A 229,380-nucleotide genomic window follows, 5' to 3' on the forward strand; every position below is an offset into this window, starting at 1 on the left:
TGAAAAAGCAGCCTTTTGGGTAAGAATGAATAATCTTCCTCTGGGCTGTATGGGACTTGAGATTGGCCGAAAAATTGGCGAAACAATTGGGGTAGTGGAGGCGGTAGATCCGAACGACGAAGGGATTGGTTGGGGTGAATTTCTTCAGGTGAAGATCGTTCTTGATCTAACAAAACCACTCCCACGCGGTCGAAAAATCAATATCCAAGGAGAAATCTTCTGGATTACGTTCCAATTCGAACGTCTTCCAAAATTCTGTTTTTCCTGTGGAGCTATTAGGCACGGCAGAGGAGGATGTACTCAGAAGAGCGTCTTTCGCCATAGAGATAAACCCCAATATGGGCTTTGGCTAAGGGCTGCATCACCTACTAGAAGAATGGAGAAGTCTCAAAATTGGCATGGGCTTCACCGTGATCACCCTTCTCCTGGGAAAGGAAAGAAATCGAGGAAAGAGAAGGAAAATCAGCCGGGGGGAGCTGAACCGGCAGGGACGAAGGGCGGCGCTGACGAACATACGTGGACGAGGAAACCTAATTTCCAAAATGGAAAGCACGGTTCATCAGGAGATGATCCAGGTATGGGCGCGCACGGGGAAAGATTCGGAAACATTTAGTTATGGAAAGAAAACAAAGAATGGCGAGAATTTGAATTCTGATGGCTCCAGCGAGTCAACACGATTTTCCAATCAGGGGGGGAGTGATTCACGGAGTCCCTGCATGGAAAAGATTTCAAATAAACGTATACACTCGTCATTTAATGCTCCTGTTGTCAACTCTGGCTCACCTGGGGATGGGCTCTCCAAAGGACCAACCAATGAAGGGCTGATCTCCATGGGCCTGGGTGGTTCGAATGGGAGTCCTAAAGTTCCATTTATTGGCCCCTACATTGCTGAGGTGGAAAAGTCCATGCAAGCCACACATGAAGGGACGTCTGCTTCGAAGAATTATGGGAAAGAGGTGGTGACCTGGAAGCGTAAGGCCCCGGATGTTTGTGAAGCTAATGGACCAAAGAAACACAGGGACGTCCAGGGAGAATCAAAAAATTCCGGTCAAGTATCTAAAAGCCGAAAATTAATTGGGCAGATTGAATGTCAAAACGGATCGGGGATGGCGGAGGCTGTGCAACAGCCCCGCCGACCGCTATGAAGATTTTAAGCTGGAACTGCCGAGGGCTTGGGAGCCCTTGGACAGTTCTTGAGCTTCATCGTTTGGTGAGGCAAAAGCAACCCTTCTTGGTTTTCCTTATGGAGACCAAGTTACGCCGTGACCGTATGGAGGCTATCAGACAAAAATTGGAGTTCCCTAATATGCTTGCTATCGATTGTGTGGGGAAAAGCGGAGGCTTGGCATTGCTTTGGAGTGACGAAGCTTCGGTGGAAATTCAGAATTACAGCCAACGTCATATCAATGGGGTGATCCGCTGTACTGAAGTAGAAGAACCATGGAAGTTTACCGGCTTCTATGGCCACCCGGAGGTTTCCAAAAGACACGAAGCTTGGGCTTTATTGAAGCATCTAGCTGGCTTAGCTCCATTACCATGGGTTTGTATTGGAGACTTTAATGAAATAACGGTACAATCGGAGAAGTGGGGTGGAAGAGGACGGCCCAGTGGTCAGATGATAGCATTCCAACAAACTCTGGAAGCTTGTGAATTGTCGGACTTGGGTTTCTCTTGGCCCAAGTTCACGTGGTCAAATTGTCGAGATGGTGGTGATTTTACAAAAGTGCGGCTGGACAGGGGGGTCGCAAATGCTGCATGGATGAGTTTATTTACGTAGGCTGAAATCTTAGTGGAGGCGGTGCCCTGTTTGGACCACACTCCACTATTTTTAGGCTTGACGGAAGACACTTGGAGGCGAGAGGGGAGAAGAAGATTCAGGTATGAGGAAAAATGGCGCTTGAATGAAGACTACTTTGAAGTCATTAAAGAAAATTGGATGTTGCTGGTTATAGGGAGGAACGCGTGGGACAAGCTTAACACTAAGTTTGACCATTGCCGACAAGGGCTGTTGAAGTGGCAGCGTTGTCAACGTGAGACATTGCAACAACCAATACAAAATTTGCAAAAGAGATTAACGGCTCTCCAGGATGCGGATGATGTCGGGAGTGGGTCTGAGATGCAAACAGTCCGTCGTGATCTCCAGAAATTGCTAGATCAAGAGAACCTCATGTGGCGACAACGAGCAAAATCAGAATGGCTGCGGGGTGGGGATCGCAACACCCGGTATTATCACGCATGCGCCAGCTCTCGTAGGAAGTCCAACCGGATCACAAATATTATTGATGCCGATGGTTGTCAATGTGAATCTACGGAGGAGGTTCAATTGGGCTTTATTCGATATTTTTCAGAGTTATTTAATTCTGAAAATACAGGAGATATGGCACCTTGCTTACAAAACATGGAGCAGAGGGTTACGGCGGAGATGAATGAGGAATTATTAAAGCCTTTTACAGTGGAGGAAATTCAGACTGCTTTGTTTCAGATGGCCCCTCTTAAGGCTCCTGGGCAGAAACGGCTTCCCTGCAGGATTTTATCAAGCTAATTGGAGTACGGTGGGGGATGAACTTAGTCAAGATATTCTCGGCTCACTTAATTCGGGTATGTTGCCTTCTTATTTGAACTCGACAAATATTGCCCTTATTCCGAAAGTTCATAAGCCCACTAGTGTGACTGAATTCCGTCCGATTAGCTTGTGTAACGTAACGTATAAAATAATTTCAAAGGTGCTTGCAAATAGGCTTAAGAAGGTTTTGCCCCATGTAATATCTCCTGTGCAAAGTGCCTTCATACCAGGGAGATTAATTACTGATAATGTCTTGGTGGCATATAAGACGTTACATACGATGCATTCCCGGATGCAAGGAAAAATGGGATACATGGCGGTAAAATTGGATATGAGCAAAGCTTATGACCGGGTCGAATCGAATGGAGTTTTTTGGAGACTGTTATGTGCAGATTGGCTTTGCTCTGAAATGGGTCCAACTCATTATGATGTGCGTTAAATCGGTTGAATATGCTGTGTTGGTAAATGGGAATCCATGTGGGAGAATTATTCCAAAGAGGGGATTACGTCAGGGGGATCCTATTTCTTCATATCTGTTTCTTTTATGTGCAAAGTCCTTGAGTTCTATGATTAATAATGCCAATGAGACGGGTGTTCTGACGGGAGTTCCCACTTCTTCTCGGGGCCCTCGGATTAGCCACCTCTTCTTTGCGGACGACAGTCTCCTTTTTTGTAGAGCTAATATTACACAGTGGGAAAGTCTAACGAATGTTCTCCGATTATATGAAGCGGCGTCTGGACAACGACTAAATTGTAATAAAACCTCTATATTCTTCAGTAAAAATACGTCTTTGGAAGATCAGCAAGCTATCTTAGCAAATGCCGGTATACCGGCAACTCAAAGGTACGATACCTACTTGGGCCTCCCTGCCTTGGTGGGAAAATCTCGAAGAACCGCTTTTAAAGGGATCATTGATCGGGTATGGAGAAGATTATAAGACTGGAAACTGAAATTCCTATCCCAGGCAGGTAAAGAAATTTTACTCAAGGCGGTTATACAGGTGATTCCCTCTTATTGTATGAGTATATTCTTACTACCAAAAGGCTTTTGTGCGGAGATCAATTCCCAAATGAAAAAATTCTGGTGGGGTAACCAGGACTGTGGGAACAGAATTCATTGGTTGAGTTGGGATAAGATGGGGAAGGTCAAAGCAGCTGGTGGAATGGGCTTTAGAGATTTCACTTTTTTCAACAAGGCATTGTTGGCCAAACAAGGGTGGCGATTGTGGAAATATCCGGATAGTCTCGTGGCAAAAATCATGAAAGCGAAGTATTATCCGGATGGAGCTATCTTGGAGGCTAGGGGGGGGGGGGGGGGGGGGGGCGACCGTCCTATGCCTGGAGGAGTATTCATAGCTCCTGTGAAGTACTCAAAGAGGGTTTAGTTTGGCGTATTGGGAATGGATCCACAGCTCGTAATTGGAAGGATAGGTGGCTTCCAAATCCTTCTACTTTCCGAGTGGTATCTCCCATACGTGAACTTAATCCGGATGCGAAGGTGCGGGAGCTTATTGATGAAGATTTGCATAGGTGGAATTTGCATATATTGGAGCGAATTTTTTCACCGGAGGAGGTCAAAATTATTCTTTCCATTCCCATTAGCAGTACAAACCAGCCAGATACCATGATTTGGCGTGGGACAGCAAATGGCATGTTTTCTGTCAAAAGTGCATATCATATGCAACTTGAGCGTGGGGTTATGGAGCTGGCTGAGAACTCCTCTCACAGGGACACCACTGCTGTCTGGAGGAAAATATGGGCTTTGACAATTCCAAATGCAGAAAAAAAATTTCTTTGGAGGGCTTGTCATGACATCTTACCCACCCGGGAAAATCTGCTAATGCGGAAGATTATACAGGACCCCGTTTGTCCCCTGTGTGGCTTTATGGTGGAGACTGGTTTCCATGTCTTATGGCAGTGTCCTGCGGCTTCGGACGTATGGGGCATGGGTCCAGTTAAATTCCAAAAAAGTCATTATGAAGGCCCAAGCTTTTTGGCAATGGTGGAAGATCTGTTTCTGAAATGTACAGCAGAGGAGATGGCATTTTTTGCTGGACTAGCTCGGCGAATTTGGATGCGGCGTAATGACATCCTGCATGGGGGGTCGTTTTCCTATCCCACAACTATGGTTCAGTTGGCTCACCGGGCAATTGAGGACTTTAAGGAAGCTCAGGTTTGCAGGTCCGTTCCTCTTCCGGAGCAAATGGCTGGAGTTTTGACCCGTTGGGAGGCTCCGACTCAGGGCTGGGCGAAAGCGAACTGGGATGCTTCCCTTGACAGTGCCACTGGCTGTCTGGGTTGTGGCGTTGTGGTTCGTGATTATCAAGGGCGGTTGATTGAAGCTCGCTGCATCTCGCGCAATGGATATCTCACACCGGCAGCAGCAGAATCCATGGCAGCACTGTTGGCGATAGAAACGTGTTCTGCGTTGGGCTTAACACACATACAACTGGAAGGGGATGCCAAGTGTATTATTGATGCTGTCCACTGTGAGGAACTTGATTGGAGTCGTCAAGGGCATTTGGTGGCAGACATTAAGTTGAAGTTACAAGTGTTTACCCAATGGAACATGTGTTTTGTGAAGAGAGCAGTAAACCAGGTGGCACATCTTCTTTCAAGATATGCTGTGAAACAGATGATTAATAATGCTTGGAGAGAGCCTCCGGAATGTATTCGTGATACTATTTTGCTTGAGCAATTAGCTCTAGCAGAGTGATTTTCAATAAAATTCGATCTTTTCTCCAAAAAAAAAAAACTTTAACAATTAAGTTAGGTACACAAACAAACTTATTTAAAACCTGGACAAAACTTAAATATTTTATTCTTGAAATAAAAAGTCAATGACTAAATGTAAATCAAATAAAAATCTATGAACTAAAATATATATAGTTGTCCCATTTTTTTATGTTCATTTGGTTGTGTACAAAAGCTCTAATTTTGCAAGTTAATTATTTGACTACTTTCAAATGTAAACAAAGATAAACTAGCCCTTTGATTGATTTAGGGTAAATTAAAGCAAATCATCGTTAATTGATCACTAATAATTTCTATTCTTATCGGGCAAAGTCACAAATAAAGAGAAATGGTACCAACCTCTCTTGTACCACGTTGGTTGGTGGCATTTGTCGCATTAACCAGGACAAGTGTTCGAGTAATGGTACTTGCAAAGCACAAATAAAGAGAAATTTAATTTCAGTACGTATGTAATAATGTACATACGGTACACATTTATTTATTGCTCGATCTCCCGAATTAATCCATCTAGCTAGGATTGGATCACAAATTAGGTAGGTAGCTGGCATGCATCTTAATTTACGATCTTCAAAAGCCTTATTCAATATCAATGATCTCTTTTGAACCTCACCTTCAAACCATGTCTCATATGAAGAACGATAGAGATCTTGGGCAAAACAGGATGAGCTTCAACTACTTGAAGACGATAATTCCAAATGATAGTGCTTGCAACTGTTTTCATTTGAATGAAACTCATGTCCTTACCCAAACAAGTCCTTGGGCCCGCATTAAATAATATGAACTTGTAAGATGGGACATGCACAATCCTTCCTTTCTCCGAAATCCATCTCTCTGGCTTGAACTCTAAGCAATCTTCTCCCCATATGCTCTCCGTCCTTCCCATTGCGTATAGAGAGTACAGTATTTTTGTACTTGGGCCAATAGGGTGGCCACTGGGGAGAATGTCAGAGTCAATTGCATACAAATGCTCAAAAGGTATAGGCGGAAAAAGGCGTAAGGACTCACATATGGCTGCGTGGAGAAAAACTAGCTTGCTTATTTCTTTTATATCCCAATTCATCTCGCGCTCGTTGTTGACCACCAAATGCTCTCTCATTTCTTGTAGAATCTTACCTTCCACGGATGGGTGTGTGGCAACAAGCCATAGAAACCAGGTGAGGCCTGAACTTATGATGTCCCTCCCGGCCGCTATGAGAGAAAAGGCCATGTCCCTCAGAAACTTGTTTGATTTGGTAGAACAATCCATCTCTCCTCCTTCATCTTGCTCTATACAAGCTGTTAGCAAGTCGAACTTCTCTTCCTCCACTTTCATTTTCTGGGTCTTGCTCCGGCTCAGTTGTTCACGCTTGGATGAGATGCATTGATACACGAATTGGTCAAATGACTCAAATATTTTCCAAGCAATGCTCAGCTTCTTCTCTTCTCCTATTTGAAGCCATCGCTGCAACTTCCAACAACTTTCTGGCACAATGTGTCGGTAAAGGAGACTTTGTTCCATTTGATCAAACGCTTTTGCGTGTGCAACTTGAGCAAATTCACTGAAGAGGCAATTTGGATGAAAACCCAAAACCAGAAAGCAAACATTATCGAAGGTGTAGCGTTGAAAAACATCTTGTAAATCCACCTCGATTCCCATACTCGAGAAGTGATCAAGAATCGGAATGAGGCCGCTTTCCACCTTTCCCCGGGAGACTTTCTCCAAGAACAAGTCGAACTTTTCGTTCTTTATCATTGATTGAATCAGCTTCCTCTGAAATCTCCACGAGTCAGAATCAGAAGCGAAGATCCCATCTCCGAGAGGTTCAAAAACCTCTCGGAACTTGGGGCCTTTGTGGTAGTTGGAAAAGTTTCTGCTCCAAATGTGATGGATGTTGGCGGGATCACCGGTGATCACAAAGTTCATGTTGGTGAACCAAGGGCCCTTAAACTCCAAAGTCCCCCCACAATGTTTTAAATTGCGAACTCGGGAACATGCGGTGCATTTTGAAGAAGCCCCGGAAGCATTCCGAAAAGAGGCCAGTTTATGACGGGTGAGTGTTTGTTCCATGATCTCCAATGCCAAAGAAGAATGAATAAGCAGAGAAATGCTACAACTATCTCTGCGTACCCACCAAGCATATATGGCCATTGGATGATGTGTATGAAGCTTTGTGTGTTTTACGATTAAGGTTCCAAAGCCAGAGGTGCACCGCTTTTGTAGGCTTTCGTGCACAGCTTGGTGCAGGGCATGGACACTTATGCGGCAAGACAATTTAGTTGGGGGAGTAGATCGATATACTTGTGACTCTCCCTCTCCCTCTTCCTCTTCCTCTTCCTCTTGACGCAATAAATTACGAAATTTAAGAGAGAGGAATGGTTGGATTCACTTACCAAATATGGGGTGGTGGTCTCACAACTTGCCTTTAAAGGCATTACGAATTGAACAGAAATTTATTTCAAATCATTTTGGAAGAAATATAAATAATGCCAAATATTTATATACTTTTAAAATGTACATTAACAAAAAAAATACTAGGTCTACAATTTCAATAAAAATGAATGGTTTGGGTAAAGCCACGTAAGCCTTCAAAACTAAAAACAAAATTCAGCTAATATAAAAGGGCCAATTTCGATAGGGATTATAACTTTCTAAATTGAGGTTTTATATTAATATATTTTGACAAGTTAATTAATTAATATTTGGTTTATTTCTCCGTTTCAAATTTTTTCTATTTCCTCAAGTTAGTGTATTTAAAAGAGCAAAATTGTCCAAATATTTTTTATGTTAAAATTTTTGGACAACATTACCTTTCTAAATGCATTAATTGGAAAAAATAGAGAAGATTTAAAATAAAGATGATCATTTTTCCATAGAGTATAACTTTTATAAAGGGTTGGTGTAAACGGGCTTTTTTGTGCCTACCAATAAGAATTGGCCACCTAAGATTATTGCACCAAATCAAATAAGAACCAAAACACCAAATTATTAGGTTTCTTCAATTTTATTTTTTATTTTTTTATTATTTTTTTTAAAGAGTGTGATGGCTCGCCGCCCCATATGGGTGGAGACCCCGGTTCGGCCACCCTATCTTGGAAAGGGGGTGGCCGAACCACCCCCACCACCACCACCCATGTATCCTCCTCGCCCTAGCCTCTTTCTGGTTTTGTTCTTGCTCGCTTCAACTTCCTACGGCTTCCTATTCAAGATCTGCTCTACAACCCACGAAGATGAAGAATTGGCTGTGGTTGTAGACCCAAACCTGAGGTTTGAGAACCCAAGAGCCGAAGCCACCCTAGTTCACTTGGCCGAAGTGAGAAATTTCTACCACAACGGTATCATCATCAACTGGGAGAGGTTATTTCCATGGCTCCCCATCAATTCTGATGAATGTATGGTCAGGACTAAAGATGGAGATAAATCAGCCCATGCCAAGCATTTTTGAAACCCACAATCTCAAGTAGGCCGTCATCAACGTATGGAGAAGTGAGGTCCCTTTACAAATTTATCCAGAAATTGCAGTTCAAATGAGTTAGTGAGAGATATATCTGCAAATTTAACTGCAATTTTGGGACAGCCTCTGTTCAGTAAATATCTCAAAAACAGAGAAGGATGGAGATAAATCAGAACTAACATCATCCGATTTCTTCCTTCTTGGTGTTCCCCAAGGACCAGAAAAATTGGGCAAGTTGAGGCTAGGGCGAGGAGGAGACATGGGTCGTGGTGATGGGGTGGCCTCGCAGCCACCTCCGCCCATTTGGGTGGCTTGCCGGCCACCCCAAATGGGCTGGGGGTGGCAGCGAGCCACCCTCAGCCCTCCTCCACATTCTTCAAAAAGAAAAAAAAAAAAAAATTGAAGAAACCTAATAATTTGGTGTTTTGGTTCTTATTTGATATAGTACAATAATCCTAGGTGGCCAATTCTTATTAGTGGGCACAAAAGAGTTGGTTTACATCAGCTCCTTATAGAAGTTATACTCTTTCCGATATTCTTATGGTTTGGAAAATATGACACCATGGAATAAGATCGAGCATAGAATTTAGCAAGTCATTTAGACAAAATGTTGATTAGGTATGATATAATGATATTCACTTATAATAACCATTAATTTCATATCACCCTTTTAATTAACATATATATGTTGCTTGAGCCATTCATGCACATACATAGATGATATTTTAATTTGCTGGTGTTGGCTGAGCAACTAGTTTGAGTGGACATGCAGCTCCCCATTTCATATTTGAATCCATAATATAGTCATACTCCCTATAATCTATTTCCTTCCCTAAGGGAAAATCTAAAAAAAAAAAAAAAAAAAAAACCACCAAAAATCACTCACATCAGAAGCCCTAAATATAACCAACATCAAATGGCATCTGCATTGGAAAACACTGTAGATGCCCAATACATTATTAAATTATAAAAAATTGATTCTCTCTCCTCTCTCCTTCACCCTCCTTCACATGTCTTAATAATTCTTTCTTCTTTCTCCTCTCTCATTGGTTGTAATGATAAAAAGAAATAGTATTTAATTCATATAGGAAAAAAATAGGAACAGGATCCATGAAAAATATCCTGTTAATAGTAGGCCATAAATAGGATATTTGTCCCATTAATAAAAAAATAAAAAAATATTATATATTTTTTAAAAAAAAATTATAAAAAATTAAGTCCACCCCATATGGCCAAGATGGGGTGGCTAGCCAACCCTTATTTTTTATTATTTTATTATTTTATTTTTTTAAATCTAAAATATTATTTTTTTTGTAGTGGGGCATGTGCCCTATTTGTAACTCTATAATTTTTAAGAAGAAATCACAGCCATGAACTGGATATTCTCCCGTCCATTATAAACTGAAAATAATCTTATTTCGAAAAAAAATAAAAATAAAAATCTATTGTGAAGGGTTTTTTTTTTTTTTTTTAAGAAATCAAAAAATAGTTTTATTCTCTAAATTGAAGAAAAATAGTTAGTGCTCTTATAAATGGCCATACTTTGTGGTTGAGTAGATGGCCGGTCGAAGTGGGTAGTGGGTACGTAGCTCTCATTTAATATTTAAGTTAAATACCTCAGACCCCCCTGAGATTTGCTAACTTTATTTTTTTATTTTTTTTTGGGTTTCATTTTTATTACAGGAGGTCCCTGTAGTTTTGATAATAGACCAAGTTAGTTCTCCGTCAGTTGACCGTTAGTTGACTTAACGGAATTCTACGTGGATCAATCAAATGTTGACACGTAGCACCTATTTAAAATTTTTTTTAATTAAAAAAAAATATTTTTGAAAAAAAAAACAAAAAAGAAAAGAAAAACAATTGAGCCACCCCCAAATGGCCAAGGAGCCACCCCCAATTGTTTTTCTTTTCTTTCTTCTTCTTTTTTTTTTTTTTTGGAAAATACATTTTAATTTTTTTTTTTTAAAAAAAAACAAAAAAAATTAAATAGGTGCCACGTGTCAACATTTGATTGGTCCACGTGAAATTCTGTTAAGTCGACTAACGGTTAATTGACGGAGGACTAACTTGATTTATTATCAAAACCACAGGGACCTCCTGTGATAAAAATGAAACCCCATAGATGAAAAAATAAAATTGGCAAACCCTAGGAAGATCTGGGATATTTAACCCTTAATATTTTGGGTCTTTAAGTCTTACAATTGGGTACCTAGCTCTCATTTAATATTTTGGGTCTTTAAGTCTTACAAGTGGTACCTAGCTCTCATTTAATATTTTGGGTCTTTAAGTCTTACAAATAGCCTCACTTTGTGGTTGAGAAGGTAGGTGGCTCTCCATTTAATATTTTTGGTTCATAATATGCTCTTTTAAGTCTTATAATATTGTAAGAGCATCCACTACAATTGCTCAGTTATTTTATTTTATTTTTATCTAAAATGGCTAACCATAAAAACCTCTTTCCTTACAGTTAAAAAAAAAAAAAAAAAAATTACATTTTTCTTTCATTTGTGGGCAATGTCCCAATGTATAGAGAAATGTTTCCTATATTTGACACTTTTTATCTTATAAATCAACTATTAGATAACTTAATGATAGATCTCACAAATCTAATAATTAATTTATTGAATTTATATGATAATATGAGTCAAATTTAAAAAACTTATTGATCCATATATTCTTTCTTCCTCTTATCAGCTTTCCTTCTGTCTACAATAAGAGAAGGTGAGATGGTATTTGGGATGGTGCCGTGGGTATTGGGTCTCTTGGGCAAGCTTGAATCTTGGCCACTTACGTTATTTGGGCAAGATATTTGTGGTCATCCCTCAAAATTAGCCTTTGAATATATATAAGAAGAATGGGATGAAGACAAAGACGACGATGAAGTTCTGGGAGGTTTTGCTGAGTTGAATAGGACCGTTGGTGGGTTGCTTAAGTTTGTATTTTTGCTTTATATGGATCTGTTTGGTAGATGGGAAAATATGATGGTGGAATAATTTGACTATATATATATAATTGGGCCAAAACTTCATATATTTCTGAATAGTCCTGAGAAAACAAGAATGTGTAAATCGCTAGGTATAGTACTCGATCTGGGGGGTTTTTCTATTTAAATTAAAGTTGGACAAGAAATTTCACTTTAATTAACATCGTTTTAAATTTCAATTGCTATAAGAACATTAGAGATTGGTGATTGCCTAACAGTCTAACACACTTCAAAAGTGTATCATAAATACACATGTACGCTCTGCATTATAATTGTACTTTAATCATGTACGTGTGATTGAATTAATCACACCAAAACGCAGCATAAATACACAATGAGTGAACATCAAAATGTCAAAAGATGACTTCCTTAAGCCTTGTGAAACCCTAAGCCCCTTTCTAGAGCGCCGCCGCCTCAAGGGAGGAGGGATGCCTGTTGCCTGCACTTCTCCCTTCCTTACTTCTCGATTTTTGTTTTAGGTTTATTTCTATCTTTGGTGTTTTCTGTTCTATTGTGCTTGTGTTCTCTCTCGGTGGGTACTGCTATTGGGGGTTTTCACTCAAACTCTCATCCTCCCTGTTTGTTTGTGTGTGCCGCCGATCTCCTCCGCACTCGCTTCGCTGCTCACCGCTCACTGTCGGGTTTTTTCATGCGCCCCTCCCACACCAAGCTTTTTGTGCCACCTTCCGTGGCGGTTTCCGGCCAGCTCGCGATCGGCCTCCTTCGGCTGCCGTGACCCGCTTTGAGTGTTTTTCGCATTTATTTTCCTGTTTTGTTGTTTTTCTGTTTTGTATTTCCTTTGAGTTCCCCTGTAATTGGCTTTATTTGCTGTAATTTCTTTTCCTGCATTAATTTTATTGTTCCCTTTATTTCCCTGTATGGTTTTATTTATGCTTGTAATAAGGTTTTCTCCTCCTGCTTTGTTGCGCCTGGTTGCTGCCTAATATTACTGGTCCAAACCTTTGGATTGTGGATGTGAAATTTATCCTGGCTTTCAAGTCTAGGAGGATGAGTATCGGCTTGTGGGTTTTGCTCTCAAGGCCGAGGAATAAGTATTGGCTTGGGGGTCTTGTTCTCAAGGCCGAGGAATAAGCGCTACTTATGCATTAGATGGTGTCTGTTTGATGCAGATCTGAGTTTTTAACTTAATATTCAGTCATAGGTTAGCGGATGCTGTGTTTTGATTGATTTGGTTTGTTGTTAATGACTGTATCTTTAGCTTCGGCTATGATTTACTTGAGAGTTTTTTGCTCTGTTTGTAAGAGCTTTAGGTTCACAACTTTTATCAATGAATGAGTATGATATGTTTAAAAAAAAAAAAAAAAAATATGACTTCCTTTCTTTCTTTTTTTTGGAACTTGTCGCTTGCATACATGGTAGTATTGGTATTGGGCGTTGATATAGACGTTGGCATGTTAAATGAGATATCTACATGTGAATCTGTGATAAATGACAAATCGTTAACTTTAACAATTAAGTTACGTACACAAACAAACTTATTTAAAACCCGGACAAAACTTAAATACTTTATTCTTGAAATAAAAAGTCAATGACTAAATGTAAATCAAATAAAAATCTATGAACTAAAACATATATAGTTGTCCCATTTTTTTATGTTGATTTGGTTGTGTACAAATTTAAGCTCTAATTTTGCAAGTTAATTATTTGAATACTTTCAAATGTAAACAAAGATAAACAAACCCTTTGATCGATTTAGGGTAAATTAAAGCAAATCACCATTAATCAATTACTAATAATTTATATTCTTATCCGGCAAAGCCACAAATAAAGGGAAATGGAAGCAACCTTCCTTGTGGGCCTTGTACCACGTTGGTCGGTGGCACTTGTCGTCTTGACGAGGACAAGGGTTTGAGTAATGGTACTTGCAAAGCACAAATAAAGAGAAATTTAATTTCAGTACGTACGTAATAACGTACATATGGTACACATTTATTTATTGCTCGATCTCCCGAATTAATCCATCTAGCTAGGATTGGATCGCCCATTAGGTAGGTAGGTAGCTGGCATGCATCTTAATTTACGATCTTCAAAAGCCTTATTCAATATCAATGATCTCTTTTGGTGACCCTCACCTTGAAACCATGTCTCATATGAAGAACCACAGAGATCTTGGGCAAAACAGGATGAGCTTCAACTACTTGAAGACGATAATTCCAAATGATAGTGCTTGCAACTGTTTTCATTTGAATGAAACTCATGTCCTTACCCAAACAAGTCCTTGGGCCTGCATTAAATGCTATGAACTTGTAAGATGGGACATGCACAATCCTTCCTTTCTCCGAAATCCATCTCTCTGGCTTGAACTCTAAGCAATCTTCTCCCCATATGCTTTCCGTCCTTCCCATTGCGTATGGAGAGTACAATATTCTTGTACTTGGGCCAATAGGGTGGCCACTGGGGAGAATGTCTGAGTCAATTGCATACAAATGCTCAAAAGGTACAGGGGGAAAAAGGCGTAAGGACTCACATATGGCTGCGTGGAGATAAACTAGCTTGCTTATTTCTTTTATATCCCAATTCATCTCGCGCTCGTTGTTGACCAGCAAATGCTCTCTCATTTCTTGTAGAATCTTAGCTTCCACGGAGGGGTGTGTGGCAACAAGCCATAGAAACCAGGTGAGGCCTGAACTTATGGTGTCCCTGCCCGCCGCTATGAGAGAAAAGGCCATGTCCCTCAGAAACTTGTTTGATTTGGTAGAACAATCCATTTCTCCTCCTTCATCTTGCTCTATACAAGCTGTTAGCAAGTCGAACGTCTCTTCCTCCACTTTCATTTTCTGGGTCTTGCTCCGGCTCAGTTGTTCACGCTTGGATGAGATGCATTGGTACACGAATTGGTCAAATATTTTCCAAGCAATGCTCAGCTTCTTCTCTTCTCCTATTTGAAGCCATCGCTGCAGCTTCCAACAACTTTCTGGCACAATGTGTCGGTAAAGGAGACTTTGTTCAATTTGATCAAACGCTTTTGCATGTGCAACTGGAGCAAATTCACTGGAGAGGCAATTTGGATCAAAACCCAAAACCAGAAAGCAAACATTATCGAAGGTGTAGCGTTGAAAAACATCTTGTAAATCCACCTCGATTCCCATACTCGAGAAGTGATCAAGAATCGGAATGAGGCCGCTTTCCACCTTTCCCCGGGAGACTTTCTCCAAGAACAAGTCGAACTTTTTGTTCTTTATCATTGATTGAATCAGCTTCCTCTGAAATCTCCACGAGTCAGAATCAGAAGCGAAGATCCCATCTCCGAGAGGTTCAAAAACCTCTCGGAACTTGGGGCCTTTGTGGTAGTTGGAAAAGTTTCTGCTCAAAATGTGATGCATGTTGGTGGGATCACTGATCAACACAAATTCCATGTTACTGAAACAAGGGCCCATAAACTCCCAAGTCCCCCCATAATGTTTTAGAACCCGGGTTGTGTAGTCGTGGATATGCTGTGCATTTTGAAGAAGCCCCGGAAGCATTCCGAAAAGAGGCCAGTTTATGATGGGTGAGTGTTTGTTCCATGATCTCCAATGCCAAAGAAGAATGAATAAGCAGAGAAATATTGGTACGACTATCTCTGCGTACCCACCAAGCATTGGATCTGTTTGAAGCTTTCTGGGTTTTGTGAATTGCTTTTGTAGCCGCGCCTTCACCTTCTTGTTACGGTCCGGCACGATGGTTCGACATCGACATTGATTGTTCTGAAGCTGCAAGGGGAGTCGTTGATCGCTAATTATTACTCTCTGCACCCATTGATGCCACACTAAATTTTAGTCGGGGAGTTGGTCATGGCTTTTAATGCACTTGATATGCTGCCAGGTCAAAATCTTTCTTGTTTTGCACGTTTGTTTGTCTGTTCTTTTATTTTATTTCTTTATTTATTTTTATTATTATTATTATCTTCTTTTTGTCCTTTTGTCAGTTGGGTTCTAAAATTTTATTTTATTTTTAAATGTTTACATAGGTGCAAAGAAAGGAGATGAAGGTTTGAAGTAAGAATCGTGATACAACTTACGAGATGTCAACAACAGTGAAGCACGCCAGGCTAAATTTTTTTTTTTTTTAAAAAAATAAAAAATAAAAAATAAAAATAATAATAAAAAAAAAAATCACGGCCGGCGTGCTTCACTGTTGAAGCACGCCGGGCGTGGTCAATATCTTTACCCTTAAAGTAATATCCGCCTTATGAGATGTAAACCCTAATGGATTCAGTTATTCCTTATTGAGAAAATTTTATGCTTACTTGGTCTAATTTCAAATCTAACACTTTTATTAGCAAAAAGTCCAAAATAAAAATTCATGTGCTTCGTCTTGAACTACTTGTAATTTTCAAAAGAGTTTCACTTGAATGCATCTAACTACAAAATTTTTTTGTCAAAAAGTCATTCCTTTAGGATCCACCTCATAATGGATGGAAAAAAAAATGACCAAAATATTTCAAAAATACCCCTACTTTGTCCATTAAAAAACCATATTTGCCCTTTATAATCCAAATATGGAAGCATTAATACATGTGCTTCGTCTTTAGATGATCTATTTGTTTCAAATACTTATAATGCTAGATGAACAGCTAACTTGCTTCACCTTCATATATTTGCTTCTTCTTTTTTTCTCCTTCCACATGCATCCTTTAATACTTACAGATCTAGCTAGTGTCTTCAGTCAGCATTGGAATTTCATTCTTTTACCTAAAGAAGAGGACAATAAATCAGGATTCACATTTCTAGGTTAAGTTTCTTAAGAATTAACTAACAGAAAACTTGCAGGAGTACTCATCCACCTTCAACAATATAATTAATTAAGCACAACCAGAAATAAATAAGTATATGATTACCAGTAATCCCTACAAGAACAAGCTCCATCCTCAAAATGGTGGAACCGATGCATGTCCCTTACAATGATGAGCCGCTTTTCAATCTTGGCAATAAACTTAAAAGCATTATGACAATCTACACATATCCTTAGATTCTTTGTGACACGAATTGGTGTCCCTGGGCTGGTGTTAATGAGGCCAAATGCAATAGCCAGCCTCTCACTGTGGTAAGAAAGAGCCTCTTCTTTTCCTTCCTCTTCAATATCATGAAGGACAAAATCTGTGGAGGGAACATAACCCAAGCGTTTCATCTTTGCAGCCAGCTCCTCAAGCTTGGGATAAATCCTATCTGATTGAGGATGAGACCGGTCTCCTACACCGAATTTATGAACCGTATTATCAAACTCGATCAAACTAAAACCCTGAATCTTATTGGCTCCTCTTCTAGCCATCATGTTCCTCACCATCTCTGCTTTATTCCATCTAGATTTAGCTGCATAGATGTTAGAGAGTAGAACATGATAGCCAGACTGAAAGTGGTCCAATTGAAAAATAATATCTGCAACTCTCTCAGCTAAATCCAGATTTCTATATACTCGGCATGCACCAAGTAGAGATCCCCATATAATTGCATCGGGTTTAACTGGCATATTCTCTATAAGGGTTTTTGCTTCATATAGTCGTCCTGCACGGCCAAGAAGATCTACCATACATGAAAAATGATTGAGTTTCGGTGGAATCCCAAACACCTCTTCCATCAATTCGAAGTACCTCTTACCTTCTTCTAGCAAGCCTGAGTGACTGCAAGCTGAAAGGACGCTGGTGAATGTCACATGGTTTGGCCTCACTCCCGTTTTTACCATTTCATCAAAAAGATCAACTGCCTTCCTTCCATCCCCATGAAGTCCATAGCACGCAATCATCGCACTCCAGCAAACAGCATCTTTCCCCGCTGCTTCATCAAATAAACTACGAGCCAAATCCAAACTCCCACACTTCGCATACATATCCATTAGAGCTGTGACAACCAGGACATCACACTCAAAACCAGTTTGGATTACATAATTATGAAACCATTCGCCTTTCCTCAAAGCTCCTAGACTACCACAAGCTAGAAGAACACTCAAAAGACTTACCCGGTTGGCTTTTACCCCCGAACCCCGCATCAAATCGAAAAACTCAAGTGTCTCACTGTTATAACCATTGTGGCCATACCCAGATATCATGGAAGTCCAAGAAACCAAATCCCTCACGGTCATTTTATCAAACACTAACCGTGCAGTTTCAACTTCACCACACTTGGCATACATGTCGACCAAAGCAACATTAACAAATCGATCATTGCTGCACCCACAGCAAACCGAGTGCTGGTGAACCAACTTCCCCAGCTCCAAATTAGACAATCCTGCACAAGATTTAAGCACGAAAGGAAACGCAAAATTGTCGGGTCTTAGACCCTTTTGCATCATCTCATTGTACAGCCCCAAAGACCGGCCGAATTGGCCCTCAGTGGCATACCCCCTTATCATATAATTCCAAAGGTAGCTACATGGGTTGGGTATAGATTCGAATACACTATTTGCGGCGTCAACTTTATGAAATGAAACATACAAGATGGCGATTTTGGTTGATAAATGTGTGTCATGTTGGATCCCACAAGCAAAGGCCTTTGCATGGGCTTGCTTGACAGCGCACAGGTTGGTGCATTTTCGCAAGCCCAAAGAGAGACCGAGGGCTATCTGGTTGGTGGCCTTGCTTTGGATGAGTTCCAGTGGTTCTGTAGAGGATGTGGAAATGGAGGTGCAGTGGAAGTTGAAGTTCAGAAAACCGTTGTGGCGTATGACGGTTATGATACTCAAGTATTTGATAGGGTTCAAGGTCAGGGCTCTCATTCCTTCATATTAACATGAACATATCTCTTCACAAGAGGGCTATCTATAGAAGGTGGAAAATCTACAAGTACCCCTTTAACTTTATTAAAATTAAACTTTAACCCCTCTAATTTTTTTTTTTCTTTTTTCACCTGAAATTTTAATTAGTTCCGCATCGTAGAACTAAATATAAACGAGTTGTAAAGACCTACAACTCGTTTATATTTTGTTAATACCTATTAGTATGCGATTGGAAGATGTTAAAATTTCAAAACTATATCATGGGAGCACCCTTGTTTGCAAGGTGGGAGCATGTGATAGGCCTACAATATTTAGGCCACACTAACAAGTATCTTAAACATTAGAAACACTTGAACAATTTTTGCTAATCTTTGCGTATAGGCCTGTATCAAGTTCTAGCACCCGTATCAATTATTGATTTCGATTAGAACAGCTAGCATGAGAGTGAGAATTCAAAGAAAAGAAGTATGATAAAAAATTTCCATTAGGGACATATATATATATATAATATATATCTTTCAGGCTGTTGGTAGTCTTAAAATATTGGGTTAAAATGCAGTTTTGGTGCTTATGGTTAAGGCCAAAATCAAATAGTTGTCTCAGTTTCAAAAAGTATTATAACTGATACATATCGTTAGGTGAAATACTAACTTGATACTTTCGTCCAATTTTTTAACGAAACTTCAGGTCACTACATTTAAAAATGTGAGACTTGTCCCTTATGCTAAAAAAGTAGTAACTAAAAAAAAAACACCCAAAAATTTAGACAAAATTTGGGGTGGGTGGCCATGCAGGCCATTTTGGCCATAGGTGGTCAAGCACCCCATTTTGACAAATCACCTCCAATAGTTAGCCCAGAAGTGAGAGATGGTTCGGCCACCCCTTTTGGGCGGGGTGATTGAAACACCCCCATGGGATTTTACTTTGTGCATGCCGGATATATGGAAATCTTGATCATATGGGTAGCTGAGAGAAACACTGCAGATCTTTTTCTTTTCTTTTCAGTTAAGACACCTTAACGTGTATCTATATTGTCACATCAACCTCATGACCCTGCAGAATCGAGAGAGTCGTGCACGTAGGCGCGCCTAAAACAGCAGCCATGCATGCACCTTTAATTGGGACCTTAATCGATCATATGCAAAACCTTCATACACATCCAATGGCCATACTTTGGTTTGTAGCATTTCTCTGCTTCCTTTTCATTTGGCAATGGGGATGGAACAAACAGTCACCCTTCAAAAACTGGCCCGTTTTCGGAATGCTTCCCAGGCTTCTTCAAAATGTATCGAATATCCACGACCATGCAACCCGATTTCTAAAAGATAATGGGGGGACTTTCGAGTTTAAGGGCCCTTGGTTCACTAACATGAACTTTGTGCTCACCTGTGATCCCACCAACATCCATCACATTTTGTGCAGAAACTTTTCCAACTACGAAAAGGGGCCCAAGTTCAGGGAGATTTTTGAACCTGTCGGAGATGGGATCTTTACTTCTGACTCTGAGTCGTGGAGATATCAGAGGAAGCTGATTCAGTCAATGATAAAGAACAAAAAGTTCGACTTGTTCTTGGAGAAAGTCTCTCGGGGAAAGGTGGAAACCGGCCTCATTCCGATTCTTGATCACATCTCAAGTAGGGGAATTGAGGTGGATTTACAAGATGTTTTTCAGCGCTACACCTTCGATAATGTTTGCTTCCTGGTTTTGGGTTTCGATCCAAATTGCCTTTCCATTGACTTTCCTCAAGTTGCACATGCAAAAGCGTTCGATCAAATGGAAAAGAGCGTCTTTTACCGACACATTGTGCCAGAAAGTTACTGGAAGTTGCAGCGATGGCTTCAAATAGGAGAAGAAAAGAAGCTGAGCAATGCTTGCAAAATATTTGATCAATTTGTGTACCAATGCATCTCATCCAAGCGTGAACAACTCAGCCGAAGCAAAACCCTGAAACTGGAGGAAGCGAAATTCGACTTGCTCACAGCTTGTATAGAACAAGATGAAGGAGGAGAAATGGATGGTTTTACAAAATCCAACAAGTTTCTGAGGGACATGGTCTTTTCTCTCATAGTTGCGGGCAGGAACACCATAAGCTCAGGCCTTACCTGGTTTCTATGGCATGTTGCAACACACCCATCAGTGGAAGCCAAGATTATAAAAGAGATGAGAGAGCATTTGGTGGTCAACAACGAGATCAATTGGGGTATAGATGAGGTAAGCAAGCTAGTTTATCTCCACGGAGCCATATGTGAGTCCTTACGGCTTTTCCCACCTATACCTTTCGAGCATTTGAGCGCAATTGGCTCTGACATTCTCCCAAGCGGCCAGCGTATTATTCCAAGTAGGAGAATCTTATGCTCTCTGTACTCAATGGGAAGGATGGAAAGCCTATGGGGTGAAGATTGCTTAGAGTTCAAGCCAGAGCGATGGATATCGGAGCAAGGAAGGATTGTGCAGGTACCATCTTACAAGTTCATAGCATTTAATGCAGGCCCCAGGACTTGTTTAGGTAAGGACATGAGTTTCACTCAAATGAAAATAGTTGCAAGCAGCATCATCTGGAATTATCGTGTTCAAGTAGTTGAAGTTCATCCTGCTTTACCGAGCATCTCTGTCGTGCTTCATATGAAACATGGCTTGAAGGTAAAGATCACCAAAAGAGATGTTTGAAGAAGACTGTTTAAGATAAAGATACATAATTAATCCCAATTAATCCCTGGACCAAAAGGGAAAAACAATTGTTGACATCAATAAATAAATATGTATTTCAGCCTAATTATATATAGAGTCATCTATCCTCATCCTGTTTAGGTAAGGAGTATTTCAGCATTTTTTGTTGTTTCATTCTTGTTTCATTTGAAAAATGTCGGGGTTAGGCCCATATATACGCTATCTACGTACCTGGCATGATCTGTTTCGAATTAGTACTAACTAGTGATGCGTGCTTAGAAATAAGAAGATTATAATGGGCCAAATCGGAAATTTCAGATAAAGCTATATATAAAAATCATGAACCCTACGTACAGATTCGTCATTTTTTGGTTTTTTTATCTTTTTGGACGAGTGGACCACAAAGGTTCTTCAACCAATGAAAGAACCAAATAAGCACAACCTTTTCTTTTTCTTTTTCATTTTTTTTTTATTTTTATTTTTTATAAAAATTAACCATCAACTTAATTAAAATACTCAAAACTATTTTCAAATTTATGTCTTGTCATAACGTTTTTTCAAACAGAAATCAAAATATAATTTAGAAAGCATTATTAACAAACATAGCCTAATTTTCGTTAGTTAATGAGCCTATTTTTTAAAAAAAAATAGCAACGTTAGACTTACAAATGGTTTATAATTTTTTTTTTTTTTTTTTAACTTGCTATATGCGTGAACATGTGATTGGAGTTTACTAAAACAAAAATATTTATACCCTTTCACACGTATCAGCAAGTTTTAAACGGGTTGTGTTAAATATATTAAAAAAGAAAAAGAAAAAAGGAGAGAGCAGAAGCAGTACGAGACGTAATGGACTACATTATATTAAGTATTATAATGAAGTATTACAAAGACGTTTATTTATAAAGAGATTATGAATGATAAATAAGTAAACTTTATCAACTAAAAATTTGTAACCAATACTATTTGATTGTTTGAATTTGAGGATATGAAAACCAGTGAACAAATATTTGATTCAACGCATGCAGGTATAGGTGATCGATCAAATGAATGGATCACTCTCTAGAGGTTCAACCATCAACACTCTTGAGTCATTTTCTAGGCCATATAAAAGGATATATAGGGAACCGAAAGTAAAAGGAAGGCCAATGGATCACGTACGTTTTCTTCTTTTTCCTTCATGCCAACGCTGCCCTGCGTCGGCAAGAACCGACGATTGACAATTAGCCTGCCTACCTATAAATTTGTGTACTTCATGGAAACACAATGATTACGACCTCTCCTTTCTTTTCTTTTTCTTTTTTTTTTTTTTTTTTCATTCACGTAAAAATACCAAATATAATGAATATAAAAACAAACATAATATGTTTAACTCAAATTAATCTTGTAGAATTTGTATTTGTTCTAATCCAACGCCCATCACCTATCACCAAGCTTTCAACATTGGAGTTTTAAAAACCAAGACAGACATATGGTGGCTCGAGTGGTTTTATCAATGGGTATTTTGTCAAAAAAAAAAAAAAAAATTAGTTGGTATGAATATGAAGGGTTATATTATTTTTTAGTATTTCAAGTTAAGGTATCTGATTCTTATTAAATGGTGCAAAATACCCAATTTACACAAGGACCTAATTAAAGTTATTCTCATAATTAAATATCATATATTAGAGAATATCTATATGAGTTAATGGGTACTGTAATATTCTTGAGCTGAAAATTTTAGATTAAGTGGGAATCACATGTATTTAAAAACATACCCATTAAATAAACTGAATAAAAAGAAATCTTTAAAAAAAAAAAAAAAAAAAAAAACTTTATTAAAATAAATAATAGGAAAAATGTTTTTTTTTTTTTTTTTTTTAAGTCCACGTTCAAGTTGATTAGAGCCGAGATTCCTACGGGAAATATTGGGAAAAAGAAAGATATTAATTAAACGTTCAATAAATAAGGACCGTTAATTAGTAGCGGTCTTTAAAAAATTGCTTTTTATTTTATTTATTGTAATAGGTAAAATTGCATTTTATTTGTATGGGTTTTGATCACCTGCAGTCATTTACATACACTACCAAGTCCCAACCAGTAGAGAATTTCAAATATTACTTGTAATTTTGACTTTCTTGACTTTCAGTAATTTTTCGCTGAAGACTTGCGAACGAAATAACTAAATTTTGACGGATCAAATTGATTGTTCGATCAATTGGTCCACCAAGTAGGACCCATCAATAAGGGGTCCCATATTTTACGTGGGAAAATATGTGGAAAGAACTTGTGCTCCATGTGAACAAGGTGGACCCCAACACAGGTGATCAGTTCGTTTAACTGAAAGAGAGACAACGCCCAGAGCATCCTATGACAAACTGTGATGGAATAGCATATAGGTGGGTTTTCTTTTTTCCTTTGGATATTCTTCTTTTCAAACATGTCCTTGTCCCTGTCACTCTCTTAGATATATATCGAATCTACGATGTATATATATGTATATATATTGTATGGATGGTTCTTCTTCTTCTTCAAACTCGAAGCTGATAACATTTCATAATCATTATAATAATATTAATACTAGCATTAAACGTAAGCTTAATTACCCTTATCTTTCTCTTAATTTGTACTCAAATTTGTTAGTTCTTTTTTGTTCTGAGAAAAGGGTGTTCAGAGATCAAGTTTGATGTAATTATTCTGCTTAATTTCATTCTTACCAACAGCTTTTTTCCTAGGCTATTCGTATATATGGTTACATTTAGTATGCACAGTATATGTTTGCTTTGTTGTTGGTGTTGTTGTAGATGAAGATGAGAAACTGGGTGGTTTGATTTATGTGCAGCTGGAGTGGAGGAAAGGAAAAGCAAACCCATTTGCGAGTCGCATAAGGGCGAGGATGGGGCCGAGGCAGTTGCCACTGAATATAGTTGACGATGCCAATAGATTGCCCCGGATTATATTAACTGAGCCAGCTGGGACATCGGCAGAGGTTGGTTTAATTGGGTCTATTTTGCTGTACTTTTTGATTGGCTTAGTGCTGTGGAACTGACAAGATGATGAATGATATATTAATTATTCTACCAATTATCTCAAAAGTTTCAGTTAATAGGTAAATTTAATCATTTAATAAATATTTTAACATTTCTCTTCACGTGAGGGTGAGGCCGAACATGTAGAATATTTAATTGAAATGAGAGGTGAATTGATGGAGTCAGGGTTTGAACTCATAACTTTTGGCTCTGATATCGTGTTAAACTACCAATTATCTCAAAAGTTTAAGCTAATAGAAATAGATAAATTTAATCATTTAATTAATATTTTAACATGATATAATATGGAGGATGCTGAATTATGACTAGTATAGTTGGATGATAGGCAGTATTTTTCTTATTTGTGTGTTATTCTTTTGAAGTTGATTGATTGTAAGAGAAACAATTTTGTGATTTAACGTGGTTTGTGGTGGAGTTATAGCGTAAATGATGAATAATTAGTGATTTAAAACTAAAATTGAGAGAATATTTGTGGTGATGAGAAGAACCCTTCAATAATTCTGCCCAAGTTGGGGGGAAACGATGAGAAAACTTGGAGGTGAATACTGGGATTGGGAAAATTTGGTGACATCTTTAGAGACATGATTAAACAATTATTGTGAGATGTGGCACAACTTTGCTGAAAGTCATCCTTACAAAACCTTTGAGAATTTTTTTTTTGGATGAATAAAATTTTCATTCTAACACCAAAACACACCAGCAAGAAAACAAGTGGAACTCTGTTCTTTACAACAAACAAAAGAAAACCATACCCAAAACAAAACAATTACAAATGGTTTCCTACACAATAAACTACAAGCTAAAACTATCCTATCAACTAACAAAAAGAGAGCTCAATTAGAAGCCGTCACCCATTCTAAACCAGGATACTCAAAGGTATTCTCCAATTCTCACAAATCTTGATATTTTCATCAATATGCTTGAATTTGCCTTTGCCCTTCGGCCTTCCCCATGATGCTTGTACTAATCTCTCAACCAATAAGCTGTAAGATTAGTTCATCATAATTCACTCTATTGCAAAATTTAATTCTATTCCGGTGCTTCCATATGTGATACACAGTTTTCTCAAAACCCAATTTACACATAGTGCTTTGCAGATTTTTGCCCTTCCACGCCTTCATGCCTTCCCTCACCACCTTCATCCCAATCCAACCAGATAGGACTAACCAAACTTTTGAGCATCACTGCTCTCCATAACCTCTTACTCCAACCACACTCAAAAAATAAATGTTCTCTACATTCAATAGTATGGTGACAAAACTTTATGATTATAAATGGAGATGTGTAATTCTTTATTTAGAGTCAGCCCTCACCATAACAAACTTTGCAGAATCCAAAAGGTTTAACTGCACCTATATATTGCATGGTTAGGTAATGATGCGATCTAAATCACTTGAATGATCAAACAATTTAAGAGTCAAGATATGATTTTAACATATATGATATATCACGCACTTTGTGTTACAGGTGTTTATTAAACTATTATAAAAGGGTGATCTCAGCTGTAGTTATCAACTGTTTGACATAGAATGGTTTCAGGTGCTTCTGTATGGAGGGCAGGTTGTTTCTTGGAAGAATGAACGAAGAGAGGAACTGCTTTTCATGAGCAGGAAGGTAAAGAAGCTTTTTTATTTTGTACTGTGAATATGAGAAATGCACTGGTTAGATTTAAAAATGACGCATTCTCGCTAAATTATCAACAAAATGGTACTAATAGAATACAAACTTATATTCACAAGGCAACTTTGTCAGCATGACAGCAAATAAATGCAATGTCAATCATTCTAATTGTGTGTGTATGCAGAACACTCTTTAATAGAAAGAAGAAAACTACTTAGAAGCTAATTTCTCTAATTTTCTATATGATCTCCTGGTATTTGTTAAATGCTAGCTGCATGTGCAATTCATGCTTTTCTTATTTATTACTGAATGAAATACTGGACTTGTCTGAAAGATCGTGCAATTGTGCTTCAAATATAATTTCCTTGTTTGAGTTTTCTACTTTTGCTAAAGCTACAGTTTGAACCATTCATCTCTTTTTTTCATATTTATATGTGGGCGTCTCCTATTTCGCAGGCTATATGGAAACCACCCAAAGCCATCAGGGGAGGCATACCTGTCTGCTTTCCACAGGTCGGTAGGAGGAAACTAGCAGAAACTTAATTTAGCTTTTCCTCTGGTTGGAAAATTAGAGATTCTTAGCTGCTATTGCCTGTTGTAGTTTGGAAATCTTGGTTCACTGGAGCGACATGGATTTGCAAGAAACAGATTGTGGTCATTGGATAGTGACCCTTCACCTTTGCCTCCTGCTAACAAGAAATCATCAGTAGATCTAATACTTAAATCCACACAGGAGGATCTAAAGACCTGGCCACGTAGGTATGCTCGTCAATAATGTGACTTTTTTTTAGTAGATGAACTATAAGACATTTTCATTAGCTGTGACTGATGTTGAAAGGCATAGACTACTTGTCTAAATTTTTGAATCTATGCGTGGTGGTTTTCTGCAGCTTTGAGTTGCGGCTCCGTATATCTCTCAGCACAGGAAAGCTAACTTTGATCCCTCGCGTGAGAAATATAGATAACAAGGCCTTTTGTTTTATGTTTGCAATGCGCAACTATTTATCTGTCTCAGATATCAGGTGAGCCTAGTAAATGTAGAAGCTAAGACTTTTGAATGCAATAAAGTTTTTATTTGCAGGAAGGGGCTTGGTGGGGTTTTGATTTGTATGCAATGACCATGTCCTCTTATGTGAGGATGCATAAGGTCCTAACCTATAGAAATTTATACACATGTTCCCGTAGGGTACCAGTAATTTGGTGTATCCTTATCAATAGCTGAGTTTGGTAGATATTTCATTGCTATCCGTTTCAGAGGAATTGCATGATACTGTTTAATTTGCAGTGAAGTGCGTGTTGAGGGCTTGGAGACACTGGATTACCTTGACAATCTAATGGATAGACAAAGGTTCACAGAGCAGGCAGATGCTATTACTTTTGATGGCGAGGTATGTACCTTCTTTTATTTTCGTTTGCCATTCGTTCTGGATGTGAAATTGTAGTATGCAACTAAATTTGACCTCATTCTTAAGGTAATGAACTAAAATTAGCTTATGCTAATATCTCATGTGAACTCTGATAATACACACACACACACGTAGGGAGAGAGAAAGATACATACATATGTATACACAAACATATGTATATATGTTCAAACCTTTGCAGATGGTCTCTGAGAATAAATTGTCGCTCCCCTGTAGATCGACAGAGTTTATTTAACCACCCCAACAAAGATTGCTATCATAGACCACGAGAAGAAAAGAACCTTTGTACTGCGGAAGGACGGCATGCCAGATGCAGGTTTTTATAGTTAATGCTATAAAATTCGTGTTAGTGTTCTATCTCCTCAATATATCAAACTTCTTTCCTTGTAATCCTGAAAATTGTGGTGTGCAGTTGTTTGGAATCCTTGGGACAAAAAGGCCAAGGCTCTCCCAGATTTGGGGGATGAGGATTACAAAACCATGTTATGTGTGGATTCTGGTGCTATTGAAACCCCAATTGTCTTGAAACCCTTCGAAGAGTGGACAGGCTATCAAGAACTCTCAACTGTGTCATCAAGCTATTGTAGTGGGCAGTTGGACCCTCGGATGGTTCTTCATGGCCTTCACTGACTTCATTCATGCAGTCAATGAAGGTTGTCTTATTTATTGTACGATAAAAATGCACTTACTTGTTCAGGTATTACCTTGTTCGTGGTAATTAGGATTCCCAGACTGGTACTAAATTATACTCAAAATAAAACATGAGAATATCATGTCCGGGTCAAACTCAAGGTTGAGCACAGGAATATTTTGTATGTTGCCACTTTGTAATGGGGATAAATGCCTCTTGGTAATGAAAGAGTAAACAAGTTAGTTCCTTGATGTTGTAGCTAAATTTATTTATTTGTTTATTGGTCTATTCTTTGGTAGTAACCACACAAGTTTATGAAGAAAGAGATTTTTGGTAGTTTGGATCCAAATAATCTCTAAATAAACGAAAAAGTTACATTTACGACAGATGGATCTTATAGTAGAAACCAGAACACATTCTCACTACCATACATATTATTGAGCAATTTTTCAGTCACCAGTGAATTTACTTTCATCTGATGTCTCCAAAGAGCCCACTAGGAGGTAAACCTTATTCTCTTAAACCTTGGTTTAGTGTTTGATTAGAAGAGAGAAAGCAGATACGTTCCAAATTTTTCTCGGGCATCTTTGTCAAGGGCATCATCTCCCAGGTACATGTGTATGTAAGCCCTGGACAGAAGTTCACCCTCAACCTTGCTTACCACTTCACCTGCCACTGCACCCATCGAACACAAATATATATATTTTTTTCCATTTCATTTCTCTAAATAGTGAATATACTGCACAAGTAAATAACTTTCCCAACTTTACTCATACCTTTTATTTGTAAAATATATCCTGGAATCCGATGAATCTCCATTACAGAACCAGGTGGTACCTTAATGCTATCAGGTGCTTGAGCCATGATCCTGTCATCAACAGAAAAAAAAAAGGAGACAAGCTTTCAGGTAAAGTTTCTTCTTGTATCTATGTCGAATATATGACACTTATAGGAAAGAACTGTGCTAGTTACGTGTCTGCGAGCTCTGCATTCTTCTTGTCACCACTTAGTTTTTTTATGGATTCTACAAGACGATCATCACGGTTCTTTTTAAACATACTCGTGCTAAGGCCAGGAAATACAATCACCCATCTTATAACCAAGCAGACATCACTGTCGATTACCAACTGGTACATTTCCTCTGAGGGTGTTGCCGGGGCTTCCCCAATCTTTGACTTGAGAAGATCCTTCAGTTTCTCACTATCTGCATACATCCCTGCAAATTGAAGAATGACAAGGCTTATGACCTTCAAAATGAGCTCTGAGTAGAGGCAAGTACTATTCAAAATAAAATTGTGCTCTATGGAATTTGGTGAAGTTTTGAATAATTTTCATTTTTTCTTTTTCTTTTTTTTAATGTTTTCTCAATTTCAGTTGTTGAGCAAAAATATGCTCAGGCAAAAGTTTTGGTATCTTGCCATCTTACAGACTGGGAATTAGAATTACATCATTTAACAGATTATTCTGTTGTTTGTGTGAGATCATTATTCAAATTGTTATGACATCCAAGCAAGTTGCTTTCCATATTGAAATTCAGGAGCTTTTGTTTCTCTTTACTAAAAAATATCGAACAGAGCATTCACAACAACTATCCTATAGTTGATTCTATTTTTCGAAAAATATAAAAAAAAAAAAAGTAGCTTCCTTATAGGTTCCCTAAACATTGTGTATGCTATTGAGCTAGCTTCTTTTATCTTTCCCTATATTAATAAAATTTTATTTCTTTACAATATATAAGTTCCCTACTTATCCTTGCATTTTTTTTTTAAATTTCAACACAACTCTCAATGAAAGGCGAAGGAAGGAGAGAAAATATTGTATTAAGATAACGGATACATAAGCTAAAGTGAAGTTGAACATTCACAACAATTATCCTATAACTACTTTTCTTCCTTAAATATAAGAAAAATCTAAAAAAAAAACTACTTGTAGTAGCTTTCTTATAGGTTACCTAAATATTGGGTATGCTAGGTTTTTTGTGGGTTTTTTTGAGATTTTTTCTAATTAAAAAAGCGAAACAACTACAGGATAACCGTTGAGAGCAATTTCTTTTTGATTTTCCTTAAATTTAGGAAATCAAACTACTTTTTGATTTCTTATTCAAATATATTATATAATAGCTTCCATTATTTTTTATATATAACAATTAAATATTTTTTCTTTACAAATAAAGATTCCTACTTATCTTCACTTTTTAAGAAAAGTCCCATCATTGTCTCCAATGAAAGGTAAAGAAAGAGAGAGGAAAGAGAAATATGTTATGTTAAAGTAATAGATAAGAAAGTCGCTTTCTTATACATAAGGTAGTATTATAGCATACCCAATGTTTAAAAAACCTGAATCTTGCAATCTTCGGCGTTTATTTTTAGTGCATATGCAGCAAACATGAGAGACTAAATCACAATGTGCATATGAAAAAAATAAATAAATAAAATAAAATAAAAAATTACCATAGGCATAAATCTTGAGGTTCATGCCAAGAGCATGCTTGGTCCTCAAACCAACACAACCCAACTGCTTGCCATCATCTAATTTAAGGTGAAAGGAAATCCCAGTCTTGGGTTCAACCTCAACTGCAACCTCCTCCATTTTTGCTTCATCCTTGAGCTCATCATCAGCAACTCTCTTCCCTTGTTTGACTTTCTGCTTCAAACAATCCATAATGCAAAGAAACTGCTTGTGGTTGTGCTTGTGCTTGTGTTTGTGCTTGGAACATGAAAGATCCTTTTATAATCTAATTAAATATCTCCCCATCGGAAGTGGTTACGAGGAATTAATGTTTACAGGTGGCTGTGGGTACGTTGGGATCATTAATATCTCCTTAAATAGGTGTCTACAGTAATAAATATTAATATTAATATTAACAAATAAATAAATATCTCATGAAATAAAATAGTTTTAAATCACTTTTTTTTTTTTTTTCTATGAAATGCAAAGCTAATCGCATTCTAAGTATAAGTGAAAATGCGATTAGTAAAATCAAATAACCACATTCATTTTTTATATTCGTCTTCAAAAACGATTAGCAATTAGAACAGTTATGGGCAACTAATTTCAACCTAACTACCTAAGTCTGAGTCAAGAAGATATAAAGTTCGAACAATTGACTAGTCTCCTTTAAAGATAGGTAGAAGGGTAGCTTTCTTGTAGGAGTAATTACAAACATCTCTTAGAAAAAGAAAAATAAAAAGGTTTTTAAAATTGGGGAGTTGAAAGTCTGGCTCTGTTTGGCATTGGCTTAGAATTATAGCAAAAATTGATTGATATCAGAAAAAAAAAATAAAAAAAATAATAAAGAATGTTTGGTAAGAAATTTTTTTTAAAAAAATATATATATATTTTGTAATAATTTTTTTATTTAATTGTTTGATATAAATAGTAACTGGGAGCTAAAAAGGTTAAAAGTAGTAAGTACGAATGAAGCGAGAGTGACGGGTGCCGTTTGAGGTAGGGTGGCGGCTTTCCTGTGGCCTAGGGCAATTACTTTCTTACAAACAGGCCCAGGCCCAGGCCCAACTAAAAGAGCCCTAGGCCCAAAGCTTCCCTGAACACTCTGTGCTCCCTCACTGAGCTACAAAGCAAAAGCAACTTCGAGTTCGTTGTGAACAAAATCAATGGAGGGCAAGCGGAGCAAAAAGCGAAAGAGAGCGAAACGCCTGAAATTTCAGAAGGAGAAGGACAATTCTCCGGCGGTTGAAGAAATCGATGAACGCAAAGAAGAAGAAGAAGAAGAAGAAGAGTCTTCTGATTGTGCTTTTGCCAAGCGCACAAAATCGCAGGGCCTCTCCAAATCCTCCACCTTTCTCGAGAAGGTACGTATTTTATTATCATTGTTACTTCGAATTCATCGAAAAGCCATGTGCTTTCTCAAAAAACTATTTTACATTTGAATTATTATTCAATTATTATGATTGTTATTGATATTGATCATTATTATTAGTATTTTGAATAATTGGCAGATGAAGGCAAAGTTATCAGGAGGGCATTTCAGGATGCTTAACGAGAAGCTCTACACTTGCACGTAAAATTATGCAATTTCTACTGTTCACTGCTTGACAATAGCATTGGTTATAATTCTGGGGCGTTCTTTGTTTCTTACAAGGTCTTCCATTTTTTTATTTAAGCCATTTTGTTTTATTTTTCATCAGTGGAAAAGAAGCGCTTGAGTATTTCAAAGAGGACCCACAATTGTTTAATGTGGTAAGTGATGTTCCTTTTATTGGGTTTTCAATTTTATTCTTATGAAGATAGGTTTGCAAAGAATATGTGGAGCACAAGAATATTGAATTGCAAATTATATCAAAAGGTAGTCTTTTATATAGTAGAGTCTTGAGCGTAGATGACCAGCATTGGTAACTGTAATACCAAAAAATCTATTACAGTGTGTGTGTGTGTGTCCGTGCAGTGATGATTCATGTTATTAATTGGAAAATCGTTACCTTCAAATCCTGTTAAGCGTCATATGTGGTTGCCTCAATGCCGTATGATACAACTGTTCCTTTGGCACAGCTCTATACAGCAAATTGGGTCTTAGTTGTTAACCAGGATTTCTCATATTTCAGAGCCATTTTGATCTTTTTGTGAATGCACTGTGTAGATTATGAGTCTAAGATAATGAGGATCCAAATTGAGTCCAGATGGAGACTTCAAAATTTAAATTCTATCCAGATGGAGACTTCAAAATTTAAATTCTATCCAGGTGAAGAACAGAATTTTAGGTGTTTAAGAGTAATTGCCTGGTCGGGTTTTTGAGTTGCTAGCCTGTTGGTGGTCTGTGGAGTGCCTTTTAAGAGTAATTGCCTTGTGGAGTGCCTTTTTTGGCTGTTTTGGGTTATCTTGGGTGATGCCTGGTCGGGTTTTTGAGTTGCTAGCCTGTTGGTGGTCTGCAGGAAGAGGGGGGAGTGCTGCAGTTTGGAAGATGGTGCCTATTTGCTTTTTTTGGTGTCTTTGGAGAGAGAGAAATAATAGGTGCTTCGAGGATGTGGAGAGGTCCTTCGAGGACTTTTTATCCTTTTGTTTCCATACTCTGTATCTTTGGACTGTAGCGTTTGTTTTCCCGATTTCGGTTAGCTATGACGACTTCCTTGTACGTTTTTCCCTTTCTAGTTAGGTGTTTCTCCTTGTATACATCCAGTGTACTTAGGGGCGCCTCACGCTTTTAATAAAACCAGCTACTTACTTATCAAAAAAAAAAAAAAAAAAAAAAAAAAAAAAAAAAAAAGAGTAATTAATTACCTATAATAGTGGAAAGATTCCTGGAGAGGTTGATGGCTGTTGTACCACCCACTATGCCCGTAAGGCCAAGCTTAGTTGCTATTCCGCTAATGCTTTGGATGGAAATCCCTCAGAGATGCCCGTAAATTACCTGGGTATTGTTGAATTATGTTTTGAATATTCATATCACTATTTTACCTTTTGAATCTCACTATACCTGTAGTTGCTTTGTTTCTCCATTTGTTCCACAAAAACTTGAGCATAAAAGACATTTTCGAATAAGACTATTTGGATGATTTTTTTTATCTTGACAAGCTGGGTCTAAACTTATGTCTTACTTACCTGGCCAGTATCATGCAGGATATCAAGAGCAAATGTCTCACTGGCCAGAACAGCCGGTTAATATAATTATAGAATGGCTAAAGGATCACAGCCCTTCATTGGTTGTAGCTGATTTTGGCTGTGGTGAGAGGTTACTAAACTCTTTTTCTTTTTGTTTGGTGCTAATTATTGCAATGAAAATGTACTGAACATTCAGATTGTAATCAAGTCTTTAATGCTTGCCAATATGTTCTTTTGGCCATCATTTTGTTACCTTGTATCAGGGGATGCACGCCTTGCAAAAAATGTGAAGAATAAAGTATTCTCCTTTGATCTTGTCGCAAATGATCCTTCAGTAATTGCTTGTGACATGTCCAAGGTATGTGCTTTCAATTTACTTGTATCAGGAATATCATAAAGAATTACTATATGCGTTGTATTTCATACTTGAGTATCATTATATTGATAATTTTGGTATAAGCCTTATAACACAGTGCACTTATCTTTCCAGTTTTGACACTCGTTATATAAGCCTCATAACACACTTGAGCTCTATATTGCATTCAATTTTGGCCTTTTTGTTGGGTGTTTTTCACTTCAAAATTGTTGAAGGGACACCTATTGATGATTATTTAGTAAGAATTTTGTCAGTTTGATTCACTCTAGGACATGGTCATGCCATATGGCTGCTAGCAGTTACCAAACCTGAGATGTAAGTTTTATATGTTTTAGAAAACTGGATGGTTCTTTTACAGTCTCATTAGGTGTAATGTGCATTTCATTATGTTTAACAGCTAATGGTACATCTTAAGGTTCAGATACGCTTTGTCTGGCTAATTGTTGGGTTATCATAGGCAGGTGTCTGAGTGTAGGATGTATTATTAGAATTGTGAAGCCAGAAAACTATTACTCAAAACACATCCATACAGCTATTACTCCTAAAAATTATAGTTCCATTATGATAAATTGATCTCCTTTGAATCAATTAAGCAACAGAAAGTTGTGATTGAGTAAGAGAATGGGTAATGCAGCCCTTACGTTCATGTGTGGGTCATGTATAGTGCGCTTCTGATAGTATGAGGCATACGCTTCAGTCGCCTCAATATACCCATGATGTTGGTGATTGTGCACTATAGTGATATGAGACCTTACCACCTTTTATTTTACAAAAATTTGAGGCAAGAAATCACGAATGATCTAGAATTGAAAGGTTTTGTTTCAGAATGTTTATAAACAAGTTGCAGGAAGCCCTCACCTTGCTTAAATTTTTTGTGCTTTTTGGCAGACACCCCTTGACTCTTCAGTCATCGATGTTGCTGTTTTTTGCCTCTCGCTTATGGGGACCAACTTAGCAAGTTTCCTCAAGGAAGCACATAGAGTTCTTAAGCCATGGTTTGCACCCTATTTTTTTCTAAAGCTTACACATCCCACGATTTGTTTTCAGTTAAGCATATCACTTATGCTGGTTCTTTGCAGTGGCTGGCTTTTGATAGCAGAAGTAAAGAGCAGGTTTGATCCTAATACTGGAGGAGCAGACCCAAAAAAGTTCTCAAAAGCCGTCTGTGAGCTAGGATTTACCTCTGTATTTAAGGTATATTCGTGTTCCTCTCATATATTTGCCTGATAAATTGAATCTTTGTGCTAACTGATATGTATATTTGCAGGACTTCTCGAATAAGATGTTTATTTTATTATACTTCAAGAAAAAGGTACATGGCTTGTTGCTAATAGTTCTCCGAATTGTTTAAGAAAGATATCTGCTTAGGAGCAGTAAATTGTGTTTTGCTTATTACCAATTTATCCATCGTTCTTTCTGTAGGATAAGCAAACTTCAAACAGGAAGGAAATTGAATGGCCTCAGCTGAAACCTTGTTTGTACAAGCGCCGCTGACATTGAAGCCATTTTTTTTTTCTTTATCGCCTCCCATGGCCGAGTGCAAAACTTTAACAGAGTTAATGTATCATTTACTATATATATATATATATATATATTAAATCTTTCTTCAGTTTCAATACTTTTTTTTTTTAACTGTCAAGATTTTGCATTTGGCAACATATACATTATGAACCGAGTAGCAAATCCCATATTCATTTGGCAACATATACACAGAAAGAAATAGGTTTATGAATCGAAGCCATTATTTGTTTCTCAAACTAAATGTAAGACATGAAAGTGCTCCAATTCCACTATACGAAATTTGCAAGGAATTAGACAAGACATATCAAGAGCAGAGGTCCCTTGTCGCCCCCTCCTTGCTAAGCGGTCAGAAGCAGCAGCACTCCTCCAACACACAGCAGCAACAAAGTGTAGCTAAACTGTAAATGTGAACCAAAAAAGGTGAAGGAACTATCATGTGGAAATATTAAACAATAGGCTAATCACATTAAAACATAAACATATCTAGATTAAGAGGATTGGGGCTCAATTCAATGAAGTGCTTATTGATTCCAATTAGCGAGTGATGCAAACTTTGTCTATAATTTACCATTAAAAATCGGCTTGTTTAAGATTACGCTTAACCACATGAGACACTTAAGAGTGTAATATACTACCACGCTCCACAGCCAATGTCTACAGTGGCTCACCATGACCTGACCATGAAGTTACAACCTATTCGATCTCATACTTGATGTAATGGCTGGCTCTGATACCAAAAAATACAAACCTTAAGTAAAATTTGAAAATCGAATTGCAAGTGGAAGGTGCCCAAAAATTTATATACATGCTATTAAGATTGTATTTAAGTCATATGAGACACTTAGAATTATACATAGAGTTGTGCCCCCTTGCTTAAGATCTAATCAATAACAATTGAACATGATCGTCGACCGCTAAGGCTGTTTATTGTTTTGCCCAAGATTCTCGACCTTGTTGGTTCCAAGGCACGGGGACAAACACCACATTTTGTTGTCTTTTGTTGCAACAGAGTGTATGTAGGTTCCTACATGCAAGCTTGGAAGGGTTGAAATAAAATAGTCCTCCAATTGGATGTCCAGAGTTTCTTCAGGAAAGAATTAATCAAGAATGAGTGATCCTGTGTATTAGTCCTTCAATGCAACTCCCACGGATAATATTACACATGCTTAACAAATAGCAAATCCCATATTCATCAACAACAACAACAACAAAAAATGGCAAATCCCAAGAGTTTATCAGACTATTGACCCAGGAGTACTCTCCAAAGGATCAGCCCCCAAATCATGCATGCAGGCTATAAGGAATGGGCTTTCTCAATAAATCCTTTGCTAATTGGGTTTCCAAATGGGTACGTTGGTTTGATTTCTAGATATATCCATGCTTGTTATCAAATCCTCCAAGGGAACAATTCATAACTATTCATCTCCACCTAGATCTTTCTTTTATTAGCCAGACTTTCAAACTTCGTGATCAAACTGGTTTGTATGAAATTAGCTACAATCCCAATTTAATATGCAGAGGCATATATATATATATATATATATATATATATATATATATATATATATATATATCAGCAAACAGCAACAGAAATTCACAAAGATATGTCATACACAACAAATTAAAACTCAAATCACCTCAGTTATGTAAAAAATAAAAAATAAAAAAAATAAATAATAATAATAATAATAATAAAATAAATAAATAAAAGCCACACCGGTAAGTAATTAATTTGTATTGATAGAGAGCACATACCAGCCTTTCAGAAATGAACAGCCACAGTCATCCTCGTACTGATGATGATATGGGTGGGAAGGGGGTGGAGGTGGAGGTGGTGGAGGGTACCCTTCATAGAAATACCCTTGATATCCTGCTGGTGGTGTTGGATGAGGATAGCTTGGTGGCGGTGGTGGCGGTGGTGGTGGATAGCCTGGCTGTGGAGGATATGGAGGTGGATACCCTGAATTGCCTCGAGGGGGGTGAACCTCGTGAGAAATATGATGGTAACTCATTCCTTCCTCGACTGTCAAAGAGTGTAATGAGAAGTGTAGAGTGTTCCTGCTGTATATAGCCCCAGTGGCACTGCATCCATTTGCTACGTGCAGCACTTGTGGGAAATGGGAATCTCTTAGGAAGCTTCCCCTCTTGCTCTTATGTTGTCCAAAGAGTGCAACCTAATCCAAGTTTTAGTAAAAAGTCGGGGATCTCAAAGCCCCCAAGGCAGTAATACAACCACCTTTCAACAATAACATCTTGAGGCACCATCTTTCCCTTCAATTTTTTTTGTTTGTTTTTAATCAATAGTGCAAGCAGGCAAAGGAGCTGGCGACATTCGGATAAATGTCTAAACCTCCAATGCCCCAAGTGGCTTTATCGGCAACTCTTGCGTGTAATCAAAATTTCGCCTGTGTATCTGTATGCATCAGCATCCTATCCATGCTGCGCTATCTACCAAAAGGACAACGTTTCGCTCATCTGATGCCTCATTCAATGCAGTCCAATGATAAATCACATGTATATATACCAACAAAAAAAAAAAGAAATTTTGCATATTAAATGTTATGGTTTAATTTTTATTTACTCGTGGATTGTCCGTCTTCCTACATGCTTCTTCTCGAAAGTTGATGATGATGAATTTAAGATTTTTAAATTTTTAAATTTATATTGTTCATCTACCAGTCTAAAATAGGAACAGAATTCTCTCTTATAATATCCAGTTAATAGTCATAAATTTTGAGGCCATAAATAAAATATTTATTCCATTAATAAAAAATAATAATAATAAAATATTATATATATTTAAAAAAAAATTAAAAAATTAAAATAAATAACTCAAGAGGTGGCTGGTCGGGTAGTTGCGGTCACCCCTTAAGTTTTTTTTTTATTATTTTGTTTTTTAATTATTTTTAAAATATATATAATATATATTTTTTATTATTATTAATAGGACAAATGTCTCATTTATTGTCTTATGATCTCTCTAAAGATATTTTGATCATAAACTGGATATTCTTCGGTCCATTTTGGACTTAAGAGTATCTGAATCCTCTAAAATAAGTCATATTTCAACATTTAATGAGAATGCTACTCTCAAGAAATTTAATAAACCATATTTTTTCATTAAATGTTGAAATATAACTTATTTTAAACAATTATATGACATGAATTTCTTAAATTTATGAAGAATCTCAATTTTTTTTTTAAAAAAAAAAAATTCTAATGAATCTCAATTCTAAAGGATCGGTTGCATTCTTGGAAACTGGAAGCTTCGGGATTTTCCTCAGGTAACAACTGGTCAACAAGAAGCCAAATGAACCTGAATTTCCAAGCCCTTCTTTACCTTCTCGAAAGTTGATGCTGCTATTGAGCATATGTATATACGTACGCTTCATGGCTAAGGATCTCTCAAGGGGTGGCCGGCCACCCCTTGATTAACAGTCTATCACCTTGGGAGAGCTAACATCTATTTTACATTCAAATCAACCATGAAAGGCACAACTGAAGAAGGAGAATTACCCCACAAATCATCTTCCAAAGCCAAAGAATCCGAGTCTCATATACCCTCTTCTTTATCCATTATCACAGATGAACCACAGCCTAATCAACCTTATTCAGCAGCAACAGCAGCTTCATATCCACCATCGGATGAGGAAACCAAGAAATGGGGAACCCACATCATGGGAGCACCGGCAGCCCCTACTGTACACCCTGACAACCAGAAGGCTGCCTTGTGGACTGCTGCTGACCACCAACAAATCTACCACCAACCCTATGTCGTCTACTCCCCTGTTGACAAGCCAAGCAACAATCCTTTTGAGCCTGTGATTCACATGTTCAATAACTGGAGCAGGAAAGCTGAGACCATAGCCCGCGACATCTGGCACAACCGTAAGTTCAAACCCATCAACTAAATTCAGCCAGAAACTCTTTAGTCTTACACATGTTTGTCATAATGCTTAAGTAAGCAAGCATGATTGGTTTGCAGTTAAAACCGGGCCATCTGTATCAGAAGTCGCATGGGGGAAAGTGAACCTGACAGCCAAAGCATTAACAGAGGGAGGATTCGAGTCCCTCTTTAAGCAGGCTTTCTCAACCTATCCAAACGAGAAGCTAAAGAAGACGTTTGCTTGTTACCTTTCCACAGCTACCGGCCCTGTTGCTGGAACCCTCTATCTGTCCACAGCTCGTGTGGCTTTCTGCAGTGATCGTCCCCTGTCTTTCATTGCTCCATCGGGACAAGAAGCTTGGAGCTACTACAAGGTAATTAAACTCTGACCTCTTATCTAATTGTGAAGAAAATGGAAAGATATATAGAAATTTACCCAGCTTCTGATATTGCCAAATGATCAAGAAATGTCAGTAGAAACAATGAGATATAAATTATCCTTATGCATTCAATGACTTCTGCTGTGTCTTGAACAGGTTATGATACCTTTGGAAAATATTAGCAATGTCAACCCTGTGATAATGAGAGAAAACCCATCAGAGAAGTATATTCAGATTGTCACCACCGATGGTCATGACTTCTGGTTCATGGGTTTCATTAATTTCGAGAAAGCCACACATCACCTCTTAAATAGCGTATCGGATTTCAAAGCGCACAATAGTTCTTAGACAGCAGATGTGTGGCACCAACGACTGGATCCTTCATCTTCTTCAAAATCTTTCTGTTCTCTGTTTCTTGTTGATTTCTGTGTGTACATGGACAGCAACAGTACTGTCTTTCTTTTTTTCTTTTTTTTCTTTTTTGTAAGTAACAGTACTGTCTTTTCTTTTTCTTTTTTTTGTTTTTTCTGATTGAACGAGAGAAACGGGTTACAAGGGAGGTCCACAGTACTGTCTTTCTTAATTTGTTTTCAATCATGTTTTTTTTGTTTGTTATAATTCTCTGTATATTTGTGTGTTCTAAACCATTCATGTTTTCATGCTTAATGTATAAGATTATGCTGGCCAGTTTAAATTCAACTCATTAACTAAACGGGTGAATCACCTCAACCTTGATAAGATTTATTCAAATAAGCGGGTGATCCAACTTAATCTTGTATTGACTTGGCTTAACCCACATAATTCGTTTAATTAACAAAATTTTCAAATGAAAATGTCATTTTATACAAAGACATTAGCATAATAATTGAAATACACTATCGAAATTACCTTTACAACTAATTGAAGGTAATTTTTTGTCTTAGGCTTTAGGGTTTAAATTTTTTGATGGTAAAAAAAAATGTTTTAATCTATAGATATGAGTTATGGGGTCACCAATGCGTTAAGTAGGTTGACTTGAAATTGACATGTTTATTAATAATTTTGATTCGGTTCGACTCCAATTATATTTTACTAAACTATAACCTGTTAATCTCGTTCCAGGTCCCAAATTCGCAGGTAGTATAAAAAAAATTATCAGCCCTACCTGTCATATAAGTGTACTCCAAATTGCCTAAAGACTTGTCCTGGTATCTCACAACCTTTGGGGTTGTTTGCCAATGGACCAAACAAAAATTTCATACTATTTATCTCAAATTAAACTCTCAATATTCTTACTTTTTACATCACATCAATTATGTTATACTACTATTTAAATAAAAAAATCACTATAGAACCAAAAAAAAAAAATCACTTTTTCATATCAAACGTTCTAATTTTTTATTTTTTATTTTTTTCATATCAATCAAATATTGCTACAGTTCCAGACCAATAAACAAAGAAAGTCCAGTGCCAAATTAATAGTCCCAAAGTTAGGGGTGTAAATCTGGCCGGTTATAACTGGTTATCAATCGGTAACCGGGTGCCCCAGTTCGGTTACTGATTTTTGTATTTTCACACACCGGGTTATAATTGGTAACCGTGTGTATATATATATACATATATATTTTTATTTTTATTTTAGAGATTATTTAATTAGTGTTTAATCTCGTAAGATGATAAGAATGAGATTTTTGTTTTTTGTTTTTTTTTTTTAACAACTACAACAAAGCCCACCTTATTGGGCTAAAAAAAGCCTTAATTATTTTTTAAAAAGTGACCAAAACATCAAAATTAAGCCTAAAAAGTAAGCCAAATACCCAAAATAAGCCTGAAAAGCTCAATTTTTTACACACCTAGTTACCGGTCCGATTAACTACTGTTATTATATAATCAATTAATCAGTAGCCGATTACAAGTTTCAATTTTTAAATTTTACCAACCGAGTTTTCACCGGTACCCAAAATTCCTCTCTCATTTCCTTGCATAATTTACTAAAATTCGAACAACAAAATTCAAAAAAATCCCTATCCTCTATCTATCTCTACACCATACATCTTAAAGACCTTTTACTCACGTGCTTGCCGACCTCTCTCTCACTCTCTCTCTGTAGCCCAACGGATATGAAGCCTTGAGCTGAAGGACAAGTCAATATCAAATCAGACTGCTGCAGCTCAGAAAGTCAAAAGGATGACAAATGCAATTCTTTTTTTCTTCCTCTTTATACTTCTTTTTTCCTTTTGATTATTTCAACTATAAATTCTTCCAGAAATGGGTGAACTTTTTTAGCTTCTTATCAACAGTCTTTAACAAACATCATGGAAGTTAGAGGCTATGGCCTTAGAGTCAACACACAGGGGGAGGCCGACGGCCACCGACTCTCTGCCTTCACAAAAAGTCCAATTTGCAAAATGTCCAACAAACCCACCACAAGACAAACTCCCACATGAGCCTACCTAGGATAACAAAGTCTTATGTTGATGAGAAAATAGATACAATGAAAAATAAATGATCATGTGGCATAGCAATTGACCAACTCAAAGTTAAATCATTCTTTACTCAATTAGACACGTTGGAGATTATCAATCCTGACTATGTGATTACTTTGAAGGGTGTTTGAAGCATATTTTTGAACCGTCGGCGACGGTTCTTGTAAGGGAGAGAAAATAGTCATTAAAAAATTGTCGCTTTCAAAAGATCGAAAACATTTTGATGCGTAAGTTAGAGAAAAAAATGAATAGAAAGATTTTTTGAAAGAGAATAATGGTGATCTTGATTTTTTAGAGTGTCCCCTTTTAAATAATAACTTTTGAATATCATTCATAGATGCTTGTCATGTGGCGGACTTAAAGCTATCTGATAATTCTCATATAACGAGAATGCTTGAGTGGGATTTATAGTAAATTTATTGTACCAACGAAGGCTAAGGAGGGTCTCATAGAACAAAGTATAGTAATATCGGTATGCTGGTTAACGAGTTTTGGCTATTTTTAATGTTTTTGGTTTTAAAAATGTGTTTTGATGCGATAAAAATGTGAAAATTATTCACGTGTTTTGAGTTGTTTGTTAATGTATTTATAAAACAAAAGACAGAAAACAAAAACAATAACAAACTTAGTAATAAATAAACTTCTAGAAACAAATAAGAGTTATAGAAGAAAAGAAAATTTAAAAGAAACAACACAATTAATTAAGTAAAAAGTTGCCCTATTGCCATTTTCAAAGTGTGAATGCTCACTATACTTTAAATCCAATTGACAAATACAAACAAGGCACTGAGGAAGAATCTTTGACAATAACATTTCACAACAATTTAATTAATCCATTGTTGCTTAAATATATTATTTTAGAACGTGCTTGAGAGAAAATTAGGCTTCTAAGAAATGACTTTTCACTATCTCATGGAACTGCTTTTCCAATTCTAATAATAATTGCATTAAGCAACTTAATTTTCTCAAATCTTTAATTTTTTTTCTTGGTTAATCAAGTTTCCATGAAGGATAAAAAGGGTATTTCCTTAACCGTATTTGCGATTTTTCGTTTTTGTTTTGAGCGACGATTTATTTATCTATTTATTTTCGTACTTCTAATCGATACACTAATCGGTTAGTAAAAGACTGTATGAACGTAGGATTATTATCTCGTTATTATCATTAATGATTTGTAAATTGTAATCTTAATAGAATTAGGAATCTTATTTATTATTAAGAGTCTTATTAGGATTTGGATTGAAAAATTTAGGCTTATCACACTTTCAGTTACGTGAGCATGTAACATAATTTAATAAAATTAACAATATCATTCTTTATTTATGGGGTAAATAATTTAATATAATCTTCTTCATTAAATTTAATGTGAATTTTACGGTGAATTTCTAAAAATGATAAATATTACTAAATCTAAATCATTTCAACAAACAAAAACAATAATTAAGAATTAAAGACTTATTATATTATTATTACGGTGAATTAAATACTTAAATATTAGTATTTAACCCATTATTGTATTGAATTACCCGGTCCGTGTAATCCAGATTTCCTTTCACACCTCTCTCCATATACTATTTATCTATTCATACAAAATCAAAGTCCACTGTTCTCTGACACAGACTCTACTCCTTCCGCGGCTTTATCCGCAGATCAAGAACAGAGCAAATTCAATACGCGGAGAAGAATATATTATCACAAACCCACTACCACCGCTTCCAAAATTTCAATCTGGGTCCTCCATTGAAGCTTTCTATATGTTCTTTGCCATTTTGCTTTTTTTTCCAGCATAACTTTTTTTTCGCTCTGTTTCTGACAGAGCTTGTCTGGGTCTCTGATTTCGTTTGATAAAAATCCTTAATATTTTTTTTTTTTTCTCTGGGGTTGCTGGTGGGTGCCTTAGAAGCATGTGGAGTATTATTCTTTGTCTCCCAAACAAAGGCACATATTGAATTCTTTTTGGATCTGCGAGGCGTGATCTTGGGGATGGGTCTGTGTTGGGGGACCTGCCATTGGTACAGAACGGTGCATGTCCTTCTGTAGTTCTCTCTTTTGTTTTGTAGCTTCTTTTTTACTTGAGAGTACTTGCTATAAGTGGTGCACAAAAGAGTGTACTTTTGTTAGTCAGCTTGTGCTAGTTCAGTTCTGCTTATAAAGATAGGGAGAGAAAAACAAAAATGGGATCTGGTAATGGAATTCACTCGGTTGGAGAGTTTAGTTTGGATGCAAAGTGGCTGGTGGATCCTAAGCAACTTCTTGTTGGGCCGAAGATTGGAGAGGGTGCGCATGCCAAAGTGTACAAGGGACAGTAAGTCAATCTGGGTTTATGTTCTTTGTTTTTTTTCTTCCTGTCTGAATTCTTCTATCTCAATAATTTTCCTAGTAATTAGGATTTACTCTTTGGCTGACTAAGAAACTCCTGAATCCTGATTTTATTGGTGAACTTATTCCTGCTAAAATTCTGGTCTTGGCCTTTTGGAATTGCGATTTTGATTTCCTAGTGCATATTTATGAGTTTTATGCATGGGCAAGGTCATTTAACCAGTGGGGTATTGTTATAGTGCAGTTATCTTAATCTCTGGTTTTGTTGGAATTTCTGTTTCTCAGATATAAAAACCAAACCGTTGCTATTAAAGTTGTTCATAGAGGAGAGACCCCAGAAGAGATTGCCAAGAGAGAAGCGCGGTTTGCCAGAGAGTGTGCATTGTTATCCAGAGTTCAGCACAAGAATCTAGTGAAGGTTGTTTGATAAGCATATAGGGAATGATATTTTAATTGTTAAGCATATGATACTATATTATCTGAATTTGAAATTTGGCAATTAGGATTTCAGTGACATATCTTATGTAGACACCACTGAAGTGGGCATGTATGCAATATCTAAGAGGACTGTGTCTCTCTGTGTTTTACCAGTTCATTGGCGCTTGCAAGGAACCTGTCATGGTGATAGTAACTGAGCTTCTATTGGGCGGGACCTTGCGTAAGTACTTGTTGAATATGCGGCCAAGGTGCTTGGATATGCATGTGGCAGTAGGTTTTGCACTTGATATTGCCCGGGCAATGGAGTGCTTGCATTCCCACGGGATCATTCACCGGGATCTGAAACCTGGTATGGTTATTTACTGTATTAATAGGATTGTTGAGCAAGCTAAGTTTAAGTAGCATTTTGGATGAGGTTGGGAAGTTAATAATAAAGTTCATTTTGGTGAGATTTGGAGTTTCTACTGTCTGTACATTTGCTCATCTCTCACTTATATGAAGAAAAAAAAAAAATTAATGAACTACTTGGTTAGCAGGAATCATGTGAAGTCTGTACTAATTCATTTTTACTTAAATTCTATCGGAATGGTTCACAATGGTATTGCATAATGTGGTGAATGTTTTACTCACGTATGCCATTTGCATCTCCATCTTCATTTGGTCGATAATTGGAATTGAAACTTTTCCTTTCAGGTTACTGACTGTATCTACAAGAGTCTTAGTGTGGGGACACCTCTTTCAAGCATGAATATGTTGTCCTCCTATGTGTAATTCGTCTTAACCCTTTAGCAATCAATTTGGGTTGCACCTCCATTACCTGCTTCTTCTCCCTTTGGGTATACTGGTGAGAGATGTGGTATGCCTTTGCATGCAGGGCGATGAGATGCTAAATTTTGTTCCCAGTATAGTCGACAAAAAGGGGAAAAATAAAAAAAGGAAGAACAAGGAAAAAAGAGAGCAATAGATTGTATTTTAGCAGTATTCAACATGAAGTCCAACTTCCAAATCAATCACACAGATATGCTTGTCTGAATTTCAAGTTATCATAGTTTGCACAAAAAAAGCTAAAGAATTTAAGCCAAAGTTATTCTTAAAACTCTTTTTTTGTGGCATTAGCTATTCTGTGATAGACATGGGAGTACGTGAAGAAAGATGTTGACTCTATCCATGAACAGAATGTGTATGTTCAATTAGCACCATAAAGTAGCCACAAAATCTGGTTTGAATTTTGAGATCTGGTGGGAGGCTTCTCATTGTGTGGTAGAATTGGATTTAGGGTCAGCGAAGGCTTTACTTTGGGTTTGTTCCAGTTCATGTTTCCTTGGCCATCCCTAGACCTAATTTCTTAACTTCTTTGGCATGCTATTTCTCAAGAGAATGTCTCATGTCTCTCAGTTGGATTAGGATCACACTGCTTCTGTCAAATTCAATTTATAGTGGTTCATTGTTTCATTATTTTTTGTTTTGTAGTTAATATGTATGTTGTAACAAATAACCGCGTAATATTTAGCTATTCCTAGTGTAATGGTTTCACTCTTACTCATCATGGAGTAGATGAACTTGAGATGTTTCAGAAGGCAAATATCTTATTTGAGACTCTAGCCAGTAGCCAGCATTTAGCTGAAATATTTTTGGGCATTATCTCTAAAGTGGTATTTACATAAATCAGGTGTAGCTGCTTTCTGAGGATTCTAGGTTTAAGCAAAATTCTGATAGCTTTGTTTCCTTTCCTTTCACAGAGAACTTGATCTTGACTGCAGACCACAAAATAGTTAAACTTGCAGATTTTGGTTTAGCTAGAGAAGAGTCATTAATAGAGATGATGACTGCTGAAACGGGGACATATCGTTGGATGGCTCCTGAGGTACTAAATTGCTTGAAGGTTTTAGGTTTATTTTATTCAGCAAGTGGGTGTTTTGTATTACTAATGATCCACCTTCCTATTTGGTGACAGCTTTACAGCACAGTCACACTAAAGCATGGGGAGAAGAAGCATTACACTCATAAGGTGGATACCTATAGCTTTGCAATTGTGTTGTGGGAGCTCATCCACAATAAATTGCCTTTTGAAGGCATGTCAAATCTACAGGCAGCATATGCAGCTGCATTTAAGGTAGCCATATGTTGTGATCTTGTCTTGTGATATATCTAAGACCAGATGATTGTGTGTGTGTGTGTGTGTGTTATGTTAAGGTAGAATGACTTTAGATAGCAACTTTAATGACATCTAGGTTCTTAATTAAAATCTCACTTTTAACGCTATAAGAAGGTGAAGGTGAACAAGATTTGCTTGCTTTGGAAGCAACGCTTTTCCACTTGTGCATAATGCAGGGAGTGCAGAAAACTTTTGAGTAATCAAGGAGCAGCATTTTCCACTCACACTTGAACAGTAACAGTGAAAATTACTTAATACTACTCTTAAGGGTTTGAGATTGTCCTTAGTATAATGCACTTGAACAATGAGGCCTGACCACCTCGGTGAAGAATGCATGGAGATATAAAAAGACTCCTAGCTGCTCTGTGGTGGGGAGGAGGAAGAAAATCAGATGTATGATTGCAAAACTAAATTGCTGAGACTAAAACCTTCTGGAAACCTGTAACTAAAGATTACTAAGAGCGCTCTCGTGCAAACTTTGATGTTGGTTAAAATGTATGTACAATTAGCAGAACTGATGCTTGAAGGGGGTCTCAAATCACATTTTTTATTTTGATTTTTGTGTAAATTCCCATGCTTAGGCCATCCAGTAAGTGAATATGCATTTTATGCCACAATGCCTCATATTGTCTCATTACTAGATCAGAGCTCATTCATTTTTTGGAGTTTTTTCAAGGTATAATCAGTCAAATATTTATTGTTTCAGAATGTGAGGCCCAGTGCTGAAAACCTCCCTGAGGATTTGGCTTTGATCGTGACTTCATGTTGGAAAGAGGATCCTAGTGCTCGACCCAACTTCAGCCAAATTATATTGATGCTTTTGCACTATCTCTCAGTCATTTCACCACCGGAGCCCGTCCTCCCTCCTCGTATGTACAGTTCTGAGAATACTGTGTTTCCACCAGAATCTCCTGGTACTAGTTCCTTAATGGCAGCAAGACATGGCTCGGGGGAGACCCCGACGGCCGGCATGGAAGAGAAACCTATAAGTTTTTTCAGTTGCTTTAGACAGTGTTACTGATCCCAGATTATTGTTAGGCAAAGCTCAATAAACTATAGTCTGAAACATTACAAAAATACTTCATCTTACCTCAAAAGAAATGTTAATTTGCTCAAAGTTAGTCAGTTTAGTTGACATAGGAGACCATGTTGGAGCTGATGTTACAGTCAAAACTTTCCTACCCCCTTCACATTGATTTCAGTTTGTCCGAGTCTTGGAGTTGGGGTTGCTGAGATGTAGTCTCATTGTAAAATAAGGGTCATCCAAAGGCCTTTTACTCCTACTGGTTTGCAAGAAGTCTTCCAGAATATGTAATGACTGTAAACAATCAAGTGTTAGTGAATTGTATCATATTTAGTAATAAGACCATGCATTCTAATTAAATTTTGTTCTTGCCAATTCTTGATTGAATTTGATGATCCATAATGCTGGCCCTTAAGTACTCACTAAACACTAATCTCCAAAGAAGAAAGTTTTTCTTCAAACTAGATTATAAGAATTTCTTTTAACTCAAGTCTATTTAATTAACATGTATTCAAAATGCATGAGAATTACATGTTATATTAAAAAAAGTGTATGTAAGAATTACAATATTTTAGACACATATCAATTTAATAGAATAAGTAGGATAAAATTTTTCAGCCTAATTTGAAGAAAAACTATCAATCTCGAAAATCGACAGTTTGTTGGAATGAGCTCCTCTCATTATAAAACACTTTATACTTATTTTAAACGCTTAAAATAAAACCATATCCTGTGTAAAGAACGAAGAGTAGCTTAATCTCATAACATAATTTACACTGCTTCCTATCGATGGATATGGCTGAGGGCATTCTTGTACTTTACCCGGATTGGGCCCATACAACCTTGACTCTAACATAGTCCAAGTTGGGCTGAGGGTTATGCCTGCCGGGCAATCTTTATTCGTTAAAAACTTAAAAACGATTGAAAATAAAACGTAATCGCCGTTGCCGGGGATCGAACCCGGGTCACCCGCGTGACAGGCGGGAATACTTACCACTATACTACAACGACTTGTTGATTATAATGCTTTCTTACTAATTTATATATTATTATTTTAGTAAGAAAAAGAAAAAGGAAATTGCTATTTCAAAAGAGCTTTACTCACAAAAAAACAAAAACAAAAAAGAAAGAACTTAACTTTAACTTGAATCCCATCCCCTATTAATAGGTTGACTTTGTTCTCATTAGGATTATGTTTGTTTATTAATCCTTCTAAAAAATTAACTATAGAAATTGATCAATAAAAATTAACTATTAATCCACTATGAATTTAAGAAACACCTATAAAAAAGGCATTACCCTATAGGACATAATAACCATAAATTTTTTTTTATATATATAATTCTTAAAGTTTTTCAGGTATTCAATTGTTAAACAACTAAATTTTATCTATATTTTTCTTTAGTATAATTTATAGAATATGAGTTAAGTTTTGGAAGATTTTTTTGTAATATAGTCTATTAAATTGAATGTGTGAAAAATGTATATAGGAATTACATGTTATATTAAAAGCGCATATGAAGTTCACATGCCTTATGGTATTTAGATTCTTTGACATTCCCTATTCAAAGAGGGAACAGAATCATACTCATCTTCATTTAAGTGAAATAGAGAGAAAGCATTTCATGGTCACATTTATATGTTGGCATGCCATTTAAAAAAATTTAAATGATGAGACATCATTTACACTGTTAGACAAATAACATTAAATTCTGACTATAAAATAATACATATTCATTTCAAGCGAGATAATAATGATATTTATCCCAAAAAAAGAAAAGACATAGGTCATAACAAAGAGTTGTGAGAGGGCCTTTAATGAATTATTTAGGTACTAATCTAACTTTGTATTTCTTTATTAAACAATCTGCTTTACGCTTGACTTTGTAAATTTACTTATTCGGTGCCCAAATATACTCTGTTTGGATGGGCCCTCTACCTGACCAGGAAGCCTGTGAGACAGAAAAGCTTCCTCCCACATTGTAAATTACTAAATTAGTAAACAAGAAAGAAAGGGATTAGCATAAAATATAGAATTAAAGGGGTTTAAGAGTCAAATGCTCGTCACTTTACCTCCCCCCTTTTCACTCTCCCTCGTACAATCAAACACAGTGTTAAAAAGGTTTTTTAAAAAAAAAGTATAAAAGCGTCATTTGTGTAAACAGTAAGGGACAGAAAGGGTAAAACCGAAAAGTGTTCGAAACGGCTTTACCGTGTAGCTTGGGGAGCAAGGTAGTTATGTCCCACCAAAATTTACCACAATGCCACTCACTCGGTTTTCGAGGCTCCAACAGTCCAACCCCTCGACATTCTTCGACAGGACCCCCAGCTTCGCGTATGAACCCACAGCCTCGGAGCTAGGTTCAGTCAACGGTGGGCCCTAGAAAGCCAACCAATCCCACGGTATTCTGAACCCGAACCTCAAGGATCGGCTCCCTAGCCTCTCATAACAGCTCCTAAGCTGGGGTTTCCCGCTCACACACACAAGACACACACACTCTCTCTCTCTCACTCCCTTAACTTCGTGCAGTGGACAAAGGGGGAAGCTTATAAACACACAGAGCTCTCTCTCTCTCTCTCTCTATCTGTGTGAATCGTTTATGCGTTTGGTTCAACATCGTCTAGCTCTCAAAGAACATGGCAAGGTAAATGTGAAATTGTTAACAAAATAAATGGATGAATAAGTAAAAAGTTTTTCGAAGATGTGTCTGTCGAGAAGATTTTTCTTCTTGTTTTTGGTTTTCTTTTTTTTGGGGGTACTTTTCAGTTTACATTTTCTGTATTGGCCATTGGGTATCGGTGAATACAAATTGATTTTCCTTTCTTTCTTCCCTATTTTTATTTTGTTTCTGCGTTCTAGTTTTAGCGTCTGGGGTTTTTCCAGATTTTTTTTTTTTTTTTAAAAAAAAAAAATGCATGCTGGGTAAATTAAACTAATTTGTTTTTTGTTTCTCCTGGATTGAGTAGTAAAATCTATGAGTACTTTCTAATTTTGGAAAGAAAAAAAACCCCATATGTCAGAGGAAGATTCTCTTTCTAGATTTTACCCTCTGAGAGTTTCCCATTTGGGAATATGCATGATGTGAAGCGTGTGGCATATTAAAGTTTGTGTCTTGTGGTTGGAGGGAATAGTAAAAAGTATATTTCTTTTGTCAATATTTTGATGAGTAAACAGATATTTGGATGTATGTTGAGAATCCCATCTCAGGTCTTTATGTCTATACCCCTATAGCGGGGCCTTGTCATGGATGCTGATATCCGAACTCTCTTTCTGCTCTGGAGTGCAGTAATATGGGGATTATTGGAGTGTTTTGGATGATGATTAGTTTTTGTTGGACTAAATTTTCTTCAAAAAATCGGTTCTGTAGTTTATTGTAGAGGAGGAATCATGTAAAGGATTTAACAAATGTCGTTCATTCCAAAAGGAGAACAGAAAATTAATAAAGATTGCAGTTAGTCTATATGGAAATTAACCAGCAGGGGAAGTAATGACATCTCATTCTTGGATTGTACTGATATCCCTTTTGCTTGCATTTTTGAAGGAGTAAATATAACTTAAATCTTCTCAAGGAAAAGGAAAGCAGGCTTAAAAATATATTTTTGTTTTGGAACTAACTGAAAATGCAAATACTTTCAAGCTTCATTTTAGATATCCATCTGTGGTAAATAAAGCCTTAATGAGAGCTTATTCTGTTTGCACTTAAGATCTTTGAAAGATTAAGAAAATAGGTACTTTTTGAGATTACATATGTACTTATTGGAGTCATTAGTTGTGGATGGAAGTTAAATACGTGAATGTGTGGAAATTTTGCAGTAATGGTGTTCTGCTATAGTGGTTGATCCTTCTTGTTCCTCCATGCAAACCTGTGCTTTTCTCTTCTGGTGCTTGTTATTTGCAAACCTTTTGAAATATTGGACTTATGACATTTTGTTACATTCTTTTTCTTCTTCTTATTGCTATAAGATATATCGTAATTGAATTCTACGCTTAGAGCATATCATTCTTGCAGGACTTGGCTAATCAACAGCAGAGGATTGGCAAGGAAAGTTAGAAATGCTACATGTTCTCCTGCTATTCAGATCAAAGACTGTGAAGCAATTCGTGAATGTCCGAAATGCCATTTTCGTATTGACAACAGTGATGTAAGATGGAAAACATTTCTTTGGCTTCCATATAATAACATTGCTATAATCCTTTACACAAAATATGCACAGGAAATTGCTTTAATTTGGAGTTGTAAAAATACCCACATAGATATTGAAGTGTCCACGGTACTATTTTATTTATATCTTCTCTTTTAGCACCTATAACTATATGCATTGCATGGGTTTACTTTTTTTTCTTTTTTTTCTTCTCAGTAGGAGGTATTCACCATCTTTATGCAAAGAATTTGGAGAAGCACTTTTGCAATATTGTTTGGCATGGATTTGCTTGACTAGATATTGATTTCTATTGCTAACATCACTGCTTCTCCTGTGCAGGCTTCTACCGAATGGCCAGGCCTGCCTATTGGTGTGAAGTTTGATCCTTCTGATGCAGAGCTCTTAGAACATTTAGCAGCAAAATGTGGTGCTGGAAATTCAAGGCCACACTTATTTATTGATGAGTTCATCCCAACACTTGAGGAGGACCAAGGAATTTGCTACACCCATCCAGAAAATCTTCCTGGTTAGGGAGCTCCCTGCTTTATATAACTTCTACTGTTATTATTTGGTTTTCCCCAATTCCATACTGTCATCAGTGTATTAATGCTAGTGTAATGAAACAAAGTAGATTAATATCTTAAATTTTTTATATCTTTATTTATAATCAAGAAGGCTGCCAATTCTTGAATCATCGCACATGGTCTAGATTGAGGCCGACTGAATCCATTTATGGTCTAGATTACTAATTTTTTTTTTTTTTTTTTTTTTTTTTTTTTCAGGTGCTAAGAAAGATGGAAACAGTGTCCATTTCTTTCACAGAACAATTAATGCTTATGCTTCAGGTCAACGGAAACGACGCAAGATCCATAGTCAACATAGTTTGATCAAGGAGCATGTCCGCTGGCACAAGACAGGTAAGACCAAACCTGTGGTGGAAAATGGAGTGCAAAAGGGCTGCAAGAAAATCATGGTACTGTATAAAAGTTCAATGAAGGGGTCCAAGCCAGATAAGTCCAATTGGGTGATGCATCAATATCATCTAGGGACTGAAGAAGAGGAGAAGGAAGGTGAGTTTGTGGTGTCAAAAGTTTTCTACCAACAGCCGAAGCAGACTGACAATAATGATAGCGGCCTCGTGGTTGAGGATTCTGATATTATGACACTACGAGCTAGTCCAAGGACTCCAAAAGCAAATCCTCCCAATCCACCTCGTCCAGGGAAATCTGTTCTGAGTGATGATGTTGCTGACAATAACATAATCCCGTCATCTGCCCAGGTAGGTAGCGTTATCTGTAGTTTTCTCGTCCAAAGTAATCAGTATACCGCATGAGTGAACTATTGGGGAAGGTCAGTGATGATCATGGGAAAGGAAGGAAAAGGAAATGTTGTGGAAATCAGAAACAAAAGGAATATGCTGCAACCAGTATGACAAATAAAATTTTGGACAGTTACAATTTTTGAACTCTTGTAGGGTGTACCATAAAATGAACATTCAGACCATGAAGAGAAAAAAACATGAAATGACCATATGGGAAACCAGCAGACTTGGTTCAATTTCCACTGAAGGCAAAAGTTTTTTATACTAAGACAATAAAGTTATAGTAGCATTTGTCATTTGTTTCCTAAGATGCCTTAATATATTAGATGTTCACTGAAATTTATTTGTGTGGATCAGAAAGCAGAGTTTGTCTCCGAAGCATCTCGTGCCTCTTCACCAGCACGGTTGGCCTACGAATCTCAGGCTGTTGAGAACGGTGATTTAAACTGCTTGGATGATTCATTGCTATGCAAGGAGATATTCGATTCTTGTGCTTCTCTAAATCACTGGGGCCTGAATGACATCTCTTACACCAACTTTGTTAGCAACAAAAATGAGGTGACTATAAATAATAATGCATCTTCTGGAATTCCGGAGCTTGAGAACATAGAACTGGATAGTCCGCCCGATTTCCAGCTTGCTGTAAGCTTCACTTCCTACCCATCTGTCTTTGTTTTTCAAATCTCTCCATGGTATTATTGAGATCCATAATTCTCATTCACACGTGCAGGATTTGCAGTTTGGTTCTCAAGACAGTCTCCTTAGTTGGATAGACCGGTTGTGAGATGGCATAACAAAGCAAAGTGGGAGTTACAAAATGAATTCCCAATTTTGTTTTTTCCTACAGTCCAGAAGTCACTATCCTCATCTCTTTCCACTTTCCCGCATTTTCTTCAGTGGCAATGACTTCATTTCTTTAAAGGGCATGGGAGTTTGTCCGACTCTGCTGGGGCATTTTTTTTTGAACTCTGCTCGACTTAAAAGGCACGCAATGCCATGGAGTTGGCAGAATCGATCTTTCAGCTGTGTAGTACCAGAGATCTGTACCTTGAGCTGTCAAGCTGGAATGCCAACGATTCTTTTTGTGTTCTGGCTCCTATCTCGGCTTCTTTTTTCTTTTTGTCAATGCACCATGCAGGTGCCTGGATTCAGTGATTCCTAGTGTCTGAATGCTGTTGGTTCTCCTAGTCCTAGGTGAGAAATATAAGGAGGTTTGTCCAACAGAGATGTATTTCTTGCTTCTGTGGCATGTGAAAGCATGCAAGCAGCAACTAAATATGGTGTTAACATCTACGAAAGATGTTCTACAACCGTGCATATATGAAACATTGATTTAGTGATGTATCAGAATGGAAGCTTATTGTTGCTATGATAATTATGGCTTTGTTGTCTATTTTGCACTTTTTCTTGATCTTTCGTTTTTTTAACAACAAAAAAAAAAATTTTGCTTTTTTAAGAAGCCATCTTGTGCTTAACTTATCCACCAATCTCAACAGCAGTAGTTTATTGGAATATGAAGGGGATTTTGCATTCTACTCTAAATTTTGCTCCTCCACTCTCTAATGTGTGTATATATATATATATTTGGCTACTTAACACTTCCCAAAAATGGTATTCGATGCCACCTCTAACTTTCGTCGAAAACCAAATATAAAATCCAACCCCGCCTTTGCTTGCCATTGGAAGCCAACCCGCACAGGTCGGAACCAGGTTGGCCGAAATTTTGTAAAATGCACAACCCCTAGTTAGGATAAAGGTGTGATGTTGATAAACGACCTTCCGTTTTCTATCATGCCTATAGGTAAATACTATAACTGATGAGAAAAATAATATAATCAATCTTTCTACATTATAATATAACAGATTGTTTCAATTATTTTAACGATAAATCATATTAAAAATTAGACAAATTGTTTTTGTTATGTTAACAAGAAGAAAAATAGACCGTTGGAATTCCCAATAATTGGTTTAGATCATCCTTGAACTCGTGATGAATTTTGAAAGCCTTGCTAGCCACCAAAATATATATATATATATATAAAATGATCATTTGATTCTCTAAGTTGGAAGACCTGTCGTTTTGGAAGCAGCACCAAATTGGCAACTAATTTCAAAGAAAAACCCTTTTCCTAACCCCGAACCTAAAACCCTGAAACCCCCCACTTGGGTTCGAAGAGGAACCCATGGAATGAAAGGGCAAGCCAGGGAGCAAAGACACAGGGGAAAACATAGATTTTTTTTAATTGACACCAATGTTTGCTGCGAGGACCCTTCGGAGGCATTGCTTGAGGAACGTCTCCTCTCTTCTCCAATCCAATCCCTCCAAGTATCTTCTCTCTCTCTCTCTCTATTAAATTCCTTTTGTTTGACGAGAAAGTGAAGGAAAGGAAATAAGAAAGGAAAATGCACAAGTGGGTTTTTTTGGGTCTTCGAGTTTTGCGTTTTCATCTCAACTGGGCCAAATGGGTGTTTTAGGCTACGCTCAGTGAGGGGTTTTGGTGTTTTGGGTTCCAGCTAATGAACCCTTTTATGATTCTTTTTTTTTTTTTTTTAGTCTTAGACTGAGCTCGGTGAGGGTTTTCCCATTTGCTTCAATTTGATTTGAAGTGGCACAAACGTAGTCTTTTTGGTTTCCTCAGAGTCCCAGTAGCCAAAAGAAGAAAACAAAAAATAAAAGAACTCGGATTTAGCTTGATTTCGTTTCTCGGCCATCAAACTATGCCCAATATTTTATCTTTTATGCATTTATCAGATTTTGCTTTAAAATTGGAAAACTCTGCTCACTTGCTTATACGTTTTCGTTCTTTCAGGCCTCAGATAATGAAAAATCTAGAAACCAATAGTTTGATCTCTTTTCATTGTCTACATTTTCTCAGAAGCAAAGAAAGTATATTCCACTCTGTTTTGCTTCCCGGGTTTTTACTAATTTATTTGATCTGGTTTTAAATGGGAAGATTAAGCTCAGCTGATGTGGGATTGAATTTGTGCCCTGAATATTGAAGGATCTATAATTCAATTTCTGAATTCTTTACCTTCACCTAATGAGCAAGAAAGCAGATACTTATGGCTTGTCACCTTGTCCAATATTAATACTCCTGGTTTTTGCATAAGCTTCAGTCTGATTCAAATTTTGTTTATATTCAGGAATCTCGCCTCTTTAAAAGATGTTTTGCCATATCTCATCTCAAGCAATGTAATTCAGCCTAGTATTTCAAGCGAAGATAGTTTATTATGTTCTTTGCATGCACCGTTGGATCCATTCAAGGTATGGTCGCGTTCTATGTCAACATCGAAAGGGAGGACTATGCGAAGCAAGGTGGAGAGGCGGATGCAAAGAGAATCCGGTAAAACCCTAAGGGAGAAGCGGAGAGCCCAAAAGTTAAAGAAGAAGCTGATGACTGAGGAGGAGAGACTGATTTACAACCTCAAAAGAGTATGTTATCTTGCCCTTATGATCAATAATGAGATATTGACTCTTAGAGTATGTATGCTTTCTACTAAATTTTGGTTGCATCAATTGGCTTTTGGCTTTCCATTAATTGGTATACTAGGTTGACCTTTTGTTGATCAAGGTCATTGTTTATTAGATATTGTAAAGTATTCTGTTGGGATTGATAGTTAGAATTTTTGTAGGATATATGAAGTAAAGGATACAAATGCTTGGGAAGCTTGTAATGAGCAACCTAGAGACGAAGTGGCATGGTATCTACATTGTATCGGGAATATGCTGGCAAACTTACATTAAAACTTTAAAATTCCCTTGAGGATGAAATTCTTCAAAATTAGCTCTGACTGTTGGGATCTTGTTGTAGATTAACTGCTATCATGCCTTTGTGGTATGTTTGGTAGGAGGGAGAGAGGAAAGGAGAGCGGAATAGGTGGGGGGTTCTTCTTCCACCTGTTTGGATGTCTTTAAGGGGAAGGTGGAATGGATTTGAATGGATTTAGATGGGTAATATATCCCCCTCATCCCCCCTTTTTTCAATTCCCTCAAGTGGAGGTAGATGGTTTTTTTTTTATGCGTCCCCTTTTACCTTAACAAATTAATGATATTCTAACAATCTCCAGGCATAACTCTTATCACTTGTCTCTCTCTTTTGTCAATTTACATAATACCTTATTCCCTCTCCTCCTCACTCTTCTCCTCTCCCTCCTCCCCTTATCCTCTCCTCTCTCCAAACTCTCAAACGTAGTGTTAAGGTTTTATTTAACTGTTTAGCTTGTCTATAATTACATATGAAACTATCATTGGACAATGCCTGCCAAGTTCAGGATATTACTGCAATTTTCAAGTACTTTTCCTGTTTTCTCAGCTTATAACATCCATTGGCTTTTTTCAATCATCAGAATGACAACCATTTACTATCTAACTAATGCAGGCCAAGAAAAAAGTGGCATTGCTCCTACAAAAGCTCAAGAAATATGAGCTACCAGAGTTGCCATCCCCTCGTCATGACCCTGAGCTATTGACCCCTGAACAGCTTCAGGCATATAAGAAAGTTGGTTTCAAAAATAAAAATTATGTTCCTGTTGGTGTCCGTGGAGTTTTTGGTGGAGTTGTCCAAAATATGCATCTTCACTGGAAGTTTCATCAAACTGTGCAAGTTTGCTGTGACAACTTCCCCAAAGAAAAAATCAAAGAAATGGCGACGATGCTTGCAAGACTGAGTGGTGGTATTGTGATAAACGTTCATAATGTGAAAACAATCATCATGTTTCGTGGCAGAAACTATCGACAGCCCAAAAATTTGATACCTATCAACACCCTTACGAAGAGAAAGGTGGGTAGACATTCATGATCTATTCTGTAATCTTCTTTCATGTCATATCTTCTCATGCTTTTCTTTTTCCTTCTTTGTTTTTGCGCATGAATCTTGCAGAATAAAGAAGAATGTCCTTATATGTATTTTAATGGGATAGCCAGTTAGAACCTAGGGCAATGTTTGTTCACATTCCTTTTCAACCCCCCACCCACCCAAAAAAAATGAAGAAAGAAGAAAGAAATAAAGAAACAACTGAATGATTCTTTTCACTTTCTAAAATGTGAAAAGTGCGTTATTTGTATTTTTTTATCAGATCTTCAGCCAAAAAAGATACTGTGTACAGTGCATCAGTGTCAATCACGCATTAAATGAAAATGTGAAGGCTCAGATGACATCTTTTGCACGTCTACTGTTCGTAACAATTTTCTATAGTTATATGTTGCCTTTGTTGCCAGAGTCTGTTTAACTAGAAGCACATTTCCAATAGGGGAAGAGAATGTTAGAATGTTTTCAAAATTAGTATAAGTACATGTATGTTTTTATTTTGTGAACATTTCACAATGGAAGGCATTTATGAGTCTTGAAGGAAGGGAGTCCTTATTTGCCAGTTCTTAACATTGAAAATTTTTGTGATAATTAGGTTTTGTTTTTCTCCAGAATTAGAACTCTAATCTTCTTACCATAATTAAAAATCTGAGTGTTTTCTTCAAACGTCAGAAATTTTTTTGGCTTCCATTGTATCTTGGTGGCGTATTTGCTATGATCTGGTGCACACCAATTGAACAGAATTGTGGGGGGGAAGTAACATCTTAAGAAAAGCGACATTGTAATGCACCTTATGAGCATTTTACTTTTGTTTTAAATGTTGAAGATTCTGTACCAACAGAAAAATCAAATAATAATAATAATAATAATGGTTTCGTTTTGCACAATTACTGAATCACTCATCTTTACGTGCAGGCATTATTCAAGGCAAGATTCGAACAAGCTCTTGAATCTCAGAAGCTAAACATAAAGAAGATAGAACAGGAGCTCCGGCGAAAGGGGGTAAATCCTGAGGATCCAGTTGCCATGGCCAGCATTCAGAAAGTAGCTTCTACGTTCTTTAATGCAATTGACAGGAAGGAAGGAAGTCCCTATATCTTCCGGGAGGACAAACAGCAAGAAACAGAACCTCCTAGAAAGTGGGAAGAGTCTGAACCCCCTGTCGATAGTGACCAAGAGGAGTTAGACAGATTCATAGCCGAGATAGAGGATGCAGCAGATAAAGAATGGGATGCTGAAGAGGCAGCAGAGAAAGAAGAGCTTGGAAAGATGAGGTATTGGAACAGAGAAGAATTTGGTGGAAGGTTCAGAAGATCTGAAACACATAGAGATGACAACTCTTATGATGATGGTGGGGTCAAAGGGACAAGGGGGTGGAAGGATACACGTGGCAAGCAGAGGGCTAATGATAGTGATGGTGAAGACAATGATATTCCTGATGGCGATGATGAATGGGAATCTAATGACGTGAGAGATGCTAGTGATCTTGAGAGTGATGCTGATAATTCTGATGAAGTTCATGACAAGTTAAGGGTGTCTAGAACAAACAGGTGGAAGGAGGATAAGATTGGCGGGGCAAAAAGAAATGGCAGTTTCAAGAGAAATCCTGAAGCTAATTTTAGAAGAAAGGCAACTGAAGAAGATTCTGATTCTGAGTCAGAAAACATGTTGAGTGATCTTGAAAATGCAATGTGGCAATCGGACACCGAGGAAGAACAAGACTCAGAAGCATTAAAAGCAGTGAGTAATAATTACCAGAGCAGCAGTGATGGGGAAGAGGATTTGTATCACATTAAGGGAGATGAGAAGAATAGGGTGAAGGAACATGAGAATTCTGAAGAAACTCATGGTAGATACAAGGAATCCAGACTTGCACAGCAGAAGCATAGTAGGATTGGCAGAGCCAATAATGAAGCCAACTTTAGGGGGAAGATGGCTGAGGAAGAATCTGGATCAGACGACGTGCTTAGCGATTTGGAAAACGTGAAGTGGGAGTCAGATGCTGAGGATGACTCAAGAGCATCGTTGGCTGGGAGATACAGCAGTGGTGATGAAGAGAATTATCACCAAATGAAGGATGGAAATAATGGGGTGAATAGTAAAAAGAAAAAGACACATAAAGAGATGGATGAGGCTTGGGATAGTGATTAGATCTTTCATTGCTGAGCATTGTCCCTTAGAAATTGTATTGAACAGGGTGACTTCAATTTTCTTTTAATGATCTTTAAATTTCTGAGATTGATTGAAACATGCAGTTTATTCTTTTGTTGGTGGGGGGGAACTAATGCTGAAAGTGCACCATTTTGTAAAATCTGCATCATGATGAGGCCCGTTGAAAATAATCGATGTATTTTACGCTGCATTTATCATGACTAGCTTTGGATCACGAAGTGCTTTGATATTGTTTTCTAGGGTTTTGCTATAGAGAAATGTTAATTGTAATTTTTTTTTTTCTATATTCAGCTAATTTCATCTTACAAATTAATAATTAGATTTGTAGACTTATGTGGACCTTACATAACTCAGTCGTGGACTCTATAAATCTAATGATTAATTTATTAAATTTATAGTAGGAGAATATGAGTCAAATATGGAAAAACTTATTGACCTTTATCATTTATCTTTACTATATGACATGTTGCATAGTTAACTTTTTTTTTTTTTTTTTTTTTTTTTCAATATGGGAGGAAAAGATGATTAGAAGGAGAGAGAAAGTGGGCTTCCTAACAATATGCCCAAACATAATTAAAGTACTTAATACAACTATACATATAAAGTTGTCTTTCCGCCTGCTTTAGAAATCGTTTGGTGTGCATTTAAAAAAAAAATCGTTTGTGTAGCCTATTTATTTGCTTTTAGCTTAAAATACAGTGGACCGGTCTGGGCCATTTTTTAGCCCATTTCTAATTACTTGGTTATATATATATATATTAACAGAAATGTTAAGTGTCAATAAATTTTTTATATTTAGTCAATATTTTCATACAAACTCAATAAATCAATTATTAGATTTGTAGGGTTCACCATTAATTTATGTAGAGTCTACATAAGTCTACAAATATAAGAGCACTCTTAGCAGCTTCACCAAAACTATTTTTTAGTTATTTTGGTGAAACAATTTAATAAAAGTGGCTTAAATCTTCACTTTTCAAACTCACTATATTAACCAAAATAAAATTGTGAGTGAACGAACAGTACTCACTAAAGACAGTGAGTATCTTTAGTAAGTAGTGTTCGCTCACCTATTAATTAAACAAATAATTTATCTCTCCCCTTTTTGCTTTTCTCTCTCTCCTGTTTTTTTTTTTATTATTATTTCTTTTCCTTTTCCTTTTCTTTGCATGCTTCTCTCCCTTCCCTTTTTCTTTTCTCTCACCCATTCAGCATTTAGCGCCATTTCTCTCCACCATTTTGCCCCCACAAACCCACTTCCTCCTTCACAATCTCGGTGGTTTTCTCCATAAGAAAACCAACCAACCAAGAATATTACCGTTCGAGAAAGAATATTACCAGAAAATTACAAATTTTTAAAAATATTAAATAAGACAAATATTCTTAAAATAAACCATTAGAAAAATACAAATATTCAAAAATATAAAAGTTAAAGAAAAAAATAAACAAATCTTTAAAAAATAATATTTAAATAGAATAGTGAAAGTAAATTATTAAAATAATAAAGTTGTTGTAGGTGCTCTAAAAAAATGTGAGTTGTTATATATATATATATATACTTTTGATTATTTTGGTGAGATTACCATTAATGCTTTTATAATTAATTTATAAGATGAAATGAGGAGAAAATATTGACCCCTTTCTAATAAGATTTTTAGTACGTACATATGAGTTAATTATGATGATTATTGTAGTGCATGAGCAGGAAGGAGAGTGGATGGGGAAAAAGTCATACCCACGAGTACTACTTTTCCTATGAAGCATGCCTCAGAAGAGTGAAGAAGACCAATTAATCTTCCACAATTGCTTTGCGTCATTCTCACTTTCTTATCCCCATTAAGAATGGTCCACATGTTAGGTGATGGAACAACCAAGATCTTCCAATTCAATCTTATTCCATTATTGTTATTATTATTATTTAATCATCTTTTTCAATGCCAGCAACATTCTTGACTTGTCCAATCAACTAGGGTCAATTTTCCATTTACAACTTAGTAGACTCAAAAAAATATATATATTATCCTAATCGTACGTTGTTGACATGTCGCAGAACCACCGGGTGGGTTTCAGACTTCCCAGGTCGAATTGCTTTTTTTATTTTTGGTTTAATATATATATATTTTCTATTCAGGAAAAGTTTAATATCTATTTACTAAGAGCATTTATAGCAGTATTATGTATTTTATCTAGTAAAAAAGTAAAATTTTTTATTTTACCTATTATTTTTTTACTATACACTTCAACACATTCCAACATATTCTCTATTTCATTATCTACTTGCTATAAAATATTATTTCTCATTTTTTATTATACTATTGCCAACACTTAATTAAAGAGAAAAACAAACACATATATAGAAATTATTCATAAAAACAAAAATAAACACATATGAAAAACATTCATCTCACATGCATGTACTAATTTTTAAAATTAATAACATAAATAAATTTTTTTATTCAACTGCAATTTATTTGTTTCCATCTGTGTGTTTCCATACAATAATTTTTTTTTACATTAAATTTTTTCATCCAACTGTGTGAAAAAAATTTGTGAGTAAGAGAGATAAATTTTGTGTTTGAGAGAGAGACGCAACAGATGTGAAGAAGTGTTCAGAATAAATAAAAGATATTAGGTGAAAAAATATGAAATAAAGAAATAATAAACAAAAATATATATATATATATATATATATATATATATATATATATATTATTCATCTAGTGTGCTACAGTGAATAACTCCAAATTACTATTCACTGTAACAATATACATATTCTAGCTAATAACAAGCTACTCTGAGCTAAAAAAAAAAAAAAAAAAAAAACAATAATACTATTAGTCTATTATCAGTTAACACCTTCCCTAAGTTAAATAGCGTTGACTTGTTGGCCAACAATAAATCTTTTTTTTTTTTTTTGGTTCCTTTCTAATTAATAAGAAATCATACTGGAATGTCCATGAATCATCATCATTATCATCACGTGGTTGGGCGAAGTCTTAAAACTGAAGTTTAATTTCATAATCAAAGAAAATGGCTTCACCGGATGTGACCAAACCATAATTTTATCAAATGTTTAATTATGTTTTTAAAGCTATTGTTTTTATTAATTATTTTTTTAAAAAAAAAAATTGCAGGTTTTGCTCCACGTGGAATTTGAAAGTAGTAGGGCCACGGCCAAGTACAGCTTGCCGTGGAAAACTCTCAACTAAGCATTGATTTAGATTTTAGACTTAGTCTCGAAGAATTATTGATGAAGAATTGACAATTTTTTTTTTAATGCAATGAAAAATAATTATTAACTGATTAATAACAAAGCTCACGACTAATCTACAACCCAAAGGGGCAAAAGAAAGATAATATTAGAATATGGTTTCATTGGTTGTCTATGTCTAGGCCCTTTTTTTTTTCATTACCATGTTCTTGGCGTCCAACCAAAACATGTTCTTGACGTCCAACCAAAAATTAACATATGCTAAAATTAGTAGTAAATTGTGAGGATGCTGTTCTAAGGACAGATGTCAGTTTGTATTAAAAATGCACGTGAAAATTATATGCTCTAAAAATAAATGTCAATTTCATAAATCGACAGCCTTATTAGCTATATTGGGTTGGCTGCCTCGTTTGGTTTCGGCTGTTTCTTCCTTAAAGGGGATGCTCTTTTGGTGACGTTAGCTATTAACAATCTTCCTCTTTTTTTCTTCTTATAATTTTGCTACTATTATTTCTGATATAGTTTAGTTGCTTCTGCCTTTCAAAGTGTCTTGATATGTCAATTATTGTGCACGTGCTTTAGCTAGTAAGCCATTTTTCACATTATATTTGAAAGCATTCTCATAGAATATCTCATTATCTTTTTTATTCGAATCAAAATTGAGAAAGATCGTCCCAATAACCCATTTTCCCTATTCAATTAAAAAAAACACACATGCTAACCTTGGAAGGGGACAGAATATAGAAACTTATAGTATCATACGAAAAGCCAAGAAAGTTCTAAGAAGCTACATCATGCAGCAAGTATTCTACTCGTACGCATCAGAACCACCAAAAGACTCTCTCATCCATAACACAAAATAAAACAAAACCAAATGTAATTTCCTAGAAACAGCATTTGGTGATTAGCTGCTTTTGGAGTTTTTTTAATCTAAATGTCCGGACAGAGCTGTGAGTCTTATACGAATTCTCTCGCAATATACAAACCAGATTACTAGCAACTTAAATGGTAAATTACCTCAATTATGAGATAACAACAAGGGATTTTATATTTGTAAACCAAATAATAAATTCGTGCGTTGAAAATGAAACACCAAGTGGGTCAATCTTAATATCCCATTGGCTATTCTTTAGTCTTTGTGTGGAATGTTGGAGCACCGGGATTTGATCTTCCATATTGAAATTGCACGACAGCAATTTGTGTCACTGAAAGATCTACCCAATGGGGTTATTGGAACAGAGTCATCAGCTAGCAGAGAAGAGTACTCTTCTCAGTATTGTTGTTTTCATGCAGGTCCTCCAATTTTTTAAAAGTAGTCACCCTTCTCAATTGGGAAAAAAGGCTAACAAACGAGTCAACCAAATCAGCTAAAATCACGAATTTCTACCTGCTTCACACAAACAATGAACCTCCATTTAGGAAAAACTAAAAGGAAATGGTTTTTCTTTAAATTAACATGTGTTCTATTAGAGTTTGTGAAAATTACATACTCTAAAGACACGTGTTTCATGTTCAGTTAATTTTATTAAATTAAAAACGTGTTAATTTAATAGACTGAAATTTTAAAATTCCTTAAAAGCAAGTTGAAAAACAAGAAATGGTATGGGAAAGCAATTTGTGAAAATTTCTTAAAACTACAACCAAGTTGAAAGCCGTTCAAACTAAAATTACATCACATCCCCACCTTACTAAATTTAAAAGCAAAAGTAGGCGAAATGGTGGTGCATGCCAGCAAGTCACAATTAAATTACCAAGTTTTAATGCTGCAAATGCCTCCTTTTTGTATGAGTAATGTTAAAAACCGTACTTTTATTTTATTACTGTCTCACCCTATTGATGTGACAATGTTAATAAGCTTTTTTAATTATTTTTAAAGGAAAAACATAAGACTATAAGAGGGAAAGATAAGAAACTGTGATCAATGGAAAGATCTTTTGCATTCAGATGGTACAAATCAAGGAGTTAATAGACAACCAAAGTTGTAAGAAGAATATATGAAGAAATTATTCTAAGAAAGCCAAATTCCCAGCAAAGAAAAGCCTGGGAAAAAATCTAATTTCTACTCATGAAATATGGGGATTGTGCCGTTCAGGCAAGAAATGGTACATAAGCTTGCCAAAACCACAGAGATATTCCCCTGACAACGAGCTTCCTACTTGGAAAATTGGCATCGGAAGAAACCCCAACTCCCATAAAAGAGGAAATACAGAGTTTCCCCTCAAATTCCAAGAACCCAACAAGTTCTTCCCTTCTCTCTAGAGAACGACCTACACTGTTAGATATATAAGGTATACTTATACCGCTGATTTGCCAAAACCATCAATTGTCCAAGTGACCCCTGTTCAGTGCAATGCATATTCTGTATCTCCAATCTCTACAGACACCCCTATCTTTCAGGACTCTCAGCCACCTCTTTTGCAGTTGCCAGGCAACAGATACTTGTAATTCTCAGCATTATTCAACAAATATGTTGGAAGATGGACTGCGGAATAAGAATGAGGAATAGGCCCCATCTTCCCAATAATCTCCTTAAATGTGTATTCCTCAGGAATCATGTCAAATAGGTTAGCCCCTTCGCATATTACAGCCTGAATCCTATTGTGATTAAGGTAATGAGAAAACCGGACCCGATCATAGTGGCTGTAAGCCTTCATCTTGAATACGAAATCGCTGATATGGCGGAAGCAAAAGCTACAATGCCACCCTGCATCTGACAAAATGTCATCGGTCTGTCGATAATGTGCATATCTAGTCTTTCCAGTCTTGTACCTGTGGACAGAAGCTCTCCAGCTTTTGCTGTCTACAAAAAACTCAAACGAATACAAGTAGTTCCTAAGCTGAAGGTGAAGGATAGGCGGAGTGTCATCGCACCACCTCAAGAGATTAATAGTGTGGGCACTTGGAATCTCATCGACATCAGACATTATCAACAAATCATCATCTTCTACGCCAGCAATTCTCAAAAGCTCGTCCAGCGCTAATCTCTGATACGCCTCTTCAACAAATGGATTTTCGCCTTTCTTAAATCTTCCTCCAATCATTCCGTAAGTCAGCCGAGGTTCAATAAACTTGAACTGGTCACGGTTGCCCGCAAAAAGCAATGGTTTAGGCAAGCCTGTGAATGTTGAGTTTGATTCGAGAAGTACAAACTGAGTCACATATGGATACAATTCATTCCATCGAATTGTAAGGATGTCAATCTCATTACTGAATAGAACAGCATCATAGACTCGTCTAGGTGATTCACGAATTCCCCACCCGTGAAGTTTGCAAAGAGTCTCCATCGACATGTTCTCGTGATAATAGTGAGGGATGTTGTGGAAGGGCTTTGGGGGTGATTCCCATATTGGTCTCAGGAAATAAGAGATCTTTTGCCCATGCAAATATACACCAAAGATGCATAATGGGACTATCACAAACAAAAACATATAGGTCCTCAAATCCACCCCTCGCAAAATACATCGGAGTCTTGACATGCTCAGTGCTGCACGAGTTCCCTGCTGTGGTTAAAAAGAAAAGCTTTCTAAGATACCCGGATTATGTATGCACAAAATAAAAAGCACTACATTAAACTTGTTGACATAACATGGTACAAAATTCGACAAAATTCAGGGATATCTGTTTGTTTGTTCATGACATTTGTATAGAATCCTTGAAAGGAAAATTCAAAATTTGCATATTTAAAATAACACACACAAAAGTCCCAGAATGCTACCAGAAAATTAACAGGAGAAAAACCCAAAGAAAAACAGAGAAATTATGTAACTTGAAAGGACCAATGATTCAGACACAAATTCCACACCTTAACCATTAATTTTCATTTCCCTTCTCATGCATTATCAATAAAAGAATTCTTACAACGAGGCAAAACCTAAATTGAAGTCCAAATTAAAACAAAATACATGAGTTTCTATCTCTCAAAAATTCAGATGCAAATTTTGAAACGACAATCCATCTATAAGACCACAAACCCATCAATCAAAAAATTATAGAGTTAAAAGGGGCGTAAACACACACACACACACACACATATATATATATATAGAAAGGGATATCGGAGCACATTATATAGTTGAACGAGTCCCAATTTTTCTTATTCAGATATTAATCCAAACAAGAGATACCCATTACTAAAAAACTCAAAAAGCAACCTCCAAAATTATTTTGTTAAAAGAAGAAAAACATGTATAAAATTTAAAAAGAGTAGACAATTGGTATAGACAAATAGTTCAAGCACAAACTCAGAAAACAAACAAAAATCCCTTTTTCCTTAAAACCAAAAAACAAAATCGAAACCAAAAAGATACCCATTGCCACAAACTAAAAAACAAACCTAAAACTCTAGAAAAAAAAATTAAAAAATTAACAATGAAAAAAAGGTACATAATTGCAAAAGGGAGAGCAAAAAGGAAAAAAGGAAAAGAAAAAGAAAAAGAAGTACCTGGCCGCAAACGTCTTCGCAGATGTCATCAGTCTTCTTAGAAGAGTAGTACCCATCTGACATGATTATACTCTGTTTGTTGTATATTGAAGAAGAACCCAAAGTCCTCTCTCCCAGTGACCAAAATTCAGATCGTCGAGACCCAGATCAACCCCACCAGGAAACAAAGGCCGAAATTTCGAACCGAAATTCGGCAAAGCAATCCCTTCGAAACCCAACGATCTTCAGGCTTCTCTCTCTCTCTCTCTCTCCCTCTCGCTCCCTCCCTCCCTCGTTCTCTCTCTCTCTCTCTCTTTCTCTATGAAAAATGAAGAACTTGTAACGTCAATTATAGCCGTTTGGTGGTTTTTCTTTCTCTCACCGGATAGCTCTTCCAAATATCGAAGGACACAAGAAAAAGAGAGAGAATAAAAAACTTAAAAAAAATAAAACCTTATAAATTCGATTTTTCCACCAAAATTTTTTGTCCGAATAAGAAAATACAAAAAAAAAAAAAAAAAAAAAAATTGAGAAACTTTCAAGGCATTGATGATATAACGAGATTCTGTCTAATCCGTTGGATATTGGAATTTTTAATCAACGGCTATTAGATGAGGAAACCGTGTGATAGAGTGGTAGGGTTGTAGTTAATTGCGACAGTCGCAAACATGTTGCAAGGAGCGGCGCATTTGGTTTGTGTTGGGTCTCTTTTAATGATGTTTTTACTGATCTAGCCTTGATTTGCTTGGCCGCAAAGTTAGAGAAAGGAGGGGTGTTATTAGTCATTTGAGTTTCGAATTAGCGTACATGGTTTCTGGGTGCGGTTGCCCACGCGCCGTTTGACCCGGTCAAGACGTCCGTTATTTGATTGTGCCTTTCTGTATCAACCGTCACGACACATTATTAATATTCCTTTTTTGTTTCATTAAAAACAGCCTTGCCTTGAGGGCTGTGACTTGTGAGCCCAGAAGAGACTCCATTCTCCAACTTGTCACTTAGATATTTTTCTTTTGTTTAAAATCACTTTTTATATAAAATAAATAAATAACATTTTTCAATATACCCCTTCTTGTTGGGATGGGTTGAAGTAGGTAGGAACATCTAGCATTTGAATCCAAAATTTAGCTCAAAAAATATGGCATAGGTAATTAGATATGATGCAAGGTGATATGGTCCCTTGAATTTGGAGTTTATTATCCATCCATCCACTTTTTTTTTTTTTAAAAAGCATCCATCCATCTACCATTTTGTGGGTAATATAAGTTTCATTAACAAAACAAAAGTAAAATACATCTAAAGGGATGAGGACCCAAACAAGGAACAGAGGAAGGGGGTGGCCACCCCCCAACTCATAAGAAAAAAAAAAAAAAAAATCGGGTAAAAATAATAATTTATAAGGTAAATTTTTTTATTTATTTTTTTTTTTGCATATCAGCACATGTCCATATTATTATTGGCCCTTGGCTCCTGCCTATACTAAATTATGTCTCCGTCCCCAACCCCAATCAGCTTTTGATATAATTTTTTTTTGGACATATTTACACAAAATGAGAGAAAGAGATAAAATGATTTGAATTAATGACCTTCGCTCTTCGTATAGTTAATATAGTGCCAAATAAAAAATAAAGGGGTATATAAAATTTTTGTGTGTGAGTGTGTGTTTTTTTTTTTTTTTTTTTTTTGGTTCTAGAAGTTACAAATCTTAAAAACATTAACAAAAAAAAAAAAAATCTTTAAAATATAAAATTATGTAACATCAAAATACTTTTTCAAATAAATTTTTTTTTTTAAAAAAAAAAAAAAAATCTCCTCAAAATACATCAACTTTAAAACTATGAATACCATAGAAGCAAAATTCAAAGACTTGAAAAGAGATAGATTGTTAATAGCCAAGATAGCAAAAGAATGTCCAATCAAAGGTGGAAAAAAGAGGGATTGTGACTAGTTTTTTTTTTTTTTTTAATTGAATAAAGGAAAATACTACAAGAGAGAGTCTTTTTCACCTCTGATTCGGATGGAAGAGAGAATGGTCACTTTCATTGTTTTTGGAAGGGATTGTGACTAGTTGATAATGTAAAGTGGTAACTTTCACAAGACAGATTTTTATCAAATTCCCGATCAACATTTATTTTATTTTAGATAAAAACAATTTTTTTTAATCGTTTCTCGTTGCTCATTCTCTCTCGGTCTCTCATCCAAAGTCACCTCCATGGCCTGATGGCCAAGGGCAACTAGGTGAGCCCTTGGGGCGTGGCCATTCTAAAATTTTAAAACTTATATATATAAAAGATACACCCTTAAAGTTTTGTTTTTTTTTTTTTTTGTTTTTTTCATAGTTTTGTCCACCCCAAATTTAATGTTTTAGTTCTGCCCCCGCTGATGGCCCTTCATCCTCTGCTCCTTCATCACCCACGCCCTCGCCAACCGCCTCCCCATTCTTTAACTTCTCTTTTCTGATTTTTGTGGTTTTGATTTAGTGGAGACCTAATGGTTAAGCTTTGTTTGATTTTTTTTTTTTTTTTTTTTTAAAAAAAAAAAAACATTAACAACCAATCAAAAACCCAAACAAAAAAACACTCTAAAAAGCACAAGAAACAACGTCCCCATGTAGGGGCGAAAAGCCCCCCAAACCAAAAGCTAGTTCTCCAAAAAAAATTTTAAAAAAATTCCTTAAAAATAAATATTTTTATGAAGTAAACTCTCAAAAATTAATTTCTTCCCTCCTTTCAAAAAAAAAAAAAAAAAAAAAAATTACCCCTTACACTAAAGTTGCTGATTCCACCCTTAACCTGTGGAGGAGGGGTGGAGGTAACTGTGGCCCTATTGGAGACAATGACCCCGCCCATTTCCGAATTCTCTTGAGTAATATGCGATTTTTAGGGTTGACGAAGTACCATATTAATTCTTTGGGTTTTTTTTTTTCTTTCTTTTTCTTTTTCTTTTTTTCAATTAATTTTGTTTGGCTGATGAGATTGTCGAGGTACTATTATGTTTAGTGCGTTTTGGCCTGCGAGGCCATTGGAAATTTGGAACCGTGAAAAGGTGATTGAAATCTCCGGAGGGAGAGAATGATAATTAGTTCTTCTCTGTCATTATCATTTTCTTTAATTTAATAAAGTAGATTAAAGAAATTTAAAAGAAATAATTGCAACATTTGCAACCAATATATATATATATATATATATATTATTTTGTTTGATACAGTCGGACAAAACTAGCCGTCTACATCAAAATTAGCAGCATTGGATTTGGAACCACAACTGTTTTTAGTTATGGGCTCTTCAGTTTCCCACCTCATATGTAATTATCGTAGGTTGCTTCTGTCTGTATTCAGGTCATCGAAGGTCATTGACTCTGGGGGAGCCAATAGCATACAAAACGTACATCAATTACTTCAAAGTTCAAGATAACTTTTGTATTTTTAATTATCTTTTTACACTACGTGGTTTAACGACTTTAATTTTTGTCCTTTAAAATTTATTTTTTATTATAAGAGGTGCTTTGGGTTTACATAATGACGAAAATGGTATTTTCATCTAAATTTCATCCAAAATTTAACAGAAAGTACCGTCAGCACTTTTTAAAAAGTGACATGTGTCTATATACCTAATTAAAAAATTATTTATTTTTAAAAATTAAAAACATTAAAAAATTAAATTAAATTAAATTAAGAGAAGGGTGACCGTAGCCATCTTTGGCCATTTGGGGGGTGGCGCATCTGGAGCCACCCTCACGGCTTTAGGGGGTGATTTCAGCCACCTCTATTTGGCCCATTGGGGGTGGCCGAACCACCCCCATGGGCCATAGGGTGGCTCGCCACCCCCAATCCGGCTAGATGGGGGTAAATGGCCAAAGAGTCACCCCAAATTTATTTATTTATTTTATTTTGAAAATTTTAATTAAATTTACTTTTTTAATACTTTTAATTTATTTTTTATTTTTAGTTAGGTATATGGACGCATGTCAATTTTTTAATGGTGCTGGTGTGGCTTCTGTCAAATATTGGACAGAATTTAGACGAAAGTATCATCTCCATCTTTATATAAACTTGATGTACCTCCTGTGTTAAAAACTAAACCCTAAGGGGATAAAAAATAATGTTGTTAAACCACAAGGGACAAAAAAGTATTTAACCCTTTGTAATATGCATAAAGTACAATGAACAAGCAACTTTTTTTGTTAAAAAAAAAAAAAACTTTAGTTTAGACCTCTGAACTACTGTACGTTTTAAGAAAACCTCCCCAAAATTCAAAAACTCTCAATTTATACTATGAACTTTCAATTTCAATCAATTTACCCCTCTCCATTTTTCGTCATAAGTTAACGTTTAAAATCTTAGGGAGTGGGTAAATTGATTGAAATTGAAACTTAATAGGTGTAAATTGAGAGTTTTTGAATTTTGGGAGGTATTCTTAAAATATGCGATAGTTCAGGAATCTAAAGTGAAGTTTTTCTTTTCTTTTCTTTTTTCTTCAAGAGACCTAGGTGGAAAGGGTCATGACTCATTAACACTTCCTTCCGGTGCCGAAAAGTGTTTATAGATACATAAATAAGATTGCACTTGACTAATATAATACATTTAAGATTGTAACATATTCATATAGTTATCCCACTCATCATATAAAATATAAATACATGATTGGTAAGGAATGGAGTATTATCCTAAGATTCGAATAAGAATAGCACATTCTCAAGAGGTAACTCAATCGGTTGGAGACTACGTTTCATGAAGCGAAGATTATTAGTTCAAATCTCTCATCCTTTCTCTCTCCTCGTATATATATATATATATATATATTATTCTCATCTATTAATCCTCTAGTAGCTACCATGTGTCCTTGTTAGGCATACCTTCACGTTTGGTTTATAGAAAGTGAGGAATCCCTTTGATGCGTCCCCATCTAAGAATACTCACAAAAAACAAAGAGCTGAACAAACACAACTATATGAGTACCCACAAATCAAGAGGTCTTTACTTGACTATAATAAAAAAAAAATAAAAAAATAAAAAAAATAATAATATTAATTATATTAAAAATACATATAAGAACATATCAGTTTAATAAATTAAATTTTAAAAATTTTCTTCCCCTAATTCCGAGAATTATACTTTGAGTAAAAACATTAATGCTAAAATTATTATTTTTATTTATTGATGTGACAACATTTATTCATTCAAGGACTGACCAAATCAAAGTCGATGTTTTGGTCTTTTTCCGTATGTTTTGGGACTAACCATGTCAAAGTCATAATTCAGTCCTGATAAGTCTTCAGGGGGTAGCTCAATCAGCTGTGGACCACGCCTAATGAAACGAATGTCACTAGTTCGAATTCCCTATCATCTCTTATGTGGACATGTCAAAAAAAAAAAATTCAGCCCTGATGATACAACTTTGCATAAAACCTCCACGTGGCATGTTGTTATTCCAAAAATATATATATATTAAAAAATAATAATAATAATAAAAATAAAAAAATAAAAAAATAAAACCCAAAATCAGAGCCAAAGGTTAAACCGAAGGGACGATAACATTGACGCGGATGCAACAGTGATTCAGTGAGTGTGGCTGGCATTACGTATACGCAGCTTCCTAGAAAGTTCACTTGCGAGGATGTTTGTTTTTAGGGATTGAGACGAAAACTCATAAAGCATATTCTGTTTATATAGAATAAAATTGTTTGGGTCATATAATAATATAATGTCATGGGCAAATGGCAACCATGTTTGGCTCTTTTATATGATAGGGATGCTTCACTCTTTCTTCCTCGGAGATGGTAAAATATTAGGCTTGGGCCACTATCTTTTATATGCTTTTGTATATAGACAAATCATATTATGTGAAGAATCAATTACAAAACATTAATGTTAGGGCACATTGGTTTGATGTTACCTTAGGGGAATCAATTCTTGTAGCAGCTACAAAACGTTTATTTTCGGTTGATGGTATCTTAGGGGAAACTTATGCTGCCTTGTTAGTCTCTTAACTTGCTGTTACTCATAGATGTTTAGACTTGCTTTTTGAAGGGAACGTTGTCACGGTGATCACTACTATTAATAATCGCTGGTGTTTAAAGATTGAAACTTTTCTAGTGTTATGGATGATATTTTTCTTCTTTTTAAAGTTGGAAGGCCTTAAAAGTTTATGGTTGTGCCAATTTTAGGGCATATTGGTTTGCTAAATAGACCGTACCTTGTGTTTTGAAGCATTCTCATAGGATCTCTCATTCTCTCTTCCATTCAGATTAAGAGTGAAAATGATCATCCCTTATAACATTTTTCCACATTTAATTAGAAAAAAAAAAAAAAAAAAAAATTACAAAACACTAAAGCAAATAAGTGTATATAATTTTTCCTTTGTATTGGGTCGAAGGAACCCAATTTCTTAAACCCATTTTTGATGAAATTTATGTCTCTTGTACGTACAATATGGTTAATCAAAAACATGGCCTAATCAATATAAATGTCTCACTAGCTAATATTAGTGACCTTATAGTATTATTAGTAGCCTCATCAAATGTGTGAATTAATATTTGTATTTTTTTAACGGTCATATTTTTGAATATTTATCTTATTCTAACGGTAATATTCTTTAAAAGAATTTATTTTTCACAACAATCATACTCTTTTGAAATTTTTAACGACAACAGGACTCGAAGTGAAGAGATGCACTCGTGGAGAGAAAATGGCACTAAGCAAAATGGGTGAGAAAAGGCGTGGAAGATGGAGGAGAGAGGCATTGGTTAGAAAAAGGAAAAGAAAATGAAGCGAGAGGAAAAACAAGTTTCTAATCATTTTTCAATAGTGAGTACTGCTCACTTACTATATATATATTTTTTTAACAAAGTAGCAGTAAGATTGCAGGGGAGGATTTGAAGGCTTTTTCACTAAATCACCTCACCAAAATAACAAAACAATAATTTTAATAAGGCTGCTAATAATACTATTGTCGATTAAATTGTTATTTTTTCTCATTGTTAAGGATATTAAGAAAAACATTATTTTGTAAAGTGAAGTCTTCCAAGTTTAGTGAATGAAACACTTCCTATTAAGATTGAGGTACTTTTTGTTGGGTTGGCAAAAAAAAAAAAGAAGGTACATGTTGCAGAAGACAGGCAATATGGAAACATGGATTTATTACAAACGTACGGGGGACAATCGAAACTGCAGCTTCGTTCCCCAAAAAAAAAAAAAAAAAAAAAAAACCTAAATAATTTGTGTATATTTTTTTTTTATAAATTATTAAATTTATAGGATTTATTATTAACTTATGTGAGGGTTTACATAAGTTTACAAATCTAATGATTAATTTGTAAAATAAAATTAAAAAAATATTGACACCGATCATTTCTAAAAACAAAATTATCATCTCTAAATTCTTGCACCGTGAAATGGAAAGAACAATGACATGCTGGCTAGCCTCTTGCCTCAACTCTCACGACTGTCAAGTATTAAGGATTACTCAAAGAGTAATGCTATAAATTTTTTTAGAGTCATCCAAAATGTGATGTGGTTTTTAAAATCACCGTTGAATTTGAGATGTGATTTATTGACTTTTGATCTATTTGTGATTTTAAAAGTCACATCACATTTTGGATAACTCTAAAAAAACTTATAACATTACTCTTAATCAAATTCCTTAATTTAGGATTAAATAAATCCCCATTTATTATAAAATATTTCCATCTTTATTATATATTCAACACCCCTTCCACTCCTTTAAAAAAAACAATTAGGAAAGAATAAGAATGCCTCGTAACCAACGGTCATAACTAACACTGACATGTGAACTTGCTTAGACACATCTTTCTGAATCAAGCCAAAACCAAAAATTAAGGTGGTTAGGCTGCTGATCTCAACCGTCAAATCCATCTTTAGTAAAATAGCATTGTTTTTGCGCCTGACATGGCCAATCAATTGGATAGGTTTGTTCATCAAATTTGTATAAATCCTACCTACATTCCTCGTAACCTACCAAATTTGTACTTACTTACTCGACACTACAAAATTAAGCTTTTAAAAATGATGAAACACAAAAAATTAAATCCTTAAACCTATCTCATTCAAGGCTGACCCGACCCGATCACGCTTATGTTCCAACATCTACAACCACTTTCACACACGTCATTTCTTCTGATATTGAAACACGTGATTTTATGTTTATTTTGAGATAAAAAGAGATAAACAATTTATTTTTATTGTCACATCATTAAATTATAGTAGACTATAACAATAGGCTGCCTCTTTCCCTTTCTCCATATGAATTAAAAAATTATAATAATAAGTAATCTTATCTTAAGAAGCATCAAGTGTAATGGAGTGTGGAGGTGATGTATATGGAAATCTACGTCCTCGGCTTTGGCTTGTTTTGTCTCGAACAATATAAAAGATGATGACGTCAAATTAACAACGTACCCTGCACGAGTGTCAAAGTCGTGTAGTAGTATGACAGCAATGGCCACTCTGCCATGTTATTAAACAATTAATATACCTATCAACTCTTAATTATCAATTAAAATTAAGACAATCTTAATTGCCTACCTAGTTCTGTACTACCAAATATGTCCATGCCCATTGCCAATAATCTATAATATTCCTTTGTGAATAAATAAAAGGGTTTTACAGCATATTGCCAGTTGGACTTTGGCCTAATACAAGAACACATATATATATATATACTTCTGACAGCACCTCCAAGAAAATGTTTGTTTTTTATTGTATTTTAGGATTGTTTTTTAAAATTTTTTATAAAAAAATAGAGTTTTAATGTGAATAAGGCTTTAGAAATTTCGAGGCTTAAGACGATTAGAACAATATTTATTTAAGTTTCGATCTTATATGTATTTTTTTTTCTTTTCTTTTTTAAAAATCAATTCTTCTTGTTTTATGAGATGCAAAATTACTAATTAATTTGGTTTTATTGTTAGACTCCAAATCTCTCACACGTGTAGAAATGAATGGTGTCACATAATACATAGGCTATGAAGTCTCTCACACAAAGAGAAACAAAATGCACTCACAATTTTTATTGGCTAATATTTAAGGGTTTTATTATTATTATTATTTTTATTTTACTAGTGGGGCCTTAGGCAATGATCACCTAAGTGGCCTACCTATTTAGTCGACTCGAATGTGAGATAAAAGTAAACTATATTTGTGATTTTAGTAGCGGTGGGTATCAGTTTCGTTGGTGTCAGTAGGAGCATTTTCACCGATCAAATCGTAGAAGTCAATTAATTAACTGACTCCGTACCGACAATAAATAATATCAACCTTTTCAATTAATCGGTTAATTGGTGGTCAATTAAGTCGATTAATTATCAACAAAAACACACACACACACACACATATATATATATATATTTTATCCTGTCATAATGCAAAATAAGATATTACAATGTTGAGTATATCCACATTAGAGTAGAAAGATTGAATTTTACAAATGTGAAAAGATGACATAAATGTGAGTAATTAATATAGTATAATTGAACTCAAACTCATAAATTTAAGCTTTTAAATTAAATGGTATCATAATATACTGTATTATAATCTCATTAAAGTCTCTCCAACATGTCTATCTCCCTAAAGTCTATATATAGAAAAACTACACATGCATCCATCTCATTAATTATTATTGACCGACCTTAGGAGTCTTAACCATTATTGTGATAATATGTCTACGGTCAAGGGTTGGTAAATGGGAGAGTGACAATTATTGTCACTTGTCAGCAATGCCTGAATTCAATGACCGTGTTCGACCAGGAATAAGATATTTTTCGTTTTACTTGAAGTTAAGAAGAGTAAGAATCATTTTATGACCAAAATTTTATTTTATTGCATTTAACGATATATATAGTGATACGTCATTTAAAACATTTAATGATATGATAATAGATTTACTAGGATTTGGTTTACAGGCTGTTATTTATTTATTTTGACATGTCCACACAAGGGAAGGGGAAGGAGGGATTCGAATTAGTGACTTCCGCTTCATGAGGCGTGATTCACAGCCGATTAAACTACCTCTTAAGGACTACATGTTGTTATTAATTGTAGTTTAAATAACGGTCAATATTGAATCTCTCAAAATCTTTTTTCATTTCTCTCTCCTATTAAAAGCTTCTTAAAGTAAGTCAACTTTGAAATTCAATCTTAACCATTGTTTACACTACAACATACATGTTATTTTAATAACAACATATAAGTTCCCAAGGGGTAGCTCAATCGGTTGGGGACCTCACCTTATGAAGTGGAGGTCATTAGTTCGAATCCTCCCTCCTCCCTCTTGTGTGGACATATAAAAAAAAAAAAATAACAATAATAACAGCATATAAGCCGGATCCGATTTTACCATGAAACAATATATACCATTAAATGTAATATTTAATCTTGACTATCAAATACTTGAAATGGAGAGGAGATGGATGATTGAGGATGGGCTTCCATTAAGCCCTCAAGCATGGGCTTTAATATTATCAACCGTTCCCCAGCCCAAACGCTAAAAAGGCATTTCTTGCAAAATTGCTCACTGAATATACAGCAGCCCACACGGGATTGCACTTGATCCCGATTCAAAGACCTCAGCGACCCAATCTCTCATTAGATCCAAGGTGTTGGATAACCACGGATGCACAAACCCGCCTGCCGAATCAGGTAAACCCAGATGTCCGAGTTCAATGGGCCAAACCGTATGGTACTGGAAATACTCTTGAACTCCAATGGGATCCAAACAAAAAAATTGTTAAGCCCATATGGAAAGGCCCTATCTAAATTTGTGGCCCGACGCCAGCAAGCTTACCAAGTTCTCTCGGTTCACCGGTTTACTCACCAGCGACTGCAACGTTAATTTTGGCGAGCTCTGTGGCTTGCGTCTGAGGTCAAAACTCGAATACGCGAATTAAAGACAAAACCCGGCATTCAAAACCACTTGCAAGCAAAGCACAGTGAGATCGTTACGCTTCGTTTTGATCAGTTTAATCGATCATCATCGCAATCAAGTAATTTTTCCTTGCTATTTTCCCTGCATTTCTAAGGAACTTTCAATTTAGGGGTCGTTTCTTTAGTTTGTGTTTCCTGTGAGCTCTTTTTGTATTTTTGGTAAAATAATATAATAATCCATGTTTGTTTGATCGAGTTTGATCTGAACAAGATTGTTTGAAATATTTTGACGTTTTTTTTCTTCTTCAGGATTTTCTTACAATTTGGTGACCTAGGAATATGGATTTGGTGTCTGGTTACAAGGTCACCTCTCTCAATCTCTTTCTCTCTCTACAGTTTAATTTTTATTATTGTTGTAATATCACATTTATTAGCAAACTGCGAAGCCTAAATTTGTAATGCATGTTCTACTGGATGTAAATTTAACACAATGAATAAGTACTCATAATATGGTCTTCTTTGGTATTTTCATTTTCGTATTTTTCTTTGTCTATTCTACGATTAGGTCTTATCATTTTTTTTTTTTTGTTCATTTTGTAGCATGATAATTAAAACCTTAAATTTGAATTGCAAGCATATGATTTTGTCTACAAGATTACTGGTTACTATAAATGGTTGAATTTCTGAGTATCATGGGCAGAAAAGTCTTGAATGAGATGTAATAAATTCACGATTGGTTGTTTACTTTCTCTCTCAAGTGTATGATTTTACTGTATTTCAAGTCGTGGGCAAGCATAGGTTTTTGGGTTCTTTAGAGGGATGTCTTTTGGTTAGTGGTGCATTCCCACTTATTCTGGGCCAATATATATGATTGAATAGATATAGTCAACGGTATTCGTGCTTTGTATTTTTATATTCGTTTGTAATTAAGCAGCAAATTATCATGCAGGGGGTTGTTGGGCTTGTTTTTGGGAATGAGAATTCTGCTTCAAATGAAGACAGGTAGTTTTCTCTTCTATACTAGTGATATTTATGAGTTTGAATAAAGTGTATGCAACTCAGATGTGCTGCAACTCTTTCTTTCGTGCCAGTCAAAACTAATTCTAGAAGAACTTGTCGAGACATAAGGATATGTAGTCTATGAGTCCGTTTGGATTTGTGGTTTTAAAATGTGTGATTTGAAAACGCGACTTTTAAAAACGCAGCTAAACGTTTGGTAAAATCGTGATTTAACCTTTAAATTTGCAATTTATTCTTTAAATTTGTGCGTTTTTTTAAAAACGCACCCCCTTACATACGATTTAAAAACACAGATTTTTCTACGTTTTGCAATATTTTAAAAACACACTCGCAAACATTACACTTTTCGCGATTTTGCTTAAAATTAAAATCATACTCTATGACTCAGATATGCTTTGCCTTCTCATATTATACTTGTTTGATCAAATATTTGTATTCCTATGTTGCTGTTGGTGCTTCATCAGTGTTAGGAGAGATATTGTCCATGTAATATGTAAGGCTTAGGATGAGCCGTAGACTCTGACATCCTCAGTTCTGCACTAGGAGTTTTCCTGAATTACCTTATACACGTTTCTTGTTATGGTGGGTGGGGTCGTGTATCCAGGGTTTACTCCCTAGGATTGGGTCCAAAGGGCCCAGCCTTGGTGAGGTTTCATGTCAGTTTAAAAAATGTTTGAAGGCTTATAGACATTGGAAAATAATGTATTATTTCATTGGAATGGGTGGTGGTTCTGGTCAGTAGTTTTCAAGAAATATGCATTTGGTTGGTTTATGCAGCTGGTAGCCTGTTTTGTATTGTATTCTTTGCTCAAATCAATTTAGTTGCTACCATTTGCCTTTCTTTCAATTTCATTTCGTACATCCTGAATATTCTATGATGTTCTTTGCTTTGTTACTTATTTTCATGCTTTTGATTAGAAATTTGGACCATCCATTTTTATCATCACTATGCAATATTATATGCTGGAGAAGTGTATGCTTATGTAATCAATCCATTGTGTGCTTTATATTGCTAGCTATGTTGAGCGCTTGCTCAACCGAATAAGCAATGGTCAACTGGCAGAAGACAGGAGGAGTGCTATGATTGAGCTTCAGTCTGTTGTAGTGGAAAGTCAAGCTGCCCAGCTAGCATTTGGTGCAATGGGTGAATGCTTCTCTCTTTTTTGATAAAGTGGGTTAGTCTTTGTACTATGACAGCCATGTATAATATATTTGGTTTACTTTTGCAGGGTTCCCTGTAATTATGGGGGTCTTAAAGGAAGAACGTGACGATGTTGAAATGGTGCAGTTATTTCTTTCCTTCGTATTTGTACTTGTCATTTTTTTCCTGTTCTTAGTTTAATTTCATCACTCAAAAAAGTACTTATGAAGTTCTACATTTAAGAGAAAAAGAGTGAAAACTGAACTCTGACTTCCAGTTGTGCACAGCTTCCTGGTATAAATTTCTCGTTAGGCCTTGAATATAGAGGTTTAGGTAGTTTAAAACAATTCTGACATGTTCTTCAGTATCAGCTGTCTTCTATTCTGAAACATTTTATGGTTTAATGGTTAAATTCAACAGTTAGGCAAAACCCAATGGCCCGATCCATATGTCTTTTTGTAAATTGATCTTATGGTTTCCTCTATTGAGTATTAGCCTTTTTCCTCGAATTGATTGCCAAATTTCCAATGTGCTATATCTTATTAAAATACCTCTTATGACCATGATAGAGGAGCCGTACAGATTTGGTTCTGAACATGGACAGAGGTTGTGAAGAAAATATTCTTGACTATAGTTTCAAAAGTATGTTTTGAAGTATTCCACATTCTACTTGCAAAGAAAAAGAAAAGAAAAAAAGAAGAAGAAATATTTCACTCTCTAAGAGCATTTAGATCATTGAGATGGTTCTTCAGCTGTCTTAATGGAGAATCAGATATTTTACTCTGCTGAAGCTCTTTTGTGGTCATTGGTGGAAACCGAAAGTGGGACATAAGGCTTTTTTCTCTGTTTTGTGTTTTTTTTTTTTTTTTTGAAAAAAATGCTCTAGAGGTCCGAGGTATGACTTTTTTTTTCAAGTCACTCCCTGAGGTTTAAATTTAATTGATTTACTTCGTAAGGTTTCCATTGTTATCAAATGGAATCTTCTGTTTGCCTTACATTAAATTTTTCACAGTACTGTCACGTCATACCCAATTAGAAGGTGGAAGGAATTTAATTTCCTATTCTGACCGGGGACACATGTCATCTTCTAATTGGGTATGATATGGCGGCACATTTATAAATTTAACAGAAGGATCTATTTTAACAATTGAAACTTTAGGGAGTAAATCGATCAAATTTAAACTTCAAGGAGTGATTTGATAAAAAGTCATACCTCAACGTCAGGGACCTCTAGAGCATTCCCCACCCCCCCACACACACACACTTTTTTTTATTGCTGATAAATAATAGTCCACTCTTATTGCAGTGTTAATTTCTTAGCCTCCAAGATTGATTGTTATACCCTATTCCTTCTTCTGTGACTTTATGAATTTTCCATTCTGAACAAAATGCTCTTTCTTTAATTTTATCATGTTCCAAGACTGAGTAAGACAATGAGTTTATCCATTCCATTTGTGCAGGTTCGAGGTGCTCTAGAAACTCTTGTAGGTGCCCTCACTCCTATTGAGCATGCAAAAGGGCCAAAGAATGAGGTTCAACCAGCTTTAATGAACACTGATTTACTTTCCAGAGAAGCAGACAGCATTTCTCTTCTTCTAAGTCTGTTGGTGAGAGCTTGAAGGGTTAAATTTTGTATCATCATGAACATTTTGTTAATTGCATTTGGTTGGTTTATGCATTTTCTGCTTGGCTTATGCATCTTTTCATTTTTCTTTTTCTTTGGTGTTTTGGCAGTCGGAAGAGGATTTCTATGTACGATATTATACTCTTCAACTTTTGACAGCGCTCCTCACAAATTCTCCAAATAGGTATTAGTTTTTTGGGAGATATTAGTTTTTTGGCTACTATCTTGCCTATGTGCGTTTGCTTTTGGATTCTTTTAAATTGTGCTGGGAAGAATTTTTTCTGAGTTCCTCTTCAGGTTACAGGAAGCCATTCTGACCATTCCTCGTGGTATAACTCGGTTGATGGATATGCTAATGGATCGTGAGGTAGAAAACCTGTTCATGGGATCTTGCTTCAGCTATTTTTTTTCCCTCAAATTTATAGTTGAGCTTTGTCATAGGCATATTTCTTCACAATAGAAGCTTTTAGGTGTGATCTCATTTGGTAGGAAAATTTTAATTTTGTATATGAACTCCCGGGCTGATTTTTCCATTTACAATTTCTGTCTATTAATCTTTCACTTTAAAATATAACTTGCTGGAAACCTTTAAGATGTTGGCTGTTGTATTACTTAATGTGAAGGGAACACCAACATATCTTCAATTGTTTGTACTTTGTACTTTCATTGAAAATGATTGTGGTTGTTTTAGGTCATTCGAAACGAGGCCTTACTGTTGCTTACTTATTTGACCCGTGAAGCTGAGGTAATATTTTCCTTTTAATTCTTCATTTAATTATTCTGTTTAACCTGCACTCAAAAAGTGTGTTTGATTTCCTTACTAAGTAAAACAGTTTTGTGATTTTAGGAGATTCAAAAAATTGTGGTATTTGAAGGTGCTTTCGAGAAGATTTTCAGCATCATCAAAGAGGAAGGAGGTTCAGAGGGTGGTGTCGTTGTGCAGGTGATTCATTGTTATTCTTGCTTGTTTGCTGAAAATCACTTGTTTATACAAGCAGCTTTGATTGATTGGCTTCTACAATTAAACTTCCTTTTTTTTTTGGTGCTTCATATTTATTACTCTCTTTTTATGTCAATGAGTTGAGCTGCTTGTCATGGATTACTAAGAGGGCTTCATTGATAAAGTACCAGAGCTTAAATGCCTCTATTGCGTATTACTAATTTGCCAGCTAAATGAGACAGCTCTTTATATGCTAAAATTAATCAACCATATCCATCAATGTCAGATTTTGAACACTATTGTTCATCATGGATTTCTGTAGTTATGATTCCACTTGTAGCCTAAGTGAAGGAGAATTTTGGTTTCACCACTGTTTTTTTGAGATTGACATCCGCATGCTTTATATTATCTTTTGGCACTCCTCGTGGTTACGGATTATGTTGCTCATCTGCCACGTACTAGTTAAACATTTAGGTGAGGAGAAAACATATGGAAAGGAATTGGTGATCTATTATCATGATTTTGCTTTCTCTATGATTCTACTTGCTCAGACACACTTAAATGTAGAGAAGGAAGTTTATTCTTTGTAGAGAATTTGTTAGAATAAACAGACCATATCCTCATGCCTTTAAAGCCTGTTTTCAAGAATTTTTGTCTGTGTCAGAACTCAGAAGACAAAGTGGTTATTAATCAAAGCTTCCATGAGTTTTTATTCCTCCATTCAGTTCTATTTTTCTTTACAAGCATTTGAAATTCTATGAATATCTTGGTTGAAAAACCTTTGTACATGTAACTGTGCAGGACTGTCTTGAATTGTTGAACAATCTTCTCCGCAGTAATGCATCTAATCAGGTTTGCAGCCTCTGTTGTCTTATTATTTATGCATGAGATTCTTTCCTGCTACTAATTTTTGAAATATGGTTCAGATACTACTGAGGGAGACCATGGGATTTGACCCCTTAGTATCAATTTTGAAACTACGGGGAAGTTCTTACAATTTCACCCAACAAAAGGTTAGATACTCAAATGTATATAAATCTATGTCATAGACCTTTGGATATGCTGTCACAGAAGCCTTACTGGTTTTTCTTCTTGTCCTTGAAACAATCGCCATGCCAGTAGACAATTATTCTACTCAGTGCATTGGAAACCATTAATTTGTTAATGACGGGAGGTCCAGAGGCTGATCCTGGAAAAGATGCGAATAAGCTGACAAATAAAACTACGCTGGTTCAGGTTTCTTACTAACTCTATATCTGCTACGATTAGTGCCTTAGATCATTCTTTTGGCTGTATCTTATCCTGTATTTTGTGCATTGGTTGTAGAAAAAAGTATTGGATCATCTTCTGATGTTGGGTGTTGAAAGCCAGTGGGCACCAGTAGCTGTCCGTTGTGCGGTAAGATGACTATTCTGGATGTTCTTCTCTCCCTCTCTCTCTGTCTCTCTATCCCCACCCCTCCCCTCCCACCCTCTCTCACTTCGACACACACGTTGCATATAGAGAGAGTTAATAGATGAGATATTACACTTTAGTAACCATTTAGGCTTCTATTTCGAATTTTCACTACCCTTTTTTTAAAGTCTGCCTTTTATTCCTCCTGATATGAGGCATTGTTACTTATAAAGTGGAAGGATATTGCAGATGATGTCCACCTGATGGACCTTCTCATTCAGCAGTTGCAGTAGCATAGCGTCAATTATTTTTGTGTTTGTTAGGTGGATTGCATATTCACCTCCTTGTTGCTTTCTTCTTTTCTTTTATCTTCCCTTTTACATACCATGGTAACTTTAATCACCTATTGCTTGATTATTAGGGAGTATAAAGGTAAATCTCTGCATTACTCTTTATGGTTATTCACTTTGTCAGGCATTAAGATGCATTGGTGATCTGATTGCTGGACATCCCAAGAATCTTGATATCCTCACAAGCAAAGTTCTTGGAACAGAGCCACAAGTAGAACCTGCTATGAACTCAATTCTTCGAATCCTTTTGCGGACGTCTAGTATGCAAGAGTTTATTGCAGCTGATTATATTTTTAAGAACTTTTGTGAGGTTGCGTATTTTATAAGATTTTGTTTGTGTACATTATTGCTTCTTGACCTTGTATGTGTAAGCTTCGTTTTAATTTGCTTTGCTTTGTTTGTTCCCTCTCATTTGAATCAGAAAAATGCCGATGGCCAAACAATGTTAGCATCCACCTTAACTCCTCAGCCGCATTCAATGACTCATGCTCCCCTTGAGGAGGATGTGAACATGTCGTTTGGAAGGTTTGTCTGTTCTGTGTGCATTGAGGATTGCATTTTACCGTTGATTTCTCTGTTTTAAGTTTGGTCAGTATATTAGATTATGTTACATGAATTAATCATAGATCATCACATTCTTTTCATTTTTAGTTTAAAAAGGCCACTTTTGATGAATAAACCTTAAAAGTGTTTTTCTCCTGCAGCATGCTATTGCGTGGTCTTACATTGAGTGAAAATGATGGTGATCTTGAGGTAATGTGATGCTTTAGTAATTTAACATATGTTCCAAATACAAAACTAGTACTAGCTGAATTGTCAGATCATCTAATCTTTTATGTACAAAGATTATGATCTTTTTATGAGCACTAATAGAACTTTAAGCTTTTATTTTGGGTGCTTGCTATGTGAGAACTGTCTAGCTAATATTTTGAAGTGCAGACTTGTTGCAGAGCTGCTAGTGTTCTTTCTCATGTGTTGAAGGACAATTTCCAGTGCAAGGAAAGGGTAAGCGGTCACTTTTTATGATTTTGTACTTCTTTTTTTAGATAGGTAATCAAGCAAATCTCATTAAAAAGCATAAGGCGATGGTTTAGTACTTCTTTCACCTAACAAAGAAACAAGAATTATTGTCATGAGATTAAAAGTTATCTGGTAAATGCTTGCTTTGGATCGAGACATATTGATTTTTGTTACTAATTACTTGTTTCTTAAAAGGATAATAGAAAATTTCTTTTTTTATTTTATTTTTGGCTAAACTAATATGATAATAGGCTCCTTCATCACCATTTATACTTAACTGCTGTAAAATTTACTTATATTTCTTTCATCTACTCCATCATTATATTGTTTTTCATTATGATTGCATGATAAATGGTTCTAGTTGGGGCTAACTATCCTTCATACTTTATATGATAGCTGCAGAACTTATATTAATTCTTTTACAATGGTATGCACCTTTAGCCTTACTGTTGAATTTTACTTACCACTCACCATTGGTCACTCTGCTTCCACCTTAGAAGGCATTGACCATTGACAGAAAATATGTTTCTACATGGGATATAAAGTTTTGAGGTAGGTAAATCTGTGCCACTAGAGGGTGAAGATGACTATTGCACTTCAGCTATTGAAAAGGAGAAAGTGTCGAGGAAAAAAAAATAAAAAAGGAAAACCAAGGAACTTTGTTTTCTCTGTTGAAACTTCTTTGGATGGGAAAAAATGACTCTTCACTCATGTTTATCTAATCTTATTAGAAACTTTTCAGGTTTTACGAATTGAACTCGAGGAACCGATGCCATCCCTTGGAGCGCCAGAGCCACTAATGCACCGAATCGTAAAATACATGGCTCTTGCCTCTTCTATGAAAAATAAAGATGGAAAATCAAGGACATCAGGAGATCTGTATGTTCAGCCAATCATCTTGAAATTACTGGTCACATGGCTAACTGATTGCCCTAGCGCAGTCAATTGCTTCCTAGATTCACGTCCCCACCTTACATATCTGCTTGAGTTGGTATCGAACTCGTCTGTAACAGTGTGGATAAGGGGTTTGACAGCAGTTCTCTTGGGAGAATGTGTGATTTACAATAAATCCAATGATAATGGAAAGAATGCTTTTGCAGTAGTTGATACAATAAGCCAGAAACTCGGGCTTACATCATACTTCTTGAAGTTCGACGAGATGCAGAAAAGCTTCCTTTTTACCTCTGCAAAGTCAGCTCAGCATCGTAAACCATTGACAAGATCTACTGCTGCCAGTTTGGCAGAGATTGAAGATGTTGTGGAGAATGATTCGCTTGATCAGAAAGATGTGGATCATCCAATTCTTTCAGCAATATTTGATGATCAATTTGTGAACCTTGTTAAGAGTTTGGAGGCAGATATCAGAGAAAGCATTGTTGAGGTCTACAGTCAGCCAAAGAGCAAGGTGGCAGTGGTGCCAGCAGAATTGGAGCAGAGAAGTGGTGAAAGTGATGGAGAGTATATCAAAAGGCTGAAAGCATTTGTAGAGAAGCAATGCTCTGAGATTCAGGTATTGTTCTATGTACAACTAGTGCTTTTTCTATTCTTTATAATTTTATCTTTTTTTTGATAAGTAGAAGGAAAATATAATAATCAGATAATTTTATCTTCTGAAAAGCATCACTTAATAATGGGGAGAATACCAGTAGGATAGTAATATAAATCAGCCATAGGTTCCCTAGTGTGTTTGTCAAATACCCTAGTGTGTATTTTATGCATTTTGTTATTTTTTAATAACTAAAATATGCAAATTATTTTCTTGGGCTTTACACTCATTTTGTAGTGAGTTAGGCATAGTCACTCTCTGTGCATGGTCGTTTGGTACATAAGAGCTGGTGATTAATGGGATATTGGAACGATTGCTGAAAGATTTCTGTAGAACTGCACTTCATTATGCATATTTAGCATATATGGGACTAAATTGGACCTGCTTTTCTTCTTCCCTTTCTTCTCTTTCAGGACCTTCTTAGTCGAAATGCACTTTTGGCTGAGGACCTCACAAAAACGGGTGGAGGCGGTTCTTCCCAGCCTGGGCAGAGAGTGAGTGGGGGCTTGGATAGGGTCCAGGTGGAGACACTCCGGAGAGATCTTCAGGAAACATCTCAACGGTTGGAGATGCTGAAAGCAGAGAAAGCACAGATCGAATCGGAGGCATCCATGTATCAAAACTTAGCTGGGAAGATGGAATCCGATCTGAAGAGCCTATCTGACGCTTACAACAGTCTTGAACAAGCCAACTTCCATTTGGAAAAGGAAGTGAAAGCTTTGAAGAGTGGAGGGCCCGCAACATTTTCAGATGTTGAGGCAATAAAGGCCGAAGCAAGGGAAGAAGCCCAGAAGGAGAGCGAGGCAGAACTGAATGATTTGCTTGTGTGCCTCGGGCAAGAACAGAGCAGGGTTGAAAAATTAAGTGCAAGGTTGCTTGAGCTAGGGGAGGACGTTGACAAACTGCTCGAAGGTATTGGAGATGAGAGTGGGCTGCCTGAAGATGGTGAAGAGGAGGAAGACTGAATATATATGAGGAAGAGGGGGCAAATCTCCCCTTCTCGAGCCTCGTGAAATAATCTGCCTTAATTTTTCCTTGTTTTCTTGCATTTAGGTTTGCTTTTGTTTTCCCGTTCCTTTATTTGCACGCTAAAACCAGTGTCCCTATATGTGTAAATTAATGTGGATTAATGTTAATGATTTGATCATTCTTCAATCTTCAGTCATTGACCCATTTCATTTCATGATTAAGGTTTTACTTTATTTTATTTAGGAAGAAATTTTCTTTAGGGATAAATGCAAAATTGGTCCTTATGGTTGGCCTAATTTACAAATCACTCTATGTGGTTTAAAAAATAATTTACAGGTCCCTAAGGTTGGTCAAAATAACATTTTACTCACTGAACTCATTTTTCGTTAAATGACTTAACGGAAACCGTTACATTATCACATCACACCCAATAAAAATAAGACACGTATTCTTTTTTATTTATGCTTTTAAAAAATGACAAATAAGCTTTTTCACATTATTTTGAGGCTTCAACATACTCCACGTCAAATTAAATAAACCTAATCTCTTTATACCCTATGTGCCGCCGTTGTCTTCATCTTCCCCAACGATTCTTGCTGTCGTCTTTATTTGCGTTTTCTGTTAAGACTTACATCCACACATGAATATTCATACAAGCACAAGTACCATCTTACACATGCACACTAAGGAACAAAACAAGCCCCATAAAAGAAAAAAACAATTGCATATCTCAAAAAAGAGATCACTTTATAAAAGATGAACCTACAAGTTTACTTTTTAAAGCCACCATCTTCCAACATCTATTTAACACAAACCAGAAAAGTATTTGCCATAGAACAAAAACAAAAAAAACTTTTACTTTTTAAAGCCATCATCTTCCAACATCTATTTAACACAAACCAGAAAAGTACTTGCCATAGAACAAAAACAAAAAAACCAGACACACAGAGAGGGAGAGATTGTTTCCATAAAAAAGTACTGTTAAAAAAGACAGATGCCCAAATCTCAAACGCAGATGAAGACAACGGCAAGAATCATTGGAGAAGATGAAGATGATGGCGGCATAGGGGAGATAAAAGGATTATGTTTATTTAATTTGACATGGAATGTGTATTGGAGCCTCAAAATGACGTGAAAAAAGCTTATTTGTCATTTTTTAAAAGCATAAATAATAAAAAAAAAAACACGTATCTTATTTTTATTGGGTGTGATGTGGCAATGTAACGGTTTTCATTAAGTTATTTAACGGAAAATGAGTTCAGAGAATAAAATGTTATTTTGACCTACCCTAAGGACCTATAAATTATTTTTTAAACCACAATGAGTGATTTGTAAATTAGGCCAACCACATGGACCAATTTTGCATTTATTCATTTTCTTTAACTTAGTCTAATAAGTGTCAAATGTCATCCCAAACATGTTTTATTTAATATTTTAACAGTCATTTATTGTTATTCTACTAATCTAGGAACCCAAATATTATTTTTTTAGAAACTCAAAAATGGTGAACAATACTTGTAATTTATTAAAGTAAGTTGAAGGAAATTTATTCCAAATTAGTTTGGAGAAAATTTGTGTCATTTTATTTATTACATTTAATAATGTATATTATGTTAGTTAAAATTTTTAAATCATGTGACTATATTTTTATTTTATGGCATGATAAAATGTGACGTGGGAAAATTGAGACGGTCAGATTAAAAATTGCACATAGATTTAAGTGCGATAGATATTGCACGACATCACAATCAAGGGATCTCAATCCAAACGGAAGCTGAACCGGAGTCGAACTCTGACTGAATGACGTGGAACGTTGACAGATGAGACGTACACGTATACATTCGCTGAGGGTAGCAAAAGCCAAAAGCTGGAAGGAGTTGACACAGAAGAACGATTGGGATTTGAATGGATGCGAAAGGAGCTTCTGCGGATTCCACTTCGTCGGGTGCGAGTGCGATCGAGCACAAGGCCCATGCGAGGGTGGGACTGGTCGGGAACCCTAGCGACGTCTACTACGGCAGTACGATCTCCTTCACGCTCGGTAACTTCTGGGCCTCCGTGCTATTGCAGCCGTCCGATGAGCTCGTCATCAGGCCCCACCCCACCCACGATTTCGTCCACTTCCGGTCCCTCGATCAACTGGTCCTCTCTCTCTCTCTCTCTCTCTCTCTTAAATGATACGTACATTTGTGTAATTGTGCATGTATGTATCTTTGTTTTGGTCTGGTGAGCTTGATCTGCAATGTATTGTCTTGGAAATTAGAAGATCTGTGTTCTTGAATTATGGATTTCTTTTTTTTTTGTTAAGCTATATCGATTTCGGTATTGCATACAATATATAAGAAGCTCGAATTTATAGCTACATTTTGCTGAATGTGAGTTTCGATTTTTATTTTTTCTTTTATGCAAAATCGTGCTTGCTTTTTTGTGTATATTCGAATGCGTTTTAGACTCGATGTGTAGCTCGCATTTCGAATTTGATCAAATTTCAAGTTAGATCTTGATGTGTGGGATTTGAAATGATAGAATTAAAGGTCCAGTTTTTGATTTGGTGAAGATTTTGATATTATTGTGGGTTTGAGCGTATAGTTTTTTTTTGTTCATGAGTGTGAAGGTTTTATACACGCACTTATATGAAGAATATTGTGGTAGTATACATTTATCTTAGTCCTTGTACATGATGCAAATGCTTGTGAATTTTATGAGGGTTAAAAATATGCTCTTTCCTTTGTTTACAGGTGAATCGATTGAATAACGAAGGTTATTATGGAGGTGTACGATTACTTATGGCAATTTGCAAAGTTTTCCATAATTATTGCAAAGAAAACAAGATTGATATTCATGGGGAAAATTTCACTCTATCATATGACACTAATATCCCTCGCCAGGTAGAGCTTAAGCCCGTTCTACAAGAGATCACTTTCCTCCTTTTGTGAAAATGATTGTGTCAATTGTCATACACAATTCTATGAATTTTTTTTTTTATTATTATTTATTTATTTATTTATAATTTTGTTCTTGTATTCCTATGTTTGCTTGTGAAATTTACCCTTTTTTACATGTCTATTCTGTTGGCATTGAGGTTTATGATCCATTTATCCAACTCTCCTTCTGGGTAAAATGATTAGGAATAACATGTTTACAACCTTAGAACGATTGTTTGTGCTGAATAAAAGACATCTTTGTTGCTGGTTCTGATTTTCTTTTGTCATGGCATTTGGTAAGGAAATCCAATATGCCCTGGCATCGAGATACCCAGGAATGTGGTGCCTAGGAATCTGAACGTCCCGTGCATGTAATCATGCCATGTTTGGTTTGATTAGGAATTTGATAAGATACCATACATACCTTAAGAACTGTTATTGACATATATATTTTTCCTTGTGGAGAAAACTAAACTGCAAGTATATTTCCCTTCCTGGTTTTGTTGCAAAGTGTGTAGATATGACTTTTTTGGCCCGTATGTCTTGTATTTTCCTTCTGTTTGTGTTATTACTATTCTTTTCAATATGAGTAGTAGTTGGACATGACTTAATATTTGACTCTTCTGATATTGCAACATCTGGCTTAAGTTATAATTTTGACATTTCAGACAGGACTTTCAGGTTCGAGTGCCATTGTATGTGCTGCCCTAAGCTGCCTTCTTGACTTCTACAGAGTTAGGCATTTGATTAAAGTAGAGGTCAGGCCTAATCTTGTCCTTGCTGCAGAGAAGGAACTTGGAATTGTTGCTGGTCTCCAAGACCGGGTGGCACAGGTTTATGGGGGCCTTGTTTACATGGTACTTGATTTAAATTTTTAACACAGGTCATGCACATCTAATGGATAAAAGTTGAAAACTTGAAATGAATGAGATATTTATATTTTCTTCTGTAGGATTTTAGCAAGGAATACATGGATGTCTTGGGGCATGGCATCTATACACCCATGGATATTAGCCTTCTCCCACCTCTTCATCTCATCTATGCTGAGAATCCTAGCGATTCAGGGAAGGTTAGCATCGAACCATGGCTTTGTTTTCCTTTCTAAATTCTTATATGATATGGGTCATCATTCTCATCTGATGTAGTTATGCATGATTTCCAAAATTTCTTTTGCACCTATGGTCTTTATGCTAAAGAACGGGCATGCAATAGTTTTTCAGACAAGTTACATATCCCACATTTTTGCCTACATCACGAAGTATCTGGTTAGAGGGGAGCAGTAATCCTTGTAACTTGGTTAGATGGTCTTATCACCCTTTTCAATGCTTAAAAACAATAAGTTTTATACTTTTCACATCTTAACTACTTTTTGTTTAATTCTCTATAATTACGTGAGATTTCTATTTTTATTTGTTTGGTCAATGTGTAATATCATGTATTGGTTTGGTCAAGGGATTACACTGCCATGTTTCCTAAAATCATTTATACAGTCTAGTTTTACCTAGTAAGTAAGCAATGTGAGACTTAGTACCTATATGAGTATTTTTATAAACCATCAATTCTATGTGAGTTACGCATGTTCCCAATATGAGACCGGGATGTTACAAGACTGCCTTCCCTTATGACCTTGCAATTGTAATGGTAGTTACCACATTATTTGTTGTTCATGCAGGTCCACAGTACTGTGCGCCAAAGGTGGCTTAATGGCGATGAGTTTATAATATCATCAATGAGAGAAGTTGCAAATATAGCAAAAGAAGGAAGAACAGCATTACTAGAAAAGGACTATTCCAAACTTGCAAAGCTCATGAATCGTAATTTTGATCTTCGAAGGTAAAAAATTTCTAAAACTCAAGACAGTCAAAATCACATGTGAGAAGCCACTGATTATTATAATTCTGACACGAGATAGCCCGATTACACCCAATTGATGCTCTTTTGTTTTCATATCGGTATAGATAGATTGCACTTGGTGTAATTGAATATTTATTCTGGGAAAGATAAATGCTATTCTAATGAGAGTACTATCAATATTTTGAATGTTGTACAGGAGCATGTTTGGCGATGATGCCCTTGGTGCTTTAAATATAAAAATGGTGGAGGTTGCTCGAAAGGTGGGTGCTGCGTCGAAATTCACTGGTAGTGGAGGAGCTGTAGTTGCATTCTGCCCTGATGGGCCTTCACAAGTAAAGCTTCTGGAGGATGAATGTCAGAAAGCAGGTCTTACTCTTGTACCAGTAGAAGTTGCTCCTTCTTGTCTAAATGCTGATGACATTCAAACCCAAAAAAAATAGGGACTCACAAGCAAAGGTTACATCCAGCCTCTCTCTCACTCTCTCTCTAATCCCGAAGAGAACGTGAATAGAACAAGAAAGAACATGGTCTGAACCTTCATTTTTTTGTATTGATGTTTCATTTTGACATTATCCAATAATGAAAGAGCATTAAAACGTTTCAATGGGGCTGTCATATAATTCGAATAGCCCAATTGTAAGTGGTTCTTATCCCAAACTTTGGGATTCGGGCTGCTCAATTGCAGGAATCTTTATCTCGAACTTTCTCATTGCTACGCTAATGCGATAGTGCAAAATTAAAACACTTCACCTTATATATATATATATTCAATAATTATTAGCACACTAAATTCTGTTGAGTGGGGGCAAAATTTTTATTAGGAAAAAATGGGCTATTTGGAAGCACCTCAGTATGCTTACTTTTCTACCATTTTTCCATTTTATAGATCTACATCTCCTACAACTGGGGCACCCAAGTTGTAATGCTGCCCAACCTCCTTTTTGTGAACTGTTTGAAAAGCAATTCATACCCTCCAATTGTAGAGCATCCTAATAACTTTATTAGGTATTACTAATTTGCTCAAATCCCACACCGCAGACAACACCAACCTCATCATCATCATGTCGGAGGGAGAGACGATCCTTAGAGTGTCCGTGTTTTTTTATTTTTTTATTTGGAGCATGATAAAAATTCTGTAGTCCCAAAAAACTGCAAAAATTACTTGGTTAAAATTGAACTCTTATACAAGCTTCCACACCATGATCCGGGGGAGGAGTTCAATCTATAGCTAAATGATCTACTCAAATAAGATGTGGCTTGTTATGTTTCAGCAGTAAAGATTAAATATGCAAATTTCATAATTGTAAAGAAAAAATTGGTTAGCCTATAGTGGCCAAATTATGATCTTCTTCAGTTTATTTTAGTTATATTAGAAGGGTATTTTTGTCTCCAAAAAAATGAAAAGACAAATATTCCTAAAATATATCTAACTGAATGATTTCATTGGAGAGAATCCAGTTCCATGGTAGCCAAACTTCCAACAAGGCAACACGAGCTAAGGACTAAGCACCATGTGCCTTTTCCACTGTAAGATCACCAAGGAGCAAAATCAAGCTGTTGCCATGAAACCTCCAAAGAATATTCAACAATCATATCCCTTTCCCATGGACTACATTGACCTTTCTAGATTTCATTCAACCCTAAATCCTACATATTACACACAACACACACAAAAAAAAAAAAAAAACCTTAAAAGCTTGATCAGAACTCCTATAGAAATCACAAACCCATATACAGCATACCACAAAAGTTCGATGAGAAACTGCTTCATTTAAGTTACTTCAGGACACAATTTTTCCACCCTAGTCTCTAGACATTCTCCATCTTCTGTCCATTCATTAGATGGTTAATTCAATTACCCAACTTCAACTAAATCACATGATCTAAAAAAAAAAAAAAAAAAAAACCAAAAAATCACCCTATCTGTCTGAAACTATAATATTTCTACATGACAACAAATTACAGTAGTATGGCCTTCTTGGAGCACTGAAGTTAATGTTACAGGTGAAGATCAAACATACCAGAGGAAGACTCGGCTTCAATATTTTTCTTTCCAAAGATGAAGATTTTAAACCATACAGAAGAAACTCAATCATCACAAAGTGATGCAATGAGCTCGTGCGGTGAAGCCCAGATTGGAAGATCGATTAGAGATTGCTTCAACTGCTCCTCTTGTGCATTGCACATTGCTTCTGCTACATCGCATAAATTCGATACATCACGAACTATCGCTTCCTGGGCTTCCACCTGCATTGTCAAGACCCAAGAATTAGAATATTGTCAAAATCGAGTTCAACCAAAGAAGCCCCGGTTTTAGACTCGAGCAATTTGAAAAGCCTTAAAGCAGCTCTCTATCTCTATCTCAAAAAGACCAAAAATCTCTCTTTAAACAACTTTCTATCTCTGTTCTGTGGCTATCTATCATGGTGTAAGCACTGTAAGGAAAAGAAAAAGTGCCTAAAATTTTTGAATTTTGAAGAATAGTACATATCTTGAAACTCGAAGGCCCTAGTGCAATAAAAAGCTATAAAAGTGAAGGAATATGTTAACGACTTTAAAGCAGCAATTCTTCAACAGTAAAAATAAATTATAAGCAAAATTAAAGAAATCCCTAAAGACCGTGTCTTGGTTGCTCAGAAACTGAAGAAAAGTAAAGAAAAAAGGGAACCCTTTTGAATCGTATTCTAATTTCGTTCGGTTTTCCGAAGACAACAAAAATGTCGGCTGAACTGAGCCAAATAGTCGCAATTCAAAAAACCTACAAGACCCAAAATTTCAATTTTCTTCCCTTTTCCCACATTTCCGACCAACCAAACAATCTACAAGCAGATAACCTAAAAAAACATGAACCCAGTAACCTGCAGTAGAAGCTCATCCACCAGTGACCCATCAACGAAATCCGGCAAAGGAAAAGCACCGAAAGACGCCGTTTGCTCTTGTCCCTCTCGTTCCCTTTGTTCCGGCTGTCGAATCTGACTTTGATCCTGACTGACACGGGCTTTCTCCTCCATTGCACGCAACATGTTCGACAAAAGTTCCCACTGGTCGATCTCCATCTGGTACTGTGCTTTCAGCTTCAGCAGCGTCCTCCTCTTGCGCTCCCTCCGGCTCCTCTCCTCCGCCTGGGGATCCACGTTGGTTTGAGCCGCCGCCGCAGCCGCAGCAGCAGCCGGGTCGAAGCGGCGCTTCTTGCGCTTGTAGACGAAGCCATCGTCGTTATAAAGCTCCCACTCCTCGTCGGCATCCCGAGACGTGGTCGCCGAGTCCATGGCCCAAGCGCGCGAATTATAGACAAAACTACTCCATACAATACAAATGAAAAAAAAACGAGTGCCCAAAATGGAAAATTCAAAAAGAAAATGAATTGAGAGCGAGAGGGAGAGCGCGCGGGAGTGGATATGTTGGTGGGCTTATATTAATCGCGCCTCGCTTTTTTCAGTTGATAAGGTCCCACTTCACTTGTACGCACTAGTTTGGGAGCTTTCTTCGCAAGTTTTGAAATTTTGTTAAGGGATGGTTTTGTTAAGATATTTTGTAAAATTTCAAATAGTTAACTAAAAAATAATAATAAAAAATCTTACAAATAGTAGTTGAGGTGTAAAAATTCTTTGATTTTTTTTTTGCTCAGAAAAAATATAAATAGGTTTTGACTCAATTTTCGTTTAAAATTTTGATGAAAACATTTATATCATTATAAAATATATAAAAAAAGAACAAATATATTTTTAAAAAATAGAGGATCACCTATTTGGCCAAAGAGATATGATAAGAGTTCAACTGAATCCCATATAAGATCAAACTTTTGTGGACATAAATTTTGATTTTTGTTTATTTTTTGAAATTTTAATTTTGAACATAACATAATGTTTATATGACTTTGTGCTACATATGTAAAAATTGAATCTTAAATTGGCTCCCCCTATCATATTTCTTGGCCAAATAAGTAGCTCGACCATTTCCTTTGGTTGACTTGAGAGTGATAGAACTACTTTCATGGGTCTAAAGGATTGGGATCCTCGGTAATAGGAAAAAATTTCCCATCAAATTTTTTTGAAATTTTGGCCATCTATTTTCATCCAACAGTCAGTAACTCATTACATGTGTCATTTAATATAAAATAATAAAATAAAATAAATTATTAAAAAACATGAGATGGTTTGACTACCCCCATTTGGCCGCTTGACATGAGACATCAAAATTTTGGACCAAAGTTTGAAAGAAGTGCAGAACCCATATTGAATTATTGATATTGATATTGATATTGATATTAATCAATGATTATAAACCCTTGCGACACCAAACAATACAAAGCATCCATCCACTGCAAAAGCATGCTAAAACCCACACCCCAGACAACACCAACCTGATCATCGTCGTCAATCACCAATGGCGAAATCGCTCTCTCTAATCCGCTCCAGACTCATGGCCTCCTCCTTAACGCGAATACTCTCTCTGTCACTACCCAAACCTCGCAACAAACCCTTCTTTTCACTATCTCCCTCTTCGCTCTCTTTCTCCACCACATCCACCCCATACCCTCTTCAGTACGATATGATCGTCAACCGCCCAGCAACTCAGTCCCAACCTCGCCGCCGACCAGCCCGAGTCGGAAAATCTGACTCACCCAACTCGGACTCACCCGAAAAACCCGTTTCGGAATTGGGTTTTGAGGACTGGGTGGATAGAAAGCTGATATCAGAGAGTGAAACAAACCGACCCAGTTCGGATAACTTGGAAATGAACAAGTCTATGAGGAAGTATTACAATAAGAGGAGGAAGAGAATGTATGGGTCGGATTCGGATGAGGACGATAAGCGAAACGAGGAGGGCTTTGTGGAGCTGAAGCCTGAGGTGGTGGAGCTCAACACGTTGCACAAGAGAGAGGAGGAATTGTATTTCTACGATACGTTTGCCTACCCGTGGGAGAAGGAGAAGCATTACAAGATGGTGTACCAATTGGAGAAGAAGTACTTTCCTGAGCAGTGCCTTGACAAGGCATTTCTTGAACCCGGCGAAGAGAATGCGAGTAGTGTGAAGGGGAAGGTCAAGGTCAAGGTGAAGAAGAAAGATGGGGATTGCGATGAGGGAGCGGATGGTAAGAAGTTGGTGTTTTTTGAAGAGGGTAGAGAGGAATTGGCGAAGAAGGATGCGAGTAAGGATGTTACGGAGAAGAAGGTGGAGGAGTTCTTTAAGTGTTTGAAGAAAGTTCCCAATAAGGATGGTGAAGTTGGGAATGGGGAGCCGTACCTCGTGACAAGGAGTGCTGGGCTTCCGTCGGGATGGGATGGTCCGTGTGGGACGGTGGTGTTGGTGAACAAACCCAAAGGTGAGTCCATAGCTTTATTGTGGCATTGGAGATATGTATGGTCTTTAGGTATTGTTCGAGGAGTTTGAGATATGACTGTGATTGACAAAAATGTTGGAAGTAAAACTTTTGAACTCTAGTTTATTTCCAAGTTAAGGGTGGTAAGTTATTGGACACAAGAAATTATAGGAGCGATACTAATATAGTGGGGAGTGAGAATGATTATTGTTATTGAAGAAAAAATCTATAGGAAAACTCATTGGGAGTTACAACAATTGGCCTACAGCTACAAAAGTTGGAGATATATAAATCCAACTTATTATCAACAGTAAATGCTATTGGCTTCGGTTGAAGGTGCTGCGAGTGCAAGGAGAAGATGGAATGGGTTTTCGTTGGGATACTAGGAAATCTCATTTGCCTTTAAGTTATTAGAAACCAAGGCCTCCATAGAATACGGCATGGATTATGGTCCATCCCTCGTTTACCCAATTGAGGATTAACAGGATGATTTTTCTAATTTCTCAAATCTCTTAATGAACCTATTCTTGAAATTTTTCTTTGAAGTTACAAGTAAAATCTTGAATATTTAGGTACCGTTCTTTTATTAATCAGAATATAACAATATCATATTGCGAGACAGGATGGACTTCATTTACAGTTTGTGGAAAGCTGCGTCGCCTAGTCAAAGTGAAAAAGGTGCCTTTTTGCTAGCGCATTTGCATGTAGGTACGCCTTCTGTGAATGCTCCTTAACATTTTTTTTATTTTTTTTTTGAGTTGTAGGTAGGGCATGCTGGAACCCTTGATCCAATGGCAACTGGTTTGTTAATTGTATGTGTTGGTAAAGCCACTAAGTTGGTAGAAAGGTAAAGTTTTGAATCTTCCAATTTAGAACAATATATTGCTTGTTACTCCTGAAGGATTTGTTGGACAAGCTCCGTACTTCGGTGCTGAAACTGTTTTTTTTTTTTTTTTTTCCTCTTTTGAATTTAAATTCATTTCTCAGTAGGCTTTGAACGTTTGTACTGCAGATATCAAGGTATGTTTAAGGGTTATAGTGGAGTATTCCGCTTAGGGGAGGCCACTTCAACCTGGGATGCTGATTCACCGGTGTGTTTATCAAATTATCTCTTCTGGATAACTACTGTTCCTTATCTTCAACTTATATGCACGGTGCATTAATTTATAGAGGTTGCTTTTTTTGATCAACTGCCAACTGTGTCAGTAGCATAGAGTGAGTGTGAGGTATAACTGAGAAAACAGAGCAAATAAAATATAACTTTTTTTTAGCTTCCATAGTAACAGTATTTTCATGTAACTGAAGCACATGTACTCAGTGGCAAAGAAGCCTTACGGGTCTGATAGATGCTTCATAAGTATATAAGACCAACAAAATTAGAGATAGGAGCACAGGAAATGTAGAGATAAAAGATTTTGCACATACAAATGATTTGCAATAAGGACACTGTTGTGAGTTGTGAATTTCAATATAGGAAACAAAGTACATAAATGTATATTCACATCGAGAAATGAAAGTCATGGACAGACTATAATGCAATGATATCATCCAGCATGCAGAACCAATTTCCATTTTACCCATGTGCATAATTGCGTCTCAACTGTGGTTAGACTCTTGAGATGCTCTGGTCGGATGACCTTCTAGTGTTTCTATAGAACATTAGAACTGTTCTTGTTTATCACTTGATGAGATTTAATTCACACTTACATATGGTCCAAATTTTAACTCATTGATCATGCTCTTGTGTAGGTCATTCAGCGGGAACCTTGGGAGCACGTCAAAGATGAGGACATAAAAAAAACTGCTGCATCCTTTTGTGGAGAAATTTGGCAAGTTCCCCCAATGTTCTCTGCCATCAAAGTAAGTGTTTCTGCTAAAATCAATGATGAATCTATATGCTGACAGATCCTTGGTTTTCTCTTCTTATCTAGTCTTTGCTCAGAGGATATTGGATATATATGTATTTTACAAAACAGTTTGCCAGGAAGCTGAAACTTTAAAAGAATAATGCAATTATATATAGCACAGAAACGGGGCAGAATTTGGATAAGTATATGTGAGGCTGAACCATTGGCAGCATCCTCTTTGAGCATCCATTAAATAAACCTGTTACTCCATTTCATACCTGGTTCTCATGGAACTGGGAAATGTGCAGAACACGCTAAAGATTCTGAGGCCTCTTTGTTTTTTCTCCAGAGCTCTCAGCCCATGACTTTCAGTGGGTTTCAGATTTTCGGGGTAGGGCTGTCAATTGGTCAGAGTGAGCTGGCTCAGGCTTAGGCTCAGGCTCACCTGAAAACTCATAAGTCTCCTGGGCTCAGCCCATGACTGTGGAAGACTTATGGGCTGAGTTTAGGCCTGCACAAAATTGATGGTTTGTTAAGGAATATAAAGGTTTTTGAAACTACTGACAAAAAATGAGCTCACAGCTTTGATGTTTATAAGATCTACTTGACCACTAGACCAGCAGGTTTTCTTCAGGTACAAAATATATATAAATTATCTAAATATTATAGAAATGTCAAAGTTGTACAATAAAATGGGCTCAATTTAGTGCAACCAAGCTTCTCCCAACCAAACTGAAGTTCCAGCTTAAAGTGCTGATTAAACCCAGCCCAAAAAATTTCTTCAGGCTGAACAATCAGGCTCGGGGTCTAGCTCATCCTGGCTGACTGTCTTATTCAGGGGAGATCTGATATGAACAACTTAGATAGAAATTCCGTATAAATGCAAGAGGAAATTTGCTGAATAGTAGCATCATGCAGGCTCATTCTGGCTTAACCAGCTGGTCTACACTTGCAAACTTAATTTCATATTTCTCGCCTATTATGCAATAATTATCATAAGAATGTTAGTTCATGTCTATTATAAAAATTCTGTAACATTATGAAATTCTTTAATGTATTGGAGACTTTCATGTCAAATACATATTTTATGCAAATAACCTCTTAAGACTCATAGTACAATGCTTACAAGTTTCAATTTCTTTGATAGGTTGGGGGAGAAAGGATGTATGAAAAAGCGAGAAGAGGAGAAAGCATGGAGCTTTCACCTAGAAGGATTTCAATCTTCCAGTTTGATATTGAGCGCAGCTTAGATGACAGGTAACAATGGTTTTGTTTGGATGTAGACAAACGCTGTCCTATGTGGTCCATTATAGTTGACATTGTAAAAACATTTTTGTAATTTTATAATTCAAGGTATATAGTACACCTGGAATGTACTGCATTTTTATTTTCCGGTCTTGTTGATGTATATTTTGCTTCTGCATCCTAAGATGCTGAATCAAACACAATAAACAGCATGATAATCATGGCCCATGAATTACTCCAATATAAGCACCCTTTGAAAGCCTGAGTCAAATACATCCAGAAATTCATTTCTACTTTTACATTAAGAGCTTCCTGACATTTTTCTTTCATATATGTGGGATGAATAGATAAAATATGTTTTTGTTGATCATGGTTTAAGAAAATGTTGATGGTGGAAGAGCATCCGACGTAGATTTGAAGGATGTGTTTTCTAAATCATCCCAGAGAGATATGTAATTCATCTATTATTAATCATGAGTTAAGTCATATTTTCACATGGTTTAATTTTTGTGTTGGGTCTTTACAGACAAAATCTGATTTTCCGCGTGACATGCTCAAAAGGTACATACATACGCTCACTCTGTGCAGATTTTGGGAAGGCTCTTGGCAGGTAATCACCAGATTATTAAAATGCAAATTTGCACAGAGAGAGAGAGAGAGAGAGGGAGAGAGAGAGCTCTTAAAGAGTTTTGAGTAAAGAAATGCTAAAGTTGAAGGGAAATAGTGGGAACTTAAATCTCCTGAATGGAAGTTGATGTTGGTTTTGTAATCATTAATTTTGAGTTAGATGTTTCTCTAACATACTTCTACTCTTGCAGTTGTGCTCATTTAACTGCTCTTCGGAGGGATTCAATTGGTAAGTGCCCTCATCTTGACTTTAAACACTAATTAAAATCATGATGATCTGTTCAACATTTTTATATTGCGTTGAAGATTTCTATTAGTTCAATCTTTTATGTTGCATGATATTGAGCTTAATGCTACCCAAAACAAATATCTGGAACCAGTTGGTTCTTAATAACTTATATGTAGAATATTGGATTACTTCTCCTTCAAATTGTAAAGCTACGTATGATGCCATGTCAAAGGAAAAAAAAAAGAACTTAAAATTGCACAAGCGATTTCAAACTGCACCCATTGGATATCTAGTTTTCATCTCTATTTTTGCAATTTCTTAGCAATGAAATACATAGAGGGAATTTGAACATGAAACAGGAAGTCTATAGTACACAAAATTTGTTTCCTTAAAAGTTAGAAACAGATTACTAATTTCTAAGGGCATGTTTAATTGAGATTTTTTTTTAATGAGTAAATCAATTCATTAGAAAGTGCAAAGGGCGGGTGCAACCCAAGTACATAGAAAGTGAACAAGAGAAAACCCAATTAGGGAGAAAAATGAGAATACGAGTCCGGAAAATCAGAAAAACTAGAAAAGCTACTTGTTTAACTCAAAATTATCACAGTTTTGGTTGTGGCAACAACCATTGACAAATTGGTGACTCCTCTGCAGGGGAATATTCAGCAGATGATGCATGGGACTTCAAAGAGCTGGAAGAGGCAATTACGAAAAGTTATTTCTAATTGATTGCCAATCTAACCTGTTGCTCCCTCACAAGAAGTTTTGGAGCGACAATGGTGAACAGGTCACAGCATAGGATAGAACATTTTTTCGGCACATAAGAGATTTTCTTTGTTTTCTCATTTTGCTTCTTTGAAAATGTGATGCTAAGCGAAATCTGTTGCAACATTTACAAGATATTTATAATATTCATTGTTTGCCCAATTTATCGAGGTCTGCCCTTTGTTGCAAAAATAGCCCAATTTATAAATGTGTGATAATTCATGGGGACAAAAGGTAATTAACCCATATAATTGTGTAAGATCACTGGCTGTCCAAACTAGTTAACCAGCATATAACGAAGGAATCAGTTTAGAGGAAGTATCCAAAAAGATGAAAATATAATTGATAAAAAGTGCATGGAATGCAAGTAATTTCTTCATCTCTAGGTACAATGAATTGTTAGATTTACAAGCTACTATTGTCTCCACTAACGAGCTGTTGAATTAGGGGGATCAATTCCCATTGCCTCAAAATAGGCTTTTTCCGCTTTAACCAGTCGATCTTGGAACATTGCCCATTCTTTTCTACACCTCTCCCTCACCTGACACAAAGGAAATCAGACTTTTAATTCCCTTCCTGTGTTAAGAGAGCGAGAGTAAATAAATTATGGATAAAGAATTCATTAAATGTTACATACCCCCTGCCAAGGTGGCTTCCCAATCTCTGCCTGTCCCTGTGTTGAAAGAAGAAAGCGTTGATGACAATATCTTTCACAGAAGATGAATTGGTGACTAGCAGTTAAAAAGGCTTTGAATTTACCTGGTTCCCAAGTGAAGGAACACTTTGATGAACAATCCATTGAGCATCTACAACTCCTATTTTCTCATGAGCAGGCTGTTTCCAAGCAATGATACAAAAGTGACAAGAACCCAATTATATCATAAACAACAGCAAGGAAAATGCATGAGGCAGAAAAAGAGAAGATGCCACTGACCTCCACACATTTCCTAAGAGCAAAATCTAGACCCCATCCATGAACCAGATCATTCTGCAGCAGTGGGACACAAATTTTAAACTAGCTAGAGGGGGATTAAGTTAGAAGTGGCAACAGCTATAACAGATAATCCATACTTGAATCATATGCCAAACACAACGCCATGCATCTCGAGAAAATACAGGTGCCATGATCTCAACAAACCTGCACATTTAAGAATTCAAGTAAAACGTGCTAAGGGTTCCTGAAGGGGTGATGGAAGAGGTGAAACAAATCTTTTTAGTACTTGATCAGGGTCAGTTATATTTACATACGCTGCACATGGTGGCAAATGTGGATCACTACACCAACCAGGTTTCTCCTCTGTATCCCTGTAGGAGGGAAAAATAAAATAAAATACGGTCCAGCTAAAAGTGTTGGCGGAGTAAAGTCAAGCTGCAATTGACTAAATATATCTTTCATAAGCAGTCAACAAATCGGTATGAAAAAAGTTCTGCCGCTCTTACTTGTGAACTTCACTGTCACCTCTCCTCTTTGTCATTTGCCACGTTAATCCTTTATTTGGTTCTAAACCAGGCTGCGAAATCTCCAAACCATGCTTCCTCACCAGTTTTATATATCTGCAACAAAAGAAAATCTGAAATTTTAAGAATCCTAATCATCAGAACAGTTTTTTCTTTATCTAAATCAGGACGTGAAATTTCAACACTTACTCCTCTGCATCAAAATGCTCTACACCAAGATCCTCATCCCAAATAAAAATGTAGTCATAGGGAGCAACAATGTCAGGATGCAGAAAACGTTTGGCATACCACCTTGGACCAATTTTCAGGGATTTATGTGAAAACATGATCAAGTTGGCCTTAACAAAAATACATGCAAGTTATAGAATAACTTAAAATTGAAAAAGGAGCTAATTGCTAACCATTTAGTTTGCTTCTGAGCACTGACATGGATAGCTCGCCTTGACCATTCAAATTCATCCCATTCACTAGTCCGACCATCATAGTGAAACAACAGAATCGTGAAGTTCTCTGAGAACTGTAAATATAAATTCAGAGAGAGAGGGAGGGAGGGAGGACTGCAAAAATAAATTGAGAGAGTGCAAAATCAGACTGACCTTTTTAACTGCTGCATTAATGTTGTTTTTCTGATCATAACCAACAGTAAAGGTAACAAGGTACTTTGGCTTGATGGTTAAGTCCTGCGAGTGCCACCTCCATCAATTAAATATTCAGATTAGAGAAGGAAAAAGAACCCTCACAGAAATTAATCATTAAGGAACATAGAGAAATCTTCATCGTTGTTGGGGTGAAGGGCAAATATTCAGTAGTCCAATCTTTCTTTGTTCTGCTGAAACCTATTTCAAGTGCTTTGTAGCTTGGTCTTTGCTTCTGGTTTTTAAAGAAATTTTGGGTTATTCAATTCTTTTAATTCTAGATATGATATCCACATATTCTCTTTTTAGCAGCTCAGATTCCTAGCATAACTTCTCACAAATCAATTGTCAACCTAATCTAAGCCTAATAGTCTTCATTGATTTTTGCTTGTTTTATATATATAAAAAATAAAATAAAATAAAATAAAAAATAAAAAAAAGAAAGAAAAAAAAGAGCGTCTTCCTATTAATCACTAGTTGTCCCCAAGAGTTTATGATGATAAAAAATAATGAATCAATCATTTATTTAATATTCTAACACTCTCCTACATGTGAGTCCCAACTCCCTCTCAAGAAGTGTGACCTAACAAATAGAATGTTTAACTGAAATAAGATGGTGTGGAGTCAAGATTCACACTTACGGCCACTATTTTGATACCATGTAAATCACCAATTGTCCCAAAAACTAAAATAGTGTAAAATAATGAATTTTGTCATTTATTTAACATTCTAATACTCCCTGCCAAACTGCCCTTTAGTGTAATTTGCTACTTTCACATCATAACAGTATGACTGCACATGAATCAGAGTCACTGACTTTGTAAGAGGGAATTACAGGCCAAATGTGCCTTTTACATTGAAGTTATGGTAGAAGATGCACACCTCACTAGGCTGACCCCATAATCGGCGGAGAAAGAAATCTGACTCAGATTCAATGATACCAGGGGGTAGTCTTTCAGCCCCTCGAGGGTTTGTCGGAACCCAAATCTGCATTAGAAAAAAAGTTTAATAGCTGGTGCTAGAACATAACATCAGAAGGGGCACATGCTGGTGATGTTCCTGAAAAACTTATAACATTAGATACTAAGAATAGTAACTCTTACATCTAGCTTGCGTTGTGGTCCGAAACAGAAATTAATCAGATTGATACAATGCCCTAAATAATACAGATAACCATTAAATTTTTGTACCTAAAACTATGCACACCACCCCCTCTACCCATCCCCATTGCCACTAATTTGAAGGATGTTAAATCCCAGGGGGAGGAGCAAGGAGAAAATTAATTGTGACCATCAAAAACACATGATGACTTGACTAGTAGATGTAAGAGCATGACATTGCTTTTAGATTTATTAGGTAGTTGACCATAGAAAGTTGGGATAAAGCTTCTCTGAGTTGAATTTTGAAGTGCACTAAAGTCACAACAGCTTTGTTGAAGCCTGAATGTCCACAGCTATCATATGTCAAGGAAAGATGAGATTTGTGTGTGTGTGTGTGTGAGAGAGCGAGAGATGATGGAAAGAGTTCTATGACTTCGAGAAAATGGAATAAATCAAAACTGATGAAGATAGTCTTACAAACAGTTAAGGAAGTGGCATATCTACCGTTTGAAGAAATAAACTTCTATCTTTTTAGAGGATAGATTAAACTCATCACTTTTAGAATATAGAGAATAAATGAGTCCAACAACTAAAATGATCCAGGGTAAGCTTACTGGCTATTAGTTTAAGGTGAGACTGAGAAGACCATGACCCTAGAACTATGAAGAATTTATATTAGACTTTGTGAACTAAAATGATTATATTTTAGCAGAAAATAGACTTTGTTGATTTTTTTTAGAATACCAACAATTTTGTATAATATCAATAGTTCAAATTCAATTCATAACATTATATATAATTTTTTCAATAAGTAATTGGTCCCAAGGGGAGAAGGAATGAGAGATTTGAACTAGTAACTTTCTCTTCATGAGGTATGGTTCCCAGCTAAATGAGCTACAATTGGGGTTAAATTCATAACATAATATTTGCTTAACACTTAAAAAATGACAGTTTCTTAGTGCAAGTTGAAATGGATTGCTATCATTGTATTCTTTTTCCATGAGTTCTTCACTAAACAATCATTGGAATTAGGGATTACCTCGCACCTTACCCTATGCCTTTTCCTCTAATATTGGATTTGAATCCAAAAAAAAAGAGTCTTAATTCTATTCTTTAATAGGGAAGACACTTTCCACTCAATATTATCACAAGATGGACCCCTAGGAATGGTTATGGGCGGTTAACCCCAAATTGCATTTGAATAAATTATAGCACAATCTGACATTGAGATGAAACACTTGTAAAGCATCACAATTTCAGGAAAAAACAGCCTGGAAGCAAGCTAAAGCCCATATCATATGGCACAAGTAAAATCAAATAGAGATTGCCTACCTTTGTATCCTTATATTTGTGAAATGGAGTGGAGCTGACTCCATCACGCTTCCGAGAATACCAAGCATTCAGCAATGCTTGGGTTGAAAGGCCTGCGTACTTGTCCTCGATATATGTGAGATCAATGGAAGGAAAAAGGCTGGTCGGAAGATTCATCTAACAAATGTAAGCACAATCAAATAAGTTTCGGTACTCTTAGTTGACATCATTGGAACTGAATGTAGGAGAAACACAACCATCTAAATAAAGATTTTGCACCTTGGTTAATGACAGCGTTGGAAATGATACTCCCAAAAAGAATCCGAATACAACTCCAACAAAAGTTGTTACTACAAGCCTCATTGTCTCCTTTGGTTTTCTTATAATTCCACTGCAGCTAAAACGAGGTCCATGTTACACATATTGATGCCACTTTCTTTGTCACGTCACCAAAACATTACGAACTTACAAAGTATCCAATTAAGAGAGGCAGAATGAGAAAATAACACTTTTTCTCAATTAAAGTATTGATTAAGTGATTAAATTTACATTTTCCTATAAGTTTAAGCTTTTGGGACAAGTGGTGATTTAATATAGTATAAAAACTAAAGGTCCTAAACCTTATCTCAGTTATTCACCTCCCATTTCAATGACTAAATGATTAATTATTTAATCATTAAAGTATTTGATTAAATGACTAAATTTATCTCTTCATGTCAACTTAAGCTTTTAGTACAAGTAGTAATTTTTCTCTCTTGTATACTTCCTGTGTACTTGAGTTGCGCCCTTCTGCGCTCTTAATGCATTATTACTTATCAAAAAAAAAAAGCAATTTAACATTCTCAACAAAATAACTCTAGTTAGTGGTTCCATACCTGCGTATGGGAGGTCCCATGATAGTCAAAATCTTCCAGTTCTACAATGACAAAAGTACGAGCTGAAATCCAGCAAGCAATAGCTTCTCCAAGCACTCATCAAGTGACTGATTTTCAGAGCTTCAAAAGTAAAATGGACCCATCATGGCGAAACACCCAACCCTGACAGAATAAACAACTTAGCATAGAACAGCAGCATGAATCAAATTCCATGACATACCACAAGCATATAACACCAACACTAAACTCCACCAGTTTAATGCTGCAGAGGTAATTATACCACAACCTCATGTTCAAGCAATGTGTATAAACTCGAAAGCTCTAATGAAAAATTGAGCTAAACCCAAATGGTGGAGAATGGACACAAAGCACTAGGTGTGCACATTGCTACATAGGAACCAAAATGCAACTCAGACTGCCGAGGAATCCGACCGGCGACATCACCGGACCGCACCAACCGACCTCCATCGATATTCGATAGTCCCATGACATGGTTCGGTGCAAAGTGGGACCCACAAGGAATCGACCGTGGTTTTTGTAGTTGAAGAGGAGGATCGATCGGATAATCCAAATCATGAACGATGCAAAGCCAAAGCAGCCCAGCAATCTAACTGACCAACCAACCAATGTGGACTCTGCTGCTTACTAAATTATCCAAACAGATTTTCAGACCCCCAATTCAAATAACCCATTTAACAGAAGTAACCGTTTCCTTCTGGGAACAACCTCAACAGCTTAGACGTATTAAGAACGCGGCTGTTGGTTTTACTGTTAATTATCCCAAAAAGAAAATGAAAATTGATACAGTTTTATGAGACCTAATCTGAATCAGATAACCAGACAAGGAAATTAAAAAATACGTTAACAAGAAATCAACGTACATGGGACTAAACGTAGGACAATTCTTTGAATCTTTGAACGACAGCGATCACTTAGTCTTCGGATGTTTCAGCAGCCAAACGCGGTCTTCGATTGGTCCCCAGAGTTTTTAAAACAACCTCGTTGAAGTCAGAAATGAGATTCCAGAAAGAGCAAAGCCGGAAGATTTGAATGTCTAAAGAGCAAGCAAGCAAGTAATAAGGGCACGTTTGCTTCGACAATAATGAAATTCCATGCTCATTATTATTCAAACAATGCATAGTTGATAGTTATTTCTCTTTTTTTTCTTTTTTAAATAATAATAATAATAAATAAACACCTTCTTTTCCTTTCTTTCTTGTTGGGTAGTTCTTACGTGTATTGCTCAGACCTAGACTATTTGACTGAACGGTGTCGTATCCGGTGCTAATCTGACGTGGGACCCGTAAACAGCCGCTGATTCGTTGTTTGGCAATTTGGCACCCGCGTGTATGGGATGATGATGTACAAGGGAATGGATGGAGTATTTTTTCCTTTTGTTTGCCGTAAGGTCTTTTTCAAATCGATCATCTTGTGAGTTGTGAGTAACAATTTGGGTAGCTTTTGCAAATGGGCCGACTACTCGTTGGATTTTCCGTTTTTAGCGGTTTTGAAACATGCAATACGAAGAAATAATGATTTTAAAAAGGTTAAAAACATTATTTTTAAAATGTATTTAAATGGTTGCTAAAATGGTAATTTGACTTTAAAAACTATAAATTCAGCTTTTAAATTCACTATTATCATTTTTAAACTACTACCCAATTGACAATGTTCCCACAAACTTTTAATTGTGACAATGTCCTCCTCAAATTATTAAAACATTGTCAATATATCCCCTAAGAGCATTCTCAATGGATGAGCCATATTTTTATATAAAATGGCTTCTCAAAACTCACTTTTACCTAATTTAGCTAAGCCATTTTTAAATGTCTCTACATCCGATTAGCTATATTTCTATCTATTCTATTAAATTATTATTAAAAGCAATAAAAGTTTTGGGAAAAAAAGAACACGTGAGAGGAAAAATGAGAAAAGTTTTAAAAAAAATAGAACATGCAGAGAAAAAGTAGGAAAATATTTGGGAAAAAGAGAAAATAGATGAGAGAAACAATGAAAAATAAAATAGCTTCCTTGAAAAATGCTGCGACATTTAGCTTTTTTTTTAGCTCTCATAATCAAATATCTATTTTACATTTTCTTTTGGCTAATCCAATGTAGGGTTTTTTAAACATTTAAAAAGCTATTTTAGATAAAAGTAATATTTAGCTCTTCCATTGGGAATACTCTAAGGCGAGCAAAAAGATAAAAATGGTCATATGTATTTTTCAACAAAACAAAAATACCCCTATAAATTCAAAAAATAAATAATTTTTTTTTTTAAAAAAAAAGGAAAATTTTAATTTAAAAAGAACGATTTTTTTAAAATGAATTTTTTTTAGCGGAATTTTTTATTTAAAAGAAACATTTTTTTAAAAAAATTTGTTTTAGAAAACAAAAATTGTTAATTTTTTTAAAACATAAATTTTTATTTTAAAAAGTTATAAAACAAAAAAAAAAAAAAAAAACAAAAAAAACAAAACAAATTTTTCATTTTTTTATAACCAAAAAAAAAAACGAAATTTTTAAATTTTTTTCTAATTTTTTCTTATACAAAGGAATTTTTTTAAAAAAAATAAATAAATAAATTTGCCACCCTTTGGATTTTATTTTTATTTTTAGTTTTAGTTTTAGGTTTTTTCTAGAAATTTTAGTATTTTTTTAAAAAATTTATTAATGGTAATTTCGTCGTTGGGGGAACATTGACAATTTTTAGTAGTTTGGAGAGAGGCATTGTCAATTAGGTGGTAATTTGAGGGGGATATATAGACTTTCCTTATTATATTATCATATTAGCACCTTTAATTTCCTACAAACTTACCCATCTCCTTCTAGTTTGTGCGATTCGAAATAGTTTCTACATTTATGGTTCATAGAAATAGAATCATAGGAATGCCAATGATTCATGCTGAAGAATCAATAGAGTCCTAAAAATACATTTAAATGAATGAATGAAAGTTGAGTGAGAGTCAATTTCTTCGACTCAGTATATTAAACTAAAGTGTGTTTTAGTTCAAATGATTATGACATGTATTTTTTTAAAAAGTTGCACGCATTATTAATAAAACACACACGTAATTCTTACGGCTCATCTCTTCTCAAGTAAGAGAATTTACTTCTCCTTTGTGAGGCTTAGGGAGAAAGAAAAGACTTTGCGGTCGAGCCACTCCCTTGGCTCCAAGAGGGTGGCCGAAACCACCCCTTGGGCACCCAGGGGGTGGCTGGACCACCCCCTTGGAGCCAAGGAGTCAACCTTATTCGGCTAGATGGCCACCCCCCATGGCCAAAGGCCACTCCCAATTTTTTTTTTTTTTTTTTTTTTATATTTTAATTTTTTTAAAAAAAATTAAGTAGGTGATACGTGTCAACATCTGATTGGTCCACATGAAATTTCGTTAAGTCAACTAACGGTTAACTAACAAAATGACTAATTTGGTCTATTATCAAAACCATATGGACCTCATGTGATAAAAATCAAACCCTAAAAGAAAAAATAAAGTTATGAAATTTCAAGAAGGTATTTAATATTTAACCCTTTCTTTTTCGACTTCTTTACCTCCTCTCTATTCGAGCGTGGGCCCCATACACCCGCACATGGGTCTCACTCGCTACCCGACTGTAGAGTTGACTCTATGTTTTCATTAAGCACTATTTTAAATTTTTAATTACTTTAGTTTTTTTTTTTTTAAATCACTTAAAAAAAAAAAAAAATTATACTATAGAACATTGGAGGAATTTTGATAAAGAATAATATTGAATAACGTGGAACTAGGAAGGAAACTAGTCTTTTATGGGATTCGAAACACCCTACTTGTTGTTGTGCCACGTGTCAACCACCACACAAGATTCCGTTGACAAATCATCTTTATCCACTTTTTTTTCAAAAAAAAAAAAAAAAATCTGAGCACTTTATCCACAATTTTTTTTTTTTTTTTTCCTGGAACAGGTTTTATACTCCAAAACAACAACTAGGAAGTTAGAAAAACGACGTCGTTCTGGCGTTTTCCCCCCATTCTATTTCTGAATTTTCTTTTAATAATAAGTTTTCATTGCCCAATCATTCAAAATTATAGTAATAGCACAGATATTTTTCTCAGCTTTGTTTAATAATGATCAAATTACAGTAACAATGCTCTGGTAGTTTTCTCAGGTGAAAAAGCCCTTTGTTTTCTAAATTTTTTTCTTGATTCCACGGAATAACTTCATCGCTGGAGATGATCGTAGTGAAATTGTAGAGTAAAATAAAGTTCGGAATCGAACTCGGCGACAAGAAACGATGTCGTCACCGGAGATTGCTGGAATCTTGGAGCACTCGAAGGATCTCGATCGGTTGAGGAAAGAGCAAGAGGACGTGCTGGTCGAGATCAACAAGATGCACAAGAAGCTCCAAGCTAGTGAGTCCCTCTTTAACTCATTGACCCAAAAAGAAGAAAACCCAGAAAAAAGGGGTCAATTTGATTGTCTATCTTTAGCTTTGGGTAGCTTGGAGTAGTGGGTTTCTGTTGGATTAGTAAATACTGGTGCTCTTCCTTAGATTTTTTGTAGTTATGGGTTTTCTGTGTTTTAAGTTTTTTTAATTATTATTTTTTAGATGAATTTGGTTGAAGTTTGTTGCTTATGAGGTAAGCTTGGTGGATTTGTTTCAGATTATGAGCTTTGTTGAGTACATGGTTTTTCATCCTCGAATGTGGATAGGTTTTGAAGGGATGGTTGGGTAGTTTTTATTAACTTGAGTTTGGGAAGTGTAAGTTACCATATGGGTGTTTGTTTTTGGAAAAGTCCACCAGATAGGAGTTATTTGATCATAGGATTAAAATTTGTAGAGTGTGGACCTGGAATTGGTCACCAGATTCTGGAACATCACTGCATTGCATATTCATGAGCATTTGTAATTGTTTGTGTGAAAGAATGATAAATTGTTTATCTATTATGGATTTATTACTGTTAGTCTGTATATTATTACTAGCTGGTCAGTTGCAGCTTAGCTACATTTTGTTGTTTAAAGTAATAAATTTGTGCTCAGTCTGTGGAGGTGCCTAATTTGGGTGATATGGGTTCATAGTAGACCATCTATAGGGGTCCTAAGAAGCTCATCTTTGTTGGGATCCCAGAAGTGATAAATGAAAGTGGACTTAAGATGACAAGAGAGGTCGCTGTGTTATTTATTTTATATATGCCACGCAAATTACTTCTCACCCACTGAGGATGCTTGGTAGGGATAGCAATTGCATTGCTAATGTGCATTAGGACAATAAATGAGTAGCCAGTTCAAATACACTGATGATTATTTCCAGGTGTACAGCCATTGTCACATATTGACAGTGTTACATCTTTTTACATGGACCTCTTATAGTTATCTTCAAAGATCTATTTGTCATAAAAGATATCATCATAATCACATATTGCCTTTTATTGCCAGTTTCTTTATATTGAACTATTTCCTGAAAGGCAAAAAATGATAAGATACTACATTATAAGAAAATAAAATGTGTTTTAACTCAACCTTAAGATAAATTGTTACATGTAGGAAAGGTGCAGCACTGCTATAATATTGCAGTTATCATCCATTTGGATCTGGTGTAAAAAAAAAAGAAGGGAAGTAATAAAAAAGTGTAGCAATACTTAAATAAGGAATCTAATTTCTTAAGGACCTTTTTTTTAAGCAATGCAGTGATTTCCTTTGCTTTTTTCTTGTCTATGGAACCATAATATTCTCAAGTTTGAATCTTTTTTCAAGTCGACTACTTGGGAATTGTTCCATTTGCATTTTTGAAAGGTGGGACAAGCAATGGGGTTGATTCAGTTTCGGAATACAATTATAAAGTAGTTCAACATGAAAACTAGAAGGAAGATAATTGGTTTTAGAAGAGCTGTAAAAGGATAAATTTTATGTCAGTTCCAACCTTTGTGTAAGAGATATACTAGTACTCATTGGCTCCTATCAATTCTTACAGATTAGCTTCCGTGTCATGCTTTTGGTATTTGTTTCTTTCTATATGTATATATACTTCCATTATATGGATTATTACCAGTTATGAAAACAAGACTGAGCCAAATAGGAATATGTGAAGAATTATTGAAAACTTCAAATTTTGCTTAGGTACTTTGAGAAAAAAAGTTAGAGGAACGTGTTTATGGTGGAACAGGATCCTCTCCATTTCATTTGAACTGGATAATATCCCGTTAGTTATATTGGAGGGGGATTTTTGTCTTTTCACTTTTTGAGGGGACAAAAATACCCCTCCAATATAACTAATTGGATATTATCCAGTTCAAATGAACTGGAGAGAATCCTAATTCGTTTATGGTAGTTCATCTGTGTTGGTATTCTCATAAATTTTTGGAAAATGTGAAGATCTGTTCAATAAATTTAAATAAACTAAAACAAAACAAAACTATGATAAAAAAGCAACCAAGCTTTTAAATTGACTCAAAGTTCTCTTTTCTAAAGGTGCTCTTTCTTCCCTTTTATGTCTCAGTAACTGTGTATAAAATTCAGTAAAATTTAATTTTATAAAAGATTGTCCGGCAAACATCTCAAACTTACTTCATTAAGCATTTAAGGATATTATTACTTTGATTACTAATTTAAAAAAAAAAAGGATACTATTAATGGTGAATACCTTTATCAACATCATTACTATTATCCCGACTCTGTAGCTGCTGCTGTCCCCTTGGGCTGTATTTGTTTACATGATGACAGAGGAAAGGGAAGGGAAAGGAGCTAGGGAAGTTCAGCTTCCTTTTAGGTGTTTGGTTGTCTAGGGAAAAATGAATTGGAGTAAAGAATGTAGTGGGCCCAATAGTTATTAACAATTGAAACACACTCTTTGCTCGCCTCTTTCTCCATTGTCTCCTACATTGGGATGAGAAAAATGGTGGGCCCTGGAGGGGGGAGGGCGGGGGGTCACACAGTTTCTTTCCTTCTCTTTCCCACTTTCATTTCCCTCGCCCTGCCTTCAAGGTGATCATAGGCTAAGTCCGCACTCTACCTAAATGATTGGTTGATGCTGAAATAATTCAATAAATTGTTACTTTATATTACTATAATTTCTACTTTTTGTTGTTTTTAAGGTTTCCATTAATTCTTTTTTTCTGGGGGTAGAATCAACAACACTGCTGCCACCACCATAATTGTCAGCCTCTGCAGTCACCGTTTCCTTAACTATTACACAATTACTTTGCTTCTAGTGGGGAACAACCTTTCCACCATCTTGTTAGTAGCTCTTAACACCGGTGCTACCACCATCCCACTATCAGCGTGATCATCTTACACCATTATTACCATCTCAAGCTCAACCATTTACCTATTCCACCATTTCTATTGTCATTGCCAGCCCGGTACCCGCATATCACCCCTACCATCTCATTGTCTCCATCACTACAGTACAATGCAATCCAGTTTTCTTCCACAATTACAATCTAGTTCTGTTTTTCTTATGTAGCCAGTTCTTATATCCTTTTTTTTCTTTCTTTTTTTCTTTTTTTATGTTGATGCAGCTCCTGAGTTGGTTGAGAAGTCTGGGGATAATTCATTATCAAAGTTGAGACATCTGTATACTGTTGCAAAAGACCTGTCAGAGAATGAAGTAACGTATGCTCATTCTATCTTTTATAACTCTGATAAGTTCCACTTTTTATTTTATTTTTCCTTTTAATTTTATAAAACTGGTAATATTAGTAAGAAGCATGTTTTGCACCTTAAATAATTCTCAGTATTTTACTTGCTGCAGTGTCTCCAACTTGTTGTTAAGTCAACTTGATGCTCTACTGCCTTCCGGACCTCCAGGGCAACCACGAAGAAGGATAGGTTTGTGTTAGAATTTCAGTGCTGTGAGATTTGTTCTTATAAAAACAATTGTGAATGCTGTCACCTTTTGATTAAGCTTTAATATTTTAAGTTTTCAATAATAAATAACCATCTTGTAAATGACCCTGGCTTTTCTTTAGCTTTTTTTTTCAAAAAAAATTAATTAATTTTTTTTTTTTTTTAACACTTTCTACGTATTCTACTAGCCATAAGGAGTCATGCATCGGTAACCTCTTGATTAAGCTTTCATGTTTTAAGTGTTCTACTAGCCATGTAGAGCTACACATCTGAACTTGACATGAAGGAATAGAACAGTAGAAAGGCACATATGCCATATATGTTGATGAGATAAATAAACTCCTAATCATATTAGATTGAAGTTCTATTGATTCGTTGGAGGCAGTTACCAATTCTCATGTGCTCTTTGAATAGAAGATATGTTTTTGTTATATTTTTAATTCCTTCTATACAGAGAATGGAATCTAATGCAGGGCATATCATGAGAATAATTCAGGTGTGTTAATTAGTTAATTAGAAGCACAGAACTAGATTTTCAACAGCACTTTTGAATCCTGTTTCTAATCATGGACTGTGATAACTATGCTTATTCATTGTAATAGATAGCTACATTAACAACATGGGATATGGCATGTTATCAAGTTTTGGTAGATGAATGCAAGTTATGCTAAGATGAGTGAGGAACTGCCCAGAAATGAGTGAAAAATAACATGCATGATATGGCAATTAAATTTCATCAACTCATACAGCTTTGCTAGTGTATATAAAACATAAAGCCGATAAAATGCATATTGATGGGTGATTCCAAAAAGATGCTTGTCTTGCTGTTATGGAAACTCTACACTCTGTTCATTTAGCTGACAGTACATAAATTCCAGAAGGCAGTGATCAGAAAAGGAAAAGAATGAAGACTGATTCAGAAATTTCGAGGATACCCACTAATGTGCGAAGCCAACTTGAGACTTATGCAAGTTTAAAGGGTGAACAGGTATGCAGTAGTATGATAGTCATTAATGCAACTATATTACTGCTTTTGGTGAACAAATTCTTCACTTGGATGATACTTTGTGCTCTTCTGTTTAATTAATGTGTACTGTTACTTCAGGTGGCAGCTAAAGTCACACCAGATGATGCTGATAAGGACGAGTGGTTTGTTGTAAAAGTTTTGCATTTTGATAAGGAGACAAGAGAGTAAGTTTATTTCCAGTAGATATGTCATTACACGTCATGATTTTATCTTTGATGAAGAATTAGAAAATTTGTTTCAAGTTTATCATGATAACCGATTACCTGTTTGGAGTGGCTCGTCAAATGATGATTATGTTGTTTGAGCCTGAGGCTAGCTCAAAAAAAGAAAAAGAAATATGCCAAGCTCTTGTGATAACTTTGCCACTTATTTATCAAGTTTGATTTTGGCCCCAATTCAATTGCCTGGTGATAAATGCCTGGCTCAAGGTCAAGTTAAAGCTCTTTATGAACTTATTTCAAAATGAATGAAGGCCTTATGTGTAATATAGCTTTTCTAGTGATTAAGTAGAATGTGATCAAATGAATATATGTTTCTAAGTCTTGAGATATAGATGCTCCATATTCACATACCAAAGTAGCACATGAGCCTGCTTGGGTTTTACTCATTGAGCAGAGAAGCCACTAGGGATAGGCTAGATTGGATTAGTGTAGAAACTTGAATGAGCTTGTTGTGGAGCCAACATCAAGCAGCTCGGTTTACTTTTAACCTATTATTGCATTTAACTTGTGCTGTCAGTAATTAGGATGGAACAAAAAGGTGAGGAGAATGCTACTCTTCTACATTGTTTTCTTACCTTCAGAAACTACTTTGTTCCATGCTTACGAAGGACCGCCTCTATGTGCAGATTTGAAGTACTAGATGAGGAACCGGGTGATGATGATGAGGGTGGTGGGCAAAGGTTACTTTCTTTTATTGACTCCAATTTGATGCTCTTCATCTAACATCTCTTTAGATACTTATATGATATCTTTCTATTCCCATTATTTTGCATGGTTACATGGTTTACCGATGCATGCCATCTGACTCACATGGAGCACCTCTTATGCCTCTTATGCCATTGGCTTAGTGATACTTTCTACTGGCATTAGACTACATCCAAGAGCCATCTGGAAAGTTATCTTTGCTTTACTAATTTGGAGCATTGAAGAGAAGGAAATCAGCACTTTTTTGAGGATCGTGACTCTTATGTGCTACGATTAAAATCCTCATTCATGAGATTTCGTTTAGATTGGTCTGTTACTTATGTTCTTATTTTTCCTTCTAATCTTGTAAATCTTGTTAACTTTTTAGATTTTCGAGCCCAATAGGGTGATTGCTCTCTTGTATACTCTTCGTGTACAAGAGCTTTGCTTCTTCTTCTAATAAATTATTATTCATAAAAAAAATAAAAATAAAAAAAATAAAAAAAATAAAAAAATTAGACTACATCCAAGAAAAAAGAAAATAATTTTTTTCAACTGTTCTTTTTTTCTTTCACCTCTTTGATTCCCCTTTGCGACTTATCCATTTTAGTGTTAAACTTACTTTTCTTTGTAAGCAGGCAGATTTTGCATGGAGAGCTGCTATGTGGTGGTTGCTGGATAAAACTTTCCTTTTAAAAATATTTAATAAATCTGGATTAGTCTTTCAGGCTTAAGACTGGAACTTATGTGGTTCTTGATAAGCTAGGTTGCCCAGGGATCATTAGTGCTGGCTTTCTTCCTTAATGTTTTCTAAATATTTTCTTTTCTTTGGCCGAGCAATGACGAGTGCTGGTTGTCTATCTGTTTGTTGTTAAAAAGTATTATATGGTTTATTTATTTATTCCCCTTTCCTGCATAATTGAAATAACTCCCCAGAGTGACATTTTTCATTTTCTTTTTTCTTGGTGCTCTTAGAAAGTACAAGCTTCCCGTCTCAAGTATTATTCCTTTCCCCAAGAGAAATGATCCTTCTAGTGCCACAGACTTCCCTCCTCGAAGCCAAGTCTTGGCTGTCTATCCCGGAACAACTGCACTTTATAAGGCAACAGTTGTCAATGGCCATCGCAAGGTAATTATTCCATCCACTTTGGTGTACTTGAGCAGAAGTTATTGTTCTTTTCCTTTGAATTCCAATCTTCTGATTTTCTTATCCTTTGAACAAACAAGTTTGGCATGGATCTAACTACTAATTGTTTTGCGCATGTTTGGCTACTCTCAACTATTCGAAATATTTTCAGAGGAAGACGGAGGAGTAAGTAATATCCTTTCTTTGTGTTTCATCCTCAGTGTCCTGGAATTTGAAAAAAGTGCGTTGTGATTGATCTTTGGGAACCAAATAAAAACAAAATGATCACCTCAGTTTGTGTGATTAGTTCTCTTTTAGGGATAGGTTGTGAGTCTCACAGTTTTTAAAACCACAGCTTCTCATGTGATTTGATTTATCAGTATTCCCCAAAGTGGTAAACGTATCACAAAGATAACAGATTCTTTAACATTTTCAAAGGAAACAAACAGGCTTAGTTCTTTACAGAAGTCCTTTCTTTTTTTGGAGATCCGGAAAATGAACTAGAATGATGATTTGCCAATTGGGTCCCAAATGTCTCAAATTTCTGTTAGATCGAAACCCGACTATTTTTTCACCCAATTCTTTATTGTCATATGCTTATTCTTGTTTTTGGTTGGGCAGTTATATACTGGAATTTGACGATGATGAGGAAGAGGGAGCCTTGCCTCAAAGGGTAGTACCCTTCCACAAGGTGGTTGCTCTGCCTGATGGACATCGTCAATGAATTCATGCTGTTTATAGCCTTGTATAAATCTAACCTGTTATGTAGCATTTTTAACCTGACCTTTAACGTGGCCTCTGTTTTTCTTATGGTCATTTGGAGATGGTTTTGTAATATCTTCACTTTTTATGTTATATAGCATATTTATTCCTTCCAGCTGTGTGCAACAATGTAATGGTAAGCTAGGCTATATTTGTTTTTTTATTTTATATTTTCACTATAAATTACTTTCGCTTCTTATAAAATCTTCTAGGACAAAATTTCAAGGTCAATGGACTCCTAACTGTTATGATCAAATTCCAATTTATACGAAATAGTTTAAGATTAATAACATTATTATATCCGTTTGTTTTGTTAAAAAAACTACTATGAATTCACCAAATCCCTCCAACACCTTCCTTTCATTTGTCCCTCAAATCGCAATCATTTTCATAGTCAAAGACACGAGGGATAAGATAAGAATACGGTTTTGATACTATGTTAAACACTAATCATTCTTAAAAGCTAAATGACAGAAAATTGTAAAATTAATAGAGAGAAATGATAAAAATCATTTTTCGTCCCTTTTTTTTTTTTTTTACCTATCTCTGAACAGTGAATGAGTAAACCAATCATTGAATTTTTAAGACCTATATATAAATTTCATAAATTTAATGATAAATTTGTAAAATGGATGACTGAGAGAATGATGTGTACGGCATGACTCTTTAATTAATATTTTGACAATTGTCAAGTTTGGGACAATCATCGTACATGAAGTGTGTTGTTATTCCAAAAGCTTAAATTAATAAGAAAAATGAATTTAATCAAATTAATATTATAACACTTCTTCCTCAATAAGGAGTATTCAAGACGTAAAATATTTAATTAAAATAAGAGGTAAATTATAGATATATGGTTTACACTTAAGACATTTGCTCTGATACTATGTTGAATCAACAATTATCTTAAAGACTTAAACTAATAAAAAAAAATGACAAAGTTAATCATTTAAATAATATTCTAACATGCCAAGAGACGGGGTTAAGATTATTGTGCCGGTGGCTTGTGGATGGGTATTCTGGTTGCCCATCCTAGGGCCAATGATGGAGTTTAGGCAAATAAAGGCAATATGGTACAACAAAGACGAGCAATGAAGATCACACTCTATTATATTAGGCATAATGCAGCATGATGCTGATGATAGCTTGTTGGCTTTTCCAGTTCAAAAAGGCATCAATAAACAAGGGGCTTCTTGACAAGTTAACATGAGCACAATGAACAAAAGTAATGCAAGTCTCAGACTAGTTTTGGAAATCTTAAGCATAATAATGGAAGCGAAAGAAAGTTTCACAGTGGAGATCATAAGACTAAATTAGCTGCCCATTTGCAAATACTGTGATAGACCTTTTGCTTCTCTAGTTTTTGATAAGCAACTGAGGCAAATGCCATGATTCAAAAACACAGTGGATGAGCTTAAGATTCTGGTTTCTATCTGGTAGAGATTGAACTTGTCAAGACTTCAAAATTTTATTCTTGTGATACTCCTATAGTACTAATTCCCGATGTTTTTACTCATGCTAACGCCTTTGACATGCTTGGGTAATTGGAATTGGTGGGTCTGACAGGGAACCATTAAGTATATGATTAGCAAACCATTGGCTAGCTGCCTGAGAGTAGTGTACGCCATCCCAGCTAATATACTGTGAAGGGTTTCCACAAGAAGCACCATAGACTTCAATACCATTTATAATTGCTTTTGTCCCACACCAGACATGGCTGTAGTTCACATGATACCCACAGCAGACCTTCAGAGGATCGGCAAATCCTGTAAAAGAAGTAACTTTTGTAAAATAATTGACCCTTTTCCTTTGAATGATTGTTACAATAGCCTTAAGGTAGAAACCCAATTGCAAGCTTTTCACAAGCAAGATGGTAAACTTTAGAGGAATATGGAAGTGATTAAATAATGCAACAATGATTATTATAAATACCTTCATTCTTTGCATTGCTGATTAGTCCATACTTTGCAGCATAGACATCCACATATGTTATTGCTGCATTTGGTAGCTCTGCCTTCAGTTTGATCACTCTGTCCTTGAGCTGCCTGTTGAACTCTACAGCCATGACATTTTGATTCTTGACACAGCCATGCTCGTCAAGAAAGCCAGGCGGTGGATTAAGCGTGTAAAACTGGTTCACTGGCAAGCATCCAATAGGCCCTGTGTTGTGTATCCAAAATGCCCTCCCCCCTTGTTTATATATGTGCTGAAAGTAATCAATTACAGTCGCCACCTCCATTAAAAACATGTTCAATTCTCACAATCTTCTTATTTAAGCAATCCTTATAACATTGTTACTCACCTGGACTGCTGTGGCTAATTGGTTGACAATGTCTGGCATTGCTGAACGAAGTTGGTCGAAGCTCATCTTTCGAAAACCGACGGAAAGATCATTCTGGCCGATGTCAAATGTGTAAAGAGCCTTGGAGAAGTCCTCGGGCCTTGGTAGATTGCTTCTTTCAGCGGGTGTCTTGGCTGGAGATCATAAACAAGTAATATTAGTACCAAGAAAGATGGAAGTTGAAGCATATTTAAGGGAAGGACCTTGGTTGTAGAGATCACTGGTGCGTGCTTTGAACTGTTCAAACTGCACAATCTGGATGTCAAGAGAGAATGGACTAATCCCATATTCGAATATGGTCTCGTTTTGCCTTCTAATGGTTGATCCTCCCGTGGCAAAATTTGCACCATGCCGGTAATTTGTTGCCAGTGAATTCAAGTATGCACTCAAGTATGGTAGCCTCAGGTGCTCAGCTGTGCATAGAATTACTCAATTTAAGTGCTTTATCAGAAAAGACAACCGCCCTGAATCTATGCTTTTTACTAAGGAATGAAAGAGAGGGAGATGGTGTAGAAATGTTTGTACCTATGAAGTCTATGAGGAGGCGGCCATCTGAGTCCCTTCCAGCCAGTTTATGAAAGAATCCCTCACCATATGGCGCACGAATGGGTTCAAATGCTGCTGATATGCCGCCAGTGTCTGAATTTGAGTCCCCAAAGTTGTAGATTGCTGGAAACTCACAAGTTGTTGAGCCTTTCAGCACCTCACCTCCCGCACCCAGAACACAAAAAACCAAGAACCCATTTACCAATACTCTCCTAACCTCCATTCTGAGTTCAGCCCAACTGGCGCTCATGCTAGACCACTCTCATTTATAGGAGCCAATAACCAGAGGGCAGAGACATAGTTCACTGTTATCCACTTGCTCATCTTCTCGGATATGGGACATAAGGAAGCAGATATTCATGAGCGTCACGTGCTCTCAGAATTTACCACTGAGTTTTCCTCATTAATTTGTCTTCTTTTAGCGGTTAAATCTGCTGGTCAAACTTGGTTCCTTTTCACATAATGCTCTGCCTATTGCATATCCCGTCTAACTGATAAATGTTCAAACTTTATGCAATTTTATTGCGCGGGATATAAAAATATATTCTCCAACACGATTATGTATCAGTTATAAAAACTGGCAAGCATCTTCATTTATTATTTTTAGCTACACCCTCCAAAGCATCTACTGCTAGAGAGTGCCTAAAATGAAGTGAGCAATGGTGATAAACGAAGCATACCCAACATATTGATGTTGACCTTCTGATTAATATTGGGAACAAGATTCGAGATTGGAGAAAAGGGTGACAGTGACTATGGCAACCAGGACAAGCGTAGGCCAACACATGTCCACTAACATCTTGTGGCTTTGAAGAAGCACCGTCAAAGAAATAAATCTTTTTTCTCTATGGGGCCGAAGAAAAAAAGAGAAGTCGGTGATGGGTGTCTCTGTCCTTGTGCATGATCGATTATACTATAATAGTGGGCGATGATTGTCGGTATAGGTGAACGCGGACAAGAAATGATTGAAAAAGATCTTGATTTGCGCAATCGGCGGATAGAGATGAGATCATCAATCTTCTCCTCTGAACTCACCTGCATTCTATTTGGGCCAATGAAAGTAATGCACCATTTTGTAGTCAAGGATGCAAGCCCAAGATTTAATGGGTTCCACACTTCCATGTCGAACCTCTCATTGTTGCCATTTAGAAATTGTTAGGCACCTTTTCGTTGGGTTTTGCTACCTGGGCTGTAATGAAGTCCAACGGGGGCTTCTTTCCTTTTGGATATGCAGACAGACCAAAACTTTTGGGTATTACTATTTTCCTCCCGAGTAATGCTATGTACCATATTTTTATTCTTCTAAAATCTTTCTAAAGCTGATGTGGCTTTTAAAATCATCATTTGATCAAAATTCAAATATAATTCATCTAAAATTTAATGGTGATTTTAAAAATCACATCAGTTTTAAGAGGATTTTAGGAGGATAAAAAAATGGTACATAGCGTTACTCTTCTCTCCCTATTATGTGTTTTTCCACTTTTTGGTACTGATATTTGCTTACCAAGAATTCCCATTTTTCCTTTACATTTTTTTCTTTGGTTGGTTGCCAAGAAAAGCATAGAGGTAATTTGACAATCAACCTTAAACATCACTTGACAATGTGAATGAAAATTTTACACTTTTCGAATACAGGCTACTCTGGCAATGCTGCACTCTTTTCTAAGGCCATTTGGTGAAAATGAACTAATGTTAATCAATCGAAGTGTTTCTCACGTCAATACAAAAATTGGGTGATATATATATATATATTTTGATCACACAGATTGACCCTTATGACATGCATGTGTGATTGGCACCGGCGGGTCCGAGAATGAACCGTTGACTATATGATTAGCAATCCAATGATTTGCAGCCTCAGTGTAGTGTACGCCATCCCAGCTAATATACAAGGAAGGATCTTCACAAGAACCAGCATACACTTCACTGCCATTTATCTTTGCCTTGTTCCCACAATACACATGGCTGTCATCCTCGTGATAACCACAGCAAATGTTTCTTGCATCAACAAATCCTGCAAAACCCCAGCAGTTAATCTCATTGGGATTTTTTTTTTTTTTTTATAATTTTTTTTTATTGTTTATTGGATGGTGGCATTTCATTTTCATGTGACAAGTAGCAGAGATAACATTTTTTTAATAAAGGGAATGAGGATCCGATGTTCTTAGGCAGGCTGTGTGAATTGTAGCCTAATAAGAGCAAGGGAGGCTACAATAGGGATTATGTGATTTGCACATTAACTATATCAACAAGTATTATTACCTTGCTTCTTTGCATTGCCGATTAGTTTATACTTTGCTGCAAAGACATCCACATATGTAAAGGCAGCATCAGGTAGCTGTTCCCTTAGTTTGATGACAGCACTCTTAAGCTTCCTATTGAACTCTTTAGCCATGTCATTTTGAGCTATGACGCATCCATGTTGGTCAAGAATGCCAGGCATTGGGCGGTGGTAGTGGTGTTGGGTCACTGGCAAGCAGCCAATGGGGCCTGTGTTATGTATCCAAAATGTTCTTGCCCCATTTTGGTACAGATGCTGAAAAAGATTTAAAGAGTTGATTTTGAGCCATAACACACAGTAAACATGCTTGATCAGTGTCACAACCTTTTCTAGTACAACTTACTTCAACTGCTGTGGCTAATTGGTCAACTATGCCAGGGATTACTGCTTTAAGTTGTTCATTGCTCATTGTTTGAAGGCTTGCAGCAATATCATTTTGCCCAATGTCAAATGTATAAAGAGCCTTTGAGAAGTCCTCTGGTCTTGGGAGATTTCTTCTGCTGGAGTGTTTCTTGGCTGCATATCATGAACAAACAAAATAAAGGAGATGAAAAATAGCAGAAAAAAAAAAAAGAAAAAAAAAAGGCAATTTCTTTTCAGTTGAGGCTTGATGTTACCATGCTTGTAGAGATTGCTGGTGCGTGCCTTGAACTGGTCAAATTGCACAATCTGGATATCAAGAGAGAATGGGCTTTCCCCAGTCACAAAGAAAGATGTATTAAACCGCCTAATCCTAGCTCCTCCTGTGGCAAAATTTGCACCATGCCTATAACTTGTTCCAATTGAATCTAGGTAAGCACTCAAGTATGGCAATCTAAGGTGCTTGGCTGCATAAAAACATGACAATCTTATTTAAGAACTCTATGAACTTTGACAGGTATATGCTTGCTGGAAACAGGACAAGTTGATATGCATATTACCAATAAAATCTATTATAAGACGACCATCAGAACCTCTTCCAGCCGGCTGATGGAAAAAAGTCTCTCCAGACGGTGGCCCTGCTGGGTAAAATGCTGCTGAATTCCCACCGGTATCCGAATTCGAGTCGCCGAAGTTGTAGATTGCCGGAAAATTACAGGGTGATGAGCCCATCATTTCTTCACCCAACACACTCAAAACCCATGAAACTAATATCCCAGCAGCAAAAAAACTCACAACCCTCATTCTCACAGCACCAAAACTGTGACTCATGCGCTGGACAATTAAGTTTCCCTTATTTTTATAGGCTCACAGCTGCTTAGTCAAAGACAGATATCTTTATAATATAAAATATGTATTCATGAGAATCATGTGCTTTCCTAGCAAGTGGAAAAAAAAAGATGAAGGAATCTTCTGCCATCGATCTCAATCTACTAGTAGTTTCCTTAATTGTTTTATCTTGTTAGCTTCATTGCATACATTTGTTTTTCTTACTTTGGTCTTGTCCTCTGCATTTGCTTAAACCAACAGTACCACTGGTCCATTGCCGTTTATTTATGGTATCTCCAGCTAATATCTCAACTTCATGCAGCAAACAAACACTGTACAGTCAACAGTGGCATCGTTATTATCTGACTGTCTCAGATTGGTGAGCCAAGTTGTCTCCCCCTGCAGATTACATCCTTTGATGTCACAGTCACTATATGTATTTACCATAACTGATATGGAAAATGCCATTATTGTTCCATCTTCTTCAATTTCTTACTCTATGAAAAATGGGGACACTGTTGTTGTTAGAATATATTCTGGATATCTAAAAAAAGAAAAAGAAGATATTCTGGATTCCTTCTTTGCTGGCCTGATATCATAATCTTATTGTATTAATTATCTGCTGATTATACCGTAACCAGCCCTTTAATTTACCCAAAATAAAAGGTAAATAAACGAGAAGACAAAATCGTGTGGGGTCTTATATGACATGTCCTGCAAATTGCATATGATGATAAAGTATTGCATTATCGAACAGTCCAAGGAATCATTATTCAAGCATTAACGTAATACATCGTATAATCCAAGCTACCATTGCCCTATACCCAAAAATAAGACATCAAATAATACAAGCTGCCATTACCCTAGCCTTTATCAAAATAGAGTACATACTTTTTACTCAAAACTGTTGTATCACACGTACACCACAGCTCTTTGTATACTTTACAAAGTTATATATATATGCCTCAACCAAAAATGATGGTTATTATTTCAAAAGCTTAAGCTGATTTTAACGCTCTTGTAACTTGTGTGGGCTCAAACTTCTCTACAACACTAAAAATATTTAATTAAAATTTGGGGTAAATTAAGGAATTGAGTTTCAAACTCATGACATTGACTATAATACCATGAAGCTTAAACTGATTCTAACAAAAATAAATGAACCAGTAAATGATATCTATTGATTTCTTTGCAGCTGAATTGGGTCTCATTTTCCACGAGCCAATATGGTTTCTTTTTAGCTGAGTAGATGATATTTATTGATTTCTTTGAAGCTGCTGGCTGGTGCAGATAGAACCAAAAACAAAAGGATGAAATTGAAAACGTGACTCATTATTTTACTTCAACTTTATAAAATAAACTTCAAAAAGTACCATTGTCTTCCTTAAACCCTGCCTCCGATTATGGATATCCATGACTTTTTGTAAAACGTTGCAAGATAATTGATGCCACTTTTTCCAAAGCCAAAGATACCAAATTCATCATGCGCGTGAACTACCATTTTCTTCTTCTTCTTCTTTTATTTTTATGGCAAGATTAATATAAAGAAAGAAAGATACTTAAAGAGTTGGAGTTGCTGTCCAACGATTCTTCACTCAGTTCGTCTAAGTGCAATATTTTTGACAACTAAGACTCCTTACTGCCATGTTATCGTAGGTGTGCTTACCAGCAACTAATCTTTTGGTTTGCAACAACAACCGCCCTTTTCAGTGATCATTTTCTTGGTCGGTGAACTAAGAAACTATTAGACCGGATCATTTATATAGTCAACTTTGTCCTTCCATATTTTCTCCAATTACTCTAAGCTTTGCCTATAATTTTGGATCAAAAGCACACTTTGCATAGGAATCCATGCTGAACAAAAAAAAAAAAAAAAAAAAGGAAGAAAGAAATGTCGTCACCAGTCAAAGATGTTGAATTGCTTTAGAGGTCCACTAAGAAAGTTTCCTTCATGGCATTGTTAAACCTTTGAGCTACACCATGAGATGCATTAAGATGGCGAGTGGAAGTGTCGCTAAAAGTTTGAGCGTGCGGCAGAAGAAAAAATGACACGTCGTTTGCAAGTTGCTTCTTGGTTTATGGATTGGAATGGGAAAAATATGATTGTGCCAATATGGGTGATTTGGAACCTTTATTTGAAATTTTGACAACTTTGTTACCCCTCTAGCCAATTTGGGGTTGTCCGACCACCTTCTATAGTTTCTTTTTATTATAAGTAACACGTGCCATTTATTATTGTTGCTGATGTGACATTCTAACTGTTTTCAATCAAACGTTTAAAAAGATGTTCAGGGTAGTGAGTTATTTGTCATTTATACTCACCAAAAAGAGTTTTAAGTCACATTATTTTAACCCTAAGGAACTTATTGGAAACCAATATATTCATATGAACTAATTTTGTATTTTTCCCTTATGAAAATGGCATGTAGTTCCAACCTTAATACTTAATTGTTGCTTCCCCGTGTAGTGAAATAACATAAAGTTTTAGGACAAAGTTTAATGGAGAAATCTTTTTAATTCAGTCTAATATATTGACATGAATTTAAAATGTATGTAATCTTTTTACGCTTTGTTATAAGTGTATGTAAAAATTACATGCATTTTAAACACATGTCCGTTTAATAGACCAAATTAAAGAAAATTCTTTCAAACCTAATTTCAAAGAAAAGTTTATTCCAAGTTTTATGCAAATAGGGATTTATAATAAGGTTTCAAAAAATTGATAATTATTAAGGTGATACAATCTCAATTATTTAATTAAAAATTAATGATTGATACTTTAAGAATATCGTCAATAAACTGCATTAAACTACAGGGTGAAGGTGTAATCTACACAAAAACGACTCAACGACGAGCCATTTCATTGCGCTGAGCTGTCGTTTTTTAAGTGCCAACACATACAAGGGTTCTCTCTGTTTCTCACACTAGGGTTCTCAGACACTGTAGCAATGTCGACGAGTGAAGAGCAGGGGTCGAAGAAGGAGAAGGAAGGGACCGACCTGCTGGGCTCACCGACCTTCACGGAGCTCGAGAATGGCCGCTTCAAGTGCGTGGAGACCGGCCACGAAGTGCTCGCCAAAGACAAAGAGTCCTATTCTCATTCCAAACGGTGCCGTTTGGGCCTCATCGACTTCGCCTTGTCCCATCACAAACCCCCTCTCAATATGTTCAAGCAAGACCCTCTCTCCCGGTACTCAAAGTTTCCTTCTTTCTTGCTCTAATTGCAATATAGGGTCGTTTCTCTTTCTTTTTCTTTACTTTTTATTTTTATGTTATAAAATAATTGTATTAGGAAGCCCGTGTTGTTCTATGGTTTGTGTTGGCTATGGTAGATTTGGTTTTCTGGGCACCCAGGTGGCGAATTAACTTGATTGTGTGCAAAAGTTTGCGTTTTTATTAGTACAGTAAGATTAAGAAGAAAACTGCATATGCTTGAGTACCAAATTTATGTTTGATGGGGATTGTGGAAAGGCGAAAATTCTCACCTAGAGGAAGCCAGATGGTTTTGTATTTGATGCTGTTGATTGGACCCATATGCTGAAAAGTCTGGCATTCAAGATGTTTATTTGTTTATCAACAAGAAAACAGTAGTTTTGAGAGGAAATAAAATAGGTGTGCTTATGCTTCATCCATTTGATCCTTTTTCAGTTCAAAGTTGATATGCAAGCTGACAGAAGATACCATCAATAAGTCCGAGGAACATATATGGAAGCACATCAACGGCAAACGATTCCTCAACAAACTAGGTTTGTGCTTTTTGTCAATTATTTTCTTTGTATTGTTTATGATCAATTATCTTGATCACCCATATGAATATTATAGTGTCTCTAAATTGCTTCTGATACTTTGAGTTTTACAAGAATTATATGTTGCAAGGGTTCCTTAGATGTTTATAGTTATTATGTTTATAACAAAAATATGGACTTTCTGCAAACAGAGGAAAAGGAAGCAGAAAAGATAACCTCCAATGGAATAGTTGAAGAGCAGGGTGAGCAGAAGGTGAAAAAAGCCTCTAAGCCAAGGACAGATGGTTTGAAGAAGAAGAAGAAGAAGATGAAGAAAAACGAGAAGGAGGAGGAGGAGGAGGAGGAGGACAAGGGCAAGGACAAAGAAGTTGATGAGATCATCTCTGAAGTTAGAAATTTGTCTGATGGGGACAGTGATTCAGAAGAAGGTGATTTCTGGATGCCTCCAGCAGGACATCGTTGGGATTTTGATGATGGAGGAGATCGATGGGGTTCCGGTTCAGAGTCAGAGGAGAAGAGTGACGAGGTTGATGCAATGGGTATGTTTTGCCTCTAATTTGTAATATATGAACCATAAACTCCTGGAACAGATCCTGAGGACTAATGTTAAGTTGGCTTGGTTTTATCATCTTTCTATGCATAACTTTGGAGCAGATTTTGTTTCACTTAAGTTGTCTATAGCCAAACCACCAAAATATGTTTTTAAATTAATCCAATTTTCTTTTTCAACTGGTAATTTATTGGCTTTCTCAATATTGTTATCTCCCTCTCTCGTTACTGAATTTGATGGTTTAAAATTATTTTTCAGATGGTCCAGCAGAAGAGGGTGGGAAGGAGACAGAAGAGCTCTCTACACGGTATGCTTCTTCATCATCTCTTATCTCAATCATTTTATTTTTAATTGACACGCGTTGTTTTTAGCTGCTGAAGATCTTCTCTTGTTTTTTGTCTTTTTTGATATGCAGGACAAAGAGAATGTCCATAGAAATTGGACCCAGCAGTTTTGCTTCAAGGAAGAAGAAGAGTAAGAAGAATGACACAGATTAATTTGCTCAACAGTATATTGCCAGTGAGTAGGTTTGGTAATATGAAGAATTCCCCCTCGGTGTCAATTAATTTTGTTCAGTAGATTGTATGAAAACAAATATAAGATTTGAGTTTTTTTTTTTCTAATCAAAAGTTTTGTTGGTAAGCCTTCTATCAAATTCTGGTGCTGTATTCTTTAGTGTATGCTTTCATTATGCAGTCCTACTCAGCGCACCGTCCACCCCATCTCTTTCTTCTTGCTTTGTTTTAGACAGGTAGTGTACACGGTAATCACATTTTGAGGATATTAAACTGAGTATACTAAGCCAAGAAAGACTATCAATTTGCAGTTGAGATTTTATTTTAGGAAAAATATGCAAATTTAGTCAATATGGTTTACTAATTTGCAATTAGCTCGTTGGGATATAATAAAAAAATTGGCTAACAACTCCCAATGGTAAGCAAAAAAAAAAATTAATACAAACAAGTCCAAATTTTTTACAGAAACCGTCTGAAGCCACGTCAACATCAACCATACTTTGACGCATAAAACTCCAAGGGGTTGGCTTAAGTGGTGAAGGCCTTGGTCCTGAGGGTTTGCTCCCTTCAAGGTCCAAGGTTCAACACCTCATGAGTGCAAACAATCTCTTGGGGTTACACCCCCGGAGAAAAGTTAGCAATTTAACCAGTTCCGTGTAGGAAAATTTTTGAGGGTGCGGTGCACAGAACCGGAGTTTACTCTGCAAGGGTGAGTACGAAGGGCCCTGCCTTTGAGAGGTTTCCCGACATAAAAAAAAAAAAAAAAAAAAAAAAAAAAAAATGTATATATATATATATATATATATATATATATTTTGACTCATAAATTTTGATGGTTTCTGTAAAATAAAAAATTGGATAGGAGTTGGATATAAACGTCAACATCTGTTCAAATTAGGCGAAGTATTTTCAAAGGTTCATGTAGAGTAGGCAAAGAAACAAGAAAACTAGAAACTTTATTATATTGGAATCACAAGATATTGAGGTTGCTATTTATGTGTAGGTAGCCATCTGTAGAATTTACTACTCGCCTCTTGCTATAGCCATTGGCCAATTGGATTTTCTTCCTCGAATCACAACCGTCTTAAGACTCACTCAATTACTCATTAAGAAAAAACTCTCTCTTAAAGAGGAAAATAATGTAATAGATTGCATTATGTAAGGTTGCACGCCGAGGATGATTTATTATTTAGGCAACATATATATTGAGTATTGACAAACCATCCCCATAAGCTAGAAAGTTGAACAAATTGCAAAATATAAAAGCTAATTAACGTCTGCTATTTAACAATAATCTGAACTTCCGAATACTTGAATAGTATTGGTAGCCGAGTTCATAAATTTGCCAAAATCTTCCGCAATCTGGATGATTGCTAGGCCTTCCATACTAGCTTGGCAGATTTGATCCTTACTCAGCTCACTGCTACCCCAATCACCAAAAGCAACATCGGTTGATTTCACCAAATTACAGTAACGCACATCATCAGATTCTGGCTCTGGCTCATAAGATCTAGCTTTAATGTTGAGCAACTGACGATACTGGCTCAAATCCAGTAAAGTAAAAGAAGTTACGATAGGAGAACTCTTCTTAGAAGGAGTAGCAGCAACTAAATCTCCTAGCTCAACTACAGCATTCCCACATTGAATCCCATAATCCCTTCGGAGATCACACAGGTTCTGTTTGATGCCGACACCAACAACTGTTATATCTGAAAGATTAAGAAACTTAGCAAGGGAAGTGGGTATTTTCTTAAAGTGTATAAGGTGGACAAAAAGGCAATAATTTCCGGTAGATAGTTTCAACACTGCAACTTTCTCACTTATAACTCCATCTGTAGTTGAACTGAATGACTTTTCTATACCTAAACCTACAACTCTCCCAAAGGTTTTAGGATGTGAACTAACGTTAGAATACAGCAATTTGAGATTCTCATCCACCTCTGACTCATCGGTTACAACAGTTGTATTGATCTGTGTCCGCCTCCCTGCGCGAAAAGTAAAAGACTCAGACATCTTATTTGAAATGAAGAAGAGGAACTATTCATTCAAAGAAAGAAGAAAACTATGAAACTAGATTGTATTGGTGTCACAAAGACATGAGGGCTATTTATAGGTACCCAGCCCAGCCAATACGTGGAATTTTCTTTCTCACGGTCATTTCTTTACTTTTTTTTTTTCTCTAAATATAAGAAAAAGTTTCAAATTTTTTTATAAAGCCATATGCAGCAGATGCCTTACTCATTACTCATTAGGTAAGCTACAGGCTACGGTGCTACCCAATACTTTTCTATCCATTATTTTAAGTTTTTAACACAAAATATTTTTCACTCCTCTCTTTCGTCTTTCATTTAACTCAATATTTTCCACCTTGCTGACACCTATATTGGTTTTATTGTAACTCTGTTCCAAGCAGCTTTTGCTTAGAGGGAGAGAGAGGCTAGCCCCAGGAATAAAGCAAAGGACAATGGCAGTAGTGGGTTAAAAGTTAAAGGATTGAAACCACTTTTTGCATTACACTAGAAGGATTCATGGTTCCTGCAGAGTCTTAAGGACTAAGGAAAATGTAAAACGAATAAGAAAACAAAAGCAAGATGCTCTTTAGTCTTTCCCTCCTTGAATGGAATAGGAAAAAAAAAGCGAAGGATTCATGCTTCCTGCAGAGTCTTAAGGACTAAGGAAAATGTAAAACGGATAAGAAAACAAAAGCAAGATCCTCTTTAGTCTTTCCCTTCCTTTAACGGAATAGGAAAAAAAAAAAAAAAGCGAAGGATTCATGCATGCTTTAATTTATGTAGGGAAGGAAAAAGAATATAGGTAAGCTGTTGGAAATGCTCTAACCGGCCATTTTGGTTTGGAAAAACTTCACGGACGCTTCGAGCCCAACCTGTTATTAAATAACAATTTTTTGGCAACCACGAAGGCTGCACAGACTACATTACCGGAATAGACGATTTGTTTCTGACTCAGATAACTGCTACCCCAATCACAAAAAGCAACATCGGCTGATTTAACCAAACTCTCAGACACAAGAGTTACACCAAAACAGAACTCGTACAAATCCACTAAGTTGTAAAGACATACGGTAGAATGCTTTTTAAAAGGAGGAGACAAATCAGATAGCTCAACTACCACACCCCTGCATTGAATCCCATAATCCGTTCGGAGATCCAACAGGTTCTGTTTGATGCCGGAACCAACAACTATTATATCTGAAACATCAAGAAACTTAGCAAGGGAAGTGGGTATTGTCTTGAAGGACACAAGGTGAATTATAAGGCAAAAAGTTTCTGCACATAGTTTCAACACTGCAACTTTCTCACTGACAGCTCCATCTACACTGTTACTGAATGACTTTTCTATATCTAAAACCACAACTCTCCCGAAACGTACATGTTTTTCACTGTGTTCGTCAATAGAAACAACAGCAATTTAAGTTGCCCTTCCATCTCTGACTCATTTGTTACAACAATTGTGTTGAACTCGTCGGACCTAATACGAGTGGTAAAAGATTCGGACATATATCTTTTACTGAAATGAACAAGAGGAGGAACTAATCTTCCAGAAAAAGAGGAAATCAATGAAACAAGATTGTATTGGAGACTAATTGACATGAGGGGTTATTTATAATACCAAGCCAATACGTAGAATTTACTACTAAGTAGCTCTGCCTCTTCGTTTCTAGCAACGTTAGGATTCCAACATAAGTAGCTGAAACGTGGGATACATCTTTAGCTCTATCTCTTCGGTTGTAACAACCTTAGAATTCCAAGATAAGAATCATGGGATACATACAATGTAAATTGGGAAGCTCAAACCCTCTTAAATGCCTACTGCATTAACCTTTAAAATAATAATGTCTATAAATGTGTTGTAAATTTGTAATATGGATGTTTTGAATAGCATGCGGAATTTTAAAAATAATACAGCCTATTATTTAACACCAATGCACAGCAGTTTATAAGCAGACCAGTTAGAATAAACTATAAAGCATTCATATCTTGTGATTCCAACATGCATCAGACGAAGGCAACTTGGCTGCATTACTGAAAAGTTTATTCAAAGGGTTAACAAATTTGTATTTTACATAAATTTCTTAATTCTAATGTTTACTAGGCCAAAGTTGTCCATCAACAAAAATACGAAAAACTGTTTCCAAAATTTCGTTCGAACAAAATTGCTGCAGAATAATTCTGCATGTCTCGTTCGAACAAGACTAAATTTTGTTTGAATGATATGCCTTGTTTTAATCTCGCTGTAATCTATTTTCAAAGTAAAAGACTTGGGACATCTTTTTCTTTTTTCGCTAAGTAGCTCTGCCTCTTCGTTTCTAACAACGTTAGAATTCCCAGATAAGTGTCTGAGATCGATGTGGGATACAGTATTCACAGTAAGTCGGGAAGTTAAACCATCTATGCCAACTAAATGAACCCATGAAGAGCAAGACCAAGCGTCAACCCCAACACAATAACTGGTAGGACCAGGTTACTCTCTTTTTTTTCAATTCCTCTGTTTTTACGATTTACTTCAAAATGATAAATTCTAGAAGTCCCAACACGTGAAAATGTGAAACACTTAATTTATAAATGAGAGTAAATTGTGGAGTGAATTTATGACCTCTAACGTTAATACTATGTTAAATTACCATTTACTTCAAAAGCTTAAAATGAAAATATTGGTAAATTTCATTATTTAACCAATACTTCAACAATATATTACCAAGATTCTGCATAAGAGCATCGATTAACTGCTATAAAATGCTCTTACATAAATATGTCGAAATAAGTACACAAAAAGTGGCCAATCTGTCAGCCCTACACTCAGATATATGATCAAGAAGCACCACAACCAAACATGTTATCAGATTCCTATTAAAAATTAGGAAGAGTGGAGGAATTTCCTCAACTGTAGTATCGTATTAATTCTTTCACAATCATGACTGTTGCATGGACGTCCATACTAGCATGCCAAATTTGTTCCCTGCTTAGAACACTTATACTCCAATCGCTAAAAGCAACATCTGTAGATTTACCAAAAGTCTTCTCCCATTTAGGAAACTTGAAAACATATTTGAACAAATCAGGCAAACTATAAGCATTAAGGATTGGCTTGTTTTGAACAGCAGCAGCAAGAGCTCCCAAATCAACTGCATTCCTGCATTGAACTCCATAATCCCTTTGAAGATCACCCAGATTCTGTTTGATGCTGATACCAACAAATGTTATGTCTGAGAGATCAAGAAACATGGCAAGGGAAGTGGGTATTTTCTTGAAGTATGTAAGGTGTACAACAAGGCATTCATTTTCTGCACACAGTTTCAACACTGCAACTTTCTCACTGACAACTCCATCTCTAGTTGAACTGAATGATTTCTCTATATCTAAACCCACAACTCTCTCATAGTTACTATCTGCATAATTCTTCTTCAACAACTCTACGTCAATAACAGATAGCAGCAATTTAAGGCCCACTTCCAGCGCTAACTCATTGGTTATGATAGTTGTTTTGATCTCTTTCTCCCCAATGTTCAAAGTAAAAAACCTAGCCATCCTTGAAAATGAAGAAGAATATGAGAAACTGGGTTGTGTTGGAATCACAAGACATAAGGTGGGGCTACTTAACTAGCCATCTTTAGTACTAAATAGCTCTGCCTCTTCGGTTGTAACAACCTTAATTAGAATTATTTTCTTCAAAACAAAAAACAACCTTAGAATTCCAAGATAAGTATCATGGGATCGATACAGTCAATGTAAATTGGGAAGCTAAACCGTCTTTGGCTACTATTGGGAAGCTCAACCCTCTTAATTTGCCTACTGCATTAACCTTTGAAGAGCAAGACAGACCAGGTTAATCTTCTTTTACACTCTTTCTGATAGTAGTTCATTAAGCACTATTATTGTTTATATGTTTTGTGCTTATAGAATGTTTAATGTCTTTCCAGTAACTTCCAAGAAAAAAAGTTGCATTTAAGAAATGTAATATTAATACACTGAAGGTGATAGGAAGAAAGGGATCAAAACAATCCACTTAAACATGTAACCTCTACGTTTCTTTTTCATTTTTTCCTAATTGAATTCAGAGAAAATGGACTTCCATATACTAAGATAATGTAAAAGATGCATATAAAATAAGTTACAAAATATATATCATTGTTATTTCACAAATTATTGAACTCCCAACAAAATATAACACCATTGGGGTCTGGAAAAGCTTCACTATTCCACATTACGCCCCGCCTCAATTTTGAATAATTCATCCGCAACCATGAGGGTTACAAAGACATCCTTACTAGCATGGCGTATTTGTTCGTCACTCAGCACATTCGTACCCCAATCACCAAAAGCAATCTCTGCTGATTTAACAACTGATTGATACAACCTATAGTACGACGAAGAATTTTGAAAAATATACTTGCACAAATCCACCAAACAGAGAGAACCCAACATTGGATTCTTTTTAACAGCAGCAGCGTAATCTGCAAGCTCAACTACCGAATTCCTACATTGAATCCCGTAATCACTTTGGAGATCACACAGGTTCTGTTTGATGCCTACACCAATAACTGTTATGTCTGAAACATTAAGAAACCTCAGAAGGGAAATGGGTTTTTTCTTGAAGTGAAAAAGGTGGACGATAAGGCAATGATTTCCTGCACATAGTCTCAACACTGCAACTTTCTCAGTGTAACTTCCATCAATATTATACCTGAATGACCTCTCTATACCTAAACCAACCACTCTATTAAACTTCCCCATAGTTTCAATAGCAGAAAACAGCAATTGAAGTTCCTGTTTCAGCTCTGACTCATCGGTTACAACAGTTGTTTTGAGAATGAGCTCACGTAACCCTACTCTAAAACTTAAAGATTTTGACATCTTTTTTTCAAATGAAGAACAACACTACAAGAGGAAGTATTCATTCAAAGAAAGAAGAAAACTAGAAACGAGATTTTGTTGTTGTCGCAAAGACATGAGGGGCTAGCTATTTACATGCACCAAGCCAATATGTAGAATTTACAATTATCTCTGCCCCTTACTTTAATTTCTAGCTACGTTATCCGACCCAGAGAATTTGCTCTCTACTTTAGTTAAAAATAATCACGTTTTTTTTTTAATAAAATAATAATAATAATAATTATATTAATTCCTCGTTCATCTAAAACTCTCTGTTTTAGCCCTATTTATTTTTATGATTTCAAAATAGCAATTTTAAAACATGCAATTTTTAAAATTGAAGTTAAACCTTTAAAATTATACAATTTAAAAAACACTCCCTTGCCTACAATTTGAAAAACTTGAATTTTTGTACATTTTCGATTTGCAATTTTTTAAAAATACCCTTCCAAACAATACACTTGCTGCAATTATATTCAAAATCACACTTTTGGTCTACAAAATTACGTGCCAAATGCACTCTAATTACAGAAAAAAAAAAAAAAAAAAAAGAGAGAAGGTAAATCTACAATTTCTTTACGATTCTTTTATTGTCCCCCTGTTCATTGTTTGCTTAAAGAGAGGTTAGCCCCAGGAATAAAGCTAATTAAGGATACCTCACTTGCTCACAATGCCAAAGCACCAAATACCCACCTTTTGCTTTCCCCCATAGTCCCATACGCAACAAGGATTCATGCTCTTCCTGCGGATTCTCAATGAGATTGTAAAACCAATGAGAAAACAAAAGCAAAAAAGGACTCGTGCTTCAATTTATTCCACCATATAACCCATAAAGCAACCATCATGCCACTATCCTTTGAGGAACCACTGCCACAGCCACCTTTGCCAGTACCACCACCTCCTCCGCCCGTTCTCAATATATGTAGCTACTTAAATTGTACCAAATGATAAAGATGTCAGTCTAAGAGTGTTGATTCAACGAAGATATGGCTGATTATTTATAGGGAGGTAGCTATGGTCAACTAACTTTTAATGCCCACCTGAAAATGAGTAATGGGATTCTCGGAAAATTGGCAATGCATGGATAGCTCCCATGCATGTATCATTTAGTGTTAAGTAGTGGATAAAAGTGGACCATTTGTAAGCCACCACAGATGTCAGTACTCCACATATATACGATTGTGCTTATTTTTCTTTAATTACTCACTTAATACAAAACTCAAATTTCACATATAAACAAAACTCAAATTTCACATATAACCTACTCATGATATACTTTGGTTCATTGTGCTCTAGTTGGAGCCATGTCAAGCAATTCCCACACAGGATACACGAATGAATAAATCTAGTTAAATCGAGGTTAAAACTAACCTATCTGTAGGTCTATGTAACAATTCCAGATTAATTTTACATTAAATTTAATAACGAAAAATCATATTCCCAATAAATACAAAAATAATGAACTCATACATGTATGCTTCTACTTGTCATGAAGCCCTAGCTGTGTCTTGTATGCTTGCACATTCCGCAGGATTGTATCTCTATAAGCTGTAGTCCCATTTTTTACCACAGTATCCTTGTCCCAAATAGCGACTGAAGGAAGCTTCCAGGGTCTTGGCACGCCCATAGTTTCTTTTCCACGGTAGCTTTTAGAGACTCCCAAAAGTGCAGCTCGCATGCCTTATAAAAGAAAAGAACTTCTTAGCAAGTAAGAGCATTCCCAATGGAAGAGCCAAATGTTACTTTTATCTAGAATAGCTCTTCAAATGTTCAAAAAACCTCCCACATTGGATGAGCCAAAAATATATGTAAAATAGATATTTGATTAGAAGAACTAAAAAAAAAGTTAAATGTAGTAGCACTTTTTAAGGGAGCCATTTTACTTTTTAGTGTTTCTCTCTCCTGCTTTATCTTTTTCCCAAATCTTTTCCCACCTCTTTTTTAGAAATACAGCTAATCGGATGTGGAGACACTTAAAAATGGCTTAGCTAAATTAGATAAAAGTGAGTTTTGAAAAGCCATTTTACATAAAAATATGGCTCTTCCATTGGGAATGCTCTAACAGAGTGCCTGAATAAAAATTTCCAACAAAACAGGTTAAATTATTTTCTACCGTAGTTCACTAATCCAAAGTTGACCAATTTTAGAGGATAACACAGGAAGTTAAAATTCACCATACATCATCTTCCATGCAATGTTTCATGATCTGACTGCTCAAAAATGAAAACTTGTTATCAAATTATTCGTCAGAATATCCTACCATATCTAAATTCTTAGTCCATCCCAATCAATTGATGTATACAAGTAATGCAAATGAATTGGCATACAAATTTCACATGAATACCAAAAGGTATGACCACGAGTCTTGGGCATTATGACCTAACAACTGTCATGTCCTTTAAGAAAAAATATGTAGAGCACATACCTGACCACAGAAGCAGATTCACATTGTCGTAATCCCCTCATCCCCCAACTTCTTTCTTGCAATCAAAACTCTTTCTTCAGTTGAGGCGAGAGCATCAATCCTCGGCTCCACTTCTGATACCCAACCATCCCAGCTTAATGTAGTCAAAAACTTCCTAATATAGTTTATGACAGAGGGTTTGTCCCTAATGATGACAAACCCATCAGGCCGTAGTATTCGATCCATTTCAATGAGTAGATCCTCTGCACCACATCCATGCTCCGCAATCTCTGAGAACACTGTCCAGGCATGCAGAAGATCATATGTACGTGGATATGTAGAAAATGCTTCACACCTGTAAAAAGAGAATGCATGAAACTGACAGTCAAATCTGAAAAATAGGAAAAGTTGCTGCAACTAAGAAATACAATGTTATACTACTTGTACATATTATGATGGCTGGTTTAATGGGTACAAAGATAGTCTCAAGCATGAAGGGAGACTAAATACATACCAGTCATGAACAGTTCCAATTAAGCCTCGATCATATATAATCTTCAATCTGGCAGATGTGCTGACAGGAGCAACATTCATCACCCAGACATCTTTATCACTAAGGGCAGCAGCAAACCCACCGAGATTTGAGTTCATATCCATGACATTTCTGATGGAATCTTTCTGTACAACAGATTTCATTTGCTTCCAGTATTCAACCACTCTAAAATGCCAAATGCTCTGCAAAATATAATTTTTTATTTCTATAAGGAAGAATATAACTTGTACAGATGCTAAACAGAAACACTGCAAGAAGAAGGAAGGGAGGGGGATACAACAGCAGCATGCACATAATCTTCAAAATTCTAGAAACATACAGTGTCCTCTTGGAATTCCTCAGGGCTCACACCAATTTCTTCCAGGCGAGGAGGTGCGGCAGTGAGCCTCTGTGGCCAAGGAACTAGTCCGCTCCCCTTTTCCTTGTGCATCTCTGTTTTATATAAAAGGTAGAAAGTATAAGAAAAAAGAAGAAATGAAAATTCAAAATCACTGCCACAAGAAAAATAAACTGTTAAAGCAGAACGACTGGGTAAAACAGTGTATCAACCAGCCTGCCTTAAAAAAAAAATTAAAACAATCAGCATGTTCAGCAAATGTAATTAAGTAAAAACCTGAGCATTCAGTCCTAAGTGATACGCTATTGATAAGATTGTGTGCATTTTGCTCAGTTTCGAATGGAAGGATCTCAACTATTGTGAATGCTATTGCAGGCACTCATGTAAAATTAAAACTAACATCTTTAAGGGAGAGTTGTTGTGTATCAAAAGAATGTCTCCCACGCAGTGACAGGGAGCTTTCTGGGTCACCAACCTCCAAAAGCTGCAATTTTTTTTTTTCTTTTTTTCATATTTTCAACGCAAGATTGAGAACCTATCATATCACCGCCCTTTTGTGCAATCAATCAAGAACCAGATGGAAAAGGATTAAATCATGGCTGGTAACTGATATAAATCTCAACCTTTTTAGGATCCATTAAACTAAAGACTGCCACAGTCATTGCTCCTCTAGTCCTCACTTCAACAATGGAAATATGTTGTAATTACTGGGCCTCTCACTAATCCCCACACACACACACACCAAAAAAAAAAGAAAGAAAAAAATTATCCCAACTCCAAAAAATGGTCTGTAACAACCCTATAGTGTCTACTAAGTAAATTATCAGCATTTATTAGAAATTTCATATATATTCTCAGACGGAATTCAGGTGTAACGACAAGTAACTCTCATCAATGTAATCCTGTTTCTTAGAGTGGTGACGGAAATCCTTCAGGTCCTAATTTCTAATTCACAAAGTTAGGAACTACTTTCACTACATTGACCAAAGCAACAAGTGACTGAGCATTAAAATGTGATGCTTGCGTATACAAATGCCAGAATATGAGAATAAAAGACATCAATTCCACCAAACACCACAAAAATCAGTGCATTGGAAAGTTATCTGCTACATTCATTCTGAACATATGTATATATCAATGCTACTTACTTGCAGAGTACGGGGAGATGCACGCCTTCATGGGCACATTCCAAGTTGCATCTGGTTCATCCTCAGAACTGCACAAACGGGGCAATGTCCCAGGTTCTCTCTTTGAATAACAGCTATTTGTCAATGGCTTTGCCCATATAACAGTCTGGTCATGTTTTGCAACAACTTTCCAGCACATTCTTCTTAGAAGATTGGACATAGCATTCCAGATCCTTCGATTTTCTGGATCCTGTGCATATGCTTCAGGAGAAGAATACACAAAATACCCTCCTGGTCTTAGTAATCTGTCAAGTTCTAATAAGAGAATTCCATCTCTTTGAAGCCAATCAATTCGACATCGCGAACAATGAGCCAGTTCAAATGATCTGCTTGGATAAGGAAGTCTTTTTGTAGCCAAGACACCAAGGGTTGCTGGAACCCCCCTCTCCAGGGCAAATTGTATTTGATTCTCATGTACATCATTAGGTGCAAGAGACATGGCTATAATGCTATGGGAAAGAAGATAGGCTCCAAAACTTGCAACACCACAACCCACATCAAGAACATTTCGGATATTGCCACCATTGTAGAGTTTATCGCCAGGAGACTTAAGCATCTGTATCAATATATTGATAAAATTAACATAATAGTAGACTTAGAAAAACATGTTACTAATGTTACATAATGCTCCATTAACTTCTAACTTGAAAGAAAATGAAATTAGGATTTTGAGACAAGTTCGCTAATGGGACCCAATTAAGCAACCTCAAGAAGATCATATACCTTAGCAAGAGCAATGATGTACTTGTCAGCTCCGTCGTGGAAATGGGTACCCCCACCAGGAAAATTTATCTTCTCCCCATTAACAACCATCCAATTCTGATCTGATTTCTCTTGTGCAAGATGCGTGTGGGGTATATTCGCCTTCCACACTTCGTCCCTACTTGCAGGCCATCTTATAGGAATCTGAAATTCTAATACCAATTTTGTTAGAATCAAAACTAAATGAACCCAAATAAAGCAATTTTTTGCATGTGTAATGCCAGTCACCAACCTTATAACCAATTGGGGGCGGAATGAGGCAGTTATAACGGCGCTCCGGAGGTGGGCAGTGCCGTTCATAGTGCTCCATTAACACCAAATTGGGTTTCAACTTCAGTTGGTAGATAAGGTTCCTATCTAAACAAGGTATCAACTCCGAAAATCTCAAATCACAGATCTGTAAAAATCACCATTTTGACAAATATCAAAAACACAAGACAAAGAACAAAAAAGCTCAAAAACCACGTTTTATCAGTACCCTTTCAGCGTTTCAATTAATATAATTTGTTACTTGTACCTATTTCAAAAACATTACTACAAATCATTCACAGCGAGTTCAATTACTACAATTCGCTACAAAGACGCACGATTTTCCTCAACCAAACAAAGACGATATTATTTGCGAAAGCTACGATATTAACTAATTGAAAAAACAAAAACACAAATAATTAATTAACACAAATGCGTTACTCACAGGAATGCTCTTGGGGACCTCGGGATTGTGCTCTGGGTCCTCAAGAAAATCCTCGGGATCGAAGTTCGGGATGAACCCGCCGAATACCGCGTCGGTTCCGTCCTCGTCATCGGATCTACGGGAGCCAGGGGCGAAGTACGACCCGCAGTACAAACAGGCCAACCCGAGCAGCACAATGAGTCCGACCAGGACGTACTTGACCAGCGAGGTGGTGGAGCTGGGGTCGCTCCTGTGCCTCATTTTCCCAAACCGGACTCTGCTATATCCGACCCGGTTTCAACTCAGGCAGTGTAGAACCCTAGAGCTCCAGCGGCATATCCAGTTATAGACAGAATTATCTAAAAAGTATCCAGTTAATAGACACAGACTGAAAGCTGCGTTGGATTTTCGCGGGAGAGAGAGTGAGAGAGAAGGGGGGATTCGGTGTGTGCGTGTGTACGGACAGGTTTTGAAGGGACCACTGATTTGCCTTTGCGGTCACGGCGTCAAACACGGTCCCCCGGGTTGACCTTTGAACTTTTTACACCGGAGAGTCGATTTAGCGTGAGTAATAGAACTGCTAACTGACCCGCTAACGATTGTAACCGCTAATTGTTTTGGTAGTCGGTTATTAAAAATTGTTAATTATTTAGGGTGGTTGCAGTTAGCGATTTTAGGGGTTAGGACAAGGTGGTTATAACCATTAACCGCCTTCATTTTTTGGATGTTTTATTATAATTTTTATTAATATATATATATATATATATATAAATATTAATAAAAATTATAATAAAACATCCAAAACTTGTGACGGGGGATTTTGGTTGTATCCAGACTTGTTTTGTGCAGGAGGGATTGTCTTTTTTATTTTTTTTTATTTATATTTGGATTAATGGATTTGAGCTATTTATGACTGTATGTGAAATGTATTTTTTGATAGTTTGGGCCAATGTACAGCATGTTTGTTTTCATATTTTTTGGAACATTTTGGCCTTAAACTCTTAAAATAAGCTCAAAAATAGCCTATTAAAGGCTCAAAACACTTAAAAAGCCCAAAAATCTATTTAAAGAAAAGCAGTTATAACCGGCCGATTATTTAATAGAATAACCGCTAACCGCCGATTAGAAAATAACTGCTAACCGCCTAGGCGGTTGCAATTGCGGTTATTAAAATCAATAATCGCCCAAGGCGGTTAGCAATTGCGGTTATAACTAATAACTACCGCTTATAACCGTTTTAACACCCCTAATGAGTATTGGCTTTTTTCCTGTCCGGTCTTCTTCTAGGTCCCCATTTGGCAAGAGTGTAAATTGATTCATGAGAGGCATTTTTAGGAAAATGGAAGTCATGGTTAATGCTTGTTGAGCTGATACTTATTAACAATTCTATACGAGTGTAATATGAAATTATCGGATTATAATTGAAATATTTGATCAGTTTAATTATATTATTTAAATTATATTTGACTTATATAGTTATATATTCATCGTTCAACACGATTTGACATGCAATATTAGGATTGTCAATTTTTTACATAATTTGTGAATCCAACACAAAGTTAGCGAGTTAAGGTTTAAGGGGTATATTTGTTTAATTAAATAAGACAAATTCCTTACATCCATACTTTGACATTACTTGAATACGAATGGTTACCCCTCTTTGTTAATGTTTTTTAGCAAGCTTTTTCCTTTAATTTTTTTTTTTTTTTAAATGTTTTGAAGTAACCTGAAGGTGGAAATTGTTTTTATAGTTACGTTTGTGTTTTGAGTTATTTATTAATGTATTTGCGTTGAAAACAAAAAAAAAAAAGCATTAACAAATGATCGAGATAAGATATTACGGAGAGTGCAATAGATTATTATTAAGGCAGATGGAGAATTATGATTCTCTCTAGTTCATTTGAATTTGATAACATATAGTTAATTATATTTTATGAGCATTTTTGTCCTCTAAAAAATGCTTATAAAAAATAAATAACTGAATGTTCTTGGTTCAAATCAACTACAAAAATTCTAGATTCATAGATGATATGGTATTTTGTGGATATTTTAAGTCATAATGATCACTCCTACCTTGTAATATTCTGCCTAGTTACAGCCTTCTATTTTCCCATTAAATAATGCAAAGACAAAATTACTAAGATAGATCTTTATGCATCCTCGGATACCCACTCACCAAGAGTTGAATATTGGAAGGCAACTTTATGCGACAAATTTCCCAACTAGATGCTAGCTAGGTTGCCATCTCTACTCCATAGGGAGGAAAAACTTTGACTTTCATATCACCTACAATCAATTAGTCAACCAAGGTGCTCAATGCTTCATGAAGTTGTTGGTTATTGGGGAATTAGGCATCATTCTTATTTCTTCATAAATAAATTAACATCGTGGTTGTTAGGGCATTAATTTCTGTACCTAATTTAAATTTAATTGCCCTAACATTTGTGTTAACTCTCAAAAAAAAAAAAAAAAAAAAATCATCTTCATTTAAAATTCTTTCCATTTTCTCCCGTTAGTACATTTAAAAGGGCAAAATTGTCCAAATTTTTTGGAGGTTAAAATTTTTGTGGCGGAGGGGAGGGTTGTGGACCTCTGAACTTTAAAATCCTTAAAATTTTTATCACATGATGTCCCTTCTAAATGCACTAACTAGAGGAAATAGAGGAGATTTGAAACGGAGATGATCATTTTCCAAAAAATAAAAAGAAAGTCAAATTATATATATATTTTGTGAGTATAGTTACAATTGAAGTATTTTATAATAATTTATAAAGTTCAGTTTCACCTAATAATTTATAAAGTATTTATGAGCTCATTTATAATCCACCCATTTAATTTAGATAATCTACTCATCCAAAGTAAAACTGACCAACTTTTTGGGATTCGGATGGATTCTTTAAATTTTTTAAAAATATGAGATTCTAAAAATTTAAAATCTAATAACTTCATTACATCTACGGTCCAAACAAATATACAGGTTTGTGCATTACTGAGGCAAGTGAGTTTGGCATGTTGAAAACTGAAATTACTTATCTCCATAACACACAACCCTTTAAATTTATTGGACCGTTAGATTTTAAAATTTGAGAATCTTATATTTTTTTTTAAAAAAATGAGGGAATCCCAATCTAACTAGTTGGGATATTGTAATAAGCTCAAGCTTGAAAGGAGTTTCATAAATTTGAGAGGAAAATATGATTGATCTTAAGCCTCAAACTTGGAGTGATTTTGGCAGCAACTTTGAGATGGCAGTCCCTCAAACTTTTAGCCGACATTAATATCATGGTGGGTTTATGAAGGGACTATTGCAAAAGTTTTGAGGCCATTACCCATCTTTAGGTTGTAGCTCAACTCAAGCTTGGAATATAATTGGTCCATTAAAAAGGAGAGGAAAGAAGAGAAAGGGACCCCCGACCCGTAGTGGCTATCCTATTGGGAACATGCAGAAGGTTCGTGGCTCATGGGCCAAAAGTGGGACAGAAAAGGGTTCTCTCTTCAGGATCTTCAACATGGGAAATCTGAATAAACAATCACATTAATTTGATGCAGTCGTGGGAATCAAGTAAAGAAATTTTCATGTTCTTGATAATTTATATTTAAGCATAAGATTCGCGATTTTAAGATTAAAGTAATATTTTGGAGAAATTTTACTTTAGCCCCTTCAACTTGCATTCGATTTGACAAATTCTCCTAAATTTTTAAATCTCTCAATTTGAACCTCTGAATTTTCAATTGCTCTTAATGTGGACATCTTCGTCAATTTTAGTCGTTAAAAATACCAAACAAATCAAAATATTCCTAATTTTCATTTTTTTTAAAATAAAAAAAGGTTTTAGAATTAAGGGTAAAGTTGAAATTTTAAATTTTATACAAAAGTCAGGGTTATAAACGTCATGTAACATTTAAAATCTGACGGAAAGGTCCACATTGAGAGCAATTGAAGTTCAGAGGTCCAAAGTGAGAAATTTAAAAATTTAAAAATTTATTAAATCACGTGAAAGTTTATGAATTAAACTGAAGTTTTCACTAATATTTTTTCCGTAGTCTAAGAAATTTCCTCTCTTTGTGCATAGAACATTTCAAACAAAGTTACCTTTCACTCAAAGCAAGAGTAAAATAATAGTGCTATTATGATTGTTTACTCCTGTGCATCTTCAAAGAAATAATATATCAGTGTACCTTGGCATGAAATTGTACTATTTAACGTGAAGGAGGCCGTAATGGCCGGCACATGTTTAAGGAAAAGTATTAGGGTTTTTTTTTTTTTTTTTTTTTTTTTTTTTTTTTTTTTCTAAGTATTGTTATTCAATACGTGAAGAAAAAAAAAATTACAACATAATAAAATACAAAATAAGTGAACAACCCACAAATAACAGTTCTTAAACAACTCTAAAACAGTAGCGAACTAATCCGTGATAATTGGTCGTCATTTCAAAAGAACTAGTTAAGTTATAATTGAAATTCTTTATAATTACTTATAAAAGTATTGTCACCTATGAATGTTATATACATTTCGAATGTGGGATTAGGGTGTTAAATCCTTCCCTAAATTTTTGACATTATCATACAATGCTCTAGTATTACATAGCGTTATTATGTTACTTTAATACAATTTGTAACGATATAGAAAAATGATTTATCGCTTTAAAATGATTAGTCAAATTTAATTTTGAGTTTATTTGGGTTTACGATTTGAAAACATGATTTCTTAAAACGCAGTTAAGCGCTTAGCAAAATCACGGTTCCACCTTAAAATCGTAGTTTGATAGTTAAATTTGTTGAAAAACCATCACTTTACCTGCAATTTGAAAAGTTTTCCAATAGTTATTTTTTTTTAAAAAAAAAAAAAAGAAGAAAAAGTCAGTCTCATTAAAGAAGGATCACGAGTATAACGCCCTTACATCATAGAGTAAAAAGCTTTGAAAAATCATAGTCAAAGGTACGAGGTTACAAATTATAAATGCTTACATAAAAATCAAACATTAAAGACATATCTATGACATCAATATCCGTTAACTTGTAACTACTTTTCAGTTGTAACACCATATATGTTCCAAATAGACAAAACTCAATCCATAGGTAGCTCATCTTCCTCGCTCTAAAAACAGATCACATCCACAATCTAATGATTTGGACAATCTTTATTCAAACAAAAATAACGACAACAAAAAATAGAGAAAACCCAACCTCAATAGAAAAACAGCCATAAAAGCACAAATCTGCTCACGAGAAGACTAGATCTACTCCTTATCGACCCAAAACTGTCGGAAAACTATATCATTTTCCTCGTAGATCGCTCACGAGAGCAGATCTAAAGAGAAAATTATTATTTAAGGCAAACAAAACAATCAACATAACCAGCAAATCAATAGTGACTGGAGTGGGGAAGATGATGAGCACTGGCCAGCGTTGGTACATGGTGGAGCGAATGGAGGAGAAGGGAGGCGCAACACAATGGAGGGTGGGTGGTAGCGGCTGGAGTTGCTGATTTCTGGCCGAAAAACACTTAATTTTTATTAGCCTACATCCGTAATTTTTTAAAAACACAATTTCAAACAATCAATTTTTTACATATTAATGTAAAATCACATTTTTTTATTTATAAAATTGCGGTGCCAAAATTACTTTTAGAGAATATCTATGGCCGTCGTAAATTTCAAAAATTACAATTACCCAAATAAAACTCCCGGAATCTAAATCGTAAATCCGTGAACAATGTCACGGACCGGGACGCATATCCACTTGTCACTCACTTCCGCGGGAACCACAAACAGCGGAAAAGAAGATAAAAAAACAATATCCAACAGCTATAATTGGAATATCGCGAAATTTCCATGTGCCATCATTTCTTGAGAGAATCGAGTGCGATTCAAAAGCGATTCAACTTTTCCAGGCTTGTTCAATTACTTTATTGAAATTCTCAGAAGAAGAAAAAAAAAAAAAAAGCATCAGATCGACTGTCGAACCTCTGTAACGTACAAGTTAACGTTGGGACTCTGCAACACTCCAGGACAATGCTTCAGGGGCTCTCTTCCTCTTCGCATTCAGGTAATTGTAAGAATTGCACCGAGAATGCTCGTTGATTTATGGTAACAGTGAATTTGGGGAAGCTAGGGTTTGTGGTAGATTTGGAGAGTCGTATTCATGTTTGGTACGAGTTTAGATCTCTAAACTATGTGGTTTAGTTCTTTCTCCCCACGCTAAGTCACCGGTAAATTCGGCAAAGAAGCGCCGGTAAATTTGGCGATTTCTTTTCTGTGTTTGGATGAAAGTGCTTTGCTAAGCTATGTGATCTCGTCGAAATACAGAGTCTCTAAGAGATTGTTATTGATTAAAATTGGTCAATTTTGTAGCATTTAATTAATTTTGAAGTAGAATTAAGTTTCATTTTTGGTAAAGTATAGGAAAGGGTAATAGTTGAAAAGTATATAAACTAACGTGCCGTGTTTTGATTGTTTCTCAAGCCATTTGGCAGTCAGCATTGTCTGCCAACTTGGGAGTTTTGCTCATTAAACTTAACGAAGAGGTTTATCTTATTGTCGGTGAAAAGGCGGTTACGTGAACAAGTTGTATGTTCAGGCTAAGAAGCCGCCATTTTTTGTTTGGTCGCTAAGAAAACTACGAATTCGCTTGGGAACTTCACGTGAGAAACCGTCACCGATTACGTGCCTGGTCCAGTCTATATTTTTCAAGGGGGTTTAAAGAAGGATTTCTTTGCTGGGTCTTCACGGTGGTTGCTTTTTACGTTTGAGTTTAGCCTCTTGCATTGTTAAGAATTTCGGGGTCTTGTTTTGTTTTATTTTTAGGTTTTGGTTTCGATTGGTTTGGTTGTTTTTGTGTCTTGCGTTGTTAAGATTTTTCGGGGAATTTCTTGTAGAGACTTGAGTAAATGGGAGGTAGGAATTCAAAGGAGGGGAGTTCGAGGCAGACTTCTGCTGTTCGTTCGAATTCTTCTTCGTTGAGTAGGTATCAACCACCATATGTTCAAGAAAATTACAACTATCCACCCGAAGAGTCATATTCGTCGCCGCAGTATTATCCTTCTTCCCAAGAGTATGTTTCACAAGAGGTTTCACAAGATTATGGCCGTGGGCAGACCTCTGATAGCAGAGTGAAGCTGGAGAGGAGGTATTCAAGAATCGCCGATGATTACAATTCCTTGGAGCAGGTACTATCACCATGAATTATGTAGTTCTTTTTTGGGAGTTGAGAGATTTGTTTTGGTGTAGTTATGCTATTCCATTTTATTTTATCCATGAATCTCTCTTTGTTTTTCAGGTCTGTTGTTCTTCTGTACTTTGCACCTCCAAAACAATATTATTGTTTGGTCCCATTAAAATTGATTTTATGGGTATTCGAGGCCATTACAATATACGCAATGGCAAAGAATGTGAATCTCTGTTTAAGTTGGTTTTAACATTTTGAAGTCGTGATATGTTGCCAAATGCCATTTTTAAGGAAGATATTGTTATACTTTTGACTGCACTGGGCAATTTACTTGAGAAAGCGTCTATTCACATATAGTTGGTCTTAGTGATTTTGGTATTTTACAAGCTTTTTTTATCTTTAAGATTTATATGGGTATTCGATGCTCATCCATTATGCATGAGACAACATAATGATGGTAGTCATATATGTCTTTGTAAGAATTACCTTTAAATGATGCCTCTTCAAATGATATTGACCCAGGAGAAATAAAATGTTTGTTCCTTGCAGGTGACACAAGCTCTTGCGCGTGCTGGCCTTGAATCCTCCAATCTTATTGTTGGTATTGATTTCACAAAGAGCAATGAGTGGACAGGTTAAGTCTTATTTCTAATCTTCTAATCTATCTATACACAGTGTCTTATGGTGGAACATGCTGAACTTTGTTTCTTGAATAGGCGCAAGGTCATTTAACAGAAGAAGTTTGCATCACATTGGAGATGGTCTAAATCCTTATCAACAAGCAATATCCATTATTGGGAAAACCATGATTGCATTTGATGAGGATAACTTGATACCCTGTTTTGGATTTGGAGATGGTATTTTCTTATGATTTAGTTAGTTAATTTGAATTATTATTATTTTTATTGTTGTTGTTATCGTCATCATTGAAATGTGGGAGTGATAGACATTACTTTCATGCCTTGGCAGCATCAACACATGATCAAGATGTCTTCAGTTTCTATCCGGATGAGAGATTTTGTAATGGATTTGAGGAAGTGTTGAGTCGCTACAGGGAAATTGTCCCACATTTACGACTTGCAGGTTTGAATTCTACTTTGCCATTGCCTCGTTCTCGTTTGAGATACTTTGTATATTTACATAGTTGGTTTTTTGTAGTTCATGCGATTGCTATTTTGTTGCAGGACCAACTTCATTTGCGCCTATAATTGAGATGGCCATTACCATTGTGGAGCAGAGTGCTGGGCAGTACCATGTTTTAGTAATAATTGCTGATGGACAGGTATTTTGCCTCCAGTATGGAATAATTCTAGTTGAGTAAGCTATAAGGGGTAGACATGTTACGAAAAGAAAATTGAATTATTTTGACATCAAAATTTATAACTTTTAAGTTGTCACCAAGCAAAAATACACGAGCTTAGAGCATCCCAACGGCTTATCTACATTTCTATGCAAAATGTCTAACTAAAATATACTTTTTCTAGTTTAGCTAACCATTTTTCAAAACCAGCATCCAACCGTTTATCTAAATTTCTCTCAATTTTATTAAAATAATCATTTTATTTATTATTATTATTATTATTTTGGTTAAAATCCCATCTCCACCAATCTGAGGTCTTCTTCGATAGAATTGGTTACATGAATTGGTTTCTCCCATCTTCGGCAACTTCAAATCCACAAATCAAAGCAAAAACAACTACCCAATCCACAAAAAGAATAACATTTCTATTAACAACAAACACAAAATCCAACCCTTCAGCAACATAACTAAACCACGGTGATACTACAAACCAGTATGAACCAAACTAAAAACCACTTAGGATAACAACTAACAATATGCAGAAACATTTTCTATAGAAGCACTACAGAAACTTAAAACCACTGAACAAAGCAAACTACAAACAATTTACGCAGAGGCACGACATAAACTTAAACAAACAACAAATCAAAGTCCCGACAAATAATCTACTCCCACAATTCAGAGTCTCAGCTCAAGAGTCAAACCTCAAAATCAAAATCACTAGAATTTAACAACTCAACACCAATCGTGACTCAATCACCACAAAGGGCCAAGCCAGCCCAAATGGAGGCTCTGTCACCCCGTCCTCCCTTTGTCTCTCGTCGAAAGCGCTGGCCCGTTAATGGGTTTAACAGCGGTGGTTCCTCTGTGGGGCGTGAGGCAAAGCATGAGAGAGGGAGATTGGTTCTCTCTCTCTAACATTGAATGCTACCTACGAAATACCTCATTCTACATGTCATCATTCTCACAATGCAAAAAGGATTTATTCGAGTATCTTTCTTTAATGCATTATTTCTGGAGGGTCATCTCACTTAAATTGATGGTTGCCTCAGGTAACTAGGAGTGTAGATACTGAAGGTGGCAAGCTTAGTCCGCAGGAGCAGAAAACTGTTGATGCCATTGTTGAAGCAAGGTGAATATTGGGTAATTATTTTACTCCAATAATTTTTGTTTTTCCTACTTTTTAATTTTTTTGTCTTATATGCTTATTTTGTTGCAGCAAGTTCCCTCTGTCAATTATATTAGTTGGTGTCGGAGATGGACCTTGGGACATGATGAAGGAATTTGATGACAATATCCCTCATAGGGACTTTGACAATTTTCAAGTAAGTTTTGGCAGGCATTTGAAGTTTTTCAACTTTTTAGTGTTTTTGCCTTTTTGTATGTTGTTATTGAGAAATGCTTGATTGAAAAGATTATTACCCCTTTTCTTTTCTTTTTTTCCTTGTTTAGTTCGTGAATTTTACAGAACTTATGTCAAAGAGTGTGCCTCCATCCCGGAAGGAGGCAGAATTTGCTCTTGCAGCCTTGATGGAAATCCCTTCTCAGTACAAGGCAACTATAGAGCTTAATTTGCTGGGGTAAATCAATGATTCTCTCTATATGTTAATTTTTTGAGGCTTTTGAATTCCTTTTTTTTTTTTTGACATTATGCCTTTCTTCTTGCTTGTGCAGTAGTGGTCGGAAAGGCAATTCTCCCCAAAGGGTTCCCCTCCCCCCGCCTATCTATGTTGCAGCATCTTCCAGCAGCTTGAAACCTTCTCGTCCTTCCAGTTTTGAACCAAGTGTTCCTCCTTATTATGGAGACAGCATGCCTGTCAGCACTGAACCAAGTGTTCCTCCTTACAGCAGGCCTGTCAGCACGGCTCCACCTGCTACTAGTTCCACTTATGATAACCAGGTATTTAGGCTTTGGAGCAGTATGATCTCTGTTTTATTCATCATAATTTTTCCTATGACAAACTTATGTTGCTTGATAGTCTTGAGAGGTTATGAAAACTGGGAGGAAGAATGCCATATCCTAAAGTGAAATAGGAATTGAGAAATCTCGGTGCCTTTTTCTTAAAAGGTTAATTTTGTTGAGCATGTAGAAAATTACTGAAATTTTTTCCAAACTGAGTTAGAATTTTCTCCAACCCACTTTATAAAATTGCCATGTGCTCATTCAAAATGTAAGAATCACATAGTATTTTCACATGCTAATTAAAAAAACCTTGTGCTTCAAAAAAGAATTACGATTGACATTTTACATGGTTTTGGACAGCTTTGTGCCATTTGCTTCAGTAACCCCAAGGACATGGCCTTTGGTTGTGGGCATCAGGTAGATTTTCTTCTTTTTCTCAATTTCTTTTGAGGAGATGTGCGATGGAAAGTTATTCACTTTTTAAGAATTTTCCTCTCATAATGTCTTTATATGGCAGACGTGTTGTGCCTGTGGAGAAGACCTTGAGTTATGCCCAATATGTCGAAGAGCAATCCTGACCAGAATAAGACTCTACTAGCTCATTCTATCTCGTCTAAAATTTTCCGTTCTTTTCACCAAAATTCTTTGTTCTTTTCACCAAAATTCTTTGTAGTTCTACATGGAAGGTTATCCTCTGTAATTATTTTAATTGGATTTTACCATTTTTAATTTTTTAAGGATGCCTGTAAAAAATGTTTTGCGTATGCCAAAAACTATATTCTTCCTATGGTCATGTGAAACGGAGAGTTAGTATATGAGGTTTTGGTGGGGAGACCTATAGTTTTGTTTGGGTATGAAGTTCCTTGGGTTCTCATCCAGTTGCCGTTTATTTATTCTTTTTTCCCCTCTCCATCCCAACAAATTTATTGAAATATGTTTGGATGCGGGCTTGGAATCATTGAACAAACGTCTCATGTATTTTTTTTATTCTTTATCTTGAAATTATCAGTGTTTAATGCGAAATAATATTTGGAGTAGTTCTTTACTTCAATTTTCTTATAAAATGACATTTATGTCACATCCATTATATTAAAATTTAATTGTTTAATATTTGACTTGATAAATATCTCGCCAATTATCATGTCAGTTGGTTATAAATTATAGGGTAAAATTTACTTAATCATTCTCAAACTGTCACTCTAATGACAATTTACCTCTTAAATTATCAATTATGATAATTTATTTATCAAATTATCAAAACAATGACAATGTACCCTCTAATACTAGCAAAATGACGAAATTATTTTTTTAAAATTTTTAATAAGACAAAAATACTTTTAAAATTTGAAAATAAATAAATAAATTTTAGCATATTTGCTTTTATTTTAATAAGAATAATTTTGTTATTTTATTAAAATTTAGAGTATATTATCATTGTTTTAATAGTTTAAAGGATAAATTGAATTGAAAATATTAAATAAACTTTATCCAAAATTGTAATAGAAGTTACAGAAGCTGTGTCATTCATTTTAATTGCTGTCAGATTGGGACCCATGATAAAGGTGTCCACATATGTCTGCAATTTTAAGTCAGCAAATGGGGACAATCATAAATATGATAAATTTCCGTGGGTGCCTTGGTGGGGACGCTGAAATTCTCTCATGCCGTCGCCCATTTTCTTAAGAAAAATGTTAAAGGCACAACACAAACCCAACTTAAAACCAACTTCTCTCCTACGTGGCATTCTTTTTTTAAAAAAATAAAAGTTGAAATTTTAAACTATTCAGATCTACTTTTCCCCTTTCAGATCCAAACATCCTCTCTCAGTCTCTCGCTCCCCCTCCCGCGCTCATCCTCTTTCTCCTCCGGCGAGTTGTTCGGCCACCGGCGAAGCTGTCCGTACGTCGCTCCTGTCTCTCTCACTCCGGCGCAGGGTTCCGTCTCTGTCTCTCTCACTCCGGCGACGTCTTCGGCCACCGAGTACTCCAAGAAGCACGTCGAGGCCCCAAAAGCAGCTGCCGCGTCCGAAGAACGCTCCACCTCCTTCGACGACGACCTCAAGGCCTGGGACGCCGAGTTCGTCAAGGTCGACCAGGCCACCCTCTTCGATCTCATCCTAGTGTGTCTTCTTCCTTATAAACTCAAATCCCCCTGTTAGATCTTTTTATTATTGATTTTTTTTCTTCTGATTAGGGTTTTGGTTTTGTTTTCTCGGCTTCAGTGTCTTTGATGTGTTTTTGTTTGGTTGGTGAGAAATATTCAGGGGGAATAGTAAATAGATTTGAGTGCTTCCGTTGTTTATTGACCAAACAACCTTTAAATATGTTATGGCGTTGAAGTGGCATGAGAAGAAGTAATTAATCAAATAAGAACAAAGAGAAAGCATGAGAAGAAGTAATCAAATAAGAACAGAGATTGCTGAAGATGTCAAATGAGACGGTTTTGTTTATGATCGAAATTTTATTTCTCTTTGATTTATTCATCATACTATTATAATATATGATGACCCAAAAAGGCATGCACATGTATGTATCGGTTGTCCAAGTTTGTTCTTTTTTAATAATTTTTTTTTTCTTTCAATTTTCTCGTTTATTTGGTCTCTAACAAAGTGAGATTTTCCCGAAAGTACTTATATTTGCAAAGACTATGTATAGAACTTGGTTTGAATTGGTGAGCGGAGAAAATGATAATGAAATATTCTAGATAATGACCTCTTCATATCTCAATCTTTTAGCATTGTTGGGTTAATATATATATATATGTTAGATTGGTGGCTGAAGCAAGGCATGAAGGAATTGCAATGGCTTCATAAAAGTGTTTGAAGTGTATGGTATAAGTGTGCTTGCAAAAGTGAAGCATCCAGTATCAAGGAATTGTCTCGAAATAGTTGCTAGTGTTTAAAGTGTTTGGAATGGCTGCAATGCACTGGCAATTGGCAAGTGCTATTATTAAGTAATGGATCGGAACATGGACTTATGGGTCTTTGAAGTATTAGGGTCATCATCTAGGTGAATTTTTGGCTAAGTGAATATTGCTTTTATCAGGCTTGTTACTTTTTCCAGTCTTTTATTTAAGGAATTCGTTTGGTAGCTCTATCTGTTTTCTTTTGTGAAGTATTGCTTCTGTAAGCGTAGGCTCTCGTTTGTTTTTTTCTTTTTCTTTTTTCAATTTTGAATGTTCTTTCCTTCTTCTCCATAAGTGGGTGTTTATCTCATTTACTCTATTTCTATTTAGGTTGTGCCCCTCTACGCCTTACCTTCTATGTCTTAATAAGATTGAACTACTTTTCCAAATACAATCTGGTTTATGCTTATGAATCAGTTGATGACTAAATTTATCAGATTATGGGATTTCTCTCTTTGTTGAAGGTCCAGTTAGTAGCACAAGTTTTTTGGACTTGCAATTTGTAGATCATCATGGCGGTAGATTTTTTTTTTTGGGTGTTCATTGAAGGGTGTTTGTTCTTGCATTTAACATGCACTAAACTACTATTGCATTATATGAGTAACTTCAACCATATTCACACACCTTAAATTTCAATCTCACTTTGGAGTATGTCTGATTGGCAGGCTGCAAACTATCTGAACATCAAGAGCTTGTTGGATTTGACTTGCCAGACAGTGGCTGACATGATCAAGGGCAAAACTCCTGAGGAAATCCACAAGACATTCAACATTAAGAATGACTTCACACTAGAGGAAGATGAGGAGGTTCGCAGGGAGAATCAATGGGCCTTTGAGTGAAGATCCAAAATAAAGCACATCTGTTTTTTTGTGGCTTATGTTTTTCTTTTGTGCTGGCAAAAGGGGATGTTGTTTCTACCTATCTAAGACTTCTTAAGATATTAACTTACTATTCTGGCTGTTACTATTGTAGACAATGGTTGTTTTGCTCAAACCTTGGCCCCACTTCCCTCCCTCTCCATTTATTTTTCCCATGATGTTCAATGGATCTTTTTTTTTCTATGTTAATATGGTATATGCTGTTTTCATTCAGTGCTTTGTCCTTGTGATTCTTTTATCTACAATTTAGTCTTTGTTAGATTAAGTCGATTCACCATTGACTTTGCTAGAGGGGATCCAATTGAGCTTTGGTTGCAGAGGTCGTGAGACAGGGGGTTGTCTCATTATGCTATGTCCGAAGAGATTTCTTCAGTGGGTTGTTTATAATAGCTCTATCTAATGAGCCAGATGTAGAATTTTGTAGGTGCTTCATTTATATTGCTATGTATATGCTCCTTATCTCATCCTAACATTTATTTGATATTATCTTCCAATGATAATGTGCTAAAGAGAAATGATCAACCTTAACAGCATCCAAAGTGGTTAAACATCATCATAATCAAATCCGTTTTTCTGGTTTTAGCCTTCTGCAATCAATCATGCCTTGTATCTATCAATCTTCTTACCATTTGCAGTCAGTGTTTCTCTTTTCTCTTTTCTTTTTTTTTTGGTGCACACTAATTGTGGTCAGGATTATACTCCAATCTTATTTTGCTCAACAAGATACGTGCAAAAAAGACATTAATAAGCACGACAAAATTTAGATCACATCATCACATAAAACGCGAAAAAATCAATGAATGGAATTTTCATCATTGAATACAAATTAAACATCGTATGATTATATACATAAACAAGTCCGGCGGGTATGATAACAATGACTTCAATGAAAGAATTGAATTCAATGAAGAAGAAGAAATTCTCATGCTTTCTATACCAGATCTGTAGCCAAAAATTGTGTCCTTTCCTATGTAATTGCTACACTATAGAGAATTTTTCCCGGAAAATAATCAAACCTGCAGCAAATGCTCCAACATCTTAAAGAAAGAGTTGTCTAAAGGAAATTGTTTTGTTCACACTCTATTCCAACAGTGGCTCCATCATAGGTTTCGAAAAAGGGGTATGGAGTTTCATGGTGTATGTAACTACCACCCCAACTAGTGAACAAAATGGTGGTATGAGACCCAAACCAATCCTTGTAACTGAAATATAGACATGTATTGGACTGGTCAAATGAGCTGCTGGAGAGGAACCTGCAGTTGGAGCATATATGAAGTTAAATAGAGTTTAAATTGAGAACTATTATTGGCATTTGAGAGTAAGAACTCATGAATTTTACACAAAAAAAGGGGGGGGGGGGGGGGGGGAGGGAGAGGAAAAAGTGTTAATGCTACTGATTGAGTCTGCAAATTACAAAGACAACAAATAACAGAGGAATTAATCTGGAGATTAGAAGAAACTACATGTCCTGAAAAACCAGTATCAAACTTTGATCAAACTACATGGCACATGTACTGGTTCTTGGTGTTTTCCACCGTTTTGGTTCCAGATTACAGAATCTTTACAGAAAACACCAAGAACTAGCACACAGGAATCAAAACAGCACTAACATTTGAAACAAAAACAACAGCCCAGCAAACATTTTACAAGCCCAACAAATAGAAGCCTTTATGTTTTCAGTGGTCAACGAAAAACAGTTTTGGGCTGACCACTATCTTATGCTGCTCCAAACACGCAAAAAAGGAAAAAAAAAACAAAAAAAAAAGTTTTCCAGACAATCTTTTATGCCGAAATAAATGGGGCCGTAATACTTGAATAATCATGGGTGTGCAGAATCTGCAGATACACACCCAACAAAGTACCTAGTATCATATGAGAAAATCCTTTATGTTAAAGCTGTTGCAGAGAATTAAGATTCAGATGACATACTTTGAAACGACTGAAGAACATACAAGGCAAGCCCACATGCGATTTTGTCCAAGAAGCTCAATGATCCACACACAAATGCACAGCCGCCAAGATTCTCACCAATTAGAACACTTTGCATGCTTACTCCAGTCACCTGTTATATTTGAGAAAAAGTTAAAATTTAAAAAAGAACCAAGATGAAAGTAATTACAAACGAGATCATATGCAACTAAGATGGTTTTTGTTTCTTTCCTATATATATATATATATTTGGGTTTTTGGTCATGCTAGGATTTGAACCGCTCTTCATGTGGTTGTTATTTACCACCTATCATTCTATCTACTGCAAATTGGAATTCAGCTCCCATACTATGCATTATAAATTACATTGACCGAAACTACAATAAAGTGTCCACACCTCTCTTCTCAATATTGCCAAAAAAAAACATTTGCACAAAAGACCATAACCAACCTAACCGAATGTACTGCAATTGATGTAGAATACTCTTATATTGTCATCTAGTAAGTTTCTTTTCCCCTGATAAAAGAAAATATTTTTTTTATAACAAAAATTTTATTTTACTAATGTTAAATCCAGAAAGCAACAATCAACTTTGAAACAGTCCAAAAAACTGAGATATATAGAAAACCAAAGTAATAACAGAGATATTCATATTGGTACATTTTTATTCACAACATTCATAGTGTTGTTACTAAAAGAAATAATGCAATACAAGGACTTACATTTGACAAACCGCAAAGAATAATGCAAATGAGAAATCTGACCAAAAACTATCTTTCTCGGGCATGAACAAACACAGCCTCAACCAACAGAAAAAGAAGTAAAAACCTAAACCCTAAATAATATTCAAAAAACAGAAATCTAAACCCTAAATACACATAAATTTAATACACTATTCTAGCACCCACTACACATAAATCAAAAAGCCATAGATTTTGAATGTGGATGAGAGAGAGGGATTACTTACCACCGGTGGAGGAGAGAGAGAGCCTTCGGCTTCGCCGGAGTGAGAGAGAGACAGGAGCTTCGCCGGTGGCTGTAGACGACGCCGGAGTGAGAGAGACAGTGGATGGAACCTTGCGACAGACGGACAGCTTCACCGGTGCCGAAGAACTCGCCGGAGGACAGAGAGGGTGAGCGCGGGAGGGAGAGCGATGGAGTGAGAGGATTTCCGGTGGCCGAAAAACTCGCCGGAGGAGAGAGAGGGTGAGCACGGGAGGGAGAGCGAAGGACTGAGAGGGGATTTCCGGTGGCCGATGAACTCGCCGGAGGAGAGAGGGTGAGCACGGGAGGGAGAGCGAGGGACTGAGAGAGAACTTTTAGAATTCTGAAAATTTGACTTTTACAGACCTTTGATTTGGTTTTAAAAAAATATATAATAAAAAATAAATAAATGCCATGTAGGAGAGAAGTTGGTTTTAAGTTGGGTTTATGTTGTGTCTATATCAAACCTCTTTTCTTAATAAGATCGGTTTTGGGGTCACACGTGTATAGTAAGGTCCTTCTCGAACTACATAGCTTAAACAGGTGTTTTCATTTACCCCTTAAACAGATGTTCATTCCTGTATAGTCACTAAGCGGCTTGCCTTGTCACCACCACTTTCTAGATATTGTGGATGGTGGGATCCCGAAAATTAGGGACTCTTTTTATTATTATTATTTTAATTAAAAAAATGTAAATCAATCCATATGATTATACCGATTCTCAACAGTAAATATAAATGAAAAAAAAAATTATTATTATAAACTTACGTTGCCAATTTGGGGCGGACAAACCATCACCTTTTTTTTTTTTTCCAAAAAAAATATTATTTTATAAAAAACACGAGTTGTATTGTTATTATTGTTAGTAGAGCATTTTGATGGTTTTCGGTTAAAATTTTAGACAGAAATTCAAAATAGATGGTTGGACCACTCTAAATTAGGCTGAGGGGATAGTTGATCCATCCCTAAGGATGTAGGACGAAAGTTCATAATGAAAAGTTATTTGTCGTAATAAGGACTGATTTTTTTTTTAAAAAATTTTTTAAACACAAGGGTATGTGACTCGATTAGGGGCTTCTTAACCTTCAAATCATTTTTGTTTGCCCCTCTTCTTTAGGCAAAAGAATGGAGGGAATCCAGATTGTATTCCCAATTTGCCACTAAATGATAGAAGTTGGCCGTGTGCTACATGTCTCAATTTGTAATGTCTAAGTAGTAAAGCAGGGGAATCAAACTTTTGCAGAAAAATGTAAAGGTCTGCAGACTGTGGGAAAAATTCAATGATCCGTAGAGAGGGTCTGCAGGTGTTTGGGTTCTTGGAACCTTGACCCTTATCAATTAATTATGATTCTGTTCACTGGTGAAGACTTGTCTAATTAAATTCTGTCTCTATTGACTTTATCTATCTAATCCAGCTTTACATATCTTTTTCTGCTTATCCCTTTAGCAAAACTATATACTAAATAATATAATGTTGGCCATTCATTTAACACTTTTATTTGTTAGCATATTTGATTGAATTCAGTTGAATTTTATAAGAGTCAAAACTTAGGGGCATCCTTCCTTTACAGAGGACAGTGGACTACCCCTCAATGGTGGAAGCCGGGAGTGGTTAATCAACCCTCACTTCGTGAGAAGCATCCTCCCCTCATTAAGGGGTGATCGACGATTGATTGTGACATGAATTCACGTGCGCATGTGTGCATCTAACTCTTAGCTCATGATAAGTTTGGTATTTCTAATATCTCCTTTGATGCATTGAACTCCATGGCTTAGGTGCTCTTACAAAAGATGAGTCATTCATGAGCACCTTAAAAAGATTGGTGAAAGAGTAAATCAGTTGTTAGCTATAGCCTATTGACATAAGAGCATCTATGGGGAGTGTGGTGGCTTGTCAATTTACACTTTCCTTGTCGTTGAATAAAAAGTAGATAAAAGAATTTAATAACCACCAGTGCTCAACAGCTTCCTTGCTCGCATTTAATGCACTCAACAGTTCCTGCAAACCAACCACTTTCTTCCACAAAAATCAACCACAAGAAGTATTAGCTGCTCAGATTAATCCACATGCAGGCATATATTTGTATGTGTATATATATCTGGGTTGTCTTTATTTTTTGTTTTTCAAAACAGCCATGTCTGTGACTGAGATGGCCTCAATCCCCAAGTTTCCTTACCAAAGGCTTGGACATGAAGGTGGGTTTGATGATTACGATGAAGAAAGAGACGACAGAGATGGGGTTGTGAGATCGAGGAACAACTGGTACAGCAGGTCCAAAAGGGTGCCTTCTAGGAGGAGATTCAGGCTTAAGGTCCCAAGCTTGAGGAGATTCTTGAGGAGGAAAGTTAGGCTGCTCTCTGCAGTCAAAGTTTCATGGGGTAGGGTGTTGAAGAGATTGAAGGAGGGTCAGGCTCACTTCGGTGATCTTTTCGCTGGAAACTATCTGCTCATTCAGGTCAACCCTATCCCATTGAAGTCCCTCAAGAAGGATTATGACCTCAAGGCTCTGTCCTCAAGGCACTCTCTTCCAAGACTTGCTGCTTAATGGGTGCTCTATATATTTATGTGTGTGCTCCTGTAATGCAATTGTAAGAGTACTTTGGGTGTAATTCTTCTAAGAATACTTTCTCTGGCTTTTTTGGTTAATTACCTGTTTTCTTTTCCATGAACTTTGTTGGTAGAAGGGTTAGGGGATATGAACCTTCTTCAAGATTTGGAACAAAAAATAAATTTTATTAAGGAATGAATTTGTTAGGAAATTAACAAACCAAATGGAGAAACTTCTCGCAACTCACTTGAGCGATCACAAACAGAAACGTCGCTCGAGTATGCGCTATACTAGCTCGATTATGATGCGACGATCGTTCGAACAAACACGAAACATAAACTTTGCTCGAACCTCGCGCAATGGTGGCCGGAACAAGCCGGCGACAATTACATTTGATTTAAATTCAGATCATCTACTTCTCAGCTCATATCCTCCAGATTCAAGTCTGCTCTAGTGCTCTGCATTTACAATTTCTATGAGATTTATTTTTGGTAACATATTCATTAATCTCTCCTTTTTAAATTCAAAATTCACTCGTAAATCTCACTAACTCTCTCTACAACTCTCTGTTTAGTTGTTTATAGCTATAGAGAGAAAGAAGTAATATGTCTACGTAGAGAAAGGATCTCATCGTTCATGTACTCGAACCGTATGTTATAACTCACATGGGTTTCATATGGGCCATGACACGATCAGTCCGTATGTGTGAACTACTCACATGGGTTTCATATGGATCAAACATGATAAGTGGAGTGGATCTTGGAAAAGGACCGACAAACTTGGAGCATGTGATTCTTATATCAACTTTGCATACGTAAATTCTAAATATTCAACTTTTATATATCCAGCTTCCATACAACATTTTTTCAGAATCTTCTTAGTAGTACTCCACTCCCATTGATATATATGGACCTCCTTGCATAGGGTCATGACCAGGCAAGTTTCCACTTCCCAATGTTTTGATCTTGTCAGGGTATTATTATCACTTAACGCTTGTGCTAAGGTACACTTATTCAATATAAAATAAAATATCCTATACACGTAGGTAAATAATAAATATCCTATGGTACCTTTTTACAATAAATATGGCTAGGTAGCTTAAGTAAGTAGGAAGGGGCTCTAGATTTGAGCTAATGTGGCAGTACCTATTATTTTTTATATATTTTTCTTTTGAATAGAATTTGTTCAAATAGTTTGTAAGCACTAACACATCAGCTAATTGTATAAGAGTAAGATTAGAGTTGAATATGTAACATTACTCATTTTGAATACATATCGGCTTAAAAGATTGAGTTAGAAGTTGTATGAATTTTAGAAAAAAGAATGAATAAAGTTTTTCTTTAAACTGGGTTGAATTTTTATTTTTATTTTTTTAAATTTTTTTTTACTTTTACAATATAGTCTATTGAACATACATGTACATGCATTTTAAATACAAGTTTAATAAATTGAGCTGCAAATTTAACCCAATTTAAAAGAAAATTTTAGCAAAAAATAACCCAAGAAGTTGCACACACTACAAAATAATCATGTTTTAAGGACTTTTTTAATGGGGTCTTTTTAACAAAATGACCCCACTTAAAAAGGGAAACGGATCCTCTCCATTTCAAAATCCCTAAATTTTCTCCATTTAGTGCATTTTGAAGGGTAGTGTTGTCCAAAAAATTTTAATGATGATAGTGCATTAAATGCAATACCCTTCAAAATGCACTAAATAGAGGAAATAAAGGGATTTTGAAATGGAGATGATCATTTTCCCTTAAAAAGAGGGGTCATTTTAAATAGTAACCATTTTACTGTAGCAATGTCCCTTCTTGATCTGCGAACCCACCCCCTCTCCATCAATCTCTCGCCCTCTCTCAGCTAGGGGGTGACAAAATGGGTTGGCGGGTCAACACGATTACGACCCGTAATGACCCACCACCCGATTAACCAAAATACGAACATGACCCGTTTAGATAAACGGGTTGAACTCTCAAACACGAACACGACATGAAAAATAACCGGGTAACCCGACATGACTAGTTTAACCCATTTAAAATAACGGGTCGTATCAAGTTAAAATGATTCGACACAACTTGTTTACTTAAACGATAACATGATCCGACACGTTCGAATGAAAAATAGGAAAAATAATGTAATAATAATATCAATGTCATTGAGATTCAATAGAATTCACAAATTACAACATGATAAAAACATTATAATTGAAAATTTTTGAGTGGGCCTTGGTTGCTGGTGATATGTGGGTTCGAGTTTCTTGCTTTGAATTCGAAAACTGAAGAAATAGGAGATGGATGCAAATCGCACATTTCATTAATTGTTGTTTTTTGTTTTAAGTATCTGGGTTTGTTCTGCGTTTTTTTTTTCCCTGGATTTACACTTTACATGGTTAATTGTGTATTTTTGTCAAAAAAAAAAAAAAAAAAAAATTATAATTTTTTTTTAAAGGGGGACGATTCTACAGTGCACTTCGCTTCTAAAAAGGGACGTGCACGGTTCACATGTCCACTTTTAAAAAGGGATGTTTACTTCAAAATGTCCCTTTTTAGGGACATTTTTTACTATTTAAACGTTCATAATTTTAATTCTAATCACTTTTGTTGAGACATTTGCAAAATGTCTTTATTTGGAAAAGTGTTAGGGAGTCAAACAAATAAACACAGAAAAAATTTCAAATTGATGTGACAAAGATTTTTAAATTAAAAAAATACAATTCCCTCTCTTTTGTCTGCCACTCACGGTCTGTCATGTTAGTTTAAAATTTTTTTTAGGTTTATTTGTTTGGTTCCCTAGCATTTTCCCCTTATTTGAGTGTACCAAATAGGAACATTTTTTTTTGGACATTCAAATGTCCCTAAACCATAGTTTTTTTAGTGACATAAGTGGTAAGCCCATCCATCCATTGGGCCTAATATGACGGGCCGAAACGGTGCTCTTAAGTCTTAACAACCGAAAGACCCAAAGCAAAGTGACGACTCACTGAGCAACAGTTGCGGAGCGCAAGGTTTTGCTAGGAGAGAAACCCCATAGACAAACACAGAGTGATCCAAATGAAGCTTCTGCTCCAATCCCTCACTGGTTTATCCTCCTCCATTTCCCATTTCCAAGCTTCCCATTTTTTCAAATTTTCAATTTTTTTTTTTTATTTAAATTATATATGTATATTTTTCAGGGCACTACAGGTCAGTGGCTCGAGTTCTGGGACGCCGGTACTTCGCGGCGTCCACCGAAGAATACGCGAAGCGAAACTACGCCAACAATGCCTCCGAGTACAACACTGTCGTCGGCGCCCTCACTGCCCAGAGAAGGTCACCATTTTTTTTTTTGTTAACATCTTTTGCTGGGAACAAACAGCTTCAATTGTTATAGTATATGACTCTGTGTGTGTGCGTGCCCCTCCTTTCTTTTTTGTGTTGGGGTGTGTGTGTGTGATAGGCATTTCTTGTTGAGGGATGTGTACGATGACATGATGCTGGACGGGGTGCAGCCCACGAGGGACGTGTTCCACTCGCTGATAGTGGGGACATTGAAAGGCGCGCGCTTGGAGGATGGTTTCTACTTCAGGGACCAAATGAAAGCCATGGGTTTGCTTCCTGATGTATGTTTCTTTGTTCTTTACGATGGATCGTGTGGTTTATATGAATGATATTTACTTGAATTGGATGATTGAGGGTGTGTGGGATTTAGGTGGTGATAAAAAAAAAAAATGGTATTTGTAGATAACAAGTTGCTTAATTGTGATCCTTATTGAGGAATTGAAGAAACCCATTTGGTTTTTTTATGCGAATGTCGTGTTTGACTGCTGATGTGAATGAGAAAATGAATTGGTAAGAGATTCGGAACCTTTTCTTTTTCTGTTTAGAATCTTGGAAGAAGGAGAACTTGCCGATTTGATGTTTGTTTTGTACTATAGTTTCTCCTCTATGACCCAAAGAATACGGGTTTTGGTTGATTAACTTTTGAATAGTAGCGTGAATTAGGTTGTGCATATTTGTGCTTTATTGGATCTGCTAGACTTTTGAGGGCATTGTGTTTGAAAATGATGTAGTGAATTACAAATGAGCTTATATAGTCGGTGTTAGGGTTTTGCCTGTGCTTGTTCTCTCTCTCTCTCTCTCTCTGAATGTGTGTGGAAGCAGGTCCCTGCATTCACTTGTGCCAAATCATAAATCCTGTCATTTTTCAAGTTTCTTTTTCATGCAGGTGGGGAGACTTATGTTTGTAATGTTGTATTTATGGTATGCGTAAATTTTAATTTGTTTCCAAGAACATATAATTTGTTTTAACTGCATGAAATCCCCCATTAATCCAGTAAATAAGTTGAACCATACTTTGTCTATGTGCTTTGTTTTCTCTCTCTTCATGTCAAGGTTTCACATATGTGAGTCACACGCTATTAATCAATTTTTAATTTTAACAACTGTGAATGCATGTTCATTTATGTTACAGGTTAATTTATACAACATTTTGATCTCATTATGCGGGAAATGCAAAAACTCGGACCATGCAATCCAGGTATGTTGCAGCATCAACTTGTACTGAAGGCCTTATTTCATTTTCTTTCCATTAGAAGTTTAATTAGACCAATTTATTAATGAAGTTTGCTACTTGAATAATAGATGTTGGAGGAAATGAAAAAATCTGAAGTAAAGCCAAATGCGCAGACTTTTATCTGTTTACTCAATGCATGTGCAGCAGCAGGCCGATTAGATCGAGTGTATGCTACTTCTTGCTATGAGTTGTCTTATTAACCTATCTATGTGCATTTTGCTTTTTTGACACAAAAATATTCTTAATTATAGTCTGCACTTTGGTGTGACAGGTATGCAATTGTCCGTGATATGACTGCTGCTGGTGTTGGGTTGAACAAGTTCTGCTATGCCGGACTTATAGCTGCACACAAGAACAAGACACCTGTAGCAGATGATTTCGCCACCAAAGTAGTTATCAAATATGTTTCTCTGCTCTAATTAGTTTATGTTGTTCTATTTTTAGAGCTTCCTTAATAGTAAGCTTCTGTAGGTCATTGAGTTTGTTGAGCGGTCCAAGGCGTTTTTAGCAGTTGATAATACAAGCGTCACTGCTGAAAATTTGATGATGGGTATTTCAGAAGAGGAGTTGTATAATTTACCCACTGCTGAATTTGTTCATAGGCGTGGGAATTTTTTAGTTAGACAACTAACGGTTTATCATGTTGCACTTCATGCTTGTGCAGACCTCAGGAATGTAGAGGTACTAGCTCACATCTCTGATTATGTCTTGATTGCACATGTTAAGAAAGACGGAAACCTTCTAGCTCCTATATGTGTGTGTCTGTTCTTGCATATTTGGATACTGACAATCTGAATTTCGTTTGACAAGGTAGGTTCCATTGTTTGTGATGATGAACCAATGCAAGGTCATTGATTTCTAGTGAGAGTTGTTGCTTTACTTATGGTTATACAGAATCTTTACTTGGGAAAGTCCAGTTGTGGAATTAGCTGAAACTTCACAGTGACATGTTACTTACCTAGACCTAGTTCAAACATTTATTACCATCATCAGCTTAGTTGACATTCTTGATGCTCTAGTATATGTTGAGCTTCTCCCCCCACCCCCCGCTTTTCACATATATCTTTTATTAATCCATAAAACAAAAAAGAAGATTTTTACATCATTTTGATAGGTGTAGTCATCATGGCTGCAAATGAGTTGGCTTAATCCTTCCTTTTTACTGAACAATATGTTTTCACGACTTTCTGTTGCATGTTGTGTTCTATAGTTTGTATCTATAATTATATACAGTGACAAACAGAAACCCAGACAAACATTGTAGAATTTTTTTTAATGATGAATAAACTTTGTAGATTTGAAATGCTAGCATGGAATTCCTTGCTTATCAATAATTAAATTTTCTGTATAATTCTGGGCTTTGTGATTTATGATAACATGAAACTATAATTTCTTAATTTCATTTTTTTCTGTTTTGTTGCTTTGGTATTGAAGTTTTTTAGATTTTTTCTTTTCGTTGAATGCTATATAAAGTAATTTTCTGATCATACATGTGTGTAATGATCGTGGCAGGTGATGGAGACTCTGTTGGAAATGCTAAAGAATGATGGAAAAACTCCTGATGTCTTCATCGTGATGCAAGTTATGAGGTAATAAAGTAATTATTGCTAAAATGAGCTGTGGACTTCCATAGATGCTGAAATACTTTTTTTTGATAAGTAAGTAGTTGACTTTATTAAAAGCGTAGGCGCCCCGGAGTACACTGGAAGTATACAAGGAGGATCACCTAACTAGAAAGGGAAAAACGTACAAGGAAATCATTATAGCTAATCGAAACCGGAAAAACAAACGCTACAGTCCAAAGATACAGAGTATGAAAACAATAGGATAAAAAGTCCTCGAAAGACCTCTCCACATCCTCGAAGCACCTATTATTTCTCTCTCTCCATAAACACCAAAAAAAGCAAGTAGGCACCATCTTCCAGACTGTAGCACTCCCCCCCCTTCCTGCAGACCACCAACAAGCTAGCAACTCGAAAACCCGACCAGGCATCACCCATGATAACCCAAAACGGCCAAAAAAGGCACTCCACAAAGCAGACGCCACCTCACAATGAATAAGAAGATGATCCACCGTCTCCTCACTCTTCTTACACATCCAACATCTGTTTACCACAATCACATTTCTCTTTCTGAGGTTATCTAAGGTCAGAATTTTCCCCCAAGCCGCCGACCACGCAAAAAAAGCTGCCCTTGGAGGAGCTTGTGTCCGCCACACACTCTTCCAGGGAGATGCTGAAATACTTGTGGTTAATACTTGCATGTTTAAGTGAGGAAAAAGCTTTCTCTCAGAGTCTCAGTTTAGTTGATCTGTTCATTTTTATGCATGCGCCTTTTCTATATTGTTACATTATTACTTCTGTGCAACCCTGGCATAAAAGTGGAAAATATTTTTTTTGATAAGTAAGTCGCTGATTTTATTAAGTAAAAGTGAAAAATATAAGAGAAGAAAAACTTTGCATGTGAACTATTAGGAGATTCAGCTGTCCTAGATGCACAAACTCCAGCTAAAATGGTTTAGAATCTTAATTTGATCTGCTCAATATGGGTATCCTTGCCATGGAATATTTGGTGCAGAGCATTCTTCAATCTCTAACCCAATTCTGAGTTTACTGATATGATATTCTCTTGTTGGGTGCATTGGATGAATTTTGAAAAATGCAACAGTTCATATTCCTAAACTAGTCAATACATATAATGTGTGTTTGTGTGTGTGTGTGTCTTATTTGATTGTGTTAGGGTGTCCCTGATTCTTTTGAGTTAATTCAAATTGCTCAACATCTATGCTATGCTTCTAGGATGACAAAACTGGAGGAATATTAATTTTGGTCATTAATGTTAAAGAGTGGGTGGCTAGCTGCATACAGGTTGGTGGTTGCAGAAACTATGTGCTTTGGTCATCTTACCGCTTGCAACCAGCTATCTATACTACCCTTTATAGTTACGCTGTACTCCTAAAGTGACCAGTACATATAGTGTTAGTGTGTGTGTGTGTGAGCACATGTCACATTAAGCTAGGGTATCCTTTAATCCATCTGAGCTTGAGTTGATCTAGATTGGACAATATTTATGCTATGCTCCATGGTAACAAGACTGAGAAATTTAATTTTGGTTATCAATGTGAAAGTGGACTTACCTGTAAGCTAACTGCCCTTCTGATAGTCTGGTGAAATTGGCCTCGCCCCCCAGTATGGTCTGCATACCTGATGGGCTTAGAGCATTTCTTTGAATGTATATGTTTGGTTCTCAAGAGGCCACTTGCACAGGCCAATTCTAACTTGATGAGGTTCCTCAAGACCTGCAGCACAGCCAAGAAAAAGCTGCTCATGGCTAATCATTTGCAAATTATCTATCGCTTTATAGGTCCTTTGGTGTGTAGCCAAAATCTTAGTTCAGGTTCTTGCGTAGCTAATCATTTGCAAATTAGCTATCGCTTTATAGGTCCTTTGGTGTGTAGCCAAAATCTTAGTTCAGGTTCTTGTGTATCTGTACTGGAATATTATCTCTATTATAGGACTTTGCTTTTGGTGTTATGCTCTATCCACTTTGTTATCTTTGTATTTTGTGCTTGTCTATGTGTTCTAGTGCTAGAATTTGTGTGGATGGTTTTTTTTTTTTTGGTGAGGGGAGTTGTGGGTTTCCCTGTGTGGGTGGTTGGGTCTAAGCACCAGAGGGTGCTCTTGATGTTGCTTTTATCATATGCTACTGTTCCTTTATTTTTGGCCATCTCATGGCAAATACATCTATATTGTCTTCAACTACCATTTATATGCAGGTGTTATCTACATTCTGGAGACATTGATCGTGGTCTTAAAACTTTTGAAGACTACATGAATTCAGGGAATCCTCCTTCGATAGAACTATATGTGGTAAGTTTTTTAACAAATTCAATTTCTGCTCTGTGCTATGACATATTCTTCTTTACATTTTTAAATGTTCTTGACAAAGATGAGGACACTGCTTGGTTTTAGACAACCTAACATCTAACATTTGATTGTTGATACTGCATTAAGTTGTCAGAGTTATTTGTGTGAAGACCACTTTTGTTTTCTAGATATAGAACACTACTTTTTAGAACATTGTCACCCTTTTGTAAATTTCCCCCATCCCCTGATTATTGGGTACAATGCGGAATTGTCTAGATGCCACAATGAATCTGCAATTGACCATTTCCTGGAGTAAATATATAATTTAGTAACTTAATATTTTAATCTACATTGCATTTTCCCCGTCTGTTGCGATAATTTGGTTACTTGCATGTGAAAAGCTGATTTTTTATATTTTATGTATTGTGCAAACAATTAGAGATGATCGTTTGGAAGTTAAATCACTGTAACTTTTGTGGCTGTAGATACTTATCGAGGGAGCCATGGTTGGGTATACTCCCAAGGGACTGCAACTTGCTCAAGACACACTGGTTGGTTGAGTTAATGTTGCCTCTTAATTGAGTCCTGATTATGATCATTATCTTGGTCTTTATTATTCAATGTGTGTTTCCGTGCTCTGATGCAGGTAAATATGAATTCCAGGGGATTCTTCTTGAGCCAAAAAATGGGGAGTGATCTCCTCCTTGCAGCTTCTGGAGAAAAGGTTTGGAAATACTTTGTTAAATTATTTGATTAGATCCCCTGTGGTTGGTTGTTAGGGAGAAGGAGGGATTGCATTCTTTGTCCTGGTTCTACGTGTTCTCTATCATTCTTCCTAGCGTATATAGTTTGGTTTACACTGTATATTCTCCACTTAAACTAGTAATATTTCCCTGCAGACTGGTGGATATACGATTGCCAACTATATATGGGATATGATGCAAGCTCACAAGATTCCCCTCTTATTTCCTGCTGTGGAAGCATATTACAAGGGCTTAAGAGTGAGTTTCTTGCATAACAAATTTTAGTTTCTCGTCAGTGGTTTTTTCTGAGAACAGCCTTTTTACCCCCAAGTTTCAAAGAAATCAGAATAAGCCAAAAGAAGGCATAGACATCATTTCCTGTCATGTGTGTCGAGTAACACAATACGGACATAGATTGTTTTCAGCACAGCATGATTAGAAGTTGAAATGCTTCATAGTAGAAAACCAAATTATGTGCCTTGGTCTTCTGAAGGCATCATCATATAAACTATGTACGATTTGAGTTATGTGCATATTAATAATTGTTTCCCATTCTTTGCTTTTGGAATTCAGGACCGTGAGATACCCGAAGACGATCCACGACTGATACTTGTTTCTCGGACTTACGACAACCTTCGCCCAAGAGCTGGACGGCCTTAGTTGGATGATAAGAAAAGATGTCTTTAGGATTATTTCAGATGGAATGCAAGGAAACATTTGTGCTGACCCAACCTCTGCTGTATTAAGGATCATGTTGAATACGTTGAAATGTGGCTCTTTGAAATTGTTCTTTAGCTTCATACACCGATTTGTTCAAATTTTTGTTAGAAGAGAGAGATGTTTCAATGACATGATCTCGATTTCTAATCTCTTATATTTAATAAGAAAACGTGTGCATAGAGCCCATATAAAGTTTTACTATGACCAGATTGTATTCATTGGCCAAATATGGGTTCCATTACCTTTTTTTTTTTTTTTTTTTTTTAAATATTATTATTTGTAATTTTTTAATATATTTTTTAATCTAGTGCTCAATAGCTCTTAGAAGTTAGATCAACCCTTGTTAAGAAAATAAAAATGGCTATGCTAAATCAACTTTGTAAGATATTTGTGGAATGTTTATGTGATATCATTCTTCTCTTAAGTTAGGTCTTTTAAAAAGGGAGTATTACTATTTATACTTATTTATCACTCTCATTTCATACTTACGAGTGTTTTAAGTGTTATCTCATGCTAGCTACTTATAAAAAATAAAAAATAAAAAATAATAAAACGTTTTGAAAAGCTTGGTTGGGCTACTAGGAGTTGTGAAAGTTAGAAGTTACACAACATCAACATATGTTGGAAGGGTAAAGATATAGAGCACGCCGGCCGTGATTTTTTTTTTTTAATTATTATTTTATTATTTTAATTTTTTTGAAAAAAAAAAAAAAAAAAAAATTTAGTCTGGCGTGCTTCACTGTTGAAGCACGACGGCGTGCTCTGAATCATGACTCTGTGTGGAATGAGATAAATAGTTGTAAAAGTACTATTACTCATTAAAAAAATGTTGCTAAGGTACTATAACTTTAACTACAAGTTCCTCACAAAGTGACATGAGGTGACTTTTACCACATTAGCATGTCAATTGGACAATTAAATTTACCTGTCAAATTTTATTATTTAATTGCGCTATTTGTTTCATATTCTCTTATAAATTTAATAAGTTTTACATATTTGGCCCATATTCTCTTATAAATTTAATAGTTCAATCATTAGGTTTGTGAGATCTACCATTGACTTATATAGAGTTCACATAAGTCCACAAATTTCATGGTTGATTGTAAGAGAATATGGGTCAAATATTTAAAAAAATATTAACTACATGCAACTCATATGGAAGCCATGTAAATATGTAACAAGGATGTTGGGAAGCCACCTTTTTTTAAAAGAGATATTATGGGGCGTTTGTTAAACGGGTTTGTTCCAATATTACTTATTTCACTATTTCATTTTTTTAACATTTTTTTACTTTTTACATCACATCAATCACATCAATCACTTTTTATTACTATTTAAAAAAAAATCACTATAAAATAAATTTTTTTCATTTTTTCATATCAAAAATTGCCTACTTTTGAATTTTTTTTTTTTTTTTTTTTAAAAAACATTTATTATTATTTTTTATATCAATTAATTTTTGCTATGGACGAAAACCCTTTAACAAACACACCCAAGATAGTTCTACAACATTTGCCCTGTCCTTCGGGACATCCGATACAACATTTGCCCTACCTCTGCCGAACTTCACTCCTACGTGGCATTAAAAAAAAAGAAAAAAAAAACAGAAACCTAATTCTCTCTCCCTCTCCCGCTGCTCTCCCTCCCTCGCTCCTGTCTCTATCACTCCGGCGCAAGCCTTCGGGCCACCGGCGAAGAAGAAGGCTCTCTCTCCTCCACCGGCGAAGAAGAAGGCTTTTCATCCGAATCATTTGAGGTTTTCTTTTTATCTAATTTTGCTTTGCAAAATCTTGGGGTGTTCGAAGGATTTGGGTACTTCTTTAGTCTGCTAGCCTTGGTTTGTCTTTTGATTTGGGTATTTTATCCAAAAAGAAAATCACAAATCCCAGAACACAAAAACAGAGAGAGATTCTTTCAAGAGCAACTGAATCACATACTTGAACTCGGCATCAAAAGCTTGACACCCAGTTCGAATTTTGCTTTGCAAGTTATATAATGCTGCTTTTCAAAATCTAGGGCTGTTTAAGTACATCTCTTTCTATCCATTAATGTACTTCAACACATATCTAGAGTTTCTTTTATGGTATTTCTCCATATGAATGTTTCCCAGAACATGCTTTCCTCGTTCTCAGTAACATATGAATGTCAACATGGTTTTTTTTTTTTGTCTTTTTCTCATAGGTCGGTCAGATAAAAAATCCCCAGTTTAGGGATCGATGGATGGGTGATTTGGGTTTTTTATTTTAGGGATCTTATTAGTTTAGTTTTGAAGGGAGATAAGATTGGTATTTTTGATTGGTTCGTTTTTAGATTAATCCACAATATGTTCCACGTAATGTAGATGCCAATGATTCTGATGTGGAAGTAAAAAGTGATGATGAGAGGTTATTACTCTTGGCCGATACATCTTACTATAGTCTACTTTTGATCACTGAGTTGTTTCAAGTAATTAAGTTTGGATGTGCTAAGAAGGGAGGGGGAATGACATTGCAAAATTATTGGTTCCTACTTTCTTTGAGCAATACGTATAGTTTGAGAAAGTTCTTTTTAAAATTGTATTCATATGTTTTACTTCAATCGCAACCCGTTTTCCTATTGACTGAATTGCTCATTTGTGTTTTTAGCATATGCAATGATATACCCTTCAGATTCATCACTATTTTTTAATGTGTTTTATGTGTTAGTGATGAAAGCGATGATGATGAGGATGACGAAGTAGCTCTGATACTTGAGCTTGAGCAAATAAGGAAGGAAAGAGCTGAGGAGAAGCTATGAATGGTGAGTTTCAGGGGTTTCTCTATTCTCGTTTGGGCTCTGCTTGTTGGAGCCCATGAACTAACCATGTATAATATGGTTGTGAGGATGTTATTTGCTGGCCGGTTAAAAGTCATTGCTGTTTTCTGGTGTCATACTCAAACTCCTTGCATCACTAAGAGTATGGGAGTTATTTTGTTTAGAAAGGGATGAGTACACGTTGCAGTGGATTTCTTCTAGATTTTAAGGAAGCAGAGCTTCTTTGGGGAAACCCACTGATCAATAATCCAACATCTTTTAATGTGAAAAGAAGGTCAGTGGCTGGAAGATCGAATTTTGTGATCTAATGTAGGAACTTTCAGATTGGCTCATTTGGGATGTTGTTTTTACTTCCAAGCCTTCCTCTTTTCCCATCGTAACTTTTAGATAGAATAAACAAAGCCGACAAACCCAATTTTGCTTTGCCTGCCACCTGTTCGATCAATCGCCCCATTGTAAAAAGGAAGTTCCTTTGGACCTAGCTTATAAGCAAACACTTCAAGCTCAATTTGTTTGGTAGCACTAAGATCCTTTGTTGAAAACTGTTAGTATTGATTAATTTTTGGGGCAAATTACTCTAGGGTTGGCTTACTAGTCCTTATTTATGGTGGGGGCGACCAAGATGCCTCACTTAATTGTCAAAGCAGAACAACCTCCCACAGATCCTTCCTCTCTCTATCTTGTTGGGACCGCTCTTATCATTTTGATTAGACCATAGAGGGGACAGAGGTTTAGGAAGTAGCAATTCTCAACTCAAACTTCTCCTGTTTTCTTATAGAATCAATACTATTTTCTCTTGGATAATCTAAATTAAAGTATTTTCTTACTATGTTGTTTTCTAGAGCTGCACTTGGCATATGATGTTAGTAGCTTATATATTTTGTAGGCATAAAATGTGATGTGCACTGTTCATTTTTCTCAGATTGATTTGAGTTGTGTTTTTTCTCTTCCTTTATAGGGTGGAGAAGTTGTGGGTTGAAATGAGAATTGGGGTTTTAAGCTTGTATTATTATTTTTTTCCCAAGGCAATTATTTCATGGTACTTAAATACATAAATACACACACAAACACATGTATAATATGTTCGTGTGTGTGCGTTTTCTGGTTGTGTTTTCATGTTGCCTCTTTGAACAGTGATCATTTTATTCTGATTGTTTGTTTTGATTTTTTAGCTAGAATGGTTGGGGACGAACATGAATTTAATAGTCCAAAATCCAACAAGAAAAGGCCAACGGAGCATAAAAAGGAAAAGAAGCGATTATTAGATGAAAAAGAAGAGGTTTTCAAAGAGGGGTCCCCAGTGGATGGGAATCCAAAATCCAATGATGCAAGCACAATAAAAGAAAAAAAGAAAAAGAAAAAAGGTTTATTGGTAGAAGCTAGGAAGGTTGTGGATGCACAAGAAGTTAGCAGAGAGAGTCCTCATGAGGAAGAAGAACAAGAGGTTAATAGAATAGGAGTGGCGGTTGAGGGGAATTTAGAACTGAATGGTGAAATTGCAGATATTAGGAAAAATAAAAGGAAGAATAAGTTATCGAAGGAAGCCGTGGAGGCTGACAGGCGCGGCATTTGCTACTTGAGTCAGATTCCTCCTCACATGGATCCTTTGAAGCTTCGACAGATTCTCTCTCAGCATGGAGAAATACAACGGATTTATCTCACTCCTAAAAGTAAGCAATCAGTTGAATTTTTCAGATGGTTTATGTTTGTTTTTTAGTTTCCTTCAATGCTTTTTTATACATGTTTGATTTTTTATTTATATAACAGATTCTGCTACTCAAGTACATCGTAAGCGAGCCGGTAAGTTTCAACAGCAACTATATACAGAAGGGTATGTGTGATTGATATCTCTTCAATATCTCTCATTTTGGTTTAATAAAGTTTTTTTTTTTGGATATTTATTAGAAGCATCCAAATTTATTAATTTTTTTTTGCACTGTGTAGGTGGGTTGAATTTAAAGATAAAAGGGTTGCTAAGATGGTCGCTAAAATGTTAAATGGTGAACAAATTGGTAGGTATTTCAACAGGAATGTTCCACTGCCCTTTCCTCTTCTTTCTATTAAATTCTTTATATTTAAAGATTAGTTGTCCCTATTTTTCTCCATATATTTTGAACAGCGGAGAAGCATTAGTTCTATTTTGAGAGCAACCTTCAAAGTGGGTTATAGAACACAAACCATCTTTCTGTGTGCCTTATAGAACACAGTTTAGAGAGTCTGTTTGTATGAGTTTGCTCGTGTATATTATTTAAACTTTATAGTAAGAGCATTTTCTCTTGTATTTGAAGATCAACTTTTTAATTGTTTTGATCTGTTTAGGCGGGAGGAAGAGATCATCCTTCTATTATGACCTTTGGAATATCAAGTATTTAAGTAAATTCAAGTGGGATGATCTTACTTCAGAGACTGGTACTCACCTCTATGAATTATGTTTTGATATGTATCATAGTGCTTAAGCAATTTATCTAACTTGAGATGTTCTTATTGCAGCTTACAAGAGTTCCATTCGGGAGCAGAAACTAGCTCTAGAGATTTCTGCTGCCAAAAAGGAACGGGATTTCTATCTCTCTAAAGTTGATCAAGCCCGTGCTTTGAGTGCTATAGAAGAACGATTAGAGAAGGTATAATTTCTTTTGTCCAAACTAATACGGTCACTTGATCATAATATTATCGATATGTTCACTTCCAAATTATTTTAACGGCCTAAAGTACATGCTTTGGAAGCATCTGACCAGACTTTATTTGTTGATTGACATGATTATTGTGAATATTCAGCTTTGGATGCCTTCTTTTGTTTCAGGATTTTATTTTTAAGTCTTCTACACTTGTTGTGCAGTATTACTTTTTTTTTTTTTTTTTTTCTTTCTAAAAAACTTGAATATAAAATAAAATATCCACAATGCGAAATTTGCTAGCAGGCATGGTCTTTGAATAGCTTTTGGCAGAATTTTGCATGTTTTAATAAACAAGGGGCGGACAGTGAGGTCTCTAGTTCATATAAGAATTCTTATATGGAATTGCTCAATTATTTTGACTTGTACATTGTGCTTATTAATCACAGTATTTTTAGACATAAATTCAGCTTAAACTTGGGACATTCAGTCTATGCATTTTCTTGGTTTAAGAAATATTGGTTAAGCTCCACATGATCTTTGTTATCTGCTGCTATTCACAGAAGCGAAAGGTCCAACAGGAGTCGGGAATGAACTCTGAGCTCCCTGTTAGCCAGCAGCAGGTTCGGAAGGTGATTAGGCAATTTCCACAAAAACAACCAGTTGCAGATAATGCAGGACAAGCCAAACCTCGACTTTCTATGGACGTCCTTGCTGGGGTGAGTGTCTGTCTATTAACAATTTCATTTTTTTTTTTTTTTTATAAGCATATGATGCATCCTCTCGTTTATGTTTGCCCATTATTCTCTTTGCAGGCATTTGGTGGTTTTTAGTCTTATGTTCAAAAATCAAGTTAATGCAAGTCGAATGCCAAGTAGATGAATGTTATGACATTCTAGTGAATTATAAAGTCATTTTTTGGTTTTTTAATGATGTTGGGCTTCAAATGATCGAGTTTAAATTGTAATTTTTTGAGCTTTTGAACTATTTTGAATACTAGGAGAACCCAACACCTTCCAAGAATTTAGGTCACCTGAAATTTCTTGCTTGAATTCTTCTCTGAGAGGAGGCGTGGGTCCCAGGATGCCCGAGTAGGGCCTCCCTGACTAATGTTCCCAAGCATATTGGAGGCTGATGTTGCTCTGAGATTAATTTCTAATCACGACACTAGATGATGCATAAAGAGCTCAATGTTCACAACATGGCAAGGAAGACGAGGAGAAACACCACCTTCGCTAACCGGTTAGGAACATTATTTAGCTCTAATCGATGGGAGGAATGTAGGCAAGAATAATCTCCAACCACCGTTTGATTATTGAGAAATTAAAAATTCAATTATGGGAATATCAAATAAGCATACTTTTTTTTCTCATATTTCCAAAATTCAAATATGAGAAAAATATTATAAAAAAAAGTACATATAGCCCTTTAAATTAACACTCAATTTGTAATGTTTTCTTCAAACCGTCAAAAATTAGCAATGTCTTAAAAAATATATATATATATATATATATATATATATATATAACTTTATTTTAAACGCTTGAATTATCGCTCATTTTGAGAAGACTCCAAAATTTAAAAACTCTCAATTTATCTTTTTTTAGCTGTTAATTTCTAACATAAATGTCAAAAAGACCAAATTACCCTTTGATTTTTTGTTTTTATTTTTTATTTTAATTTTTAATTTGAAATTAAGGGTAAATTTTAAATTTTTTAAAAAGTCAGAGAATAAACATTATTTTATCACTTTTAATATTTTGAATCTGATAGAGGGAGTCAATTGAATCAAATTAAAAGTTCATAGAATTAAGTTGAGAGTTTTTGAAATTTATGGAGGTCTTCTCAAAACACGCAATAGTTCAGGGGTCTAAAATAAAGTTTTTCAAAAAAAAAAAAATAATAATAAAATGGTTAATTTTTTATTTTTATTAAAAAAAAGTTGTGACAAATCCATCGTTACTGTGGGTCGATGCATCTTTTTCTTTTTGAAAAAAAAATTTAACGACATTTTGTCTTTCTTCGGAGAATAAAAAGTTTCTGATAGTTTGGAAGAGGCATCAATGCAATCTTTAGTTTGGGAAATATTGCAAATTTAGTGTTTCCAAATTGAGTGTTAGAGAGGGGTAGGTCTACTTTTCGCAAAATAATAACCAGATAGCAAACTTAAAAAAAAAAAAAAAAAAAAAAAAAAAAAAAAAAAAACACATAGCATTGACCAATTTTGTAATGGTGCACTGAAAAGGAGTTGATTTACTAACAGAACCAAATCTGTCCCAAGAACAGTTGCAACCAAATCTATACATCTTAATGTTGTCCATAGTCGCATGACAGTTGCAAGTGTGTTTGTAACAGGAATGAAGAAACGAAGAAATTAATTGCACAGAAGGTCAAATAAAGAAGCAATCTCTTTCAATTAGCCACAACATCCACCTCTCTGAGCAACTGCTCCATCTCTCGCACCTGATGGACCTTGGGGGCGCCCATACCCAACCTTGATGCCAGATGACTGCAGTTATTAACAAAAGGATAAAAAATAACTTAGTCCACACAATCCAAATATGGGGAGGTTGAAAACTCTATTTTTTATTTTTTATTTTTCCACTCAAACAATTAACCCGAACAGACAGCCCCAACCATCTAATCATATGTTTACAATTCTTAAAGTGCCTCTACCAACACAAAACCACTAGAGTACAAACATAAACAGCCTAGTTATCTTCGAAGTCAAATCTCCAACATTCATCATCTTTTCCATTATTTCTTTCAACAAGTGAAAGAACATTAATACTGTTAAGGAAAATTCGAGCAAGAAGAAAAAGGATTCATAAATGTCCCAAATCCCAATTGCCTATCATTTCCCTCCAGCAAAAGGACATAAGAATTACCTCATTGGATACATCAAATACACCTTCCTGAATATTCTGAAGGATTTTTGCAGCAGTCCTTATGAAAGCCTGAAAGATATGCGCTATATTAGATTAAAGCTATTGAAAAAAGATGACAATTTAACTTGTCATGCTATAAACCATAGTATAACACCATGAAATAGACCCTTTTTTTAAAATATATATATGGCCGAGTTATATCACCTCTTCAACATTTTGAGCTGTTCTTGCAGATGCCTCCAAAAATAGAAGTCCATTTTCCTTTGCAAATTGTTCCCCTTCCTCTTTGCTGACAGCCCTCCGATGGGCAAGATCACTCTTGTTCCCTATGAGCATGATTGTCATGTTGGGGTTTGCATGTTGCCGAGCATCCTCTAGCCAGCTTGCAAGATGATTAAATGTCTCTCTCCTGGGCAAGAGAACAAAAATATGGTTTTAGTTGAAGGTAATCAAAATTGCCAGAGAACAGGGGATTGGAGGCAGAGCAAATATAACCTCATGAGTTAACCCTCAGAACATTTGGCATGAGTGATTTCATATCTTGGGCATAGGATTAAATGCCAGGGGACAGAACCAAAAACTAAAGGTTGGTTCTGCCACTCTTCCCAATAAAGCTTTCCAAAGGAAATATCTAGTTTGAATCCGGAAAAATTTGAACTATTTGGACTTTGGACCAAGAGAGTATCCGCTGCAGCAGTTGCTATAGAAACTCAAAAGGCATAAAACTACAACAGCATGGATACCAAATATATCTCCAAGCCATCACTGTAACTCCAACAGCTTCCAAATAAATAGCACATTATTCTATGGCAACCCATTTCTTTTTTTTATTTTTTATTTTAAACAAATTTCCCAAAGCTTTTCACTGCTCACCAAAGACTATAATAGCAAGCATGCAGATGCTACAGTGCATTTCCTACTAAGGAAGCATATATGAATATAATTACCAAAAAAGTATACGTAATCTAAATTCTTCTTTTTTTTTAAAAAAAAAAATGTTTATGTCCTTGCTCTCACACACACCTGGTTATGTCATATACCAGAAGTGCTCCAGCTGCTCCTCTGTAGTAAGATCTAGTGATGGACCGGAAAGATTCTTGCCCAGCCTGAAAGAAAAACCACAAGTTCCTTGGTTTATGACAACAAATAGCATGCTACTAAAGCACAGTAATTAATTAAAAGAAATTATGTCCTTGATTAAATATACGGGCTTAAAACTTAACAATCTCATATACAAAATGGTGAAAAAGACATTCCACCAACAGACAACATACAGAAAAAAAAAAAAAAAAAAAAAAAAATCTGCTAGAGTGTCTTAAATGTCCAAAAGGACAGCAATCTGGCCCTGATTCCTTTCATGATTACAATACCTTCAAGGCCACTACATACGGGCCAAGTAACATAATTCTCAAATCAAACCCACATAAAGTATCAATAAATTCCGAGATATTGCATTAAACTCATCTCCTTTTCAATCAAATGCTTGTTTAAATGTTTTTTTTTTAATCTCCCTAATTTGGGGTCTCTCTTCTATACTTTTTCGGTACTTGGTTGCCCCTCTGCACTTTTAACGAGGCTGATTTACTTATAAAACAAATGATTGTTTAAGATCCAACCAATTGAACCAATTAGGTCGGAAAATAATGAAAGCAACACAATTTTGTGGAGAACACTTGCTCGGTGGTTAAGGAATGCAAAATAGAGACCAAATTAAACTCTAAAAATACTCTTTCCAATCAAATAACCACATGACTTCAACTTGATCGTAACAATTCAACAAAAACCCAAAAACCCACCTCGCAAAACAGAAACCCACAAAGCTTTACTTGCCCCTATTGTATGCCAAACCTTGTAAGATTTTCTAATTGCTGCTAAGTTAATTTCTCCTAGTATATTTTTTCAACTTAAGAAATAAAATAAAAACTGAAAATTGAACTCTCTTTTTTTGGCACACAAAAAAAAAAAGAAAAAAAAAGCTTAAAACAAAGCTTAAAACAAAGGCTTACTGTGTCCCAAATCTGGAGCTTGATGGGACGGCCGTCGATGGTGACCATGCGAGCGCCGAATTCGACACCAATGGTGAGATCATGCACCGGCTGGAACCTCTTGTCGGTGAATTGCAAGAGCAGGCACGATTTCCCAACGCCTGCACCACACCCAATCACAGCCCTTATCACCCCCACCCAAAAAGAGAAAAAACATAAAGAGTTAGGTTTTGTAAGGAGTAGACCTCAGACCTGTATCGCCGATGATGATGTACTTGAAGAGGTAGTCGTAAGACATGGCTGCCGTCTGCCGAAACTACTACACGACGTCGTGGCGATGAAGAGCTTGGCTTGGAGCTTTGGTTGAGAGAGAGCCCTGATTCCTGAAGAAGAAGAAGAAGAAGAGAGTTTGGAACGGAACGTAAAGGCTTGCGTTGCGTTGTGCTTGTAATTAATAAAGAGAGCTGCGGAAGACACGGTGGCGTTTTGGTTACGTTGTCCGACACGCTAAGGTTTGCTTCAGGCTTCTGGAAAGGCGCATATGAGAGGGGAATTATTCGGCTATCGCTGGCCTTTTTGTTTTCACGATTTTAAAAAGCGTGATTAAAAGATTAATTACAGATTTTTAAAAACACATTATTATTATTATTATTTTTTTACTTTACATTTAAAATTGTAATTTGATTATTAAAATTTCTCATTCTTGCTTGAATTACATGTAATTTGGACTAAATTTCAAGAAATTTCGATTTACCCCGTGGCACTCCTCAATTAAGCTACTCGTAAGTCTTAATTTATTTTTTATTTTATCCATTGAATGTTCATGATAATTACTTTTTTTTTTTTTTTAATTTTTTTAAATCAATGTTCATGATAAATACTTGGTGTTGAAGATTTGCGTCTTTTTATTTCTTATCAATTATCAATTGATATAAATTCTCTCTTGAGCAATCTGGTCTTGTTGTTTAGAGTTTTATGCTCTTAGTGATTACTCTTAGATTTATTTGAATAAGATCAGTCTTTATTAAAAAAAGAAAAGAAAAGAAAAGACAGGAGTCTCCTATTCTAAGTTGAGACAACCATTATAATTTATGAAAGAACATTTTTTCTCATTTGATTAATAGAATGATTAACATAATAGATCTCTTGTTAACTCATTTAATTAATAGAATAATTATCATAATAGATCTCTTGTTTACTCATTTCATTAATAGAATGATTATCATAATAGATATCTATCTTGTTTACTCATTTAATTAGTAGTATCAGATCATGTACATACATGAGAAGGATTAGGATTCTCATTTCAGAAGCAAATGACATTGTCACCATGACCCTTTTTTTTTCTTTATGTTTTTCTCTTTCGGCTTGCTTCAAACAGAGGCCTCGCATCGCTTTAAACCTTTTAGGACTCTGAATAAGACTTTAGGAGGTCAATATGTTATGGATACGCATACGTACGTTGATAGGGCTTCTTGAAGTTTAAGTGACTCAAAAGTTATCTTATCTTTATCTTTATCAGCACACTATGCTAGCTTTGGCAGCAAAAAGATATTCACACAATGTCGTGAGATTTGAAACGATTAATTAAATTCATCATGTTCGTGTCCAACCCATATAGTCATATCTTCATGACTCGACACGAATCCGTCCTATGAACCTGAATTGCCACCCATAAGAACTCTAGTAATGCAGAAAATAATCATGTTGAAAGGTTATCATAGGAATCAGCCTGCACCATGTGCCCTAGACCTTCATAGTTGAATCTGCTTAACGCTGTTAATCAACAAAAATCATAATACCTTAAAAGGCACAATTTAAGTGACCAAGATCCAAGAACAAATCAGCTAAACACATCTCTGGCCAGGCTGCACGTGAGTTTGGAAAATTGAAATCCATGAGAAGTTCTAATGTCTGGACCTATTGAGATTTTGAAACTGGAAACTGATAACAAAATCATTGTTCCACTTAATAAAAAGATTATAATGTGAGTTGGAAAAACAACTCAACCCCGTACTGCCGACTGTTTGATGATTTTCACTCTTCCATTGCATCTCCTCCTCCTTCAATCACTCCCACCTTCTCCTTCAATGGAGTAATCTTCGTTAAGAGAACTTCTGTAACAACAGTAAACACAACATGACCAAATAATCAAAAGAGTAAGCATCATCTTTCTTAAAAAGGGGTAAATAAACATAATTTTGAAAAACTGTTACTTATATGCCATTACAAGTCAAATTATGCTAGTTTAATCATTCAATTTTAGCTGTCTGATAACCAAGACCAATCAGTCATTAAATAGAGCAAATGATTTGTAAGCTAGGGATGTTGCCAAGTATTTGTATAGCAAATAAAATTTTGGGAGTATGTCACTGACCAATCTTCTTAGGAAAAGTAAAGCCTTTAGGATTGACAAAGGTACGCGGATTTGGCAACAGATGGTTTCTAAGGTACTCCTTGTGCCCCTGTGCCAGAAGTTCATGATTAGGAGAAACTTACACCAAAATTAAATTACGAATACTTTTCCCAAGAAAAAAAAAGAGTGGTGTAAACTTCTAAGGAACAAACCTTGGTTATCACACAGACATCAACATTGCTTCCACTTCCCAAATCATTAAATATACCAGAGCATATAGCTTCAACAACAATAGTTATTCCTTCATCCCTCTGTAAAAAAAAAAAAAAAAGGATTGTGAGAAAATGTACGCATTTTAGATTCAATGAAGAAGGTTGAAGCAGAAAGCAGGTCTTGATAAAACCATGTCTAACGGCTTCTTTTTGATGAGTAAAACCATGTCTAACTTCGATGAGTTATTAGTTGTTTGATATACTATATTAACTATCTTGACAATTGTAATGGACACTCGACCATCTAAGTACATAAATCAAATTTGAAGATGGAAAGGTAACCACTCATTGTAATAGATGTACCGAAGTTGTCTATATCTTTATACTACTGCATTATACTAGTAGTCAACTTGTAACAAACTTTACACAGCAAAACACTAACTTACAGTCAGGCCTTCTCTGTACTTGGACTCGAACACAGACATAGCAGCAAGTGAACCAGAGCCCATCGTTGCAAATGGCAGTGTGTCAGTTGATCCATGGGGGTATATCTGCAAATTTGAATGGTTGCAATTGTAAGAAATCAACAAATGATGCAAGCAAAATAAAGTTAATGCCAAATCTAAAGGCTTGAAACCATACTCACAGTATGTAGATGAGGTCCAGTAACATCGACTCCACCAAGAACCAAAGCAGCTTGGACATGGCCTTGGTAGCTGGAAAACATATTGAGCAGTTAGAATCGAACAATGATTGTTTAGAGAAAACTTTGAGAAGTTTTAGAAACAGATGAAACTTAACTTGAAAAGGTGTTTCTTAAGAAGGGTCAGAGCCGTAACAACCCTTGATTCTCGACCAGTATGGTAACGATGCAGTTGCAGCTGTGAGCTGACCATGTCTAAAGCAAACACCAAAGCAGCACATTAGCCATAGTCATACAAAGATGGTAAAACAATATTATATTCTTCATGTTTCGAGCAGCCATGAGGTGATCAAGAGCAAGAGCGCAACAATGTCACCACATTGAACTTCGGCCTAACAAATACCTGTTACTGCCTCTGTATCAGCAGCAGTTCCTGCTCCACAACAATATATGTTTGGTGCCATATAGTGAATCTTTTCACAGTTCTTATCACAAACTATGGGTCCTTCAGTGGCTCTTGTATCTGCTCCAAGAATGACGCCATCCTGAACAAATTGTTGAAAAAGAGCAAAATATAAGTATATAAATCCCAGGAAGAGTTTCTGCCAGAATACAATAGCTAAAACAAACATTTAACCATACGGTTCAGGCAAACTTGGAACACATTAACATGGATGATGTGTATCTACTAATTCCAAAAAATGACGCAATGGTCAAGAAGATCATACACATCCATAACAAAGTCTTCCAATACTTCTAATTTTTTTATTTTTTTTTCTTTCTATTTTACCAGTTCCACCTAATGCCCTGCGATTGAAGAAAATAAACAAGCACAATCAACATCCATATGGTTATAAGAAATGAATGTGTTCAAATGTACCAAAATTCCTATATGTCATATACATGCATTTGAATTTGTTCTCAATAATCTGACAAACAAAAAATTATAGAAAAAAAAAAAAAGTCTGACAAACAAAAAGATCTTTTCAATAGCAAATATTTCAAATTCTAGAACAAGATTACTGTAATTCTATATTCATTGTGAAACGCAAATTAGATAAAGTAAATTGTGAATGATGAAATATGCACTTAAATCCTTCCAGAAGCAAGATTCATTCTAGATCACTGCACACTATAGAAATCCATATCTTTGCATATTCTTATGATCAATATATTTGAAAATATAAACTTTATCTACATTATCCACTTCTGCTTTTGTTCCTTGATCTACCTGCCAACTCACCAACCAATTAGTATCTATTCATAAACTTTTACTCTGTGAATCTAACATCAATATGGTTAGCTTGAAAGTCTGGAAATATTTTCCTGTGAATAATATGACTCAATCTCCCACCTCCCCCATCAACCCCCCCCCCCCCCCCCCCCCCCCCCCAAAAAAAAAAAAAAAACCCTCAATTGGCAAACCATTAACTAATTTTCAGCATCAATATTTCAATATTTAAATAAAAAATAGCTGATCAATTGTACATCAAACAGTCCTACCTGGAAAATTAAACCAACAATTGTAGTTCCCGTCTTCCGAAAAGAAGACGGTGGCTGAACTCCCTTCTTAGCAAGCATATCATTTCTTCTGCAAAGGTCAAAACTAAATCCACCTTTGGGAGGAACATCTATACTGGAGTTAGACATGTTAAAACTTTGAACTTAACCTGCACATAGACAGCGAAAAGACTTATCACACTCTACAACACCATAAAAAGCTGATTACTACAACAAAAACAAATAAACAAAGAGAAAAGTTTACATCTTCTAAAAAAAACTCGGCCCAACTACAAAATAGTTGCATTTAGTTCCAACGAGTAAGATTCACCGGTCCAAAATAACTAAAACCCTAAAATCTACCTCAAAATCTCCTAAGCAACCGAATGGGTCATATCAGATTCTTATTTTCAGAAACCCCTATGCGCTTTAACAGACCCAAATCAACAACTTTCTATCAAGCTCACGCCTTCCGGCTTACCAGATCAAAACCCACGATTTTTTCTCCCTAGTCAGCTATAATTTCAAGTGCAAACTAAGTAATTAGCGGTTTCTATAAGTTCATAACCTAGAAGGAACAGGATCTGGGTTAACGATTTATAAGATTAATCTAATCGTAAATCAAACAAAAAGGGCAAAACTCGCAGTAGAATTGGAAAAGATCGAAATTTCGAAGCCTAGGCTAACGAATAACAAGGGTGTTGAAGAAGAAGAATCGTATTACCTGCGGGTGAGATTTCCACGGAAATCCAATTTTACAGAGCAAAAGCTACGCCACTGAACAGAAGAAGAGAAGGAATGCCTTCAGCGTTTAGCCTTTACAGCTTTGCCTCCCTATTTTTATTTTTATTTTTTTTAAGGTTCTCCGTGACCCAAAAAACAAAACAAAAAAACAAAAAAACAAAAGAAAACAAAATAAATAAATAAATAAATAAAATTTAACTTAACTTCCGGTATCCGATCATTTTTGCGATCATACCCTTAAAGTTTCAAAACGTCAAAATGTCATATTTTCGTATTTCAAAATTTTGCAATGTCACATATTTGTTGAGTTTTTTCTGTTAAATTCTAACGGAGGACACCAAAATACTCATTTCTTTTTTTATTAAAAAAAAAGTACTTCTCAACTATTCCACCACCGGTCGTGAGTCAAGTTGTTCGGTGTTTTTTTTTTTTAATTGCTTAATGAAGATAATTTTTATTTTTATAAGTTTTACAAGAAATAATATAAGAGACATTTTACTTATTAGTCATTTAATTTAATCCTAAATGCTCATAATACGGTGATACTGTAAACTTTTAAAACTTTAAAGAAATGATTGAAAAAGTGTGAAAATATCATAAGGCAAGTGAAGTTATATATATATATATATATAGAGAGAGAGAGAGAGAGAGAGATTTTCTTATTGTTGTCTCTTTCCACTGCTAAATAAAATAAGATTTTTTACTTATTATTTTTAAATGTTTATATCATATATTTCTCATAATTAATGAACTTTTGAAATTGTTTTCGACCCTGAAGTTTTTACTATAAATTTTCTACAAATTGACACGATAATTTACAATTTATAAAAAATAATTGTCACATGAATTATTATACAATAATTTATATTATAGTGGCCAATGTGATAAATATCATGTAAATCGTCATATTGTTTATAAAGATTATAAGTCTTATGTTGGTTTAGATTTGTATTTTTTATTTTCCAATAAGTTTAGAATATTCAAATATTTAGATAACTGCAGCCCGGTTGTTTAGATAACTTCTGCAACGCCTTTCTTAATTAGCATCGACATCAAAAGGCGCCGTTGCAACTTCATGATACCGCCTGTTTAATTTTGTAAGGTCATCTAAAAAGGCGATAATGAAGCGCCGTAATAACTTTAACAAACGACTTTATGGATTTCTTGGATATTCACTTATTTTCCTGCTTCTTTCCGATCCAAGAGTTAATTAGAGCTTCATTTGAATAAGGGAAGAGGAAAAGCACAAGCAGTGTTGTTGGTTTCTTTTATTGCGTCATGGCTCATCAGGCTTTGCTTTCCAAAATGAAATATTCAAATCATATATATATATATATATTTTTTCATGTAAATAAGGGGAAAAAACTTTATAAAAAGAGAAATGCTATTTAGTAGATGGTTATATGATTACTATACAATTATGATAATGTGTCAATGAAAATCAACCCTTCTTTATTTTGTTTTACAAAAAGGCTATTTTTTACTATAACGTCATTCCAATTATATGACAGTTGTATAGTAGTCTACTAAATAATATTACTCTTATAAATAAATAAAAAATGGTTCAATTCAATATTGCCCAAAAGAATCTTAGAATACAAATATAGATGCTAAGTAAATCAATAGATAATCTTGGTTATATTGAAAAAACCAGCGTAAGTGAAGACCCAATTAGTTTACAAATGATATAGATAAAAACATTCTTAGTTGAAGCGACAATAAGAATTCTCAATGTGCTAGTCACTTAGATCAACAACAGAACTTGGCTCTCCTCGAGGCAGCTTTCATCTCTAGTGTGTGTCCACCCTAATGTTTATATAAAAGATTATGTACGTATGAGAATATTGAAACCGTCATTTCCAACAGTATTGTTGCTTTTGTTTTTGTGCTACTCTTGTTGTCGTTATTTATTAACCAAACATTCTTCTTAGAAAAATATTATATACTGCACTTTAACTCACTTTGTTGATGTGATACAATTAATTGGTCGTATGAGATAAAAAGTGTAGTGTATAGCATTAATCGTTTTCTTATGGCTATTTACATTATCTTTATCCTTACCGAAAGGAAAGAGACTTGAGATTATATATGCAGAGTTATACACTGGCATTGACATTTAGCTATATATATATATATATATATATATATATAAAAGATGATAATGATTTTTTTTTTTGTTTTTTTCTAATACATGTGTTTTCGATCACCTAAAATAGAAGACTCTGGAAAGGCCAAAAGTTAGAAAATGTGGTACCACGTTTTCGTTCTTTTTGTTTCTCATGCCAAGCTGCCTAAACACTACTAAATAAATTAAAAAAATTTGGTCCAATCTCTGCAAGACAAGGTTCCTTTTGACAAGCCCACTTGTTTGGTGCCTGATGCTTATACGCTAAACCTTTGGTGTGAGTGCATTAAGGCCGTTGAAATCCAATTGCCAGGATCAATATCCGTGTAGGGCAGTCATCTCCAGTTGCAAGCCTCTCCGGAACAACACATAAGGGTGAGCAAGTGGGCAGTCATCTGCTTTTATTTTCCACCTGTTGCAACATTAACACATAAGATGATAATATATATATATATATATATATATATATATATATATACCAAAAAAAGTATCAAATCACACATAAAGTTTGAGTCCTAAAGAGCTGCTTTAATAATTAATTTTAGGATAAAGTTTTTATCCAACTTTGTTTAATAAAATGACATGTACACGTATTATAATGTATGTGATACTCACATGTATTTTCTAAACACATGTCGGTTTAATAGACCGAGAGTTGAAGGAAATTCTTCTAACATAATTTAATTAAAGAGATATGCTATAGTGTAATAAAAAAATTATTTTTTGCCCATAAAAATTTTAGGTGGCAAGAGGTCATAGATCTATCAGTGGGTGGGGTTACAGCAACTATGGATGAGCCTATGGTTTCTTGCCACATAAGACTTTTATGGACAAAAAATAATATTTTTATTGCAATATATCACTTATCTAATTTAAAAGAAAACTTTAAATTCTTTTAACCATGCTGGCAATCAACTCTTATATATATATAACAAGGATTGATTAACATTATAATTTTGAATGCCAAACTATGATTTTACCGAACATTTAACTGCTAAAATTTTGAAACCGGAAAATCAAACAGATCCTACATGATGTGATTGGAGTGCCATCTATATCCACAATCCATGCATATATGCCATCATTTGAGTGGGGCTGGTTAGTGAAATGTTACCTATAATTAAGGACAAAATGATGAAGAAAGTATGCAATCTCTACTTTTGCAAGTTCAGCACCAGGACACAGCCTTGGTCCACCGCCAAAAGGTGCCAATTTCTTGCTCGTCGTTTCATCCTGCAAATGGGGACAAATATTGAGAAAGGCCCATGTCTGTATATATATATTAATGTCTTTTCAATTTAATTTTATCCTAATTATCTTATCCATCTACACCTTAGTTTATTAATCATGATTGTCTATATGAAATGCTTGTCTATATATATATATATATATATATATATATATATATATATATTGGGTGAGGAGCATGCATGTGAATTTATAAATAAAATAATCGATACTTGGCAAAAGATTGGGAAAGAATTAGAAAAACGTGGTTTCTGATTATTACCTTAATTAGGGAGCTAGGTGCATGGTTACCAAAAATGTAAAACATTTTAGTTTAAATTGATCAATTACTTGCTATAATGATCTCGGAGCTTTTATTATTTTATTCAAAGCTTAGTTGTTAAAGATTGGGAAAGAAGAAATTAATTAATTGTTGATTTTTACCATAAATTAAAGAGGTGGTTAATTACCAAAATTTTAAAACTTTTTAGTTTAATTATATTCTTAAATAATTACTAAAGGGAATGTTTGTTACCTTTTTCAAAGATTAGTATGAATTTTTGTCTATAAGTTATGCTATGAATGTTTTTTAAAAAATAATAATAGTAAAGGTAAATGTTAGGGACTGGATTCCTTATTATTAGGCTGTTCGAGAGTGGAATTGTGGGCCCACCTACTCCGAACAATTGGATCCTACATCGTAGGTTGTCTAAGATAAGTAGCTCCATATATATCCCTCTCTTTTAAGCTTTTCAAATTTTACAGCAACATTGATGCTGAGCAATTGAGGTGGTTAGATTAATTTGGGTAGGTAGAGGGAAGAATTGATACGTACAAACCATCTCCAAGGATTAAATTCGAAGGGATTTTCATGAAGGGTTGCATCAAAATTTGGTGCACTAATGATGGGAAAAACCTTCCATCCTGCGGGTATGAGAAAACCTGCAACAGTGTGTAAATAATGATATCCATTAAGTATGTAAGAAGATGTCATCATGGGAGGCTGGCTATTAATTATATGCCAAAACAGTGAAGTAAATTAAGAACCTTTAAATTGAACATCTTGAAGAGCTTTCCGGTGCACAAATTTGACAACATTCCCACATCTGGAAGCTTCGGATATAACCTGCAGGGACAAGCACATTAATTAATGGTTAAATATATATTAGTTTAATTTAGAGTTTGTTTGAGATTGCGTTTGAATGGCCTAAAAATACTTTTAATACTTAAAAAGCCCGTTTGAAAAAAAAAATTACTCGTTTGGTAAAAAAAAAATAAAAGCGCTTTTAAGGGTCCAAAAAGTTTAAAAATAGCCAAAACGCACTTTTGACAAAAGCTTAAAAATGAAACTTTTGCCCAAAAGCTCTTTTTCACTTAAAAGCTCTATTTCTCAAACGTAATCCTAAACATGCTCTTAATAATTATTAATTAATATTACAAAGAGATTGTGTGTAAAAATTAGCTATATACGTACATGGGAAGTGAACTCCATTTTCTTGTAATCGTCCCAGTTCAAAGGCTCCCCAGCCTCTTTGCTTTTCCTTATCCCTCGGTGTTCCTCCTGCATATACATGTTACTATGTTAGGAAATGCTATATATTTAGAAGATTGTCGTGTTTTATTGTGCTGATGTGGGGGTGTTCCTTAATTAGCTCTTAAACGAGAGAGAGAGAGAGAGAACCTTGAGTTTTTGTAAAGCATTTGGTGAATGGGGAAGAAAGTAGACAATCAAGGACATAAGAGTTGCGGTTGTCTCGTAGCCTCCTAACATGAGGTCCACAACAAGGCTCACAATCTCGTCACGGTTTAATAGGCACTGCTTTGACAAAATCACATCCAAGAAATCTCCGGCTCCTTTATCATCTACATTAACCCCCTGGCCCTGGCCCTGGCTCACCTTCCTTTTTTCCCTCTCTTGTATGATTTCTTCAACGGTGGACGTAAGCCTTGCTCTAGCCTAAAAATAAGCCAAATAATTAAATAATTAAAGCAGAAAAATTAAAGGTATAGATTTGACATATATGGATCATCCATATGATCAATATATATTATTATACCTTCACAGCGTTGGCGTATCCGGTCCCAGGGATATTTACTGGCAAAGAAACAAACCCTCTCATGAAGGTTTCGAAGTTTTGTAACATCTTTGAGGCTAGTGGCTCGTCTGGTTTAATGCTCAACAGCTGCTTCATCATAGTATTGAGTGCAAACTATATATATATATATATATATGTGAATCACACACACAAAATTAAAATTAAAATTAATTAAAGATGGATGAAATATATATTATTAAAAGTAGAGCTAGCTAGCGCTAGACCAATTTTGATTTTGCAAGTACGTAGTAGTAGTACCGCTTTAGCTTCTTTGTAAAACGAAACTTGTATGGAGTTTCTCCATGAACCAATCATGGAGAGTGAGAGCTTCTCGACAAAGTGAAGGAATTCCGGGGACGACTTTGAGGTGCCGATGAAGCTGACGGCAAAGCTTCTGAGCTTCTTGTGAAGGTCTCCGGACACCATAAGCAAATTATACTTGCCAAGAATGCCAAGCATGGCCTTGGGGTAACTGGCCTGGAATAGCTTCTCCTCGTTCTGAAGAACAAACATGTTGAACTCATGATCGCAGGAAACTATGGTTGGTGAACCCAATAGATGGGATTTGAATATCTTCCCATACCTGCATCCATCCAAATATATATCCATTAATAGAAAAAAAAAAGTCAAATTATAATTAAAAAGATTATTATTATATATATTATACGTACGTACCTAGAGCAATGTTCTTGCAGGAAGCTCCCTGTGCAGTTTGATTTATGGGGTTTGAGGAAGGCAATCGTCTCTCCGAAAGGAAACCATCCCATGTTCCCAGGAGGTAAATTTGGAGACTCTCTTTTCGCAAACAAGTGCTGCAGGAGAAGAAAAGCCAAGCCGAGTACTCCTCCTAACCAGAGAGCTAACAAAATAGGCCAAAACACAACCATTTTTTTGTCTCGATCTCTCAAGTGCTGGCTTGTTTCTGTATGCATATATTCTTTGCTTGCACATTTAAATGGGCACTCGACCCCTATCGGCCCGTACGCAGTATTCTATATTTTGCCTTTACTTTTTTTTTTTCTTCCTAAAAACATAAAATACCTTTGTCAACGCGCGTTTTCCAGAAGGGTTTTCTTGATTATTTCGTTTGAAAATGTATTTTAAGGTAATATTGAAACTGTATTGAGCTCGTGTTTTATATTTTTAGTTAATTTGTTAGCTAGCTCCTAGCTAGAGTATTGCTGTCTTGAAAAGATCAAACAAAAACAATAAGAAATAGTTTAAGTTATTTGTCAATGTTTTTGTTTTAGAAACACAAAAGAGAAATGAGATATTAAACCTATTTGACCGGACAAATATTTCGCTAGCTAGCTGTTGATCGGTGACAATTTAAGTGCTCGGAATTAACAATAAGAAATAGTTTAAGTTATTTGTCAATGCTTTTGTTTTATAAACACAACAGAAATGAAATATTAAACCTATTTGACCGGACAAATATTTCGCTAGCTGTTGATCAGTGACAATTCAAGTGTTCGGAATTTACCTATGTGTTAACATAGTACGTATAACCATGAGCTATATATACATATACATATACATATACATACATACATGTGTGTATGTATTTGAACCTCTAATGATTGGATATTTTTTAGTTTGGATGTACTGGGGCTGGCAAAACGGGTAATCGAGTAGACCCGATTAGGACCCGTTAAGACCCGCGACCCGATTACCCAAAACACAAACACGACCCGTTTAGCTAAACGGGTTAGCGGGTCTAACACGATTATAACACGAAAAATATTCGGATAACCCGACATGACCCGCTTAACCCGTTTAACATAACCGGGTCATATCGGGTAGACGCGACTCGTGCGCTAAACAGGTAACATGACCCGACCCGACCTTTTTTTTTTTTTTTAAAAAAAAAAAAACCTTAATCAAAATTGGAAAAAATAATTTAATAAAGGGATCTCTTAGGCCAAAGGACTAGTCAAATTTATCCTAACCATCTAAGAAGAATAAAAAGTTTTAAAAGAGAATGTTTTAATATATAAATAATGATTTAAAAGATAATGTTTTAATATATAGACCCACATAGAAAAAGTAACAGAACAACAAGGAATAGGCTAATGAAGTGAAGACTGTGAAGTCGTGAAGTGAAGAGTGAAATGAAGCGTGAGTGAGTCGATAAGTGTTAGGGTTAACTTAGTTAGAATTTAGACATAGGTTTTTTTTTTTTAATAAAAAAAAGGGTATGGCAGGTCACCCGAGACCCGCCAGACCCGAATTGACCTGCCAGACTCGATTAACCCGCCAGACCCGACTGACCCGCCAGACACGAATTTAATCGTATTTTAATCGGGTAGACTTGATTAAAACCCAAACCCGATAAGCCCAAACCCAATACCTGTTAACTTCGTGTCGTGTTCGTGTCAGGTTTGCGGGTCGTGTCAAAATTGCCAGCCCTAGATGTACATGTGCATGCCCTAGCTCTAGTTTATAACTTCTAACTTCTAATTATATATGTATGCACGGTACGTATTAATGTTGTTTAAAGTATGTATGGTATGTATGGTATATATGGAGTTAATAAATATCAAAAGTCCATAAAGGTGCAATCATAATCATCATAGTCTCCCCCAAAAATATTAATTAAATAGAAGAGCTAGAAGAGAACAATTGGAAGAAGGAGGCTCACCTAACCCTCCCAAGACCAAAAAGCCTTACTAATTTGCTTTCAATGTCAAACATTATTCTAGTGTGCCCTACCTTGACAACAAAAGCCCCCCCTTGATGCTGCCCTCCATCTCAAATATTTTTCAATGTTTATGTGCTCTTATTACAAACACTAGAGGAAGTTGTAGTGAGAGGCTTGAACACGTATAAGATAATGATAATATGTTCCCTAAAGGATAGCAAATAGGGAACATTACTCCGTGAAATTCAACCACCTTTGAAACCCATAAAGAACAAATTAATGTTTGAAAACCTCTGATAATTAATTAGTTGCTGTCCCTTTGTGTGTGGTTTTGATTTAATTTGCAATATGTTTTGGACAAATTTTTTCTTCAAACTAGTTCATCAGTCTCTTTATAAACTGACATAAATACAAAACACTTGTAAAATTATTAAAATCATTTTCAGAAAAAAAAAGGTTAAATTAAATTAATTAAATGTCGGTCTAATTAGAACCAAGAGAAACATTTTCCATCAATTTTGCATGATGAAAGAGAGTATTTGGGCTTTATGTGAGATCTAAGAGAACAAAAAGCGAGGAGGCAAGGAAAGGGAAATTGGTTCACTTTGTCTGTTCTTTTAACACTGCATGGTGCACGTGCAATGGGGTTGGGACCCGGCCCCCATTGCCATTGGAGGCTAGCTTGCTTGGTATCTAGAAGTTTTAATTAGCTGGATATCAATTCATATTGCAATTATGACTTCCATGCCTTTCCAATATTCAATATTTTCTCACCTTGAGGGTGTATGAACAATGTTTTTTCTTTTTGGACTGAATGAACATGCACCTAGCTAGAAAAATCAAGTCAAACAAATTAATTGTATAAATAACATACATGATCAATCATAGTAGGAGTGCGTTTGGTCTCACAATTTTGTATGCCAAATACTTGTAGAAAAGTGTTCCGTTTAAGAGTGCTTTTGAAAAAATGACGATTTAAAAACACGTGAAAATTATGGTTTTATTTGTTAAAGCTCTTTCCTTCTCTATTTTGTTTTCTTTCTTCAAAGAAAAAAAAATATATTAACAAACAACCTTAACATTTTGAAAACTACTTTAAAAACTATAAGATTAGTGCCCTGCAAAACTAAAAAAATTAACATTCAATACTGTTTCTACCTTTATGTCACGTTATAATAATACTTTAAAAAAAAAAAATCACTATATATACAAAAACCATTAACAAACAAACATTTTCAAATTGTAGGCAATAAAATGTTTTTTTTTTTTTTTTTTTACATGTTCACACAAGAGGGGGGAGGAAGATTCGAACTAGTGACCTCCGCTTCAGTAGACGTGGTCTCAGTCGATTGAGCTACCTCTTAAAGATGACAATAAAGTGTTTTTAAATACGCATATTTATCAAACCCTTTAAAAATGCCTTGATCACCTTCTCAATTCCAACAACATCATCTTTGAAATTTATTCTTCTTTTAATAAAATGCAACATTGTCACCTATAATAGATAGATAGTCATATATATATTATCCTTGGCAAAGCTCCTTTTACATGCTTTAATATGCACGAACATGACATGATGTAGACATGCATGTACAAGTTTGTCGACCAAGATTTCGATCTGTACCACTCTCTCTCTTTCTCTTTCACACACATAATAATAATTAAAGACATCCTCTCAAAACTAAAACCCTTTCTTGAGAGTTTTCTATCCGACCACGTTGCACGTTTGAGCAGACAAATCATGATTAGTGTTGTCTTTTAGTTGGGGATTTGGTGTAATTAATTGAGCTACAATTCTATCCCTAGAGGGACAAAATGACTAATTGCCTTTGGTTAAAAGAAAAACCTATACATAGTGATCAAGCCATGGATTGATTTTGTCTTACCAAAGCCGAAAGAATGGCGGAGTGGGACTATTTAATTATATATATATTAAAAATCACAAAACAATATGTGCGGAAAGAAGGGCGGCTAAATATAATTAGGAAAACACTTGGAGCTGGAGTGTTACAACTTTTATTATAAACCGATGATTTGGTGGTTCACATGGCATTTATTATTCTCTGAAGAATATCCAATTAGTTATTTTTTATGAGTATTTTTGTCTCTTAAAAAAATAAAAGAACAAAAATATCTTTCAAATTAATATAATTAGCTAGATAATTTTCAGTTTATTTTGAAACCTTGTTAACTTTAACGACTCCCAAAGTCAATGGGGGTGGACAAAACCTAATTAAGTGTAGGTTATTGCAATTCCTAGTTTTGCTTCTTTGTCATGATTTTCTAAAACAAAGGATCCTCGGCCTCAAGAGAACATGCATCTCCTTCACGTTTTCACTGTTTCTCCTTTGATTTCTCTCTTTTTCGTTTCGGCAAGCTTCAGACTTTCTTTTCTAAAAGGACAAATTTTCCTCTTTTTTTTTTTTTTGATAGAGCAAATTTTAACCTCTCGAGGCCTCACGTTTTCTGCAGGGTCTTTCAACTCTTTGTTTCCCTTACTTTCCCTGTTCTTATTCATTATCTCCTGCACATGATACAGACAAAAGAGCAGCTCCACTTGTTTTCTCTGCAACTGTTCAGGCGTTCACCACATGAAAAACCACTTCCTTAGTTTATAAAAAACTTATTAATACCCTAACAATCTTCATACAATTAAAGTGACCCATTAATGCTAGTTGGCCAAAGGGATATATGATTCTCTTCCTTTCAACTATTTTATGGGCTATATCTAACATATCACATTATTTAAAAATTTTAAATAACGTGATAATGTAAGCAACATATTCACCATTAAATGCCGTGGAATTTAATCATAATTATAAAAGTAGTTCCACTAGCTAAGAAGATCTTATCCCATCCTCTTGCCACTTTGAAGGACCTCTAGCTATAATTGAGCCCATGTATACATCGGTTGAAACATGACAAAACCCGCCAATGAACTCCTGTGGGTCACAAGCCTAAGCCCAAGTACTTACAGCCCAACAAGAAACTCCACCAACATATGATCCAATGAATTTAAGAATTAGGCTGCCAATAGGAAGCCACAATTTCTCACAACCAGTAACAAGTTATCTCCTACAATACAATCATCTTCCAAACACACACACACACTAAAGTCAATTTGATAAACTTTACACATGCTCACCTTTCATCCAAACCCCAAGCCATGGCACCCATATGCTCCAACCAACAACACACAAACCTTCTCTTCTATGCCCAAAATTCTTCCATCCAAAATAGAGAACACTTTGAATGAAGAAGGCAAGCAAACTAAACAGTTCTCCTCAGCTGCAGGAAAAATCAAACGCCTTGTTCTCACCCAGGAAGGCAGAACAAAACTAAACACCTACCCTGACAGAGAATTCTATGCTTATCCGCGCTTTGTGACCCATGTTGATGATGGCTTTATATCCACATTGACCAATCTCTACAGAGAAAAGCTGAGCCCTGAGTGGGAAATTCTTGACCTCATGAGCTCATGGGTTAGCCACTTACCTGAGGAAGTAACATACAAAAGAGTGGTGGGACATGGCCTAAATGCACAAGAGCTTGCAAAGAACCCCCGGCTGGACTATTTCTTTGTGAAAGATCTGAATCAGGATCAACAGCTTGAGTTGGAGAGCTGTAGCTTGGATGCAGTGATATGCACAGTGAGTGTTCAGTATCTTCAACACCCAGAGAAGGTCTGATTCTTTGATGGAGTCTTTTTCTCTAACAATCAGTTTAGCTTTTTAGTTACTATTATAATAGAGTTCTGAATCCAACAGATTGATCAACTTTTAGAATGAAATATTGGGTAATTATTGAAATTTTCAGTTTCTTGGTGTTTGAAACTGGTTTTCAAGTAGCTCAATCAACATCTTAAGCTACATCCTGGCCTTTGGAAGCATTGCCTTCCTTTGAAAACTAATTGACTAACATCACATATATTGCAGGTATTTGCAGAGGTGTTTCGGGTGCTAAGGCCAGGAGGGATGTTGATTGTGAGCTTTAGCAATCGATTGTTCTATGAGAAAGCCATAAGCACATGGAGAGAAGGAACTGCTTACAGCAGAGTGCAACTGGTAGTGCAATACTTCCAATCTGTGGAAGGATTCACACAACCAGAAACCATTAGAAAGTTACCAGCTCCTGCTGGTGCTCGAGAAGACAAATCACCACTCAGTTGGATCATGAGGCTGCTGGGATTGTTGTCTGGATCAGATCCCTTCTATGCAGTGATAGCTTACAAGAACTTCAAACCAACATATGAATGAATATGAGATTACCCTCTTTCTATGGAAGAACATGGAACTTAATTTGTGCCTTTATTCCCATTTACTTTCCATTTTTTATTTTTATTTTTTTGGCTCTTGGTTAACATATATATTGAGATTTCTTCTGCAATAAAAACATAAGAAATAGCTTTTATAATTCTAGATTAATTAAGTTTAAAAAACAATTACATAGAAATTGAGAAATCTATTTGAGATTTTTTTTTCTCGTATAAAACTTCTCAAGATCTAACCATAAGAAAGTAGAAATAAATGTTAAAAGTTAGAACAGTAGGAGTAGGAAGTAAAGTATATTAAGAACGTTCCAATATCTTGAAAGATCAATCTTTTATGTTCGATTGTTTTGTTTAAATTATTTTTCAAGACATTTTAAATCTGCGAAGATATAATTGTTGAATGTGACATTGGATCATCCTAACTGACATTTCACCAATTTTTACCAAATGGGTCGGCCACATTAAATCCATGGGGATGGGAATAAGTAAGTTGTAATAAAAATTGTAATATCTTGAGATTTCAATATCGGATGAAGACAATGTTGGTAGTGATGGAAAGCTTATTCAAAGGGGTAACTTCATATTTTATGAATATTTTCTAATTTCAAAGCTTACTTGGTCAAAACGGGCTGTCCAAAGAAATACAAAAACTATTTCTGAGAGCCTTGGTTGGAGTCCCAATTGGCCTGCGTTCGAACGAGTGTTGTAGCGTCTTCAATACTTCTCTATGAGGCGTCTAGTCAAAGGCTCGATTGGAACTTGTCTGAACAAGAGTATCTGTAGGGTTCTAACTATATCGTATTTTTTATCCAATCAATAAAAAGAAGTAACACAAAATTGTGTTATTTTTTTGACTAATTGGTTAAGTTATTTTCAATAATAAATTTCTTGTCCTCTTCTCCCTTTGCTCGTAGTAACACTGTAGTTTGTAATACATTCACGTGTTTTATTTTGTTAAAGTATTAATTAAATAATTCAATTTATCTTTTCCTTGCAGTTTAAGCTTTTAAATGCTAATTTCTTTAAAGATTTTATTATTCACTTGAGCAAATTTGCTTTTATTTTAGCTAAAAAATTATTATTATTATTATTTTTATTTTAGCTAATAATTTTTTCAAAATACCTACCTCTCACTCTCTATTTTAACTATTCAATTTAAATATTATTTCTCAAAAATTACTTTATTCTTTATTAAGAGGAGAATGTTAGAGAATAATATATATATATATATATATATTAACATTTGATAAATGAATTTGGTGTAGTGACTCATCGAATATTTCTCTAAATTGTTAAACCCAATGCAACTTATTTTGTCTCATATTTTAACATTTGGCTAGCATAATAGAGAGAGAAAGAGAGAGAGAAAAAAAAGAAAAAAAAAAAAGAGAGTCATTTCTCTCTAATATGACGTAGGGCACTGATACAGGGCACGCGGCGTGCGTGGCACACCCGGGCAAAATTTTTTTTTTGCACGCGGCATGCCTCTTTTGTTTTACCCTATGACGTGATAAAAATGGTTTGTGGTCATGTTTGTTTGTGTTTTTGTTTTCTATTAGCAAAACAAATACATTAAAAACTCAAATCACTCTTGTGGAAGAGATTTTTATTCTTGGCGATCATCTTTCAATAGCTTTGACTCTGTTATCTGCAGTGTCTTCTTCGCAACAATCACTTAACGGTGGTTGTTGCGTCTACTGCATGGAACTTTTCACTGAATTCTTTTGCTGTTTGTCATCGCCTTGTGCGACCCTTAAAAAAGCTCGGCTTGTTTATGATTTTTTTGGGGTCATGAACGAAACCATTACCTATTGTCTGATTCTTTATCTATTTTTATACTACATGTTTTGCTTGGGTTTTATTGTTGGAGTCCCTACCCCTATATTGTTGTTTGATTTCTTATAACTCGCTGCGCTTATTTGACTAGAAGAAAAAAAAAAAAAAAAATCACTCTTATTCTTAAAATTACAAAAACAATTTCCATTTCTATTTCACATAGATAAAATAATAACAAATAATTACCTATGGACCGACCCATTTGCTACGACCGTACTAGTTTTTATAGTCCATCGATTGCATGTGATTGGCAACGAGTGTCCCCCTTTGCATTATCTAAACCCTAAATTCCGGAATTTGGAAAAAATTATCTCCATCTGCAAATCCTAAGCCAGACTTTGGACCATTCCAAGCTGTATGTGACATTGTCACCGAACAACCTCTTACCTTTTCTTTCCCACAACTCCTTATCTTCTCTCTCTCACTCTCCAGCCACCCCTCTCCTTAAGCCATTATCAATGGCTGAAAGCTGTTTAATCTCTGCACCAGCTCTCTTCACCACCAAAAAACAATACCCATTTCTTTCACTTCCCTCAAAATCCATCAAGCTCCCACACATCTCGCTCTTATCCTCACCATCTTTCTATTCATTGGTCTCCCTTAAATACAAGTCTTCACCTTTCCAGGTTGTCCCACTTGTGGCTCAGACCTCAGACTGGGCTCAACAAGAGGAAGAAGAAGGGGGGCAGAAACAAGTTGTAGAGGACGGAGAAGAGGGTTCGAGTTGGGAGACCAAAGGGTTGGGGGAGACAGTAGCTAGCGTTGCTACTGATGATGGCGGTGATGGTTGGGGAGGTGGAGAAGAGAGTTCTGGAAAAGGGGTTTTGGGTGGGACTGAAGAATTTTATCCTGAGCCACCTGAAGAGGCCAAACTCTTTGCGGGTAATTTGCCTTATGATATGGATAGTGAGAAATTAGCTGAGGTCTTTAATGAAGCTGGAGTTGTTGAGATTGCTGAGGTAAAGTATGCATTTTTGTTGGTTTTTGTGTGTGTGTGTGAGAGAGAGAGAGAGAGTAAAATTGGAAGATGGGGAATTTTCTGATATAGAATTATATTAATTTACTGATTTTGTTGTAGGTGATTTACAATAGGGAAACAGATCGGAGTAGAGGGTTTGGGTTTGTCACTATGAGTACTGTTGAAGAAGCTGAGAAGGCTGTGGAGATGTTCAACGGTTATGTGAGTTGCTCTTCTTTTGATGTTGAAAACTTAGTTTATTGCATGAACTTTGTCATCTTTGAACAATCAAATTCTAAGCGAGTAAATAGCAAATACTGGCATTTTGTTCTTCATTAGAATTCGCAAGCATGACCTTTATGAGTTCAAGGCACCTGGTCTAGCTTGATTTGATGTCTGTCACATTTCATGGGTTTCCTTCTGTGTCTTTGTGCCACCATTTCATTTATTAATCCTTCGCATTTATAGCCTCGATAGTATTATTACTATGCAAATCTTATTGAGGACGCTTGTTTAAATGGCTTATTCTGCGACTTTACATGCTCTTGCACGCTTGCTTTGGGGAGTGAGATACAATCAAGGGCAAAGTACATACCTGTGTCCCTAGTGGTGTAACCGCAATCTAATAGCACACCAGCACATCAAGAATAATATAAAACAGTGCTACTCTTTTCACTCAAATGGTCTAAATTAGTGTGTTGCTACCTGCTGAGATGCGTCTCCTAAAAGACGTCTGTGAGAGCCGTGTAATGGGTGCATGGAACGAATAGGAGAGTGGAAATGTGTCAGATTTCTCAAAATCGGAGGCTTATATTCTGAAACTGATATAGTTCTGTGAGTAGCCTGCAGATTTAGATGAGCTTCTCATTATGGCCATGCTTGCTGAATATCAAATGTTATAATTGTAATATCCAAGTACCTGAATTCTGCATGCATTGCTAAACAGGATATAAACGGAAGGATTTTAACTGTAAACAAGGCTGCTCCTAGAGGATCACGGCCAGAACGAGCTCGAGTGAATGAACCTTCTTTCAGAATCTATGTTGGTAATCTACCATGGCAAGTGGATGATGCTCGTCTGGAGCAGGTTTTTAGTGAACATGGAAAGGTGGTTAATGCCAGGGTAGTTAGCGACCAGGAAACAGGCCGTTCACGTGGGTTTGGCTTTGTTACAATGTCTAGTGAGACAGAATTGCAAGATGCCATTGCTGCTCTTGATGGACAGGTTACTTCTATACCCTGTTTCATTCTAAAGTTGAATTATATTTTCTGGTTGCAGCAAAATGAGAGCCACCAAGATTTGAGGTCAATAGTCATATGCTTGTTTCAAAATCTTTGTTTGTTATCCTAAAGCTATTATTTAGGTGATCGATCTAATGCTGCATTATTTTCATTTTTATGCACCATCTGAGCATCTTTGAGTAGTCATGGATATTTATAGTCTACTTGAGTATAATTTAATTTGAGACATAGCTCTTGGTAATTTAACAATTTTGTGGACATTAATTTCAAATGGTAGGGAGATCTATCTATGGATGAGTTGTTTTTTTTTTTTTTTTTTTTCTTTCTTGGGTAAGAGATGGATATTAGTATGTTCAAATTCAAGTGCATGGTACACACTGGCAGCATTTCTCTCTTTGAGTCAACAAAATATGTCTTTAAAAACCCTCTTTTAATTTAGAACTGTATGTTCCCACGCAAAGCTTTTGGTTTGTTTTGTTTGTTTTTTTAACCTAAAGCATGCCTTTTTCGCATCTGTGGCAAAAAGTTAGCTTCTTGCTAAAGGTTTTTCTTGATGACAAACAACCTGTGATATGTTTCATTGGGGGTGCAGACTTTGGATGGCAGAGCAATCAGGGTAAATGTTGCTGAAGAACGACCAAGGCGTCGATCATTTTCGATTTGAAAGGATTGCAAGTCAAGACTTCACCTTAACTCTTCAAGCTTAGTATAATACTTTTGGAAGATGGAATTCCATCATTTTTTTTTAGTTGTTTCCTTTTCAAGGAGAGTGAGGAAAGTTTTGTGTTAGAAGTTTGAAGTTTCTCCAGTCTGATTTCGTTTCCATTTGTCTGTTTGTTTTGTCTCTGAATTGATCTCCATATTCTCTTGGTAATTACATCTTATCAGTCCAGTAAGTATAATTGTCACTTTATCCTCATCTGGTCATTTTTCACTTGAGAAAATCGTAGTATTCCCGATCTAATGGGAACTGTGATAAGCTCTCTCATATGGGCTGTTCTGAAGCCGTGTGAAGAACAAAATAATTTCACTTTCATATCTTTTTCTCTGCTAGTATTTCGGATCATAGTTCCAAATGTTTGACACTGTTGCATAATCAATAAGGCAATGAAAAGACATCCCCAGCATGAAATGTGTTTATTTTATTTTTTTGCTGGCAAGGCAAACAGTAATATGCAAACAATGGTCACATTTGGACAAACTGCGCAGTCCAATGGTTATATTTTGGGTCGTGCTGAAGAGGATTACATTTTTTTTTTGTGACATGATAGCTAATTCATCATCATTGCATTTGTTGGGCTTGAATACGGATTTCGTGCAATAGAGGTATATAGAAATAAAGGTATATAGAGATCTCGTGCAATAAAGGCATTTTATAGCGCATGTGAGAGCCTGCCTGAGCCTCACCTGCCCGGATAGGCTCTTACATGGGCTGCCCTATTGCAATGCAACGAGATCAAAAGAGCGTCAATTTGTGTTCTCCTCTCCTCTATTCATCCAACTTTTTTTAAAAATCAGCCAGTTAGATCGAAAGAGAGTCGACGTTAATAATCAATGACAAAAAGCGTTACTTGAAAGGAGAGAGAGGGGAGGGAGAGGCAAAAATCGTTGGAGGGAAAGAAGAAAATATAAAAGAACGAGAGAGGTTGAGAGAAATAGTAAATAAATTACATGGATATGTGAACTCTAAAATGCAAAATGTATTTTAAATGGTTAATTTGATGTGGGGACACTTTCTCATTTACTTGCCATTTTACATAAAAGTACAATATGACTAATCCAAATAGAATTTAGAGGGCTCTTAGCCCTTCACTAAAAGTCTCTACAAAAATAATTGTGATGAGTCATTATGACTGTCAATACCTTTACACCTTTTTTCGGGGTATGAAGAAAATCTGATCCTCTATTGACTAAGATTTTACAAACAGAATGTGGCCCTCACTGGGCCATTTCATCTCATAAAGGTACGACACCGCTTCATTGGGATTAAGCTACACTGTGCTGTGATCACATGGCAGACTTCCGAGACTATTGACACTAATGAGAAAGATTGAGCTACAACGCGAGCACTCTGGCCTTTTCAACTGCTTCAACGTAGTAGTACAGTCTCCAAAGTGTTCTATTATCCTGTACAACATTCTTTGAAGGATTAGAGATTCTAAATAAAATCCATATAAAATGTTCACGCATTTTATTTACCTCTTTTTCGAGGTCGACTAAAATTTCTTCACACGACTGTGCTTCTGTTGGCTTGCCACGTCGGATGATTTCTGCTATGCGGTCAAGATTTTTTGGTGGTAGCTTCTGGACCAGTTTACGGAGCTGCTGCTTCTCAGTAAGAGTCATAGGCCTGTAAATTCAAGTTGAAAGTTTGTGACAAGTATTACATATTGAAGTTACAACATTTGAATTGCATTTCATGGCTGCGCCCTTTGTTTATTCATTTCATAAGGTTATGCATTAGGTGGGGTTCGTTTGGGGGAGGATTCACATTCTGCAATTTCTTTCTTTCTTGAGAGAGGGAGAGAGAGAGTGTGCATATATGGCCTAAGCTGCAAAAAGCATTCACCCACAAAATACTTGGTGATATAAAGATAAAGGATAAAACTGTTAAAGCCCCAAAGCTATAATGTAGCATTTCTTTTTTCTGTTTTTCTTTTCAAACATAAGCCAGAAATAACATAAGTTAACACTTCAGCTTATATAAGCATATATTTTGTAACATCTACTAGCATTATAACCAGCAAGAGATATTTCTACATTATTCTAGATCCCATCTATTACATTGTGAATGAAGAGAAAATTTCAGTTATGTTCATAAAAGTGCATGGCTTTCAAGGTTGGAGGGAGACAGAAATCACCTCTAATCTATCAACTATCTTTTTTAGGATAAAAATATGGTCTTAATGCTTAACAGAAAGAAGGGAATTGAACATATACTTACTATTAAGCACCCACACACACACAACCATATGGGGTAAAGCTAGTGACTTAACCAGTCCGTGTAGGGAAACTTCTGAGGGTGCGGTGTACGGGACCGGGGTTTACTATACATGGGTGAGTCTGAAGGGCCCTGCCTTGGAGAGGTTCCCCGACATCATTAAAAAAAAAAAAAAAAGTTAGTTCTACTGAATTCAACATTCCTCTAACATGAGGATTAGAGTGTGTTTTTACAAAACCATCCACAACCCAAAACAGTTCCCTAGTCTAATTGTCAACAATCAAAAATACATCATAACCCTTAGAGGCCTAACATTTTCAAAGAGTATTTAAGATGCAATCAAATGCGGCAGTAGCTGAGAGAGAGGAAAAAAAAAAGAGCAATAATTAACCGACCTTTTTTTCCTTAACCCATTAAATGGAGCACAACATACCTGCAACTGGACAGTACAGTATCAAGAAGCTCCTCAAGCTGCTGCTCCATGTGCCTTAACTAAAAAAAACACAACAACCTAAACTCAGCTATTATTGAACATAATTTGAATTCAATGCCACATCCCAATATAAAAGTGCTGGTTACATAACCATAGATGATTTCAAGAATACGCCATGCTTTGTACTCTAGAGAAGGATTTCAGAAAAATACTGTTTCAGATAGTTCATCAGAATATTTCTTCACTATCTCCTCAAACTCCAAGCTATCATTTTCTAGAAAGGACTGCAAAACATTATCCACCTGCAAAAATATGCATAAAAACTTAATAAAACATGAGACCATTTAATCAAGTTGCTGATGAACCTAAGACTATCCCCACCCCCACCCCTTACCATGTAAGCAAATCTTTTACTCTCTCTTATTCTTTTTTCTTAATATAAGTAAACTCTTGTTGCATTTTTACTTAATACCTAAAAAATGATCTTTTTTAAGCAAAGAAGTCCAAGAAAAGAGTGAAAGTCAAATTTCACAAGATCCAATGATGTGTACCAACACGAAATAGAAGCATATTTTAAATTGCACAAAATAAGTTTGAACTAAGCAAGTAAACAAACATCAAGTTGAACTTAAAGTGTGTAAATGTTTATGCATGTGTATGAGTGCAGCGTCTGTGTGTGTTGGGGGGGGGGGGGGGGGGGGGGGGGGGGCGCGGCGGCAGAGAAAGGGAGGAAGACATTGTGCAATTCCTATCCAATTCTCTTCTCAACCAGATGTAATATATCACTTTAATAGAACATAACAATACACAGCCAAGAAATTTCTCTAAAACTGGATATCAAAGTAAGTGTAGCCACCTCTCCATTGTCATCCTCAAAGCCTATGTTTGATTCCAAATGAGACTCCTTTCCCTGTTTATAAATGATGGTAAAGTCTTACACAGAGCACTAAAATTAATGTATATGGGTGTGAATGTCCGACTGTATAGAAGATAAAAGACTTAAAATGAGAATAATAGTCACCTTAGGCACCTCCAGACAAGCACTCTCCCTAGGGCTTTCTGTAACCTGGAAACGCCAATCAAGAATAAGCAATCTATATAACTAATTTTTCATGGGAAACAAAAATTATTAGAACATAGTAAAAAGAACAAGAAAAAATATTCCTAAAATAAAAGAAAGCATAGGCAACAAAAAAAGAAATCATGGATAAGTTTGTGATGAGGCATTATTTCCACAAACAACTCTTTTTATCTTAACTAATTTGAGTATTCAGCCTCTTTGATACTCTTGAAATACAGTGATTGACAGGACCAACATGCACAGAGATGCTGATCAAAGAGGAAGAAGAGAAAACCTTGAGTTTCTTATGCGGAACCTGCCCTGCATCACCATCATATGCTGCACCTGTATGACTCGATGGATACTTTCTCCCTCTTACTTGGGCATGTAACTGAACAAGAGATAGAATAGGATCCAGCATCTGCGTTTGCATTGCATAGTTATTACAAAGTTCTACAAAACAACATCTCTACTTGACAGGGCTTGGTGGTATCAAGGGTAGATTGATCCAGTGTGAGAAACAAATGGAATAAAAAAAAATAAAAAAAAAAATAAAACTTTCAACATTCCAAGTACTACAGTATTACATGATCCACAGGAAATACAGAGCTCAATAGTTTTTATAAATACGTTGATGTCTCTTACATCTTAAGGAATGAAATCTTGCATGATAGGGGCCGTTATCATCTCAATGAATAATTGGAAGTTTGGACCTTCAAATACATAACACATTCTATCTTTCATTCAGATGCTTCCACTTAACTTTCTTTCAAATGAACAACAATAAAACTAAATTAGGATAATCATTAAGATTGATGGGGTCCTAACTCATTATCACAAAATAAAGTGAGACCTTTATGAAGCCAAACCATTAAATAAGCATACAAATTATAAAGGTGAACGTCTTCCCAATACTGCTTGAATAAGTGGAGTACAATGATTTATATGTTTACTTCTATGTGAATAGGTTTTGCATCAATGATCTAGAAAACAATGATCTAGAAAACAATGATCATTTCTTCTTTTCTTCTTCTCCCTCTATCTTCTTTCTTTCTTTTTCTTTTTCTTTTTTTTTAATGAAAAGAAGCACTCAATTATACTTTTGACCTCATTATCTCTCCTACAAGAGGCCCAATCTATTAAAAAGCCTACATTGTTATAAATCCCCACCACTGTAATTTATGATGAGTGAGACTATCAATCTTAATAAGGTGCCACCCATCATAGGTTATCCCAACTAAATTATAACAACTTAAGAACCCAAGCAACACGACTTGGTGATTGTTCTCAGACATCATTGTACAAACTACAAAGTCCAAGTTTTTACATAATCATTTAGTTTGAAGTAGCTGGTCCGTTTCCATCTTCCATTTACACAAAATGGAGTAGGAAACCTAACATACCTCATCAACTTGTGGTGACAGAACAATCACCCCCTGCCGCAGCAATACCTTCAATCTTTCTTTTTTTAAGTCTGAAAGTCCAGTTCCTATGCTGTTACTAAATAAAGAACCAGAAACATTCTTGCTGGGCTCAGTTGTATCGTTCCCTATGACCTCCCCACTTTTTTTTGCAGATAAGTCGAATGATTGGGAAGCAAAAGGCAGAAAATCATCATCCTGTGATAAGAGCTCCACTACTTTACCTATATAGTAACCAAAGTAATCTGGTCCTACATTAGTGTGTTCAGCTCCAGTGAGCATCCCCCTTGAAGCTTCTGACATAACAAGAAAAGCCACTGCAGCACAAGACAACTAGAGTTTAAAGGAAAACTAAATGATGATTGGTCCGGGAAAGAGCTCAATGAAAGTCCCTTATACTTATGGGAAAAATAAAAATACATGAATATAAAAAATTTAAAGGAAAATTGCAACACCTTACAATTTATGTCACAGTAACACTCCTACTCAGAAAATCTTTTTCTCTACCAATAACAAACACATACGCATTTCTTACACCCTTTTACAGCACAGAATCTTATGTGTAATGATGCTCTGTCGAGCACCTGATATCTGCTTCAAAAATAACCATTGCTATTTAGTGACCTCATCACTGGTTAGTGCCAAAATTAATGACACACTAGAAGTAAACGGTTCACTAGTGATGCAGGAGGCAAAAATAGAAAATGAAACTCACACGCAACTTGTATGAGTCATTTCTATTGCCAAAAACATTCTTTTATATATATTTTTAAAATAAAAAACATTGTTTTTTTAATATATAATTCAATCTTATTAAAAGTGCAGAGAAGGGGAGTACACAATCTTATTGAAGGAGCCTTAACTCTCCAGATGCTCTTCCAAGGAAGTGAGGAACCAACATGATAAGACAACACATGATAGAACGACCTTACTTCAAACTTTCACCTTTTGTATGGGATCCAACATATTATATCCTCACCACCCGGTCTTAACATTTCTTCAAAACATTTACAAATAGCAAGCCGAAATCACAATTCTCAACTCTAGACAGGCTATTTTGTGCAGAGAACTCCAGCCCCCCTCCCAGTTAGCTACAACCAATATTCTCAAATCTCACTTGCCCACACTCAAATCACCGAATCACTAGTACTCAAAAATCTAGCTCTGAAAATTCACATAACCCCCCATTACATCCATGTTCTTCTTGACCCTGTACTGTCATAGTAGAGTTCATACTTCAATTCTTCTCTAACAACAGCCGCTCCACACGCACAAAAAAAATAATCCAACAAATTGAGAAGAAAATGCAAAGATCGATAGAGCAAGCCCATATAACAAAACATTGCATGAAGTTAAACTCCAAATTAACTAGCGTTTCTAGGATTTGATAGTGCTCAAAAGACGCAAGCGAGCAAGAGATCAACCCGAAATTAGGGTTTATTGGATAACATATTTAATGCACTAATATACATGAATAATTCGCTTCATAACCCCGTGAGCCCTAACTATCCCTTTGGTTGCTTAGAAAATGTAGGAAATATAATAGCCTAACAATTTGTTCAACGTGAGAAAATCAATTGCAAAAGTAAAAAAAAAATAATAATAATAAATAAAAAAAAAGGAACCAGAAAGAAAACTGTTCTAAATTTTAGTACACTAGAAGCCAGTTCTCGTGTCCCGCACTTTCTCGGCAACACAGCAGAACTTAAACTGAGAAAAACAAAAAATCACCCAATCCAAACCAAAACATATAATTGAGAGACATAGAGAGAGAGAGAGAGAGAGAGTTTACGTGACCGGAAATGTAAACGGAGAGTTTGGCCAAAGGAGACACGAGCGAAGCTTTGGGTTAACGAAACGGGACGGAGTTCGGGTGCTTCTGTTCTGTCCCACAAAAGCGTACGGGATTTCAAATTTTCCCAGAAGGGAAATGAATTTAACTCGGTATGTATCATAGGACGACAGGCTGTATTGTATAAGTAGGAAATTAACCGACGTAACCGCTGCTCTGGGAAAAACTTAAAAAAACGACACTAACCACCGCAAAAAGATAAAATTTGAAAAAAAAAAAGAAAAAGAAAAAGAAAACCTTTAAAAGTCCAAAAGAGATGGATGAAGAAATCCTTTTTTATTGGGATTATTAAATTTAAATGTATGGACTCTTATTAACCATTCATTCCAATGTGGAGACGTGTGTTTTAGTCCAAATTCCATCCATTCTACTGTTGACACGTACCCCTTTCACTGCCCTTGTGTTGCTCTTTAACCCTGGTCCCTGACACCAGCGCATGCATGTGATTGTACTGTGCAGTAGTAGGATATGATCCATGGAAAAACAGATCTCCCAAGATTCTCATATTTGAAAATTCTAACCGTTCATTTCATTTGAGAGTTAATCTATCCATGCGCAAAAACAGTCTCAGTTCAAATCTTTCAAACGATGGCTCCAAATCTCGATCCTTGTCATCATAGTGAGTCTGCTGAGTTTGTTGGTCATTTTGTCTCTTCGACGCGACAAAATGAACACTTGAAAATGTTTAGTAAACCTTTGCTCCATTGTCGACTCAATCAATACGATAAAAACAAAGAGTCACGTGAAATCCGTATCTTTGCCAGGTACCTTACTGAGAGTATTTGGTTTAGAAACAAATTTTTATAAATAAACGTGACATAATATGATTAAATTTTTTAAAATTTAAACTTATCTTATATCAAATTATGTTGTTGTGTCACATTAGTTTATAAAAAATTTTTTGTAAAATTTATTTATAAGCTTAGCATTTCTTATTTTAAGAGTCACATTATTTATAAGTCTAATATTCCTCAATCTGGGTATTATAGATCGCACCAAAATCTTGTCATGGTTCGAGTTTGCTAGATTGCTGAGGCCGCATGGATTAGTGTGATGTAGAAAGACATGGGCTGGGTTTTAGTTCGATAGGAATGGGCTAGTCGGGCTTTAGTTAGTTAATTCTGTTGTTACCCAATAAAATTATGTTTGTTCAATTGTAATTCATTGTATGTAATCTATATAAACCAATGGCTTCAAATGATTTTTTTTTTTTTTCTTCTTGGGGTGGCCGACCACGCCTAGGATGTACTTTATATATATATATATATATATATATATATATGATGTGGAAGTTATTTTTGGTTATCGGGTAACATTAACAAATTTTAGAAGTTTGAAAGAATATTAACTCGAGAAATGCTACTCAGCTTTGGATGCAATAAGCATTAAGCATGCTTTAACGATGAAATATGTTGAATCCTAAAAGAGAAATGCCATCTCTGTCTAGTCTCTAGGCCACCTCTGATGCGGTGTATTTTTTGCACAATAATTTTTATTTTGAATTTGTTGTTAGAGAGTTCATACTTTTTTTACGGTGTTTTAATTCTATGTTAAATTATTATTTTTTTCTATTTGGTTTTAAAAAATTAACATTTCTCCCGAATTCCAACAAATAAAATTTTAGTAGTTTCTAAAAGTGTGAAAATAAATAGAAGGAAAAACTCAACGTACTCATGAATTATAATAAGGCCTTCTTCAATGTTATCCTTGCATATCTTCCGTTATAATTTTTTATTAAATCATAACATAATGAGCTAAAAAAACCAAAATAGTAAAAAAATAATAATAATAATAAATAAAAAAATAAAAAAACAGAACCCACGATGACACCGTGGGTCTTACAGCAAAATGGCCGGGAGCAAGATGGGCTGGACATGAAAGTTGAGCCCCTTCAGCTTTCTAATTGCTCTATATCACCTGTTGATGCGTTGTTTTTTTTTTTTTTTTCTTCTTCCAAGCATTTGCTAGGGAGCATTTTTTCTTCATGGTTGAGCTATGAGAGGACTTTATGTATGGCAATGATGTTCTTACAAAACAAGGGTGTTTTCAGTTGAGGCCAAGAACTCTCTAATGTTTAAGTTGACATTTTATATGTGGATAAAACATATAATAGTAATTTGCCTCTAATGTCTATGAATGAGTGTATTGAGTGAGGTCCTCAAGAAATGAGGAGAGAGGGTTGTCAAAGTGAGATTGAGAGAGAGAGAGAGAGAGAGAGAGATGAGTCTCTGAGAGGGATAGAGACGTGAGTGATACGTGGAGAATCAAGTCGATGGGAAGAAAGAGGATAAAAAAACAAAGTCCCTCTTTCTCCTTTTATTCCTAGGTGCAAAAAATGGTATGCACACGTGTCACATGGTGAGTAGATGATAGCATATTGTAAATAAGTGTAAAGAAACGGAGCCCACGGGGAGATTTTCTTCCCAACCACCGATCTCTACTAGAAGCAATAGAGGCCTATTAAGGATTGGGGGAACTAAAAGAAAATTTCCAGTAAATTCATAATTTGAATCAACACATTATTTTTTAGTTTTTCTTTTCTTTTTTTAGACTTTTTAAATTTTAATTTTTTAATTAAGAGTATATTTGTATTTTTGTAAAATTTGACATGAATATAAGAGACATTTTACTTTTTAGTAAATATCCCTAACAATTTTATTCAAAAAAAATAAAAAATAAATATCCCTTACAATTGGAGGAAAGGGATATATATATATATATATATATATATACTCGAACATTTACGTATATATTAAAAGGAATAAAGAGAAAAAAAAAATTATGAAGAAAAAGAAAAAGGAAAAAATAAATCTGTACTACTGGACTAAATTTGCTTTAACATACGTAAGAAACAAAAATCATGGAATCAAATCCTTCTTTCGCTTTCACGTTGTGTCTCTCTCTCACGCGACAAAAATTCTCAGCTACCACTACAAGCAAAAGAAAGTATCAAGTAAGGAAGCAAAACACTTACTGACTTACAGCATCAGGCATCAACATGTTTCTCACTGGTTCCGATTGACGGCCGTGATGATCTGAACCCAGTGATACTGTATATTCTACCGAGCTTTAGGGACCCATAACATGGAAAACAAATGGGCCAAACCCGACCCACTTCAGACAACCCGCATCATAAAGTGACCGAGGAATTGAAGACGCAAACGGCAGATCGTACTACTACTACTACTACTAGTCTACCAGTGCTTCAGGATCCAGGACAAAGAGGATGCCTTGAGACAGGAGGCCCACAAAAAGCCAGCGAGGCTTCCCGTTAACGTTCAATGGGTTTAACACTTTAACTACGTACAACTGAAGCAAGGAAGTTGATGCAGCTGGCAATGCCGACTTTATTCCCTTTCTCTTTCTCAATTCTCATGGTTATCTATAAATAGGCTACCCACATTGAAGACCATGCAACCCATCTTCTCCTCAACCTCGAGTACTGCTTTCTTTCTAGTTAACCTTCATTTCCTACTCCATGGATACCAAGTTGGGAGCCTCAGCCGCCGGAAATTTGCAGCAACCCAATGTTACCAGCTCTGCTCAGCAACCCTCCCGGGGCACCAATTCTTTGCAGCAACCAACAGGCCAGGTAGGTGCTCTGCAGCAAGCTTCCCAACTGGGCCAACTGGGTGCTCTGCCGCAACCATCGAGCCAGCTGGGTTCTAATTACCAGCCATCGAGCCAGCTGGGTGCGAATTACCAGCCATCGAGCCAACTGGGTTCTAATTACCAGCCATCGAGCCAACTGGGTTCTTACCAGCAATCAAGCCAGCCGGTTTCCCTGCAGCAACAACCCACCCAGCTGGGTTCTTACCAGCCATCGAGCCAGCTGGGTTCTCTGCAGCAACCCACCGGCCAACTGGTTTCTTACCAGCAACCAATTAGCCAGCAGCTGGGTGCTTTGCAGATGGGTTCTTTCCAGCAACCCGGAAAAATGTCTCCGTTTTCTATGCAGCAACTGATCAAAAGTGACCGGGGCAACATGCTAACATTGTCCGACGACAACTGGATGGTGAAGCAAATTCAGGCCGCCCACACTCCAGATGGCCGAGTAGTTGAGATCGGACCCCTTCTCTCTCTTGTTGAGGACATTCTTAATCGTGCCACTCTTCCTGCTGCCCTCATTACAACGGTATTAATTAATTAACACTAATCCTTGTAATATTAATAAATATAATTTTGTATCGTCGTTGTTTTCATTCTAATTATTACTGCTTAATTGTGTTTTACAGCAGGGTGCCCAATCACAAATTGATAGCTTGGAGCAAAAGACCTACCAAACTAGCTTCCTTGCCTTGCTGGATGCACTCTCATTTACAATTGACCGAATTTCCCGCGAGGTTATGATTAATGATGATTACAAAATCTTCATACAGCATATGATATATAACTCATAATATTCTTCTAAAAAAAATAGAATATTCTCATTTATGATATATACCACTCATGCTATATATATACCACACTTTTGTCACTCCTTTTATCTCACTTGGTCAATATAACATGCATTACCAATTGGTACTTGATTCTGTTGTTCAGTAATGTAGTAATGTTATGTTTTACATTTTTATTCCACAATCAACTCATAGAATTATTATTATTATTATAATAAAGACTGATGTAAGAGTTAGTTTGACGGGTATGTTGAATACAACCGATATGATATAGATATGATAAATGGGTAACATAAATGTGATTTCTTGCATTCCTCTTTTGATACATGACCTAGCTAGATAATACTTTCCCACATATTATTAGTACATTAACGCATTCAAATAATGTACGAATTGCAGATATCATACAGGACCATGGGTGGCACGGATGCACATCAAACAACACTTTCAATATTTCAACAGCTATCACTTTATGATTGGGATGCTAAGTTGGTGTTGACCTTAGCTGCTTTTGCTTTGCATTATGGAGAATTTTGGCTCCTTGCCCAGATTTACACAACAAACCAGCTTGCCAAATCAATGGCGCTCTTGAGGCAGGTGCCTGGCCTAATTGAGCGCGCAAACTCTCTGAAACCTCGCTTCGATGCACTTAACGATCTAATCCAGGCGATATTGGAAGTGACCCACTGTGTTGTTAAGTTTAAAGAACTACCATCCATGTATATCACACCTGATGTTCCTGCACTAGCCACCGGCATAGCCCATATTCCAACAGCTGTTTATTGGACTATCAGGAGCATCGTGGCTTGCGCAACTCAGATTACTAGCTTCACTAGCATGGGTTACGAGTAAGTTTTTCTCTCTATCCCAATACGCTATCTTGAATTAAATATTTTATGTGTTGGCATAAATAATCATTTAATATGGTATTAAAATAATTGAGACAGTTTAGTCCCATTCCAATTAAATATTTTATATGTTGGCATAATTTTAACAGCTTTTGCGGTTTTGCCATTGGTGGTTCCTGCAGGTTTGCGATATCCGCCACAGAAGCACATTGGGAGTTATCCACCCTGGCTCACAATCTCAGAAACATGCGTGACCATCTTAATACGCAGCTGGAAAAGTGCCACCAACACATAAGTAAGTGATTTTTATGCTCTATATGTGTTACAAACCATGCAGTGCCATACATAAGAAGCCTTCATTGAACATATATATGCCTTTTGAGCAGATGAGAAGCTGGACGGTGAATCTTATGACATGCTTGTGAAACTCTTCGAGATGATTCACCTCGACAATATGAAGGTTCTCAAGGCCCTGATTTGCCCTAGGGATGATGTGCAGCCACTGGTTGACGGTTCCACCAAGAGAAGGGTTTGTTTTTCTGAGCATATGATCATCACTATCTTTACTTTTGCTTGAACATATACAAAGTTTCTAATTTTCTATAATTTTCTATAATTTTTTTTTTTTTTGGACAAACCAGGTTAACATAGACGTTCTAAGGAGGAAGAACGTGTTATTGCTCATTTCAGGCCTGAACATCTCCCAAGACGAGCTTTCAATTCTGGAACAGATTTACAACGAGTCCAGGCTCCACCCAACGAGGCTAGAAAGTCAATATGAGCTTGTGTGGATACCGATTGTGGACCCTTCGAGCCAGTTGACTGACCCCATACAAAGCAAATTTGAGAGCCTGCAATCTACAATGCCATGGTACACGGTGCAACACCCTTCCTTGATAGGAAAGGCAGCGGTCAGATTCATCAAGGAGAAGTGGCACTTGAGGAATAAGCCTATCCTTGTGGTGCTAGACCCTCTAGGAAAGGTGGTGTCCCCCAATGCAATTCACATGATGTGGATTTGGGTCAGCAATGCCTTTCCTTTCACTAGCACCAGAGAAGAAGCGCTCTGGAGGGAGGAGACTTGGAGGCTTGAGCTGCTGGTGGATAGCCTTGACCAGACAATACTGAATTGGGTAAGTAGTATGCATATATATAAACTTGCACTTAATTGTAGACAAACGCTCAAAGCTATTAATCAAACATTAATTGGGGATTTGTGTGTTGTTTTGGTAATTAACAGATTAGAGAAGGAAAATACATTTTCTTGTATGGAGGGGACGACATTGAGTGGATTCGGAAATTTACAAACTCAGTACGCACAGTTGCAACGGCTGCAAACATACCCTTAGAGATGTTCTATGTGGGAAAGGGCAGCAAAAAGGAGCAAGTCCAGCGAGTTATAAGGACCATCGCTTTGGAGAAGCTGAGCTCCTACTGGCAAGACCCAACCCTCATATGGTTCTTCTGGACCCGCCTTGAGAGCATGCTCTTCTCAAAGATTCAACTAGACAAGGCTGACGACCATTTGGACCCTGTGATGCAAGGGATCAAGAGGCTGCTTAGCTACGACAGAGAGGGTGGATGGGCTGTGCTGAGCAAAGGGTCTAGCATTGTGGTTAATGGGCATGGGAACACGGTTGCGACCACCTTGGTGGAGTATGAAATGTGGAAGGCGAATGTGCCGTTGCAGGGTTTTGATGTGGCTTTCAAGAACCACCATGACCTGCGTCATGGTGAGAAATACCCCTGCTGCCGCTTCGAGTTCTCACACAATGCCGGAAGGATCCCTTTGAGCATGAGGTGCCCTCAGTGTCACCACAACATGGAGGAATTTACCACTTTCCTTTGCTGCCATGAGGAAGACGTTCCAGCCATAATGTACTAAACCACGTCCTACATTTCCTTCTAGCTATAGCTTAGCTAGCAGCCATTTGAATGGGTACGATGCTAGCTAATTCAAAATAAAAGTTGTGTGTATTTTTCTTTTTCTTTTTCTTTTTTTTTATGTAATGAGAGGCTCGAGTGTGAGATGTCAGCTGATGATCAGCTGCCACTTTATGGCCGCTTATGTTTGCCATTTGATGATGCTATAAATAAAAGTAATATTATATATATGATATGATGTATAATCGATCATCCCTTGATAATATATATATATATATATATATATATATATATATATATATATATATATATATCAATGGAATTTTACTATATATGAATGATATTATGATTATATAAAAGGCTGTTCAACACCATTCGATCGATATTTAACTTGGAGCGTTGCTTGTAGTGCCTATATACTACTTAATTGATAATTAGTTGGATTGATTAATTACTACTTCAAATACTAACTATAGAGTAATAATACAACGGGAATCATAAAAGAATGATCTGAGACAAAGAAATAAAATATCTTCCAATATCTTTATTAATTTGTCATCAAACGTAAACTCACAGTTTCCAAATGAATATTAGTACTGCAAAATCACAACTGTTATTTATATGTACGAATTTGACAATGCGAGTCATTCACTTAATTGGTATCTTTCCAACAAAAATACTCGCTCCAAATCTTGACAACCTGCTAATTTATAATTAGTAAAGTAATCAAGTAATGTAAAGTTTCAAAAAAGCCAATGCCTGGAATTAATACGCTCATAGAGCAAGGGAAATCACAAATGACGTCGCCTTGGAATCTCACCCTCATTTCCACGAAGAAAGGTAAGAAAGAGAGAGAAGCAAAGTTAGAAGATAACTAACAAGCTTAAGCTTGAACTTGGAAAAATCACGCCAAGTCTTAGGCAAAAAGAGTCGTAAATACTAAATCCAACATATATATATACTCTAGTCTCTAGAGATGCATTTCAAAAAGGAAGACTTTTCATTTATATACACATTACATTTTACAAAATGGGCAAAAAGATACACATACAAAAGGCGCGCAGCTAGCCTATATATAGTTGAAAAATGATATCCTTACAAAATATTTTACTACAAGCAACATATATATACTCAATAGCCCATTCCCTTTCTTATATATATTAAAATAAAAAATCTAAAAAATAAAAAAAAAAACCACAAAAAATATCATGTAATAGGTTTTCTAATGCTTCCCAAAGCATTGGGAATACTACCATGCGTGCTTCCTTATAGCGTTTTTATGAGATGTGTTGTACATCCTCGATCCATCGGTTCTTCTCCTATTCTACCACTTTTTAGAATTACCATTAGATCTTTTAGGGTCCATATGTGGAACCCATATGGCCCGCAGATCCGATGATAATTTTAAATTGTGGGAGGATGTGAGAAGAACTAGGGGAGGAAATGCAGCATATTCCCTTTTTTTTAAAAAAAAAAAAAAAAAAAAATTCAACACAAATATGTTTCTCTCATTCCTCATCTTTTTGCCTTTTATTAGAATTTTGTTAAAAAAAAATTGATTAAATTGGTTAATAATGAGTGCATTTTGTGAGTTGGGATATTGGAGCAGAGTGCTCTCCTTATGTTTTCTACTCTTAATTTGTTGTCATTGCAACCAACTCTATGTTGGAGTTCGGCGGAGGAGCAGCATCAGTGGGGTTTAGTTGCCGGTGTGGGGTGCGCGGCAGTGGTGGTAGGTTTAGCCAGTGGCAGTAAAATTTGAAAGAGAATCATCTGAGAATAAGAGAAAAAAGAGAGGGAAAGAAACATGCGTGAGGTGAGATTTTAATTTTTCAGTGGATTTGGGTGTTATTGGGTGTTTTTGTTTTATTTTCTTAAGGTGCAGTAGGCTGAGGTGTTGATGTTTAAATGGAGGGCACAAAAAATGAGTTTTGTGCCACAACCTCATTGAAATTCAATTCACTGTATGTAATCTGGATGTATGAGAATGTGCCACATAGATAAGAATGTTAAGAGATAAATAGTTGAGAATGCTAAGCGGCATTTTTCTTGACTTAACCAATAGTTAAGGGGATGAGACATTAGGATAACACCTTGTGGGTAAGATGATTTAAAGGTTTGGAATATGTAAAGTCTGGTTATGGGTAGTTGGGTCGTTGTAGACCATTCTGCTGTAATTGTAGTTCACTTTCTTGTCTATTTCTTTTGTAAATTTACCATTAAATCGGTAAGATCGAACCACACATGGATCCCACATATTTAATAATGGATTTGTCAATCTCATTTCTTGTACGGAGATGGACAAAAAAATGAAAGCCAAAAATTTCTCATTGTTTGGTTAGTTTGAGTAGTTATACCCATTTTAATAGTTAAGTAGTTAAGCCCATTGGACTTTGAATTGTATACATCTCAAGAAGTGTATGGTATGAGCTATCACGAGAGAATAATGTTAAATCACAACTTTTACAATGGAATAATCAAATGGTACTTTTATTTAAAATGACTAATTAGATTAGTAAAAAACTTTCAACATTAGAATAGCCATAAAAAAAAAAAAAAAAAATGCAAAATGGATATTTGATTGGATTAGCCAAAAAAAAAAAAAAAAATGCTACATGTAGCAGCATTTTTCAATGGAGTCATTTTATTTTTTATTGTTTCTCTTCTTTGTTTTTTTTTTTTTTCCAAAACTTTTACCACTTTTCAAGGGATCGTTATGAAAATATTCTTTCACAATTTTGAATAAAAAAATATTTCATAAATATGATTGACATTATTATGAGAATATGGTTTTCATACTTAACGCTGGCAAATACGATAACCGTTGAAAAATATAATTATTATAAAATACAACGGTTTCAAAAATATTATAGTTACAAAAATGATTATTTGAAAAATAATAATCGTTGAAAAATTATTGTGCTAAACGAATTACCATTGAAAAAATAAAGAGTGAAATACGAATTTGAGAAAAGAAATAAAGATAGAATCAATAAAGAGTATATATATATATATATATATATAAATGATATAGATAAAAATATAACTAATCGGATGTAAAAGGTCTTTAAAAATTTGTTAGCTAAACTAGATAAAGTGATTTTTGAGGAGCTATTTTGTATAAAAATTTGGCTACTCCATTGTAAATGCCCTTATCCTAAAAGGTTAAGTTAATAGGAAAATTAATATAAATTTTATAAATTAATTAACGCTTAAACAAATAATACAAAGTTTGTCTTCTTTCTTTATCTTTCTTCTTCTTAAAGAGTGACTCTATATATTGAATCAGTCAATTACATTCCCAACAAAGCCATTATCACAATTCCAAAGTCGAACTACAGAGTACAATCACAGATTCACAAATCAGACAGGTTTTATTGCAGGGTACGACCAAAAAAGCGTAGGACTATCCATAATCCTGGCCGGGGGACCAGGTAGTGTACGTTAAAGGGTCAATTAATCTCTGTAATCTTGCTTTATTGCTAAACTAAATCTCCATTTGTACACGCACAAGACAGAAGCAAGGAATCAAATCCTTCTTTTCCACCCTTTTTTCACGTTTTGGCTTAATTAGGGACAAAAATTCTCAACTGGCATTACAAGCAAAAGTAGGAATCAAGCAAGGAAGCCAATTAACCCACAGCATTGGCCTTCAACATGTTTCTCATTGGTTAAAAATGACGGCCGTGATCATTTGAATCTATTGATACTATATATTCGTTTCCTAATTTGATAAATACATTAATTAATCCTCCAAGAAAATAAAATCCAAAGCAACTTTATTCTTTATTAATTTTCTAATTCAATTTATAGACCGATGGTAACATGCATCATGCTGAATAGAGGATCCTGCAGCAAGTTACTCTACTGCTTCAGGATGCTGGACAAAGAAGCCATGAGGCATGAGACAGGCTTCTACTTAACGTTCAATGGTTTTACACTGCAATTGAAGCAAGGAATTAAGTTGATGCCCGCACTTTATTCCCTTTCTGATGATTATATAAATACTCCACCCAAATCGCAATCAAAAACCACAACTCATCTTCTTCTCCTCTATACCCTCTCAACCTTGACTACTTTCTAGCCTTCAACTCCAATGGATACCAAGTTGGGAGCCACCGGTACTTTGCAGCAACCCAATGTTACCAGCTCTGCTCAGCAACCCTCCCGGGGCACCAATGCGTTGCAGCCACCAACAGGCCAGGTAGGTGCTCTGCAGCAAGCTTCCCAACTGGGTGCTCTGCAGCAACCCACCCAACTGGGTTCTTTGCAATCAAGCCAGCTGGGTTCTTACCAGCCATCAAGCCAGCTGGGTTCTAATTACCAGCCATCGAGCCAACTGGGTTCTTACCAGCAATCAAGCCAGCCGGGTTCCCTGCAGCAACCCACCCAGCTGGGTTCTTACCAGCAACCTGGCCAGCTGGGTTCTCTGCAGCAACCGACCCAACCGGGTTCTCTGCAGCAACCGACCCAACTGGGTTCTTACCAGCAACCGAGCCAGCTGGGTTCTCTGCAGCAACCGACCCAATTGGGTTCTTACCAGCAACCGAGCCAGCTGGGTTCTCTGCAGCAACCCACCCAACTGGTTTCTTACCAGCAACCCAGCAACGTATTACAGCAGCCAAGCCAGCAGTTGGGTCCTTTGCAGATGGGTTCTTTCCAGCAACCCGGAAAAGTGGCTCCGTTTTCTATGCAGCAACTGCTCAAAAGTGACCGAGGCAACATGCTAACATTGTCCGATGACAACTGGATGGTGAAGCAAATTCAGGCCACCCACGCTCCAGATGGTCGAGTAGTTGATACCAAACCCGTTCTCTATCTTGTTGAGGACATTCTTAAACGTGCCACTCTGAATCCTAGTACCCTCATTACAACGGTATAATACTAATCCTTTTTTAAATGATATACATATATCTTGCGTAGCTACCATTTTGTATTAATTATTTCTATTTACCATAGTTTCAATTCTCTATAAATAGTAAATCCTCACCCGTAAAATCTAAAATGTGTCAATTTATGATCAGTTTTCTTTCCTAGGTGGTGTTTCCTAATTAATTATTACTGTTGGTGTTGTTTTACTGCAGGGTACCGAAGCACAAATTGAAAGCTTTGAAGAAAGGACCCACCAAGCTGGTTTCCTTGCCATGCTTGATGCACTGTCATTTACAATTGATCGAATTTCCTGCGAGGTTAAAACAAATTAATGATGATTATAAAATTTTCAAGGCGCATGTGCTAATTAAAGAACGTACATTAATTAACGCTTTCAAATAATGTATATATATGAATTGCAGATATCATACAAGGCTCTGAGTGGCGCGGATGCACATCAAACAACACTCTCAATATTTCACCAGCTATCACTCTTTGATTGGGATGCTAAGTTGGTGTTGACCTTAGCTGCTTTTGCTTTGCATTATGGAGAATTTTTTCTCCTTGCCCAGATTTACTCAACAAACCAGCTTGCTAAAGCAATGGCGCTCCTGAGGCAGGTGCCTGGCCTAATTGAACGCGCAAGTGCGTTGAAACCCCGGTTCGATGCACTTAACAATCTAATCGATGCCATATTGGAAGTGACCCGTTGTATTGTTCAGTTTAAAGAACTACCCTCCGCGTATATCGCGCCAGAGGTATCTGCATTAACCACAGCCATAGCCCTTATTCCAACAGCTGTCTATTGGACTGTCAGGAGCATTGTGGCCTGCGCAACTCAGATTACTAGCTTCAATAGCATGGGTTACGAGTATGTTTTTCCCTCCATCCTCAAATCCTAAAAATTACATACAAGAATTTTAACAGCTTTCTTTTACCGTTGCTACGCGATTCCTGCAGGTTTGCGATGTCCACCACAGAAGCACATTGGGAGTTATCCACCCTGGCTCACAAGCTCAAAAACATGCGTGACCATCTTCAGGAGCAGCTGGAAAAGTGCTACCAATACATAGGTACGTAAGTGATTTTTATAAACCATGAATGCAATGCAATGCCATAATTCCAAATGCTTGTCAATCTCTTTTGATGCAGAGGGGAAGAGGGACGATGAATATTTTCAAATGCTTGTCAATCTCTTTGACATAATTCACATTGATAACTTGAGGGTTCTCAGGGCCTTGATTAACCCTAGGGATGATCCGCAGCCACTTGTTGATGGCCCCACCAAGAAAAGGGTCGGCTCTTCTGAACACATGACCACTGTTGGTTGAAGTTTTAATTTATACTTATAAGTTTGTAATTAATTAATTTTCTGTAATTGTTTGGAAAAACCAGGTTAACATAGATGTTCTTAGGAGGAAGAACGTGTTATTGCTCATTTCAGGGCTGAACATCTCTCAAGATGAGCTTTCTATTCTTGAACAAATTTATAATGAGTCCAGGCTCCACCCAACGAGGCTAGAGAGTCAGTATGAGCTTGTGTGGATACCGGTTGTGGACAGTTCGACCACAGGGGTTGACTCCATTGAAAAACAATTTCAGAACATGCAGTCTACAATGCCATGGTACACTGTGCACCCCTCCTTGATAGGAAAGCCAGTGGTCAAGTTCATCAAGGAGAAGTGGCACTTGAAGAAGAAGCCTATCCTTGTGGTATTGGACCCTCAAGGAAAGGTGGTTTCCCCCAATGCAATTCACATGATGTGGATTTGGGTAAGCAATGCCTTTCCTTTCACTAGCTCAAGAGAAGAAGCGCTGTGGAGGGAAGAGACTTGGAGGCTTGAGCTGCTGGTGGATGGCATTGACCAGACAATACTGAATTGGGTAAGTATATATGCAAAATTAACTTAATTGCACTTAATTAATGTAGACAAATGCTCAAATAATAATTAACATTTGGGATTTTGGTAATTATAACAGATTAAAGATGGAAAATACATTTTCATGTATGGAGGGGACGACATTGAGTGGATTCGGAAGTTTACAAGCTCAGCACGCTCAGTTGCATCGGCGGAACGCCTACCCTTAGAGATGTTCTATGTGGGAAAGGGGAGCAAAAGGGAGCAAGTGAAGCGAATCATAAAGACCATCACATTGGAGAAGCTGAGTTCCTGCTGGCAAGACCCAGCCATGGTGTGGTTCTTTTGGACCCGACTTGAGAGCATGCTGTTCTCCAAGATTCAGCTAGACAAGGCTGACGACCACTTGGACCCGGTGATGCACGGGATAAAGAGGCTGCTTAGCTACGACAGAGAGGGTGGATGGGCTGTGCTGAGCAAAGGGTCTAGCATTGTGGTGAATGGGCATGGGAACACAGTTTTGACCACCTTGGTAGATTATGAAACGTGGAAGGCGAATGTGGCGTTGCAGGGTTTTGATGTGGCTTTCAAGAACCACCATGACCTGCGTCATGGTGAGAAATACCCCTGCAGCCGCTTCGAGTTCTCCCGCAACGCTGGAAGGATTCCGGTGAGCATGAAGTGCCCTCAGTGTCACCACAACATGGAGGAGTATACCACTTTCCTCTGCTGCCACGAGGAAGACATTCCGGCCATACTATACTAAACCCCGGCCACTTGCAAAAAATCCTTCTAGCTAATTAAGTTGGCAGCTAGCATTTGCTTGAGTACAATGCTAGCTAGCTTGTTCTAAATAAAAATTGTGTGTATTTTTCTTTTTCTTCTTTTTTTTTTTATGTAACGAGATTCGAGTGAGAGATGTGATCTGATTAATTAGCAGCCACTTCCTGGCTGCTAATGTTTGCCATTCAATGTCGACGTTATAAATAAAAGTAATATTGTACGTATTGATGATGATTATATCAAAGGCATTTTACTATATATATATATATATATATATATATATGAAGATATATATTATGATTATATAAAAGGTTGTATACTTTGAATGTTACAGCATGAACACCTTTCGATAGCTATTGGTACCGATCAAGGCAAAAGCTCTCTACAAATGTTCTTAGCAAATAGCAAGTCGCCGGTTTGATTAATTTTGGATTTTTGTTTGTTAAAATAGGTTGAAGGCTCATTGGACATTTAATTTACTTCACTATTACGCGTCTTGACTCTTGATATTGCTTTCCATTCATATTCTAAGCCAATATATGGATCAATTTCACTAGGCACACCTTCGCGCAACCTATCAGGTTCTTCATGACCTCAAATCTGCTCCTTGTCAATGACTTTTTTATCCTCCTATTTCTGATTTTTAGCTCAAAGCATTTTGTGATAGTGAATGGGCATGATGTGCGGATACACTACTAGTTTT

At 36.0% G+C, this 229,380-nt stretch overlaps 35 protein-coding genes, 1 long non-coding RNA gene, 1 other non-coding gene and 4 pseudogenes across 55 annotated transcripts; 23 read left to right on the forward strand and 18 right to left on the reverse strand.

The window, feature by feature from the left end:
• Positions 1-1,141: 1,141 nt before the first annotated feature.
• LOC148586035 (uncharacterized) lies at positions 1,142-2,542 on the forward strand. The gene is made up of 2 exons (XM_088516873.1): positions 1,142-1,763; positions 1,953-2,542. Exons 1-2 carry the CDS (start codon positions 1,142-1,144, stop codon positions 2,540-2,542), a joined length of 1,212 nt encoding a protein of 403 aa, XP_088372999.1.
• Positions 2,543-2,925: 383 nt separating this feature from the next.
• LOC148586036 (uncharacterized) lies at positions 2,926-5,279 on the forward strand. Its single transcript, XM_088516874.1, has 2 exons — positions 2,926-3,483; positions 3,990-5,279. Exons 1-2 carry the CDS (start codon positions 2,926-2,928, stop codon positions 5,277-5,279), a joined length of 1,848 nt encoding a protein of 615 aa, XP_088373000.1.
• Positions 5,280-5,903: 624 nt separating this feature from the next.
• On the reverse strand, positions 5,904-7,336 carry LOC132183205 (alkane hydroxylase MAH1 pseudogene; annotated as a pseudogene).
• A 6,292-nt stretch (positions 7,337-13,628) lies between these two features.
• LOC132181597 (alkane hydroxylase MAH1 pseudogene) lies at positions 13,629-15,511 on the reverse strand (annotated as a pseudogene).
• Positions 15,512-16,198: 687 nt separating this feature from the next.
• LOC132182232 (pentatricopeptide repeat-containing protein At2g01510, mitochondrial) lies at positions 16,199-18,442 on the reverse strand. 2 transcript variants are annotated; one of them, XM_059595421.2, is made up of 2 exons: positions 16,572-18,165; positions 16,199-16,425 (listed from the first exon to the last, which is right to left on the reverse strand). In XM_059595421.2, the coding sequence occupies exons 1-2, from the start codon at positions 18,077-18,079 to the stop codon at positions 16,422-16,424; spliced, it is 1,512 nt and encodes a 503-aa protein (XP_059451404.2). In that variant the 5' UTR covers positions 18,080-18,165; the 3' UTR covers positions 16,199-16,421. The 2 variants fall into 2 exon arrangements, with proteins under 2 accessions (XP_059451404.2, XP_088373048.1); XM_088516922.1 differs by lacking the exon at positions 16,199-16,425 and having other exon boundaries at positions 16,568-18,442.
• Positions 18,443-19,604: 1,162 nt separating this feature from the next.
• On the forward strand, positions 19,605-21,110 carry LOC132183244 (alkane hydroxylase MAH1 pseudogene; annotated as a pseudogene).
• A 2,358-nt stretch (positions 21,111-23,468) lies between these two features.
• On the forward strand, positions 23,469-28,060 carry LOC132180996 (putative glucose-6-phosphate 1-epimerase). 2 transcript variants are annotated; one of them, XM_059594030.2, is made up of 9 exons: positions 23,469-23,488; positions 23,932-24,078; positions 25,679-25,753; positions 26,216-26,272; positions 26,361-26,518; positions 26,650-26,781; positions 27,045-27,147; positions 27,400-27,499; positions 27,596-28,060. In XM_059594030.2, exons 2-9 carry the CDS (start codon positions 23,986-23,988, stop codon positions 27,811-27,813), a joined length of 936 nt encoding a protein of 311 aa, XP_059450013.1. In that variant the 5' UTR covers positions 23,469-23,488; positions 23,932-23,985; the 3' UTR covers positions 27,814-28,060. The 2 variants fall into 2 exon arrangements, with proteins under 2 accessions (XP_059450013.1, XP_059450012.1); XM_059594029.2 differs by lacking the exon at positions 23,469-23,488 and adding an exon at positions 23,535-23,681.
• Position 28,061: 1 nt separating this feature from the next.
• Positions 28,062-30,512, reverse strand: LOC132180997 (chalcone isomerase-like protein 1). The gene is made up of 4 exons (XM_059594031.2): positions 30,265-30,512; positions 28,787-29,030; positions 28,591-28,682; positions 28,062-28,489 (listed from the first exon to the last, which is right to left on the reverse strand). The coding sequence occupies exons 1-4, from the start codon at positions 30,473-30,475 to the stop codon at positions 28,356-28,358; spliced, it is 681 nt and encodes a 226-aa protein (XP_059450014.2). The 5' UTR covers positions 30,476-30,512; the 3' UTR covers positions 28,062-28,355.
• Positions 30,513-31,337: 825 nt separating this feature from the next.
• On the forward strand, positions 31,338-35,496 carry LOC132182750 (S-adenosyl-L-methionine-dependent methyltransferases superfamily protein). Its single transcript, XM_059596081.2, has 9 exons — positions 31,338-31,626; positions 31,774-31,835; positions 31,963-32,014; positions 33,379-33,493; positions 33,634-33,728; positions 34,635-34,741; positions 34,826-34,940; positions 35,014-35,058; positions 35,169-35,496. The coding sequence occupies exons 1-9, from the start codon at positions 31,429-31,431 to the stop codon at positions 35,238-35,240; spliced, it is 861 nt and encodes a 286-aa protein (XP_059452064.2). The 5' UTR covers positions 31,338-31,428; the 3' UTR covers positions 35,241-35,496.
• LOC132182751 (uncharacterized) lies at positions 35,411-37,538 on the reverse strand. The gene is made up of 2 exons (XM_059596082.2): positions 37,023-37,538; positions 35,411-35,665 (listed from the first exon to the last, which is right to left on the reverse strand). Exons 1-2 carry the CDS (start codon positions 37,277-37,279, stop codon positions 35,614-35,616), a joined length of 309 nt encoding a protein of 102 aa, XP_059452065.2. The 5' UTR covers positions 37,280-37,538; the 3' UTR covers positions 35,411-35,613.
• Positions 37,539-38,543: 1,005 nt separating this feature from the next.
• Positions 38,544-40,202, forward strand: LOC132181465 (GRAM domain family protein). The gene is made up of 3 exons (XM_059594699.2): positions 38,544-39,155; positions 39,253-39,527; positions 39,690-40,202. Exons 1-3 carry the CDS (start codon positions 38,753-38,755, stop codon positions 39,879-39,881), a joined length of 870 nt encoding a protein of 289 aa, XP_059450682.2. The 5' UTR covers positions 38,544-38,752; the 3' UTR covers positions 39,882-40,202.
• A 3,384-nt stretch (positions 40,203-43,586) lies between these two features.
• Positions 43,587-48,294, forward strand: LOC132182797 (serine/threonine-protein kinase STY13). Its single transcript, XM_059596143.2, has 6 exons — positions 43,587-44,303; positions 44,603-44,735; positions 44,909-45,104; positions 46,495-46,619; positions 46,710-46,868; positions 47,617-48,294. Exons 1-6 carry the CDS (start codon positions 44,173-44,175, stop codon positions 47,929-47,931), a joined length of 1,059 nt encoding a protein of 352 aa, XP_059452126.2. The 5' UTR covers positions 43,587-44,172; the 3' UTR covers positions 47,932-48,294.
• A 579-nt stretch (positions 48,295-48,873) lies between these two features.
• Positions 48,874-48,945, reverse strand: TRNAD-GUC (transfer RNA aspartic acid (anticodon GUC)). The gene has a single exon. It is a non-coding gene; the product is annotated as a tRNA-Asp (tRNA).
• A 1,313-nt stretch (positions 48,946-50,258) lies between these two features.
• Positions 50,259-54,789, forward strand: NAC085 (NAC domain containing protein 85). The gene is made up of 6 exons (XM_059595511.2): positions 50,259-50,579; positions 51,945-52,077; positions 52,417-52,603; positions 52,860-53,356; positions 53,756-54,040; positions 54,129-54,789. Exons 1-6 carry the CDS (start codon positions 50,572-50,574, stop codon positions 54,180-54,182), a joined length of 1,164 nt encoding a protein of 387 aa, XP_059451494.2. The 5' UTR covers positions 50,259-50,571; the 3' UTR covers positions 54,183-54,789.
• A 720-nt stretch (positions 54,790-55,509) lies between these two features.
• Positions 55,510-60,460, forward strand: LOC132181203 (RNA-binding CRS1 / YhbY (CRM) domain protein). Its single transcript, XM_059594317.2, has 4 exons — positions 55,510-55,724; positions 56,543-56,831; positions 57,778-58,179; positions 59,122-60,460. Exons 1-4 carry the CDS (start codon positions 55,651-55,653, stop codon positions 60,355-60,357), a joined length of 2,001 nt encoding a protein of 666 aa, XP_059450300.1. The 5' UTR covers positions 55,510-55,650; the 3' UTR covers positions 60,358-60,460.
• Positions 60,461-65,502: 5,042 nt separating this feature from the next.
• LOC132180915 (beta-1,4-N-acetylglucosaminyltransferase family protein) lies at positions 65,503-68,437 on the reverse strand. Of its 2 annotated transcripts, none has more exons than XM_059593910.2 (2): positions 68,031-68,437; positions 65,503-67,086 (listed from the first exon to the last, which is right to left on the reverse strand). In XM_059593910.2, exons 1-2 carry the CDS (start codon positions 68,091-68,093, stop codon positions 65,992-65,994), a joined length of 1,158 nt encoding a protein of 385 aa, XP_059449893.2. In that variant the 5' UTR covers positions 68,094-68,437; the 3' UTR covers positions 65,503-65,991. The 2 variants fall into 2 exon arrangements, with proteins under 2 accessions (XP_059449893.2, XP_059449892.2); XM_059593909.2 differs by having other exon boundaries at positions 65,503-67,089.
• A 10,391-nt stretch (positions 68,438-78,828) lies between these two features.
• Positions 78,829-89,082, forward strand: GC6 (golgin Putative 6). Its single transcript, XM_059593837.2, has 20 exons — positions 78,829-79,004; positions 79,195-79,248; positions 79,835-79,887; positions 80,922-81,049; positions 81,135-81,187; positions 82,507-82,653; positions 82,781-82,854; positions 82,968-83,037; positions 83,362-83,415; positions 83,518-83,613; positions 84,412-84,462; positions 84,537-84,623; positions 84,733-84,846; positions 84,937-85,008; positions 85,480-85,665; positions 85,777-85,880; positions 86,060-86,108; positions 86,295-86,360; positions 87,118-87,885; positions 88,335-89,082. The coding sequence occupies exons 2-20, from the start codon at positions 79,225-79,227 to the stop codon at positions 88,884-88,886; spliced, it is 2,748 nt and encodes a 915-aa protein (XP_059449820.2). The 5' UTR covers positions 78,829-79,004; positions 79,195-79,224; the 3' UTR covers positions 88,887-89,082.
• Positions 89,083-90,667: 1,585 nt separating this feature from the next.
• Positions 90,668-94,272, forward strand: LOC132181020 (GHMP kinase family protein). Its single transcript, XM_059594061.2, has 6 exons — positions 90,668-91,032; positions 91,629-91,778; positions 92,483-92,671; positions 92,767-92,883; positions 93,487-93,647; positions 93,865-94,272. Exons 1-6 carry the CDS (start codon positions 90,796-90,798, stop codon positions 94,106-94,108), a joined length of 1,098 nt encoding a protein of 365 aa, XP_059450044.1. The 5' UTR covers positions 90,668-90,795; the 3' UTR covers positions 94,109-94,272.
• A 1,142-nt stretch (positions 94,273-95,414) lies between these two features.
• LOC132182388 (cryptic loci regulator) lies at positions 95,415-97,098 on the reverse strand. The gene is made up of 2 exons (XM_059595623.2): positions 96,527-97,098; positions 95,415-95,915 (listed from the first exon to the last, which is right to left on the reverse strand). Exons 1-2 carry the CDS (start codon positions 96,935-96,937, stop codon positions 95,757-95,759), a joined length of 570 nt encoding a protein of 189 aa, XP_059451606.2. The 5' UTR covers positions 96,938-97,098; the 3' UTR covers positions 95,415-95,756.
• Positions 97,099-97,962: 864 nt separating this feature from the next.
• On the forward strand, positions 97,963-103,874 carry LOC132182858 (Pseudouridine synthase family protein). 3 transcript variants are annotated; one of them, XM_059596214.2, is made up of 9 exons: positions 97,963-98,994; positions 99,614-99,669; positions 99,756-99,838; positions 100,004-100,082; positions 100,741-100,851; positions 101,986-102,095; positions 102,610-102,693; positions 102,902-102,939; positions 103,594-103,874. In XM_059596214.2, the coding sequence occupies exons 1-9, from the start codon at positions 98,055-98,057 to the stop codon at positions 103,662-103,664; spliced, it is 1,572 nt and encodes a 523-aa protein (XP_059452197.1). In that variant the 5' UTR covers positions 97,963-98,054; the 3' UTR covers positions 103,665-103,874. The 3 variants fall into 3 exon arrangements, with proteins under 3 accessions (XP_059452197.1, XP_059452199.1, XP_059452198.1); XM_059596216.2 differs by having other exon boundaries at positions 102,610-102,644; XM_059596215.2 differs by having other exon boundaries at positions 102,645-102,693.
• A 101-nt stretch (positions 103,875-103,975) lies between these two features.
• On the reverse strand, positions 103,976-110,202 carry LOC132181023 (uncharacterized). 2 transcript variants are annotated; one of them, XM_059594065.2, is made up of 15 exons: positions 109,965-110,202; positions 109,084-109,245; positions 108,488-108,599; positions 108,230-108,385; positions 106,680-106,784; positions 105,759-105,842; positions 105,564-105,679; positions 105,352-105,453; positions 105,145-105,258; positions 104,953-105,009; positions 104,776-104,842; positions 104,639-104,692; positions 104,464-104,538; positions 104,342-104,377; positions 103,976-104,245 (listed from the first exon to the last, which is right to left on the reverse strand). In XM_059594065.2, exons 2-15 carry the CDS (start codon positions 109,101-109,103, stop codon positions 104,132-104,134), a joined length of 1,212 nt encoding a protein of 403 aa, XP_059450048.2. In that variant the 5' UTR covers positions 109,104-109,245; positions 109,965-110,202; the 3' UTR covers positions 103,976-104,131. The 2 variants fall into 2 exon arrangements, with proteins under 2 accessions (XP_059450048.2, XP_059450047.2); XM_059594064.2 differs by having other exon boundaries at positions 108,488-108,605.
• Positions 110,203-113,155: 2,953 nt separating this feature from the next.
• Positions 113,156-120,843, forward strand: SGF29A (SGF29 tudor-like domain-containing protein). Of its 2 annotated transcripts, none has more exons than XM_059596248.2 (9): positions 113,156-113,474; positions 116,581-116,674; positions 116,814-116,890; positions 117,790-117,896; positions 118,014-118,099; positions 118,783-118,836; positions 119,816-119,969; positions 120,139-120,152; positions 120,588-120,843. In XM_059596248.2, the coding sequence occupies exons 1-9, from the start codon at positions 113,357-113,359 to the stop codon at positions 120,688-120,690; spliced, it is 807 nt and encodes a 268-aa protein (XP_059452231.2). In that variant the 5' UTR covers positions 113,156-113,356; the 3' UTR covers positions 120,691-120,843. The 2 variants fall into 2 exon arrangements, with proteins under 2 accessions (XP_059452231.2, XP_059452230.2); XM_059596247.2 differs by having other exon boundaries at positions 113,158-113,474; positions 117,787-117,896.
• A 972-nt stretch (positions 120,844-121,815) lies between these two features.
• On the reverse strand, positions 121,816-123,942 carry LOC132182908 (GDSL esterase/lipase At5g14450). Its single transcript, XM_059596277.2, has 5 exons — positions 123,595-123,942; positions 123,273-123,482; positions 123,031-123,203; positions 122,661-122,934; positions 121,816-122,494 (listed from the first exon to the last, which is right to left on the reverse strand). Exons 1-5 carry the CDS (start codon positions 123,863-123,865, stop codon positions 122,247-122,249), a joined length of 1,176 nt encoding a protein of 391 aa, XP_059452260.2. The 5' UTR covers positions 123,866-123,942; the 3' UTR covers positions 121,816-122,246.
• Positions 123,943-125,261: 1,319 nt separating this feature from the next.
• On the reverse strand, positions 125,262-127,087 carry LOC132182737 (GDSL esterase/lipase At5g14450). The gene is made up of 5 exons (XM_059596067.2): positions 126,817-127,087; positions 126,514-126,723; positions 126,240-126,412; positions 125,878-126,151; positions 125,262-125,629 (listed from the first exon to the last, which is right to left on the reverse strand). The coding sequence occupies exons 1-5, from the start codon at positions 127,085-127,087 to the stop codon at positions 125,373-125,375; spliced, it is 1,185 nt and encodes a 394-aa protein (XP_059452050.2). The 3' UTR covers positions 125,262-125,372.
• A 2,881-nt stretch (positions 127,088-129,968) lies between these two features.
• On the forward strand, positions 129,969-132,187 carry LOC132182381 (Surfeit locus protein 2 (SURF2)). Its single transcript, XM_059595611.2, has 5 exons — positions 129,969-130,274; positions 130,733-130,830; positions 131,022-131,369; positions 131,639-131,687; positions 131,796-132,187. Exons 1-5 carry the CDS (start codon positions 130,033-130,035, stop codon positions 131,875-131,877), a joined length of 819 nt encoding a protein of 272 aa, XP_059451594.2. The 5' UTR covers positions 129,969-130,032; the 3' UTR covers positions 131,878-132,187.
• Positions 132,188-133,153: 966 nt separating this feature from the next.
• LOC132182728 (uncharacterized) lies at positions 133,154-133,956 on the reverse strand. The gene has a single exon (XM_059596051.2). It carries the CDS (start codon positions 133,906-133,908, stop codon positions 133,180-133,182), a length of 729 nt encoding a protein of 242 aa, XP_059452034.2. The 5' UTR covers positions 133,909-133,956; the 3' UTR covers positions 133,154-133,179.
• A 6,040-nt stretch (positions 133,957-139,996) lies between these two features.
• Positions 139,997-145,150, reverse strand: LOC132182440 (S-adenosyl-L-methionine-dependent methyltransferases superfamily protein). Its single transcript, XM_059595682.2, has 8 exons — positions 144,723-145,150; positions 144,261-144,425; positions 143,990-144,172; positions 143,228-143,822; positions 142,062-142,174; positions 141,704-141,924; positions 141,211-141,544; positions 139,997-140,465 (listed from the first exon to the last, which is right to left on the reverse strand). The coding sequence occupies exons 1-7, from the start codon at positions 144,960-144,962 to the stop codon at positions 141,229-141,231; spliced, it is 1,833 nt and encodes a 610-aa protein (XP_059451665.1). The 5' UTR covers positions 144,963-145,150; the 3' UTR covers positions 139,997-140,465; positions 141,211-141,228.
• Positions 145,151-150,423: 5,273 nt separating this feature from the next.
• RGLG2 (RING domain ligase2) lies at positions 150,424-155,907 on the forward strand. 3 transcript variants are annotated; one of them, XM_059593948.2, is made up of 12 exons: positions 150,424-150,749; positions 151,579-151,869; positions 152,418-152,502; positions 152,585-152,725; positions 152,838-152,951; positions 153,053-153,150; positions 154,221-154,300; positions 154,388-154,493; positions 154,621-154,748; positions 154,846-155,068; positions 155,432-155,488; positions 155,589-155,907. In XM_059593948.2, exons 2-12 carry the CDS (start codon positions 151,591-151,593, stop codon positions 155,667-155,669), a joined length of 1,392 nt encoding a protein of 463 aa, XP_059449931.2. In that variant the 5' UTR covers positions 150,424-150,749; positions 151,579-151,590; the 3' UTR covers positions 155,670-155,907. The 3 variants fall into 3 exon arrangements, with proteins under 3 accessions (XP_059449931.2, XP_059449928.2, XP_059449930.2); XM_059593945.2 differs by having other exon boundaries at positions 150,426-150,749; positions 154,843-155,068; XM_059593947.2 differs by lacking the exon at positions 150,424-150,749 and having other exon boundaries at positions 150,776-151,869; positions 154,843-155,068.
• On the forward strand, positions 155,751-159,042 carry LOC132185078 (SKP1-like protein 1A pseudogene; annotated as a pseudogene).
• A 556-nt stretch (positions 159,043-159,598) lies between these two features.
• On the reverse strand, positions 159,599-162,110 carry LOC132185079 (uncharacterized). The gene is made up of 3 exons (XR_015912181.1): positions 161,751-162,110; positions 160,783-160,915; positions 159,599-160,106 (listed from the first exon to the last, which is right to left on the reverse strand). It is a non-coding gene; the product is annotated as an uncharacterized LOC132185079 (long non-coding RNA).
• A 1,671-nt stretch (positions 162,111-163,781) lies between these two features.
• LOC132182756 (uncharacterized) lies at positions 163,782-164,414 on the forward strand. The gene has a single exon (XM_059596088.2). The coding sequence runs from the start codon at positions 163,903-163,905 to the stop codon at positions 164,311-164,313; it is 411 nt and encodes a 136-aa protein (XP_059452071.2). The 5' UTR covers positions 163,782-163,902; the 3' UTR covers positions 164,314-164,414.
• A 2,886-nt stretch (positions 164,415-167,300) lies between these two features.
• LOC132182672 (Pentatricopeptide repeat (PPR) superfamily protein) lies at positions 167,301-174,400 on the forward strand. Its single transcript, XM_059595980.2, has 13 exons — positions 167,301-167,397; positions 167,492-167,627; positions 167,755-167,917; positions 168,769-168,834; positions 168,939-169,036; positions 169,142-169,259; positions 169,342-169,551; positions 170,383-170,459; positions 172,646-172,739; positions 173,222-173,287; positions 173,383-173,460; positions 173,636-173,737; positions 174,053-174,400. The coding sequence occupies exons 1-13, from the start codon at positions 167,370-167,372 to the stop codon at positions 174,137-174,139; spliced, it is 1,323 nt and encodes a 440-aa protein (XP_059451963.1). The 5' UTR covers positions 167,301-167,369; the 3' UTR covers positions 174,140-174,400.
• Positions 174,401-175,759: 1,359 nt separating this feature from the next.
• LOC132180642 (RNA-binding (RRM/RBD/RNP motifs) family protein) lies at positions 175,760-180,656 on the forward strand. Of its 2 annotated transcripts, none has more exons than XM_059593534.2 (9): positions 175,760-175,955; positions 176,884-176,977; positions 178,165-178,662; positions 178,760-178,823; positions 178,937-179,004; positions 179,312-179,401; positions 179,483-179,613; positions 180,168-180,323; positions 180,420-180,656. In XM_059593534.2, exons 2-9 carry the CDS (start codon positions 176,971-176,973, stop codon positions 180,435-180,437), a joined length of 1,032 nt encoding a protein of 343 aa, XP_059449517.2. In that variant the 5' UTR covers positions 175,760-175,955; positions 176,884-176,970; the 3' UTR covers positions 180,438-180,656. The 2 variants fall into 2 exon arrangements, with proteins under 2 accessions (XP_059449517.2, XP_059449518.2); XM_059593535.2 differs by having other exon boundaries at positions 176,893-176,977.
• A 1,178-nt stretch (positions 180,657-181,834) lies between these two features.
• On the reverse strand, positions 181,835-184,984 carry GB2 (GTP-binding 2). The gene is made up of 6 exons (XM_059593536.2): positions 184,730-184,984; positions 184,499-184,638; positions 183,516-183,598; positions 182,697-182,901; positions 182,493-182,561; positions 181,835-182,113 (listed from the first exon to the last, which is right to left on the reverse strand). Exons 1-6 carry the CDS (start codon positions 184,773-184,775, stop codon positions 182,021-182,023), a joined length of 636 nt encoding a protein of 211 aa, XP_059449519.1. The 5' UTR covers positions 184,776-184,984; the 3' UTR covers positions 181,835-182,020.
• A 1,250-nt stretch (positions 184,985-186,234) lies between these two features.
• On the reverse strand, positions 186,235-190,021 carry PBB2 (20S proteasome beta subunit PBB2). Its single transcript, XM_059596508.2, has 9 exons — positions 189,913-190,021; positions 189,192-189,358; positions 188,092-188,233; positions 187,847-187,943; positions 187,692-187,761; positions 187,492-187,596; positions 187,046-187,144; positions 186,855-186,942; positions 186,235-186,594 (listed from the first exon to the last, which is right to left on the reverse strand). The coding sequence occupies exons 2-9, from the start codon at positions 189,336-189,338 to the stop codon at positions 186,515-186,517; spliced, it is 828 nt and encodes a 275-aa protein (XP_059452491.1). The 5' UTR covers positions 189,339-189,358; positions 189,913-190,021; the 3' UTR covers positions 186,235-186,514.
• Positions 190,022-192,323: 2,302 nt separating this feature from the next.
• CYP724A1 (cytochrome P450, family 724, subfamily A, polypeptide 1) lies at positions 192,324-196,267 on the reverse strand. The gene is made up of 9 exons (XM_059596539.2): positions 196,056-196,267; positions 195,639-195,963; positions 195,342-195,494; positions 194,966-195,241; positions 194,759-194,845; positions 194,332-194,410; positions 194,120-194,226; positions 193,172-193,290; positions 192,324-192,469 (listed from the first exon to the last, which is right to left on the reverse strand). The coding sequence occupies exons 1-9, from the start codon at positions 196,265-196,267 to the stop codon at positions 192,373-192,375; spliced, it is 1,455 nt and encodes a 484-aa protein (XP_059452522.2). The 3' UTR covers positions 192,324-192,372.
• Positions 196,268-201,132: 4,865 nt separating this feature from the next.
• On the forward strand, positions 201,133-202,362 carry LOC132182731 (S-adenosyl-L-methionine-dependent methyltransferases superfamily protein). Of its 2 annotated transcripts, none has more exons than XM_059596060.2 (2): positions 201,133-201,704; positions 201,957-202,362. In XM_059596060.2, the coding sequence occupies exons 1-2, from the start codon at positions 201,159-201,161 to the stop codon at positions 202,275-202,277; spliced, it is 867 nt and encodes a 288-aa protein (XP_059452043.2). In that variant the 5' UTR covers positions 201,133-201,158; the 3' UTR covers positions 202,278-202,362. The 2 variants fall into 2 exon arrangements, with proteins under 2 accessions (XP_059452043.2, XP_059452044.2); XM_059596061.2 differs by having other exon boundaries at positions 201,133-201,671.
• Positions 202,363-204,383: 2,021 nt separating this feature from the next.
• On the forward strand, positions 204,384-207,246 carry LOC132182783 (28 kDa ribonucleoprotein, chloroplastic). The gene is made up of 4 exons (XM_059596124.2): positions 204,384-205,086; positions 205,206-205,307; positions 206,032-206,310; positions 206,920-207,246. Exons 1-4 carry the CDS (start codon positions 204,586-204,588, stop codon positions 206,989-206,991), a joined length of 954 nt encoding a protein of 317 aa, XP_059452107.1. The 5' UTR covers positions 204,384-204,585; the 3' UTR covers positions 206,992-207,246.
• Positions 207,247-208,007: 761 nt separating this feature from the next.
• On the reverse strand, positions 208,008-214,220 carry LOC132181083 (bromodomain testis-specific protein). 7 transcript variants are annotated; one of them, XM_059594143.2, is made up of 10 exons: positions 213,975-214,214; positions 212,165-212,499; positions 211,057-211,182; positions 210,723-210,767; positions 210,558-210,611; positions 209,914-210,003; positions 209,702-209,760; positions 209,324-209,404; positions 208,527-208,677; positions 208,008-208,454 (listed from the first exon to the last, which is right to left on the reverse strand). In XM_059594143.2, the coding sequence occupies exons 1-10, from the start codon at positions 214,135-214,137 to the stop codon at positions 208,383-208,385; spliced, it is 1,176 nt and encodes a 391-aa protein (XP_059450126.1). In that variant the 5' UTR covers positions 214,138-214,214; the 3' UTR covers positions 208,008-208,382. The 7 variants fall into 7 exon arrangements, with proteins under 7 accessions (XP_059450126.1, XP_059450125.1, XP_059450129.1 ...); XM_059594142.2 differs by having other exon boundaries at positions 208,008-208,677; positions 213,975-214,217; XM_059594146.2 differs by lacking the exon at positions 209,324-209,404 and having other exon boundaries at positions 213,975-214,211.
• A 3,243-nt stretch (positions 214,221-217,463) lies between these two features.
• On the forward strand, positions 217,464-221,393 carry LOC132183378 (protein SIEVE ELEMENT OCCLUSION B). Of its 2 annotated transcripts, none has more exons than XM_059596808.2 (7): positions 217,464-218,169; positions 218,270-218,377; positions 218,831-219,279; positions 219,462-219,574; positions 219,666-219,808; positions 219,921-220,412; positions 220,520-221,393. In XM_059596808.2, exons 1-7 carry the CDS (start codon positions 217,513-217,515, stop codon positions 221,162-221,164), a joined length of 2,607 nt encoding a protein of 868 aa, XP_059452791.2. In that variant the 5' UTR covers positions 217,464-217,512; the 3' UTR covers positions 221,165-221,393. The 2 variants fall into 2 exon arrangements, with proteins under 2 accessions (XP_059452791.2, XP_059452792.2); XM_059596809.2 differs by having other exon boundaries at positions 218,273-218,377.
• Positions 221,394-225,207: 3,814 nt separating this feature from the next.
• LOC132181237 (protein SIEVE ELEMENT OCCLUSION B) lies at positions 225,208-228,755 on the forward strand. The gene is made up of 7 exons (XM_059594361.2): positions 225,208-226,039; positions 226,248-226,352; positions 226,458-226,906; positions 226,996-227,108; positions 227,188-227,330; positions 227,431-227,919; positions 228,016-228,755. The coding sequence occupies exons 1-7, from the start codon at positions 225,260-225,262 to the stop codon at positions 228,658-228,660; spliced, it is 2,724 nt and encodes a 907-aa protein (XP_059450344.2). The 5' UTR covers positions 225,208-225,259; the 3' UTR covers positions 228,661-228,755.
• The last annotated feature ends 625 nt before the right edge of the window (positions 228,756-229,380 follow it).

Source organism: Corylus avellana, chromosome 5, assembly GCF_965113065.1.
Source record: "Corylus avellana chromosome 5, dhCorAvel1.hap1.2, whole genome shotgun sequence".
Taxonomy (NCBI): domain Eukaryota; kingdom Viridiplantae; phylum Streptophyta; class Magnoliopsida; order Fagales; family Betulaceae; genus Corylus; species Corylus avellana.

What these genes read in the sequence shown, in the direction of transcription:
- LOC148586035 (XM_088516873.1), top strand. Translation starts at nt 1,142, where the DNA reads ATGAAGATTTTAAGCTGGAACTGCCGAGGGCTTGGGAGCCCTTGGACA. An exon ending in CGCAAATGCTGCATGGATGA is followed by an intron (nt 1,764 to 1,952) that starts GTTTATTTACGT and finishes TGCTGGTTATAG; the next exon opens with GGAGGAACGCGTGGGACAAG.
- LOC148586036 (XM_088516874.1), top strand. Translation starts at nt 2,926, where the DNA reads ATGGAGTTTTTTGGAGACTGTTATGTGCAGATTGGCTTTGCTCTGAAA. An exon ending in TTAAAGGGATCATTGATCGG is followed by an intron (nt 3,484 to 3,989) that starts GTATGGAGAAGA and finishes CGTAATTGGAAG; the next exon opens with GATAGGTGGCTTCCAAATCC.
- LOC132182232 (XM_088516922.1), bottom strand. Translation starts at nt 18,442, where the DNA reads ATGAGAGCCCTGACCTTGAACCCTATCAAATACTTGAGTATCATAACC.
- LOC132180996 (XM_059594030.2), top strand. Translation starts at nt 23,986, where the DNA reads ATGGGGCCGAGGCAGTTGCCACTGAATATAGTTGACGATGCCAATAGA. An exon ending in CAGCTGGGACATCGGCAGAG is followed by an intron (nt 24,079 to 25,678) that starts GTTGGTTTAATT and finishes GAATGGTTTCAG; the next exon opens with GTGCTTCTGTATGGAGGGCA. An exon ending in TTATCTGTCTCAGATATCAG is followed by an intron (nt 26,782 to 27,044) that starts GTGAGCCTAGTA and finishes TTTAATTTGCAG; the next exon opens with TGAAGTGCGTGTTGAGGGCT.
- LOC132180997 (XM_059594031.2), bottom strand. Translation starts at nt 30,475, where the DNA reads ATGGATTGTTTGAAGCAGAAAGTCAAACAAGGGAAGAGAGTTGCTGAT. An exon ending in AATGCAGAGCTCGCAGACAC is followed by an intron (nt 28,683 to 28,786) that starts GTAACTAGCACA and finishes TGTTGATGACAG; the next exon opens with GATCATGGCTCAAGCACCTG. An exon ending in ATATATTTTACAAATAAAAG is followed by an intron (nt 28,490 to 28,590) that starts GTATGAGTAAAG and finishes CGATGGGTGCAG; the next exon opens with TGGCAGGTGAAGTGGTAAGC.
- LOC132182750 (XM_059596081.2), top strand. Translation starts at nt 31,429, where the DNA reads ATGGAGGGCAAGCGGAGCAAAAAGCGAAAGAGAGCGAAACGCCTGAAA. An exon ending in GAGAAGCTCTACACTTGCAC is followed by an intron (nt 31,836 to 31,962) that starts GTAAAATTATGC and finishes ATTTTTCATCAG; the next exon opens with TGGAAAAGAAGCGCTTGAGT. An exon ending in ACCCACAATTGTTTAATGTG is followed by an intron (nt 32,015 to 33,378) that starts GTAAGTGATGTT and finishes TTACCTGGCCAG; the next exon opens with TATCATGCAGGATATCAAGA.
- LOC132182751 (XM_059596082.2), bottom strand. Translation starts at nt 37,279, where the DNA reads ATGAGTTACCATCATATTTCTCACGAGGTTCACCCCCCTCGAGGCAAT. An exon ending in TGTTCATTTCTGAAAGGCTG is followed by an intron (nt 35,666 to 37,022) that starts GTATGTGCTCTC and finishes TCACATTTACAG; the next exon opens with TTTAGCTACACTTTGTTGCT.
- LOC132181465 (XM_059594699.2), top strand. Translation starts at nt 38,753, where the DNA reads ATGAAAGGCACAACTGAAGAAGGAGAATTACCCCACAAATCATCTTCC. An exon ending in CCGCGACATCTGGCACAACC is followed by an intron (nt 39,156 to 39,252) that starts GTAAGTTCAAAC and finishes ATTGGTTTGCAG; the next exon opens with TTAAAACCGGGCCATCTGTA. An exon ending in AAGCTTGGAGCTACTACAAG is followed by an intron (nt 39,528 to 39,689) that starts GTAATTAAACTC and finishes TGTCTTGAACAG; the next exon opens with GTTATGATACCTTTGGAAAA.
- LOC132182797 (XM_059596143.2), top strand. Translation starts at nt 44,173, where the DNA reads ATGGGATCTGGTAATGGAATTCACTCGGTTGGAGAGTTTAGTTTGGAT. An exon ending in TCACCGGGATCTGAAACCTG is followed by an intron (nt 45,105 to 46,494) that starts GTATGGTTATTT and finishes TTCCTTTCACAG; the next exon opens with AGAACTTGATCTTGACTGCA. An exon ending in CATATGCAGCTGCATTTAAG is followed by an intron (nt 46,869 to 47,616) that starts GTAGCCATATGT and finishes TTATTGTTTCAG; the next exon opens with AATGTGAGGCCCAGTGCTGA.
- NAC085 (XM_059595511.2), top strand. An exon ending in TTCGTATTGACAACAGTGAT is followed by an intron (nt 52,078 to 52,416) that starts GTAAGATGGAAA and finishes TCTCCTGTGCAG; the next exon opens with GCTTCTACCGAATGGCCAGG. An exon ending in TAATCCCGTCATCTGCCCAG is followed by an intron (nt 53,357 to 53,755) that starts GTAGGTAGCGTT and finishes TGTGTGGATCAG; the next exon opens with AAAGCAGAGTTTGTCTCCGA.
- LOC132181203 (XM_059594317.2), top strand. Translation starts at nt 55,651, where the DNA reads ATGTTTGCTGCGAGGACCCTTCGGAGGCATTGCTTGAGGAACGTCTCC. An exon ending in TGATTTACAACCTCAAAAGA is followed by an intron (nt 56,832 to 57,777) that starts GTATGTTATCTT and finishes TAACTAATGCAG; the next exon opens with GCCAAGAAAAAAGTGGCATT. An exon ending in ACACCCTTACGAAGAGAAAG is followed by an intron (nt 58,180 to 59,121) that starts GTGGGTAGACAT and finishes CTTTACGTGCAG; the next exon opens with GCATTATTCAAGGCAAGATT.
- LOC132180915 (XM_059593909.2), bottom strand. Translation starts at nt 68,093, where the DNA reads ATGTCAGATGGGTACTACTCTTCTAAGAAGACTGATGACATCTGCGAA. An exon ending in GCGAAGACGTTTGCGGCCAG is followed by an intron (nt 67,090 to 68,030) that starts GTACTTCTTTTT and finishes TTTTAACCACAG; the next exon opens with CAGGGAACTCGTGCAGCACT.
- GC6 (XM_059593837.2), top strand. Translation starts at nt 79,225, where the DNA reads ATGGATTTGGTGTCTGGTTACAAG. An exon ending in ATATGCTAATGGATCGTGAG is followed by an intron (nt 83,038 to 83,361) that starts GTAGAAAACCTG and finishes TGGTTGTTTTAG; the next exon opens with GTCATTCGAAACGAGGCCTT. An exon ending in AGCAATGCTCTGAGATTCAG is followed by an intron (nt 87,886 to 88,334) that starts GTATTGTTCTAT and finishes CTTCTCTTTCAG; the next exon opens with GACCTTCTTAGTCGAAATGC.
- LOC132181020 (XM_059594061.2), top strand. Translation starts at nt 90,796, where the DNA reads ATGGATGCGAAAGGAGCTTCTGCGGATTCCACTTCGTCGGGTGCGAGT. An exon ending in TCCGGTCCCTCGATCAACTG is followed by an intron (nt 91,033 to 91,628) that starts GTCCTCTCTCTC and finishes CTTTGTTTACAG; the next exon opens with GTGAATCGATTGAATAACGA. An exon ending in CGTAATTTTGATCTTCGAAG is followed by an intron (nt 93,648 to 93,864) that starts GTAAAAAATTTC and finishes AATGTTGTACAG; the next exon opens with GAGCATGTTTGGCGATGATG.
- LOC132182388 (XM_059595623.2), bottom strand. Translation starts at nt 96,937, where the DNA reads ATGGACTCGGCGACCACGTCTCGGGATGCCGACGAGGAGTGGGAGCTT. An exon ending in TGGATGAGCTTCTACTGCAG is followed by an intron (nt 95,916 to 96,526) that starts GTTACTGGGTTC and finishes TTGACAATGCAG; the next exon opens with GTGGAAGCCCAGGAAGCGAT.
- LOC132182858 (XM_059596214.2), top strand. Translation starts at nt 98,055, where the DNA reads ATGGCGAAATCGCTCTCTCTAATCCGCTCCAGACTCATGGCCTCCTCC. An exon ending in TTTGGGAAGGCTCTTGGCAG is followed by an intron (nt 102,694 to 102,901) that starts GTAATCACCAGA and finishes CTACTCTTGCAG; the next exon opens with TTGTGCTCATTTAACTGCTC. An exon ending in TCTTCGGAGGGATTCAATTG is followed by an intron (nt 102,940 to 103,593) that starts GTAAGTGCCCTC and finishes ACTCCTCTGCAG; the next exon opens with GGGAATATTCAGCAGATGAT.
- LOC132181023 (XM_059594064.2), bottom strand. Translation starts at nt 109,103, where the DNA reads ATGGGACCTCCCATACGCAG. An exon ending in GAGCATTTTGATGCAGAGGA is followed by an intron (nt 105,259 to 105,351) that starts GTAAGTGTTGAA and finishes CTTTTGTTGCAG; the next exon opens with ATATATAAAACTGGTGAGGA. An exon ending in GGTGACAGTGAAGTTCACAA is followed by an intron (nt 105,010 to 105,144) that starts GTAAGAGCGGCA and finishes TCCCTCCTACAG; the next exon opens with GGATACAGAGGAGAAACCTG.
- SGF29A (XM_059596247.2), top strand. Translation starts at nt 113,357, where the DNA reads ATGTCGTCACCGGAGATTGCTGGAATCTTGGAGCACTCGAAGGATCTC. An exon ending in GCACAAGAAGCTCCAAGCTA is followed by an intron (nt 113,475 to 116,580) that starts GTGAGTCCCTCT and finishes ATGTTGATGCAG; the next exon opens with CTCCTGAGTTGGTTGAGAAG. An exon ending in TTTGATAAGGAGACAAGAGA is followed by an intron (nt 118,100 to 118,782) that starts GTAAGTTTATTT and finishes CTCTATGTGCAG; the next exon opens with ATTTGAAGTACTAGATGAGG.
- LOC132182908 (XM_059596277.2), bottom strand. Translation starts at nt 123,865, where the DNA reads ATGAGCGCCAGTTGGGCTGAACTCAGAATGGAGGTTAGGAGAGTATTG. An exon ending in CAGTGATCTCTACAACCAAG is followed by an intron (nt 123,204 to 123,272) that starts GTCCTTCCCTTA and finishes TATGATCTCCAG; the next exon opens with CCAAGACACCCGCTGAAAGA. An exon ending in AATTAGCCACAGCAGTCCAG is followed by an intron (nt 122,935 to 123,030) that starts GTGAGTAACAAT and finishes GATTACTTTCAG; the next exon opens with CACATATATAAACAAGGGGG.
- LOC132182737 (XM_059596067.2), bottom strand. Translation starts at nt 127,087, where the DNA reads ATGAGTCACAGTTTTGGTGCTGTGAGAATGAGGGTTGTGAGTTTTTTT. An exon ending in TCTTATAATAGATTTTATTG is followed by an intron (nt 126,724 to 126,816) that starts GTAATATGCATA and finishes GTTTTTATGCAG; the next exon opens with CCAAGCACCTTAGATTGCCA. An exon ending in AATTAGCCACAGCAGTTGAA is followed by an intron (nt 126,152 to 126,239) that starts GTAAGTTGTACT and finishes AATCTTTTTCAG; the next exon opens with CATCTGTACCAAAATGGGGC.
- LOC132182381 (XM_059595611.2), top strand. Translation starts at nt 130,033, where the DNA reads ATGTCGACGAGTGAAGAGCAGGGGTCGAAGAAGGAGAAGGAAGGGACC. An exon ending in TGACGAGGTTGATGCAATGG is followed by an intron (nt 131,370 to 131,638) that starts GTATGTTTTGCC and finishes ATTATTTTTCAG; the next exon opens with ATGGTCCAGCAGAAGAGGGT. An exon ending in ACAGAAGAGCTCTCTACACG is followed by an intron (nt 131,688 to 131,795) that starts GTATGCTTCTTC and finishes TTTGATATGCAG; the next exon opens with GACAAAGAGAATGTCCATAG.
- LOC132182728 (XM_059596051.2), bottom strand. Translation starts at nt 133,908, where the DNA reads ATGTCTGAGTCTTTTACTTTTCGCGCAGGGAGGCGGACACAGATCAAT.
- LOC132182440 (XM_059595682.2), bottom strand. Translation starts at nt 144,962, where the DNA reads ATGAGGCACAGGAGCGACCCCAGCTCCACCACCTCGCTGGTCAAGTAC. An exon ending in ACATCATTGCTCTTGCTAAG is followed by an intron (nt 143,823 to 143,989) that starts GTATATGATCTT and finishes ATATTGATACAG; the next exon opens with ATGCTTAAGTCTCCTGGCGA. An exon ending in ATTGGAACTGTTCATGACTG is followed by an intron (nt 141,545 to 141,703) that starts GTATGTATTTAG and finishes CTCTTTTTACAG; the next exon opens with GTGTGAAGCATTTTCTACAT.
- RGLG2 (XM_059593945.2), top strand. Translation starts at nt 151,591, where the DNA reads ATGGGAGGTAGGAATTCAAAGGAGGGGAGTTCGAGGCAGACTTCTGCT. An exon ending in AAAGAGCAATGAGTGGACAG is followed by an intron (nt 152,503 to 152,584) that starts GTTAAGTCTTAT and finishes TTTCTTGAATAG; the next exon opens with GCGCAAGGTCATTTAACAGA. An exon ending in CCTTTGGTTGTGGGCATCAG is followed by an intron (nt 155,489 to 155,588) that starts GTAGATTTTCTT and finishes TTTATATGGCAG; the next exon opens with ACGTGTTGTGCCTGTGGAGA.
- LOC132182756 (XM_059596088.2), top strand. Translation starts at nt 163,903, where the DNA reads ATGTCTGTGACTGAGATGGCCTCAATCCCCAAGTTTCCTTACCAAAGG.
- LOC132182672 (XM_059595980.2), top strand. Translation starts at nt 167,370, where the DNA reads ATGAAGCTTCTGCTCCAATCCCTCACTG. An exon ending in GCCCTCACTGCCCAGAGAAG is followed by an intron (nt 167,628 to 167,754) that starts GTCACCATTTTT and finishes TGTGTGTGATAG; the next exon opens with GCATTTCTTGTTGAGGGATG. An exon ending in GCAGGCCGATTAGATCGAGT is followed by an intron (nt 169,037 to 169,141) that starts GTATGCTACTTC and finishes TTGGTGTGACAG; the next exon opens with GTATGCAATTGTCCGTGATA.
- LOC132180642 (XM_059593534.2), top strand. An exon ending in GATTTATCTCACTCCTAAAA is followed by an intron (nt 178,663 to 178,759) that starts GTAAGCAATCAG and finishes TTTATATAACAG; the next exon opens with ATTCTGCTACTCAAGTACAT. An exon ending in GTTAAATGGTGAACAAATTG is followed by an intron (nt 179,005 to 179,311) that starts GTAGGTATTTCA and finishes TGATCTGTTTAG; the next exon opens with GCGGGAGGAAGAGATCATCC.
- GB2 (XM_059593536.2), bottom strand. Translation starts at nt 184,775, where the DNA reads ATGTCTTACGACTACCTCTTCAAGTACATCATCATCGGCGATACAG. An exon ending in CTGGTATATGACATAACCAG is followed by an intron (nt 182,902 to 183,515) that starts GTGTGTGTGAGA and finishes TCTCTTGCCCAG; the next exon opens with GAGAGAGACATTTAATCATC. An exon ending in CAGCTCAAAATGTTGAAGAG is followed by an intron (nt 182,562 to 182,696) that starts GTGATATAACTC and finishes CATATCTTTCAG; the next exon opens with GCTTTCATAAGGACTGCTGC.
- PBB2 (XM_059596508.2), bottom strand. Translation starts at nt 189,338, where the DNA reads ATGTCTAACTCCAGTATAGATGTTCCTCCCAAAGGTGGATTTAGTTTT. An exon ending in AGTACAGAGAAGGCCTGACT is followed by an intron (nt 187,145 to 187,491) that starts GTAAGTTAGTGT and finishes TTTTTTTTACAG; the next exon opens with AGGGATGAAGGAATAACTAT. An exon ending in ATGTCTGTGTGATAACCAAG is followed by an intron (nt 186,943 to 187,045) that starts GTTTGTTCCTTA and finishes CTTCTGGCACAG; the next exon opens with GGGCACAAGGAGTACCTTAG.
- CYP724A1 (XM_059596539.2), bottom strand. Translation starts at nt 196,267, where the DNA reads ATGGTTGTGTTTTGGCCTATTTTGTTAGCTCTCTGGTTAGGAGGAGTA. An exon ending in ATGCTTTACAAAAACTCAAG is followed by an intron (nt 194,846 to 194,965) that starts GTTCTCTCTCTC and finishes ATGTATATGCAG; the next exon opens with GAGGAACACCGAGGGATAAG. An exon ending in TTAATCCTTGGAGATGGTTT is followed by an intron (nt 193,291 to 194,119) that starts GTACGTATCAAT and finishes CCCCATTTGCAG; the next exon opens with GATGAAACGACGAGCAAGAA.
- LOC132182731 (XM_059596060.2), top strand. Translation starts at nt 201,159, where the DNA reads ATGCTCACCTTTCATCCAAACCCCAAGCCATGGCACCCATATGCTCCA. An exon ending in ATCTTCAACACCCAGAGAAG is followed by an intron (nt 201,705 to 201,956) that starts GTCTGATTCTTT and finishes CATATATTGCAG; the next exon opens with GTATTTGCAGAGGTGTTTCG.
- LOC132182783 (XM_059596124.2), top strand. Translation starts at nt 204,586, where the DNA reads ATGGCTGAAAGCTGTTTAATCTCTGCACCAGCTCTCTTCACCACCAAA. An exon ending in TGGAGATGTTCAACGGTTAT is followed by an intron (nt 205,308 to 206,031) that starts GTGAGTTGCTCT and finishes ATTGCTAAACAG; the next exon opens with GATATAAACGGAAGGATTTT. An exon ending in TTGCTGCTCTTGATGGACAG is followed by an intron (nt 206,311 to 206,919) that starts GTTACTTCTATA and finishes TTGGGGGTGCAG; the next exon opens with ACTTTGGATGGCAGAGCAAT.
- LOC132181083 (XM_059594142.2), bottom strand. Translation starts at nt 214,137, where the DNA reads ATGATACATACCGAGTTAAATTCATTTCCCTTCTGGGAAAATTTGAAA. An exon ending in TGTCACCACAAGTTGATGAG is followed by an intron (nt 211,183 to 212,164) that starts GTATGTTAGGTT and finishes ATGCAAACGCAG; the next exon opens with ATGCTGGATCCTATTCTATC. An exon ending in CTTGTCTGGAGGTGCCTAAG is followed by an intron (nt 210,612 to 210,722) that starts GTGACTATTATT and finishes ATTTATAAACAG; the next exon opens with GGAAAGGAGTCTCATTTGGA.
- LOC132183378 (XM_059596808.2), top strand. Translation starts at nt 217,513, where the DNA reads ATGGATACCAAGTTGGGAGCCTCAGCCGCCGGAAATTTGCAGCAACCC. An exon ending in CTGCTGCCCTCATTACAACG is followed by an intron (nt 218,170 to 218,269) that starts GTATTAATTAAT and finishes TGTGTTTTACAG; the next exon opens with CAGGGTGCCCAATCACAAAT. An exon ending in AAAGTGCCACCAACACATAA is followed by an intron (nt 219,575 to 219,665) that starts GTAAGTGATTTT and finishes CCTTTTGAGCAG; the next exon opens with ATGAGAAGCTGGACGGTGAA.
- LOC132181237 (XM_059594361.2), top strand. Translation starts at nt 225,260, where the DNA reads ATGGATACCAAGTTGGGAGCCACCGGTACTTTGCAGCAACCCAATGTT. An exon ending in TTGATCGAATTTCCTGCGAG is followed by an intron (nt 226,353 to 226,457) that starts GTTAAAACAAAT and finishes TATGAATTGCAG; the next exon opens with ATATCATACAAGGCTCTGAG. An exon ending in AAAGTGCTACCAATACATAG is followed by an intron (nt 227,109 to 227,187) that starts GTACGTAAGTGA and finishes CTTTTGATGCAG; the next exon opens with AGGGGAAGAGGGACGATGAA.